This window comes from Centropristis striata, chromosome 2 (genome assembly GCF_030273125.1).
Source record: "Centropristis striata isolate RG_2023a ecotype Rhode Island chromosome 2, C.striata_1.0, whole genome shotgun sequence".
Lineage (NCBI taxonomy): Eukaryota > Metazoa > Chordata > Actinopteri > Perciformes > Serranidae > Centropristis > Centropristis striata.
In genome coordinates this window covers 3554834-3843191 of record NC_081518.1, presented here as the reverse complement: position 1 = coordinate 3843191, position 288358 = coordinate 3554834, and the positions used below count along the sequence as shown (strand labels likewise).

General features: G+C 36.1%; 1 protein-coding gene across 2 annotated transcripts; it reads left to right on the top strand.

Moving 5' to 3' along the window:
• The first annotated feature begins 104704 nt into the window (after positions 1 to 104704).
• galnt18b (UDP-N-acetyl-alpha-D-galactosamine:polypeptide N-acetylgalactosaminyltransferase 18b) lies at positions 104705 to 265842 on the top strand. 2 transcript variants are annotated; one of them, XM_059347891.1, is made up of 11 exons: positions 104705 to 105374; positions 164360 to 164555; positions 169914 to 170058; positions 186720 to 186817; positions 189748 to 189945; positions 190173 to 190287; positions 230051 to 230236; positions 237432 to 237569; positions 244541 to 244636; positions 252051 to 252215; positions 265025 to 265842. In XM_059347891.1, exons 1-11 carry the CDS (start codon positions 105137 to 105139, stop codon positions 265169 to 265171), a joined length of 1722 nt encoding a protein of 573 aa, XP_059203874.1. In that variant the 5' UTR covers positions 104705 to 105136; the 3' UTR covers positions 265172 to 265842. The 2 variants fall into 2 exon arrangements, with proteins under 2 accessions (XP_059203874.1, XP_059203872.1); XM_059347889.1 differs by having other exon boundaries at positions 169914 to 170080; positions 186634 to 186817.
• Positions 265843 to 288358: the final 22516 nt, after the last annotated feature.

Here is a 288358-nt window from a genome sequence, read left to right as displayed (position 1 = left end):
TCTGAACTAACCTGCAACATCATATAATACAGTTAGCTAATGAGCTAACAGCACTAAAGGTTAGTATTGTAGGTAGTAAGCGGGACATGTGCAGCTTACATCAGAGCAGATAAACACACTGTTTAATCCATTTCTTGCACTGAAAAAAACAGGCTCCATCCTCCACACTTTTTAAAGATGCAGCTCTTGTTAAAGCCCCGTGCACACAGTTTCAGTCATTTAGAACGAGATGGGTGGAGAGCAGGGAGGTACTGCTTGAGAGCTTAAGACAAGAAAATCTTGAATACATGGAGCAACATAAAGGAGACACTTTTAATCGCTGTCAGTCACAGAGGCGAGCGTGCAGGTAAACACTGCATGAATCCATATAATGCCAGCTAAAGATGACAGCTGTACAGTGCAGAGTAAAAATACATACTAGCTTAAATCACTGCAGACAAAGGGTTCTGTGTTGGGCTCTTCTTCATGGATTTTTCCCTGTAATTGTTGTAGTGTATAGCTGGTGGTCACATCTACAGTGGGCGGACACAATAAAAGGCACATGTGTGCCATACAGTATAATAATAGCTCTGGGGTACAGTAAATAATTCCTTTGTGAAGACTTTTGCTCGAGGCTGAAAGGGCTGTTGATTAAAGTCCAGCAGGTTTTAAATTGCATTTTCTTTTGTCTGCTACAGCACACACACACACACACACACACACACACACAGCCCAACGCCCCTCCAGCCAGCCTAGACAAAAAGGAGCACCTTTTTCTTCCTCTTAATCACATAAAAACTATAAACAAAGCAACTGTTGCCAGTGTTTTTGACTTAAAAGAGACGACAGAATGTGATTTCTATGGGACTTTAATTATTGCAAGTAACAAACTCCAGGTGTGAAAAGTGAAAGTACCTTATATTTGTATTATTTTTTTAAATGGCCAGCAGGGGGCGATTCCACCTGTTGCAAAAAGAAAGTAGGCTTGTATAGAAGTCTATGAGAAAAGTATCCTACTTTTCACTTGATTTACTACCTCAGAAGAATGATTTCCTGATGAGTTTGTGGTCTCAAAAACAAGATTCAAGTATTCTTTAATACAGCATGATGTTCATTCTGTAAGTTTTAGTCCGGTTTAGGGTAAATCTGATCTGATCTCTGACTACACGCCTCTGTACACCTCAACCTGACTGAGAGAAGCCAATTGTTAATTCATGTTAGCATCAACTGGAGCATTAACTGAAATGTTTGTCTTTTTGGCAAAAAACAAAAACAAAATGTATGTTACTTACGTAAGAAAACGAAACAGCGACTCCTTGGAGTGTCTGTTAGTCCAACCAAACGCTGAACAAGACATTTTTAATGAACAAAATGTTCAAATTAACATTTTTAATTAATATCATTAATTGAAGATACAGTGAAAAGGGTCAAAGTTATGAGACCAAATCGGTAAACCTCCTTTTAGTGTTTTATATATAACTTTATTGACACGTTGCCGTGGATACGCATTGTTCTGCTTCTCTCCTGATGACGGCTCGCCTTGTTAGTGACCTGTCAATCAAAGGTAGCCACGCCCCAAATGATACGATTCTTTATCTTCTATTTTCTTCTAAACGGGCCATTATTAGAACTATTAACATCAAATTGTCTTGAAGAAGATTTTTTACTAGCGATTGAGACCATAGTAAATAAAGTAAAGTACATTTCTGAGGTAATAAATCAAGTGAGAAGATTTCTCATTTTGCATTGAAATGAATGGACAGAAATGTTTTTGCAGCCAAACTTAGCGCCCCCTGCTGGAATTTCGGTAGAATGCAGCTTAAGGCACTTCCTGGTTTGCCTCCCTGCTCACACCAGGAGGTTGCCGCCTGAGTAAAACAGACAATAGACCCCTTATCAGAACACGTCTCTCTAGCGTCACACACAATTATGCACACATGACGGTTGCAGAAAGAATCAGAAGTAGGCGTAATTCATGAGAAAACTTCAATCACAGGAAGGGTTGTAATCTGTTTTGAACATGTCGTGTTGTGTGGCGGGCTGCCGAAACCAAAAAGGTAGAAATAAGTCTTGCCCAGAGAGACAAATTGTTATGATTTCGAGACAGCATTCCAACAGAAAAGTAAGGAAATGACCCTGTGAGAAAGTATTTTTTCCGCTCGCTCGTCGTCCTAGTGATCACAGTGTTCTTATTGGTGGTTGGGTTTTTTTTTTCCAACCAGCATGGGCGCGAATTGTCAATGTTTGTATATAAATAATTGGTCTATAAAGCAATTTATGCCACCTATTGAATGACAGATTGCAGCCATAGCCTGGTGTGTTTTCATGCTAGCTTTCTATCTCTGTGGTGGTGTGTTTATATTGGATTGCATCATATTGTACAGGCGTTCATGTTATTCTGTCCGCCCCCTGATGTGATGTACCTGAGTGAGAACATAAACATGCTGTCACAGTCCACTATAACGTATAAAAAACCACTGCTAATTGCGCTTTTTTCCCCCAACAAATCACAATTTGGATTACAGCCTCTATGTTTCCTGCAAACAGCCTCAGGCACAAACACAAACACACAGAAGAGAAACCACACATGAGTTTTTGTCTTTTCTGTTTTTCCTCGCAGACACGACAACTGTGGTCCAAACATTGAGGGGTTACAGTATGTCATGTGTCCCCGGGCCTTCAGCTCCAGCTCAAACACAAGAGCCTGGTGTTCAAACAGACTCTGTGTGCCTGCAGGTCAGACTGCTCAGCCACAAGAATTCTGTTGGAAAGTAAAAACTTAAATATAGAAATATACCACCCCTTCATTCAATTATTTCCATTAATCTGGACGCTGTGGCAGGATTAAGCTAAACCAGCATTTTAATGGAAACCCACGGGGGAGTTAATAGTGTATCATATCCATAATAAGCCCTGCAGCCTCCTGCACGGTAACTGTGACAAAGTGGCCAATAAGTGGACTCGGCAACGGACTGGATCAGTCATATTTACATTCTGAGATAAATGTTTTACATCCTTTGGTTTTAGCTACATATCATTTGCAAATTACCATTTTTTGTGTATGTGTTTTAGTATTTTTGACTTTCCTGAGAAAAAAAGGGTCGCAAGCCATTTGTAAAAGCATGCTTTAGTACAATTATAATTCTTCAGCTTTAACCACAGACTGTATATAAATAATGGACGTAGTGGTCAAAGTTATGAGAGCAAACCGCTAAACCTCCTTTTTCATATCTTTATAACCTGATATATAACTTTATTGACAAGTTGCCGTGGATACGCATTGTTCTTCTTCTCTCCTGATGACGGCTCGCCTTGTTAGTGACCTGTCAATCAAAGGTAGCCCCGCCCCAAATCATACAATTCTTTATCTTCTATTTTCTTCTAAATGGGGCCATTATTTGAACTATTAAAGTCAAATTGTGTTGAAGAAGATATTTTACTAGCGATTGAGACCATAGTAAATAAAGTAAAGTACATTTCTGAGGTAATAAATCAAGTGAGAAGTTTTCTCATTTTGCATTGGAATGAATGGACAGAAATGTTTTTGCAGCCAAACTTAGCGCCCCCTGCTGGAATTTTTGGTAGAATGCAGCTTAAGGCACTTCCTGGTTTGCCTCCCTGCTCAGACCTGGAGGTTGCCGCCTGGCTTTAACATGGTTAAAAATGCATGGAGTGAAGAGTAGAATTTCTAATAAATCTTACTCGTTCAACTCTTTCATTTACTTGCATTAAAAACTAAAATGAACAGAACACAAATTTCCATCAATAATCTTAAGTGATATTTATTTCAACGCCTAATGTTTTTTTTCCGCATCATCTGACAAAGAGGCGGTTTATTACACAGACAGCTCTCTATATAATGAGGTATATTGGTGTATATTGCTGCATTTCTTATCCTACACATAGTAACACAGTACAGTAGCATGTACTGAGATTAATAATTCTCTTCGCAGATGCTCGTCTTCAACCGGGTTGCTTGTTTGGTTTGATGCAGATTCAGCCCCTTAGTGTTAAACAGTGTGCCTGAGGACGTGGATATAAGAATAAGGATGCAGCACAGACCACCAGAACACTGGGGTGAATAAAGAAAAGAGATAATAAGCGTAACCCCAGATGAACACTGTTATTGTGCTCCACAAGCGGGATACAGATGAGTGAAGCCTCGGGGTGGAGCTGCTGCCTGCAAACAAGTGGTACTCACTGGGGAGATGAACACTACAGAATATATTGGAGCCTGACTATCTCGATGAATGAAAAAGGAAGTTAAGACAACGGTTGATGTTCTTATTTACCAGAGGTAAAGCCCAGGGGAACCCACCAAACCCGTCATCAAAGCAGTGGCAGCAGAAAAGTAATTAGAGCGTCCCCCAAGAGCATTTCCATTAATTGGAGCTATTCAAGGGTGACTGTAGTCAGAGGTCAGAGAGGGGTGGACGGGAGCCAATCAACAGGAGGAAAAGGAAGTTTTTTTGCTGAACAAACCAGACAAATAGACAAACGACTTGCATATTAATCAACATGGCATTTAAAGCACTTTTTATGCTTTTTATTTTTTAATTTATCTGCAATTAAGCTGAAAGTCTGCAAGTGAGAGTGAAATTATTCTATCTGAATAATGAAAGAAGAGTGGGGTTAATAATAATAATAATAATAATAATAATAATAATAATAATAATAATAATGATAATAACAAAGAGAAAGGTGGGTCATTTAAGTGAAAGCAGATTAAATTAAAAGGCGTAAGCCTGTCTAAGATGGTTTTCAGGTGCTATTTGAAGGTTAGTGGGGCGGGTAGACCTGAGAATAATGGGGGATCCTGGTTATCTTGTAATTGTTCATTTAATTTCTAATCATTATTATTATTATTTGTCACACTTAATTTCTTTATTACCTTATTTAAATATTACCTTTGTGCCAATTACAATGGTTGAGCTCCTAATGACTCCAGGGCACAATTATAACGGTCATGAAAATGAGCCTTTATTGCATATGTTGAATTTAATTACTCAATTAAAAAAAGATATATAATAGAAATATAAAACAAGGCTGTGTGTGTTGTGCATATGTGCAGTGCAGAGATACTCAACTTACTTTGGTCAGGGCCCACTTTAGAGGTCCTTAATAACATTTAGTCTGGATCTCTGTCGGAAGGGGGTCCTGAAATAATAATTTAAAATTTTTAAGACCCTCTATTTCAGAGCTTTTTTAAATACACGAGGCTGCTTATTTACCCGGAAGCCTCTCGCTGTGAGGCAGAAGTGCCAACCGCTGCAAGCTGAGATGTTTATTTAATTTAATTTAAATCTTTCAGTTTCTGTCTGGGCTGCCTTTTCTTTTATGTACAAGTTGTTCAAAGTGTCTGTACAGTTAGCCCACAGAGGTTTGCATTCAGTTAAGTTCAACCAAGTACAGAGACAGTTAAGTTTGTCAGGTGCAGGCAACGTTTGACAGGTCCTGACAGTGTGCTAGGAGTCAGTTTCTGCTTGGAAATCCCATTTTGCTGCAATAAAAATCATTGAAGTGAGATGAAGAGACTGCAAACTGTATCTTATTAGGTAAAAAAAAAAAAGATGTTGACAAAGTTTTCTTTTGGGGACATAATATGCAGTTTAAAAAAAGATAATAAATCACAAAATATTGTAATATACAGGTACTCCTAAAAAATTAGAATATCGTGAAAGTTCAATATTTTTGTCAATTAATCCAGAAAGTGAAACTCGTTTCTATAGATTCATTACACATAGAGTGAAATATTTCAAGCCTGTTTTCTTGTAATTTTAATGATTCTGGCTTCGAGATAATGAAAACACAGAACTCAGTGTGTCAGTATAAAAGTAGAATATTGCTGGTGAGTGTACTGTGCTGGTCCTGGGTCAGTGGTGGTTTGGGGCCATGTCCTCTGCTGCTGTTGCTCCACTGTGTTTTCTGAAGTCCACAGTCAACATAGCAGCCATCTAGCAGGACATTTAGAGTCTTCATGCTTCCACAAGCTCCCAGGAGATGCTGCTTTCATTTCCAGCAGGACTTGGCACCTGGCCACACTGGCAAAGGTACCAAAAGCTGCTTCAGTGACCATGGTGTTACTGGGCTGGACTGGCCAGCAAACTCCCCATAGGAGTCTATGGGCTGTTGTCAAGAGGAAGGTGAGAGACACCAGATGAGCTGAAGGCTGCTATAAAAGCAACATGGTGCTGTAGGCTGATCTCCTCCATGACACCAATGCACTAATTCATGCAAAAGGAGCCCAAACAAGTATTGATGTAGAGAAATGAACAGACTTTTCAGAAGCATGACATTTGCGTTTAAAATATTATTTTTCTTTATTGATCTTATGTAATATTCTAACACTGAGTTTTGTGTTTTCATTATCTCTAAGCCAGAATAATCAAAATTACAAGAAATTCAAGTTTGAAATATTTCACTCTATGTGTAATGAATCTATATAATATACAAGTTTCACTTTCTGAAATAATTGACAAAAAATATTGAACTTTTTTTAGATGAACCTGTATGTTAATGTAACAGGGTTGGGGTGCCAAACTTGGGGTGCAAAACTATTTTCAAGGATACCAACCGTATTACGTCAGTACTATCGAGTACCGATTCACGTTGATCAAACGGTGCCTGAGAGCATCTAGGTGAGACAGTAATTGTTTTTTCACAGCACATTAGCCGAATGATTGGGGGGGAAAAACTACACGGAAAGTCCTCAACCACGTTTGTTATCATTTATAGTCACACTAACGTCTCTGTCGTGTCCTCGTCTCTCCTGCAGCAAAGTCACAGTGAATCAGGGCGATAGCAAGCCTACAGTGTGGTTACACTTCTCATAGCTGCACACAGAAAATACTCGCTGCAGCATGATGTATTACAAAATTATTGCGAGCAGAAAGCAGACGCATGTTTATGTCCCCTGAGACACATGGCAGCCTTCTAATGCAGCACACTATGCCCTGGTGACAGACTTACAGGCAGGTTGATATTACAATTTTGTTATTAGAGAGTAAAGAAAGTTAAAAAAAACAGTTCAGATGTAAACGGTACCGAACACTACTCACCATGTCACAAAATGTTTAACCCTCTATGGTATGCATTATGATGCCAGTTAGGAAAAAAATGTTTGGAGTGTTTTTTGTCTTAAAATAGACTAAATAAACATAATCTGAAGAAATTTTATACTTCTTTTTTTTTTGTTTTTGGAAGTTTTTGGGGTTTGTTGCCCGTAGGCAAGATTGTACCATAACGGTGCAGAAGTGAAAAAGAAAGTTTTTAAAATGAATTTTAACATAATATATGTAATAAACATGTGTAAAAGATCCAGTAGCTTCAACAGGGTACAATACTTAACATTTTACATTTAAAAACATTATAAAAGGAACTTTTTTAACCGGTTCCTTGTCTGAATGTTCCCTGTAGGAAACACTGAACCATTGAACCAACGACCCATTGAAATGAATGTCTTCAACAGTCTAAGTGGATGAAACTATCAAAAATGAAGGTTTACTCACCTATCAGTAGGAATATATATCTATGTCCAGATGGAAAAGGGCCAGGAAATTACATTTCGAGTGATTTTTTGTGGCGCAAAATGGCAAAGCGGTTTCCTTTGGAAAAGTCTGCAAAATAGGGTTTCAATATGGCCTCCTGGAGGTCATGTGACAAATTAAAGCATTGCTATTGGTTCCCTATACTCTTCATTCTTTTTTAAAGTATTGCATCACTCAAAAACATTCATTGTAGAAATCTGACAGGTCAAAAATGTATATGTTGCCCGTACCATAGAGGGTTAAAATCACAATAATATTATATTGTAATATCGTATCATGGGGCCTCATGTGCCATCCCTATTGTAGAATCCTTGTTTTATTTTTGGCCAAAACAAGTGAAAACACATGCCTGAAGGACAAAAACATCTTCAACTTCCCTCTGAACTAAATCTGGCAGCGTCATGTTTTATGCTCTGCTATCTGATGAGTAATCCCTTTATTGAAATTTTAAATGAAGCCGGTGAGTGGCCGGCGTGCACGGGGAGCTGAGCCTCAGCCAGGCTCCTGTGTAAATGCCACTGAATCACCCACTAATAATTTCAAATAACTTATGTGTGCCCTGTGCAGGTTCAAATGGCCTCATCACTCATGCTCAGTCTCAGGCAGGACCATCCTCTCTTACATCACTTCCACAGTATAAAACCTAATCAGAGACAGTCATTTATCCTGCTGAAGGAATATGACTGCCATTACTGGACTGAAAATGCTGTGTGTGCAGGTACACCACACACTCATATATAATGCCTATCAAACTGCTCATTAATATTGTGAAGCTATTTCCAGCTTCCCTCATAAGGTTCTTATGCTAACGTGCACAGTGGAGCCCCATGTGCTTTGTTTGGCAGATGGAGTTGGGGACGGTGACCAAAGGACCAAAGACCAAAGAAAATATATCATGAAAGTCCATAAATGGGAAACCAGCCTGTGGAAGTAGTGGAGCATTTTAAGTACTTGGGCATGATTTTAGATCAAACTCTAAGCTTTCATGGAAATTCGGCAGGGCATGAAATTGGCACCCGCCCACACGCCAAATGCAGGTACATTTTGTGATTGGCGGGTGAAACTGTCAATCAACCTGCCACGTTGGCGTGTAGCCAATAAGACAACACACTGAGCAAGTGTTGTGTGTTGTTGACCAATCAGGTAGACTATTGTTGTTGCTAAACAAGCCCTGCGTTGATGAAAACAGCACAGCTGGAGAGGATGAAGCTCCTGTTTAGGAACGTCCATCCATCCATCCATCCATCCAACCATCCATCCATCCATCCATCCATCCATCCATCCATCCATCCATCCATCCATCCAACCATCCATCCATCCATCCATCCATCCATCCATCCATATATCCATCCATCCATCCATCCATCCATCCATCCATCCATCTATATATCCATCCATCCATCCATCCATCTATATATCCATCCATCCATCCATCCATCCATATATCCATATATCCATATATCCATATATCCATCCATCCATCCATCCATCCATATATCCTTCCATCCATCCATCTATATATCCATCCATCCATCCATCCATCCATATATCCTTCCATCCATCCATCTATATATCCATCTATATATCCAATCCATCCATCTTTATATCCATCCATCCATCTATATATCCATCCATCCATCCATCCATCCATGCATCCATCCATATATCCATCCATCCATCCATCCATCCATCCATCCATCCATCCATCTATATATCCATCCATCCATCCATCCATCCATCTATATATCCATCCATCCATCTATATATCCATCTATATATCCATCCATCCATCCATCCATCTATCTAAAGGTAGCTGTACATACGTTGATTTATTCAGCTCACATAGCAGAGTCAAGTCAAGAAACTTTGCACAAACTTTGCTGTCAAGACTAATATCAAAACTGTTAATAAACATGTTGGATATCCTGAATAATGAAAATAATTTCCATTTACAGCACACTGATCCATCACATTTAACTTTCGGTCACAGCTGCAGATGAAGCAGATGGCAGGCAATTGCACAGAAAAAAAGATGTAGTTTGACATTTTACATTCATTGGCTGAGTGCCCTAAACCCTGACTCCAGTGCAGCAGTTGATGTCTTATTTTAAGACAAGCAGATGGGAACAGGAGACTGCAGGAAGAAGAAGTGGAGTTGTCTTCTGAAATGTTTAATGTAATGATTAATTGAGGTGTAACCTCTGCTCCACTGGCTGGGTTTGTTTTTTTCTCCAGATTCTACCCAGTTGTGTCCAAGTGACGTATGTGTAAAACATGAAGTCATCTCAAGAAAGTGAGGAAGATGAGGCTGGGGGGTTTGTGTAGTCGAGGGAAGCAATGCCACGAGGACACATCATTCCTTTCTGAATCACTTTTTCTGCAAAGGAGGACTAGTTAAGTACTGCTATTACCAGTAGCTTTTACCAGGCTTGGTGAAGCTCTCAGGATGATGCAGAGTTCTGCTGAGATCTGATCACAATGTGAGTCTGACCATGGAAAAAAGAGACACATCCTCAAACCTAACAACACAATAGATTGTTCGCCAATTATTCCCAAAATGACATATACAGTCATGGAAGAAATTGTTAGACCAGCCTTGTTTTCTTCAATTTCTTGTTCATTTTAATGCCTGGTACAACTAAAGGTACATTTGTTTGGACAAATATAATGATAACAACAAAAATAGCTGATAAGAGTTTAATTTAAGAGCTCATATCTAGACATTTAACATGTTTTTCTTGATAATAACCAAAATCATTATCAAGAAAACCATGGAAAATGTCTAGATATCAGCTCTTAAATTAAACTCTTTTTTTGAGCTATTTTTGTAGTCATTATATTTGTCCCAAGGTAGGGCAGGGTACAACCTGGACAGGTCTCCAGACTATCGCAGGGCTGACAAATAGAGACAGACAATCATTCACGCTCTCATTCACACCTATGGGCAATTTAGAGTCACCAATTAAACCTAAAAAAGTGCATGTTTTTGGACTGTGGGAGGAAGCTGGAGTACCTGCCTATCTATCTATCTATCTATCTATCTATCTATCTATCTATCTATCTATCTATCTATCTATCTATCACCACTGTTACTTTACTTCTAACGCTATCACTGTGTTTTACTTCTAATTCTTATTCTAGTTATATAAACCTATTATTATTATTTAGTTAACTTCTCTGTTTTTCTGTACTTATTTCTGTCTTTGTGCTGTTGCTGCTGCAACATCTGAATTTCAAGCAAGTAAAGTATTATCTTATCTTTCTCTTATTTAAAGTTGTGAAACTGAAGCAGCTTTAAAAATGTGATTGCCTCCTTCGCTCACATCTCAGGTGGGAGGAACAAAGACGTGAGGAAAGGAACACAGAAGGATGAACAAACTGAGAAAGCTGAAGAAGGGATTGGTTTCACACGGAATAAGAACAGCAGCCTCTTGGGTGAACAAATGTAAATGTGGGTCTTAATAAGCTGCTTGTACATATGACCTAAACATTTTGAACCCAATGCTTTCTGCACTTCAGAATGTATATATTCAGGTCTTTAAGTCAATCTCCCCTTTGTATAATTAGTTTAGTGTTGAGGGACTAGGGTTGAGGCTTGGATGGAATGAGTGACCGGTCAAACATCATACAAGCAAAATGTGTCAACATCCATTATATCGACCAGCCGTCAGAATTACATCACTCACTGCCCAGAGGAGTTCTTTCATGCTTCATACTGTACATGTTCACAATCTTCCAATAATCCAATCACAACCCCCTAAAGAAACTGTATGAAACTAATCTCCAGGAGGTCCATTACCACGCAGGCGGCAACCTCCGGGTCTGAGCAGGGAGGCAAACCAGGAAGTGCCTTACACTATGGTCTCAATTGCTAGTAAAAAATCTTTTTCAAGACAATTTGATGTTAATAGCGTAAATAATGGTTTAATTTAGAAGAAAATAGAAGATAAAGAATTGTGTTATTTGGGGCGTGGCTACCTTTGATTGACAGGTCACAAACAAGAACATGTTAAATGTGTAGATATCAGCTCTTAAATTAAACTCTTCTGAGCTACTTTTGTTGTTATCATTATATTTGTCCAAACAAACAACCTGGTCTCACAGAAATCCGTAACATAGCCACGGATTTGCTTAACTTAAAATCCGTGGAATAGCCACAGAATCACTCAAATTTCCTTGAAACTGACACGGATTTTGCTACAATGCAAGTTAATGACAGTGATATCCTGTGGCTATTCCAACATACATGTTCACTGAGTGAATATTTAGAAAATAAAATGTATATTTCTGGCTAGAAATGTAATCAAAATCAATTTTTATGCAGAAACTAAGTCAAAATATTGATTTATTTAACTGTCCGCCATGTTTTTTGTTCTGAACGCTGGGACCTTGAAAGTCACGTGACTTAGACACAAACCAATAGGAAAAAATATCCATGGAATAGCCACGGGATATGACTGTCATTAACTTGCATTGTAGCGAAATCCGTGTCAGTTTCACGGAAATTTGAGTGATTCCGTGGCTATTCCACAGATTTTGAGTTAAGCGAATCCGATTCCTGTACCTTTAGTTGTACCAGGCATTAAAATGAACAAGAAATTAAAGAAAACAATGGTCTAATAATTTCTTCCATGACTGTATATGTCATTTTGGGAATAATTGGCGAACAATCTATTGTGTTGTTAGGTTTGTCTCTTTTCTTCATGGTCAGACTCACATTGTGATCAGATCTCAGCAGAACTCTGCATCTTCCTGAGAGCTTCACCAAACCTGGTAAAACCTAGTCTTCATCCTTAAAGCCGTCTTTCCTCAATCATATTGTTTTAAAATACTGGCAGTCATAAACCATTTTATGATGCTATAGCTGGAGTGCTGCTTGTGGTGGCAGCAGCAGAATAAACAAGGCAGCCCAGACGTCTTCATCCCCAGACATGTGCACTTTACTAGGGGATCCTGAAACCCCCAGATAGGAAATAAAATACTATGTGAGTTCTGGATCTGCCCCGGGGTCCACACTACCTCTACAAGGTGGTGACAGACCTGTGTCAAAGATGTTTTTTCTATCATTTAAATGTGACTTTGATCCTAACCAAGTGGTTTAGATCAAAGGTCTGCAGTTTTTTTGGGGTGGGTGGTCTGGGGCTGCTTTGACTGCAGCAGAATCGATAAGTCGGTCATAACAGAGACAAACATTAAAACATGAGGCTCAGCAGCGTAACTTCATTGATTATTTAAATCTCCAGATGCGCCGACAGTATCGTTTAGGATCTAATGTTAATTAATGATCTGTGTTTCTCTACGCACCCAAAAGGTCACACACACACACACACACACACACACACACACACACACACACACACACCACACACACACACACACACACACACCTAATCCAGGTTCATACAGTGAGAGCATGACATGTTTTTGTGTGAGAGAGCTTAACGTGATTAGTGTTGAACTCAGGTGGGGAGTTGTAGACTTTACCGGGCTCAGGCGAAAACTGTGAATGTGAGTAAAACTGTCAATGTGAGAGGCATTGTTTGTTAATGTGAGAGGAAAAATTGTGAATTTTAGGGGTAAAATTGTGAATGTGAGGGGTAAAATTGTGAATGTGAGGGGTAAAATTGTGTATGTGAGTAAAATTGTGAATGTGAGAGGTAAAATTGTGAATGTCAGAGGTAAAATTGTGAATGTGAGAGGTATTCTTTGTGAATGTGAGAGGTAAAATTGTGAATGGGAGAGGTAGAATTGTGAATATGAGAGGTAAAACTGTGTATGTGAGAGGTATTCTTTGTGAATGTGAGAGGTAAAATTGTGAATGTTAGAGGTATTCTTTGTGAATGTGAGAGGTAACATTGTGAATGTTAGAGGTATTCTTTGTGAATGTGAGAGGTAACATTGTGAATGTTAGAGGTATTCTTTTTGAATGTTTGAGGTAAAATTGTGAATGTGAGAGGTATTCTTCGTGAATGTGAGAGGTAACATTGTGAATGTGAGAGGTATTCTTTGTGAATGTGAGAGGTAAAATTGTGAATGTGAGAGGTAAAATTGTGGATGTGAGAGGTGAAATTGTGAATGTGAGAGGTAAGATAAACCCCGTTCTCCTGGCCGTTTGTTCCACCCATCCACCCATCTCTCCCACACCGAGTGTGATATCCTCCATTCAAACTCTGATCATTACTACTACATCCACAAGATAGCGGGGGAGGACAGTCGAAAATGTAATTGTGAGTCGTATGTTGCTGCCTGTACAAACTCCTCATATAACTCATATATATATTATTCAGGGGAGACCAGTCTCTTTTTGGCCTGTACAGGTCTCGAGTTTAGATGCACTAGTCACCTTAACACACTTGACCCAGCTCAGCGTGCAACCGGTAGGCCAACTACAGCAAAACAATAGAGTGGTTGCTGACAATGAAGCAGGAAACTGAATAAGGCAACGAGAAATATAATCAGGTCGAAGGTTGCCACTGCTACATTAAATCAGTGGAATGCAGCAGGTGTCTAAGAGAGACGAAAGACAAACAGGCAGGCAGGCAATTTGTGAATGTGAGAGGTAAAATTGTGAATGTGAGAGGTAAAATTGTTAATGTGAAAGGTAAATTTGTGTCTGTGAGAGGTATTCTTTGTTAATGTGAGAGGTAAAATTGTTAATGTGAGAAGTAAATTTGTTAATGTGAGCGGTAAAATTGAATGTGAGAGGTAATATTGTGTATGTTAGAGGTAAAATTGTTAATGTGAGAGGTAAATTTGTTAATGAGAGAGGTAAAATTGTTAATGTGAGAGGTAAATTTGTTAATGAGAGAGGTAAAATTGTTAATGTGAGAGGTAAATTTGTTAATGAGAGAGGTAAAATTGTTAATGTGAGAGGTAAAATTGTGAAGGCGAGAGGTAAATTTGTTAATGTGAGAGGTAAGACTGTGAATGTGACTAAAATTATGAATGTGAGAGGTAAAATTGATAATATGAGAGGTAAAATTGTGCATGTGAGAGGTATTCTTTGTAAATGTGAGAGGTAAAATTGTCAATTTTAGAGGTAAAATTGTGAATGTGAGAGGTAAAATTGTTTATGTGAGAGGTAAAATTGTGAATGTGAGAGGTAAAATTGTTTATGTGAGAGGTAAAATTGTTTATGTGAGAGGTAAAATTGTTAATGTGAGAGGTAAGATATGAACAGTATAGGTGTCTGCTATACAGGTCTCTAGTTTAGATGCACTAGTCACCTTAACACACTTGACCCAGCTCAGCGTGCAACCAGTAGGCCAACTACAGCAAAACAATAGAGTGGATGCTGACAATGAAGCAAGAAACTGAATAAGGCAACGAGGAATATAATCAGGTCGAAGGTGACAGGTTGCCACTGCTACATTAAATCAGTGGGATGCAGCAGGTGTCTAAGAGAGACCAAAGACAAACAGGCAGCTGAGCACACAGTGGCACACTAAGCAGGACCGGCTCACTCACAGGAGCCTTATGTAAGCATGCAGACAGCAGACAGGCAGTGACTGTAATGATGCAGTCTGGGCTCCCAACAGTCAGTGGCTGCACTAATGCCATGTGAAGAAGAAGAAGGGAAGAAAGAGACTGTCAGGCACAAACTAGACAGGGACAGGGTTGGTTATATGACAGGGAAAATAGATTGCTTTTGAGTTTGGGGTTTGAAGTTTTTCCGTTTTGAAGAATTAGCTCGAGGAAGTTGGCTCCAAAGTTATGGAGCTTGGCAGGAAAATGCTCTGCTGCCTCCTTATTTTTCTCCTTGATTCTTGAGACAGCAAGAAAAATGAGATCCTCTCAGCACACGAGGGGACAGAGAGGTCAGATAAATAGGGTGGCGAGCGCTCGCAATGATTTACACTTTACTGAAGAGGTTTTAAAAGTGAAATCTGGCTCGATCTGCCGCGTGAAGGTGATCAGCACACATAAGGATAACGATTATTTAACACGAGCAAAAGCTAAAGCTGAACTGACAACACTGAATCATTAATCACTGATTCAATCAGGAGCTTTTTGCTTTGAAGTTTCCCTCACAGGCGACTCAGAGTGATCTAAGCTCAGCGGTGATTCACACAGGCAGCAAAGACTAGAAAGATTAGAATATTTTACTCAAGTAAAAGTATTGTTATTTTAAAGACTTTTTATTCAAGTAAAGTGACTTGTTATGTACTCTTTGGACTTAAAAGTACATTAAGCTTTAAATAGGGACGTTATGAAATGATGATAATGTTGTGATGAACTATTAATTAACACCTTTAGGCCAAGAATAAAGCATATTAACAGTCTACAGAGTGATGGGACAACATCACACCTTTCCTGTGTGTGTGTGTGTGTGTGTGTGTCTGTGTGTGTGTGTGTGTGTGTGTGTGTGTGTGTGTGCGTATGTGTGAACCACACCAAGAAGATGAGCAGCAGAAGTAAATCAGCTTCGTTGTAAACCAATGAACATGACCGAGAGGAGGGTTAGCAAATAGGAAAAGAAACCGGATTTACACGATGGACAGATTTATTCTCCAGTTGACACAATTTATAAATCAATAAAAGTTGCATCTTGATCAACATTACTATTATTAATTATTGTATATTTTGCAGGTCAGTTCTAATTAACTAGCAAAAGGCAACTTCTTATACTAGTAATACTAGCACTAACTTAGCGTCACCAGCATGTCAATAGCTTGCAAGCTAAAGCAGTAAGTCTGTAAGTCCATGAACTGTATATTATTTAAAATAGTACAATTTTATAGTATAAATATTGGATATACACTGACTTTACCTTTACCCACCCGCTCCACTGCTGTCAGTCATCTTTGGCTTTGGTGCATGCACGTTTGGAGAAATTGTGGTTCGATTATTTCCCCCTGTGACCTACGTGACGTCATTTCAACAATTTTCTACTTGTACCCACAAACTTGAATTCGTGTTCACAGTGAAGACTTCATAGTCGTAGAAATTAGAGTTTTATTCACAAGACTTTGCACTCACAGCTTTTAGATTCTCACATAAAAACAATCCTAACCCAAACAATTTCTCAGACTCACGTATATGAAAGCAGAATTTTGTGTACAATTATTTTATTGACATTCAAATGTTTAACATTACGAATATGAATGGTTGGAATCATGCACACATCTGTATGACAGCTGTCTTACTCCATGGGTGACAGCCCGCATGTCAGCACACTGTGATTGATGTGCTGTGTAGATGCAGACACCTTGTTCATTTCTACCTATTAACTTTTGTGTATTTCTGGTTGTAAACATTGCATGTTTACTATCACAACATGATGACATTTTATTGTGTGCTGTGGAGACACACACACACACACACACCATATTTATTACTATGATCTCTTATTTTGTTGATTTGATCATTTTTTGGTTCAGAAACTTTAGTACAGTTCAATCTCGTTAAATCTCAACCTGAAAAGTAACTAAAGCTGTCAGCTAAAAGAGTAAAAAGTTGAATATTTGCCTCTAAATGTAGTGGAGTAGAAGTATAAAGTTACATACTGGTAAACGGAAATACTCAAGTAAAGCTCAAAACTAGTAAATGTACTTAGTTATATATCTCACCACTGCATCAACTGATAATTAATTTTGATTATGAACCACCTTCTTAAATGTAGCCTCACTAGAATTAAACAGAAAAGATGAATAAAGAACTGAAATGAAGAGACTGACATTAAAAACGAGCTATGGACAGCGCGGCGGCTGCAACAAGCATTATTAGGCAATTTAAATAAATAACCTGCCACTGTAACAGCAGGCAAAAGTGTCCCCACGGCAACCAAGACATAAATATATAAACAATATACAAGTGACAGCATCTACAGCCCACAAACACACACAGTGAAGTAAAAAGGTTTTCTGCACAGTGCACAATGTTGATGTTCTCATCAGGAGAGAGTTGATCCACACTGCAAAAAGACACCTCTCAAAAACATGAAAAAAAAGTACCAAAATTAGGTTTTTTTTTGCTTAAAAATAGCAAAATTATCTGCCAATGGAACAAGAAAGTTGGCTTGTCAGAACTTTCCAAAACAAGTAAAAATATCTTAATTAGAAGTGCACTGCAAAATAGCCAACTTGTATTTTTTGGCCTAAAACAGTGATTTAAGTTGGTAAAACTTGGAAATATAAATTATTGATATTAAGGGCAATAATGTAAGTTAGCACAACAAAGGAAACCAGTTGTCTGCTCAAAAACAAGTTTGTGAGTTGTTGTTATTATATCTTTAAGTTGGGGTTCACAACAAGGGACAATAGTTCTGCTAACTCTTATTTCTTTGTTGTGAAATTCGGTCATTAGAGAAAGCTAGCGGCTAACTGATGCTAGCGGCGCTGCTTGTTACAGCTACAAGAGTAGCCATTAGCATATCAATGCTAACTCAAAATTGTGGTTGCAACATTAGCTGACATTTCATAGCGGCGTTACAATCGTGCCAATTCAGCACATTACAGAAGTTAGCAGAAGTAAGGATTAAAAGTTATTACAATGTAAAATTATAAGTTAGTACAACTTACAGTTGAGTTGACAAAAATCTGAATTCAGAGTTGAGCAAACTCAAAAACAAAACTTAAAATATTTAGTTTAATTGTCCAACTTAAAATTTTATCGAAGTTTGTTGCCTTGAAATTTTGAGTTCACCCAACTTTTCTTTTTTTGCAGTGTGTATTCTTACTAATAACAAGTGCATTTTTCTTGATTCTAATGAAATACACGTGACCTATTTTCTCAATGTTGAAAAATATTCTTGAATTAATAATAAGTAAATGCTAGAGCCATCATCTTGACATAATGACATATAGGCATTATATTTCTTGAAACCAGCAAAGTCAGACTAAAAACTAGTGAACTTTTCATGATACAGCTACAAAGATTTTTCTCTGTATGTAGAATATTTTTCTTCAAATTCTTGAAAAAAAAAGCAGTGGAAGCTGTGGTTTCTTTATATCAAACAAGTGAAACAGTCTAAAATAAAAATGCTTAGTAAGAAGAAATATCTATCAGAGAAAAAAAAGCATATATCCCCTTGAAAGATAAGATATTTCATCTTACTTAGATTTCAGTTTTTGCAGTGCAGGAATGTCTGTAATGTTTTAATTGTGCATTACAAAGTTCTCCTCAATCTGCTCTCGGCTCAACTCAAATTCAAATCATTTTGAGTTGAATGAAGCTCTGCAGTCACAACTGTGGCACAAATGATTGTCAAACGGCTGAAAGGCCTCACAGACGTCACTGAAGATAAGAAATAATAATAAAAACAACTGAGCATTTAGCATGTAAGCCAGAGAGAGCCAGCATGCGTCTGTTGGTGGTGCTTGTGTTTTATCTGGGTTAGTTAGCGGCTCACCGGGTGGTGCATTAAATCAGTGAATAATTCAAGCTGAAGTAGGCAGGAAACTGGAAAATACAAAACCCAAAATGCTGGAGTTTGAAGTACAGTGAGACCTTGTTTTGCAGCTACTCTTCACTCAACATTTGCTTGAGAGTTTTCAAAATAAGATGTAGGGAAGTACAATACTCGAGAAGATAAAGCTAAAAAAGTTAATATTCTGTGTATTTATATGTGTGTGTAAGATATTAACAAGTTATGTATGTTAATAATGCTAATAATAAGTTTATATACTACATTACTATATATATATATACTTGTTTGATATAAAGAAACCACAACTTCCACAGCTTTTTTTCAAGAATTTGAAGAAAAATATACAAACAGAGAAAAATCTTTGTAGCTGTATCATGAAAAGTTCACTATTTTTTAGTCTGACTTTGCTGGTTTTGAGCAATATAATGCCTATATATCATTATGTCAAGATGATGGCTCTAGCATTTACTTATTATTAATTCAAGAATATTTTTCAACATTGAGAAAAATAGGTCACGTGTATTTCATTAGAATTAAGAAAAATGCACTTGTTATTAGTAAGAATACACTTCTTTTATATATATATATATATATATATATGTGTGTGTGTGTGTGTGTGTGTGTGTGTGTGTGTAAATATTATTGTTGTTATATAACTGAATATAGTCAATTAAATAGGGAGAATGGATGGGATTTAATAAGCTGACTTCTTTTGAACACAAATAAGCGTCTTGTTGTTTCATTTTGTGTTGTTGTCTTGTCTTTTTAATTGTTCATCTTTTATTTCGTGTTCAAATAAATTCTCAATCAATCAATCAATTCTTGTTGCAGAATATTTTGAAAAGCTTTAAATAATGGAGGATTTGATCATGAAGTTTGGGAAAGAAAGGAAAGAGTCATGTCATGGTTGTCATGCACAACAAGAGCTTGCTATATCTGGAATAAACGGGGTAAAAAAAAAAGCAAAAAGGGAAAGATGTGAGAGATGAGAGTGACAATGCAGACTGAGAGATCACAATCAGATGTCAGGCTCTGACACAGAAATGACACAAAGAGAGGATAAATCTTCATGAAGACAAACAAAAACACTGTTTCAGGAGGGAGCTGGAAATAAAACAAGAGGGTACAAAGCAGCAGCTGCAGCAAAAACGCTGGAATGGAAACTTGAAAAATGTGTGGCGTGATGAGAGGAAAGTATTGGCTTTACTGAATGCAGCCCAGAGATCCAGGCAGAGAAGGATGAATGGAGACCACAAATGAGAGGATCTACAGGAAAATTGATTCAGCAAATGTTCCCCTCTCTTTCTCACCGGACTAGAAGTCTGAACTGAGGAAAGAACGAGCACATGTTGTAATGTTAAAATATAAAATTGTCAAAATGAGACACAGATGCTTCATGGAGGGAGCAGGCAAACATACAGGACCATTTCATGGAGCAAACTCATCAGAGAAGAAGGGTTTCTGTGGTAGTAGCAGGGGAGCAGATGGGATTTTTGAACTGGGGGACGAAGCTGTCAGCAAATAATTTCAACTCAATTAGTTATTTTCCACTCCATGCCTTAACCCAAATATGTTTTATTTAAAAATGTTTAAATAAACTGTAGTACCCAGGGGGCAAAGTAAAAAAACTGACACGGAATGTTGTAAAAGGTTTCACACCAGAAATGATATCTAGGACCTTCAAGGATCACAACCTGGGTGGACAACCCGGTCAACTAGCTACTGGAAAGCTACAGGGGGCCAAAATCCCCCTTTTGGGGACATTTTCCTGGCGAAATTTTGTAAATGCAAATATTTAGGTACTACAAAGGCATAAATAGTCCTACAACTTTAAAATTTGGCAGAGAGTATCCTGACACATAGGGGAAAGCAGGAAAAAAAGATGCTGGGGTTTACTGCAACTCTAGTTTAAGACATCACCCTCAACATGCCAAAAAAGACAAAAAAAAAGTACTGTTCGCCTGACAAATGCTCATGAAAATTCATATTTTTCAACACTTTATGTTGAGTATCTATACCTAACATATATATAGAAAACTTCCCTAATTCATAAGCTTCCATTTGAGTCCAAGATGGCCTTTCTACTAGCTACTGGAAAGCCATAGGGTGGGTCCAAACAATGCAACCCCTATTGTGAAAAAAGTATGCGGATCAGACTCCATTCTATTTCTGAGTGGTTATTTGGAGATAGATTTGGAGAGATCATTCTATAAAAAACTGAGCACAAAATACACTTTCAGATGATGCCTTGGTTAAGCAGCTTGGTTCCCACTAAAGCTACATGAGGGAACTGTGCATTTTGTGGTCTCCCCAAAATGAACAAGCAGTGCACTTGTGGTCTTCTGGATTGCTTGCTGTTCAAAATAGGTAAATATGCTTAAAAAAATTATTTCTTTATAAAATACTGAAGGATTTACATTAATATTATATACAGAAGGACAGTATGTATGTTTGCCACCTATGCTAATTTTAGATTTTTTGATGTTTCAGAAACTGAGAACTGTTTCAGCTTGCTAGCAAGCTATTAAGCTAGCAGCTAACATTCAGCTAACATTCTGAAAGAAACTGTTAGTCCCTTGTACTGTATTTTTTTTTAAATATATTTTATATATATATATATATATATATATATATATATATATATATGTTTATCACTGATTGAGAGTATTCCATGTGATGTACCAACCATTTGTTGCAGTGCTGTATGGGATTGATGCCACACCATGATGTACACGATGAAACATCTATACTGTATTTAGCACAAGTAAAGAATAGAGTGAGTATATTGAGACAGGCTGCACTACAGATGCTTCAATATATTTTTATAGAACATTATATTCAGTGGTGGCTAGTGGTGAAATTGATTGGGTGGGTTAACAAATAAATTATAAAGTAAAAGTAACTCTCTCTCTCTCTCCCTCTCTCTCTCTCACACACACACACGCGCGCCGTGATCTACCTCATTCATGTTAGCACCTGCCATTTGCTTCTTCTTCTTCTTTTTCTCTCCCATCTTGTCATTGGTCTGAAAACAGCAGTATTGGGCTAAATGAAATCAGCCCAAATGACAAGTAAATCACGGGGGAGTGAAACGACACCTGTCAATAAGTTACCGGCCACCAGCCTGCTTCTAATTGGTCAGAACCGATCGGCCTGTGGGCTGAATGAAAGTAGCCCAAATGGACAGCAAATGGAGAGGGCGGGACATGGACGGGCCTGTCAATCATTTACACCCGGAAAATAAATTAGAGCACCCATTTAGAGATATCCATGTTTTCCTTTTAACTATTTGGTGCTTTTGCCACTTTAGATTTGACTAAAACTACATTACATTACATTACATTACATGTCATTTAGCAGACGCTTTTGTCCAAAGAGACTAACAATAAGTGCATTCAACCTGATGGTACTAGACATAGACCACAGGAATCAAGTAAGTACATAACTTTAAGAGCTAACTGTCATTGCTACAGGAGTGCTATATGTTAAAGAAGAAAAGAATAGAAAAGAAGAAGAAGAAGAAGAAGAGCAATTTTTTTTTTTTTTTTTTTTTTTTTTAAATATATATATGTGTTAGGTGACCATGACTTAACCGAGGTATTGTTGGAAGAGATAGGTCTTCAGCCTGCGGCGGAAGATGTACAGGCTGTCTGAGGTGAAACATGGTCTGGTGGCAAGGGTTGTGAAGACAAAAGCACTGACTACACAAAGTGTATCATATGTCAAGGACAGTCTGATACATACCTACACTTTATTACTCCCATAACGAAATCCAAGTTTAAAAAAGCCATTAATGCGCGTCAAGATGAAGTCTTCCAAAGACTGTACCATGATTCTGTGTCAGAAAAATGGTTGGAAGACAGTGCACCAAAGTGGCACCCAAAATGTCGGAATTGGTACATAAATGAGAGGAGCTACCAATATGCTGAGAAGAGACGTTCAGCTGATGTGAGTGCACAAGCATCAGATTTAGCTGATCCAGGATTCAGCTCCTCACACCATGATGTCAGGTTCACCAGGCGAAACACTGAAAAATTTAAATCCAAGAAGAGGTGTAAAATTTGCAATAAGCAGTGGCTGCGAGGAAAGGAGCCAACCTCTTTGGTATCCTGTAGCAATGACAGTTAGCTCTTAAAGTTATGTACTTACTTGATTCCTGTGGTCTATGTCTAGTACCATCAGGTTGAATGCACTTATTGTTAGTCTCTTTGGACAAAAGCGTCTGCTAAATGACATGTAATGTAATGTAATGTAATGTAGTTTTAGTCAAATCTAAAGTGGCAAAAGCACCAAATAGTTAAAAGGAAAACATGGATATCTCTAAATGGGTGCTCTAATTTATTTTCCGGGTGTAAATGATTGACAGGCCCGTCCATGTCCCGCCCTCTCCATTTGCTGTCCATTTGGGCTACTTTCATTCAGCCCACAGGCCGATCGGTTCTGACCAATTAGAAGCAGGCTGGTGGCCGGTAACTTATTGACAGGTGTCGTTTCACTCCCCCGTGATTTACTTGTCATTTGGGCTGATTTCATTTAGCCCAATACTGCTGTTTTCAGACCAATGACAAGATGGGAGAGAAAAAGAAGAAGAAGAAGAAAAATGGCAGGTGCTAACATGAATGAGGTAGATCACGGCGCGCGTGTGTGTGTGTGAGAGAGAGAGAGGGAGAGAGAGAGAGAGTTACTTTTACTTTATAATTTATTTGTTAACCCACCCAATCAATTTCACCACTAGCCACCACTGAATATAATGTTCTATAAAAATATATTGAAGCATCTGTAGTGCAGCCTGTCTCAATATACTCACTCTATTCTTTACTTGTGCTAAATACAGTATAGATGTTTCATCGTGTACATCATGGTGTGGCATCAATCCCATACAGCACTGCAACAAATGGTTGGTACATCACATGGAATACTCTCAATCAGTGATAAACATATATATATATATATATATATATATATATATATATATATATATAAAATATATTAAAAAAAAAATACAGTACAAGGGACTAACAGTTTCTTTCAGAATGTTAGCTGAATGTTAGCTGCTAGCTTAATAGCTTGCTAGCAAGCTGAAACAGTTCTCAGTTTCTGAAACATCAAAAAATCTAAAATTAGCATAGGTGGCAAACATACATACTGTCCTTCTGTATATAATATTAATGTAAATCCTTCAGTATTTTATAAAGAAATAATTTTTTTAAGCATATTTACCTATTTTGAACAGCAAGCAATCCAGAAGACCACAAGTGCACTGCTTGTTCATTTTGGGGAGACCACAAAATGCACAGTTCCCTCATGTAGCTTTAGTGGGAACCAAGCTGCTTAACCAAGGCATCATCTGAAAGTGTATTTTGTGCTCTTTCGATAGGTTGGCTCAGTTTTTTATAGAATGATCTCTCCAAATCTATCTCCAAATAACCACTCAGAAATAGAATGGAGTCTGATCCGCATAATTGACTCTTTTTTCACAATAGGGGTTGCATTGTTTGGACCCACCCTATGGCTTTCCAGTAGCTAGTAGAAAGGCCATCTTGGACTCAAATGGAAGCTTATGAATTAGGGAAGTTTTCTATATATATGTTAGGTATAGATACTCAACATAAAGTGTTGAAAAATATGAATTTTCATGAGCATTTGTCAGGCGAACAGTACTTTTTTTTGTCTTTTTTGGCATGTTGAGGGTGATGTCTTAAACTAGAGTTGCAGTAAACCCCAGCATCTTTTTTTCCTGCTTTCCCCTATGTGTCAGGATACTCTCTGCCAAATTTTAAAGTTGTAGGACTATTTATGCCTTTGTAGTACCTAAATATTTGCATTTACAAAATTTCGCCAGGAAAATGTCCCCAAAAGGGGGATTTTGGCCCCCTGTAGCTTTCCAGTAGCTAGTTGACCGGGTTGTCCACCCAGGTTGTGATCCTTGAAGGTCCTAGATATCATTTCTGGTGTGAAACCTTTTACAACATTCCGTGTCAGTTTTCCAAAAAATATGGGTTTTGCCCCCTGGGTATAGTGTAAACAACCAACAACCAACATATTAACCCTCTGGAGTCCATCTATTTATTGAAAATACACATGTTTTATTTACAGTAATAACTTTATTTATATATGATATGTAGACAAGCTGAGAAAGCCAGTTGAAAGTGAAATCATAGGAGTTTTCACAGTGTGCCATTTATGTTTCTAGACCAATTTTCTTTCTACAATGAAAACTATTACTATTTTTAATTTATATGCAAATAGACTGTTTTGCAGTTTTATTATTTATTTTTTCTGCTGTTTTTGTGTGTACATATGGTTTAAAAAATGGTACATTTCCATAGACATCTGTGTCTTTTGTTTGTATTTTGGGTTCCTGGCAGCTTTATACTTTGTTAATTAAAATAAAATGAAAAATCTGACTGATAGCCAAGTTTGTGTGGAGAAAAAGGAGCCATGCATGTGATGTAAGGACAGACTGAAAGATGCTAAACAGAGACAGAATGCATAGGAATTGACAAATTTGAACCAAAATCTCCTGGACTTCAGAGGTTTAACATAAATAAATTGAAGTTTGTGCATGAAATTCCCAGTGCAGCCAAATAGATTTACTGACTTTAAGCTGACTCAATGAAGGGCCCAAAAACATCTCTCCTCCTGTCATCACCCTGAACATACTGCTGGGCAATTTCTTATCTGTCCAGTCCGTCAAGCCTTTAGAACCAGTGTTTCCCATAAGATTTTCTGAGACAATGATGGGGGACCCACAGAAAGTAGGGTGGTCCGGGGTATGCCCCCGGAGAACATTTTTGCCCTAAAAGCCTAAATTTGGTGCCTCTCGCACATTCTAATGCCACGATTCCATCTTAATCATTGCATGTTTTAGAGAATTATTGTAAAGGAGAATAAGGGTTCTTCTATGTTTTATTTAAGGCATCTTATTTTGACAGTCTTTTTGTTAATTTTGGATCATATCAAAAGTGTTCGATATTATCTCAAGTCTCAGTGACAGTCCCCGGTTCAGACCGGTTTCAGACTGGTTCCAGACCAACCAGTAAAACCACTTCCACAGGAAAAAGGAACATCACAATAATGCCTCAATAAAAATCTAGAGATGTCATATATTTAGATGTTTCTTAGTAAAGAGAACAGTAAGGAGAGCCAGTTAAAATGTATCAATAAATGTTTACATAAATAAGTAATAAATAATGTATGATTAACTAAATGAAAGTTGATAGAGCTGATAAATATAATTTATTATTAACACATTATAATTAAATAGGACATAAATGTAAATCATGAATTCATTTCTAAATGTTCCTTTCCTTTATTCTTCCTTATATCTATTTTTACTGTAAAATAGTCAACTTTTCATGTGATAAAAACAGAAACCCTTTTTCAGCTTTGTGAGGAGCATTTTGTGACGTCTTCTCCTCTTTTTGTTGTTGTTTTTTTCAACACAAACCACAGAGTCACACGCTGGAGCAGCTGGAGCCAAAAGCTGATTCTCCTCCAGTTTGAAAGTTTTTACTAAGAGCTTGATGGGGAAAAAATGCATGGTAGGAAAAATTTGCTAAAAGAATCTAGTTGTAGTCTTGTAAATATTCTGCAAGATTTACAGTCTGTCTAAAATGCCAGTGTGAGACTAGGCTGGGAATAAAAACTCTATGTATATCTATTTTTTCAAAGTCTTCTGATGTATAGGGAGCATTACGGAACATTAATCCCTAGTCCCATCTTCACGCATGGATAGTAGGCCACTGGAAACTATTAAACAGGCAGTTAAAGTGGGACACGTGGGAGAGAAGGTGGATCAGCAACACTATGTTTGTCTGTATGAACATATAATGATCATAATGAATAAATATGAGTCGCACCAAACTGAAACAGCAAAATGCGGCTGCTGCCAAGCTCCCAAAAAGATAGCTGGAGGAAAACTGCATGTGTAAGTAAATAGGCTTATCACTGCCAGGTCATTAAAGCACTGTGGGGATTTTTTTCATTAATACAGTATGATGTCTTCACAGTGAGGCGGTGGAAGGATTTTCAAGTCACAAAGCTTTGCTTTGCTGCGTGTCCCCTAAAGGCTGCACTGATGTGAATATGAGTGTAATAATCTATTGCTTTAGTCACTCTTGAGACTCCAATGAAAGAGTTTCTGCACACTTAATATGCAACTATATATTTCATTCAGTAAATATACTCCACTAGTACCACTCGCAAAAACATTTACATGGATGGATGGATGGATGGATGGATGGATAGGTAGATAGATAGATAGATAGATAGATAGATAGATAGATAGATAGATAGATAGATAGATAGATAGATAGATAGATAGATACTAAAGAAAGACACAAAATGACCAAAAAAGATACAAAATGACCCAAAAAATACACAAAATGACCAAAAAAAAAACACAAAATAACTAAAAAAGACACAAAATGAAAGGACAAAATGACCCAAAAAAAACACAGAAGACACAAAATGACCAAAAGTGTTTACACACAAGACACAAATAAAATAGAGTCACACTAGAATAAAAACCAGAGTTGGTTGGTTGGTTGGATGGATGGATGGATGGATGGATGGATAGATAGATAGATAGATTCGGTTGTCACAGTAGTCCGGTATTCAAGTACAATAAAATACAATAGAATAAAATACTGAGGTAGAATAAATAAAAACAACAATAGAAAAAAACACAGAATAGAACAAGGACACTTAAGAAGTTAAAAAAAGAAGATCGGTTGGTAGGTTGGCAAGATGATGGTATACTGATGATATGATGGCAACAATGCTAAAGTGACTAGACAGTAAATAATAATAATAAAACAGTATATAATATATAATAATATAATATGTAATAAATAGTTACAATATAAAATAAAAATAAAAATGTATCTGTGTGAAAATAACTGGTCTGGTTCCGTCCTTCATTCACAGCCGTCTGGTGATAGAGATGCCCCATTTTTTCCCACAGATTTCATGCCATGTTATATATTTCAACGCCCACAGCATGAGCAGGTTAGCTTAGCTTCAGACTGAGTCATTGTGGTGAGACAGAAAAAGCCGGGGCTAAGCCCAACTTTAGCTTGGTAACCCACTAATCCTGCTCCATGAGAAAGGCCCTTGAAAACAAAATCTTAATGTCACATCTAATCCCAGAAGTCTCCGAGCCCAAAAGTTCTTTTCACTTAAGCTTCTTCATGTAGCCACTTGCAGTGCAAAGTTGAATGGAAAACAAGCTTTTTTTTCCCCACCGTGTGCTTTACGTAAATGTTTACCAAGCGTGGGTGCAAATGTACATTCACCAGCTTGCAGTTTAACCCTCTGGAGTCTCCAAAAGCACCATATCATAGAAAACAAAGCAGCGTGGAGCCCTACTGTAAATTTACCTCTAAAGTTCTGGCTGTAAACTCCATGAGGCCAGTTTCAGTTTGATGATGATATACCAATTAAAACTGGAGACAAGCTCAAATAGATTTAGTATAAAATGATAGAACTGGATGGAACCCTCTTATATGGTAGATTTGACACCTTTGTTCACATTTGCTACATTTCAAATCATTATTGAGCATGATAGTGTTTTGTAGGTTAAAAAAAAAGATGTTGGATGTTGGACTAAAGGATTAAAAAAGACACAGAATGACCAAAAAAGACACAAAATGACCAAAAAAAGACACAAAAGGACTAAAAAAGACACAAAATGACAAAAAAGACACAAAATGACTAAAAAAGACACAAAACGACAAAAAAAGACACAAAATGACCCAAAAAAGACACAAAATGACTAAAAGAAGACACAACAAAAGACACAAAAAGACTCACAAGTACACAAAATGACCGAAATTGTTACGCTAAACACACATGACACAAATAAAATACAGTCAGACAGGTGTTTCTTTGTTTCTTTTTGGTTCAAAACGTTGATCCAGTAAGTCAGAATAAAAAAAACAATTATTATTAGGTCATATAGATGAGGTTGTGCTGGGAAAAAAAATACCAACATGTCATTTAAACATTTTTAAAGTGGTGTATACAGGCAGGATGAAAATGATTCAAAAATGGACTAAATAGCCCAAAACTCCATAGAGTTAACCCTTTATCAGGCAAAGAACTATATTTGGTAACTTCAGGTAATATTTTGAGAAAAAAAGTTGCAAATTTACTAGATTAAAGTGGCAAATCTACAAGAAAAAAAGTTGCCGATTTACAAGAAAAAAGTGGGAAAAAAGCAACTTTTTTCTCGCAGATTCACCACTTTAAATCTCATGAATCTACACATTTTTTGTCACTGTAATCTCGTAAACTTTTTTCTCAAAATATTATTTTCTTATGTTTTTTTTTTACACATTCTGGCAGTATGTAATATCCTCAAATATTCTCTAGGGTTTGATATTTGGACCTTGCATGTATTTCAATGAGTGCTGTATTAAGGGTTAAACATAAATGTGCCAGCAGAAAAAAGAAAAATAAGAGCAAATGAAGGAGCTGTGAAACAAAATCCTGCAGAGTTGCAGAGAGTCCGAGGTCAACAGAAGACACCTCTGTACCCAATAACTGAAAGCTGAAGCTATTAGATTGATTTTCTTTCTCCACCATGTCATATTAAACTTAGAAATATTGTCACACCAGGTATTTTAGGTTAGGCTTCTGTGTGTCGGATTCAATAAAAACTCCCCTCCAGTGATGGGGAAACCACCTCCCCAGCTGTCACAATAAACAATGGCTCCCAGTGGAACCACCCCACTGACCTGCAACTCAACTTTTTCTGCACACAAAGTCTTCTCTGTTTCTTAAAACAGGGCACACACACACTCTTGCCCTCATTAACATACCAAAATGTCTGAGACACGTGAGATACACCTGCTCTCCTCTAATCTCCCTCGGTGCAGGTGAAGTAACATGATGCACATCAGATTAGACATGTGTCTGTATCAAATGTGTTCTTATCTAACACAGGTGGACCATTCATATGTAGAGTGTGTAGCTGTGGACGTGAAACATCTAAAGACATCTAATAACCCATTAAGGACTAAAACGCCTTTAAAAAAAAAAGCCTGTAAAACCTCTGGGCGGTTTTAAAATCAGCCCCTAAAACCTGAAGTTTTTCTGGAAATTCAACAGAAGTGTCAACTCTTCCTACTAAATAATAGATTTTTCAGCCTCTGTAGCAGATAGAAATGAAATTCAAAAAGTATTTGAGAGCTTATAGCTGTTATATCTGAGCTCCCTCCACTATAGTCGTCTTCCACCATGATTTCAGTTCTGGAAAAGTCCCATGTTGCATTGCGACACTCCCACATGCATTCTCATTTTGTGTCTTTTTTTGGTCATTTTGTGTCTTTTATTGGTCATTTTGAGTCTTTTTTAGGTAATTTTGTGTCTTTTTTTGGTCATTTTGTGTCTTTTTTAAGTTATTTTGTGTCTTTTATTGGTCATTTTGAGTCTTTTTTAGGTCATTTTGTGTCTTTTTTGGTCATTTTGTGTCTTTTTTAAGTTATTTTGTGTCTTTTATTGGTCATTTTGTGTCTTTTTTTGGTCATTTTGTGTCTTTTATTGGTCATTTTGTGTCTTCTTTGGTCATTTTTGTCATTTCGTGTCTTTTTTTAGTCATTTTGTGTCTTTGTGTCTTTTTTTGGACATTTTGTTCTTTTTTTGGTGATGATTTCAGTTCTGGAAAAGTCCCATGTTGCATTGCGACACTCCCACATGTATTCTGATGCATTTCATTGGCCAAGAGACCGAAAATAGGTGGGAAAAACTACAAATACTACAAAGCGATAAATTTCAGGTCGACTAGTTGATCAGCTGTGAGCATATTTACTCGCTCAAACATGTTAAAAATGTGCATGACAACAGCCAATCAGAGTCGACCTTTTCCTGCTCCTCTACTTTTTGTAAGCGGCCGTAGATGTGAACAGACCAATCGTGGAGCGAAATGGGGAGCTGAGGGCAGCGAAATAGATGTCAGCCATGACTTGGAGCAATAAACCAGGAGGTACAGGTGAATGCTGGGAAAGAGCAAAAGAAATTACATCTATCCAACGATGTATCGAGAAAAAACGAACATTCACAGCATGGCGATTCACACACAGGTTTGGTGCATTCAATAGTGTGTCATTATAACAATTTTTTCCTTTTCAATACAACAAAGATTTGTGCAAAAAGTAATTTTAACCTAAAATATTGAGTCAAATAGCAAGATTCATTTCAGTTTACTCCATTGTCTTTGTTGTCTTGACATAAAATTATTTCGCAGCATGGACACTTAAATATTTAAGTTGAAACAGCAAGTTGGATTTTACAGTGTTTGGTGCGTTCAATAGCGTTGGAACGGCTATATGAACACTTACAGAGAAACAAGTTATTACAGAATAGAACATAGACACAAACAATTATAACAAAACAAAACAATTATTACTTTTTCCACCATTACTTTGAATGTTTAATGTACATATTATTGAATTAAATATTATAATTGCTTGTGTGGTATTAGGTTAAGCACATTGTGTTTGTCTATACTTGGGACTCAGATGCAAATCAGATCACATTTTATGACAAATTAATGCAGAAAACCAGGTAATCTCAAATGGTTCACATACTTTTTCTTGCCGCTGTATATTACATCTGTGTTGACAACTTTAGCCTGTAGGCACAAAGTTCAAAGCAACCTTTAATGTGCCAGAATAACTGGCACCGCACCATGACGAGTATATAAGAAGTTTCAGTCTCTGTAACCTTTTCATTCATTTTGAAGCTGCCAGAAGTGAATGAGACGTCGTGTGGATTAAATGTGCATTAATGGACCACCTCTCTGCTTGTTCTCCTCATTCATCAAACCATTATCGGTGATAATGTGCAAAATGACAGAAAAAATTGGCTTGTTAAACATCCACCTACTCAACCGCCATGTCGATCTCAACTATACATACTGTTCTTGTCTCCAGGATCACACTGGGAGAAGTGGTTGAATGTAAGTACTTTTACCCAAGTACTCTACTTAAGTGCAATTTTGAGCTATTGTACTTTACTTAAATAGCTCCAGATATAGAGTCATGGAAAAATTATTAGACCACCCTTGTTTTCTTCAGTTTTTTGTTCATTTTAATGTCTGGTACAACTAAAGGTTCATTTGTTTGGACAAATATAATGATAACAACAAAAATTGCTGATAAGAGTTTAATTTAAGAGCTGATATCTAGACATTTTCCATGGTTTTTTTGAAAATGATTTTGGTTATTATCAAGAAAACCATGGGAATAGCTAGATATCAGCTCTTAAATTAAACTTGTATCAGCTATTTTTGTTGTTATCATTTTATTTGTCCAATCAAATGTACATTTAAGAAGAAAAAGGGTGGTCTAATATTTTTTTCCATGACTGTATCAACCTATATACAATTCTCCAAACGCTTTTATCCAAAGCGACATACAAGTGAGAGGTAATAGAACAAGCAAATATTAGGTCAAGAAACATAGCAAGAGTAAGTGCTTTTAGGTTGCACAAGTGGTAGTGTAGTAAGTTCATAAAATTCTGCTTTTGGAAATGCATCTAGTAAGTCTGTGGTCACATATCCGTCCTTTAGTTTGCTGGTTTCTAGTTGTTTTGACTTGTTGAGGTCAACGTATGAATGTAAAATGTCAAAAGAGTGTAGAAAGATTCTGATGTTGTTGTTATTGATGATGATGAAGAAGAAGAAGAAGAAGAAGAAGAAGTGAAAAGTGAAAAGAAGTGGGCTAGGGACAAAACCCTGTGGAGTCCCTGTTTAAATTTTTAAGAATATTTCTAGTATATTAACCCATCCATCCATCCATTTTCTTCCGCTTATCCGGGGCCAGGTCGCAGGGATATATGTTAAATATGTTATATTAATATATTTCTAAGTAAGTAAGTAAGCATATTTCTAAGTTTCTTTTTACTTCAGTAAGTTCTGTATGCAGGATTTTCACTTGTAGTGGAGTCATTACTACTTTAACTTAAGTAAGGGATCTGAATACTTCTTCCATCACTGATTGTGACTTTGTCACCATGATGATGCATTTAGGTCAAAGCCTCACAGAGCTGCTTCTTGGCTCCAGACTCTTATTTCTTCCTAACGTCATGGTGCCAGTGTGACACTGATTGTGTCCATGTTTTATGAGACCCGTCTTGCACTGTGTGTCCCTGTAATTCCAGGGTCCTATAGGAGGGAAATGCAGGACATATGTACATGCAGTATACATGTGTTTGATTTCTAGATTTCACCATGAGAAACAGTCAGAGAGGGAGTGAAAATGTACAAATGTAATATTGATATTTTAATTTATACTTCAAAGGACGATGTGGCTTCCCCCTCCCTGTCTGACTGCTGGGATTTGCTGTTTTTTTTTCCATTGAAGTGGTGCATCTGTGAGGGCTTGTGCTCAAAGCCCTTCTGTTCTTATCTCCACCCTGAGCTCAGGATAAGACAGGGCAGGCCTTGCTGTGTTAAGTTAGTCCTCTTTAGGCAGTTTGGCTCCTTGCCTGTATCCTATTCTGACCTGGAAATGAAAAGCATGGAGCGAGGGCTCTGGAGAGATGACAGAGCTGCGTCCCCGTCTTCCTGACAGAGCTGATCTTTAATACAGCTTTGCCTCTCCTTGGCTGTCAATCTGCTCTCCCTCCAACCGATAACTGGCTGTTCTTGCCGTCTCCTAATTGTGTCTCTTAAGCTTAAGTTTGTCATAACATATTGGTGCATGGCATCGTGGCGGTTATGAGCGTGGACAGCCTTGACTGCTCTGACAGCTTGCTGCTTTCCAAAGCTTATGCCTCCGATGCCCTGTAGTGAAATTGAAGATTTTTTTTCTTGATCCTTGTCCATATTTCAGCAACACACTTCTCAGTGCAGAGGACAGGAGAGTAAGACCACCTCCTCCATTATCCTGCGGTGCCACAATCCAATGCAGCTGAGGTGTAGACGTGTCTGCACAGCAGGGCTGCACTCCTCTGTGGCCACTGGCATTTAGGGATTATACACTGTAAGAAATTATTCTGTAGTCATTTAATTTTACTTAATATATTTGATAAAATGTATTAAATATAATGTGTCCTTGATTTTGAGGCAGTTGTTTAACCCTTAATCCATTAAAGCCGGGAAAGCAGATACGTCGTTTTGTAGTATTTGTAGTTTTTTCCACCTATTTTTGGTCTCTTGGCCAATGAAATGCATCAGAATACATGTGGGAGTGTCGCAATGCAACATGGGACTTTTCCAGAACTTTGAAATCATCACCAAAAAAGACACAAAATGACTAAAAAAGACACAAATAGACACAACATGTCTAAAAAAAAAGATACAAAATGACTAAAAAAGGACACAAAATGACCAAAAACAGACACAAAAACACACAACATGGCTAAAAAAGACACAAAATGACTAAAAAAAGACACAAAATGACCAGTAATACATGGGTGAGTGTCGCAATGCATCACGGGACTTTTCCAGAACTGAAATCATGGCGGAAGACAACTATAGCGGAGGAGCTCAGATATAACAGCTATAAGCTCTCAAATACTTTTTGAATTTCATTTCTATCTGCTACAGAGGCTGAAAAATCTATTATTTAGTAGGAAGAGTTGACACTTCTGTTGAATTTACAGAAAAACTTCAGGTTTTAGGGGCTTATTTTAAAATCGCCCAGAGGTTTTCCAGGCATTTTTCCAGGCATTTTAGGCCTTAATGGGTTAATAGGGCACTCTTTGAAATACTTTAAAATTCCAAATGTCAACCCTAGAGAATATTGGAGGATATCACATACAGCCAGAATGTGTAAAAAACAACAACATACGGACTCGGGGGAGGGCGGTAATATTTCAGAAAAAGTTTATGAGATTAAAGTGGCAAATCTACAAGAAAAAAATGCGCAAATTAATGACATTAAGTGGTGAATCTGCGAGAAAAAAGTAGCTTTTCCCCCCACTTTTTTCTCGTAAATCTGCAACTTTTTCCACACAGATTTGCCATTTTAAATCTCTTAAATCTGCCACTTTTTTTTCTTTCTAGATTTGTCACTTTAATCTAGTAAATTTGCAACTTTTTTCTCGAAATATTAAGTTACCAAATACGGTTCTTCGCCCAATAAAGGGTTAAGTAACTTTAATATAAAAATGTTTGAGATAAAATCTACTTATTTTGATCACATTAAATATAATCTTTGTGTATGTAATTCTAAATCAAGATAATTTTGAATGAATCCAACACAATAGAATTAGTCTGTTTTTAATTGACAGGCACTTCCTGTTAAGTTGTTATTAACTCAACTTTTAACGTAGTTAGATTTAATTGATAATATTGCATGCAATATGTTGCCTCAATTTTATTGAGTAGTATTATTTATCTTTTTTTTTTTTTACAGTGGAGTGTTGGGTTCCTGGGGACATTTTCACGCTAGCAGAGGCCTAATAACAGGAGAAAGGAAATCATCAGCGTGTAAAGGATGGAGCCGACAATAACCTGCTTGTTATATGTAGGTATGTAAATAAATTGATACTTAAAATAGATAATTTGAGAGCAAGGTGTGCCATATGGAAACTTCAACAGCATTAGTGGCTAATTTCTGCAGCTCATAAGCCGTTCAATTACTGTGGAAGTATGTTAATATGGATGCAGCTTCTCTCAACCTGTCAGAAATTACAAACCGAGAGTAAACTAATTAAGTAGGGGAGACAGAAGCTGTCCTTCTCAATTGACATTACATCTACCAGATTGCATGCAGATTACATTGCATGTGTCGGAAAATGACTTGCTGAAATAACAGAAGGATGATTATTATGAAAAACAGACAAGTGGATGGGCGAACTGATTCTTTTTCACTGAATCAGTTTGTTCGAGTTGATACATTTAAATGTGTCGAACCTTTTGAACTGTTCGAGTTTTAATAGTTTTTGCAAAATATGACTCTGTGAACATGCAAAAAATATTCATTTTAATGCTTTGATATATCCTTGTACTTCTATATCAGCTAGGCTGTGTAAGATCAATACGATTTTGATTTTTGAGATGTACAGTCAGAATAAGTCAGACAGAATTATTAGACCACCTTTCTTCTTCAACTTCTTGTTCCTTTAAATGTCTGGTACAACTAAAGGTACATTTTTTTGGACAATGTAATGATAACAACAAAAATAGCTCACAAGAGTGCAATTTAAGAGCTGATATCTAGACATTTTCCATGGTTTTCTTGATAATAACCAAAATCATTATCAAGAAAATCACGGAAAACATCTAGATATCAGCTCTTAAATGAAACTCTTACGAGCTATTTTGTTGTTGTTATTATATTTGTCCAAACAAATGCACCTTTAGGTTTACCAGGCATTAAAATGAAAAATTAATTGAAGAAAAAGAGTGGTCTAATGTCTTTTTTTCCATGACTGTAAGTAGAAATTGTCTTATTTGACCCTAAGGTCTGCTATTTCTGTGGACTCTTTTAAAAATCACCTTAAGACCAGATATCTTTTTTAGACAGGCATTTGGATGACCAACTTGCATTGTACATATTATTTTATAATTTTTATGTTTCATTGTGTTTTTATTGTCTTATATTCCCCTATCCCCTTTCCTTTTTATCTTCTGTGAAGCACTTTGTGATTTTATCCATGAAATGTGCTATATAAATAAACTTTACTTACTTACTTACTATTTTGAGAGAATGGTTCTGTTGTTGTCTGTGTCCAGACCAGAGACGTCAGCATCACATTCTCATAAAAACAACTTTCCCCAGAGACAGAAGCAAGTTGTCCACTAATTTAGCAGCGTCAATCAGCAACTAAGCAACCAAACTTTATGTGCGGCAGTCAATTTACAGCGTAGATTACAGTTCATGAGTAAAAGCTGCAGCTCTTTAAGCAGACCAAAGACATTTCCCTGTCTAACCGGAGCAGAGTGCTCAGAGTGTCTCTGCACAGAGCCAGACAGCAGCACACAAGGCCAAGGTTGCAAAATGTAGATAAATGTTTTTATTGAGTATGTTTTTATGCCTTTTTTTATTACCCATCAACCTTGCTTTTTACACACCAATTGCCCAAGAAATAGACTTGAAGAGTAAATAACAATTGAGGTCGTGTTACTTTGCGGAGCTGCATGGATTAAAATGACAACAGACGTGGGATGTGCGAGTTAAAAACAACTTTAAAAAGCTTGCGGTCTAGACAGTGTAGCTGTCTGGACATGAGTCACTCATTGATGTCCTCATTTAAGACAATAATTCCTGCTCATTCATTGGTTGTCCTCCTTCCTATGTTTAGAGATGCTGCATCACTGTAGCAGGCAGCATGAGTCAGGGATTTACAGCTCCTTCATGAAAACAGATACATATCACAAATGAGGTCTGGATACCACCTTTTCATTTCTCCATAGAGGAGGTGTGGTTTACGATCCTCCAGAGCCGTTTATTGGGCGCTATGAATGTCTATCATAAGCGTCTGTAGGTAGCTCTTAGCCAATCGTATCAGTTCTACCAGATGACGTATGTAGAGCGACAGAAATTGAGGTTTACATAGCCAGACTAGCCCATCTCTACTTTGAGACTAAAATGCTCAATTCTGCTTCTGCAACGTTTTTCTGCAGCATGTTCTGACTCTGGCTGCTCCGTAGTTTCAGCTCACAGTCTACCGGCAGTGTTGGTGTGTGTGTGTGTCTGTGAGAGAGTGTTGCTTGCTACTTCTCCAGTTCTCGCTTTCTGCAAGATTATTTATTTTTCCGCCTTATCCCCCCTCATGTCATTCAGCCACACATCCACTGATTTTATGGTCAATAGACGAGCTGCTGGGGGTCTCTGGGGGCTCCGCTGTCCCCCGGCTCGTAGCCAGATCACCGTGGTTACAGCAGTGAGCGGTAGCGGGGCTAGTTGGTAGATTAGGCTTTGGCCAAATCCTGTCGGAAGCATCAAGGCTAAAACATCCTTTTTGGTGGTGAAACAGGAGTGTAAAGTCAAACGTTGTTCTTCTTTTAAAATAAACTTTGGCTCTAGACTATCTAGAACACTGTCTACAGCTAGATCCAAAGAGAGCTTCACGTCTGCTGCAGCCATGTTGGATCCGTAAGAAAACTACAAAACTACAAGCGTCCATCTGTCCAATAGTACGCGTCATCGTCTCGCCGTCCCTCCCCGTACTGTGATTGGATCCCTAAAACAGGGATAAGAAACGGCCTTAGACACCAGACTGTCTGCAGGTTCGAAATGAAATGGAGCGTGCAAGGCAGTATGGGTATACCCAGGGTAGAAAACAGACAGATTTGCCTTACATATGTATGTTCCAGTGTCAAAAAGAGATAAAGAGAGGCAAGGGACCAGGGAAGTTCATGCCACTTGAGCTTTGTGAATAATTCCCTCCTATTTCTGATGTCAAACATTGATTTCCCCGTATGCAGGAACTTAAAATAAATCCAATATGTAACATACGTTGCACTTGGAGGTTAACATGTCCCTGTGCAGGGCTGCAGGTGTAGTGACTGGTTTAAGAGATTGGACGGGATAAGTTTCTGCATCAGCAGCTCCGCTTGCTGTGCTTACAGTGCAGAACAAGGACTCGACTGCTAATATTACTGGATTTCCGACCTGTGACTCATGCGGTCTCTCGGGATTCAGCCTCTGACTGAACATCAGATAAAACTGTTGGGTTCCGATTGCCTGTTTCTTTGTCCTGATTATTATCGTCTCCTGTGTGTAGCTGTCTCATTCTTTGGCTGATGAGGTGGTTTCAGTGTCCTTGTCTCTGTTTCTTCTGCACAAAAGGTTCCTCTACGCTCAGTTTCTTCCCACAATTCAAATAACCACAAAATTACCATTAAGGCTGGGCGATATGGACCAAAAGTATCCCGATGTATTTATTTATTTTTTAAACTTCTCTTTATTGGGTTTTTTTCTTTCGTTCACGTACAAAAATAAAGACGGTACATGTTCATTTATGCTTGAAATCAACACGAAAGAGCAGAATGATAGTAGAAAAATAAAAGCAATAAAAACAACAACAACAAAAAAAAAACCTAGGTGGAGTCAAATCAAATATCAAAACAAAAATAAGGTTTACAAATAAAATAAAAATATTTACATTTTACTAATACAACTTGGAGGATGTCAAGTTTTGTAAAATGTACATTTGTTAATTTTTTATAGGATTATATTTGGTATATAGTCCATAAATGTGTAATGGCTGCCATATTGTGTAGTATCCCGATATATTTAGACTGAATATTGATATACGATATATATCCTGATATTTTTATCGCAAAGTGAGAGCAAATGTTCAGTCAAAGTCAAATATGACATGTCACAAGTAGTTTTATTAAAAAAACGTTTATTTAAGTGAACATAAATACTGTATAACAACAGGAGTACCCCCTTTTTTTTTTTAAATCAAAGCTCCATAAAGTGCACATTTAAATAAAAATATATCTTCTCAAACAGCCAATGAAATAAAAGAGACCAATCTTTTTCTGAAATAAATATATTAATATGAGAAAAGAATAACGAACATAACAAAATAACTAAATATGACAAACCCTAGTAAAGGCATCATTTATATATATAGAAAGAAAAAAAAGAACTATATCTATATATGCAATATATATGTATGCCATATCACATTTAAAAATATATCGATATCATTTTTTATTGATTTATCGCCCCGCCCTAATTACCATTAGGACTAATTATCTGGGTTGGTACTATTATAGATTTGTTCAGGGTGTTAACCTGCTTTCTGTTATGTCTATACTTCAGCCACACATAATGACAAAATTAATGATAATTGCAGCAACATATCAAGATATAATGACAGATGCATGAGCTGTTTCACACATTTTCCTGTTTTCCTGCAGGACAGGACCATCCATTGTGCTCAGTAATGCATGAATGTCATGTGATGAACCTCAAGGGTCCATCCTCATATTATTCTCTGTACACGTGCTGCCCTCCAGGCATATCATATCATACAGGAGACATGATATTGGTTTCCGTTGCTGCAAGGATGACACTCCCTGTTGACTGTAATAGTATAAATCAATGTGACACCCTCCACAGCTTCCCTTACAGGCCCAGACGCTGACAAATTCAATAATTCTGTGAAGATTTTACACTGAGGGAGGTTTGGATTCTCATGATATCAAAGATAATTTAGAAACGTAAATGTGTTTGAGTCTGGACTCGATGAATCAGCGTCTTTTGAGGAGCGACTGGCTGTGACAACAGAAGGTGTCTTGAATGAGCAGTCACCTCTTTTCTGTGGGAAAAAAATGTTTTAAAATAAAGGTTTCATGTTTTGTGAGCCTTTGGTCATATTGGTTCATAGTACTGAATATCCTCAAATAAAAATTAAGATTAAAAAAATCAGTCAGTACAACACATTTTTTAAGTAAATCAAAAGCCAATATGCAGATATATCCTATAAATGTTTTCTCTTATATTTACTCAGTTTGTTTAGTGATTTCTACTCAGGTTTTCCATATGGTTCACATAATATTTCAGTTACATTTAGTCAATTTATGTGGTAATTGAGCCAATAAGTCAATTCATTCAGACATACTTAAAATATTACTTAAATTTACTCATTATTTATGTTTTGTTTAACTGATTTGAGAGCTTTTAAATCAACTCAATATTTTTAAGGCTCCGTTTACATGATGACGGTCTGAACAGAAGACGCAAAAGTGGTGTCACGTCTTCACTTTTTATTCCGCATTTAGACGAGCGTTTTTAGGAGGAAATCTGCAGCATACGGTGATCTAAAGTGTGTGGATTGGATTGGGTATCATGCCAGGCGGCATTACTTAAAGAGATAAGAGCATCTTTGTGCATGCAGAAGTTTTCACGCCACGTATTTTCATCAGCTTCTCCTTCCATAAGTTATCCCACGGCCCGATATATTGGGCCGATATTTGCGTTTTTTACTTGTATCGGCATCAGTCGATACGTGCGTGCGTTCATCGATCAATGATCCCATTTCACTGAGCCAACAGCAGGCAAGGCTCAGTGCAACATCTCCATTCTCTGGTGAGCTGCTGCTGATACCGGAAAAAAGAAAAACACATGAAACATTTGAGGCGCCACCACCTCCAGGCCTAGAACAACATACAAATTGTTTGCTATCCAACTGTTAATATGTTTTGTTTGTTTTGTTAATAAATGTTTCTTTTGTTGTTTAAATTGAGACTTGTGTAACATTTGTTCGCATTGTGTCATTTTTATCATGTAAATGGAGGGAGAAAACGCAATATATCAAAATAATCGGCATTGGCCTTAAGAAACCCGTATCGGTCGACCACTAGTCGGATCGCTAAATATGGATACTTGGCGGCCATCAATCAACATAATATTGCCTTACAAAATATCGCCATATACTATGCTGTATCGATATTTTTCCCCACCTCTAATAAAAACAAGATTATTCCAACTTTATGAGCAAACCATGTATTGATGAACAAATAAAAGTTAATATGAATGTACAATTTTTTAACAGTATTGCATGTATGTATTAATTGTGTTTGTTATTGTTTTTCTTGTATGTACTGTTTTTGTTGTTTGTATGTCATGTTTTATGTCTTTTTAGGGACCCCAGGAAGACTAGCAGTCGCCAAGGCGTCAGCTAATGGGGATCCATTCAATAAACAATAAACAATCTACACAACTGATGCCGATTCTGACTCGAGCGTTCTCATTGTCATGACATTTGGTATTCATGTTCCCAAAAACATCCTCTGTAATTCTGGTTGACCTCTTTGACTTTCCACGCAGCACCACTGTCAGGTCAGAGTTGCCTCTTGCCCAACACTTGACATGTTCTTTCCCAAACTACACGCTGCATTTTCATGACATTTGCTGTGGATATTCCCGCTTTCCTGACCTTTCCTCCACAGCTACAGCTCAAAAAAACATCCTCAGAAAATATTAAAACTGAAAGGCCGGACTGTCCTAAAATGTACTCATAGAGAGGTCATCGACTCTCTCAAAAGATGAACTCTTTCCAATTTGGAGGCTCCAGGAGCTTTCCTCTGGCACCATCCTCAGGTCAAACTAAACTTGTTGAGCACATTCAAGCTCCCGGTGGAAATAAACCCATTTGATTTTTATGTTGCTATAGCCTTTCCTCTATCACTACCCTCTGAGCAAAATTTACATTTTTAGCTTGCTCTGGGTCATAACAATGGACAATAAAGGCAGCAACCTTGCAGGACTTTAGACTTTGTGGCCTGTTGTTTTTTTATTGCAACAGTATTTTAACCACAGAGCTCTATTGTCTGAAGAAGAAGACATCCACAGTGGAGTGTGGTCATGTTTATTAAACCCGCATTTGAAAAACTACGTGCTGCAGCCTCATTGTTTTCTCTTTGTGCAGCTCCACACGAAGTACACGAAGCCAGCAAAAAGTGTTGAACATTTCAGGCAATAAATCACACAAAATAATGTTGCAGTATCCTGTGAAGACAAGGTAAGCTGTGAGTGCACCTGCCTGTCATGTTTCTATTTCTGTAGTCAATCTGTGTATTTATTGGCACGATTAAATATCGCTGCCTGTTTCTTAGCATCCGTTTTCACAGAGGAATCACAATTCTCAAGCCAAGGCTTAACCCTCTGGAGTCCATCTATTTATTGAAAATACACGTTTTATTTACAGTAATAACTCTATTTATATATGATATGTAGACAAGCTGAGAAAGCCAGTTGAAAGTTCAATCACAGGAGCTTTCACAGTGTGCCATTTATGTTTCTAGACCATTTTTAAAATGTGAGTTTTCTGTAACGCTTTATATTAAGGTCCTTGTAATAACCATTAATTAACAAGTAATAAGGCCCTTGTAAGTCCTTACAAGATGCTTATTAACACTATTGTGTGTTTATAAGCTTATATAAGTGTTAATAATGGCATTACAAACACCCATGACCCTCCCATTATGTCTTTGCCATGCCTTTATTAATCTTATTTTGTTTGCTTATTGATATTAAAATATACTTTATTGCTCATCTATTATAAGTTAACTATGCTTTTTGTAACTAGCGAGAACAATCCCTTATTACTTGTTAATTAATGGTTATTAAGGACCTTATTATAAAGCGTTACCAAATTTTCTTTCTACAATGCAAACTATTACTATTTTTAATTTACATGCAAATAGACTGTTTTGCAGTTTTATCATTTATATTTTTTCTGCTGTTTTTGTGTGTATAAATGGTTAAAAAATGGTACTTTTCCATAGACACCTGTGTCTTTTGTTTGTATTTTTGGGTTCCTGGCAGCTAATTAAAATAAAATGAAAAATCTGACTGATAGCCAAGTTTGTGTGGAGAAAAAGGAGCCATGCATGTACAAATTTGAACCAAAATCTCCTGGACTTCAGAGGTTTAATTCAAAGAGACTCTGCTGTGACTTGTAATGCTGGTGTACCAGTGCAAACACAGAGAGACTGTGGAGCATTAAGTAGGTGTCCATGGTTTCTGGTCAAGTGAGAACGAACTCTTGATCCACTCGCAGATTCTGAGAAAAACAGCTCAGTGTCAGTCACCCGAGAAAGAGTCAAGGATAGTGAATATCTCCCTCCATCTCAGACGGAGGAGTAAACAGCAGCAGCTCAGGAAAAGGTGGAATTGGTTTGAGTGTGTTGTTTGGTTCAACGTTTTAAGGCCATGCACAGAAAATCCAAACATCTCTCCACTTCTTTTTTCATTTTTATTCTATCACAAGTAAGGCAGACAAACACAGCTTCATGTTTTCCTGGCAGAAGCAGGTGGAGAATATATTATTAATGCTTCAGCAGCGTCCACCAACGTCCACGGCCGAGCTAGAAAACTCTTTGTTCTGGTCTCCATATTCTGTTATTCACAAAAGGCAAAAAGAATCTCTGATTAAACCGACAGTCATTTATTTTTTATTTATTTTTAGAACTTGTTCAATGTAAGAACGATATACGCTCTGTTTTTTTTTTTTTTTTGAGCTTTTTTGTTGAAAACAGCTTCCTGCTGCGACAAAAATTACTCTGACAAGAGAGTTGAGACCAAACAACAGCTGGAAATTGTTGTAATGAGCAAGTATTCATTTCATCCATTGTTATTAATATATCAACACACTAATGTTGTGTTCAAAGAGTATTTTCACCTCAGGTAACTTGTGTGACTTTGACCATCAGTTGTTGTGTGATAACAGACAAAATCCTGTAATTTATTATCCTGGATGACCAACCCCTGTCTGTTGTCAAAAATGTGGGATTTCGCCGCTTAATGACCACAATAACCACAATGATAATCATATCACAGTCATGCAGGTGTAGTAGTATGGCTGGCTCGACGCCAGGCAGAGAACGGAGCAAAACTGCGGTGCAGAAGTTCCGTCCCCAGTGGAAAAGTAAGAAGAGTAAGAACGAGTCTCCAAAAGTCTCCAATAACACCAGAAAAAGTCGCTAGATTTGTCTCCAGTCGCTTTTTTGAAAAATAGACGCTAAGGGGGTCTGAAAAGTCGCTAAATATAGCAACAAAGTTGCTAAGTTGGCAACACTGCTTCGCCGGCTTTTACAAATGGCGCGTGTTGTTGTGGCGTCGAGTACTACGTCACATCCTGCTTAGCGTTCTATCCAATCAGCAACCAGGCTTTTTACAAGGGAGAAAAGCGGCCCCGCCCCCTGGTGGTTGGTGGACTACTGGTGTAGAAAGTGCTTGATTAGATATGCAGGAGAGACACATTTTAAAATGGAAATATCGCGACGATCAGGTTAATTTAATCGTGGCGGCCAAAATCGTGATCACGATTAAAATTCGATTAATTTTGCAGCCCTACTTTAAATAATAAAAAGTAAACCCACATTGATCAGTAGTATTTGTTGATGAGAAAGTAACCATGTGTTGCAGTATAAAAAAATCGAGGATGTAATGCATCGTGATGCATCGGGGAATCGAATCGAAGTGAAGATGCACAGTCCTACTGTTATGTTCAGTTAAATGCATTGTATTGGCATTATTAACTAATGAGCCAATTAACATGTTTAACCAGCAAAGTATTGACATCATCTCCAACAAGTGTTTTTATATTCCACAAGCATACGAACAATTTATTGATTAAAAGTATTAAAGATGCAGCTTAAAGTTAAAACTGCCAATAATAGCTTGTGATTACTTTTGTTTTTCATTATTTTAATAGCTGCACCACTCAAACCTTTATACAGGCTCATGTTGAAGTCAAATAGGTTTTTCCAGATGACTGCAGCTCCTGCTAATTTCACACTATTTTTTACCCAGCCATTTGTTTCCACAAATTAATTAGCTTCATTGAGGTAAATTGCCCAGCCTCCGACACTGTGTGGTGTCTGTTAGGAAGCCATGGGTGAATGGGGAAATGGTTTGGAAGGAAAAAAGCCGGCAGATAAAAAAAAAACGAACAATAGAATCCCTGAATGCAATTAAGCAAAAGAATTAGAAGTCTCTGCAGTGAAAAAGAAATGTCCTGCCTCAGTAGATCCTCTCGTTCAAGCAGGGAAATGTACTGATAAAGTAAAGCCTTTCATTCCTCTGTGCTGGGAGCTTCTGGTGTCCAAAAAATTGAGGAGAATTTCAGACTTCATTTTCATGCTGCAGCTGTGAACTCAGTGTGCATGATATTAAGAACACTTTCTTCGCTCCATGGTGCTATATTTTCCTCTCAAAATGAAAAAAAATTGGATTTTACAAGATGTTCCACATGAATGCCGGCAAATACTGACCCTTGTGCCTTTCATGTTTTTTTGCTAAATTTGCTCATAGTGGGTCTCCACCTCCATAGACAGATACTCAATGTGATTGCAAGCAAAGCCCCAGCAGTGGCGGTTCTACACAGGGGCCTACAGGGGCCCTTGGCCCTTGCTGTGGCCTCTGTGTCAAATTAATAATAAAATGATCAATTTATAACGATGAACAATGGAGTCTTTTTGGGCTATTTTGTCCATTTTTTAAATCCTTTTCATGACTTTATGTGTCTTTGTAAGTCATTTTGTGTCTTTTTTGGTCATTTGTGTCTTTTTTTGGTAATTTTTTTGTCTGTTGTTGTGTCTTTTTTAGTTATTTTGTGTCTTTTTTGTGTCTTTTTGTGTCTTTTTTTGGTAATTTTTTTGTCTGTTGTTATGTCTTTTTTAGTTATTTTGTGTCTTTTTTTTGTCATTTTGTGTCTTTTTTGTCATTGGTGTCATTTATGTGTCTTTTTTGGTCATTTTGTGCCTTTTTTTAGTCATTTTGTATCTTTTTTGTCATTTTTGTGTCTTCTGTGGGGTTTTTTGTTATTCTGTCTTCTCATTTTGTGTCTTTTTTGTCATTGGTGTCATTTATGTGTATTTTTTTGATCATTTTGTGCCTTTTTTTAGTCATTTTGTATCTTTTTTGTCATTTTTGTGTCTTCTGTGGGTTTTTTTTGTTATTCTGTCTTCTCATTTTGTGTCTTTTTTGTCATTGGTGTCATTTATGTGTCTTTTTTGGTCATTTTGTGTCTTTTTTTAGTCATTTTGTATCTTTTTGGTCATTTTTTGTCTTTTTTGGCCATTTTGTGTCTTTTTCAAGACATTCAAAGATTTTGAATGCTTAAATATCATCTTTGCTATTTTTTCATGTGCTAATGTGCCCCTCTGATTAAACACTGGCCCCTCCTTGGCCCCCACAGTAAAATTGGTCTAGAACCGCCACTGAGCCCCAGATATGAGTTTAAATCACTTGCAAGTTTGTTTGAACCATTCCTGGAAACTAATCCTTGAGGAATGAGGAATTATCAGATTTAAGCATGAAACAGCTGTCATAATGGAATGTGGCTAATTAGCGCTGATGTTCAGATATGATTTTACATTTAGATGTTTCTCCGTTATAATCAGGCAGCCCCGTGCAGCGCGCGCAACCAAAACACATTATCACCAGCAGCCTGTCAGCGGAGTGCATCATGATAAATTTACTTTCACACAAATTGCACAGAGAGAAAATAAGATTCATCACAGTTGCATCTATTTTTTTTTTAGACAGGCTTAAAGAAAAATAACATTTTCTGCCTCGACAACAGAGGAAATGGGATCCGGTCATGGTCATCAAAATGTAAAAGAAACATTTCATGAAACATCTCTCTCACTCCCACATAACTGGATTGATTTAAGGCAAAGATTCCTTTATCTAACCAGAGACAAACTGCAGGAAAGCAGGAGAAAACAAACTGTCTCCTCTTTATTGAATCACATCGTATTTACTCCATTATACGTTATTAAAGTGCACTGCAACACAGTCCACACTCACACCAAAGGATTCACAATCTTGTGGAGAAGCTGAGACTACACTGCAAAAAATATGTGTCTAAAAACAAGATAAAAACACTAAATCTGAGGGAAATGATCTTGCTGCATGGACAGATAATTTACCTTGACAAGATTTCTTAAATTAAGATTATTAAATCTAGAAATAAGCATGTTGAACGCTTAAAATAAGAAATTAACTCTTAAAACAAGATAAATTATCTAACACTTCTAAATCTAAAGTTTTTTTTTATCTTGGTAAGAAACAAATAATCATCAGGTCACTCTGCTCGGGCCAGTTCATCGCTGCTGGCAGCTTTAATTTATCTTGTTTTAAGAGTTAATTTCATCATTGTGTCTTTTTAGTGGCCATTTTAACATCTATTCTTGGTCAGTTTGTGTCTTTTTTGGTCATTTCACATCGTTTATTGTTCATTTTGCGTCTTTTTAATGGTCATTATATGTCTTTTTTGGTCATTTTATGTCTTTTTTTGTCAATTTGTGTCTTATTATTGGTCATTTTTACATATATTTTTGGTAATTTTGTGTCTTTTTTTATCTTTTTTGTGTCTTTCTTGGTCAATTTGTGTATTGTGTGTAAAATAAGAAATGAACCCTTAAAAACAAGATAAATTATGTAACACTTCTAAATCTAAAGGTTTTTTTTTATCTTGGTAAGAAACAAATAATCATCAGGTCACTCTGCTCGGGCCAGTTCATCACTGCTTGCAGCTTTAATTTATCTTGTTTTAAGAGTTAATTTCTTATTTTAAGCGTTCAACATGCTTATTTCTAGATTTAACAATCTCAATTTAAGAAATCTTGTCAAGGTAAATTATCTGTCCATGCAGCAAGATAATTCCCCTCAGATTTAGTGTTTTTATCTGGTTTTTAGACTAAACACCTTTTTTGCAGTGTGTGTCTTATGTAAATATGTAACTGTATTTTGTGTTTGCTGCCTCTTGGCCAGGGCTCCCTTGAAAAAGAGGTTCTTAATCTCAATGGGATATTTCCTGGTTAAAAAAAAAAGGTTAAATAAAAAATAAAAACCTCCCAGGTGAACTGGACAAACAGGAAACACTGAGGTTTACTGAAAGAAAAACAGGACGGAGCTGTTTACGGAGCCGTTTTTCGCTCCAGCACACTGTTTGTGCAGGATTGCTGTGTACTGTAAGTCCTCTGTGGCTCGACACTTCAGCTTGTATTTATACTGAAGGTCTGAGTGAAGCGAATATTATGCATTATATTACAAGTGCACCCTTTTTAAGGGATTTTGGATGATTCAGAGTTCCTGAGATTGAATGAAAACCTGTGTATTTTTATATTTATATACTTGTTAAAGCTGATGTAAATAGGAAACACAACAACACGACCTGCACTGGAGCAACATTGACTACATAATGCTGTGTGGGCTTCAGGATACAAATGAGGTGTTTGGGGGGAAATAGCTTGGGATTATTTGCTTTCCAAGCAAAAAAAAAAAAAAAAAAAGAAGCAGGGCCTGAGGGGAAAAAATAACTATAAATAAGACAAGGAGTCACACAGCAATCAAGTTGGAAATTAAAGAGCAGTAAATCTGCTGACGCTGCTGATTAGCAATAAAATATATAAATAATTAAAAGTCAGGGTTAAGCAGTTTACTTGATATTAACTGTGTGGGTTATTAAGTTTTGATCTATGACGTGTTTACCGAAATATCTGTTTTTAATTTAGCAAAAACATTTTTTTTAAAAAGTTGAAGTAGATGCAAATTCCATTTAGTCCAAGATTATTTGTTTTGAGTGATCATTCAGTTTTGACAGGACAGGATAAACATATTATAATAGTTGTTATAGTTGGCTGTTGAGATGTCACGAGTTGCAGCATTTGAAAAAAATGTCATGTAAACAACTGGGTAGACTGAATCTATATGATCAAAATGGGGAAAATATTTACACTTTCTAAAAGGCTCCTGAAGGGGTTATATAGTGGAGAGATGCTAGTTTTTTATTTTTTTTATTCAGTTAATTGTGGATAAACATATGCTGGTGCTTCTTCTTCGTCATGTATGTATTTATGTTTGCTATTATTATTCTTAACCTTTTTATTTGTTAACAAATTATGTATTTAATGCGATGCTTATTTTATTTATTTGTTGTATTGACCTTCCTTGATTCAGTTTTTGAGTCTGAGTCTTAGTTTATTTCAGGGGTCTCAAACTCAATGAAGTTTCTCAAGGGGTCTCAAACCTGGGGGCCGCTGGAAAAATTTAATTACTTAAAAATACACAAAATGACCAAAAAATACACAAAATGACCCAAAAAATACACAAAATTACTAAAAAACGACACAAAATTATTAAAAAAGACACAAAATTACCAAAAAAATACACAAAATTACCCAAAAAAGACACAAAATAACCAAAAAAAGACACAAAATGACATTCCATAACATTTCCACTTCTTGCGGTAACAACAACACGGCAGATAATAAACAGTCCGATAGCAGCTGCCTTTCTTTTTGTTAACGTCGTCATAGAAACAAGTGAAACAAAGCTCCAGCTGGAGCAATATAGGGACCTTCCACACACAACACGGTAAAGTGACATTCATATAAAACTCACATTAAACTTTCATATCAAGTTGGGGGCCACAAAATATTGTCACGAGGGCCACAATTGGCCCGCGGGCCACGAGTTTGAGACCCCTGGTTTATTTTATGTTCTGTATGTGTGTAATAGACGTTTGTATATGAATTAGCACAGTAAGTGATGCTTGTAACCAGAAAGGGATTAGCACTGATAGTGATGGTGTTTGTTGTTGTTGTTTTTTTTAATCTATTTTTTTTATTGTTGTACAATGAAAATGGAAAATAAAAAATGTTAATCACCCAAAAAAAAAAAAAAAAAAAGTTGAAGCACAACTTTGAAACTTCACAGTGAATTCACAGGGAGGAGTGACGCTGTCAGGCTTTCATCTCCGGTTGTCACTGTTGTGCATCATCATTAATTCATCTTACTTTCTCTCTCACTTAGCAGATGACACATTTCAAGCAGGGAAGCAGATGTACAAGCTGATTGATGTGATTTGTAGAACAGAAGCATGCCATGCGTGGAACATTACAGCGTACAGTTTTGCATAGTTAGTCAGTTGGTGTGAGACAGATGTTGTCAGGAAACAGAGGATGACATGACTTCTAAATCATCTCGTCTTGCTTCCCTTCCTCCCGGTAATTTAGAAACAATGTTGCATCATTTGCAAACTTTGATTCCCTGTGAGCATGAAAACACCTTTGAACCAATCTTCGTCTGTTGGATTTAGCAGTAAATAACACTGATTTAGCTGCTTAACACAACAGTTGGTGCCGTCTAACCAAAATCTCATTCTTCTCTAATAACAAGCCCACACACACACACACACACACACACACACAATACACGTCAGTTTGATTGACATGTTTCTGCTCAACAAGACGTGTGTATCATGAGCTCACAACTGTGCATTGTTAGCGTTGAAGCATAATCAGGCACGCATACAATATCATTCACTGTTGACTTTATTGCTTTGTTTACTTTTATATGCTTTTTGCAGCAACGTCAGGCTGCAGCACAGCGTGCAGTATTTATAAAAAGTTATTAGTAGTCTCGACAGCTTTCAGTCTGTGACTTAGTTTTCTGTTTATTCAGTGTGGAGACAAAATACGCTGCATTGACCCTGCTGGAGGCTACACAAGCACTCACATACATACTTAAATCTGTTTCATAAATCCTTTCCATACACTGCCACTATCAAGGTGAATATATGAGAAGGTATTGATTTAATCCGTTCAGATCCCCCCATACATTCCAATGAACACAGCTTTTCTACAATGTCTAGATCAGGGATAGGCAACCTGAGGCTCCAGAGCAACATGTTGCTCTTCAGGCCATCTGGATTGGCTCCATGTGCAACATGGTCTCACAGAAATCCGTGAAATAGCCACGGATTTCGCTTAACTCAAAATCCGTGGAATAGCCACAGAATCCCTCAAATTTCCGTGAAACTGACACGGATTTCGCTACAATGCAAGTTAATGACAGTCATATCCCGTGGCTATTCCAACATACAAAGTGATTATGTACATTCACTGAGTGAAGATTTAGAAAATAAAACATATATTTCTCGCTAGAAATGTGATCAAAATCCATTTTTATGCAGAAACTAAGTCAAAATATTGATTTTTTTCACTAAAAATGAGAGAACTGTCCGCCATGTTTTTTATTCTGACCGCCGGGACCTTGAAAGTCACGTGACTTGGAACAAACCAAGAGCCACGGGATATGACTGTCATTAACTTGCATTGTAGCGAAATCCGTGTCAGTTTCGCGGAAATTTGAGCGATTCCGTGGCTATTCCACGGATTTTGAGTTAAGCGAAATCCGTGGCTATTTCACGGATTTCTGTGAGACCAGGTTCCCATGTGGCTGTGACAAAAAAAAAAAAAGAAACGGTGATTTCTTTACATGTGAATTTTTCATTAATCATTGGTATCGGCCCAAAGTTATTTGTATTCTTCAATTGTTAAAGTGTAGTTTATATATGTTAGAGTTCGTTTTTTTTGCAGAACAGATGAGAGGAGAGTAAAATCCTTTTGACTATTTATTTAAGACAATAATGAAAGAGTGAGCATGTACATGGACCTTCTCTGTTCAGAAATCACAGGCTGCTAAGCACATTTTAATCTATTGTTCATATCATGAAGTAAATAATTTGTGTTTAAAGTAAATATAAGGCAATATATTACCTATACATGATAAAATATCATATGAAAGATTTATAATTTATTCAAACTCATTATAACTACTTATTTTTTAAATCATCACATAAAAATGGCTAAATGAATAGGAAAATACTGTTTTGATGTATTATGCCTTGATTTTCTAATTATACAAACAGATAATGCATCCATCACACAGAATATAAAACTCTTTGTGTTTCTGGAGATAATCTGAATATTTATTTTGTTGTTATAATATAAAATATTTATATATAATGTGTTTTAAAGCACCGCTTTATTCTGTCACATGAGCAAACCATTTATGAATAATTAATAAATACATGTTTTGTGTTAGAAAAAAGGGTCTCTTAAGACTATTTATTGTCACAATTTATTTCTACTATTTTACTATACATGCAGATTCTCAATCCATTGGAATGGAGAGGAAAAATAACCCATAAAAAAGTATTTTAATGACTTTTAATACAGACAATTTATGAGGGCACTTAGAGTAGAAATTCACCATTATTATATGAGTGTGTTTGGAATATAAGTGGGGTTTAATGGGATGTATGAGTAGCGAATGGAAAGCTATTGTGGCTTTTTGAGAGTGGCAGACCTCCAGAGGACCCCCATGATAGATGAAAGAGGAAAGGGGGAAGCAGGCGGCAACCTCCGGGTCTGAGCAGGGAGGCAAACCAGGAAGTGCCTTATTAAGCTGCATTCTACCGAAAATTCCAGCAGGGGGCGCTAAGTTTGGCTGCAAAAACATTTCTGTCCATTAATTTCAATGCAAAACGAGAACTTCTCACTTGATTTATTACCTCAGATTTTTTTTAGGACACTATGGTCTCAATCGCTAGTAAAAAATATTCTTCAAGACAGTTTCATGTTAATAGAGTAAATAATGCTTCAATTTAGAAGAAAATAGCAGATAAAGAATTGTATGATTTGGGGCGGGGCTACCTTTGATTGACAGGTCACTAACAAGGCGAGCCGTCATCAGGAGAGAAGCAGAACAATGCGTATCCACGGCAACGTGTCAATAAAGTTAAATATAACGTTATATAGATATAAAAAAGGACGTTTACTGGTTTGGTCTCATAACTTTGACCCTTTCACTGTATTTTCACTTAATGACTGAGTTTATTTGAACGTTTTGTTCGTTAAATATCTTGTTCAGCGTTTGGTTGGACTAACAGACACTCCAAGGAGTCGCTGCTCAGTTTTCTGAGGTAAGAAAGATACATTTTGTTTTTGTTTTTTGCCAAAACTAACATCCCAGTTAATGCTCCAGTTAATGCTAACATGAATTAGCAGCAGCTTCTCTCAGTCAGGTTGAGGTGTAGAGAGGCTGTAGTCAGTGATCAGATCCCTCTCCTCCTCCACAGTCCAATTATGGTCTGCTCCGCGTATCGGAAACAAGATGGAGACGAGCGTAACGCTGAACTTGATGCTTCCAACGGGTGACTACGTCCATTATTTATATACAGTCCATGGGGGGAAGAGAGTGTGTCCAGGGACAAACAGGAATAAAGCAGCCTGCAGGTCAGGAAGGCCTTGGTACAGGAAGAGGAGTGGTCGAGGTGTGGTCCTGCTCTTGAACTGCAGCTAAATTATTTACAGTGACAACAGGGAGGAAATGCTCGACTCACTGGCCAGAAGCTTCAGTAACCTGCAGCAGGTAATAAATCCCACATCAAGGTCACATCTTTGATTTGCTGCTACACTGAGACAGCGACAGTGTCGGTGCAAACTCACCGAATATATTTCAAGCTATTGCACTTCTGCAAGTAGAAGTAATAACAGCTTTTCTCTCTCTATTGCTCTGCTGTTGTGACAACAAGGACTGCAAGAAAGTTTCAGGAATTTGTGTTTCTTGCATCAATGCTTGACTAAGCCCATTATATTGAGGGTAGCCAGCCGCTACTGGACTCATTACCACACGACAACTGTGCTTACTCTAGCATCAGATCCACTGTTCCCTACTGTGAGCTTGTTTCTTTATCTAAAACAATTTGAAACTTTAATTTGGTTCCACTGACAAATTTGTTTAGCCAAAAAAAAAAAGAACTGTTTATTAGAGGACATGCAGTAAAGGGAAATTGAAGAAACCAGCATGTGTGAAATTATGAATTTTAATATTTGAAAATGGCACAAAAAGTCGCCTTTCAATACCATTAGATGTAAAAGAGCCGTGCATAGTAATGGTCTGTGCATACAGGTGCCAGTTATTAGTTTGTTCAGTTGTTTAAGGGCTGATAACAATGTATGCCTTTTACAATAACCTTTACATTTTGAAAATCCCTATAACTATAACTATATAGTGTATGTGCGTGTATATATATATATATATATATATATATACATACAGTATATATAACCCTGTACATGTACACACATACAGTATATATAACCCTATACATGTACACACATACAGTATATATAACCCTATACATATACACACACATACAGTATATATAACCCTATATATGTACACACATACAGTATATATAACCCTATACATATACACACATACAGTATATATAACCCTATACATTTACACACATACAGTTTATATAACCCTTTACATATTACATATTACATTTAGACATTACATATTACCCTATACACGCATACAGTATATATAACCCTACACATATAAACACATACAGTATATATAACCCTATACAGTATATATAACCCTACACATATAAACACATACAGTATATATAACCCTATACAGTATATATAACCCTATACATATACACATAAACAGTATATATAACCCTATACAGTATATATAACCCTATACATATACACACACACACAGTATATATAACCTTATACATATACACACATACAGTATTTATAGCCCCAAAAAAACTGTTTATTAGAGGACATGCAGTAAAGGGAAATTGAAGAAACCAGCATGTGTGAAATTACAAATTTTAATATTTGAAAATGGCACAAAAAGTCGCCTTTCAATACCATTAGATGTAAAAGAGCCATGCATAGTAATGGTCTGTGCATACAGGTGCCAGTTATTAGTTTGTTCAGTTGTTTAAGGGCTGATAACAATGTATGCCTTTTCCAATAACCTTTACATTTTGAAAATCACATCCTGAGCTCAGCCATTCAGCACAAAGCTTGAAGGACATCCTTTGTTAAGGTGCGGAGCTTTAATACCCGACACTTAGAGGATTAAAGAGGGTGCGTGGTGGGGGGGAGGGGGTGCCGACAGGTAAGTGAGACTGCAGGGTTCAGAGAGGTCCACACCTGAACAAAACAGTGGTCGGTCAGAGACAGGGTACGGGGCGGGAACATGGTGCATGAACAGCCCTGCAGAGTATCACAGCTCACAGCAACACTGGAACAGTAGAGGAGCCAGATGCTGCTGATAGTGGAGGCACACACATGCAGCGAGGGGAAAAAGACGCTTTTTTAAAAAAAAATTCTTTCAATATCAAGCTTTTTTATTCAGATTTTTTTGTATTATTTTGAGTATTATTGCTCTTGAAAAACATTATTTTGGTTTTCTGTCATTATGATAAGGCAGACAGGTCATGAAACAGTGTATGTTCTGACTACTTTTTTTTTCTTTATCTTTTATTTATTTAATCCTTGATTAGTGTCTTTGAGTGTTTAGACAAGCACTATATAAATGCAGTGTATTATTATTATTATTAACTGTGAGAATAAACTGCCATACAGGGCCAGATAATTAACTATTACATATATATTAATTTTCTTTTAATATCAAGCTTTTTTATTTAGTTTTTTTGTATTATTTTGTGTATTATTGCTCTTGAAAAATATTATTTTGGTTTTCTGTCATTATTATAAGGCAGACAGGTCATGAAACAGTGTATGGGCTGGTAACCACTGGCAACCACTGACTTCTTTTTTTTCTTAATCTTTTAGTTATTTAATCCTTGATAAGTGTCTTTGAGTGTTTAGAAAAGTGCTATATAAATGCAATGTATTATTATTATTATTATTATTATTATTAACTGTGATAATAAACTGCCACACAGGGCCAGATAAATAATTATTACATATATATTAATTTTCTTTCAATATCACACTTTTTTATTCAGATTTTTTGTATATTTGCTCTTGAAAAATATTATTTTGGTTTTCTGTCATTATTATAAGGCAGACAGGTCATGAAACAGTGTATGTTCTGGTAACCACTGACTTTTTATTTATTTTTGTTATTATCATTTAAAAAATATATTGTTATTATTATGGTTATATTTATCATAATAATAATAAATGTGAGAATAAACTCCCATACAGGGCCAGATAATTAACTATTACATATATACTACTTTTACTTTACTATAACCCCAGTACTACTGTGTTATTACAACATATCTCACAATTATTGCCTTGTTATTATCATATACCATATAAATATACAGATGAAGAGCTATTGTGAGCTATTGTCTTCGTGTGCTGATCTCCATCTTGGCAGAGCCTGACTCCTCATGACTCCCAGCTAATACAGAAATGGGCAGAAAAGGTGGAGAGTGTGGCTGAGCCGAGGCAGGCCGGATAAAACCTGCTGCTGGAACACCACCTGAGACGGCAACCACAGCTGCATACATTTAAAGTCTTAATATCATTTAAACACAGAGGAGGAACGGCTCACTAGCAGATAAACACGTCAACACTAGTTGGAGTTGAAAACAAACAACATGGCAGGTTCTGCTGCTGAAGGAGAGCCTTCCAGACCACTTTTGGTCAAAAATGAAAGAAGTAGAAGTGCCCTATAATATGAAAATATACCTGGCCGGTGGCACACTGCTGCCTTTTTTTGTGTTTTAATGGTCATTTTGTGATTTTACACTACCTCAGACAAGCGAAAATGTTGTTTTGTCATTGTTGCTGGTTGGTATTAGTTATATAGGAATTCTATTTTAACACAATCTATTGTTTATATCATAAAGTAAATCATTTGTGTTTAAACTGTGTATTATAAGGCAATATATTACCTATACATGACAAAATATCATATGAAAGATTTATAGTTGAAACTTTTTAAATCATCACTGCAGGCAAAAACATAGCTAAATGAATAGGAAAATACCGTTTCAGCGTATTCTGATTTGATTTTCTAATTATACAATCAGATAATAATGCATCCATCACACAGAATATACAACACAGGAGACTTTAATCTTTGTGACAACCAAACAAAACTTTTTTTTGCACTGCCTTTTTATACAGGTGCATCTCAATAAATTAGAATATCATAGAAAAGTTTATCAATGTCAGTAGTTCAATTCAAAAAGTAGAAATAATACATTTTATAGATCCATTACACATAGAATGAAACATTTCATGTCTTACTTTATTTATTTTTTTCTAATTATGGCTTACATTTAATGAAGACCTAAAATTAAGTGTCTCAAAAAAATGTGAATATTACAAAAGACCAATTATGAAAAGTATGTTTAATATGGAAATGTTGGCCTCTAAAAAGTATGTAATCTATATGACTCAATACTTGGTTGGGGCTGTTTGACTTGAACTACTGAAATGCACTTTTCCATCATATTCTAATGTATTGAGATGCACCTGTACATACACAGTTGCCCATAAAGTTGGAATTATTTTCTTTTCAGACACAATCCTCTGTTTATTCCTATTGAAATGCATCAATAAACACTTTTGAAGAGATGACGAAAAGTTCAAGAATAAGTCACTTGTCAAAATCTTTTCATGGAAGAGATAAAATAAATATTTTATTCCAGCTTTATGAGCGACTGTGAATTTTTGTCATAGATAACAGCTGTGTTACTGTCTTTTTCTACACTACGTTGTCATTGATTTTACTTGAAAGAATTATGTATATAATATTTGTTTTTATTGTTTTTTTCCCTTGTATTTTATGCTACTGAGTATTTTCTTGTGTATCTGTGTCGATTTTGAAATTCTACTATCGTGACCACTTTGCCCCTCACAGTTGTTATGAAGAAGGAATTTAGCTAAAGAGACCAAAAAAGTTTTTGCAACAGACTGTAAACATGTTTATTGTCCATTTTAAAAGGGACAGTTCAGCCCCTACACTCAAAAAAAGCAAACTGAGTGTCTGTTACCTTCTCTTTAGTCTAACATGTAGCTTCTACTAAATAATGATGTTTTGTGGTTGAACAGTTTTAAAACATGTAGTTTTAGCTTAAAATGCAACACTTTATTTTATTCAATTTACTAGAATACTTCATGTTAATACAACCTAATTAAATTGCTGAATATAATACTCTGTTTAAAAATTATTTATTTCTGAATAATTACTATTATGTTCATTTTCATATGATAAAGATAATCTTTTTTGGCTAAACCACTTCAACCTAACTTTGTTTTGTTGGCTCAGCACAATTAATTCATGTACTTCACTATTTTAAAAAGTAGTTGTAACTACCCTATTAACCCTTTGATGCACAACATGGTCTAAAGTGACCCGACTGAGTTTTTAATTTTCTATGTCTTTGCAATAAATTAATTTCATCATTCAGTATTCCAGGTTTTCCTAAATCAACTTGTTTTTGATCATCATACATCCTAATATTTTGTTTTAATTTCTTACTTTTTGAATAAAAACCCTTTTTGTATCACTACTCTTCCAATGCACAGCATGGGTCAAATTAATTTAATCAATTTTGGAATAAGGCTGAAACATAAAAAAAAAAATGTGGAAAAAGTGAAGCGCTGTGAAAACCTTCCAGATACACTGTATGTGTGACAAAATGATACACAAACATGTTAAATATATGAAATATATGAGTGTGGAAAGTAACTATTTGAAACAAATTACTATTATTATAGCATTAGGTCATTTAATTTTAAATCAAATTTGGATGAATGAGTCATTTTTTACCCATGTTGTGCATTAGAAGGGTTGTCCATATGTTGTGCATCAAAGGGTTAAATAAAGTAACTCTTAATAATGTCATACACGTTTAAATGGCCCAAGAAAATTGCTAGTATGTTACAATTTCCCTTACAAATCTAGTTGGACTGACCTGGTCATTAATTAACAGTAATGCAAATACATCATGTTGACCCAACATATTTACATTTTGTTCACTCAACAAAACGGTTTCTCGCTAAATTAAAGCATTTTGTTTAGGTGGAAATTATTTCCATGATTTTATTTTGTTCTGGGAACAAATTCTTTTTTTGTAGTGTACATCAAAAAAACATATTTTTCTCTTACCTCTATTTATCAACTGAGACTGTTTTGGTGTGAGTTGTCAAGTATTGAAGATATCAATCATAGAGAGTCTCTCAATTATAATGGAGCCATATGGCACACAGGGCTCTCTGGGGATTGTCTCCAGCCTCAAGTGACTATTTGAGAAGCTGAAGTTTTTTGCCACTTTCATAAAAACTTCCAGTTTTTGGCTTTCTTTTGCCCCCGAGGTTGCTGCTTGCTATTGGTTTTGAACAGCTGAACAGACTGAGAATATTGTGTTCATATATATGTCAGAAACGAAGGCCATGTAATAAGTGAGAATACATTGAATATTCAGTTTGTTGTGTACATATAAATAAATGGTTGAATGGGCAGGTTCATCATTGCAGGTTCTCTTGAATAGATTGAAAGCGTAAATATTTCTATACAACATGATTACTGCGGTGCACTATACTGACATTATTTATGTGTGTGGTAGGTGGTGGAAGAATGGATGTTTTTTATAATGAAGTGAAAAATAGTTTCAGCAAATAATTTAAAGGTTGGTTTTTTATCACTTCTATCTATTTTGTATATTAAGCGACAGTGTAAATCAATGTACAATCACCTCTCAGCAAATTATTGTTGCAGAAAGTAGCTGAAAATCCTTCTGCTTATCAGGCCGCCGTGTCCTCCCAACCAAAACAACATAATGGAGTTTTGTATCAGCACTTATACATGAACATAATAGATTGTCTACTGTCCTCCACATCTGTTGCCAGTTGGAGAGTGACAAGTTGATTTATGGGACTTGGAGAACCAGTAATGAATTAATTAGGTTGATAAGATGCACTCTTCAAGGTCAGTGTCCGGTGAATCCCATACATCTGCTCACAGACTGTAAATCAGATTAATACCAAGAGAATCAACAATAAACAAATCCACAAAAAACCAACGTAACTACCTGTCATCCTCTTGTGTACGTTTTTCGATTTATTTATAGCCTTTAAAATCAGCCGTCAGCATGCTGGGGGCTTAAAAAGTTTCCTTAATAGACAGTCAGCAGAGGAGTTCCCAAAGATGATTAGAAATATAATTAAACAAACTGTAATAAGGCAAAAACCAGAGAAGACGACTGTGAATTTAAAGGCCTTAACTGAAAGATTGCAGTGGTAGATTAACCCTTCAACTGCCTGCTCAACCACATGGAGCACATTTTGGGTAACCATATCTCAATGAAAGGAGTTCTTCAAGTGGTAGAGTTCTTCCTCTACCACTTGGCTGAGGTTTGTTTTTCTAATAAAAATCTGCTAATGTCACTGTGTCTTTAAATAGTAAAATGCCTCTTAAGCTGCGTTCGATTGCACTCGGAAAATCATAAAAGTGCAATAGAACGGCCCTTGAACTCGGGATTCCGACTCGGGAATTTGGGTAGGATCCAAGCAGCCCGAGTAGGTCGGAAATACGTGGAAAACGTCAAAGCAAAATGGCGCCCCACACCATTAGGGATAAACAGTCACTTTATCTTCAACATTTAGTCTGTTATGTGTCGTTTCATTTAGCATTTGTGTTACTAAAAGTGTAGGATTACTTTGTAGTGGTGTTTGCACTCCCACCTTGTTAATTAAATAGTTTGTGTGAGCGTAGTAGGGACGAAAAAGCACAGTAAAAGTGTAAAATATATTATAGTTTTTCCCATATTTAAACTACATTAGTCTAAAAGGTGCAATACTGCACTTCTTTTTATTATATCCAGGAAATTGATAAGATTTAATGATATTTTTGTCTCTTAAGTATTTGCAGACCACAATTCCACCCAGAGAGGACTCAACCATTCAACTGTATGTTGTACCAGGTAGCTGATGGACTTCACCAGAATAATTTTTAAATGCTCTAAAGACATCCAAACAAACATCAACTTCCTGTGGCCGGCCATGTTTTCCGAGGTTGAGCAATTAAATGCATTTACCTCAGAAGTCGGAATTTCCAACTTGGATCTTTCCGAGTTCCGAGTGCAATCGAACACAGCATTAGTCCCGCCTCCAACCAGGAAATTGGAAACAAGAAAATCACTCCAGAAATTTGGCTTGTTTTTGGTGAAGGTATAGGTAAGAAAAAATTGACATATCATACTGTCAGACGCCTTAATGAACAGAATAATGTTAAATGATTCCACAAAAAAAACTAATGAATGTATAATATATTTTTTAAAACTATCTCAACCAAATGGTTGGTTTGGCGCTTTATGGTTAGCTTAGCGGTATTAAGCTAATGTCATTATAATGAACTATGTGCTATGAAATCATAACTTCTGATCATTCATTGCTGTAAATATGAAACATTTAATGTTATTCCATCATAAATATGCTGAAATAATTAATTAAGTATGTAGTTTTTGTCACTTTCTGAGATGATTTCCAAGTAAATATGGTAATTATATAGAATAAATATGTGGAAATCATGACTTTCACAACTAATTCCAATTTTTAACAAAATGACAAATGCTGGTATACTAATATTTTTACCACTGTAAGAGAATGTGGTTTCTAATTTAAAAAAAAAGTTTTACTATTACTAGATGGATACAAAAAGGGGTTAAAGGGTTTAGTTATAGTTTTACAATTCTTACATACATTTAAATGTTTTTTTCTATCCGGTAATCACTGCTGAATGTTCGGGGCCTTGAAGTAGCTGCACAGCAGACACACATTTTATGTTTGGTTAATTAAAGCAAATAAACATGTTTGCATGTTGGTCGTGTGCTAATATGAGAGCCACGGATGTCTGCCTGCAATTTAGATGTCATACAAGATTCTTTTTTTTTTCCAATCTCCAGGCACACTCTGTGAATGAACACTGAAGGGAAAAAAACAATCTTTATTAAGAATCTGATTAACATCTCATGCATGACCCATTTTTTTGACTTTGACTTGGCTGCTGGTGGAAAATGAGAAACAGATTTTCTGAAGTGAATAAAGTGGCATGTCATAAGTCTGTTCATGTTTGTGAAGTGTGATATACTGAGGTTGTTTTTTTCATTGTTTTTTCCTCCTTTCCTCTCCTCACGTTGTGCTGTATTTCTTTCTATTCATCTCCGTCTTTCTGTCCCGTTCACCTCTGTCATATTGTTTGTGTTTTTTTTATACATTTTGGACGGGTTGATAGCAAATTTCGTTGTACTACCCTGTGTAATGACAATAAAGGCTTTCTGATTCATCAATTACACAGACTGTGCCTGATGTTTACCATTTTGGCCGTTGCCATCTTGTTTTTTGGGGCCAGAAGTGACAATATTTTGACGAGGGTAGATCTGATTAAGAACCCGAACACTACTGTAGAAGCCTCTATTTTGCTCTAAATGGGACCATTATTTAAAAAATGAACACAATGGCATATTGAAGAAGACTTTATACCAGTGATTGAGACTATAAGCTTATTATGAGAATGTTTACTGAGGTAATAAATCAAGTTAGAAGTAGAGTGATCTCTATAAAATTCTTTTTACAGCCAGTGGAGTCGCCCCCTGCTGACCATTAAAAAGAATGCAGGTTTAACCCTCTGGAGTCTCTAAAAGCTCCAAATCCAGACTTCTTCATGACATCCAGACTAGAAAACAAAGCAGCGTGGAGCCCTACTGTAAATTTGCCTCTAAAGTTCTGGCTGTAAACTCCATGAGGCTAGTTTCAGTTTGATGATGATATACCAAGTAAAACTGGAGACAAGCTCAAATAGATTTAGTATAAAATGATGCAACATTTAAAATTCTTTATTGAGCATGATAGTGTTTAGAAAGTCAAAAAAAGATTCAAAACCACATTTTATGTTGGACTAAAGGACTAAAAAAAGACACATAATGACCAAAAAAAGACACAAAATGACCCAAAAAAAAAGACACAAAATGACTAAAAAAGACTAGCCTGGCTAACACCAGACCAAATCTCATTTGAGATTTGGTCTGGACACCTGCCGTTCATTTTTCCGTAGAGGAGGTGTGGTTTACGATCCTCCGGAGCCGTTTATTGGGCGCTTAGAATGTCTATCAAAGCGTCTGTAGGTAGCTCTTAGCCAATCAGATCAGTTATACCAGATGACGTAGTAGAGCGACAGAAATGGATGTTTGTTGTGTGTGTGTCTGTGAGAGAGTGTTGTTTGCTGCTTTGTTTCTCCAGTTCTCGCTTTCTGCAAGATTATTTATTTTCACGCTTTATTCCCCCTCATGTCATTCAGCCACACACATCCACTGATTTTATGGGCAATAAACAAGCTGCTGCGGGTCTCTGGGGGCTCCGCTGTCCCCCGGCTCGTAGCCAGATCACCGCCGGTGACCGGCAGTCTCGCCGGCTCGGCGCTAATCACCGGCGCTACCGTGATCTGGCTACGAGCCGGGGGACAGCGGAGCCGCCGAGAGACCTTTCGCCTTTCAACTTTCGCTCTAAACTATTTAAAACGCAGTCTACAGCTAAAGAGAGTTTCGCGTCTGCAGCAGCCATGTTGGATCCGTAAGAAAACTACAAGCTTCCAAGTGCCGAGTAGTACGCGTCATCGTCTTGCCGTCCCTCCCTGGTCTGTGATTGGATCCCTAAAACAGGGCTAAGAATGCTTCCTGGTTTCCAGACCGTCTGGAGGTTCGAAATTAAATTCAAGCGCGCAAGGCAGTATGGGTATACCCAGGCTAAAAAAAGACACAAAATGAGAAAAAAGAATGATCCCCAAAAAACCCTTCAGAAGACACAAAATGACAAAAAAGACACAACAACGGACACAAAATGACCAAAAAAAGACAAAAAATTGACAAAAATAGCCCAAGACTCCATAGAGTTAATGCACTTTCACATTTGCTTCACTTTCAGACATGGATATTGCTGCTAGATTGGTTCATTAAAACATTAAAAAAAACAAAGCACACAACAATGAGTTTGAAAACGCAAAGTAATAAAAGTACACAACATGTAAACCTACAGTAACTGATATTATGACCATTGGGGCAGATGTAAACAACACTGAAACTGTGGCAAATAAGAGTCCAATATTCACTTTCCTTTTAGCTCCGTTTCCATCTCTACTAAGGGTAATTCATGTCTCTTTATCTGCTAAGAGCTCCTCCATGTTACAACACCTAGCTGATCACTTTGTCTGCTGTTTGGTGCGTGTGCTGCTTTGAGATATATTTCAAACTCAAGCTCCAGGACTCATCACTGCCTATTGTACACTCTGACTGGATGGTCTTCACCTTCTTTGTGCAGGTTTCAGCTCTAGTAAAGTATATTCATTTACAAGGCCGTTCCAGGCAGATTCCCCAAGTACATGCTCGAAGTTTCTACACGTACAAAATACCTACAAGATCCAATAATTGGCTAAAGTTAAAAAGGGAAACCTGTGTGGACTGAGACTGGCAAAAAAGGAGTCTGTTTTTTATTACAGCTCTTGGTCTTGGTCCACAAACTGTTCTTGCTACAATGCATAACAATTTGCCTTTGTGGCCAGGTCACCACTGATTAAGAGATGTTATCTTAATTGCTTTTCATCTGGTTGGATAAAGGTTAAAAACATCATGTTTTTATGCTGGAGACGGCAGACTGCAGCAGCCGGAAACTGTGATATTAGAAAGAAGGTCTAGAAAAGAAGGCGTTACATAAATACTGTGAAAGTAGGGGGGTATCCCAGTTGGTACAGTGCATACTATTAAGGCTTAGTCCTTGCAATGCAGAGGACCTGGGTTCAAATCCGGCCCAGAGCCCTTTTTCTGCAAGTCATCCCTTCTGTCTCCCCCTTTCAGTCTGTATCCATACCACTATCCAATAAAGTAGAAAAGGGCTAAAAAATAATTAAAGACTGTGAACACAGCTCTTATTCAGAAGTTGTGCCTTATAACGAGCTGCCAGTACTTCTGTAAGGTTGTTAAGTCACAATTATACTGATATGTATATATATATATATAGGTGGAAAGTGTTGCCACAGTGCTGATGCGGCCCCCTGCTGCAACGGTGGAGGACTCTGAAAGTCTGACCAATCAGAATGCAGCTCTGATTGTATGGTGTTGCATTAGTGCCTATGGTGCGACCAGCTCACACATCAACCATCAATGCTGACAGGTACACTGAGGTTATAAAGCAACATCTGCTGCCATGCAGACAGCGTCTCTTTCAGGACAGGTCTTGCATATTTCAGACAATGCTGGACCACATACTGCATCCATCACAACAGCACGGCTCCGCAGTAGAAGAGTCCTTTCACCAACAGAAAACATTTTGTACGTCATATAACGAAAAATCCGGCAATGAAGGCCCCGGGAGGGGAGCTTTTAGAGACGCACACTAAAATGGAACATTTGAGACAGAAGGAGAAAACATATATATTCAGACCAGTGGTGTAGTCTACGTGATGCGCAGGTATACGGCGTATACACACTGGAAAAGCTCAGTGATTTGCGCATATTCAGTGTTTTAGTCTGCGTGATACGCCCTATACTCGATAGATTTTTTTTCTTCCCATATATCTACTTGATGCGTGAGCATACGTCCAAGTTAGAGTATAGACAGTATACCCACTGCAAAAAACTACACTCTCATAGGGGTACAGTAGAGTCCTTTATTGGACCTTAAGGTACTTATATGTAACTTTTTGAGGGCCATAAAGGTACATATATGTACCCAAGTGGTACCTTTTCTTCTACATGCTGGGGTACAATAGACAGTCTGTGTTAAGCTCTAGAAATGGCAGTAGCCTAAATATGAATTATTGTTTAAATAATTATTTAGTCTTTCTTGAGCAGTAGTTATACTTTTTTTAATGTGAAGGTTTCACTGTTTTCTTAAGTATTCAATGAAGTTTTTAACTTCCAAGCTGTTTTTTTAAAAGCCTTGAAATAAAATATTTTTTTGTGAGCAGATTTTCAGATATGAAAAATTACTAATCATCCAGTCAATTTTTTATGTTATGATATTCACACACGGCCAACCACCACTGATTCAGACAGATGGAAAATAGGTCCCCTTTGAGAATAAATACAGATTAAAATTAATTAGAATCAGCAGCTAATCATAAATGTGTCTTTGGTTGGAGCCACCTTACAGCGTCTAGTGAACACAAAGCTGTCCTCCTCACCTTCTGTTCCCACAAGTTGGTGAATCCTTTCAGCAGACTCTCACAGAATCTCCTACTTTGTGCACCAGGAGACCAGATTTAATTTAGTCTCCAGAATGAATCCGTCACCTGTACTCACCGCCAATTTCTTCCAGTTTAACGGCGGCCCCGGCGACGGCACAGATCCCATTGATTGGTCACAGGAAACGAAGAAGTTCCACTTTGCTCAGCGAAATGGCTCCGACTCCTTCCTGCAGAGGCCATTAGCTGGCTGATCAGAAGAAGTAAAGACAGACAGGCTCTTAAACAGAGGCGGCCTGTGGGTTGCAGATTTCATTGATGATGCTACTGAACATGCTCGTGCTGTGTGAGGCGCCCGTGGTGACCCAGCAGGGAGCTCACAGGGAAAAACTATTTAGCCAGCTCAGCGTGTACAGCGAGCAGGCACCATTACATCCCATTTGCAAACATAGGCGTTGGGATTTAATGCTGTTGTTTGAGGGAGCCAATTTAATTTTACTGCTCAGTATGCCTCAAGGACGAATCAGGTAGTTTGTCTGACATGAATGCCTTTTTGATGCTACTGCGTCTCCGTTTCTGTAATGTCGTGTCATTTTTTGTCGTCTTTTGATTTTTTTTTTTTTTTTTTTTTGTGCCATAACAAGTCAGCGATATCAGCAGCAATTGCTCCGAGCTCCTTAGAAGAAAAAAAAGGTCTGTAATTTTAAAAAGTGGCAATCTCACATGGCAACATAATAGCATGTGAATCATTTTAACGCTTGTGTCTTTTCATGCAGCTCTTCATACAGAAAAGACCAATCTTGTATTCACTCACTGCAATAATCCCCTCTGATGAAATTGTCAGTCAGGAATTGGATCTAGATTAGAGAGACTGACATAACATTCACAGAACAACTCCAAGTTGACATATTGTATCTGAGGCAGGCGTACGTGCTGTAACAACATAATATAATAAATACATTAGTTGCTGGAAGAAAAAAAAAGCAACGTGTGAAAACATGTCAGAGGCGACTCTCTGTGTGTTATTGTTCTGTATCACAGCTCCTAGTTGGCAAACATCCAGTTATATTATATTCCAACTCTGTCTCCTACAGAAATTACATTTATATACTAATTTAAAACACATTCTGAGAGAAAGTAATGGCACCTGATTTATGTTTTTTTATCTGTTCTGAGCGTATCTGCAAAGTCGCTCTCGCTGATCGTATCTGCATAATGCTCACGACATGTTTTATTTATCTGGTTGGCGCTCATGCAACATGATAAAAGCCTTTTTATGTGCAACATATTCTCATGAACGGGTGTATTTAATGTCTTAGGAAATATGACCGCACTATTTAACGTTATGACACAGTTGCACAGCTGCTGTTTAACCCTCTGGAGTCCAGGAAAGCACCGGAGCAAGACTTCTTCATGACGTTGCAACGTAGAAACGAAGCAGCATTGAGCCAATTTAGTGCATCAACCCCTTTTTCAGCAAAGGTTAAAAAAACACCTCAACCAAGTGTAAGTTTTTGCAGAGGTTTTTCCAAGTTTTGCAGTTTGCATTGTGCATTTTTTGTGCAATATTTTGTGTTTAATGTTTTTTTTTTGTGGTTTTTGTCAATTTTTGTGTGTTTTGTGTGTTTTTCTGTGTTGAAAATGTTGATCTATCAAGTCAAAATGAAAAAAAAAAAATCAGGTCTTTTTCAGGTGTTTTATGTGGGTCTTTTTTGATAAAAAAATGTTTTTTTTATGTGTGTTTTTGTAATTTTGTGGGTGTTTTGTGTGTTTTTCTGTGTTGAAAATGTTGATCCATTAAGTCAAAATGAAAAAAATAATAATCAGGTCATATAGGTGAGGTTGTGCTGAAAACAATACCAACATGGCATGGTGAACAGTTTTTAAGTTGTTTATACAGGCAGAATGAAAAGGAGTCAAAAACCGACAAAATAGCCGCAAACTCCAAAGGGTTAAAACTATGCAAATGTATATCTATTGCAAAATTCCACACATTTTTGCAAGGCACAATATGTCAAAATTGACCAGTGCATGAAAATGTTTTGGCCGGTCAGAGTCTCGCCTTTAAAGAATTAAAATGGCAAAATGGAAAACTGTTCTGTGGTCAGATGAATCAAAATTTAAAATTATTTTTGGAAACCATGGACGCCGTGTCCTGTGGACTAAAGAGGAGAGGGTTCTTCCAGTTTGTTATCAGTGACAGTTCAAAAGCCTGCATCTCTGATGGTATGGTGTTGTATTAGTGCCTATTTTATACAGTCTATGATTAATACCTATGGTGCAGGCAGCTCACACATCTGGAAAAGCATCATCAATGCTGACAGGTACGTTGAGGTTTTAAAGCAGACCTGGGCATTGGGCGGCCTGCGTGAGGTTACCCAGAAATTAGAAATAAATACCACCGCAGTGCTTTTATTTTGAAGGCGGTTTAAGTATATCTGCCTACATGCATACCCACCTGCAAAGAAACGCGTTCCACAAAATACACTGAGTTACCTCGGTACCTTGTTAAAAACACGTATTGCTTTTTGCATAAAGTTAATTAACCGCTGGTTTACTGCATAACATACATGCTCTATGTTGTTTTTGTGGTTTGATTGTATGTTTAGTAGCATTCCTGGCTGAATCACGGTCGACTTTTTGACTGATAGTTCACAAGATTTAAAACCGTAGCTCCATGCTACAAGCTACGAGGTGGGAAAACAATAACAAACAATAGCATTAGCACTTGAGCAAACAAGCACATTTACTATAGTTATAATATATATGACAGAAGAAAATAAACTTTAACAAACCTTGTGTCCTGTCAGTCAGCCACTATAGAAACCTTTTTCATACTTTAAATCAACTTTATATGAATTACGACACACTCGTTATTATTTACCATTCGTATTTCATTTAACCGTTCCACCTGTTATTTCCTGTCACTACCTTTCAAAATGAAAGCACCCGTTTCACTCTGGACGGCATCTTTTCAAAATAAAAGCATCACAACATTGTAAAACACCTAGAAAATTTACAAACATGAAAAACAAGCTATATATAATACAAAAACACCAATAGGAACCTTGCTAAAGGTCATTTACAGTTGTGTTTAAAATAAATGGAAAAGTGATAGTGATTGGAGTATTTACTACTTTTAACTGCTTTATTTGATTTACTCCACATTAACAGTCTTATCATGACATGTATTCTTATCAGTAGCAGCTCAAAACCAGGTAATTTACTGTATTTTATAAATCGATTAAATTAAATTAAATTATTGAAGGCCTTGCACACAGGTACATCTAAAAAAATTAGAATATCATGAAAAAGTTCAGTATGTGAGTCCTGCTTCAAAAGCTACAGATTTTTATTTCATTTGTGGTTTATTACGACATGAACACTGGTCTATAGTACGTCGCCTCATTGCTCATTTGCTGCTTTACTCCCAACTATTCTTCATGGTATAGCACACAGATAATTTGAGATATGGCTCGGTACTCAAAAATAATTAGTGAGAATAATGAGTGACAGATGTGCAGGTGAACAGAGTTTGCAGTTTACAGATCTATGCACATATTATTAGCAGATAACATCCCGGTTATAGAGCAGCAGGGTGTTAAAAGCAGTTTGTTTTTTAACTTTAGTGCTTTGTGGCTGAAATAGAAAAGAAGACTGTTTTGACACGACTGATGTTGTACCGCAGCACATAAAGCTGTGAGTCACTGCAGCTCACAGGATCAGACAGTGACTTTAGATGTCCCTGGAAACACGTTACTGAAGCTTTCAGGAGCATTTTGTTTGTCTTCACACTATGTAGAGAAATTATAAGGACTTTGCATATTTTCCAGCAAAAACCTCCTAATTAAGCATGTTGAATATTTGTCTTGGTGTTTTCTTACACATTAATTCGGTTACATCTATTTCCTGCCGTGGTTGATGTAACACAATTTAATAATATGTCCATCTATAAAAGCAAGAAGTGTGTGTGTGTGTGTGTGTGTGTGTGTGTGTGTGTGTGTCTAGGGCATGGGTCTCAAACTAGCAGCCCAATTGTGGCCTTCGTGACGATATTTTGTGGCCCCCATCATGAAAGTTTAATGTGAGTTTTATATGAATGGCACTTTACCGTGTTGTGTGTGGTAGGTCCCTTTAATTACTTTTTTTGGTAATAAAAAAATAGTTTTGTGTCTTTTTTTAATAATTGTGTGTCTTTTTTAATCATTTTGTGTCTTTTTAAAATTATTTTGTGTCTTTTTTGGTAATACTGTGTGGGGTTTTTTTTGGTCATATTGTGTCTTTTTTAAAATATTTTGTGTCTTTTTAGTAATTCTGTGTCTTTTTTGGGTCATTTTGTGTCTTTTTTAAAATAATTGTGTGTCCTCTTTGTTAATTCTGTGTCTTTTTTGGTCATTTTGTGTCTTTTTAAGTAATTTAGGGTTTTCTTCTGTCATTTTGTGTCTTTTTTAAGTAATTTAGTTGTTTTTCTGTCATTTTGTGTCTTTTTTTAAAGTATTTTTTTTCTTTTTTCTGGTCATTTTTGATACTTTGATACACCTGGTCAGTAACACAATTCACTATGGATTTACACGCCTGTAAGTCTATTTAGCCTACCTATCTTTAGGAGTTTTAAAGTGTGCTACAAGGTTCGATTTTCCAATAATATTCGAATAGTTTCCAGTGAATATCAATGTTCAATGTGTATGTGCTGGATGGTGTGGTACCTTATGAAAAGTAAGTGTTTTATGGAGTTGCAGTTGCAGTATTGTGGTATGTAATGTGCGAATACATACTTCCTACAGGCACTGCACTAGTTTCTGTAAAGGAAAATAGTGACTCTGAATGAGGACGCACATCTAAACTCATTATAAATGTTTCACATTGCTTGTTAAACTGTGTGCAGAAGCTTCCAGACAAAGCTCGTCTTTAAATAACACCATAAACACACCTCATTACACATCATTACATTTGTTTGTTTGTCACAATGCACAGTATGAGGTGAACTGACAGTTAATGCAAGGGCTGTTACTGGAATCAGCTACAAACAAAGTAGTTACAGGGCTATGCAACTATTTATCAAACTGAAGTTAGAGCCAGTTTTTCCCACTGATGGTCAAAATATTGCACCCACAGATAGTCTCCACTGTAAAAAATATTTGTAGAAATTATAGTAAAACACTGTGAAATTTAATGTAAAATTAATGGAGAAATACCATATTGTCACAAGGACACAATTACCGTAAAAATAAAGGGACTATTCAGTCTAAATTACAGTTTTTGCGGATATTTACATTTAAATTTACAGTAGAAAACTTAAGGTAATTTTTACAGTGAAGTACTACCAACCACAGCTGCCGGTATTTTACAGTAAATTTAACAGAATTTTTATACAGATGTAAAATTAAAAATGTAATATCACTGTAGTAGATGCTTTTAATTACTTTAAATCAAGGAATACTACATACAGTTTCTTTCCTGTAAAATTAAAGGAGAAATACCATATTTTCACTAGCAAACAATTACCCTAAAAATAAAGGGTCAAAATTACAGTTTTTGCTGATATTTACATTTAAATTTACAGTCTGATAGCCTCCGGTTAGTGTAACTTTATGGTTTGTCCAAACTCCTCTTGAAAAAAGGCTTGAAATATTTCACTCTACGCGTAATGAATCTATAAAATGTATGTGTTTCACTTGCTGGAATGATTGACAAAAAAATATTGAACTTTTTCATGATATTTTAATTTTTTGAGATGTACCTGTACACATAATTAAGTGCCTGGATGGACGTCTGGAATGCCCTGCTTATCCTGCTGCCCCCGCAACCCGGCCCCGGATAAGTGGAGGAAAATGGATGGATGGATGGATTATTTTCATTAAATGGGTGAAAGAGAAGTAGGTGTGACGGATATGCATGTGCATGATCCATTTAAACTGCAACAACTTCAACAAGAACCCTGTTTGGTAGAAGTCATTTCTTGTAAGCAGAACTAATTTAAGAGTTATTCTTCTGGCATGCCAAACTGTGAAAACTAACAGTTGGGATGACAGCGAGAGGCTGCGTTTAACACCAACACTGAATCAAACTATTCATGCTGGAACAGGTCAGACACACTTTTACTTGAAGATTCATCGTCTTTCTCTTATTAGACCTCATTATTAAGACAAATGAAGAGCGAGGCTCGTTATTTATTGCTCCTGTTGGGTTACGGTTTCAACCTCTGTGATCATAAATTCAAAACAGAACACTAATTGCAATTAATGGGGTTCTGCAAACATGTAAGGAAGATAACCTATTTGTTTTCCTATAAATAGCCTCCAATAGCTCTTTGTTGTCTCCTCTGATGGTCTAAAGGACGACTTCAGTGTGTAAGGTTTATTTTTCTAAACGAGCACTTTTGTCTTATCCGTCTCATTTCTGCAGAACATCTGTCAGGCAACATATGGTCCCACATTGTTTGTCAGGCATGAATGGTTTACTGTATATTAGAGGCTGATGCTGATTTAGCAGAGAAAAGAACAAAGTCAGTGTTTGTCTGTAAAGCTTCTTCCAAGGCCTTCCTAAGAGTCTGTCTCAGATTTATAGTGGAGAGCTGTTTTCTGCAGGTTCTAGTCTTTATGAGGTACTTTGTGGCCAACTATATGTTTTAGAAAAGTCCAAAAAAACATGAATCTTTTGCCTTATAATTATTCAGGCTGTTCTTGTGAATGGTTTGTATGATTTCCTATGGAAATTAATGCATGGGAGGTATATGCCAGGTAGGTACACTGCAAAAAAAGGGTGTGTCTAAAATCAAGATAAAAACACTAAATCTGAGGGAAATGATCTTGCTGCATGACAATATTTCTTGAATTAAGATTGTTAAATCTAGAAATAAGCACAAAAAGAAATGCACAAGATCAAATATCTAACACTTCTAAATTTAAGGTTGTTTTTTTTTATCTTGGTAAGAACCAAATAATTTGCAGTGTATGGAGGTATGCCAGGAAATTTTGTTCAGTGATGAAACATCGTAAGGTAAAAAGCCAAGTGAGCCTCTTATCAGGTGGCTGGGTGTCTTCCAACCCAAAGTGGCCCTCATTTATCAAAAGAGCATAAGACAGAAAGTGAGCGTTAAGTGGCCGTATGATCATTTCTACAAGGTTTGTAATTTAATGAATCATTTTTTAGATAAATTTCAACTGTTTTTTTCTGCAATGTCGCATTTTGTAGGATGTCATATGAATCCAGCTGCAAATACTTTCAAAGGAAATGATACGAACACCTTTATGAGAACACGTTTGTTCAATCAGTTTGCTCAACAGTGTTAAAAAAAAACAAAACAATGCATAATTACATTGTTCATGTGGATTTTACCCTGCAACCTTGCAGAAATCACAGTCTCCAGAGACACAGGTGCATGTTGTGTGTGTGCTCATGATCCACTTTAATATAAAGTAAATGATGCATGCTATTTTAAGCTATCAGTGTGAGGTCGATGCTATTTTCAGCACGCTAAGCAGCACCTTACCGTCTCCTGGCTCGCTCTGACTTGTGTTTTATATCGACAAAACAGGCTGGTTCACAGTCCTGACTTCATAGCAGCGTCTAATAAAAGGAAGCAGTGCGGGGTTTTTTTTTTGGTTTACAGCTCTCGCAGAGGCAGAGGTTAGATACTCGGGGCGCCCCTGAGCAACAAAAGGAAACAAGGGAAAGAAACAGAAGGAGTCGTGTGATTGGAAGCTTGAGATGGAGTCACTAATCAAAGCTGCGCCTGGATCTGTGACTCCAGCAGCTGGGTGTGGAGAGCTCTTCGCCCTCATGGCAAAGACTCACTAACCTGCAGTGACCACAGGGAACAAAGATTCACGCTTTAATTGATTTTGCTTTTATGTTCTCTTGCTTAATGAAAATCAAATCAAAATGAAGCCATCGGCCACTCACTCTCTCTTTCTTTCTTTCTCTCTCCCTCTTCCTCCCTCCCCGTCTTTTCCTCCTCCCCTCCGTCCCTCGCTGTGATGCTTTGAAGTGTAAATCAGATTCTACTGATGTATGAAAGTAAAGTGCAGACTGTACACCAGAGACCATTTCACAGCACTGAGGGCATGCAGGGTGTTACCAGATGTAAGCTTATCTTTCTCACCGAGTGTACAGGTCAAAAATGCTTCACCGTACATATTCATGTGTGTATTGTATGTAAAGCCAGTCACAGAGGGAACTGCCTAGTAGGGCTGCACGATTATGGCCAAAATGAGATTATTAATCATGATTATTCATTGTGTTAGGGAAAACATCTGTATTTTTATTGCACTACTTTTAGAGAAACAATAGCAGCAGTTTTTAGTGTCCGGTGCTTGTTGTAAACAAACAGAGATCGCTAAGTGAACACCTCCTGCAGCAGCAGCACATACACACTGTACTGCTACAGAGCTAACTGTTAGCCTGTTAGCACATACACACTGTACTGCTACAGAGCTAACTGTTAGCCTGTTAGCACATACACACTATACTGCTACAGAGCTAACTGTTAGCCTGTTAGCAATTTTGCAGACTGGACACTAAGGGGTTAACATCCCCTCCAGCTCTGCATGTGGGAAAGACTGCTGCAGGAGGACTCTGCTGCTTTGACTCGCTCTTAAGTGTAAGAACAAGTCTCCAAAAGTCTCCAATAACACCAGAAAAAGTTGCTGGATTTGTCGCCAGTCGCTTTAAAAAAAAAAAAAGAAGTTGTTAAGGGGGTCTGAAAAGTTGCTAAATATAGCAACAAAGTTGCTAAGTTGGCAACATTGCTTCGCCAGCTTATAAAAATGGGGCGTGTTGTTGTGGCATCGAGTACTACGTCACATCCTGCTTAGCGTTCTATCCAATCAGCAACCAGGCTTTTTTCAGGGGAGAAAAACGACCTCTTTGACAGGGCCAAAAAAAGTCCCGTTAAAGGACCGCTCAGGACGGCTCATATTCAAATTAGGGGCGTTTCAGGGAGTGAGACCCCCCTCATTCCGGGTATTGGGCTGTAGTGGAAACAACTTTTATGCTACAGTCCACGGAGTGACTTGAAGGTACCGCTGCAAGGTGAGATAGCTTTATTTAGATTATTTATTTAGGCAGCTACATGAAACCTTAACTATGCGTTCGCCCCCTGGTGGTTGGTGGACTACTGGTGTAGAAACTGATTGATTAGATATGCAGGAGAGCCGCATTTTATTTATTTTTATTTTTTTTAAAGATTATTTTTTTGGCATTTTTGTTGCTTTATTGATAGTGAGAGATTGAAAGGGGGTGATAGAGGGGAAGACATGCGGCAAAGGGAGCTCAGGCCGGATTCGAACCCGGCTCCACCGCAGCACACCGCATACATGGTCAGCGCTCTACCGGTGTGAGCCACCGGGACGCCCCGAGAGCCGCATTTTAAAATGGAAATATCGCCGACGATCAGGGTCATTTAATCGTAGCGGCCAAAATCATGATCACGATTAAAATCCGATTAATCGTGCAGCCCTACTGCCTAGTCAAATTTACAAGGATGCAAAAACAAGACAGTAACATTTTTTTATACAGATGCAGCTGCTGTCTGTCCTTTATGTCTGTGTCAACTTTAGTTGGCAAAAACACAGCAACTATCAAGTGTCAAGTACCTTTGTCAGGTGCTCTTACTTCCTCAGTTTGATCCTTTCAAGTAACTTTTAGCTCCACTTTTGTGCTTATTCCTTTGTGCTGTCAGTCAGTGTTGCTTTTCCTTCGGGGATTGAAATAAATAGATCTTACAGTTGAGTGAAAAGAAGCCAAATTTATTATAAAAGGCCTCTTATCTACAAAATATTAGAAAAGTTCATCAGTTATCTTACACCCTCCTCCCCTGTGATTCAGAGATTTCATAAAGAAATCAGTTTAATCAAGTTTAACGATAATGACTTTCACCTTAATTTACCTCTCCAACAAAAGGAGTTTAATAGAGTGTCACAGTCATTAGGGTAAAATGTCTCATTTGTAGTCACATGATACATTTCATCAATTCACTAGTGCAGTGCCCGTAGGAATTATGTATTTGCATAGTATTTTTACTGTTTTCAATGGATCAGACTGATGCGGAAGAAAGGGCTTAAATCTCTGCTTAGCATGCTAATCATGAGCTAGCACATTACGCAGTATGCTGCACTAAAAGTTCATTAACATGAATCCAATTAGCTGATATACTATATTGCATGTAAGTATCTCATATCAAATGATTATGGGCATTACGCTAAGCAACATGAATGTCATCCCTGAATTACATAGTAATGCAACATAAGAAGTGAATAAAGCTAAATCTCCGCTTAGTATGCTAATCGCTAATAACAGAATTTGCACATTACATGCAGACCACTACAACGCCTGCAACTCCATAAAACAATTACTTTTCATAAGGTACCACACCATCCAGCACATACACATTGAACATTGACATTCACTGGAAACTATTTGAATATTATTGGAAATGGAACCTTGTAGCGCACTTTAAAAATGCTAATAGGCTAACAGTTAGCTCTGTAGCAGTACAGTGTGTATGTGCTAACAGGCTAACAGCTCTGTAGCAGTACAGTGTGTATGTGCTAACAGGCTAACAGTTAGCTCTGTAGCAGTACAGTGTGTATGTGCTGCTGCTGCAGGAGGTTTTCACTTAGCGATCTCTGTTTGTTTACAACTAAAAACTGTTCCTATTGTTTCTTTTAAAGTAGTGCAATGAAAATACAGATGTTTTCCCTAACACGATAAATAGCCGTGAATAATAATCGTGATTACAATATTTATCAAAATAATTGTGATAATCATTTCGGCCATAATCGTACAGCCCTAAGTAAACAATATCATCAAAATATGGATAGAGAGGTATTTGTTGTAAAAACTGTAGTATTAGATTTCCTTCATATTGCCCAGCCCTACTTTAAATAACAACTCTAACTCCTAACTACAGTCTATACACTGCATCTAGTGTGTAATTCACTTGTCCTGTTCTCCTTTGTGCAACTTGCCAACACAACACAAGAGCCATACACTTTGCACAACGACCCACAACAACCACATTGGCTTTCCTGCTAAAGTTTCCCTCTTATCTAACTCAGAAACATGAGCGCCGGTCTTGTCCTGCAGCAGCTTGTTGAACAAGCAAGCAAACAAACACTCACCAGAGAAAAGTGCACTGCTTGAAGGCTAGATAGCTAATTAGCTGCTCAGCTGCAGCAGCTTAAACAGCATGTAAACGTACCTGCAAATGTCACTTGGGAGCGGATAGATTCTGGTGAGGTCCTTATTCTTCAGTACCACTAACAACATATACTATCAAATACTGTCTGCAGATGACACGCAGCTCACTTTGTCTCTTGTTCTTACAGTTTAACACCAGCACTCTAGCAGACTGCTGTCAATCAAACACCCTGCTATTAAGCCTGGTAGTGCATTTAGTTACTATTCAAATATATGTTCATGTTCATCAAATGCTACATGTTACAGGCTCTGATGAAGGATGGGGACTTCTGGGAGATATTGTGTCAAGCTGCTCAGATTTGTTGCAGATTATCACATGAGCAGGAGCCACACCTTCAAACTAAAATGAGATTTTGTTCAAATAAATGGTTAACCCTTGTGTCGTTTTATGCTACATATACATCAGAAGACTTTAAAAAGATTTGGAAAAGACTCCCGGAAAACTATCAGCTCACATCTAAAGACAAGTGTTTTGAGTTTTTAGTCCCAGTCTAGTCTCACACTGAGATTTTAGACGGACTGTGAATATTGCAGGGAAACTATTTACAAGACTTCAACTAGAATTTTTTTAGCATTTTTTCTCATCATGCTCTTAGTAAAAACTGACTAAAGGGAGGAGAAGCAGATTTTGGCTCCAGCTGCTCTACTGTCTGACTCAGTGGTTTGTGTTGTAAAAAACAACAACAAAAAGAAGAGAAGACGCCACAAAATGCTACATGCTTCAAACACATACACACGCACACACACACACCAAGTAACTTTATGTGATTTTAATTACACACACACACACACACACACACAAATGCGCGCGTAAGCGTGCACACTCCTCCAGATACACATGTTTCACACACACACACACACACACACACACACACACATTTTGAGGTTAAAGGTCATAGGTTGCTGTATAAATAAATACCTGAAAAGGAATGCTTGTTGTAGGTGTGCTCCTTGTATATTATATATTGTATTATAACATTACTAGTATTAATTGCTTGAAATCTCTGAAGCATCTCATCATAGTGTACACACACCGGCAGTAGCCCCCGTGGCCCTTTCAGAATTTCCCCAGTGTTCCCTAGTTTATTTTTTAACCCATTTATTTTTCATCCTGTGCCAATTGCCTATTGGATGATCCTGGGCGCTACCTTGTTAGCAGACAGCTTCTTGTCACCTGACAGGGGAGTTAGGACGTAGCTTGTGGGAGGATCATGTTTCCTATCGGTTCTTTTCCAGAGGGAGGCACTATAGCAACCAGGATCACGACATGTTTTTGTGAGAGGTCCCTGAAAAGGGAACCTCGGGGGACAAGGCGAGAACATGCAAACTCCACACAGAAAGGCCCTTTTGCTGACCCCAACCAGCCGTTGGAGACATTCGCTACCGAGTGCGAAAGGTTGTTTTTTACGGGTGAAATAGATTTGGGTTTAAAAAAACAATAATTCTGCTTTATTTTAGTGAAGTTAGTAATGGTGGGTCATTTAAGCGGGAGTGCATCGAATATTAAGACTACAAAAAAAAAAAACCTTTGACAACCTGCATACCCAAACTGACATTATTATCTTTAAGAGGTTGTAGCAAGCTTAATAGTATCATATGAAACTAGAAAACCAAAGGCATCCACATGGTCCCGCTAGGGCTGGGCGATATGGACCGGTATCCCGATATATTTAGGCTGAATATCGATATACGATATAAATCCCAATATTTTTATCGCAAAGTGAGAGCAAATGTTCAGTCAAAGTCAAATATGACATGTCACAAGTAGTTTTATTGAATTGAATTTATTTAAATGAACATAAATACTGTATAACAGGAGTACCTATTTTCAAAATCAAAGCTCAAGAAAGTGCACATTAAAATAAAAACATACCTTGAATAAATATATATATATGAGAAAAGAATAACAAACATTACAAAAGAACTAAATATGACAAACCCTAGAAAGGGCAGCATTTACATAGAAAGAAAGAAAACAAAATATCGATATATCTTTTATGTCGATATATCGCCCAGCCCTAGGTACCACTTCTTGTCAGGAAGGCGGCTAAATACGATCAAACTAGGCTAAATTTTAGTGAGCGAAAAAACAGACATACCCGTTTTCAAAGTGGTCCTTTGACCTCTGACCTCAAGATATCTGAATAAAAATGGTTCTATAGGTACCCATAAGTCTCCTCTTTACAGACATGCACACTTTATGAGCATGAAGTTTGTAGCATATAGTATAAATTATTAGTTTTTTTCAGCTATTCTAAAGAATTGGTGTATTTTCTGCACACTGCGGTGCAGAAAGACCCTAAACAGTCTTGGAACTGCATGAATTGTATATGTGAGCCATGAATTATAGTTGACCTCCTGTATAAAACCATCTGTTGTGACCTCCAGGATAATCACAGCCTCATGAAACTTTACAACCACACACAAGAAGCCTCGGGCATTCAGAGGACATATATGGAAAAAAATATATATTAGACCAGCCTTGTTTTCTTCAGTTTATCATTCATTTTAATGCCTGGTACAACTAAAGGTACATTTATTTGGACAAATATAATGAAAACAACAAAATAACTCATAAGAGTTTAATTTAAGAGCTGATATCTAGACATCTTCCATTGTTTTATTCATAATGATTTTGTTGTGTTGTTATTATCAAGAATGTTTCCATGACTGTAGATGTAAAAATGACCAAAAAAGGACACAAAATTATAGAAATAGACACAAATTGACCAAAAATAGATATAAAAATGACCAAAAAAAGACAGAAACGACAAAAAAGACATGTAAAAATGACCAAAAGACACAAAATGACCAATAATAGATGAAAAAAATTACTGAAAAAGACGCGAAATGACAAAAAATGAATATAAAATGTTTAAAAAAGACACAAAATTACCAAAAATAGATGAAAAAGTTTACAAAAACTAAACTAACTAAAGGTACATTTGTTTGAACAAATATAATGATGACAACAAAATAGCTCATAAGAGTTTAATTTAAGAGCTGATATCTAGACATTTTCCATGGTTTTAATTCATAAAGATTCTGGTTATTATCAAGAAAAACATGTTAAATGTCTAGATATCAGCTCTTAAATTAAACTCTTATCAGCTATTTTTGTTGTTATCATTATATTTGTCCAAACCAATGTACCTTTAGTTGTACCAGACATTAAAATGAACAAGAAATTGAAGAAAAAGGGTGCTCTAATATTTTTTTTCTTGACTGTAGCTTATTTCGAGAACCAGAAATCTCCAAATGTTAAATGTCTTTCGGTACCAAATCACAGCATCAGTTTCCACAAGCTCCTTAAAAAAACCCTCACATTTGCACCTGAATCTCATAAAGATGGAGGAGCAGTGGCCACAGTTTCTATCTAAACTAATACTTAATGTATTTATTCAGGCTGTAGTTTTTGTTTCAGCGCCGACTGTTTAACATGCACCAGTAGTAGTCGACCACATGCTTTTACAATATGAAAGACTTTGATTTATTTTTTGCAAGCTGTGCAGTCAGCAGTATGAGCTGTATATATGGCCATGCCAGCATCTGATCATTTTTCAAAGACTCATCACTCTCATTCTATATTAGCCTGTGTTTTAACTTTGCTTTTGCTGTGATCCAGATCCGGTGCAAAGCAAAGTCCCTCTCAACACATTAAACCCTCTGGAGTCTCCAAAAGCTCCAAATCCAGACTTCTTCATCACATCCAGACTAGAAAACAAAGCAGCGTGGAGCCCTACTGTAAATTTACCTCTAAAGTTCTGGCTGTAAACTCCATGAGGCCAGTTTCAGTTTGATGATGATATACCAAGTAAAACTGGAGATAAACTCAAATATATTTAGTATAAAATGATAGAACTGGATGGAACCCTCTTATATGTTAGATTTGCAACCGTTGTTCACATTAGCAACATTTAAAAAATTTTATTGAGCGTGATTGAGTGTTTTGAAAGTCAAAAAAAGATTCACATTTTATATTGGACTAAAGGACTAAAAAAGACACAAAATGACAAAAAAAAAGACACAAAATGACTAAAAAAAGACACAAAATGACAAAAAAAAAGACGCAAAATGACCCAAAAAAAGACACAAAATGACTAAAAAAAGACAAAATGACTAAAAAAGACACAAAATGAGAAGATAGAATTACCAAAAAAAACCCCACAGAAGACACAAAATGACAAAAAAGACACAAAATGACCAAAAAAAGACACAAAATGACTAAAAAAAAGACACAAAATGAGAAGACAGAATTACCAAAAAAACCTACAGAAGACACAAAATGACAAAAAAAAAAAGACACAAAATGACTAAAATAGACACAAAATGACAAAAAAAAAGACACAAAATGACTTAAAAAGACACAAAATTACTAAACATGACACAAAATTACTAAAAAAAGACACAAAATGAGACAACAGAATTACCAAAAAAAATCCCACAGAAGACACAAATGACTAAAAAAGACACAACAACAGGCACAAAATGACCAAAAAAGACATTTTGGATTAAAAAATGGACAAAATAGCCCAAAACTCCATAGTTAAAGTATGTAAAAAATGCTCTGCTATGATTTATATTTTATGTAACATGATTGTCTCACATAAAAACTACAAAAACAGGAACCCTGTCCACCCCCGCTGCTCGCCCCAGGCCGTCCGGTGAAAGACCAGTATGAGCCGGCCGCAGCTCACAACCTGCAGACTGCAGCTGTAGTTTTGGCAGCCGGTGTGTTTTTTTTCCGTTTGAGAAGACATCGGAGAGATTCACCCGTACGTGTTAGAGCCTCGAGACTCAGATGAGCAGTCTGTCGTGCACAGAATCAGTGACTGGCAGACATTTCACAAAGTAGGTGAGTTTGTTCGCATATTTATGCTGTTTATAAGCTTGTGAGTGGCAGCGGCTGACACAAGATTAGTAACATATCAGTAAAATAGATTAAATTACATTAAATTCAACTTTATTGTCATTGCACGTGTCACAAGTACAAAGCAACGAAATGCAGATAGCATCTAACCAGAAGTGCTTAAGCAGTCATTAAGTGAATCATATTGCAATATATACAGGAATTAATTATATAAAAAATGCAGTATATACAGGTATAGATTATATAAAAAATAACACTTTATATTAGGGTACACATATTCAACATTAATTAGTTGCTTATTAGCATGCAAATTAGAATGATGAAGATGCCACTTTCGTATGGGGAACATATTCTAAGTAACAAAGACTTTTTTTAGAGTTATTTAGACTCCATTAACACTTGTAGTTTTGTGTTTTGTTATGTAAGAACAGACCATATTCATTAAGTGTTATTAAAGGAGAATAACTATTCTTCTGGTACTATAAAGTCCATACAAAGCAAAGGATATTGAGATCATAACTCATATACAACAACTTCCTTACTTACTCTAAATGGGGTCATCCCTATGTTCCCCGTTTTTCCCAAAAAGGGTCCTATGTTCCCCAGTAGCAATACATACCGGGGAACATAGGACCCTTTTCCAGAAAAAGGGTCCTATGCTCCCCGCAATCTATCAGTCTTTATGGTAGCCTCTCAGCATGGCCAGCAGGCCTACCGTCACATGGCCCACCTTAGCTCAAGCAGCACAAAACTTAAATTTGCACAGCAGCTACTTTCTGGTTACTTTGCAGTTCATTTTTTTTGGCTTTTTAAATCTAGGATTACTCATGTTTGTATATTCCCAACCCTAATTATATTATCTTGCATCAAGGCTTAGCTTTTTCCTTTTAGGGTTAGGTTAGGGTTAGGGTTACATTAGGGTTAGGGTTACGTTAGGTTTAGGTTAAGGTTACATTAGAGTTAGGTTAGGGTTTGAGTTACGTTAGGGTTATGTTAGGGTTAGGGTTACGTTAGGTTTAGGTTAGGGTTATGTTAGGTTTAGGTTAGGGTTATGTTAGGTTTAGGTTATTTGGGTTAGGGTTACACTAGGGTTAGGTTATATGCATATGCGCGTCAAACAGCCCGTAGGCTTACATAGGCCTATTTGCCATGGAATTTGGCAGTAATGGTGGAAAAAGTAACAAACCGGGGAACATTGGACCCTTTTTGGGAAAAGCCGGGAAAAAGGGTCCTATGTTCCCCGGATGTCATACAAAGAGAAAGGGAACATAGAACCCGGGGAACATAGACATGCTCCCCAATAAATAAGCAATAATTCTGAGGTTATTGGGAGAAAACTCTTAGTTAATGGCTCACTGGTCATGCAGAATAAGGCATTTATAAGTACTTAATAACAGATAATTAAGAGCCAATATGTTACTAATTTGCATACTTATAAGCAACTAATTAATGTTGAAAATGTGTACCTTAATATAAAGTTTTATAAAGTGTATCTTATAATATCTGCTGTGATTTTCAGTCTCTGTGCTGAGTCTGCAGTGTGCTGGAGGTTTCAGGCTTCTTTTCTGGCTTCTGATTGGCCTTCAAATCTAGCTTGCATGCAGTTTTTGGAAAATGTTTTTCCATCACTATTTATCTTTATTTTCTTACAGGTACCACTGAATTGTATGATTTATTTTCCTTATGCAGAACATTTGTATTGATTTGCTCTAAATGCAAGAAAGATGCTTAAAAAGACTGAGTGGGTATGCACCGTGTGGGGAGTGAGTTTGAATGTTTTTAAAATATAAAATTGTTATATATTGCATATTTATGCTGACTTTTGTATTGTGAAAACTCAATAAAGACACTAAAAAGAAGCTTGCACAGCACACATTTGAATCTCAGAGACATCTTTTCCTTCAGCAGACTGTGAAAACTCCTCTACACTGTAAAAAAAAGTCTGTAGATTTTACAGTGAAAAACTGCTAAACCATGACAGTAAAAGACCGTAAAATGATAAATGGTTTAATTCAGTTTCAGTAACAATGAAACACCATAAATGTATGTATATATCAGCCAAAACATTGTTGTTTTTTTTACAGTTTTTTTGTTTTTTGAAAAATACATTACTCCACTGTAAAATATACTGTAATATATATACAAGCATCACTGTCATTTTTGCATTTATCTTTTGTAAAAATTAAAAAAAAATCTCACTGTTAAAGGTACTAAACACCATATCTCTAACAAAAATATACTGTAATATTTAAAGGTAAAATCTTTAATTTATGCAGCATTTATAAAGTATTTTCTTGTCAATTATATGGCAGAACAGTGTCTCTTTTGATGGAAAAACTTTATTTATACAGTAAAAAATTGAATAAAATGTCAATCTTAAACGTGAAATCAGCAGTGCCAATATCTTTTTACCGTAATATAAAAAAAAGTTGCACTGTATTTATTGCGGTAAAGTTCTGGCAACCACAGCTGCCAGTTTTTACAGTAAAAACAACTTTTTTTTTACAGTGTAGTGTCAAACTTTGCACAGATAGAGTCAGTATAGTAAAGTTTTGACATTTTAGGGGACATAAACTTGAGCGCAGTGGGACTTTTAACATTTCAGCTCAATGCAATAGATGATCAGTAACAGTTAAAAACATTAGAGACATGATTAAAGCTCTGCAGACAAATGAATATCACCTTTCAACACCTACCAGTTCTTTCCTGGACGACTTTGATTGTGACCTCATTTGTTTCAGAAATCAAAGGTGTTGTTTTCACATCACGTTATTTTAATCAATCTTTCCAGACAGAATTTCACCCTTTTTTCTCTCTCTCTATCATTACAATGTCACACATTCACGAACATGTCAGGCCGCAACTGCTTTGTGACTCAAAACTGTTGAACTCATAATTAAGTCAGTCACCCACAGCAAAGACACGTCATCTTTAATATCTGTCAGAATTGTTTAAGTGGATTTGCTTCATGATTTTCTGCTTGTTACACCTTATATTTTTGCAGTTTTTTTTCTTCTTTTTAGACAAATTGAGGTTCAGCATGAAATGTTTAGGCTTGTTAAGAATAGCAAATCATGCCTAGCTTAAAGGCTTATAAACAAAGGGATTTAAGACAGATTAATTTTTTCTACAAAGCTCGTATTATCAGGATTAAATTTAAAGCGCCCAAGGGTAGGTACAATGAAGAGAGGACACACACAATTTTAAGAGAAATAAGTGTTCAGGGATGAAGAGACTTACTTTGTTCATTTTCTGTGGTAATGACAAAAGGAAATGATTCTGTATATTATACTACTAAAAGAAAGTATACAAAGAATGTTCATTTTAGGGCTGAGAAAATGTCTTAATTGACTTTAAAAATCATCTGAGCATTCATGATGCCACACAATGAATTTCTCCATAACCATGAAGGGATTTACTCATCTCCAGCCACAGAACAAACACAGAGGCTTTCTCATTCTGTGTGATATGTCTATCTATATGCATCACGTCACATACTGGAAACGGCTTCACTCTGCTGAGTCTTGCCAATTCACATCATTCCTGCATGAGAGATGAAAAGAGAAGCTAAAACGGAGAAAAGTAGGGCAAAGAAAAGAGATTTTATGCCGGGCATTAGTCTCATCTATTATAATGGTCAGTGGTGATGAGTTCATTTCTGCTCCTTAGTCACTCAGTTAGAGACCACGAGACTGAAAATCTTATTTGAATTCTGCAGGGTGATAAATAATAAAAATGCATCTAGCCGCAATAATACTTGAGATTGATATGCATGAAATAGCAATATAAATGCAGAATTTTACAAGTGATATGCAAAAAGAAATGTGCTTGCAATCATGTTATGATTCTCAAATAATATGTTCAAGCTGAGTTCGCTGAAGCCCCTCCCCCCTAGTGCTACTATCCAATCACATCTTAGCAAGCAGAGCAAGCCTGTCAAGCTTTGGATTTCCTCACATTTTTATTGCTTTTTTCTTAAAGCAAAAACTTTATTTAATTCGCCTTTGTTTCACCAGGTTAGTTATTTTACCAGGCGGCAACCTCCGGGTCTGAGCAGGGAGGCAAACCAGGAAGTGCCTTAAGCTGCATTCTACCATAAATTCCAGCAGGGGGCGCTAAGTGTGGCTGGAAAATAATTCTGTCCATTTATTTAAATGAAAAATGAGAAAACTTCTCACTTAATTTATTACCTCAGAAATGTTTTTCAGGACAACACTATGGTCTCAATCACTAGTAAAAAATCTTCTTCAAGACAATTTGATGTTAATAGTGTAAATAATGGCCCCATTTAGAAGAAAATAGAAGATAAAGAATCGTATGATTTGGGGCGGGGCTACCTTTGATTGACAGGTCACTAACAAGGCAAGCCGTCATCAGGAGAGAAGCAGAATGATGCGTATCCACGGCAACGTGTCAATAAAGTAAATTAGAGGTCTCTGCCCAGTACATATAAAGGTAACACTTTATCTCCCTGCACCTACATCCTGGACATGAATACCTGATCTCAGATGTAATAGACTACTTTCTCTCAAATTAAATAGATAACATGAAAATAAATTATGACAACAGTGTGGAAAACACCAAAACACATGGAAAACAATGTTTTATCATAAGATTTACATTACAGACACATGACTTACTTCTTAGTATAAGAACATATACGACACTACAAAGCTCAGAGGTTCAGATCAGAAATGAATACTGAAAAGGTTGAACACAAAAAGCAGATTAAAAGTTTCACTCCCATTAAAAAGTTCCAGTGCATGTATCAACACATGGTCTGATCACAGCTGATGACTCATCATACAGCACAACTTGACTTCAAAGTCGTCAGAGGTCCCAGCAGACCTGCACACACTCCTTCAGCTCACACACCAACAGGTGAGTGAACAACATGAAATGATTGAGAGTTGTGCAGACTGTGTCTCTGCTCACTACAGAGACAACACAGAGAAGAGCATGAAGCAGGTCACAGCGAGGAGCTCATCCTCACACACAGTCAGCTGACGTCACTGTGACATGCTGCTGCAGAGAGACGCTGTGTGACGCTCACACTGAAAATAAAACGTGAGAATCAATCACACAAGAAAACTCACCATGTGAACGATCTGCTGTGTGTCTGCAGCGTCCTGCGTCACAGCTGCACGTCATTTTATTAGCATCCATTTAGAGCAGGGATGGGCAACTTAAATGCTGCAGGGGGCCACAGTTTTTCATGGCCACTAACCACAGGGCCACATATAGGAGCGTACACTTAACCTGATATGATGAAACTGCAATTTTAAATATGTTTACAGTGCAGTAACTTGACATATTTCATGCTCAAATGCATGTATAACAGTATAAATAGGAATACAAAAGGTTTGAAGCAAATAAAAAATAACCACTTACTGTGATTTATTTCTTTCAGTGCAAGAACAGCAGACCAACATTAATGGAAGAAGTAATTTTGTGCATTTTTACACTGCACTTTTAAGATTTCTTGCTCAAATGCATGTAGTTGTATTGAGGGCCACTTCAAGTGAGGGTGAGGGCCGTATGCGGTTAGGTTGAATATCGATATACGATATATATCCTGATATTTTTATCGCAAATTGAGAGCAAATGTTCAGTCAAAGTCAAAGCCAAATATGACATGTCACAAGTAATTTTATTGAAACTTTTTATTTCAGTGAACATTTACAAACTTTTTTCAAATCAAAGCTCTATAGAATGCACATTTAAATAAAAAAAAATATCTTAAATAAAAACAGCCTATGAAATAAAATAGGCAAATCTTTTTCTGAAATAAATACATTTATATGAGAAACGAATAAGGAACATTACAAAAGAACTAAATATGACAAACCCTAGTAAGGGCAGCATTTATATATGTAGAGAGGGAAAAAATAGAACTATATCGATACATGCGATATGGTCTAATTCCATATCACATTTAAAAATATATTGATATATCTTTTATATCGATATACCGCCCAGCCCTACAGCAAAGTGTTAATCTGGCCCTGATATCTCCTGTATTCTGTCCAACCTGTCACAAGGTGTACTGTGATGTTTTTAGGATGAGATTGAGTCATCACAGCATAACAACGAATGTTTGAATCAAAACCATTTTTCAGAAAAGGATATTTACAGATGAGTGTTTGGGGCTAATCCTCGTCAACACTGGCCTGTCAGCGCTCCTCTTCCTGCTTTCATCTCATCCTCTTTCTCTATTTCTCTATTTCTCTATTTCTCTCTCTTTGTTTTCCCACTGATGATATTTGTGGGTGCATGCAATGACAGCTATTTTATGCTCATGCCTACATTTCTTAATCATCTCCTACCTTTGGCACAGATGGCAGAAGTCTTACCTTGACTCCTTCCTGCTTACACAGAGAAAGTCACACTGTAAAAAAAAAAATCTGTTGTTTTTACGGTTAAAAAAAAACAGCAGCTGTGGTTGCCAGAACTTTGATTATATTATATTACGGTAAAAAGATATTTGCACTGTTGATTTCACGTTTAAGATTGCCATTTTATTCCATATTTTACTGTATAAATAAAAAGTTTTTCCATCAAAAGAAACACTGTTCTTCCATATAATTGACAAGAAAATACTTTATAAATGCTGCATGAATTAAAGATTTTACCATTAAAAATGACAGTATATTTTTGGTAGAGGGGTTTAGTACATTTAACAGTTAGAAAAAGTATTTTTCACAAGAGCTAAATGCAAAAATTATTAAAAATATTACAGTATATTTTTGTTACAAACACGGTGCCAGTGTATTATACAGTGGAGTAATGTATTTAACCCTTAATAGGGCACTCATTGAAATTCTTGCAAATTCCAAATTTCAACCCTAGAGAAATATTGGAGGATATTACATACAGCCAGAATGTGTAAAAAAAAAAAACATACGGACAGGGGGTTCATATTTTGAGGAAAAAGTTTATGAGATTAAAGTGGTGAATCTGTGAGAAAAAAGTTGCTTTTTTCCCACTTTTTTCTTGTAAATCTGCGACTTTTTTTCTTGTAGATTTGCCACTTTAATCTAGTAAATTTGCAAGTTTTTTCTCAAAATAGTTCTTCGCCTGATAAAGGGATAAAAAAAAAACCCCCACAACTGTAAAAAAATACTGATATATACATTTACAGTGTTTCATTGTTACTGAAACTGAATTAACCCATTTATCATTTTATGGTCTTTTCTGTCATGGTTTAGCAGTTTTTCACCGTAAAATCTACAGACATTTCTTACAGTGTAGCTCACTTCTCTTTTCAGGGCGCCACACTGAGCGTGTAACTCCATTTCCTCTAAAGCCCAGGTGAGTTCACCTACATTTCTCCTTAAATTCTTATATTCTGCCAAACCTGTCTGCTGCTTCTCCTCAAACCCCCTGCCATCGCTTCCTGATACATCGGTTCATTTTTCTACAATAAAAAAACAACACCGCAGTGCAAATTGTTTCACCCCAGCTGTGAAAGTTAAAACCATTCCCCTCATTTGTAAGCCTCTGGGTCCGGCTTTCCATTTTCTATTATTTTCCGAGCCCATTCACTCTGCTAAGACTTGCCAAAATTAAAGACAGACAGACATTCTCGCTCCATTAAGGCGGTGTACCTACTTAAGACCTGTGGCTTTTCATTTTGGGTGATTTTATTTGAAAAGATGAGCTGCTGCTCTCCACAGGCAGCTTGCTGAGCTCAACATGTTATTAACACTCAGAGCACTGACGTGGAAATTCACAGAGAGATGAGATTATTAAAATGATCCTGAGTGGAAGGATGTTGTACTTCAATTTGGATTCTAGCAGGTGGACACAGAGTAGAAGGAGATGTCTCACAGTATGGACACAAATAACCTGCACTGCAAAAAAGGTGTGTCTAAAAACAAGATAAAAACACTAAATCTGAGGGAAATGATCGTGCTGCATGGACAGATAATTTACCTTGACAAGATTTCTTAAATTTAGATTGTTAAATCTAGAAATAAGCATGTTGAACGCTTAACCCTCAAATGGCTTTTTCATCACATCCAGACGTAAAAACAAAGCAGACCAAAAATAGACACAAAAAGACACAAAATGACAAAAAAAAAAGACACAAAATGACCAAAAAGACACAAAATTACCAAAAAAAGACAGGAAATGACCAAAAAGACACAAAATGAGAAGGCAGAATAACCCCCAAAAAAACACAGAAGACACAAAATGACAAAAAAAAACCACAAAATAACTAAAAAAGACACAACAACAGACACAAAATGTCCAAAAAAGACAAAAAGGACAAAAAAAGACACAAATGACCAAAAAAGACACAAAATGACTTACAACGACACGAAAAGACATGAAAAGGTATTTTAAAAAATGGACGAAATAGCCTTAGACTCCAAAGAGTTAAAATAAGAAATTAACTCGATCTAAAACAAGATAAATTATCTAACACTTCTAAATCTAAAGTTGTTTTTTTTTATCTTGGTAAGAAACAAATAATCATCAGGTCACTCTGCTCGGGCCAGTTCATCACTGCTGGCAGCTTTAATTTATCTTGTTTTAAGAGTTAATTTCTTATTTTAAGCGTTCAACATGCTTATTTCTAGATTTAATAATCTTAATTTAAGAAATCTTGTCAAGGTAAATTATCTGTCCATGCAGCAAGATCATTTCCCTCAGATTTAGTGTTTTATCTTGTTTTTAAACACACCTTTTTTTTTGCAGTGTGTGCAGTCCAATGCAACGTTTCACAGTCCTGATAACTTTTCAAGATTCTCATGTGAAGCAGAAATAAGCCTAAAGTGATAAATTTCTGTGTGCATAGTTCTGTTCAGATACATCACCATGAAGATGAAGTACATTTCATGTTTAATTGCTCATTATGTGATGATCTAGAGGCTATTCTTCTTTGTAAAACGTCCTGCATTTCTGATAAGTTGGATGGATGAATGATATAATAAAGTTCAGCTGTGTTTCAGGAAGGGAAGCTTTTTTGTTCTGAGACAGAAGACAGTTATGATATTATTTTTATTATTAGATTAGGTTTATGTTTGACAAATGCTTCACAACCAGGGCTGGGGAGTAACGGGATATATGTAACATATATAAAGTGTAAATAATTGTATTTTATTACAGTTTAAATTGGTGGAATTCAGAATACTGTCACTGTCTTGAAGAATAGATTACTTGAAGAGATTACTTTATTATTGTGCAAAAGTCTTAGGCAGGTGTGAAAAAATGCCTCTAAGAATTGATGCTGGTTTGAAAGCAAAGGGTGGTCTCACCAAATATTGATTTGATTTAGATTTTTCTTCTGTTCACTCACTTTGCATTTTGTTCATTGATAAAAATCAACTATTAACATTTCTAGTTTTAAGAGCATTCTTATTTTACAGCACTTTCTCGTACTTGCCTTAAACTTTTGCACAGTACTGTACACTACAGGGCAAAAGTTTGGAAGCAACTTAAATTTTCTGTTTACAATGGCTTTCTTAAAAACCAGAATGGATTCTTTTGATTTTTGGATGTGTTGGATCAGACTTTACCTTATTGAATTGAACCATTTTCCTCAATTTACCTTAGTTTTAGTGTTGAGAAGATTTGGAAGAGTCACAATTTCAGTGCAAAAGTAAAAAACAAATCACAGTTTGCATTATTCACTTTAGCTCTTTGGCTTTTGAGAGTTTGGATACAAAAATCCTAATAAATCTCAACTGTGTTCATATCTCTGACAAACTACCACAGAAATGGCTCAAACTGAAGCAGCTGAGTAAAGAAACAAGAGTTCAGATTTATACATTAAGGAAAGAAGGATACACAAAGTCTAAGCAATAAAAACCCAAAGACCTGATAATTATAGTCAAAATGTGCTCTAATTAGTGACTATTTATATAATAATCACATTTATTTTGTTGCAAAGTATAGCAATGAAACTATGATCTTTGTTTTGTACAAAGTTGATCTTGCTTTCAAACTTTTGGCCTGTAGTGTATATGTCTGTTATCTGCAGGATTACAGAAAAATTACTGGCCCTATTTTCATGAAACTTGGTGGACGGGTGTATCATTGGCTGAATAAGAAGCTGGTCAGTTTTGGAGCACATATAAATCACAGGGTGGATACAAAAATCATTTTCCATTTTCATTTACATTCCAAGTTGGGGCACAGCCTGATAACAGAGGTCTGTGCTCTCTTGGTGCCTTTCTACGTTATTTTTGATTCGCTGTGAAATTAATATGAGACATGCAGTTCTCATAAACAGAATATTTTAAAAAATCTGCACAGAAAGATGATTGCAGGTTCGAATTTGGCTCGCGTGTCAGGGTGGGTTCTTTAACTTAGACATGTAAAAATGGAGACTCTGAACTGCCTATAAGAGTGAATGAGAGCATGGATGGTTGTCTCAAGGGGGGTAAAACAACCACAAAGAGACACAAAATGACTATAAAGAGACATAAAATGACCACAAAGACACAAAAAACACAAGAAACACTAACAACTACAAAGTGACATATATTGACTACGAAGAAACAAAAAATTACTACAACAGGGGCAAAACAACTGCAAAAAAAACAAAATTATTTGAAAGAGACATAAAATGACACAAAGAGACACAAAATTAATCCAAATAGACATAAAATGACCACACAGAAACACTAAAAGACCACAAAGAAACAAAAATAACTGTTCTCATGAACAGAATATTTAAAAAAATGTGCACAGCAAGATGGTCGCAGGTTCGAATCTGGCTTGCGTGTCAGGGTGGGTTCTATAACTTAGACATGTAACTTAGGTTTAACTGGAGACTTTAAATTGCCCATAGGAGTGAATGAGAGTGTGAATGGTTGTCTTGGCTCTATGTGTCTGCCCTGTCAAGTGAAATTATCTGTCCATGCAAGATCATTTCCCTCAGATTTAGTATTTTTATCTTGTTTTTAGACACACCTTTTTTGCAGTGTACACAGCTGGTTCTGTAAGTTTGGCCAAGCAAACACTAACAGTGTAAAAGTTATCTGAAGTATTTAAATTACTTGATTTGAGAAACCTAATGGAATAAATCACAAATTAAATGATTGGTAATGTATTCAGTGAGCTGTAGTGGAATATGAATTAAAACTAACTCTCCTAGCACTATTTTTTGCTATACATGCAGCCTGGCTACGTGCATCCAAATAAATAAATAACAAAAACTCCCAGCAAATGAAATGAAAATTGCAATTTGCTGCTTTTTGTCCCCACCACCTACGCTGCACACTGTATCAGGTAATTCATCCAATATAAACATCACAGAGTGTAATTTACCAGCGTCAGCTCCTCTCTCACCCAGCCTCAATAAATACGGAGAATATAGAGAAAGAACATTGTGCTGTAAGATTCGAGGCCTTTTATTGCAGACTTGTTGAATTAGATTGCATTAGTACAGGTAGCTGCCATATTGTGTCCACCTCTTGTACATTAATTAGACGTGTGAGGCTATTCTCAGCCTTGTTTGCTGCCTTGCATTTCACTTGTTTCATCATGTATTACAGCACTTCACTTTGTCATGTGAATGAGTATGATTAGACAGATCTCGATAGGTTTCTTCTCGCCTTCCTCCTGTGAAGTCCTCCGAGACACACTTGTGATGAAAGGCTCTATAAATAAATGAGCTTGAACTTAATGTGATTCTCATCTCACAATCCCTGTGTCCACACGGCAGCGGCTTACCTTAATATGTCGGCTTATTTAAAAGTACAAATATTCAAAACACTTCGGTGTAGAGTCAAAAGAACACTTTTTTAATCAGATTTTTTTGCCCTTCAGCTGTTTGCAGTGAGGACTAGTAAAATTACTTGAAGCTCCTCAAGTTTTTTAACAAGATGCAGGTGTTAAAAAGTCAGATGAAGACTGATAGCACAGGCGTAATCTCCATAAAGAAACCCGCATCAGACTCATTCTTGTGTAAATGTGTTATGTGGGATAATAAAGTCGACCAGGGTTGCTCAAAGTTTCGATGACAAAGCGCTAATGAAGGAGCCAGCATTCAATTTAGAGTTGCACGGAGAAAAAAGTTGTCCAACAATATTGTAATTTCTTACTTGACAGATTGTTAGGGGGGCTCAGTTTGATGCAGGATCTGAGTCGTGTATTAAAAGTGTTCAAGGTGTTATTTGTAATTACTAGCTACATGCTCCAAAAAAAATAGAGGGGAGTATTTCACTTTGTGCAAGTAATGCAAGATTTACTGAAGACAGTGATGACACTCATCAAGATTGTGTGCAGTGAACCATGCAATAAACCTGCAGGTCTTCTATGGGCTGAAATATGTGCCACCAGAAACTGAATTTCAATTATTTATTTTTGAATTTGAATTGCTTAATTTCAATCATTGCATTAAAAAAACTGAATCTGAATTGTAATTTGAAATTTAATTTATTAGTTTGGAACTGAACATTCAGTTCTCACAATTCAAATTCAGTTTGCAAAATTCAATTTGAATTCTCTGTGACGAACATCCGGGTCATTGAGGCAGAGCAATCGAGCTCAGATACACAGAGCGCCTCTTTGGCTAATCAGCACCTTCGTTTTCTGCTGTCGATTGCTCTGCCTCAACAATCTGGAAGTTCGTCACTCAAAATCACTCTAAATTGAATTTTGAAAAAAAAAAACTAAATTACTTAAAAAAGACACAGAATGACCAAAAAAGACACAAAATTACAGAAAAAGACACAAAATGACAGAAAATAAACTAAAATACTTTCTAAAAAAGACACTATAACCGATGTTTGAACTGCAGAGAAGTTTTTAAAATGCAGCAGAACAAAAAAAATTACTTTTAGCACCTTACTGTAAATAATAAAAAAAACAACTGGAGCCTCACACGTGGCACCAAAGTGACTTTATATTTATTTCAAGGGTATAAAGATTTTTTGAAAATTAATTGACTCTTCTCAGGCTCCTGTGCAATCGGCAGTGCACGCCGGTTAAACTTGAATTAATTGAAAGTGATCCTGCGTCTCGGGGGAAATTTTCTTTTTCTTGTCCGTCCCCACCGCCCACAGAGAGTTCAGAGTAAAGGGTCAGCCTCCCACACTGTATGAAGGCTGGATTTGTGTCGAGCGTTTCTAACATTTAATGGGAGGATTGTGAGACAATCAGGGGGTCAGAACAGAACAGCACCTCTCCAAGCTGCTGGGGACTCGCTGTCTTTTCTCTGCCGACCACACTCTCTCTACTTTATAGCAGTTAATTAAAGGCATCACTTCAGGAGAGGTTGATGTAAAATTTATCACAATTATTTACTTATCTTTAATGTGTTGTCAAGGACTAAGCCTTACATGTGGAGAGTGTGGTTTGTTGATTAATGGTCTCTGTCTCCACAGCTGAGGAACTTACAGTGGTGCTGTCTTTGTCTCTGAGACCTCACAGTGATGATTACAGGATAACCTCTCACACTCTGTAATTAATCAGCCCACAAGAAGAGCTCTGGTTCACACTAAATGTGACAGCTGCTTGGCTGGGTGGATCACTCGGTGGGAGGATCGCAGGTCCCTAATACCAACCTCAAAGTGTCCCCGTGGCTGGCTCGGATTCAAAAGAAATCGATGGAAGTAGCAGGTCTTACACCTGCAGGTGTTTATGGCTTGTCAATTAAATGTGTACACAGCTCTGAGGTCGTCTTAGTGACAACATCCAGCCACTGTACACACAAGGACGGGCGTCGCTTTACAGTAAACAGAGACGAGGCACATAAATAACATGTGAACTCAGAGCTGATTCATCATCACACTTAGTTAGAAAACAATTAACCCTTTTTGAGTCGCGACCCCCAATTTAACATGCATGTTGTCTCACTGAACAGAATCTCACAGTTCAGATCAGACAAACTCAGTTGATACGACGAATTTTGGACAAATAATGAAGCAGACAACAACTAAAACATCTCTCTGTCTGTGCATTTATATGTTTTTTTTTATATTTTATTGTTACTTTTAATCTAAGTCCTTTGCTTTAAGTTTAAAGGTCCATTCTGACCTCCTGAGTGTGTAACAGTCAGCTTCAAGCCAGAGACTCCTTGGAAAGTAACAACTTGATACTTTGGGATTTGTCAGAAAAGACACAAAATTACCCAAAAAAGAATCAAATTGAGCAAAAAATTACATAAATTTAAGCAAAAAAGGACTCAAATTGATCACAAAATGACAAAAAATTACCACAAAAAGACACAAATTGACCAAAAAAAGACACAAAATGACAAAAAAAAGACACAAAATTACCCAAAAAAGGAAACAAAATAACCAAAACGGACTCACATTGACCGAAAAATGACCACAAAAAGACATAAATTGACCAAAAAAGACACAAAATTCCAAAAAAGGACACAAAATGGCCCAAAAAAGAATAAAATTACATAAAGTGAAGCAAAAAAGGACTCAAAATGACCAAAAAAAAGACACAAAATGATCAAAAAAAGACACAAAATGACCAAAAAAGGCACAACATGACCAAAACAAAGATACAAAATGACCAAAAAAGACATTAAATTACCAAACAGACTAAAACACATGAACACTTTAACACAGTGGAGACAGAGCTGACTTCCAAAATGTTTTGGCGACCCCCAGGAATCATCTCACGACCCCAATTGGGGCCGGGACCCCAAGGTTGAGAATAGCTGACATAGACAGTCACACCACAGATATAATTTCCTCGTTATAATTTCAATGTACTTTTCATCTCCACACAGTGCACAGTTTGCAGTCTGCTAAGCATCACGCAGCCATTTGAAGTCAGTGGAAGCATTATCCCAGGATTTGATCGCAGTAATTAAATGTTTCTCAGATTTTGATTAAATATTTCTCCAGCTCACATATCAAAAGTATATTTTAGGTGATCTGAAAGTCGAAATGTGGTCCGGAAAGACTCACGAGGAGGCTGATGCAAAGTTAAATATTTGGTTGGTTGGATATCTGATGTGTCAGGACTGTCTTCACGCTCCTGTTGCTTCTGTTAGAGGTGAAAAACAACCTATGTGGTCATTTGGTTTGGAGGAATGGTGGGATCCTGGTGGCAATATACTAGAATATTGGCATATTCTATACCAGGGATGGGCAACTAGAGGCCCGGGGGCCGCATACGGCCCGCACCCTCACTTGAAGTGGCCCTCAGTACAACTACATGCATTTGAGCATGAAATCTTAAAAGTGCAGTGTAAAAATGCACAAAATTACTTCTTGCAATTAATGTTGGTCTGCTGTTCTTGCACTGAAAAAAAGAAAGAAATCACAGTAAGTGGTTCTTTTTTATTTGTTTCAAACCTTTTGTATTCCTATTTCTACTGTTATACACTGCTAATTATTTGGTTGTTAAGACAAAACAAACTTAGATTTAGAAGTGTTTGATAATTTATCTTATTTTAAGAGTTAATTTCTTATTTTAAGTGTTCAACATGCTTATTTCTAGATTTAATAATGTTAATTTAACAAAATATTGTCAAGGTAAATTATCTGTCCATGCAGCAAGATCATTTCCCTCAGATTTAGTGTTTTTATCTTGTTTTTAGACACACCTTTTTTGCGGTGTACATGCATTTGAGCATGAAATATGTCAAGTTACTGCACTGTAAACATATTTAAAATTGCAGTTTCATCATATCTGGTTAAGTGCACGCTCCTATATGTGGCCCTGTGGTAGTGAACATGAAACATTGTGGCCCCCTGCAGCATTTAAGTTGCTCATCCCTGATCTAAATTAATTATTAGGCCAATAATATGGAGGGAAATTAGGAAAAATCAACGTTACTAGAGCGAAACAATTAGTTGATTAAACTTTAGTGATTATGATTTATCATTTAAGTTAATTTTTCAAAAACAGATGTGAACGACTCTCTGCTTTGGTATGTTTTATATTGTTGCAAACTGAATAAGTGATGAACATTTCTGACTGATTTGACGTTTTATAGCCCAACTGTCTCATCAGATTAATAAGAAAATAACTTGCAGAATAACTGATGAAACAAATTATTGTCAAACCAAGCTGATGAAATGATCCAATAAATCCAAAGATATTCAATTTACACAGATTTAAAACTGACAAAGGCAGAAAATCATCTCAATTGACGAGCTCAAAAGATGAAATGTTTTACTGAGGAAAATCATTTTAATTCTATTTAAACATTAAATCGATAATCAACAAAGTTACAGATTCATTTTATGACAATTGACTGATTAATTAACCGACTAATCATTTGAGCTCTGGCAGACTTTCATAACTCTAAATAGTTTATTGTTTTATTTGATCCCCATTAGCTGCAGCACAACTGCAGCTTTTCTTCCTGGGGTCTGACATATAATAAACAGTACATACAACTTAAATTAAAACCTCTAGAGTCCATGAAACCACCTGCACATGACTTCTTCATGACATGAAGACATAAAAATGAAGCAACATTGAGTCTCTCCATCAGCTTCCCTCTAAAGTTCTGGCTTGAAACTCCATGCCAGAACTTTTTTGATGATATTCGGCAAGTAAAACCGGAGATAATGTCAAATATATTTAGTATAAAAATATAGTACTAGATATTATCCTCATTGTACCTGTTATATGTTATATTTGCAACCCGTGTTCATATTTGCAACATGTACATTTCTGTGTTTAAATCATAACTTTCAAGGTCAGATTTTATGTTTTTATTTGTTTCTTTTGGGTTCAAAATTTAGATCAAGTAAGTCAAAGTTTAAAAAGTAATTATCAGGACATATAGGTGAGGTAACGCTGAAAAAACTGATACCAACGTGGCATGGTGAAGATTTTTAACAGATTTTTAAATGGACATAATAGCCCAAGATTTTTTTAATTTTTTAATTTTTTTAACATTTTTAATTAATTCTTCTTTTCGAACTGAAAAATGAAAAAATAAACAACAAGATAAACTACAACAGCGTAGGCTAGATGCATAAACATATACTGTACATACACATACTTACATAGGCACCATTAAACATATAAACATTTACACACATACAGTATATATATATATATATATATATATATATATATATCCCTATACATCTACATGCATCTGCCCCATCTAAGTAATAAGATAAGAGAAATAAGAACCAGTTAACTTAATATTCAATACGCATTTCCTTATATAATTTTGGTCCGAAAAAAAGAGGGAGTAGGCTGACGTAAAAAATATTTATCTCGGCCTAAACCCTGGTTCTAAACACTTCAAATTAGAAAGTTTCTTTATATAGTGAATTCGGTTAATGTGGGACACTTTTTGCAATTTTGACTTTGTTATATTTTTCTAAATTTTAAAATATTTTATGTAATTTCAGTCACATGACACCCATGGTAGACCAATAGTAAAGGTTTTGATGACTATATTTACTTTAAGCAGGAAATAAACCAGCCAAACCTGAAGTGTCCCACATTACCTGAATCCACCCTATGTATAGCCACTTAATGTCAAATAAATATGTGTTATTATTTTTATTTATTTATTTATTTTCTTATCAGTCAACCATAGTATATCAAACAAATTAGATCTGATAATTTCTATTACTCCCGCAAAGAAAACAAACAAACAAACAAACAAACAAACAACAACAACAACAACAACAACAACAACAAAACACTGAAGGCAGTTACAAGAACGTCCTCATCCAGTTTGCGACCTATACATCTTGTCCATCACCAGCGTTATTTATGAGGGACCTTCAGAGGAGACAGTTTGTTCCATCAGCTGCTCCTGAAGGCCACAAAACCCTACAAACAGTTTATTGAGTTTCAGTAGAATCTGGTGGGTTCAAATGAGATTAAATGAGCAAAAGCGTGAAAATGCTTTTTCATCACATCAATGTAAAGAGCAAATAGAAAAATCCTTCATATTGCAAACTATTGAAAGAAAGAAGAAGGAAAAAAAATCCTTTTTGCAGTGTGGCAGGTCTGTTAGCTGAGATGAATGGGCAGCATGCTCCTGCATTGATCATCTCACAGCCATAAATGGTGCAGAGCAGACAGGACGGAGGAGGTGGCCTGTCATTAGAGCAGGAGTTACAGGATGGAGGAGAGGCTAAATGAGCTAACTGATGCTCTTTGACTGACAAAGTTAATTAGCCACAATTATTGGATGCCGAAGCGTGTTTTAATGTGAAGATCTGCACTGGAGCAGAAAGTGTTTTCTCTTTTAAATGCCATTAAGGCATGGGTCTCAAATTTAAAGTACCTGGGTGAGCTGGAGGCAGTTTCAAAATGACCAAAAAAAGACACAAAATTACTAAAAAAAGATACAAAATGATAGAAAAAAACCTAAATTACTTTAAAAAAGACACAGAATGACCAAAAAAAGACACAAAATGACCAAAAAGACACAAAATGACCAAAATGACAGAAAAAAACCAAATTACTTAAAAAAAGACAGAATGACCAAAAAAGACACAAAATTACAAAAAACACAAAATGATTGAAAAAACACTCAATGACTTTAAAAATACACGAAATTACCAAAAAAAGACACAAAATGACCAAAAAAAGACACAAAATGACAGAAAATGACAGAAAAATACACAAAATAACAAAAAAGACACAAAATTACAAAAAAAGACACAAAATGACCCCAAAAGACACAAAATGACCCCAAAAGACACAAAATGACAAAAAAGACACAAAATGACAGAAAAAAACCAAATTACTTAAAAAAGACACAGAATGACCAAAAAAGACACAAAATGACAAAAAAAGACACAAAATGACACAAAATGACCAAAAAAGACACAAAATGACAGAAAAAGACACCAAATCACAGAAAAAAACCTAAATTACTTAAAAAAGACACAAAATGACCAAAAAAGACACAAAATGACCAAAAAGACAAAAAGTTACAAAAAAAGACACAAAATGACCCCAAAAAAGACACAAATTGACCAAAAAAAGACATAAAATGACCAAAAAAGACACAAAATGACAGAACACAGAATTACCAAGAAAAGTCACAAAATTACCCAAAAAAAGTAATTAAAGGGCTGCAATTGGTCCGTGGGCCGCGAGTTTGAGACTCATGCATTAAGGTGTATGATGGCCGGCCACAGAGACATCAATTCAGTTGCATTGTTATCCTAAAAAGCTGCATTTTGTTTTCATATTACTGCTGTCATAAATCACAAACATTCTGTAGTCATCTGGAGAAAAAAATCCAGGAAATCAAGTGTCATAAAAATGCTGTTTACTCCATTAAAATGTATTATATTGATGTGTAACATTTATTTTTCTCCATCATCGGGTATAATTCTGCTCTGGCAGCCTGCTGTGTTGTAGCTGTCTGGCAGATTGGATGACAAAGACTGTTATTAGCAAATAATCATCTGGCGAAGATGATACTGGAAATTACTGTCAAGACACGATCAAGAATCCGGGTAGAAATCTAGTCAAAGAGCTGACACTCAGTCAGAGCTGAATCCTGCAGTTTCCATGTGCGTTTTAAGGTTCCTTGGTGACAAATGCAAGACGTCCCTAAATAAATACAATTATTTGATGTAGTTAAAGAGTAGGAGGAATGACAAGTTTACCAGCCTCAGAAAAGACAAACAAAGAAACAGCTGTTAGACACACAAACTCCAGAGTCTCTGCTGCAGCAAACATCCTGCAGATATGAGAATCAGTGCAAACAGAATGAACTCGGGTTAAACCTTTTCGACTACATTTTCTAGTTTTTGTTGTGCTATTTAACCCTTAATAGGGCACTCATTGAAATACTTGCAAATTCCAAATTTCAACCCGAGAGAATATTGGAGGATATTACATACTGCCAGAATGTATGAAAAGTCAGTCGCAGATTTAAGAGATTTAAAGTGGCAAATCTGCGTAAAAAAAAAAATCAGATTTATGAGAAAGAAGAGGAGGGAAAAGCAACTTTTCTCTCACAGATTCACCACTTTATATCTCATAAATCTGCGCATTTTTCTCAAAGATTTGCCACTTTAATCTCGTAAACTTTTTTCTCAAAATATTACCCCCCCTCCCCCGGGTCCGTATGTTTTTTTGTGCAGATTTATGAGATTTAAAGTGGTGCATCTAGGAGAAAAAAGTTGCTTTACCCCCACTTTTTTCTTTTAAATCGGACGCTTTTCGCGCAAATTTTCCACTTTAAATCTCTTAAATTTGCGACTTTTTTTCTTGTAGATTTGCCACTTTAATCTAGTAAATTTGCAACTTTTTTCTCTAAATATTATTATTACAAGTCACTGAAGAATAACTCTGTTTGTACGACTGTTTCTTGCAGATTTTTTTTCAATTTAAAAAAATATATATATATAGACTACAAAGAAACAAAAAAAATACTACAACAGGGGCAAAACAACCACAAAAAGAAACAAAATTACTCCAGAGACATAAAATGACCAGAAAAAAACCACATGAGACACAAAATGACTAAAAAAAGACAGATAATGGCCACAGAGAATCACAAAATAACTAAAAACTGGACAAATAAGCCACAAAGAGACACAAAATTAATCCAAAGAGACATCAAATAAACACAAGATACAAAAAATACCACAAAGAAACACAAATTGATTACAAAAAGGACAAAACAACCACGAAGAGACACGAAATTACTCAAAAAAGACATAAAATTACAACAAAGATACAGAAAATGAGCACAAAAAAAAAATCTATAATAGCCACAGAGAAACACAAAATAACTAAAAATGGGGGAAAAAAACATACGGACCCCGGGGAGGGGGGTAATATTTTGAGAAAAAAGTTTATGAGAATAAACTGGCAAATCTACAAGAAAAAAATTTTGCAGATTTATGAGATTAAAGTGGTAAATCTAGGAGAAAAAAGTTACCACTTTAAATCTCTTAAATCTGCAACTTTTTTCTTGTAGATTTCAGACTTTAATCTAGTAAATTTGCAACTTTTTTCCCTAAATATTATTTATTATTACAAGTCACTGAAGAATAACTCTGTTTGTACGACTGTTTCTGGCAGATTTTTTTTTCTAAATTTTTCATTTTTACATTGCAGGTCCAGGTCAATAAAGTTAATATTATTATATTATCATCATACTGATTGGTCAGATGTCATGGTGTCACTGTCTGTGACGTAGCCTGATCTTTGCTGATTATCTGGAAGAAATCCATGTGGTTCTACGACCAAACAGAGAGACATGGAGACCCAGTTTGATATCCACTGAAGTTACCAAATATAGTTCTTCACCCGATAAAGGGTTAATTTGTCTGCAGAAATGTGAAAATGGGTTTTGACACGTACAAACAGAAGACCCATCTGTTTAACATCCAATAATCACTTCATGCTAGAAAAGGCCGAGCTACAAACAGGAAATTACAATGCAAACTTGCTTCAGAAGTAAAGACTTTTAAAGGTTAAATTCATGATCAACATTGAAATGTCAGTATAAAAGGACTACTTTGTCTCACCAGGTTAAAGTGCTGCAGGCATGAATGGATTACTGAAAGGACCTACTTGGCATGGGCTCATGGTCCCCCTCCCCGCCTTCACCTGCTAAATGTCACTTGATGAGACATAGAATGACTACAAAGAGATGCAAAATAATCACAAAGAGACCCACAATTACCACAAATATACACAAAAAGCCACACAGAGAGACAAATAACTACAACAGGGGGCAAAACAACCACAAAGAGACACAAAATTACTCCAAAGAGACGTAAAAAACCCACAAAAAACACAAAATGATTACAAAAAGACATATAACAACCCCAAAGAAACAAAAAATAAACTACAACAGGGAGCAAAACAACCAAAAAGAGACAAAAAATGACTCCAAATAAACATAAAATAACCACAAGAGACACAAAATAATTACAAAAAGACATATAACAACCTCAAAGAAACACAAACTAACTACAAACTGGAAAAAACAGACACAAAGAGACACAAAATCACTCCAAAGAGACACAATGCAACTGCAAAGAAACACAATATAACTATAAAAGGGTGAAACAACCTCAAAGAGACACAAAATGTCACACAGAAATTTCAACAGAGAGATAAAACCACAAAAAATTTGGCAAAACCTCTTATCTTCTCCTATGTAAAGGGTGTGTGTGTGTGTGTGTGTGTATGTGTGTGTGTGTGGCTGCAGGTTTCCTGCTCCGTGTGTGTGCAGTGTGTGTGCCCTTTGAGCAGGTCTGCAGTAATGACTTGTATGTTTCTCTGCTCTGCTCTAATTACAGCAGCTGTAAGATGAGTCTGCATCCTCCTGGATCTCCTCACGGTGACCTGGACCAGAGCCAGACCTCCAACACAACATGACCCCACCACACCTTCATTCCTCACCGAGACCCCGGTGTCTCTATCTCGTGGCTTCATCCGGTATTGCAGCAAAAAAAAAACCCTCATATTATAACTCTAAAAGTGTTTTTTCTAGTGGTGCGTGAAAGCAGAAGAGACAGGGAGTCAGGTGATGAGAGCATCACACAGCAGAGGAGCAGTTTAAGGTCGGCGTGGAGGGAAATATGTCGCTGTTTGGACAGAAATAGGTTGTAAGACTTTGTGTCCTGCTCCATGGAAATAGTCCGGTCAGATCCACTTTCACAGCGAATCAGTGCGCAGCGGGGACGCGTGCAGCGCGGAGGCTGTCAGTCCTCACCGTCCCTCCCATTGGCTGCAGCAGGATGCTCCGCGTCTCTCCTGTTTCCTTGATCCTCACATGCAACCGGAGCCGTCGGAGGTTCGCAGTGGAGCGGGAGAAGGAGCCTTCACCTGTAGATATTTTTGCATTAACGTGCGTTTCACCCGCGCCCAAAAACAAACGCCACTTTGCGAAGTAAAAAGGCTGCGCGCTCCGGATACCGCATCGCTGCACAGCCGCTGGAAATAACTTCATTATTCCAGTTTTTTTGCGGGCGGCTGTCGCCCTGTCCTCCGGTTTGACGGGATCCTGCAAGCTGCATGGAGGGATGTGGGCATGGCTTGCACCAGGAGAACCAAAACTTTGGTGTCCACATGCGTGATACTGAGCGGCATGACTAACATTGTTTGCCTGCTCTATGTCGGATGGGTTACTAATTACATCGCCAATATTTACATCAAAGTTCCCATGCCTTTACCGGAGAGAAAGTTGGAGGGGGACAAAAGAGGAGACACTCTCCGGATCATGGAGAGGCTGGACCGGCTGGAGAATGTGGTCAACCAGCACATACAAGGTAAAACCTCCTGCACCGCTCCACCTGCACCTACACCACCAGGGCTCCGGTAGAAATAAAGTTTCAATAGGCGAATAGCTTCACTTTTAGTGTGAATCCACAGCCAGGTGTGTTTGCATTGTCTGTTTTTGGAAATTAATACTGTGGAAACTTCTTGTGTCCCTTAGTATTTAGGTTATTATGAGGGTGTGACTGTAAGAAAAGCTGCATGTCATTGAGGCTTTAAAAATGACACTATACAAGAGATGCATACTCATTTACAACAAGTATGCTGCAATATAAGTACATCAGTGCCATAAATAGATGCAAATTTCATTAAAAAATATGCATCTTTTCTCTCCTGCTTTGCAGACAGAAATAATCTCATATCTCATTCATTTATACTGTTAAATACATGATTTTTTCCCCTTAAATCAAACAATTTTCTCTTATATCTTTCTCATATATATGTATATTGTCTTCTATGTAGAGCTATTTATGAATTTAGATTGTTTTGGTGTGCTTTGCCGAGATGTCCACTGTAGAGATTTCTCAAACCTGATGACATTTTCTGGAAAAAGACATTGCTGTTGAGTGTTTCAACTGCTTTTGCACTTTCAGCACCACAAGCTGAGTGCTATATAGTTATTTTATATTCAAGAGAATGCAGACATCTCTACGGGTGGTTTCTCCAACACTCAGCAACTCAGAACCAAAACAATGTAGATTAATAAACGGAAGCACAGGTAAGAGAAAAAATAGACCCAACATGAAGCCGCTCATATCTTGAGCTGCACTCCACCTGGAGATATAGTGTCATACAGCATTATGCATCCTTATTGAGAGCCAGAATGCAATAAAGTGGCACCAGTGGGAAAAAAAATCTCCATTAAAATACCTGTACAACACAGTGTGTTGCTCAGATTCCTCCCTGGAGTCTGGTTATGACTCGGGATAAGTTGCTAAGATAATTGTCCATTCATCCTTCAGTTGACTGTTTCAAAGTTAACTCGGTTAACTCGGCTCCTTGTTCCGTACTTTTAGGAATGTCTGGAATCCCTTTTTCTCAAATTCCTTCCAGCCTCGTCTCCACTCGGGGTGTACAGCTACTTTACACTTGATCACACACAGTTAATTTCTTTCCCCTCTGTGTCTTTAAAAGAGCTATTCTCGTCATCACAGGGGGGCTCGTTTTGGGCAGGTCCCAATCTGAAATGGCACAGAGCTGCTGCAGAAGTGAAATGCAGACAGAAATCTACTCATGCTGCTTTGAGCAATAAGAGCTCTGTGCTAAGCTCGGGTAAACATTCCTCCTGGAGGCAGGTCTCCATTTCAGCTTGGCACCCATAGGCGTCTGCAGGGTGGAGCCTTGTTCAGGTGACTTAGCACCAAAGTATAACTGTTACTCTGACAGAAAAATGATCATTTCATGCTAGATTTGTGCTTAAAACATCAGCGTGTCTGGGAACATTTCTCCACTTAAAGCCAGCATCTAATTATTTTAAAAAAAAAGGTTACTCGTAAAAAAAAAACTGTGCCTGCAGCGCCTCTAAAGATCACTAATTAACATGTGATATCTCTGAAGTTACAGCACTCAGCCGTGAAATATTCCCACACATAACCCCTCGTAAACCACGACTCGTCTTTTATGGTTTTTGTGCGGATTAAACACACAAGATATAGCTTGGTAATTAGTGTGCGTTGGAGGTGCTGGTAGGTGGATGCATCACCTTTAGAGAGAGCCAGAGTAGATGTTTCCTCCTGTTTCGTGTCCTTATGCTAAGCTAAGTGAACAGGTTTCTGGCTGTAGCTTCATATTCACCATAAAGACATGAGAGGAGCTTTAATCCACTCATATATCTTCTATTTCTTAAAATATTACACCCAGAATGTGGCTCATTGTTTTTTAAGGCAGTTTTAAACTAGGTCAGTCATTCTGTAGTTAGTTGAATAGAAAAGTCATGCATATCAAACATTACGGCTGCACAATTTCTGTTATTATTTCGACAGATATTGCAGTTGCAATGTGATGGAGGTAAAAATCATTTTTGCATCATTCTTTTTTTCTTGAAAAATATATTAAAATGATCATGCATGACTTTTTTTTGCAAGGATCACTGCAAAACAAAGATTTTTTCTTAAGTTTGAATATGATTTCAAACCTCTGCAGCACCACAATATTTAATTAAAACTCCTGTTTTTTTACACATATTTACCCATAACAAACGGTGCACGAGTCCATGTTGCGATTTCAATAAAATTTAGATTCATTTTGCAGCTCTAGCAAACATTCTTTTCTTTTTTGTTTTGCCTTTCTGTTTTGAGTGCAAACACAGTCAGCCAGAATCAGCATTTGGTGTGTTGGGCATTGGTACGCACATTAATACCAGTCAATAAAAAGTCTCTCTGCTGGTTATTTAAAGAGTTTAGGAGCACGGCGTCGCTGTTGACAACAGAAGGTGTTTGGGTGAATGCTGCAGCAGCCTGTTGGTGTCATATCGGTGCACATTTGAGACAACAAAACCGCTCCAACAAAATGACCTGTCACTTTAAGTACAAGCCATATTGTCTGGATTTCCCTGATAATTGCTCTGAATGCATCTGCAGCAAGTAGAGACCCATAATGCGAGGCTGTAAGTGGCCAACGGCGTCAACAGTCAGAGAGCTTCGGGCAGAGCCAGAGAGTCATTAGTGCACTTACGACATCTCTAAAAATACATCTTCCTCCTATATCACGTCGGGAGACAAGTGCAGAAATTGTATATTCTGTCTCTTGCATGCACTGGAACACTTAGCGCAGAGACGCCATTCACTCAACCACATGCACTTGGTTTTTTTAGTGCACGATCAGGCTAACATGAGCTCCTCCACCACAGATTACTGCACATGAGAGTGAATGAATGATTTACTGCAGCTGAGTCACTGCGGACAGTCACAGGACATGTCTCTGGTGTCACCGTCACACTCGGGGGGGGCCAGGCAGAAATATTCCACTTCTCCAACTGTGAGATGAAGTTAAGCGGCCTGTTACCAGGACAAAGCGACGTGGCATCTGCACATAAACCGGCTGAGCTCTTTGTTGTATTAAGTACGGTGAGCCGAGGAGAATTTATTGGAAAGTTGGACTGAGCAGGTTCACACACGCCCACCATGAGGGCTGTTCGCTGCGCTCTTTGCCTCTTATTGCACTCACGGCCGCCTGCAGAAGGCCTCGTCAGCTGTTAACTTCAGAACAGAAAGCAATTATTAATACTTAGAGGTTTAAGCATTCACATTACTTAACCCTTTGGAGTTTGGGGCTATTTTGTTGGTTTTTGACTCCTTTTCATTCTGCCTGTATAAACCACTTAAAAATCTTTACCATGATGTGTTGGTATCATTGTTTTCAAGACAACCTCAACTATATGACCTGGTTATTTTTTTCATTTTGACTTACTGGATCAACATTTTGAACACAGAAAAACACAAAATTACAAAAACACACATAAAACATGAAAAACACACCAAAAACATAATAAAAATACAAAAAACACATACAAACACACTCAAAACACACCAAAAACATAATAAAAATACAAAAATACACATAGAAACACACTTAAAACACATCAAAAACATAATAAAAATACAAAAAACACATAGAAACACACTCAAAACACACCAAAAACATAATAAAAATACAAAAAACACATACAAACACATTCAAAACAGACCAAAACATAATAAAAATACAAAAAACACATACAAACACATTCAAAAAAGACCAAAACATAATAAAAATACAAAAAACACACATATAAACCAAAAAGAAATTACAAAAAACACATACAAACACACTCAAAACACACCAAAAACATAATAGAAATTAAAAAAAACACACAAAAATTACAAAAAACACAGATAAAAACACAAAGAAATTATTTTAAAAAAAAAACAGTAAACAGAAAAGATTACATTACAAATGCTAAATGCACAAAGCTTAATTAGAAAAATCTCTGCAAAAAAAGTAAAATCCAAAAGTAAAAAAAAGTAAAAGTCTTAATACACTTGTGTTTTTTGTTTTTTTACCTTTGCTAAAAAAGGGTTGAAGCATTAAATTGGACATGGAAACTTCTGGAAAAGCCAAAACTTTAGAGTTCAGCTGACAGCAGGGAAACATGCTTTGCATACTTGTTGCATAGACAGGGAATCAAGTAATCTAATATATAACATATGCACAGTAACATTGCTGTGCAAACGCTTACAAACTGTAAATATGAACAGAGTTCCTCATATAGTCTTCTTTGATCTTCTTCTTCTTCTATCTACTGGCTGTGTATTTGATGCCCTTGGCGATTAGCTGTGCTTTATAATTGCCCTTGCAGGCGTACAAACTGCAGGATTGGATTGAAGCGTACACGGCTGCAACTAACCATTGTTGTCATTATTTTTTCCACTATTGTCTTGACTAACTGTTTAGTCTGTGAAATGTTAACAATAAGATTTCTCACTCAATCAGAGCACTCTGTGTTTTCCTCTAACTCGTTGTTTTTTGTCTTACTAACAGTCGAAAACCTGAAGATTCAATTTACTGTCATTTGTGAAAAGAAAATCAGCAAATCTTTGCACTTTAACCCAATGGAGTCTTGGGCTATTTTGTTTCCTAAAAATAATAATTTATTTTTTATTTTGACTTACTGGATCAACAGTTTGAACCAAAAAGAAACCAAAACCAACATAAATGTGATCTTGTAATTGTGTGTGATCCTGTCATCAACTCTGGTTTTTATTCTAGTGGGACTCGATTCTATTTGTGTCTTGTGTGTTTAGAGTAACAATTTTGGTCATTTTATAACTTTTCTTTGTCTTTTTTAGTCATTTTGTGTCTTTTTTTGGTCATGTTGTGTCTTTTTGTGTTTTTTTTAGTCGTTTTGTGTCTTTTTTTATTCATTCTGTGTCTTTTTTTTAGTCATTTTGTGTTTTTTTTTGTCATTTTGCATCTTTTTTATGTCATTTTGTGTCTTTTTTTGGTCATTTTGCATCTTTTTTGTGTCATTTCATGTCTTTTTTTGGTCATTTTGTGTCTTTTTAGTCATTTTGTGTCTTTTTTGGTCATTTTGTGTCTTTCTTCAGTCATTTCATGTCTTTTTTTTGGTCATTTTCTGTCTTTTTTTAGTCCTTCAGTCCAACATAAAATGTGATTTTGAAACTTTTTTTTAAACTTTCAAAACACTATCATGCTCAATAAAGAATTTTAAATGTTGCAAATGTGAACAAAGGTGTCAAATCTAACATATAAGAGGGTTCCATCCAGTTCTATCATTTTATACTAAATCTATTTGAGCTTGTCTCCAGTTTTACTTGGTATATCATCATCAAACTGAAACTGGCCTCATGGAGTTTACAGCCAGAACTTTAGAGGTAAATTTACAGTAGGGCTCCACGCTGCTTTGTTTTCTATGATTTGGTGCTTTTGGAGACTCCAGAGGGTTAAAACTCAAACTAGAAATGTTTAGCAACTTAGTTTTATAAATGTCTCAAGCAGTTAATCATCAAATTAGTTCCTGATTCATTTTCTTTCTGTCAACTTATTAATTCATCGATTTAACACAGCAGTGGTTTAATTATTTACAGTTGAAAAGTTTTGTTCTTTTCACAGAGTGTTTGTGTTGAAGTAGGAAGAAAACTGGAAAAGGCAGAAGTCCAAAGTCTCCAGTCACAGTCAGATTTTCTAACACTTGAAAACAGAGCCAAGAGGAGGTGAATAATCCACACAGAAAAAAAAACTGTACAAAGTCTGGCAGAAAAAGTGAAAGCAGCAACACTTAATGTCAAATAACAGTAAACAAGTTATTTTAATAACATAATATACAGTAAATGTCTGTATTTAATATATATCTGTTGAATAACTTTAGGTTTTTGGCAACTTTTTCTGCCAGAATTTTTACCTTATTTTAAAAGAAAAGTTTTATTGTAAGAAAACAGAAAGCTGCCTTAATTTTACATTCAACAATATGATGTGTATTTTTTTAATTTTTTTTTTATACATAGAATTCACTGTAATTTTACATTAACAACCATTAAGCAATTTAATTATATATATATTTTTAAAACTATAAAGGCCTTTTATATTAATTTAGAGATTTCAACATCCATTTCATGGTTAAAATTAGTAATAATAATAATAATAATAATAATAATAATAATAATAATATTTTTAATATTTTTATTTTTTATTAATAATATGGAATTTACACTAAATGTAGAAGAAACAAGACAAATCCCGTAAAAAAAATACAGGTAATTTCTGGAAAAAAATATAAAACTAACTGAATTTCCCCTCTGGGGTAAATGAAGTAATTTTGATTTGATTAGATTTTTTAGTGTAGTTCTCCTCAGACCAACTGAATTATAATCTGCTGAAAGGTTGTGATGGAAATATTATGGACATTTTTGCATGATAACCCTAGAAAAAACTGCCTACCCCAGCTTTAACAAAGCTACATGTGTAATTCTGATAAAAATTATATTAAAGCCTAATCAATATGGCAAGGCAAGTTTATTTGTATAGCACAATTCAACACAAGGTAATTCAAAGTGCTTTACATAAACATTAAAAACAGCAAGACACAATTGAAAACAGTCAATTAAAACAGGGAAATGGAAATAAAAGTAAGGGCATGTATCAGTTTACAGATATTATCAGACAATATCGGTCTACCAGGCTCTCAATCATATTTCCAGTGCAGGGTGTATATTATAAGCATCTTGGCAAACATGGTAAAATATGTGCAGTCAGTAGACATGCTGTTTTATTTGGATGTTGTTGATGAAAAAGCAGCGTGCCTCATGTCTCGCTCTGACCTCTGAGGATGTGTATTAGCAGCGTGCAGTCAGATCGGAGCGGCCACGAGGCCTGCGAGAGGCTCTCATTAACACACTGCTGATTTAGCTGCAAATGATAGCGACAGTTCCCAAGATGGCTCGGAGCTAATCCACCCGTCAAGTCATTGGAGAAACTCAGTAAATCAGCGTTTCCGTCGACGCGCAGAGGACGCTTAGTTTTGGATATTTATCTGATGTGACTCTTCCACAGCGGCAATGAGTGCAGCTGTAGCATAAAATCAGTGAAATTTAATAGCACGTGTGGGTTCATGGCTGTGTGCAGTGCAGGTGTTTGTGTGCATGCTGGTGCATGCAGGCTGTGGTATGCAGCGAGGGAAAGCACAAGTTACTCACACGACCATTTCCTCTGGAAGGGATCGGTCCTCAGGGAAGGAACACTTAAAGGACTCTTTACATAGTTTTAGAAGACGGCATCCCTGTTTCTTATAGAATGAATGTCCATTTGTCTAATAATATTTTTTATTATATATATATATATATATATATATATACATACACAGTAAGGTTTAGGGCTGGGCGATATGGACCAAAAGTCATATCCCGATATATTTAAGCTGAATATCCATATACAATATATATCCCGATATTTCGCAAAGTGAGAGCAAATGCAAGGGAGAAGGAACAGTTAAAAGACTCTTTTTATATAGTTTTAGAAGAAGGCATCCGTGTTTCTTATAGAGTGTGTGTGTATATATATATATATATATATATATATATATATATAGTAAGGTGTAGGGCTTGGCGATATGGACCGAAAGTCATATCCCGATATATTTAGGCTTTTAGAAGAAGGCATCCTTGTTTCTTATAGAATGAATCTCCAATTTTCTAATATTATTTTTTCTTTTCCCTGTGGTATTTTATATATATATATATATATATATATATATATATATATATATATATATATATACGGTAAGGTGTAGGGCTGGGCGATATGGACCAAAAGTCATATCCCAATATATTTAGGCTGAATATCGATATACGATATATATCCTGATATTTTTTTCGCAAAGTGAGAACAAATGTTCAGTTAAAGTCAAATATGACATGTCACATGTTTTTTTTTTAAAATAAAAGCTCCATAAAGTGCACATTTACATATAAAAATATATGAATTAAAATAGCCTTTGAAGTAAAATAGGTCAATCTTTTTCTGAAATAAATATATTTATATGAGAAAAGAATTACGAAAATTACAAAAGAACCAAATGTGACAAATACTAGTAAAGGCAGCATTTAAATATAAAAGAACATTTTTTTTTAACTATATCGATATATGCGATATGGTCTAATTCCATATCACATTTAAAAATATATCGATATATTTTTTATATCGATATATCGCCCAGCCCTACAGTAAGGTGTACTGAAGACATTAAAAATGACAGAAATAGGGAAAAATCCCTGTTTTTTAAATAGGCTTCATGTGCAGTGAGACAGTATTTTCTCTCTGCGTTGATCAGGATGTAACTTCCTCTGCAACACATTTTAATTTGGCAACTTCAGAGCTCATGTTCTTTTTTTTTTTCAGATTATTTTTTCTCACAGATGCAACATGATGGTAGATTTATTTATAGGTGATGATGATAACTTGTAATTTTTCTCTCAAATGTAAAAATATAAAGCATTATGTTTGCATCTTATGTGATGTTTTGCGAAAGGAAAAAACGAAGCCCGCCCTTCTCTGAGTGGTTAATTGATTGGGTCTGAGTCCTTCAGTGGCGTGATCCAATCAGTCAGGAGTCGAGTGTTAGTGAGCGTGAACTGAGTGGCTCATTAAGGTGAACGAGGGCCAGGTGTGCTGCAGGTGATCGGGGAGCAGCAGGAGCAGCAGGAGCAGCAGGAGCAGCTGAGGAGGAGGAGGAGGAGGAGGAGGAGGAGGAGAAGGAGGCTGTGGGCACAGTGAAGAACCTCAAGCTGCCACGTAATCATTTCCAAGAAATGTAGATTTTTCAGAAATATATATGCGCTCCAGGCAGCAGCTCTTTAGGAGGAAAAAAAACTATATGGCAACTTTCTTTCTTTCCTGAATTTATTCACAAACTTTGAGACAATATTATAGACGGACTAATACAGGATATTTGAGAACAAGACAAATACTAATTAGGCATTAATAATGAACTGTTAACCAGCAGTGATAATTTGACTGATTAATACTGTCAGTTAAACAGTTTTAAATATATATATATATATGTATATATATATATTGTTACCGGGATGTCGGCCATATTGGAAGTACTGGGATGTAAACAAACAATGAACAGCACGCTGAATGTTCATTTGAAGCAGGATTTAAAATGTCTAAACTACTAAAAAGCCCAGAAGAACGTGCGTAAACGGCTCGACTTTACAGAGAATGACTAGGACAGCGGGAGAAACAACCATATTTACCTACAGTACTAACTCGTGTGGACAAACTTCAAATACAGGTGTTGTGTGGAAATCTGTTACCCGTCAAATGATGTTTCCTGAATGGTGTTCTCCGTAGCATCACCTCCACAGTTGGAGTTAGGACTTTAGTTTAAGGTTAGGTCTTGTAGAGAGAACTGTTTGGGGTTAAGGTGAACTTGGGGTCATGTTAACAACTTAAAGGAGGACTGGTTGGGGTCAGGGGTCAGGTTGGGTGCAAAAAAAAAGACACAAAATTACAAAAAAGACACAAAATGACTAAAAAAAGACACGAAATGACCAAAAAAGCCAGAGAAAGGAGGACTGGTTGGGGGCAGGGGTCAGGTTGGGTGCCAAAAAAAAGACACAAAAAAAGCTAAATTCCTTAAAAAAAGGACACAAAATTACAAAAAAAGGACAAAAAATGACCAAAAAAGGACACTAAATTACTAAAAAGACACAAAATTACTAAAAAAAGACACAAAATGACCAAAAAAGACAGGAGGACTGGTTGGGGTCAGGGGTCAGGTTGGTGCAGGTTAAGGTAAGGGGGACACATATCGACGGGGGAACAGACTTTGACATAACAACAGTAAGACACCCGGCTTATAAAAGAGGCCGGCTTTTATTTAATAAAAATTGTTTTTACACCCGGTTACTAAATGAGGCCGGTCATTAATAGGGGCCAGGCTTTAAATTGAGGAAATACGGTATATATCGATATATCTTTTATTCTGATATATTGCCCAGCCCTAAAGGCTTTATGGTCTACTTCTTACGACTCGGTGGGGCAGCAGGCTGCTGGGCAGAGACATCTTCCTCTACAGGACAGAGATGAAGAGACGGCGGTGTCTTCTGTCCAAACTGAAGCTGTAAACACGGCCGGGCCGCTGCCCTTAACAAGCTGCTGACCCGGAGCAGGAGGTCGACTCCTCGACGTGTTTCCTCAGGCCGGTCACTCTAGCGAGGCTGTATCTCTGCAGCATCAGCACCATGTGAGCAGGAGGAGTCTCTCCATCAACACGCTGCCAACCGGAGATTTATTCTCATCTCATTCATCTGAAATACATGTTTGATGCTTCCATATCTCAACAACAACAACAACACTTCAGTGAAGGTTAGATTGGGGAGCTTATTTAGCCACAGGCTACGGAGAATGACAGCTTCACTAGTTCTGACTGGAGAGACGGAGCTGTTTGTGATGCTAGATTTGATTTCAGTTATTTTTTCAGATTTTATGTCTCTATCATTTGTCTATCTGCTGTTATTGCGACGTCATGGTGATTCAATCTATTGACTTGCAAATGTTTTTGTAAAATTGTAATGTATTTTTTCAGTCACAACAACATTGAAAATATATTTACAAACTGGCATTGATAGTATACATGGAAATAAGGTAAATTAAACCATTTAGGCCTAAAACGCCTGTAAAAAATGCCTGTAAAACCTCTGGGCGATTTTAAAATCAGCCCCTAAAACCTGAAGTTTTTCTGTAAATTCAACAGAAGTGTCAACGCTTCCTACTAAATAATAGATTTTTCAGCCTCTGTAGCAGATGGAATATAAGTATTTGAGAGCTTATAGCTGTGGTTTTCATGAGAAGTTGAGTTTATTTGTCCAAACCTTCAATAAAGTTTTTTTTTTAAATCAACGTGTTGCATTGTGACACTCCCACATATATTCTGATGCATTTCATTGGCCAAGAGATAGGTGGAAAAAACTACAAATACTACAAAACGACGTATCCGCTTTGCTGACTTTAATGGTAGAATAACGCAACAGCGCCCCCGGTTTTAATGGTAGAAATTTGGTAATGCTTTCCCGCCTTAATTGGGTTAAGTGAAATTAATATAAAGATGAATTACATACATATATGCATAGATCAACATGGTTTCACAGGAATCCGTGAAATAGCCACGGATTTGCTTAACTCACGGGATTAAGGCACGACATATGACTGTCATTAACTTGCATTGTAGCGAAATCCGTGTCAGTTTCACGGAAATTTGAGTGATTCCGTGGCTATTCCACGGATTTTGAGTTAAGCAAATCAATACCATAGGGGGGAAAAAAGAATATTAGAAAAAAGGACATTCATTCTATAAGAAACAAGGATACCTTCTTCTAAAACTGTATAAAAATCTGTAACAACCTAATATCATCTATTATTGGCTGATTCGCTGATTTATGAGTTTGGCTCCATTGTCAAGAGATGATTTGCTTAAATAACAAACATTTGTTGAGAGAATATTTGTGTCTTGCTAGCTTGGCAGGATTTCATGAGTTATTCAGAAGGCAGCCAGGTGGGACTCCGTACACGTTCACAGAGACAGAATGCAAATCTGAGTGCTTTTAATAGAGCAGCACCCTTCAAGGTTCTAGTGAATTCATCAGTGAACAGAGATTGTGCTTATCAGGCCCGGGCATCTGTTGAAATAGAGTAAAGAGGAGAGGCTCTACTGTTCCTCATAACTGATAAATAAGAAATAAATGTTACCATGGCCTCTATAAACATTCTGCTGTAGATTTATGGCGAGTCTGATTCATCTGTCAGCACTCGCAGTTTGCAGCCTGTAGGCAGCGATGCAGACGGAGAGAGAGTCTGGGCTGAGGAGTGGGAATAGAAAACGGGGAGATATTCTGGGTGGTAATTCCAATAAATCGAGAAGTTATTGAAATACTGGGATATGAATGCACTGGAGAACGTTTGGTAATGAAAACAATTAATTATTCCGACTCCAGAGGGCGAAGTCATCGCGAAGAGAATAAATTAGACGTGTAAAAGCCTCTTACAAGAGTGTCGATTCAAAGGTCGTCCCCTGACACTTTCTTACTAAATAGATCAGTTCACTATTGCAAATGTTCTCACTCTGGGTTTTTTTTTCCTCCCCCCTTTGATTTTCTGCAGCCACGGCGTAAAAAATAAAAACCGAAGTGGTTTAAAGCTGTGATTTTATGAGATTTACATCACAGCTCTAGCTGACAACAGGCCGTTTATCTGTTTTCACTGATTCACGCTGATGTACTGAGGTGAACTTTGCTGCTCCGAGTCGCTTAAAGAAACACTATAAATGTTCTCGGAATAAATTTACTGCTGCATTCAATAACTTCTGACCAGGCGGCAACCTCCGGGTCTGAGCAGGGAGGCAAACCATGAAGTGCCTTTTTTATTTATTTTTTTATATTATCTTTTTTTTATTTACTTAGTTATTTTATTCATTCTTATTTATTTATTTTCTCTCTTTCTTTCCTCTTCCCTCCTCGCGTTAGTGCTTCTTGCTTTGTTTGCCTATTCATTTCCATTGTGCATTATACATATAAGTGAGCCATGTTATATATATTTATATATATGTTGTAGCATCTGCCTCTCATCCACATACATACACACACACACACACACCTGTGATGCCTCTGTGCAAATCGTTGTTCATTTATGTTTTTCTTTGTTGTTGTTTGCGCTGTATGTCTGCTGTCTCTACTTGTGGTCCACATGGTGAAGTGTATTTGTCCCTCATGTCACCTTGTTTCTTACGTCATTTCACCATTTAAAAAAAAAAAAAAAAAAAGTGCCTTAAAGGAACACTCCACCGTTTTTTCATATTAAAACATGTTATTCGGGTAAGTAAGACGAGTTGATACAGACCTCTTGCGTCTCAATGCGTGCACTCAATCGCCCTGGCGCGCGGAGCTACTTGGCTAGCACTTAGCTTAGCCCAGTTCATTCATTAGGATCCACACAGATGGACAGTTAGAAGCGACCAAACTCCTCCACGTTTTCCCTATTTAAATACAGCTACACGAGTAGTTAAACGACCAAGTATGGTGACACAAAATAAAACGTGGCACTTTTCGAAGCGGATAAAAAGGATAACTATAATGTATGGCGGAATAGCACTTGGGAGCACTTCGACTCGGCGCAGTAATATCATCACTCCTGAGGGGAGTGAGAGGGAGCGGAAGTGATGATATTACTGCGCCGAGTCGAAGTGTTAAGTATTAAGACACAACACAACACAATGTTCAAATACAACACTAAAGAGATAAAATAGTGAAGCTAAATTGAGTTTGAAGTTGGTAGGTGCATGATTGAGTGGATCGATCTATCTATCTATCTATCTATCTATCTATCTATCTATCTATCTATCTATCTATCTATCTATCTATCTATCTATCTATCTATCTATCTGAAAAATTCTCTCCATTTCACTTATAATTTCAGGCCAAGATCCAGTTTTCTGAGGTTAGTAACGTACATTTAGTTTTTGTTTTTTGCCAAAACTAACATCCAGTTAAAGCTAACATGAATTAGCAGTGACTTCTCTCCGTCAGGTTGTAGTCAGTGATCAGATCCCTCTCGCTCACGGGCCACAAACCAACTGGTGACGTCACGGTGACTAGGTCTATTATTGATATATATTTAAATACAGTCTTCAGTCGGAGAAAACTCCAGTCCAGGCAGCAGCAGAAAGGACAAATGGAAGTGCTTCGTTGCTTTGTTGCTTCATGCTTTCTAGATCTGCAGTCGTTGTTTTGGTCTTGTTTTTCTCTCTCCTCCTCTCCACTTTCTTTCTCATATTTAATGGCACTAAGTGAGGAAGCGTGCTCTGGTTCAAACACACCCATGCCATTATGTACAAAGTGCTTTCATCTGCTGTATGAACAAGTGTAGGCTGTCTCTTTTTTTTCTCCTGACTGAGTTAAAACCACTTCTGACGCACCGATCTAATCTTCTAGCACACATTTTTACATCCGTCGTGGCGCTTTTGATCGCAGAAGTTGTTTGCTTCTTTTGTGAGCTGCAGATAGACGATTATTCAAATATGCAAATGAGCCAGGAAGCAAAGTCACAAACAATAAGTAGTATTAGTGTTGATCCTGAGTAGTTTGATCCCAATGCCAGTCTCAAATTACCCCCAAGATTAAAAGCCAATTTTGATTTAAGAGGTAGAATTTAGTGAATAGTTGTGTTTTTGGAGTCTTGGGCTGGTTTGTCCATTTGTTTAAATACTTTTCATTCTGTGTAACATGCATATTTAACATATTTGGGTCAATGACGTGATCTAATGCAGTGTCAGTTGGTGTAACCATTAAAAAAAAATTCCCATAAAATCTGATTATAAACAGGGAAATAAATGTGAACTAAAATGAGAAAAAATACAATCCACATTTACATTGTAACACTATGGTATGTAACTTGTAAACTTTGTTTCTTTTGGGTTCAAAATTTTGATTAAGTAAGTCAAAGTTAAAGATTAATTATCAGGACATCTGGGTGAGGTTGCCCTGAAATAACAGATTTTTTAACAGATTTTTTTTTAAAGGACATAATAGCCGAAGATTTCAGAGGGTTAAATATCAGTCTATAATCAATGATTCTGTTAAAATCAGCAGTAGGAGGTACGAGGCTTGCAGCTCTCTCTCTCTCTCTGTCCTTTTCCCCCTACAATAGTGGGAAAAGCAGGCAGTCACCAAGTATAAAAAAAACAACAAGCCTGAAATTAATTTTCCATTGACTGACTAATCATCTTCTTGTTTCATCTTTTTAACTCACAGTCCAAGTAAAGTGAGGAAAACTGAGCCCCCTATCTTAGCAGTCACGATGCTGAATACACTTTAAAAATAGCTTCACGTTTAACTGTCTGTAACCTGTGCTGTATATTAAAAATTCATACTTCTCAAGTCTTTTAAAGGACACAAAGAAAAGTTTTATATTTGGAGTTCAGTATGGAAATAAAGCTTCACATGCAGCCAATCTTTTAACCCTCTTGAGTCAGTGAAGTCATGAGCGCATTACTTCTTTATGACCTCACGACGTAAAAAACGTGGCGACGCCGTCACCTTCCCTCTAAAGTTCTGGCTTGAAACTTCAGTTTTGTTTAATGATGATAAACCCAAGTAAAACAGAGATAAGGTCAGATATATTTAGTATAAAAATATAAACATTATATGTTATATTTGCAAACTGTAAACACATTTGCAACATTTAAAACTCATTGAGCGTTATTTTTTTGAAAGGGGAAAAAAAACATAATTTTCAAAATCAGATTTTAACGTTTTTTGGTTACTTTTGGGTTCAAAATGTTAATCCAGTAAGTAAAAAAAGTGAAAAAATAATTATCAGGTTACGTAAATGAGATTGTGCAAAAAAAATAAAGTATGAAAGCAATGTTAAATATGCATGTAACACATTTTTTCCCCAAGTGGCAGAATGAAAAGTATTTAAAAAATGGACAAAATAGCCCAAGACTCCAATTTTAAAAAACCACAACAATAAATTGACTAAATTCTACCTCTTAAATGTGCCTCCATGAAGAGAAACATGTTGTTCCTTCCCTCTATAAGACATGGAGTTCATCCGTCAGCTGGTGCTGATGTGGGTTATGATGGGGGAGGGTGGAGATGGATTACAGGGTGAGACTGGATGAGACAGAAGTGAATTATCGTGGCCTCGGAGCCAGATTCATCAACACTAACTATAATTGAGATCTTCTATCAAAATACATTTTCCCAACCTTCACTCATCATTAATCAATCGCTGATAGAGAAGAAACTCTGCCACCGAGGATTGCATTTAAAATCCAAAAGGCTGCTGACGCGGGACTTTCCAAAGCTCAGATGTCCGAGCATCCTTGAACGCACCACCGACGTGGATTTTAATCTCTCTGGTTTATCCCACTGAAGCTCAGTATTACTCAGGGTCCTTCTGTGATTTGTAGTAATTGCAGAGGTTGTTCTGTGTGTTCCATCCTGAGTAAATCTGCCCAGTTTGTAATCAGTAAAATAAAAATTTAACAGGACAGGATTTATGTCTCCAGAGGAGGTTGGCTGGTTTTAATATTACATGGACTGAACAGTGATTTTAAGCCTGTTTATGCATGTCTTTGATATTTTTCTTGCTCTAACCCACTAAATTATTACAGTTTTCAATATTTTTTATTACTTTTTTCCTACAGTGAATTTGTTGGTTTTGTCACAGACCAACAGCCAGCGGAGGCGCTATGATTCTGAATCTGTAATCATTAGCCAAGTTTCCATTCAAGTATAGTGCAAATTTGAAAATCTGCAGAAGAAAATGCATAATAATGAGTGTTATGGGAAGCAGTTTGCTCATCAAAATAATATATTTTGCACTTTGTTGCCTTTTGCTTTTGTCAGTCCATCAACTCTTTAACTTCTGCCAAGCGTAAAAAACTTTATTTCAATATTTTGATACATTTCCTGCTCTTCTGATGATGTTTTTTGCACAGATTAAACATGCTCAGGCAGGTAAAAACTTCCACCCACTTACAGAGATCCAAGTTTCTCTTCCTCACCACAGGCTTCACTTTATACAACTGCAACATTTGTACTTATTCATCACAGACCGAGACATTTTTCATGCAAATTTGGTGCCCACAAATGACTTTAAACTGCAGGAATTTAAGTAACTGCAGAAAAAAAGTTGGCTGGTTTTACTTTTACATGGACTGAACAGTGATTTTAAGCCTGTTTATGCATGTCTTTGATGTGTTTTTTTTTTTTGCTCTACCCCACTAAATTATTACAGTTTTCAATATATTACATTTTTCTACAGTGAGTTTGTTGGTTTTCTCACAGACCAACAACCAGCGGAGGCGCTATGTTTCTGTATCTGTAAACATTAGCCAAGTTTCCATTAAAATATAGTGCAAATTTGAAAATCTGCAGGAGAAAATGCATAATCATGAGTGTTATGGGAAGCAGTTTAATCATCAAAATAAACAGTGTTTGGCACTGAATCTCTAGTAAGGTGCCATTAAACCACTGCAGAACAAGAGCGGCCAACAAGATGATCGCTAGTTAAAAGACGCAATCAAAACTCAAAGAAATAAATATGATTAAAATATGGCATTTCTGTCTTTTCCTCGCTCCTGACAGATGTGATGATTTCCTCTGCTGCTATTTTCCACTTTCCAGAGGAGTTATTCACTTTCACTCAGTCTGTTGAACACTATGTTGCACTTTGTTGCCTTTTGCTTTTATCAGTCCATCAACTCTTCAACCTCTACCAAGTGTAAAAACTTTATTGCAATATTTTGATACATTTTCTGCGCTTCTGATTATGTTTTTTTGCTCAGATTAAAAATGCTCAGACAGATAAAAACTTCCATCCAGGTCTCTCTTCCTCACCACAGGCTTCACTTTACAACTGCAACATTTGTACTTATTTATCACAGACAGACATTTTTCATGCAAATTTGGCCACAGGAGGCGCTGTGGTTCTGAATCTGTAGACATTAAAGTTTCCATTCAAAATAAGTGCAAATTTCCAGAAAAATCCAGAAAATTTGCAGGAGAAAATGCATATTAATCTGTGTTTGTTCACAGAGATCCAGGTCTATCTTCCTCACCACACAACACTTATTCATTATAGACTAAAGAGATTTTTCATGCAAATTTGGTGCCCAAAAATGACTTGAAACTGCAGGAATGTAAGTAACTCCAGAAAAAAGGTTGGATGATTCTAATATTAAATGGACTGAACAACCTTTTTAATACATATCCTTGATTTTCTTTTGCTCTACCGCACTAAATTATTACAGTTTTCAATATATTACTTTTTTCTGCAGTGAATTTGTTGGTTTTCTCACAGACCAACAGCCACAGGAGGCACTATGATTCTGAATCTGTAGACATTAAAGTTTCCATTCAAGTATAGTGCAAATTTGAGAATCTGTAGGAGAAAATGCATATTAATCTGTGTTTGTTCACAGAGATCGAGGTCTCTCTTCTTCGCTACAGGCTTCACTTTTATACAACTGCAACACTTATTCATCACAGACTAAGACATTTTTCACGCCAACTTGGCGCCCACAAATGACCTCAGGAATTTAAGTAACTCCAAAAAAAAGGTTGGCTGACTTTAATATGTATTCATGTATGTCTTTGGTATTATTATTTTTTGCTCTATCCCACTAAATTATTAAAGTTTTCAATATATTACTTTTTTCTGTAGTGAATTTGTTGGTTTTCTCACAGACCAACAGCCACAGGAGGTGCTATGCTTCTGTATCTGTTAAGATTAGCCAAGTTTCCATTCAATTATAGTGCAAAATTTGAAAATCTGCAGGAGAAAATGCATATTAATCTGTGTTTGTTCAGAGAGATCGAGGTCTCTCTTCTTCACTGCAGGCTTCACTTTTATACAACTGCAAAACTTGTACTTGTTCATCACAGACTAAGACATTTTTCACGCAAACTTGGCGCCCACAAATGACTTGAAACTTCAGTAATTTAAGTAACTCCATAAAAAAAAATAATGGCATCAAAAATTACAATATTTCAGAGCTTGTGAAAGGAGGCGTCTCTCTGGGGAGCCGGCGTCTGATCCAGGGGGAGCCCCGCTCCCCGGAGCTCCCCGGATCTCAAACCCAAACGCTGGCAGGCAGAGTGAGCTGCAAGTCACAAAAGCGGCGCAGAAGACTAAGTAAATCTTGTTGTTAATCACATAAAGTCCCCAGCTAATTTTATTCAAGTTTGAGTTGGGCTTTGGGCGGATATTGTTGTTAATTAATAACTTTGTGTTTTAGCTTTTCTACTTTCCTTCTAAAAGAAAAAACAATCCATCATGTGTTTAAATGTCAAATCTCTTATTTGCTCACAAGACGATGCCTGAAATATATTATATTATAGTTATATTTAGACATCATGTGTCATATCTTATATGTAATAAAGATGTTCACTTTATGTGGAATCTCATACTAGGAGACAAAAGGTTCATTAATCTACTCTGTGCAAAAGGGTGATTCTCATAGCAAAAATCCAAGAGCATTGAATACATATTTTCTTTGACCCTTTTTATCATATACAATCTAAAGTCACTGTTTAATATGAATTTATAATCTTTTTGAAATTTTTTAATGTATTTTCTGACATTTTTAGAGACACTGTGAGCAAAATTCATTACCGTAACACATTTTTAAATAGAAATAAAAAATGTAAAAAAGTTTTTTTTCTTCTTTGGCGAGCACTTAAATATGCTATATGGGTAGCTGGTATCACCAAAATGTATTTTATTAAAATAAACACATATTTTAATTCAAACAATTCTATCATTACCGTAACATTTAACCATTTTTTCTCGTCAAATTTCATTCAGATTTTGTTCTTTATACATTGTTAAAAAACATTATGTTTGATTATATTCTGTTGAATTATACATTTAAAAAAATGTTTATTTATTTTTATAGAGTTTTATTAAACATTTATTGTGTATAAGTGTCGGGGAAACCACGACATTTTTATCTGGATGCATTACGGTAATGAATTTGTGAATCAAAAATATGTTTAAAAATATTGAAAATATTATTTTAGCACAAAACAATGAATTGTGCCTCATTATGGCTATATTGTTCATTCATATAAAAGTGAAATATATTTAGTTTGATAAAGTATGTATTATAATCTTCACAGACAGAACTTAGACTGGCTTCATGAGAATCACCCAGTAATAGTTGAGTCTTTGATTTAAAGTGAAATTTTACCATTTTTTTCTTCTTCATGTGGCTCTATTCACTAAATGTTCATTCTTTTTCTGTCTGAAAATGAAATAATAGAAGGAGACGAATGCATTTAGACTATTTTTTTCAACCGTTACAGAGAACAAAAGTCAAGACGAAAGATCGAAAAGGATTTGATTAAATATTTGAGTGAAAATGTAAAAAAAGAAAAAGAAAAAAAGGATTATAATACATTTTGAAGAACCTTGCTTCATGAATAAACTGTGGATATAATGTTTTTACAGACAGAAAATCACCTTGATACATCTTACCTAATAAACCACATATAATATAAATGTTTTAAACTATTGTGTAGGTCTTCTGCTATGGTTAGTTTATATGTTTGAACAAAAGCTAGTATCCTATTGATGAAAATATTAGGATTCTTCTTCTGAAGGTCCTCACATAAGCATCTAAAGTGAGATCCACCTCCTGCACTCCTGAAGTTTTTATGACTCTGCTGGGCTTTAAATCACTGAGAAAAACTTTAGATCATGTTCGTGGAATAAAGAGGTTGTAAAAATGTTTTATTCCCCGACTTCTCAAACCACTCAACCTTTTCCTCACAGGATAAAATTTAAGACTGTGCAGTCGCTGTCAAAGAGCATCTTTAGTATCTGTTAAATGTGAGAACAAGTTTTTACATGACTCGGGTGTCCTCTGATGCTCCTGACACTCGGAGCGACACATTCCTCATGGTCACGGCAAACTGAGGAAGCACTTTTATAAAGTCTGTGGTGAAGCATCAGGAGCCGAGTCGCTCTGAAGAACTCGCTTTCTGTGGTGTATAGATGTTTGATTTATAGATGAGACAATTTATCTAATAATTGATTATTTTGTAAACTGGAAATCTACCTGAAACAATTTATAAAAAATGATTTAAACCCGTGTGTGTGTGTGTATATATATATATATATAATTATTATTAGGGCTGCACGATTATGGCCAAAATGATAATCACGATTATTCATCATGTTAGGGAAAACATCTGTATTTTTATTGCACTATTTTTAAACAAACAATAGGAACAGTTTTTAGTGTCCGGTGCTTGTTGTAAACAAACAGAGATCGCTAAGTGAACACCTCCTGCAGCAGCAGCACATACACACTGTACTGCTACAGAGCTAACTGTTAGCCTGTTAGCAACTATTAGCAATTTGTAATTTTATATATATATATATATAATTTATTCTGATATTTTATAGAGAAACAAATAGTATAGAGAACAGTTTTTGTATTCATCAGATAAATCGAAGATTAAAATAATTATTATGTTCCTTCTACAAGTGGGAAGAGGATATGACGTCACAGATGACTAAATGAAACAGATGGTGATTAAAATGACATATTTACTTGTCGTAGATATAAAAAATTGTTGGAAACATTTGGGATAATGTAAATACGCAAAAAAGTTTAATGCAAAAAAGTTGCATATTATACCTTTAATTCACCACATTCACATTCATATTCATTAACTATACAGTACATTTATTTGTGCCAACCAAAATCTGATGGATTCTATTTTAAATTTGTTTCGACATAAAATAAATGAATGTGTACTAAAAGAAGTTCTGATACTGTTGATACATATTCATGAATTTAAAGAAATAACACCTTGTGCAGGAGAGGTAGAAAACCAAAATCTTATACAAAATCTCACATCACATTAAATATGAAGAAGGATTGAAAGCACAAAATAAAATAGGGAAAAAGTAAAACTGCATGCTACTATTTAATTTGTTTCTGAATCCCCCCTTTTGCTTTAAATGAGCACGCCACTGATTTGGTTGGTATTGTGGAGCAGTCGATGCCTGGAGTTCTGCACCAGCATCCCCACTTCCTGTCTTTGTCTCTTCCTGGTGCAAGTGCAAGCCATCAAATATTCACAAATGCCTCCAGAATGCAAATGCTTTGGATAAAAGTAGAACCAATTTATTGTGGGGAGCTTGCTTTGTGTTTGCACTGGGTTGTCTCAGCTGAATTGCACACTGATGAGAACAACAGTCGGTGCATCACGGCTCCACAATCTTTTCTTTACAACACTTTCACTTACCATCTGCAGTCCTCTGAAGACGCTGCGTTTGTTGCTGTCGGGAAAGTATAATGTTTGCACTGTTGCGTTTGTGGTCGGAGGTTAATTTGCGAGTGAATTAGTCATGTTTTCTTGCAGTAAAGAAAGGAGATGATCCATGTTTTTATTTCCTACACTGCAAAAAAGGTGTGTCTAAAAACCAGATAAAAACACTAAATCTGAGGGAAATGATCTTGCTGCATGGACAGATAATTTACCTTGACAAGATTTCTTAAATAAAGATTATTAAATCTAGAAATAAGCATGTTGAACGCTTAAAATAAGAAATTAACTCTTAAAACAAAAGATAAATTAAAGCTGCAAGCAGCGATGAACTGACCCGAGCAGAGTGACCTGATGATTATTTGTTTCTTACCAAGATAAAAAAAACTTAAGATTTAGAAAAAGTTATATCATTTATCTTGTTTTTAAGGGTTCATTTCTTATTTTACATACAATACACAAATTGACCAAAAAAGACACAAAAAGATTAAAAAAAAGACACAAAATTACCAAAAATATATGTAAAAATGACCACTAAAAAGACACAAATTGACAAAAAAAGACACAAAATTACCAAAAAGATAAGATTATTGAATCTAGAAATAAGCATGTTGAATGCTTAAATTAAGAAAACTCTTAAAACAAGATAAATTATCTAACACTTCTAAATCTAAAGTTTTTTTATCTTGGTAAGAAACAAATCATTGTCAGGTCACTCTGCTCGGGTCAGTTCATCGCTGCTTGCAGCTTTTAATTTATCTTGTTTTAAGAGTTCATTTCTTATTTTAAATCTTCAACATGCATATTTCTAGATTTAATATTCAATCTTGTCAAGTGAAATTATCTGTCCATGCAGCAAGATAATTTCCCTCAGATTTAGTGTTTTTATCTGGTTTTTAGACACACCTTTTTTGCAGTGCATGTTGTGCATTAGAAGGTGTTTATATGTTGTCATCAATTGTCATCAAACCCTTTTTTGCAGTGTAATTAACAAATGCAGAAACATAACAACAATAGGTCTTGAGCTTCCAGATCACAGAGTGTTTCATGACACTTTAATGCTGATATTAAAACTAAAACTATGCCTCCATATCCTCTTTTTTACCAAAAGACTGCCCTCTAAAAGGTTTCGGAAAGCTTCTGGATCTTCTGACAGAACATGATAGGGGGATAGCGCCGTCAGGCTGTGCTTTGTCAGTCTGGAACAGAGGGCAGTGGCTGCCATCAGCATCCAGCCAGCAGCCATCCAGGCTGCCTGTTCTGAGGTGCAAACCAACACTGAGCAAAAAAACTGTCTTGTGCTTTTGTGGGGCATCTGCTGTGCGATGATAAGGACCGGGCTGGTGCACTTTTTTGCAACACAGCACAGAGTTTTTGAGCTAATTATGGATCTCATTGTATTGTTGTAGGAATTAATGTTAGATAAAATTCTCCCTCAACCTACACGTCATGACTCACGATAGTGTGAGTACAGAGCAGGATGGTAAAAAAAGAGGCTTCTTTCAAAGTGATGAAAAGCAAAAAAACGCAAGAGCACATCTGCTCCGCTCTGATTACAGAGCTGAAACACAGAGCAACTAAACTTTCATATTCTTCTGTAGTGTGTGCTGTGTGCTGTGCCAGCGCCTGTGAATCAGCAGCCTCGGGTTCAGCACATGGACTCTCTGGACATCGCAGCGATCGCTGTGACTCCACAGGCTGAAATACTGCTTATTGGTGCCTCCTGGGAAGAACATTTACTGTTGGTTGGTGAGTTCATTTTGGGTGGTGTGCTGAAACGGCACGCTGTGTGTTGCCTGGAGCTTCACACAGCCAAAATATCACCAACATACCTTCTCTGTTGTGAGGAGAGAGGCATCAACACAAACTCTTGGTGTTTGATCTGACTTTTTCCCGCATTTTTCTCATTTTTCTGCAGCGATAATGCCCCCTATACCTTGATTTCTGACAATGTGGTAATGGCAATTTAACTGCTATAATGTCTGAATGAGTGATAAAAATAGTTCTCTAAATATAATTTTAATTTCTACAGTAAAACAGCTGTTTAACCAGCTGGTAGACTATGTTAGCTGTTGCTTGGTTGCATCTGTGACCTGAGCGTCCCCGCTGAGACTGTTAAGGTATGAAAGTTGTCTCTGTGATGCTATCATCTTGGCAGTTCTGAACTCCCAGCTAATCCAAAAATAGACAAAAAATAAATAACGGGGTGAGCCGAGGTGGGCCAAAAGGAAGCCTGGATGCTGAAAAACTGCACCTGTGATGGGACCACACCCTGAACCCATTCAGGCCTAAAACGGCTGGAAAAAATGCCTGTAAAACCTCTGGGAGATTTTAAAATAAGCCCCTAAAACCTGAAGTTTTTCTGTAAATTCAACAGAAGTGTCAACTCTTCCTACTAAAGAATAGATTTTTCAGCCTCTGTAGCAGATAGAAATGAAATGAAAAATGTATTTAAGAGCTTATAGCTGTTATATCTGAGCTCCCTCCGCTATAGTCGTCTTCCACCATGATCTCAGTTCTGGAAAAGTCCCATGATGCATTGCAACACTCCCACATGTATTGTCACTTTGTGTCTTTTTTGGTCATTTTGTGTCTTTTTTTAAGTCTTTTTGTGTCTTTTTTTTGTCATTTTGTGTCTTTTTTTTGTCATTTTGTGTCCTTTTTTTAGTCATTTTGTGTCTTTTTTTTTTGTCATTTTCTGTCTTTTTTTGTCTGTTGGGTCTTTTTGTGTCTTTTTTTGGTCATTTTGTGAATTTTTTTGTTGTCATTTTGTGTCTTTTTTTGGTCATTTTGTGTCTTTTTTCGGTGATGATTTCAAAGTTCTGGAAAAGTCCCATGATGCATTGCGACACTCCCACATGTATTCTGATGCATTTCATTGGCCAAGAGACCGAAAATAGGTGGAAAAAACTACAAATACTACAAAACGACGTATCCGCTTTCCTGGCTTTAATGGTAGAATAATACAATAGCGCCCCCGGTTTTAATGGTAGAAATGTGGTAATGCTTTCCCACCTTAAATGGGTTAATTATGTGAAATATAAATCTTTAATATGAATTTGAATGATTCAGTTGCATAAAAAAAACTAAAACTGTTGGATTTTTTTGTAAACCTGAATAATTCTGCTGTAAAGTTGGGCATTTTAACATATACTCACTTTTTGACTCGTGGCCACAAGAGGAACTGCAGTTTTTGGCACTTGCTTTGACTACATTTTCCAGCTAACACTTGCTTGAACTCTGTTTTGTACCCTTTAATGTGGGACAAACACAACCTTGAGTGTGTGCGAGCTGCAGAGGACTGAGTAGGCGTCGAAATAACACGAAGAGAAAATAACCTCAAGTATAAACTTTGGTAAGCTAGGTTAACTAGCTTCACATTTAACACTTGAATGCTGTAAATATGCAGCACTATGTGGGTTTGTTGGAAAGGGAAGTCAATGTTTGCAGGCTATACATGACATGCACAGCGAAAGTTACGCTGCATCTCCTGGAAAACGTCGGCTCTCAGATTCGATACAGGTTCAGAAACTGTTCTGATCTCTTTTGGGGAAAAATGCACGATAGCTGCACGATCATTATAGTATCTATTTTCTTACAAAAAATAGTGAATTTTGCATCACCTTCATATGCTTAGTGCATCCCTCTCCTGAAAAAAAGATGACCTCTTTTGTAACAGACTCACAACCATTGTGATGTTTCTGGCTCTTTTGTTTTTTTATCATTTGGCAGCGTTTTTTCACTGGAGGCTCGATGAGCCTCATTACTGGCCTTTAGCCTGTTTCTTCACCTTTAACGGGTGATGTGAGAGGTGCAACACATTTAGCCAGCTGCTTTTGCAAATGGAGACAGCCTGAGGCTATTTTTCTCCATTTCCTCATGAATGAGCACGCCAGTTTAACTTGCATCCAGGTTGTGAGGTTTCATACGACTCGGGCCAATGATGAATAAAATGCATTTCATCTTGTGTCGAATTTGACTTTATTTTCCCAGCCTCTGTATTTTTCATTTTAGCCCAGTTTTTTTATTTTATTATTATACTGTTGTATCCCTGCTTTGTATTCCTCAGGAGGATTCTGAACTATAAACAGCTCCTGTGTTGTATTGTACAGTCAATAATGTGACAACAAAAACCTTGAACCACAGTAGGAATCACTTTGTCCTTTATTGTAAGTGCAGAAGCTTCTCTGCTTTTTACAATCTCTGGTTTCCTCCATTTTTCTTGCTTTACTTCACCAACAAATCAGCAGTTCTTGCTTCTGCAGGCATTGACATATCCCTTCGACAGGGGACTTGTTCTCAATCATGTGTCAAGATTTCTTTCCCAGCAAATCACTGCGCCATCTCATTTATTGATGTGTGCACCCTCAGTCACAAATAAGTAAAAGAAGTGTGTGAAGTGTGTGTAGTAACTGTCTGTCTGTCTGTTGAGAAACGGTCACCTTTAAAACATTCAACATAAACTCTCCCTATAGTGATATTTAGTTCAAGGCTGACTCCATCTGTTTACTTTTCTGGGTTTTTGCCTTCCTTAAGTAAGCTGATCAAATCAGGTTGTGAATAATGTGAATGCTAGCACTAGCGGTGTTAGCGTTAGATGCACTACGTTTGGACATTACAGCACAGAAGCTAAGCAGCACACAGGTCCAAAAGTTTGTATTGAAATAGATAGGACCAAAATGCTTCCGCCGTCAGCTTCCCCTGCTGGAATTTTTGGTAGAATGCAGCTTAAGGCACTTCTGGGTTTGCCTGCGTATAAACCAGGTGGCAACCTCCGGGTCTGAGCAGGGAGGCAAACCAGGAAGTGCCTTAAACCTGCATTCTACCAAAAATTCCAGCAGGGGGCGCTAAGTTTGCCCGCGGAAAGATTTCTGTCCATTAATTTCAATGCAAAATGAGAAAACTTCTCACTTGATTTATTACCTCAGAATTTTTTTTTAGGACAACACTATGGTCTCAATCACTAGTAAAAAATCTTCTTCAAGACAATTTGATGTTAATAGTGTAAATAATGGCCCCATTTAGAAGAAAATAGAAGATAAAGAATCGTATGATTTGGGGCGGGGCTACCTTTGATTGACATGTCACTAACAAGGCGAGCCGTCATCAGGAGGGAAGCGGAACAATGCGTATCCATGGCAACGTGTCAATAAAGTTATATATAACGTTATATAGATAGAAAAAAGGACGTTTAGTTGTTTGGTCTCATAACTTTGACCCTTTCACTGTATTTTTACTTAATGACAGTTTATTTCAATGTTTTATTGATTAAACATGTCTTATTCAGCGTTCGGTTGAACTAACAGGCACTAAATAATAATAATAAAGCCACATGGTGCTGGTTATGTCCCATTCACAGCAGTACACATCACTCTCTTCAAAGACACCAGACTCCTTTTGACAGAAACGGTAATTTTACTGCTTTTGAGTTTGGACATTTAGCTCAGCCTAAACATAGTCCTGACTCTCTCATGGCTAATATTGAGGTTATTATTATGGCAGAATCTTCACTCCATCATTCTGTCTTGGATTTATTTTCAGGATGCCATGTTTATTTCCACATGAAGGTCCTAAAACAGAGGGAAGGAGAGAAAATAAAAAAACACAACAACCCTCAGATGAGATAAAAAAGAAAGCCTCAAAGGTCTCATTAAAAATCTCTCCATTAAAGACAAGGGCAAACAGCAACTAAGGACACTGACTGAGCTGAAAACAAGGAGATGTCAAGAAGGAGAAATAACCTGTAAAACAGACACAATGTTGTAAGCAGAAAGAGATGAAGACAGAGCTGATATCAGCGCGCCATGTAAAGCAGTCCTTATCTTGTTTCAGATCAGTGTAGTGGGAAATGGCCGACACAGAAGAGAAAGACCTTTGATAAGATAAACATCAATGGATTCATGTTGCGCCTCTTCAAAAAATATCGAGCATCATGTAGCATGCCGGGCTGCGATTATGCAAGACTGCACTGGTTGATTTAGTGTTTGGTTTGGAGTGGAAGCCTGAAAACAGGTGATTTTAATAAACTGCTTCTTCATAAAAAGATGATAATTTCAGTAATTCACAGACAGTGTGACATAGAGGCACAATCATGGTGAATTTATAACCAATTAAATGCACTGTAAACAAAATAAACAATAGCTACTCAATAAAATTGAGGCAACAGATTGCACGCAATATTATTTATTAAATCTAACTACATTACAAGTTGAGTTAATAACTTAACAGGAAGTGCCTGTCAATTAAAAACAGACTAATTCTATTATGTTGGATTCATTCAAAATTCTCTTGATTTAGAATTACATACACATAAAGATTATATTTAATGTGATCAAAATAAGTAGATTCTATCTCAAACATTTTTATATTAAAGTTACTTAAACAACTGCCTCAACATAAAGGACGCATTTATATTTAATACATTTTATCAAATATATTAAGTAAAATGAAATGACTACAGAATAATTTATTACAGTGAATATTTAATATTTTTACATTTATGAGAATAAAATCTCTAACGGTAAAAAAGTTACAAATTTGTGAAAAAAAAAATCTCAAATTTGTGACCAAAAAATCTAAAAAAAATGGTTGACGAGATTAAAGTGGCAAATCTACGACAAAAAAAAAAAAGCGCAGATTTATGAGATTTAAAGTGGTGAATAAAGTGAAATAAGTAGATTCTATCTCAAACATTTTTTTATATTAAAGTTACTTAAACAACTGCCTCAAAATCAAGGACGCATTTATATTTAATACATTTTATCAAATATATTAAGTAAAATGAAATGGCTACAGAATAATTTATTACAGTGAATATTTCATATTTTTAAATGTATGAGAATAAAATCTCATTAACGGTAAAAAAGTTACAAATTTGTGAAAAAAAAAATCTCAAATTTGTGACCAAAAAATCTAAAAAAAATGGTTGACGAGATTAAAGTGGCAAATCTACGACAAAAAAAAGTGCAGATTTTTGAGATTTAAAGTGGTAAATAAAGTGAAATAAGTAGATTCTATCTCAAACATTTTTATGTTAAAGTTACTTAAACAACCGCCTCAAAATCAAGGACGCATTTATATTTAATACATTTGATCAAATATATTAAGTAAAATGAAATGACTGCAGAATCATTTATTACAGTGTGTCTGAGTGTTTATTTTTCGGTCCGATTTTGAGGCTTCTGGGTTTCGACAACAACTTTATCACATTTCAGGCTGGTTTTATCGCTCCTTCACAGGCAGCTCTGCAGTTTGACCCACAGGTCATTTCTCCCCCTTTGAAGAGAAATGGAGAAATCTTGATTGATATCGTTGTCCAGGCCTTGGGCTAACTTACAGATGTTGAGAATGGATAGTTGGTTATCAAACCTTAAGAGCTTGGACCATTATTCGTCTGAGTCTATCTACCCCATGAGCCCGTTTTCCACTCCCAAACATTTGTCTCACTTTCTCTCCCATCGCTTTCTTGTCAGCATCTCCAGCCACCAATAATGTTCCTATTAGCTCTGCTGCTCTTAACCCACAACATTGACTCGCACAACTGCTTTCCTTTTTTCTTACAGAGATGTCTTTTTTTCCCCAGCTTTGAATTCCCAGAAATGCACAAGTAACACTGTGCTTTCTTAGCCTTCATCAAAATAAATTGCCGAGGAAATGTTTCACGGGTCTTAAGGGTTTTGTGTCATCTGAAGTCTTAATTTTGCAGCAGCTGGTGAGACAGGAAGCTCCAGTTTCATCCTTTGATAGAGATGCTTTCTTAAGATACTGATCCTTTGTCAAAGGCATCCATTAAGCTAGAAAGTGTAATTGATTCATGGGAAGCAATACATATTTCCTAATGTTCTCACCAAGATCAATAAAATGTCATCTTGTTTTAGCTTAGAGACTGATGTTAGCAGATTACAGATAACCATTTAGATCCTGCAATCCTTTAAGATTGTAAAATGACTAATTGAAACAAAGGATCCAAATGTTCCAGCAGAACAAACTATCTATAATATCTATCTATTTAAGGATTTAGTAATTTACATTAGGGCTGCAACTAACGATTATTTTCATTATCGATTAATCTGTTGATTATTTAAACGATTAATCGATTAGTTGTTTGGTCAATAAAATGTATAAAAATATGAATCAGTGTTTCCCCAACCACAAGATGACGTCCTCAAATCTCTTGTTTTGTCCACAAACCAAAGAGATATTCAGTTTTTTGTCATAAAGGAACAAAGAAACCAGAAATAAAAAAAATAAAAAAAAACTGCTCAAACCAATTATTAGATTATCAAAATAGTTGACAATTAATTTAATAATCGATTATTGTTCGATTTAGCGAATAATTGTTGCAGCTCGAGTTTACACCCATCCCTCTATCCATTTTCATCCATTTTTCTGGGGCCGGGTCGGTGGGGGCAGCAGGCTAAGCAGAGTATCCCAGTCTTCCAGGTTCTCCTAGGGCACCCAGAGGCGTTCCCCGGGCAGATGAGATACATAATTCCTCCAGCGTGTTCTGGCTCGACCCCGGGGCCGTTCTAAACAGATGGACGTGGCAGGAACAGCTCTAATGGGAGGCGCCCAGGAGGCATCTTTAACCAGCTCAGCTGGCTCCCTTAAATGTTGGGGAGAAGCGGCTCTACTCTGAGCTCCCTCTGGGTGGAGAAACCTCATTTCAGCCGCTTGGAGCTGCAATCTTTTTCTTTCGGTCACTGGCCAAAGGTCGGGACCACAGGTGAGGGTTGGAAACCCCTTCGCCTGGGGCAGAAACTCACTCCCAACCCTGAGGAGGCAGTCTGCTGTTTTCAGCAGAGCTCTATAGCTCTAGTTCTTCCTCTCATCCTTATCGCTTCATACTCTGCTGCAAAATGCATTCACATGCACAGTAGTGAGCTGTAAATCATAGTTTACATACAGGGTTCATACGGGTGCTTGAAATCCTTGAAAATGCTTGAATTTCTGTTTGTCCCAGTGTGGTTCAGACCTGATGTGGGTGGATGGGTGGGATTGGGCTTAGAGTTCTTGTCGTTATACTGTTATACAATACATTGTCATACTGAATGTCTTTTCCCCACGCTGTTAGATACCACTATATGTCATTTTATTGGAAAACCTCAATAAAAAGATGTGGAGAAAAAAAAGAAAATGCTTGAATTTAAATGTTGAATTTCAAGGTTTGAAAGTGTTTGGATTTTGGATTAAGTGCCGTATTTTCAATGGAAAAAACTATATAAACTGAACAGCCTATAGCCTATAATCTGAAATGAAGAGCGCTCCGCCTGCGTCTTCTTGTTTCTGAGATGTTTCTTGTTGCTCTACCCTGTATCTTCTTACTGAAGGGAGTTTTTCTAGTTCCTAGTGGATGTGAGGGCTCCTGAAGTATCCTGAAGTATCTTTCCTCCTAGTTTGGGTCGTGTTTAGTTCCACCAGCTGCCGCTTGATGATTTTTGTGAGCTTCCTTTTGCTCCTAGCCTCTAGATTCCCAAACCAGGATGTTTTATGAGATTAGCAAATACTTTTAGTTGTTAAAAGTGTAAAACCATTACTGGTGGTGTGGTTAAGTGAAATTACCCCTTTTAGTATCGAAGTACTCATCTAAAACATGCCATTTACAACCATTGAAAGGTACTGGAAAAGCTTGAAAATGGACCTGGAAAGTCCTTGAAAAGAGCTTGAATTTGACCACTGAAAAAGTGTAGGAACCCTGTATATACAGCAGGTAATTTTCTTCCTAACCTTTCTAGGAGCATGACTTGCTTATTTCCCCAGTAACCATAATAATCACACAAAATGCTGCCTCCTGATTTGTGCCTCTTACACTAATTTGTTTTCCCAATTAGGTTTTGATGGGAACATAATTGCTGCCTGGGTTTTATGTTCAGTGACAGAAGGTCTTATAATTCTGTCCCGCACATAAGTTGTAGAGTCGGGTCAAGGTGGATGGTCTGCATACAGAACTGGAGAGAACTGGGATTCATATGCAATCTTCTGCTTCATTTTTAGGAAAGATTGTGGGGTTTTTTTTGTTAACCAGTTATTATTCAGAGATCCCGCCAGCGAACCTGCCGTTTTATTTTTCCTCCTGAGGGCGTAGCGGGCTCAATTTTAGGAGTATACTAAATATACTAGTATTATATGAAACTACATGTGTACTAAATGTGTGTAACAAATAGTATCAACCCAAAAATTGCTGCTACAACTTATGGGACGTAGTTGAACATGGAAATGGACTTCAGAAAGCCCACACTAATGCTATGATCCTTTATACACACTAATAGGCTTCAATATTTAACTCATTCATTAATTAAATCATTTTTATTAGATATTTTTGACCAGAACGACTCAACACACAGTGCTGAGCTGCATCTCAAATTAATCTTCAGATTTACAGCTTTCAGACGATGTCACCACTTCTATGCAACATTTATTGTTGACCTGCTATCTCCCCCTAAACATCCATTGCCCACAACCACCAATTCTACAAAAAAAAGGACCCTGAATAATAACTGGTTAAATATTGACAAAGTAAACATGCACTGTTGATTTGCTCTGAGTTCCTAAACACAACTTCAAAAAATGTAATAATGCACGAGTTGCATTGAGCAAATATTGTAGTGCAAGAGTGAATATTGTCAAAATAATCAAGTTATTGTAGGGTAGGCCAGTATGGACACGATTGTGATAATTTTTGCTGACCTTGCTATTGCCTGTTGCAATATAGTGTTGCAATAGTTTTGGACTCCTTTTCATTCTGCCTGTATAAACCACTTAAAAAGTGTTTTCAGTACAACCTCACCTATATGACCTGATTATTATATTTTCATTTTGACTTACTGGATCAACATTTTGAACACAGAAACACACAAAAAATTACAAAAAACCCATAAAAAAACCCAAACACGCTTTTTTTTTTTTTTTTTTTTACAAAAAAAACATAAAAAAGACATAAAAATTACACAAAAAATTACAAATAACACATAAAAACATACAAAAAACACACAAAAACACACAAAAAATGGCAAAAAACACAAGAAAATTACAAAAAACAAAAGATTGCATTAAAATGCATTGGAATGCTGAATGCACACTGCAAAATTAAAAAAAAATCTCTTCAAAAACTTCAGTAAAATCATGTTAAACTTGGTCGAGGTAGTTTTAACCTTTGCTGAAAAACAGTTGATGCGATAATGGGACATGGAAACTTCTAGAAAAGCCAAAACTTTAGAGGGAAGCTGACAGCAGCAGGACTCTCTGTCGGTTAACCAACATTATACCAGAATAAACCGGGTTTTCCCTTCCAGTATAAGAGTTGCACACAATTTGAAGCAGCAACACAGAATGACACCGAACCGAGTTTCTCAAGTGAACAAATACAATTTATTAACACAAAAGACTATCAGACCTCCCCCTTTAAAGAAGATAAGAACTAACTGAAGACAAACAAGATGAGCTGTCGCCTCAGTCAGAGAGGAGGGAGAGTCTGTGTTCCCCAGGCTGGTTGTAGGGCGGCCATCAGCACGGCAATCATCTGCACCTGGGACAAGGAGAGAGGAGAGGAAGAGAAGAGGAAGAAGAGAGGAAGAGAAGAGGAGAGGAGAGGAAGAGAGAGAGAGAGCGTAACATTGCCTGAGCTGAATGAACAGAAAAAACTATGCTGAGACACATTTTTGCTGTGATTTTCTAGTCGCACTGCTTCTGTCCTTTCGTCTGCTCTGTGTTGGCGTTTCATCGTGGGCAGGACACACACACACACACACACACACACACAAACACACACACACACACATGCATACATGTCTTTATGTAGTTGTGGGGACCACCACTTCCCCTAGCCCAACACACACATTTCAGGGTTTACCATCTCTGTTAGGACCTTCCCTGAAATTCATACAGATGATTAATTAAGGCCTTTAGAGGCTATCCTAGCATTTTCTTTGTGAAGACTGGGATAAAATGTCCTCACAACTACAAATGTCCTCACAATGTTGGTATTCTGCCAAGGGTTGGTCCTCACAACTATATAAAGACAGACAGACAGACAGACACACACACAGCAACAGTCAACAGTTTTTTTTCTTCTCACCAGCCAGAAAGTTTGAAAGAAAACCTTGGTTTTTGAAGCGGTGCTCCACAGCTGTGGGAACATTTTGGGTTTAAGCTGAATGAGCGAGAGGAGAACATTAACATGAACGAGCTGCCATATCAACTCTGTTGCAACAAAAGGTGGCAATACAACACATGTTGCCTGTTTATTAATGAATGACTCTATTTAACCCAGTGCCAAACATTTAATTAACCCTCTATGGTACGGTGCCTCAGGCAACATACCGAGTTTTGGCCTGTCAAATTTCTACAATGCACCATTTTGAGTGATGCAATACTTAAAAAAAAAAGGGAAGAGTATAGGGAATGTTGAGAAATGCATTGAGGAAACATTTCAAATTAAATCATCTGACTCCAACAGTAACCTCTCACCTATTTCTCTGCTCAGATCGTTTGATGGGGAATGATAAGACGTCCCAGTTCTCAGTTTAACATAATTTTATTACAATATGTCAAGAAATTTGCAGTTACAGAGTCTCTGGGTTCAAACTAGACTTCCCTGATTTACACAAAAAAGTCTGGAACCCTCTTCTGTCCCCTGAACCCTTTTTTATAACCTGACAAAGTTTTACTAATAATGTAGGTTGATCTCTTCCAGAAGGTGCGTCCATCTCGAACCGTTGATTCGTCAGTTTTAATCAATATCTGGACACGTTATGTCACCAAGCAGAGAAGACAGTTTTCTTTCTGCTCAGCACATCATGTCCGTGACCCGACCTGGAACAACTTTTGAGACATAACCTCCTGCCTTGTTATGACTTGCAGAGATATTAGTGGGGACACAGATTTTGCAATGTGCACATAAAATACATAACATAAAATATATATTTTTGTGATTATAGAATCTTACTCTAAATAGGACACAGACAGCTTAAGCAGATAAAATAAATGTATCTAGAGTAATCATAGTTTTAAAACAATATTAGTACATGATCATTGTATCAAAAGCATCTTGCAAGATTAATCTAGAAATTGCATTGAGAGAGGACACACACACAGTTAGTGAATTATGCATGCATAGATAGTGACCTAGTCAATCAGATAGTGATCTCCATGCACAGAGACAGACAACAGATAACAGATTATTCTAACAGGAACCAATAGCAATGCTTTAATTTGTCACATGACATGAGATAGATGGATAGATAGATAGAAACATATTTGCTGTTGCACATTAGAAGTATATGAATGTAAATGTTCTGAGACAGATTTAGAGTGTGTGTGTGTGTGTGTGTGTGTGTGTGTGTGTGGTCAGAGATCAGGCTCTGCAGAGGAAGCGCACATTTTTTTCTTTGGGTCTAAATATGTCTGAATTAAATAGTCAGCTGTAGCAGTGGAAACTGACTCCTACAGAAGCCTGGAGGATATTCTCAGTTGTTGTTGTGAGACTTTTGATGAAATGATTTTAATCACAAGGCCACATCCTGTTGCTGTGCTGCATGAAGTCATGCACATGTTTACACGTTTACATCGCTAGAGGAAATCTATCCGGAGAAATCAAGTTTCTATGAACCATTAACCTGATTACAGAAGGCTGGATTCTCATAAATACATTCAGAAATCAGATTACTGCAGGAAGGCGACTGTTATCTGCAGTCGTAGTTATTTAAGTGTATATACACTGTAAAAAAAAGTCAGTTTAATTTACGGTAAAATACTGGCAGCTTTACTTGCCAGAATTTCACTGTAAAAATACAGTGAGTGGGTTTTTTTTCTGTACATTTTAATGTAAATATCAGCAAAAATTGTAATTTAGACTGAATAATCCTGTTATTTTTAGGGTAATTGTGTCTCAGTGACATTATGGTATTTCTACATTAAACCTCTGAAGTCCAGGAGATTTTGGTTCAAATTTGTCAACTTCCTCTGCATTAATTTCTGTCTCTGTTTAGCATCTTTCAGTGTGTCCTTACATCACATGCATGCCTCCTTTTTCTCCACACGAACTTGGCTATCAGTCAGATTTTTTATTTTATTTTAATTAACAAAGTATAAAGCTGCCAGGAACCCAAAATACACAGGTGTCTATGGAAATGTACCATTTTTTTTAAACTTATACACACAAAAACAGCAGAAAAATAATAAATAATAAAACTACTAAACAGTCCATTTGCATGTAAATTAAAAATAGTAATATTTTTCATTGTAGAAAGAAAATTCACATTTTAAAAACGGTCTAGAAACATAAATGTCACACTGTGAAAGCTCCTATGATGAACTTTCAACTGGCTTTCTCAGCTTGTCTACATATCATATATAAATAAAGTTATTACTCTAAAAATTTTCAATAAATAGATGTACTCCAGAGGGTTAATTTTAAATATATGTTTTTTAAAAATATTTTTACAGTTTAAGTTTTGTACTAATCCTTGATTTACGGTTATTATTTATCTACTACGGTGATATACATTTTTTTATTTTACGCCCTATTTCTGATGCTATTTGACAGTGTTTTACTGTCATTTCTACATTTTTTACAGTGTAAACACATGAAGTTAGAGCATCTCAGTGATTGTACCAACATCAGATGTTTTTTACTTTCTATTCATGTCGATGCAAAGACCATGAACGGTACATTTCCGTATGGCGTTTACCGTTTGTCAGCTCTTCTATCGGCTCAAACCTCGAGAGACGAGCAGCTTTCTGAACACAGACGCTCACAATAGCCCTGGTTGTTAAGTGACCTGCGCCTTATTTCCCTCAAAACTCCCCGAGTGAAAAATCAAGGAGCGCTCCACCTGAATAATTGATACATGCCCCGTTCCAGCTGTCCACAGAGGCCACGATCAAAAACAAAACATAAAATAAAATACTGGATGTCTATGTCTGCCATCCAAATCCATGTAGACTTCATTAATATAGAGCAGAGACTTCTGTTTCTACATGCGGCGGGCGAGAATGAGACAAACTCGGCAGCGTTTTAAAGATTCTGTTACTACTCGTCAGTGAAATATTAAACACAGTGTGTCAGAAACTTTCACATTTCTTCAGATCCTTTTCTATTCATTAAAAAAATTCCCTTCATGAAGTGGTGCCATTGTAGGTGAACATTCTTGTTCAGCTCAGCTGTAATTATTTACGTTGCTGGAGAGAAATAGTTATTGGTGGAAGAAAAGAAATTCTCCAAGAACTCGTGTCCTCTGATGAATGGTTCTTTCACCAAACAGTTACTAATAGACCTTGACTTGCTGATCGTATAATGGTTTAATGTGCTGTACATACAACATTCAGAACATTAAGTCCTGACCGGAGAAGGAAGTCCCTCTGTGAGAGTTGTAACCCAACCAAATGTGCAATTTATTCAGATAAATTGGCTGCCAAACCGGCTGTGATTCTGATTCATAGACTGTTCCTCAATCAAGTGTTTATTTGGAAAACCTGTAGTTTAATCTGACAGATCAAGAGAGGAAAATGTTCCCTTTCTGAATTTTAATCTCATCGCCATTATGAGCAATAACAAAAAAATCGTCTGGGTTTTTTTTAGCCACATTTGCATGTAATGCAGGCTCCGAGGTCGGTACACCAATTTAGTCCTGACTGAAATATCTCAATGATTGTTGGGCAGATAAGTGAGTGCAAATACTGAAGTTTCCTAGAGGATTAATTCTCTTTACTTCCTCTGCGTTTTCCTTTTGCGCCACCAGGCAAAAGTTGTCACTTATCTTTCCAATTGCAGTGCATGTAGTACACTACAAAAAAGGTGTGTCTAAAATCAAGATAAACAGTAAATCTGAGGGAAATGATCTTGCTGCATGGACAGATAATTTCACTTGACAATATTTCTTAAATTAAGATTATTAAATCTAGACATAAGTATGTTGTACGCTTAAAATAAGAAATTAACTCTTAAAACAAGATAAATTAAAGCTGAAAGCAGCGATGAACTGGCCCGAGCAGAGTGACCTGATGATTATTTGTTTCTTACCAAGATAAAAAAACAAAACTTTAGGTTTAGAAAAGTTAGACAATTTATCTTGTTTTTAAGGGTTAATTTCTTATTTTACACACAATACACAAATTGACCAAAAAAGACACAAAAAGATAAAAAAGACACAAAATTATCAAAAATATATGTAAAAATGACCACTAAAAAGACACAAATTGACAAAAAAGACACAAAATTACCAAAAAGATAAGATTTTTTTAAATCTAGAAATAAGCATGTTGAACGCTTAAAATAAGTAATAATAAAATAAGAGTTAATTTCTTATTTTAGGCATTCAACATGCTTATTTCTAGATTTAATAATCTTAATTTAAAAACTTTTGTCAAGTGAAATGATCTGTCCATGCAGCAAGATCATTTCCCTCAGATTTAGTGTTTTTATCTTGTTTTTAGACACACCTTTTTTGTAGTGTAGATGTGGAGCGATTTATTATGCAGACGTTCGTGGCTCCTGGACCTCATTAGTTTGACATTTGTGGTTGTGAGTGGAATGACTCGGCTTTAAAGGGTGTTCTCTCTCTCTCTCTCTCTCTGTATTTTGGCTGGTTTTGTATTTTTAAACATTAGTATTTTGAAAGTATTTCTCATGTCACAGAAGCCACTGAGAGCAAGTTTTGTGTTTTGGATGTTAATATCAAACTGTTGGTGCGTCTGTGTTTTTATTCCCTGACGTGTCCGTGTGGCTGATCTGAAGCTTTCTGCCCCGTTGCTGCTGCAGTCAGACTCTCTGGGCGAAGGGTGGCATGGTAGACAATGACCCGATATATTTAGGTTCATAAAACTAGTGCAGTGCCCGTAGGAAGTATGTATTTGTATAGTGGGAGATTGTATTTTGTATTAATGCTAATGCCTCTTGCTAGTGTAACCTTAAATAACACAGAGACGCTATCTTCCTGTCCGTATTACGCTTAGCTGTCAGTTGATAAAGTTTTGTTTTCAATGGATCAAACTGATGCAGAAGAAAGGGCTTAAATCTCCACTTAGCATGCTAATGGTGAGATAGCACATTACACAGTATGCTGCACTAAAAGTACATTAACATGGACCCAATTAGCTGATATACTATATTGCATGTAAGTCTCATATCAAATGATTATGGGCATTACGCTAAGCAACATGAATTGCATCCCTGAATTACATAGTAATGCAACATAAGAAGGGAATAAAGCTAAATCTCTGCTTAGCATGCTAATCACGCTACAATAACGTCTGCAACTCCAAACTTACTTTTCATAAGGTACCACACCATCCAGCACATACACATTGAACATTGATATTCGCTGGAAACTATTTGAATATTATTGGAAAATTTAACCTTGTAGCTACTTTAAAACTCCTAAAGATAGGTAGGCTAAATAGACTAACAGATGAGATGAGTCAGGCGACAAAAAAAGTTTTTTGTTTTTTGTTCTATTTAGCAAATACTAGTACATTTAACCGAGATGTTAAATATTATCTGCTAAATGTTGCAAGCATGCTGATGTTTATTAAGCTCCAGACCGCCTCACAGAGCAGCTAGTGGGAGTTTTGACTCGTGCATGGCAATATGGCCAAAATCCTAAATGCTAATACAGGTAATTTCATCTTGATTTATCTTTTTATTTAACCAGATAAGACAAATCTATATAAACAATTTATTTTTATGCACTTGAACATCAATACTTTTATCTTCTATAAAGAACTCTTGTGCAAAATGAACATAACAGCATCTATTGAAATTGTAGGAAAAACATATATTTCCAGCTCTACACTGACTGTTTACTTGCATGCACACAAATTAACCAGATGAAGACAATAGTTTGATTTAACTACACTGGGGTATTCCTGTTAGCAGGAGTCGAACAATAAAGCAGAATGATTTACTGAATAAAGAAAATCCTGCAAAACACTGCTCACAATTTTTTAAAACCAATAATTGGGCTCAAAGTGAGTCTTTACACGTTATTCTCCAGCATTGTTCTGCAGCGAGAACCCTGTTTTGAGCTGAATGCACTGATGTATTCTGGGTAATTGAGCTAAAAGGCGGGAGCAGCTGGTGTTTACAGTCGTAGTCCAGTTTGTTAATCGCGTTGAAGTGTGTGGTAATGTGAACATGTGTTAACAAAAACCGTGTTTCATTGTTTGGGATTAGCTTCACACTGGCTTTTGAACAAAGACACGACTTGACATTTCTCTTCGGTTCATGCGGGATGCGCTGAAATATTTTAACTCTGTTCTCATTCTCCCTCTCATGAATGTTGCAGGATGTTCTTCTTGGTTTGTAACTCTGAACATCTCACAGTGATCACGATTCAAAGTCAATCTACATTTTGCATGCCCATTCAGAACAAAAATTTCATCAATATCACTTTTACTCTCACTTGTCAGAGTGTGTGGCTCATTATTGTGTTATTGAGCGCTCTGAAACGCAGCAAATCACTTTGATGGAAGAATATAGGAAAAATAGGTCTTGGTTGAGAAATCCAGGGGTTATACTTTAAAACATCATTGCCCGCAAATAATTGGTATTGCCTCAGAAAGATAGATGCCCTAAGTGATGGATTAATGGCCTTCTTCACCCTGTGCTCCTCCAAGCCCTGAGCCACATCACTTTAATTCTCTGCTCTCAGGTGAACGCTCTGAAATATGTTTTGATTTATATCCTACGCTGATGTGTGCTTTTTCTGAGAAGAGGCTACACCTCAGACTCCACTTTATAAAGAAAACAGCCCCCCATAAAGGACAAATGATGTTAAGCGTGGGGTATAGATAAAGCATGCGAGATAAAAAGTGAAGAGATACAGTGAAGAAGCACTTTTTTTCGCAGGCTCAGTGCTGAGGAAGTCAGATCTGATAGGAGGTTACAGAAAAGGCATCTCAGATGACTGGATTTAATGGAATAACAAATCTAGCTTTTCAACTTCTTTTCAAGTTTCAAGAACAGTGGGAATGAGAAATGTGGTGCAGGAGCCAAATGTCCGGCGCTTGATATCAAATAACGGCGGCGCTGTCTCATAATATCTGCCGTTGTTCAAAAAAGAGGGCGAATATTGCAGCTAGTTGCTCGGAATTTGTCGGCGATAATGACGTTGAGTTTCCAGAGGAGAATTCTTCTGCTAAAAGGAGGGAAAAAAGCACAAAGAGAGGCTTTGTTTCCTTTCTGAAGGGCACGAGTGATTTCAACGCTTTAATGAGGAGAAACGAAACAAAAGGGGGAAGAGATGACAAAGGCCGCCGCAAGTAAACATGACCCTCCTCCGAAATTCTGCCACTGCATATCCCCTCATGGGAATAAACAAAGAGAAAGACAAAGCCACACAGCCCTCTCCTCTTTCAGGAGGAAACGCCAGTGTGACGTGCCAGCTACTGATGCGTCCTAATGAGCAGATTTCCCCCTCCTCCAGATAAAGACCCAGAGGCCCATACGGCACCTATGCAGTGGTGGACTCAGCCCCCTACCCAGTAAACAGACTAATTGCTTATTAGCCGTATTTACTGTCACAGAGTTAAGAGTGCTGTGAAAGGAGGATTAATAACAAAGTATAAAGTGTAACTGTGCTGTATAACTCCGTGCAGCTGATCACAGTCGGTGTGTAAGAGCCGCTGTGTTCTGCAAACACAAGTGTCTTCTTCATGATACACTTTTACCTGAGTGCGTAGGTAAACTGGTGGCACTCAGGGTGTCAAGAGAGCCGTGCACCGTGAAAACAGTTACTCTACTCTCAGCTGTTGAACAAAATAGTTTTGAGTGTTGAGTCATTTTATAAGTAGCCCATACATACGTCTACGGTACAGCTCACTCTCAGGTTATTATCCTTTTTTTATCCTCTCCTCTTGACAGCTTTTTTATATTTTATGAGCAGGAAGTTTGTTAAACCTGCAGAAATCTTTTTTTTTTTTAGCCACTTTGGGGCAACACAGCAACAACGAAAGACACAGAGCAACATGAATATTTATTTAAATCATGTTTTGCGCAACATGGTGAGTAAAGATACAATATTAACTCTAATTTTTCGCCTGTTTTGTTTTCCACCAACCCCTGAGATTAATATCTCTGTCTTTAGCTGCTAAATGCTTCAAAAGGGTTGGATGATGGTTTCTATTTTCATATCATCTAATCGTGGTTCTACTAGATCAACAGATCAACAATCTGAAAGGCAGGCTGCATTAAATGTGCAACATTTAACACAGGGCGGCTGTTGTGCAGTTGGTAGAGTGGTCGCCCACTGAGCGCAGGGTAAATGGTAAATGGGGTGCACTTATATATCGCTTTTATCCAAAGCGCTTTACACTACACACTACGCTCATTCACCCATTCACACACACATTCATACTGGTGGCCGAGGCGGTTCCATCCCCGACCATGGCAGCCTACATGTTGAAGTATCCTTGAGCAAGATACTGAACCCCAAATTTCTCCCGATGCAGCGTTCATCGGTGTGTGAATGAATTCCTGATGGTGGCAGGTGGCACCGTTTAGGGTCACCTCTGCCACCAGTATGAATGTGAGTGCAGTCTGTAGTGAAAAGTGCTTTGAGTGGTTGCAAAGCGACTAGAAAAGCGCTATATAAGTGCAGGTCCATTTACCAACATGTGCAGACTGTTTGTGGAGAAGCTGCAGCAAAACTTCGTTCAGCTCCTGACGGACTGAAGCTCTGATATGTACATTACCTTATTTACACGCTGTGTTGGTTACTGATGGCATTTTCTTGCTGCAGTTAATTTCATCATGTTTTTTGTTACAGCTGCTAGTTTCCCACTTCACAACCAGGACTGTAATTCTGTTTTCATTCCAGAGGGACTGACTGACAGGTAGTCTTTTTAAAAAAAAAAAAAAAAACACTCATTTTGTCTGGTATGAGGAATTGTGCATCAAAATATGCTTAAACCTCTTCAAAAAATGAATTTAGTTTCCCATCTCTGAGGATGCAATAACGATAAGAACAGCTGCAGCATGCATAGATGAAAGGCAGTTATATAAATGTCTGTGTTTGAGAAAAAGAGCACTGAAGAACCAGCTCCCTTCAGTTTTTGGTCTAGACCGCGGACAAGCCGGGAGGTTTTTTCGTCGGAGGTCTGAGACCTTCACGGTTCAGGCTCGTGGGGGATATAAGATATGATTTGGATCCAGGCGATGCCCTGATCAATTAACCTCAGAGGCCTTTAGTGCACAGATGATAAAACGGGAGTAATATGATGTTTCGTTTAGTTTAGTTAGGAGCCTAGCAGAAGTATTTCCTGCTACCTGCAGCTAAAACGGTGAAGGCAGCAACAGAAGGAGATAAAAGCATGACTCACCTTCTCTATGTCGCTGTGAGATAAGAGCAGCTTTATCACAACAGTATTTCTGAACTGAAACACGGCTGAACCTTTCTCTTCACCTGCAAATATGTCAAGTTAGGGAAAAAAAACAACACAACAAGCTACACATTTAGAGTGCATTTGAGAGAAGTGGGAGTGGAGCCATCAGTGTTAAGCTGTTACAAAATGTAAAATGGTGCATTTTTCTGTGAACTTTGACTACTTAAGTGAGCTTTCTGAAGAGAATGCAACATGGTGAAGTGGTGCCGTGTCACTGCTGCAAATAAAACAAGTTTGTTTGCCTTTAATGTGAAGTTGTTTTCAAAGGATGCTTTTGCAATGTAGTGCAATATTCAGGCATTATATATAAACAATTCTTCATGTTCAGATAAAAAATAAGCTTAATGATATTATTTACCACCACTAGGGATAAGATAATAACAAACCATTAACTAACACTACAAATTATGATTTTCATAGTTTTTTGCGGCAGTTCGTACTGCCTATCAAACATTTGCAGCATTATTTTAAACACAAAAAAGCAGGAAAAGTCTGCGTTACAACTACAAAACGTCCACTTTTAGAGTGGCGTGGCTCCTTTAAGAGACAAGGTGTGTGTATGTGTGCACACGACAATATATCAAGGCCAGAAAAAAACTATTGTGTCCATTTTATATATCGAACGATAAGTCGACATAGTAATTGATTACAGGCCTATTTGAAAGGTTACGTTTCTAATAATTCTCTGAAGTGCCATAAAGAGCCAACAGCATGTTGTTAGATCAAACATGAAGACTAACTTTAGTTTTTGTTGTTGTTGTAATGAAATAATAACCACTGTAGTGGAAATTTTCTCTGCTGCTGGTGAAGAATGAAATGGAGACTTTCTGCTGGCCGACAAGGTTTTTATTTTCTTTGCAAAGAAAAGGCAAAGAAAGACCCTGACAAAATTAGGTCAACACCAAGGTTATTATAGTTAACAAAAACTAATAAAATAACAAAAACTAGAATTGTAAAAACATTTTTGTTAACTGAAATAAAAAACGAACTAAAATTAGAGTGAAAATGTCCTTCGTTTTCGTCTTTGTCAACTTTTTTCATACATAATCCAGAGTTTCTATTAGAAAGAGGATTGTGTTAGTGAACATGCAGGAACACATTGGTAAATATGTTTACTGAGACTGGCATGTCTACACTCCAACCAAAATTCAAAACACTCGGAACTGTAAGAGTTAATAACCTTATTGGGGCTAAAATGGATAAACCAAAGGAAATAAAGGCAAAATGTATTATGACCTCTTTGAATCTCACATACCCCATTACAAAAAACTAAAACTAATAAAAACTAAACTGAAACTAAGCATTTTCAATAACTAAAAACTTAACTAAAACTTGTAAACTCACTTTAAAAACGAACTAAAACTAATTTGAAAACAAAAATTCACAACGAAATCACTACTAAGACTAATAAAAAAATCCCAAACTATTATAACCTACATATCCTGATTTAAAACACAAAGAGGACTGTTCCAGGTATGAAAACCTCGTCTGGACATCACATTTGAAACACAAAGGGGACCTTGATGTACTGATTAAATTTACTTTTACACCACTAATAAATGAAACAAATTGTATAAGTGAAAACTGACTTGGGACGTTGAACGCTGACATTTATTTACTGTAAACTTATTGTCATATTAAACCGCAGTTAAATGACTCCTGTCATGTTACTTTGAGCAGAAACTCTTGTGTGTTTAGCTGCTAGCTCTGTCTGCCACACTTGGCTGTAATCACTGCAGTCAGCACTCAGTTCAGATAATCATTTGCTGAGCAATATTCATACATACAAAATTACTTTTCATCCTGGAGGCGTCCCTGGGAAGATCTCAGTTGGTCCTAAACACATTGTCTAGTGTCCCTGAGCCAGGATGACGGGATCAGTCTCATCCCTGCTGTGATTATAATGTCAATAGTCGGATTTTAAACATCAGATTAACTTTTCTAGGTTGAGACACAATCTCTGAAGAGTATTTAGCTATATCAATAAACATGCAGCAGATCTGGGTCCCACTGTCAGGCATTGCATCTCACAAAGGTCTTCAATTATTCTTTTTTTGCTGGTTTATAATTTAAATTTGCCCAGAATCATTGCAAAAACAGTCATGTCATCTCATTATAGTTCCACTGAAGGTAGATAAACAATATTATTGATTTAACACTCATTGCAATCTTTGCTGTCTGCAGCTTTCAAGGACTAAACCTGACAAACCTACTAAGTCTGCGTTTAAAAAAAACATCTTTTGTTTGAGGAGATAATTGCAATCGGAACACTTCAAATACTACAATCTTCTAACGAACACTTCTAAATTACAGTTGTATTTAAATAAGAACAAGTGATTTGATATAACTTTCTCTAAAATAAAATGAGGAGCCATGAAAAGCAGCTGAGAGATTGACAGCTGAAGCTGTTATTCAGATGTGCAGCGTTGAGCTGCTCTGCAGGAAATGCGTTTGTAAAAATGGTAAATGTGACTGTGGCAGGATGCCGAGGATTTTCTGCACTATTGTCAAAACCGCCTTGAACGTGAAAAGTTTTTAAAATACTTGATCTCTTTTAGCTGACAGCTTCTTTGATATCAAGTTGTAGAAACACCGGTGTGTCTTGAAATTTTCATGTGGATGATGAGACACGTTTTTTTTTTTTTTTCTTGTGTTTTTTTTTAGACCGGAGTCTACGTCAAGGTCTTCTCCTCCCTCTCAGTCGGTGTCAGGCTGAATATACAATGAATATTTTGACTGCGCCACAGCGTTTGATGTTGTTGCTTCATGCTCCGCTCTCATTATTTTGGATGTAAAATGACACAATGACTGAGGATAAATTGCACAGTGTCTGCTGTAATTGGAGGGTATTTACAGACAGGGAAATCTGTGGAACAAAGAACTACAGACTTGTTTTTAAATGGTTGTGTGGTGCCGAGGTCAAACACGGATCTTCATCTGATTAGAACAATATCCGCTTGTCAGTTTTAGCTTATAGTTAAATGCCTTTGACTTCTACTGTAGCTGCTTTAAATATCCCTCTCTGTGTTTTAGTGGGGAGTTTGTTGTTCTGTATCTCCGAGAGTTCAGACGGGATGAAAGTAGTCTGTAAATTATTGAGGCAAAACTCAGCAGTGAATTTCACTTGGCTTATTTAGAAGTATGCAAACCCAATTTAAGCTGGTGCAGATAAAGAGCTCTGTTTAGACCATCTACAGCATGGGGCTCAAACTCGCGGGCCATCTGGGGCCCTCGTGACGATATTTTGTGGCCCTCACCTTGATATGAAAGTTTAATGTGAGTTTTGTATGAATGGGACTTTACAGTGTTGTGTGTGGAAGGTCCCTTTAATTACTTTTTTTGTAATGTTGTGGTTTTTGTGTCTTTTTTGGTAATTCTGTGTCTTTTTTTGATCATTTAGTGTTTTTTTTTTTGTCATTTTGTGTCTTTTTTGGTCACATTGACACAAGATCACAGTTCACAAGGTTTTTGGGCATTTTGATAGTAACAGTAAGTACGTTTACATGACACTTTAAAAAAAATAATTATTGCCTTAATCTGTGCATTTAAAACGCGTTAGTCCGAATGATGTCTGAGTTCTCCAACTCCAATTAGAACACCCAGATAATGTGATTGGAATTGGATTTTTGCCGGCATGTATGAAATTTGCCGACTTTGTTGCTATATTAGGAGGCCGAGGGGAACCAACTAGTGGGCGGAGCCAAAACACTCAGCTGCTTTCAAAAAGTACTCAGTGGAAACACGCCTAAGGACTCAGCCTTAGTGGTTTGCGCTCTACCGAAGGACTCAACGACTCAAGGAACTCCACATGCTGCACAGATTCAAGTTTGCTTTGCCACTGTTAATGAACGGTGTGAATCACGTTTATTCCTCCATCTGCTCCTGCAGAATGGAAGTGAACGGTAGGGAGAAAATTCAGCAATTTTATTTTTGTGCACGTGTGACCATACACAATGTGGACACAGGGTGAGAAAAGGACATCGGTATTGGTCTGAAACTAGCAATGATGTACCTGCTGCACTGTGCATTACTTTGTACCAGGTGTAAGATAGAGCTCACAGTATAACTCTTTGAATTAACTATTAAATAATTGTTGTTTTTACCAAATATTCCTATATACTTCAGGTCTTAACGTTAAGTAAGTATAATGAAAACTACATGAAATATTGCTTTTAAATGGTACTAACTAACTATGATAATCAGCCGAAAACATGTTATTGGCCATTCACTGTTGCAAATACTTTTCTTATGTGTAGTGTAGTCTATATTAATAATAACAATACATTTTATTTGGAAGGCACCTTTCTTGGCACTCAAGGACACCGTACAAAAGGATAGAAAAAAGAAACAACAATAAAATACACAAATAAAGAACAATACAATAGGTTGGACAGGGCAATTGTCATCACAGGGAATAGGCAGTTTTAAACAGATGTGTTTAGAGGTGTGATTTGAATATTGTATTGTGAACATATTTTGTTGGTGCAACATTACCTCTTATCACCTGCTACTTACATTTTGTGGAAAAAGAACACTCTCAGGTCTCTAAAAACATATAAATGGTGTATATACAACACAAACCAAAGATTTTGACAGCAGAAAATTGTTAAAAACCTAAAATATCAGAGATTTAAGCCTTAAGTGAACAAAATAAAAATAAAACCCACGTACCTGAAGACTCTGAGGACCGGAGCTATGTGTTTAAGTATTAACTACCCCGGTTGTCTGCTGCATCTGTTATACAGTAAAGATCTCTCAACCGAGATTTTACCCTTTTTATTGATTTTCACTAAATTGTTACAACTGCCAAATGTTTCCCTCTTTCCTCCCTCAGTTGGAAAATGGTGAGGCAGGTAAAAAAACACACACAAAAAAACACTCAGGCCTACAGCAGTCTTATCAAAAGTCTTCATCTGTGCCTCCATGAGTTCCTCTCAGCTGGTGAGAATGATAATGATTTACGCTTGAAATTCAAAGCATTTTCCTCTCAACAGACAGGAGGGAGTAAATAAATATAATTTGATCAAATCTTTGTTGTGAGGCAGCCTCATCAAAGTGAACTATCTTTAATGGGTTTAATAATTTAACATGTGCTGCTGCTCCTCTCAAAAGTAAAAGTTCATGTATAACCTGGAGGATTATTGTTCTCTTTCACCGACTGCTTTGTTAAGTGTCTTTGTTTGGTCTCCAGCGGTTTAGTTTTTTTTTTTTTTTTTTTCCTTGTGTGCATGTTGCATGTGCGTATCTCTCCTTCTCCTCCGAGCAGACAGCTATAACTCAGCTGCCTCGCTGTGGAAGCACACTTAATGCGGCACTCCACACACGCCTGGAGTGCCGCTGGGAAGCTTTGGGAATACTTCACCTGTCGGCACACACACACACACACACACACACACACACACACTCAAACACACTAGTTTTGCCTCAGGTATTTGGCTGTGCTTTACTTGAGTTAGCACAAAGGTTAGTTGACTGAATGCGAGAGGAAACCACACGCCAAACATCAAGGTTACAGTAAGTCACGTGGCCTGCTCAATGAAAAAACAAGAAGTGCAATATTTTGTGATTAACCCTCTGGAGTCTAAGCATTCACATTACTTAACCCTTTGGAGTTTGGGGCTATTTTGTCGGTTTTGGACTCCTTTTCCTGGTTTCTGTATAAACCACTTAAATATCTTTACCATGATGTGTTGCTATTAGGGCTGGGCGATATGGACCAAAAGTCATATCCAGATATGTTTAGGCTGAATATCGACATAAGATATATTTCCCGATATTTTTATCGCAAAGTGAGAGCAAATGTTCAGTCAAAGTCAAATGTGACATGTCACAAGTAGTTTTATTGAAACCGTTTATTTAAGTGAACATAAATACTGTATAACAACAGGAGTAAAAAAAATCAAAAACTCCATAAAGTGCACATTTAAATAAAACAATATCTTAAATTAAAGCTGCAGCTTGCCTGGAGCAAGGATCACAGTGCAAATTTGAACTATATGGATATATGCGATATGATCTAATTGCATATCACAGTAAAAAATATATCAATATATCTTTTATACTTTGACTGAACATTTGCTCTCACTTTGTGATAAAAATATAGAGAAATATATATCTTATGTCGATATTCAGCCTAAACATATCTATAGATATGACTTTTGGTACATATTGCCCAGCCCTAGTTGGTATCATTGTTTTCAAGACAACCTCATCTATATGACCTGATTATTTTTCTCATTTTGACTTACTGGATCAACATTTTGAACACAAAAAAAACACAGAAAAACACAAAAAACATTACAAAAAACACACATAAAACACAAAAAACATGGAAAACAAACCAAAAACACACACAAAAACGCACACAAAAGTACAAAAAAAACCCTGCAAACATACTCAAAACACACCAAAAACATAATAAAAATACAAAAAACACACAAAAATTACAAAAAATTACAAAAAAAACCACACATAAAAAACACAAAGAAATTACAAAAAATACACATAAAAAACACAAAGAAATTACAAAAAACACACAAAAAACACAAAGAAATGACAAAAAACAGTAAATACAAAAGATTACATTAGAAATGCTAAATGCACAAAGCTAAATTAGAAAAATCTCTGCAAAGAAAAGTAAAATCTTGTTAATACACTTCAAGGTATTTTTTTTTACCTTTAAAAAGGCTTGATGCATTAAATTGGACATGGAAACTTCTGGAAAAGCCAAAACTTATTTTTTACGTTGTGAGTTCATGAAGAAGTCGTGCTGCTGTGATTTGGTGGACTCCAGGGTTAATTCCAACTCATTTCGGTGAGGTTGTAGCAGCATGTTTGTCAGTCATCTAGTGCCTTTGCTCCACTCAAACAACACACTAAACAAACTGCGTTGGCAAGGTTACCCTCTCCAAACAGCAGCAACCTGCCCTAACCGCGGCTTTAGGGATTCACCGCGGAGGAGACTGTCTCTGTAGATTTAATTAATCACCACCACAGGCAGCAGAATGAATGGGCCTCCAGGCGTACGCGCCAGGATTGAAAGACTTTCCGAACTTTTATCCCGTCCTTAGTCTAATCACAGTGTTGTCTTATCAAGAGCGGAGACACTTCCCCTCTGCTTCACTGCAGTGAAACTTTAACAAGTGAGTGTTGAATGTGAGGAGCTGAAGTTATTCTGCCTCGGGCTCCCACCGTTCGCTGCACACTCTTCTCTCAACTCGGATGTTGGTTGACTTTTTGATTTGTTAATGTTTCACTGAGTACTTTAAAAAAAAAAAGTATATATAGACATGTCAGTGTGCTGTGTTAGAGATGGATAACTGTGTTTGTGTGTGTGTGTGTGTGTGTGTGTTCTTGTACTTCCTACATCGTGAGGACCGGAACACGTTTTTTAACCAACAGAGTGAGGACATTTTTGCAAAGTGAGGACATTTCGGCCGGTCCTCACTTCTTCACTTCTTTAAATGCTTTTTTTTTTTTAGATTTCAGACTTTGTTTTAACCCTTTATCAGGCAAAGAACTATATTTGGTAACTTCAGGTAATATTTTGAGAAAAAAGCTGCAAATTTACTAGGTTAAAGCGGCAAATCTGCGTGAAAGAAGCCGCAGATTTACAAGAAAAAAGTGGGAAAAAAAGCAACTTTTTTCTCCCAGATTCACCACTTTGATAGGGCACTCATTGAAATACTTGTAAATTCCAAATTTCAACCCTAGAGAATATTGGAGGATATTACATACAGCCAGAATGTTAAAAAAAAACAACATACGAAATAATATTTTGAGAAAAAAGTTTACGAGATTAAAGTGGCAAAAAATGCGTAGATTTATGAGATTTAAAGTGGTGAATCTGGGAGAAAAAAGTTGCTTTTTCCCACTTTTTTCTCGTAAATCTGCGACTTTTTTCGCACAGATTTGCCACTTTAAATCTCTTAAATCTGCAACTTTTTTTCTTGAAGATTTGCCACTTTAATCTAGCAAATTTGCAACTTTTTTCTCGAAATATTACCTGAATTTACCAAATATAGTTCTCTGCCTGATAAAGGGTTAAGGGTTACATGATAATGATAATTAACTCAAACTGTATTGTGTGGTTACAAGACTCACTAAAATTATCATGAAAATGTCCTTCGTTTTCATCTTTGTCAACTTTTTTCATACATAATGAAGATGGATCAGACAAAGGAAATAAAGGCAAAATTTACTGTGACCTCTTTTAATCTCCCACCCAACAAATACCCCATTACAAAAAACTAAAACTAATAAAAACTAAAGCATTTCAAGAAAATAATTACTAAACTAAAACTCGCAAACTCACTCTAAAAACTAATTAAAACTAACTGAATATGAAAACAAAAATTCACAACCCAATTAAAACTAAAACTAATGAAAAAAACAAAACTATTATAACCATGCAAGGGAAATCAGTATTCCAATGAGGGTCCTCACAAAGATAGAACTACAATAATGTGTGTGTGCGTGTATGTGTGTCCAGTACGGCTCGTTGGTATTGTAGATGTACGAGGCTTTGGTCACTCAAGTAGTTCCTGATTATATCATTACTTAGCCACAGCTAAAGTGCATACATTATCATAGGAAATAAGGCAATTAGCTGTGGCCAAATCTCCCATTTAATACATTAGTGGTAACATTTTATACAGTATCTCACCATTTAGAGCACACACATTACCCACCATGAGCCGGTGCTGCCTACTTAGAGCCAAAGTTAAAGTGGGTCTGCATTAGATCCTGTTGGCTAGATTGATACCAACTTTTTTGCAAAAAGTTAGATTTGCTGTTCGGCAAATTTTGTTGCCTTTGCAGTAAACCAGGCTCGCTGTTCTGACCTGTTTCCAGACTTTTATGCCAAGCTAACCAGCCGAGTGCAGGAGTGAAGTGTCGATCTCCTCCAACATCCAACTCTTTCAGAGAGAGTGAAAGCCCAGCGAGCAGACAGGATTTAAAGCCGGCTGATTTAGGGCTTACCTTCAGCCCCGAGGAGGCAGAATGGGTCCAGGTCGGACCTGAGTCAGCACGCCACTAGAAATGCAACCCCCGTCCTTTAGCTCTATTGGGATTCACACCACTGGTGCTTTATAAGAGCTGGATACCGGACACAAAAATGGCGCCTACTCTGACCAATAATGTGCTTTTAACCAGTTTCAACGTCCTTCTTTTGGAGAATTGGTGGTTGTATTTAGGGGGAGATAGCAGGTCAACAATAAATGCCACATAGAAGTGGTGACATCATCAACGTACTCCTGTATAACAACAGGAGTACCTTTTTTTTTTTTTTTTTTATCAAAACTCCATAAAGTGCATATTTAGATATCTTGAATATCTTAAATTAAAATAGCCTATGAAATAAAATAGGCCAATCTTTTTCTGAAGTAAATATATTTATATGAGAAAAGAATAACGAACGCTACAAAAGAACTAAATATGACAAACCCTAGTAAAGGCAACATTTATATATGAAGAAAGAAAAAAATTGAACTATATCGATATATATGATATAGTCTAATACCATATCACATTTAAAAATATATCGATATATCTTTTATATCGATATACCTACTACTCAGACAAATAATGTGCTTATAACCAGTTTCAAGGTCCTTCTTTTGGAGAATTGGTGGTTGTGTTTAGGGGGAGATAGCAGGTCAACAATAAATGCCACATAGAAGTGATGATATCATCTGAAAGCTGTGAATTAATTAAAAAGATTAATTTGATGCATGTCAAGTTGTTCTGGCCAAAAATATCGAATAAATCGACTTATATTAATGTTATGGTTCATAACATTAATATAAGTCAATTTATTCGATATTTCATAGGTTTAAAAACCTGAATAGGTTTAAAAAAAATTAAAAATATGTCCTTTATGAAGTCCATTTCCATGTTCAACAATGTTCCATAAGTTAAGGCAAACAATTTTTGGGTTGAAACCATTTGTTACACAGAGTTGTTGCTGAATCATGCAATTTTATTCATATCGAAAATGACAGTGAGGGGGCCTGCCTGATGTCCAAGGGTAAATTGTTCCAAAGAGAAAGAAAGCAAGAAAGCAAAAAAGGAAATTTTTCCGAAAATGTTGAACTTCTCTTTCCAACCTACAATTTTTATTTCGAGGGTTGCAGAAACAATTTCTGAACACAACTTCTTTGTATCTTCACCCACTTTGAATTGGTGAACAGCTGCTTATTTACACATCCAGCAGTTACAGAGCAACATTGTGATTCATATCCAGTCATGTTTCTGGCCGACTGAGGAATATAAGTGTAATAATAGCTGTGGTTCAGCTCTGTTTAGGCTCTCCTCTAGCTCCTGAGGGAAATGTCTGCTCCTTTCTGTTCACCAGCTAGCCGCTAGCTGCTCTGCTGTTTGGATCAATATCAGCATGTCCTCCCATAATTCCCCATGCAGAAGAAGTACAGCATGTTTTAATTTTCCTGATACAAACTCTGCAGCTACAGGTTCAGCTGTTTTTACTTTGCACCTTGCAGAGATATTTTCTGGAGGCTTGTAGAGCTTGAGCCTTTTCAGAAGCAGCTCTTTTTGTTTCACTTCATAATGTAATCCCTTCACACCTGCCTCCATATTGTTGTCTTAGTTCTTCCATGGCTTTCTGTTTGTCAGTTGTATGTACAAGCAATCTGCTCATGAATATTAACCTTCGGCAATCTGCTTAAAACACATGCATACTGCACACACACACACACACACACACACACACACTTAACCTTGTCTTTTGCTTGCAGTGTCACTGCTCAAAGCCTTTTTCTTTCCTCTTTTACGTCTTTGAGGCTTCTCGGTTTATATTCTTTCCTCACAAATTAATATAATTTCTGAGATTTTTTTAACCCTCTTGAGTCCATGAAAGCGCCGGAGCATGACTTCTCGTAAAACTAAGCAGCATAGAGCTCTGCTGTCAGCTTTTCCAGAAGTTTCCATGTCCAATTTAGTGCGTCAACTCTTTTTCAGCAAAGGTAAAAATCACCACGACCAAGTGTAACATGATTTTACTTTTACTTACATTTTTCAAAATTTGCAGTGTGCATTTCAACATTTTTAATGCAATATTTTGTGTTTAATGTTTTTTGTGGGTTTTTTTTTTGTCTTTTTTTTGTCTTTTTATGTCTTTTTTATGTCTTTTTTGTGATTTTACTTTTGTTTTTTTGTGTGTTTTTGTGTATTCTTTGTGTTTTTGTGTCATTTTTTGTGTGTTTAATGTTTTTTATGTGTTGTTTGGCTTTTTTTATGTGTTTTTTGTGATTTTACTTGTGTTTTTTTGTGTGTTAAATGTATTTTTTTGTGTTTTTTGTATTTTCTGTGTGTGTTTTTGTGTGTTTAATGTTTTTTTATGTATTTTTGGTGATTTTACTTGTGTTTTTTTGTGTTGAAAATGTGGATCCAGTAAGTCAAAATGACAAAATAATAATCAGGTCATATAGATGAGGTTGTGCTGAAAAAAATGATGCCAGCATGGAATAATAAACATTTTTTAAGCCGTTTATACAGGCAGAATGAAAAGTCGTCAAAGTCAAAAACCAACAAAATAGCCCCAAACTCCAAAGAGTTAAATGGATTCCAGTTTTTATTCATTAGTCTTTATTGTGTTCTGAAACTTGAGATAGTTTAATTTAGCATAGTTTCAACAACAAACAGCAGAAAACACAGATAATGCAAATGGTAATAATTAAAATCAGAAACTGTTGTTATCACTTGTCCCCTAGCTAACTTTTTTTCTATGAAAACGAAAAGAAAACTGTTTATTAAGTTTGTCTGCAGTAACATGAAATACTGAAGCTTTATAATGAAATATGCCTTTCTTTATTGTTAGCCTCAATAAACTGCAGCAGACTGATGCCTTCTCTTTTAATGAAATTATTAACACATGATACCACCAGCACCAATTCTCATTAGATTTAATTTCCTGCTGATCAGGACATTTTAATTAACAATATGATCCATAACATGGCATTCAGTTGTACTGGGTCCTTTACAATTAAGTAAAATATTATGAGATGAAACATTATATTGGCTGAACATCAGTATTCGCCGATATTTGTCTTGTTGACTGCAAGTGAAGTCGGTCTGTGGCCAAAAAAGATGACATTCAGCAATGGCAGCAGTGGATGTTTATCTGATGTGTTGCATCAATTGTTTCCCCGTTAAATGTCATTTGTCATCAGACTCGGGACAAAACAGTCCTTTAAAACTGTTATATTCATTTTTTTAATGGAGATTAATTTGTTTCTCTGGCACAATGAGTAACAAAAACAAGAGCAATTCCTGGATATTGGCCAACTTATTATTTTAAATGCTACAAGGCCACAATTTCACTAGATTATGTTCTGGGTTGTTTCTTCTAGGGAAGACCTGCCAACTCGAACATCTATAACGATCAATTAATCGATTAATCGCTATGTTTTCATACATAATCCAGTGTGTATGAAAACATGCATACATGGGCAAAATAAAAGATATATATATATATGAAGTACTATGCAAAAGCCTGTTTTGATAACGAACACTTATTTTGAAAGGACGAAAAGAGACTTCCTGTCGTAAACTAACTCAAGTGAGATTAAACTGTAAAGATAAAGTCAGAGATGAAGTTAAAATTAAATAAAACACAGATCGATTAAAAATTCCACGTGATTGACAAAATACTTAACCACCATTAATCGATTTTATATATATATATATGTCATACGACAATTCAGAATTCCGCTTAAAAATTCGATTCAACTTTAATACAAACTTGGTTTAAAATTGGTATTTCTGTGCACCAATCAGGAGTTTGACACAAAAGAATGCAGATTGCAATTAAGCCCCTTCAAAACTGAATGGGGAAACAATTTATCGCTCTCCATTGACTTTGTTTTGAAAGAAGCAGCCTCTTTGTCGATTTCGTCTGCTGGCAAACAACAGAAAAATGACTAAAAGCTGCTGTGTGGTGAGACCACCATCCTAGATTAACCCTTAATAGGACACTCATTGAAATACTTGCAAATTCCAAATTTCAAATTTCAACCCTAGAGAATATTGGAGGATATTACATACAGCCAGAATGTGTAAAAAAAAAACCATACAGACCCGGGGAGGGGGGTAATATTTTGAGAAAAAAGTTTATGAGATTAAAGTGGCAAATCTACGAGAAAAAATGTGCAGATTTATGAGATTTAAAGTGGTGAATAGCCTGATCTTTGCTGATTAGCTGGAAGAAAAATCCATGTGGTTCTACGACCAAACAGAGAGACATGATGACCTCATGTTGATATCCACTGAAGTTACCAAATATAGTTCTTCGCCTGATAAAGGATTAATTATTCCCATCCCTAGTTTCTTCTATATTTGCAGTATAGGTAGTATAGGTTGTATTAATGTTAGCCTATGTCTATTTACTGTCCAGATTCGACCCGTCATCCAGCTTAAAGTCTTGTTGTCGATGCAGAGGAAATAACACTCCAGCTTTTTCTCCACTGTGTTGCCTCAGCCAGCCTCTCACCCACTCCCCCATATTTTGACGAATCATTGTGCCGTTCAATAACACTAAAGCTCTGCAATATTCAGACGCGCCTGCGGCACACTATTGAACCCCTGCATAATGTTCCAACCAACAGGTACTAGAACTCAATGAAATGGCTGGATTTAATAAAAAAAAAAAAAAATCAAGATTCTGCTCTGTTAACGTGTTTTTATTTACTGTGTGAGAGATTTCATTTGCTTCAGACTGCAATCATGTAAGAGCAGATGGGAAACTTATCTTGTATATTCCTCAAGTCGATGTTGCTTGATTTTTTATCTCGTTTATGTACTTTTTTTTTTTGGCATTTCAAGCACTCGCCTGTGGGTAAAGCTCTGACTGCTAAGCACTCTCAGAAGTTTGCCTATGAAGTGCATTAAAACCTCTTGGAAGCAGGACAGAATTTTAACAGACGCCACCAGTGTTTTATGGAGTCTGGACATGAACCGAGTCTATCAACACGGACCACCAGCAGTAATATACTGTTTGTCACACTAAATATGTGTTTGTTAGGTGTCCCTGTGCTCTCAGTGCTCTCAGTGCTGCTCAGCTATAAAATGAGTCAGACCTGCTCTCGTTCTGAACCCTTCAGGTTCAGCCCAGCCAACACAAAGTCCTTTTACAATCTCCTGGAGTGCAAAAACACCAAGAGAGAGAAAAGTTCACCGAATCTGTGGATGATCACACATTAGCACTTGATTAACCCTTTATCAGGCGAAGAATTATATTTGGTAACTTCAGTGGATATCTAACTGGGTCCCCGTGTCTCTCTGTTTGGTCGTAGAACCACATGGATTTCTTCCAGCTAATCAGCAAAGATCAGGCTACGTCACAGACGGTGACACCATGACATCTGACCAATCACTATGATAATGATATAATAATATTAACTTTATTGACCTTGACCTCCAATGTAAAAATGAAAAATTTAGAAAAAAAAATCAGCAAGAAACAGTCATACAAACAGGGTTGTTCGAGAAAAGAATTTGACTGTGAAGGCATATCAGGGCCATGTAGGAATAAAAATAATGGTAATATTTGGAGAAAAATTTTGCAAATTTACTAGATTAAAGTGGAAAATCTACAAGAAAAAAAGTCGCAGAATTAATAGATTTAAAGTAGCAAATCTGCACAAAAAAATTGCAGATTCACTAGATTAAAGTGGCAAATCTACAAGAAAAAAAGTCGCAGAATTAAGAGATTTAAAGTAGCAAATCTACACAAAAAAAGTTGCAGATTTACGAGAAAAAAAGTGGGGAAAAAAACTCTTTTCTCGCAGATCCACCACTTTAAATCTCATAAATCTGCACATTTTTTCTCGTAAATTTGCCACTTTAATCTCGTTAACTTTTCTCTCAAAATATTACCCCCCTCCCCCGGGTCCGTATGTTTTTTCACACATTCTGACAGTATGTAATATCCTCCAATATTCTTTAGGGTTGAAAATTGGAATTTTGCAAGTATTTCAATAACAGTAAAATTTCGAGAAAAAAGTTGCAAATTTAAAAGATTTAAAGTAGCAAATCTGCACAAAAAAAATTGCAGATTTATTAGATTAAAGTAGCAAATCTACAAGAAAAAAAGTTGCAGATTTACGAGAAAAAAAGTGGGGAAAAAAACTCTTTTCTCGCAGATCCACCACTTTAAATCTCATAAATCTGCACATTTTTTCTCGTAAATTTGCCACTTTAATCTCGTTAACTTTTTTCTCAAAATCTAACCCCCCTCCCCTGGGTCCGTATGTGATTCTTCTTTCATTCTGACAGTATGTAATATCCTCCAATATTCTCTAGGGTTGAAAATTCGAATTTGCAAGTATTTCAATGAAAAGGATTCTTGTGTCTGTTGCTCTTGTGATGCCTTCAGGGGTATTAGCTCCACTCGGTGTAGTTCAAAGACCAAGGTCAGCCACAGAACATGCGGCCAGCTGCTGGGAGGGATTGAATCATTTGTTCCAAGGACGGCAGAGCTTCTCGTGGTGTTTACTGTGGTAACTCCCGGTGTTTCTGTTGAAGGACGGCCAATCACTCTGTGGAAATAACAGGCCACCCTTCACCTGCTAACATACATTACAGCACAAGGGGAAAGCAGCATTTATCAAACTGATTATATTAGCGCTGTCATTTTTTTTCACACATCCTTTAAATGTCACCTTACGCACAACCTCGCTGGTAGCTGGAGAAGCTGTGGCCTAGACAAATGTTCATGCTATTTGTCTTCCTGTGCCTCCCAGAGACTCCAGGGAAGGGAGAGGACGGTCAGACGGACACATCATTCTCTGACTCGTCGCTGTTCGCTCACTGGGGTCAGGAGCTCAGCCCCGACAACCGGCGGCTGGCGTTGAAGATGTTCCAGTACTACGGATATAACGGCTACCTCAGCGATCGTCTCTCTCTGGACAGACCGATACCAGACCTCAGGCCTGATGGGTAAGACTGCAGCTACAACAGTGCAGAAACACTGTCATTTTTGTGTGCAATCACCCTGTTTAGCTGTTTATTCTGCCCTACAAAGCCAAGTTGCATTAGCTACGCAAAGGTTAAAACTGAGAAAAACTGCTTTAAAGTTTTTTTAACGTTTTTTACTGACCGGCCAAATAGATTATAGGTAGGTAAGTGATGCAACACTTATTTCTACATGTATTGATGATGTGATTTTTATGCTCAAAAGTCATGATAATAATTGACCTTTGACCCCAAAAATTTAGTTACTGCACTCTGGTTTTGCTGTAAAAGATTCTAATAGTAATGTTGTTGTCTTCCTTCAGCTTTTATATTTTGTTTTCAGTGAATAAACATTTTCAATTTGAGTGTTGTTCAGTTTGTATAAATATAGATAGTATAAAGAATGCTATTGTTCAGTCAAAACTGAGTTATGAGTCAAAATTTTGTGCAGCAAAACTAGCATTTGGTTTGTTGGGATGTTGTCTAAAACACAACACCTGGACCAGGAAGAGGTACTGCATCACACTGGTGAAAAACAAGACTAACTATACTACTCTACAAAGTCTAACTGCAGTAACTACATTTTTGGTCGAAATTGAGTTATAACTAAAATTGAACTCCTTGATGTCTGTTTTATCTTGTGACAAAGTTTTAGATTTCAATTTTGCTTTATTTCAGAGAAATAATTATATAAAAACCACAAAATCCAATCAAAACCAAGCAGTTATTGCACTTACCACAGTCTGCTTTGGAAATATATACTAATTTAAACATAAAAACAATAGAAATTATAAGTTTGTTCGAAAGGGGAATTATTATCTAGATAGTGATGAAGTAAAAAAGTGAAATAAGATTATATTAAGACTAAAATATAGCATTACTTTAGAATATGAAGTCTATAATACAAAAATCTTTGACTAGAGTTGTTAAACACTTTTAAATACACTGATAACAAAATCAATTTGAAAAAGGTTTATTAACTGAAAACAAAATATAAAAGCTGAAAGAAGACAGCAAAATTGTTGTTACTCCATTCTGTTTGTGCATTATTGTTAGATCCTTTTACAGCAATGCAGTAACTACGTTTTTGGGGTCAAAGGTCAAATAAATGATTTTTGAGCATAAAAATTACATCATCAATACATGTAGAAATAAGTGTCATATCACTTATCTACACATAACCCTTTTGGCTGGCCAGTTAAAAAAAAACTTTAAAGCAGTTTTTCTCAGTTTTACCTTTTGCGAGTTACTGCAGTTAGTCTTTGTAGGGCTGTAATGCTACAAGAACTTTTAAATTAAATGCTAAGATCATAATGCTAACAGGCCTGTTACTGTAGGTCTTGATACTGTATGTTCACCACCTTAGTTTTGCATGTTAACATGCTAACATAGCCTATAATCACAGATTAGAGTGAGGGGAATGTCATTAGTTTTTCAGGTTTTTGATCATGAACCAAAGTATCACACCAGCTCTAATCCTGACCTGATGAGCCTGTTGAACAGTCAGGAGATCACCGAAGTGATAACAGTTTAGAGCGAATGTTCACATTTCATTTGAATCCATCCAACAGTTCTCAAGATATTTCTCTCATAACCACCAATGTGCACCTCATGGTGAGCTAGATGAAAAGTCTTCATTAGAATTCATCCTTAGAGGACCATGAATGTCTCTACAAGACTTCATGGTGATCCATCCAACTGATGAAAAGAAGAAAGCATACATTCATTAGTCTCTGGAGGGGAAATTACTTCTGTTTTTTACTATGTTGTTATTTTTACACTTAACACACACACATATGCCTGCAATACACACACATGCATCAATGGAGAGATGTTCAGATCAGTTTGGGGGTTTGGCTCTTTGCTCAAAGGCTCTCTGGAAGTTCAGGAGGCAAACTGCTAAATTTTAAGCTAATGCCGCCCCTTGAGGAGATATTTGAGCCTGGACTGGTTTCTTATAAAAATGTAAATCCTTTAATCATCTTCAGTTCTGATTCTCAATTGCAACATTGCACCCAGAGGTTTTAAAGCCACCACACTATAAACAATGTGTCCAAATCTCTGACTGTTAGCACATTTATCCATTAGTGCTGCAACTTAACTATTTTAATTATCGATAATCTGCTAGTTACTTCCTCTGTTAATCAAAAACAGAACGGAATTATGAAAAGCTCCCGTTATAATTCCCCAGAGACCAAGGTGTTTTAATTGCTTATTTAAATCAGATCAATCTATTTTCTGTCAAATATTAACGCTGAAGTCTGGATGGATCCTCACATTGGTCGACCTGATCCACCCTGCTGCTCTGAGCTCTTATTTTAATCTCTGAGGACCGTTCACTTTTAAATATACACAGGAACACACCAGGCACTTGCCACGCCGAAATAAAATTGTTGTTCCCCCTCGAACACTAAGTGCCTCTAATTGAAAACCAGTCTGCCTGCAGCATTCAGTGCAGTGCTGCTGCTGAGAAAACTCAGAGGTGACTCTTACTGTACCAACAGCTGAAGGTAGAAGGGCAAAGAACATGTTTCCATCTGCAGCCTCGAAATTAAGGGACACATGCATTTTCAAAGTTCAGTTATTTGTGCACTGTGCACTGTAAAAAGAAAAAAACCCTGTTGTTTTAACGGTAAAAAACCGGCAGCTGTGCTTGCCAGAACTTTACCGTAATAAATATGGTGCAACTTTTTCTAATATTACGGTAAAATTATATTAGCACTGTTGATTTCCCGTTAAAGATTGCCATTTCATTGCCATAGCATATTTTACCATAAAAAATAAAGAAACACTGTTTTGCCATATAATTGACAAGAAAATACTTTATAAATGCCGCATGAATTAAAGATTTTACCATTAAATATTACAGTATATTTATGTTCTGAGATATGATGTTTAGTAAATTTAACAGTGTAATATGTATTTCATATATTATATATACACTATACAGGACTGTAATAATAAATACGTTGCAACTTTTTCTAATATTACGGTAAAATTATATTAGCACTGTTGATTTCCTGGTTAAGATTGTCATTTTATACCATATTTTACCCTAAAAAATAAAATGTTTTTCCATCAAAAGAAACGCTGTTTTGCCATAGAATTGACAATAAAATACTTTATAAATGCTGCATAAATTAAAGATTTTACCATTAAATATTTCAGTATATTTCTGTTAGAGATATGGTGTTTAGTACATTTAACAGTGAGAAATTTTACAAAAAATAAAGGCAAAAATGATGGCTTGTATTTATATTATAGTATATTTTTGCTACAAACATGGTGCCAGTGTATTTTACAGTGAATTAATGTTTTTTGTTTTTTTTAACTGTAAAAAAAATTACTGTTTTGGCTGATTTATACATTTACAGTGTTTCATTGTTACTGAAACTGAATTAACATCATTTTACGGTCTTTTACTGTCATGGTTTAGCAGTTTTTCACCGTAAAATTTACAGGCATTTTTTACAGTGTGGGCCCTTTTTGATTAAGTCCTGTGCAGAAAGCAATCCTGCAGAGTCAATACACCTCCATGTTTAGAGAGAAGTGGCTCTGTTGGCTGTGACTCAGTTTCCCGCACAGCTTTCATGTTCACATGTTGCAGAAACACGTACAAGGTGACGTCCTGCTGTGAAAGTTTACACAGATCAGACCTTCAGGGCATTTTCTGCAGTGCAGGTCACTAAACTCCCTGCAGACCATTCCCACTCATACTGGCTCTGTCACCTCATCTAAAACTGGTCTGGGGGGTACATTAATCACACACATTTTGCACACATTTCCCAAAAGTAGTGTCTGAGCCACAGCCAGTCTGTAAATACAGGCTACAGGCTTTTGGCAGCATGATGTGGTGACAGCGGTGGGATTGTGTTAAATTGACACGCGGGACTGGAAACAGGTTACCATTATCTACACAATTCACCTTTTTACAATTAGATATAATGCTCTTGTCAAGAGGATTGTGATGCAGAGCTTCATATCATCTACACTGTAAAAAATGTCTGTAGATTTTGCGGTGAAAAACTGCTAAACCATGACAGTAAAAGACCGTAAAATGATAAATGGGTTCATTCAGTTTCAGTAACAATGAAACACCGTAAATGTTTATATCAGCCATAACAGTATTTTTTACTTTTTTTTTTAATACATTACTCCACTGTAAAATACATTGTAATATGTCTTTAATATAATATATATAAAAATATATATACAAGCCACCACTGTAATTTTTGCATTTATTTTTTATTAAAAAAATACTTTTTCTCATTGTTAAATGTACTTAACACCATGTCTATATAAAACAGTATTTTTTTTATTTTAATTTTATTTTATATACATTACTCCACTGTAAAATACACTGGCACCGTGTTTGTAGCAAAAATATACTGTAATATATATACAAGCCATCATTTTTGCATTTATTTTTGTAAAAATACTTTTTCTCACTGTTTAATGTACTAAACACCATATCTCTAACATAAATATACTGTAATATTTAATGGTAAAATCTTTAATTCATGTAGCATTTATAAAGTATTTCCTTGTCAATTATATGGCAGAACAGAGTTTCTTTTGATGGAAAAACTTTATTTTTTACAGTAAAATATGGAATAAAATGGCAATCTTAAATGTGAAATCAAGAGTGCCAATATAATTTTACCGTAATATTAGAAAAAGTTGCACCATATCTATTATGGTAAAGTTCTGGCAACCACAGCAGCCGTTTTTTTACCATTAAAACAACTTTTTTTTTTTACAGTGTACATATTGTTATTGAGGTAACAATTGTCTTCTAATGCATCTGTCATGACACACGGAGAACATTATGATCAGGATTTTGACTTCAAAGCTTTAATTTAAACTAAAAGGGACATTATAGTACCTTTTTATATTACATCATATATTTGTTACAGTTTCCTCTCTTTGCATTTCTTAGAAGAAAAGGCTGGATTCCTTATTCGTGATAAAAATGTCAGCATGAGGTGGCAAAAAACGATGTTTTTAATAAGGAAAACGATTGGATTGATTGATATCAGGCCTTACCAAATGACCAAGTTCTCTCTGGACAGATCAAACTGCATTGCAGGTGCACCACTGTTGCAGAAGCACTTTAATTGGTGAATTTCCACACAAAAAATGTGCTGGACATGAGCTGGTGCCAGTTCCTACATTTATATCTTGATTCATGAAAATAGGGTTCTGATAGTCTGCCAAGTAGCTGTGCTGGCATGCAAACGGCCATTACTCTGCTCTTTGGGAATCAATGTCAAATTTATCTGTTAATCCTCTAGACAAGGTCTAACTGTTGCCTCACCCAGGGTTTTTATTTGTCCTCCACAGGTGCAGGAACCTCTCCTACCCTTTAAACCTCCCGCAAGTGAGCATAGTGTTCATTTTTGTGAATGAAGCCTTCTCGGTCATCCTGCGGTCGGTTCACTCCGCCATCAACAGGACGCCCTCCCACCTTCTCAAAGAGATCATCCTGGTGGACGACAACAGCAATAACAGTAAGCAGGATCATTTTAAAATGCAGCAATTGACCTCTCATTAATGCCTCAGTGAGTGATGGTAGCTAAGCAACCATAACTAGGCACGGCGGGGCTGTCAGCCTTTGGATTTCTCTAAATGATGAAGTGGTGTGCATTGGGCTGTAATAAGAGAGATACTCTGCATATTCTGCATTTGTGGAGTTTGACCGGGTGGTGATTTTTTTAGCCTTTCCAAGAACCAAAAACACAAAAGGGAAAAGATATGAGGGCATTAAACCCAATGAAAGTGTTTCAGTTAACTTTCAGGAAAACACAAAGTGCCCTGAAGAGCGTACATACTCTGCTATCTCATCTATTTCACTATAAATGGGACCATAATTTATAAAATTAAAGTCATGCTGTATCAGAGAAGACTTGACACAAGCTACCGAGACCATAAATTAATTATGAGAATATTTACTGAGGTAATAAAGCAAGTGAGAAGTAGTAATTTTCTCTTAGACTTCTATAGAATTGGACTTCTTTTTTCAACCAGTGCAGTCAACCCCTGCTTATTTCTAGATTTAACAATCTAAATTTAAGAAATCTTGTCAAGTGAAATTATCTGTCCATGCAGCAAGATCATTTCCCTCAGATTTAGTGTTTTTATCTGGTTTTAAGACACACCTTTTTTGCAATGCAGGTTTAGGCACCTCTGCACTGGATTCACTTTGATTTGGGGAAGTTAAGCAGCTCCAGCTGGCATTACTAATCCAACACTTCCTTTAGTCCTCATCCTAAAGGTGAAGTTCCTCTTGTAACTTTAAAAGTGAGCAGCCAAACAGAATTATGTTAGAACAAAAACAACAATCTCACATACATCTCAATACACATATATTACTAAGATTAACACAAGAACACCACTGTTCATTTCCGGATCATTTGTCTGGCATGCTATAAGCAAGTTGAATTCATATGGTTAATCTTTTTTTTTTTTTTTACATTGGAATAAAATGGAATTTATACAAACAAGACTTTTCCAAGTGCCAACAAGTGTCTGAAGGTATGAAATTTGGGTGAAAATTGGGTCTCCATGTTATACATATTAAACTATTTGCATTTTTACAACCTCGCCTGTCCTCTCCCCTCAGCTCTGTGTAAACAGCCTGCAGTTCTGTCTGATTTTCAGTGAATATTTGTCATGTGACCGTTCGTTTCAGCAAAAATCAATCATGGCTTCACATTGTCACTGAGCAGCAGAATTGTCATTGCACAGGGTAGTACAACGAAATTTGACATCAACCCGTCCAAAACGTATAAAAACACACAAACAATATGACACGGGATTTATTGTTTGTAACAGGATCTAGTTATTCCAAGCAGGGGTTTTTTGGTGACATTTTAAATGAGACATGAAGTATAAAGTGATTTTGACAGAAATATCACAATTTTAACCTTCGTTTTGGTTCCTTTTTATAACAGAAACCTTCATAACCAATGATCCGTTCAACAACTGTCAGAAAGTTCAAATTTCGATGATTTCACTAAATGATGTATTTTAAGTGTATCTCTTTGGCGATCTTTTAAAGAAAACATTTGGGGCTTTCAGAGGGTTAAAGGAGCTTTATAGATTCGTCCTACATATCGCTGCCCTATGAGTGGAAAAATCTGTAATATTTACTGCTCCTCTGGCCCCCAGACTCCTTTAATGTTTTTAATTAGGGGCTGTGTTCACTGGATTTAACCGATAGATGAATAACACTAATTAGCTGCAAAGCCAGGAAATATGCCCCGAGGCAGATAACAAACCAGCAAGGTGATGAAGTGTTTGTACACAACTGTGCATTAGCAACCCTAATTCTAACATCTGCATGCGTCTGATGCAGTCACAAACAGTATCAGGTCGAATAGATATCCAGTTTTATGCTGACAGCGTGTAACTGCTGAGCTCCGTTCACTTGTTATTACGGAGATGAGTGATGTGTGAGATCACTGACGGCGACTTCAGTCTGCCATGCAAAGCACAAGCAATAGACTCCGAGTCACCTGTGAAAAGTGGACGTGGTAATTTACAGTGTAAGACTTAACTACATTAGGAAGGCAGAAAGCAGGCTATAAAAGGGTAATGATACTGTGCCAAGGTCATTTATTGGCAATGCACTTTAAAATGGGGCTTCGCTGCTGGTAACAAGGGCTGAGACGGCCATTAGGGGCAATCAACATGGGAAACACTGGCGATGGGAAGAATATGTTTGCTGGAGTCAATAATGCAAAACATGTAGCATTGCCTGTAGCCTGCTGGTTCAGACTAGAGATCACTGTAGTGTGTCTTGGTTTATCTGGGATAAGAATGATGACTCCTTCTGGTTATTATTGACCAGGATGTTGAATATATCCAGTTGTTTGTTAAGAAATGTAAAGCTGAAACCGCTAAAGTTTGATCCTCCGTGTATCATTCGTTCTTTTCATTTTCAATTGGCAATCAAAAGTCAAATAATGGAAAATTTACTGGGTATTTTGTCATTTGATTTTATTATAAAACAAACTAATAAAATGCTTGTTTTTTCATTTTTCAATATGAGGCTCAGATTAACATGATCTTATATGATGTAGGTTGTTTTACATGATTCTGACGTTGTTTGAAGATGTATCAATATAAAAACAAACCCACTGGAATAATACACAAAAATATGAAATTGAAAAACAGGCACCAGGACTGCATTTGATTTTAATATTTAAGTGGTCGGGTTTATGTGGCCCGGAAGTTTGACTGCGGTCCAGTGAGCCGTCATTCGCTTCTCCGTAGTCAAACCAGCTGCCACTATATAATAATAATAATAATAATAATAATATATAATGTAGTGACCTGTATTGTGATATTTATGGTAAATTCATGTAAACTGCTCCAAGCGAGCTGACATGAAGAATAAACACTTTACTGTCATTCTTTCTCACTTTTTTTTCAGTATAAAACTCTAACCAGCAGAGAGGAGATGAAGTATTAACTTTACATCAACACACCACGTGAAATAATTAAATTGCGTTGCGCCGAAAATGTATTTGTTGTGTCGACGTGTGGTTTTCAGTTTTCAGAATAAAGTGTTACACAACCAGGCCAAATACCAGATAAATATGGAAAGTAGATTAATTGCAGAATATTCACAGAACTGTTCACTGTGGATTTTTATTAATAAAACACATTTGGATATAGACTGTACAGTAAAATATTACATTACAAACTTCTGGGCCACGTAAACCTGACCAATCAAATATTAAAATCAAATTCAGTCCTGGTGCCCATTTTTCCATTTCGTATTTTTGATCTGAGCCTAATAAAGAAATATGTCAAAAAACAAGCATTTTTTTTTCGTTTTTTGTGTTATAATAAAAAACAAATAACAAAATAACCAGTCAACTTTTCATTATTTGATTTTTGATTGCCAATTGAAAACGTAAAGAACGAATGATACACAGATCCTCCTGGCTCATTATTGGATTATTACATCAGATCCCACAAACATTCATATTTCATCCCATAATTGAGAGCGAGGCCAGTTTGCTTTTACCTCCTTCAGGGACCCAAGTCACGCGTTGACATTTTGCTGATGGCATTTCACCCTGTTTGCCTGAGCACTCTGTCACAGTGCGTGTGATAGGCCCGGTGTTATCATTATCACCACCACTGTGAATCTTATCTGTGCTAGAAGTCGTTAGCCTGTCGACCTGTGATGCTGCTGGGATTGTTGAAGGGGTCGCCGTCCACCGCTAACCTCCCGGGCGTCCCCAGCTTTACATTAGTCATCCGCCACTGTCACGGCGCACCTCCCAGACGCATTAGCATGCAGGAGGACGTGTAGCCATCAAGGGAGAGAAGGGCAAATTGACCTCGCTGATTCCTCCCTAATTGGATAATGTCCCATGCTGTGGCCCGAGAAAGGCTCGTCTTTGGTAAGAGTGGGAATTTGAGCAGGGCTCCCTTATTAGACACGGTGTCAGAGGACTTGTGATTCCATACTTTAACTGAAATTATAATACCAAGGGGGTTTTGTATGTACATGACAGAAATATACTGTACTATTTAATGGTAAAATCTTTAATTCATGAAGCATTTATAAAGTATTTTCTTAATTATATGGCAGAACAGAGTTTCTTTTGAATGGAAAACTTTATTTTTTACGGTAAAATATGGAATAAAATGGCAATCTTGAATGTGAAATCAAGAGTGCTTATGTCATTTTACCGTAATATTAGAAAAAGTTGCACCATATTTATTACGGTAAAGTTCTGGCAACCACAGCTGCTGTTTTTTTTTCGTTAAAACAACATGTTTTTTTTTTTACAGTGTACATAATGTTATTGAGGTAACAATTGTCTTCTAATGCATCTGACATGACACAGAGAGAACATTATGATCAGGATTTTGACTTCAAAGCCTTACTTTAAACTAAAAGGGATATTATAGTGCCTTATTTATATTATATCATATATTTGTTACAGTTTCCTCCTTTTGAATGTCTTAGGAGAAGAGGCTGGATTCCTTATTCATGATAAAAATGTCAGCATGAGGCTCGTCTTTGGTAAGAGTGGGAATTTGAGCAGGGCTCCCTTATTAGACACGGTGTCAGAGGACTTGTGATTCCATACTTTAACCCTCTGGAGTCCATCTATTTATTGAAAATACACATGTTTTATTTACAGTAATCACTTTATTTATATATGATATGTAGACAAGCTGAGAAAGCCAGTTGAAAGTTCAATCATAGGAGCTTTCACAGTGTGACATTTATGTTTCTAGACCATTTTTAAATTGTGAATTTTCTTTCTACCATCAAAACTATTACTATTTTTAATTTACATGCAAATAGACTGTTTTGTAGTTTTATTATTTATTATTTTTTTCTTCTGTTCCATAGACACTTATTTCATTTGTTTGTATTTTCGGTTCCTTGCAGCTTTATACTTTGTTAATTAAAATAAAATGAAAACTCCAATAGCCAAGTTTGTGTGGAGAAAAAGGAGCCATGCATGTGATGTAAGGACAGACTGAAAGATGCTAAACAGAGACAGAAATTAATACATAGGAAGTTGACAAATTTGAACCAAAATCTCCTGGACTTCAGAGGTTTAACTGAAATTATAATACCAAGGGGGTTTTGTATGTACATATGTGAGGGACCAAGATTGTGTACAAGACTGGTGAAATCTTGCAGGGAGAGCGAGGATCAGTTGGATATTTTAAACACAGATTTTAACAACCGCGGAGCTGTGTGTGTGTGTGTGTGTGTGTGTAGTGAGAAATTGCCAAGTTGGGTGGTGCAATCTACACTCTGCGAGACTTGTTTCCATGCCGATCTGCCATCTGCTGTGCAAGCAGTAACGCCTGTATGAAGACAGACAAGCTCAGTTCAGACCAGCGATGGAAAGGATATAAGTACATTTACTCAAGTACTGCACTTATGTAAAGTACCTCAAAGTTGTACTTGAGTATTTTCATGTTTTGCTGCTTTATAGTTCTACACCACTGCACACATATTCAACATTAATTAGTTGCTTATTAGCATGCAAATAAGTAACATATTGGCTCTTAATGAGTCATTATTAAGTAGTTATTAATGCCTTATTCTGCATGGCCTTATTATACAACCAGTAAGACATTAACTAAGAGTTTTCCCTCAATAACATCAGAATAATTGCTTATTAGTAGTAAGTAAGGAAGTTGTTGTATATGATTTACAATCTTAATAATCTTTGTAGAGTAATTTTTGATGTTTCAATCTACCAATCCTCATCCAATCATCCAAAAGGAGCCACCAGTCACATCAAAGGTCTGGAGAAGGTGGTTGCTATATGCCGTTTCCATGGTTTCGTTCACCGCTATGTAGAGATTATAAAGTCCATACAAAGTATAGCATATTAAGATCATAACTCATATACAACAACTACTAATCATCAATAATTCTGAGGTTATTGAGGGAAAACTCTTAGTTAATGTCTTACTGGTTGTATAATAAGGCCATGCAGAATTAGGCATTAATAACTACTTAATAATGACTAATTAAGAGCCAATATGTTACTTATTTGCAGTTGCTAATAAGTAACTAATTAATGTTGAATATGTGTTCCCTAATCCAAAGTTTTCCCGGAACTTTTAAAAAAATGTTCTTTTCTTCTGTTTGGCTGAGGTTTTGGCTTGTTATTTTAGAACCTGCGGGCACAATTAGCATAAAAATTTGAATTTTTTTTTCTTCTCAATTATAGTTTTTCGTTAATTATAATAACCTTGTTGTGAACAACAACTGCTTAGTTTTCCTATTTCTGTTACTATATACCTAATGTTTGTGCGTAAGGTCTCATGACTTCCTGTTGTTGTTGTTCTCAAATGGTGCAGTGGGATTTCCTAAATCAGAGCTGCTCATATCTTAATCAAGCAAGAGTTTCCTTCACAGAAAGACTGAAAATGTCAAATTCAAAATCAAATACCCATCAAATCATATGTGATGCATTTTTAAACTGCTATATGTCTGATATTTTAATACATCTTCAAATTAATTCACAACAGTTGCTAGTTGTAACTTATGGTTGCTAAAATAAACAGAGAAGTATTTATTTTAAATTGATTAAAGTAAACCCAAAGGCTAAAATCAATGCTCTTTTTTCTGCTACCAAGGCACCAGTTAATACGGTTATTCTTCAATTTGCTGTAGCTGCAAAGTCTGTTCAGAGATTGTTTCCCTCTACCTAAATCTGAACCAACTCTAGCAACAGACTGAGGCACTTGAGGAATCATCATCATTTCAACAGGATGGAATCAGTATTCGACAGCAGAACAGACTCTGACTCAGCTCCAGCCTGCTGGTGGATGTCCTCAAGTGCTGTAAAACACAGAGCATTCCTTCATTATGCTTAACCGGTTATCTGAGCTCAGGTCACACGGAGCCGGAGCCACTTCCAGCCGCCGCTGGCCGAGAGGCGGAGTACGCCCTGGACAGCTCGCCAGACACATAACCGTTCTCATTCACACCTACGGGCAATTTTGAGTCTTTGGACTGTGTGAGGAAGCTGAGGGAGAAAAGCTACTCTGAGATGAGGAAAACATGCAAACAGCAGTTTGGAACCTCTTGCTGTGAGGTGAATGTGCCAACCACTACACCGCATCGAGCATCAAACGGAGCCTCGTTAACCCCTGCACGTTCATTAGTTCATTCATTAGTCGCAAATTAATTCATTCAGTTCACAGTCACGAAACCTTTTACTTCAGTATTTGTTCCACCAGTGGTTCAGACAATCGTTAACCCCCTGGAGGCCACGAAAGCTCCAGAGCACGACTTCTTCATGACGTCACGACGTAAAAACGAAGCAGGATGGAGCCAAGTTTTGGCTTTTCCAGAAGTTTCCATGTCCAATTTAATGCATTAATCCTTTTTCAGCAAAGGTTAAAACAATTTTTAAAAAAACACCTCAACCAATTGTAGTAACATGATTTTACTTTTTTGCAGAGATTTTTCTAATTTTGCAGTGTGCATTCAGCATTTAATGCAATATTTTGTGTTAACTGTTTTTTGTGTTTTTTTGTCATTTCTTTGTTTTGTTTTTGTTTTATGTGTTTTTGTGTGTTGTATGTAATTTTTTTTGTCTTTTGTAATTATTTTTTGTTTTTCGTGTTTGTGTGTTTTTGTAATTTTTTGTGTTTTTGTAATTTTTTGTGTTTTTTGTATTTTTTGTGTTTTTATGTGTTTTTTTGTATTTTTTTGTGTCTTGTAATTTTATGTTTTTCGTGTTTTTATGTGTTTTTTGTAATTTTGTGTGTTTTTATGTGTGTTTTTTGTATTTTTTGTGTGTTCACAATGTTGATCCAGTATTATATTAATATTACCAGGTCATATAGGTGAGATTGTGCTGAAAACAATGATACCAACACGTCATGGTAAAGATTTTTAAGTGGTTTATACAGGCAGAATGGAAAGGAGTCCAAAACCGACAAAATAGCCTGAAACTCCTAAGGGTTAATACAGGATCATCTCAATAAATTAGAATATGATGGAAAAGTCCATTTCCAGTAGTTCAAGTCAAATAACCCCAACCAAGTATTGACTCATATAGATGGACATACTTTTCAGAGGACAACATTTATATATTAAACATACTTTTTAAAATTGGTTTTGAGACACTGAATTTTAAGTCTTCATTAAATGTGAGCCATAATCATTATAATTAGAATAAATTAAATAAATTAAGACATGAAATGTTTAATTTTGTGTGTAATGGATCTATATAATGTGCTATTTACACTTTTTGAATTGAATTACTGACATAAATGAACTTTTTTATGATATTCTAATTTATTGAGATCCACCTATAGGCTTTAATGTAGCAGCAACAGGTTTTACATCAAAGGAAACAACTACAATTTAAAAATAAAAATAAAATATTTCAGCAATAATTCATCAATCAGATATCATTTGCCTTGTTGTGCACAGAAATACATAACACAACATTAAATTCTCTGCACACAAAGCAGAACAGGAGGATTTTTTGAAACATTGCTCCACTTAGAAGTCCTGTTTTATATCCAGAGAGTTTCATAATGTGCTGTCATGGATTCAGACGCACAGTATCCATATTCAGCTAGTCATACACAGTTTAATGAAATATGAGGAGAGGCTGCATGTGTATACACCAGTTTGCAGCTCACTATTAGCTTTGCTTTTTATCTTGTGAAAGAAAACCCTTTGAACATTTCGAATGTGTTCCTGGATTTACTGCCTGACTGCACAGTGATGTTGGAGACCTGTTTGCTTGTTTTCCAGTCCAACTCCATGCCAGAGCCCATCGCTTTCCAGCAGAGCTCCAGCATCCTGAAAGATTGATGACTGTTGGCCATCAGCCGTTCCTGGTGTAATGAACTGTGCTTTATTATGATTTGTTATGAGGCCGTATACATCATCGTTCTTATTTTCAATCCACGCATACATCAGAACGACTTAATTATTGATGGATTAGAAATTATTACGGATACGGTAATCTGAAACGTCAGCGGCAGCTGCTCGCATGAGTGACTACGGTAGCTTTCCTTCAGCCAGAATTAAGAGTCAAGATGAAGGAATGTTTCTATTACGTATTCTAAAGCTTGAATTAGTACAAGTGAGTGTTTCTCAGGCCTGGTTGTGATGACCCAGAGTCTCTCTGCTCTGAGGTCTGATATCTAATCCAGGGCAGACGGACACCTGGGAAGTCTGCTGATTGCAATTAAGCCACAGGAACAGAAAACTACTTCTGGATCTTCTGAATGAGATGCTATCAAACTGACTATAGAGCTCCATGCTGCATGTGGTGTACAGGTGCATCTCAATACAATAGAATATGATGGAAAAGTCCATTTCCAGTCCTCCAACTCAAACAGCCCCAACCAAGTTTTGAGTGCATATAAGCTGTGTTTCCTTTAGGTCAGGGATGGGCAACTGGAGGCCCGGGGGCCGCATACGGCCCGCACCCTCACTCGAAGTGGCCCTCAGTACAACTACATGCATTTGAGCATGAAATCTTAAAAGTGCAGTGTAAAAATGCACAAAATTACTTCTTGCAATTAATGTTGGTCTGCTGTTCTTACACTGATAAAAAATAAATCACAGTAAGTGGTTATTTTGTATTTGCATCAAACCTTTTGTATTCCTATTTATACTGTTAAACATGCATTTGAGCATGAAATATGTTAAGTTTCTGCACTGTAAACATATTTAAAATTTCTGTTTCATCATATCTGGTGAAGTGCACGCTCCTATATGTGGCCCTGTGGTAGTGTTCATGAAATATGGTGGCCCCCTGCAGCATTTAAGTTGCCCAACTCTGCTTTAGGGGGAAGAGTGTCCACTAGGAAAGTCTCAGGCCACGCCCTCTCTAAAGTCTGATCACTCTGTGTGTCTTCACTACAAAAATGCCCCCAGAGGGATTCAGAGACTCTGGAGGTGATGTATGGTTTTAGATTGTTTCGACGGATTAAACACAGGAGACGCAACTGTTGCCGCCATTGCTAACTGTGCACAAAGTCAGCAGCTGATCATAAACAAAGCAGCATGGCTAATTATGCACAGTGTCTCTGCTGATCATAAACATCGTGATCGTGAATTAACTGGCATCGCTAACTGTGCAGCACATACACACTGTACTGCTACAGAGCTAACTGTTAGCCTGTTAGCAATTTGAAAACTGGACGTTAAGGGGTTAACATCCCCTCCGGCTCTGTGACTGCACCTGGGAGACACTGCTGCAGGAGGAATGTGCCACTTCAACTCTTTCTTACTCTTCTTAACAGCCACATAGATGGACATTCTTTTCAGATGCTAACATTTCCATATTAAACAGACTTTTTAAAATTGGTCTTTTGTAAAATTACATTTTTTTTTAGACACTGAATATTAGGACTTTATTATAAATGTAAGCCATTATCATTATAATTAGAAGATTTATTAATTACTGAATTTCCCCTCGGGGATGAATAAAGTAATTTAGATTTTTTGATTTGATTTTTGATTGATTGAAATTAAATAAATTAAGACATGAAATGTTTCTGTGTGTAATGGATCTATATAACGTGTTATTTCCACTTTTTGAATTGCATTACTGACATAAATAAACTTTTCTATGATATTCTAATTAATTGAGATGCCCCTGTATATAGTCTATTCTGCTCCTCATAAGAAATAGCAGCATTTTTCTAAGTTTCATGGTCCAGCAGCATCAACTATAATGATAAGTGAAAGACTTTTTATCTTTTTATGAAATATTTGTATTAATTTTCTCAGCTGACTCATGAGCTCAGTTCTCGCCCGAGGAACAGCTTAGACAAATTGAAGTAATTGAACAAATTCAGGAGTTTTTGTGTCTGTGTTTTGTGTCTCGGGCTAAGGTAAATTTATACAGGAACTTAAAAGTACCCTGTGGGAATTTTCTTTTTTAACATTAGCAGCTCTATGGAGCCACGCTTTTATAATCAGGCCTCCGTTTTGTTTGTATTGCAGCAAGCGAGTGAGTTTCACACATTTGTTAGGCCCAAAGGATACACACAATGTAACTCTGATGAAAACGAATGAATAATCAGAATGGTGCTCATTCAATATTGCATTGACTCGTGACTCATTCATAAGGGACACATGCTATTTTGATTTTTAAATTTGCACTGTTATTGAAGAAAATCATCCTTAAAACGTTGATACTGAACTGTTTATGAACTTAAGCTTCAATAAAAACAAACTATTTATTGAATCAAGACACCACAGTCAGTTTATCCTGCTCTTCAATACATACTTTTATATGAATATGTAACATAAAATACAGTACAATACTGTTACTGTGCATACCTGTAAATTAGAGGAGAAAATTAGAGACAAAAGATTTGCAAAAGCTGTTGCCCCTCCTGACATCCCACATACGGGTGAAGAAGATAATTACTGCTTTCCCATCTGCTGATGAAAAGATGTGAGGTGAAATAATTCCCATTATGTATTTTTGCATTTTATATTGAAATGGGCTGCTGTAGATGCACTGATTGATGTGTGCTCTGAGACTTGTTTCAGCGAACAGGTGCCAGGTGTTTGCAGAGTAAAGAACGTAAGGCTGCTGGAAAATATTGTGAAATGACAGTCTACATTCAGAGAAATCAGTGCTGAAGCTAAATGTTACTCCACTGTACAGAATCTCTCTGCTTTTGGGGGGTAAAAAAAGTGCTGCTTTAATCATATTTTGTGCAACTGATCAAAAGAAACTGCTGAGAAACTCGATTATTGTCAGTGCACCTCAGAAAGCCATGCACCCTGGGGTTGGAAACTAACAAAAGAGCCATTTTTGGCCAAAATAAGAGAAAAATTGTCGGAATTGAGCCACAAACCTTATTTTGAATGAAAATAAAATAGCCTACAAAGTCTAAATTAGTCTACCAACATGACTAATTGGTCAAAATGAGCATTTATAAATATGATTTTGGATTTTGGAATAGAAAGCTAGGCAAGAAACTCAAAACTAGACTTGAAGTTGGCAAAATGTATAGGTTAAGGCTTTTAAATATTTTCTTAAGCTATGATCCATATTTTAGTTGATTTTTTATGTTTAAAAAATGCTTTATTGCCCTTATAAGCTTCACATTTTACAATTGAAGAATACAAGTTGCTTTGTGCCTACACCAATAATTTTTTTTTTTTTTTTTTCGTCACAGCCACAAGTTTTGTTTGTGAGGCTGTGATTATTCTCGAGGTCACAGCAGCTCATTTTATACAGTAACCTCAAGTTAAAAATGTACAAAAGCCTCAGCTTTCCCATCCAACCAATAGATGCAATTAGAAGAATGGTTGGAATGGAAAGTTGACCAATTATTCCTAAACATTTAATCCAAATGGCTATAATTTAATGGTTTGATTCTGCAAACTGTCTTTTTAATTTAGAATTTCTTGGAACTTCAATTTCCTTGAGGGAGTCATCCCAAAGGGATCAATAAAGTGCAGTCAAGTCTAAGTCAGTCTAAGATACTGGAGGGTTTTTCTGACCATTTTAATCCATTCCCGATATGAATAAAATTGCATTATTCAGCACCAAATGTGTGTAACGAATGGTATCAACCCAAAAATTGCTGCAACAGTTTATGGGACACAGTTGAACATGGAAATGGACTTCAGAAAGCCACCACTAATGTTATGACCCTTTTTATACACCATAATAGGTTTCAATTAATAATTCATTCATTCATTAAGTCATTATGATTAGATATTTTGGACCAGAACAACTTAACACACAGTGCAGAGCTTCATGTCAAATTAATTTTCATGTTCACAGCTTTATGATGATGTCATTACTTCTATGTGGCATCAATCTAGCCTAACGGTACACAGCAAAAAAGGTGTGTCTAAAAACAAGATTAAAACACAAAATCTGAGGGAAATTATCTTGCTGCATGGACAGATAATTTCTCTTGACAAGATTTCTTAAATTAAGATTATTAAATCTAGAAATAAGCATGTTGAACACTTAAAACAAGATAAATTAAATCTGCCAGCAGTGATGAACTGGCCCGAGCAGAGTGACCTGATGATTATTTGTTTCTTACCAAGATAAAAAAATTTTAGATTTAGATTTAGAAGTGTTAGATAATTTATCTTGTTTTAAGAGTTAATTTCTTATCTTAAGTGTTCAACATGCTTATTTCTAGATTTAATAATCTAAATATCTGTGAAATTATCTGTGCAGCAAGATAATTTCTCTTAGATTTAGTATTTTTATTTTGTTTTAGACACCCTTTTTTAGCTTAGTCATTCTTCACTAACACTGAGTATTTTTTCTCTAAATATATATATATATATATTTTTCATAATCTTCAACTTAATTTGCTAAAATTAACTAAACAAAATATGCAATTGCTTATATTTAGTATATTTCACTTATTTTGGGGCTGTAAAAAGTTACTTTTTAAGTAAGCTGATCCAAAAAAAACCAGCATTCTCTGCTTATTTTAAGCCTTCTAAATGCATCTGTAGACATGCTTATTTCTAGATTTAACAATCTTAATTCAAGAAATCTTGTCAAGTGAAAATGTCTTGCTGCATGGACAGATAATTTCACTTGTTTTGAGTACCTTTTCCTTCAGATTTAGTGTTTTTATCTTGTTTTTAGACACTCCTTTTTTGCAGTGTGGTGTCATTACCTCTTCCAGACAAGCTACCATGACATGGTTGATACCAATAGATGCCAATATCTTCTCTTAGCATTAAAACATCCAGCTGTGTTCACCGTCTGGCCGATGGATCGTTAAGAGTTCAAACATTTCTTTGTAAACTTCATGATCAGATGAACTACTTCCTGAGCAAAACTTTTTCAAGTTTTGTTGGTTTTGAAAATCAAACCTTTTTTTTCTATTTCAACTTCATAAATGGACTGGCCCCCTGCCTCTAAGGAAGCCAGACACAGCAGGATTTCATCGTGTCCACTTTCTATCTGCTTGCTACGTCTCCACATTCCCTTTAAACTTGAAAGGGACTGGCGCTTAAAAGTGAAATAGTGAGAACACTGCCAAAGGTGATCTGGGTGCTGATGAAAGTTTTATTTTTTTCCTCATCTTTATTTGGTTGATATACAGTATAAAGTTGTGATAAAATAGTGCTTTTACTCCCTCACTTCTTGACATTTCACAGCCGCCTCCAAACTGTTGAAGCCTGTATTAAAGCAACAGTGATCAGTCTTAGCTTGGCATTTTCTTTTTTAGCCACAAGGTTAAATTACTGCTTTTTTATAGAAAATAACTCATGGGGCCAACTATGATTATTTGTCACATAAGTAGCACTGACTCTTTCATCCTGCAGGGCATGACTCATCATAAAAAATATAGCTGCGGTAATAACGGAGGTAAACTTTGAAGCAAACATTAACCCATAAGAACCCAGATCTATTTATCCTTAAAGGAACATTATTATGGTGGATATACCACAGACCAAGTGGACCACATAGAACACATTTATGATGTTTTTAAAAAAATAAAATACTACCCCTAAATGTCAAAGATCTAAAGATCATATATGTCACAATGGGCGTCACAATGGGCGTTTATGTTATTTATTTTTATAATATTTATTTAATGTAAATAAACTCAACACCTTTTCTGCTTACAGAAACACAAATTTGCCTTTTTCTCTGCATCTCCACAACATATATTAAAATTGTGACATTAATAGTGCTGTTTAACAACAAATGTTTTTTCAGATTTGTTTTTAAGTAAGAAAATAATAATAAATCAATAATAATAAAAAAAAAAAAAACCCTAATAGGGTTAAATCCAATAAAGGACAGCCTATTAACGGATTAGAATTGTTAAATAGGTTTAAACAAAAAATAAGCTTTTTGAAATTAGCTACTTTTTCACATTTCTGTTTCCAGTCACAGACACAATTTTGAGTTAGCATTGATACGCTAATGGCTACTCTAGTAGCTGTAACAAGCAGCGCCGCTAGCATCAGTTAGCCGCTAGCTTTCGCTAATGACCGAATTTCACCGTTTTCCCGCATTTCACAACAAAGAAATAAGAGTTATCAGAACTATTGTCCCTTGTTGTGAACCCCAACTTAAAGATATAAGTAACAACAACTCACAAACTTGTTTTTGAGCAGACAACTGGCTTCCTTTGTTGTGCTAACTTACATTATTGCCCTAAATGTCAATAATTTATATTTCCAAGTTTTACTAACTTAAATCACTGTTTTAGGCCAAAAAATACAAGTTGGCTTTCTTGCAGTGTACATGGGTGTCACCATGGGTTCTTATGGGTTAAATTACTGGGGTTTTTTTTAGAAAATAACTCGACTATGATTATTTGTCACATAAGTAGCACTGACTCTTTCATCCTGCAGGGCATGACTCATCATAAAAAATAGAGCTGCGGTAATAACAGAGGTAAACTTTGAAGCAAACATTAACCCATAAGAACCCAGATCTATTTATCCTTAAAGGAACATTATTATGGGGGATATACCACAGACCAAGTGGACCACATAGAACACATTTATGATGTTTTTAAAAAAATAAAATACTACTCCTAAATGTCAAAGATCTGTGATGTGGCATATATGTATATATTGGGCGTTTATCTTATGTATTTTTATATTATTTCTTATTTTAATATAAATAAACTCGACACCGTTTCTGGTTACAGAAACGCAAAAAGGAAAACCTTTGTCTCTGCATCTCTGAAATGTCAGCTAATGTTGCGACCACAATTTTGAGTTAGCATTGATACGCTAATGGCTACTCTAGTAGCTGTAACAAGCAGCGCCGCTAGCATCAGTTAGCCGCTAGCATCAGTTAGCCGCTAGCTTTCGCTAACAAAGAACAACAAAGAAATAAGAGTTATCAGAACTATTGTCCCTTGTTGTGAACCCCAACTTAAAGATATAAGTAACAACAACTCACAAACTTGTTTTTGAGCAGACAACTGGCTTCCTTTGTTGTGCTAACTTACATTATTGCCCTAAATGTCAATAATTTATATTTCCAAGTTTTACCAACTTAAATCACTGTTTTAGGCCAAAAAATACAAGTTGGCTTTCTTGCAGTGTACACGGGTGTCACCATGGGTTCTTATGAACAACTTACTTACAACTATGATTATTTGTCATATAAATAGCACTGACTCTTTCATCCTGCAGGGCATGACTCATCATAAAAAATATAGCTGCAGTAATAACGGAGGTAAACTTTGAAGCAAACATTAAAGCTGACGGACGTCCTCTGTCTCCTCCCCCCTTGTTTTGAAAAGCATTGCCAGCTAAGTCCTCAATATTGCAATATCCCGTTATGACTGGTAAGCCCCATGGAGGTCTGCAGAGCTGGCTCAAGCTGCTGCCTCTTTGGTCCACTGATCAAAGCAATGAAGCAGTGAGTACTCTTGGCCTCCTACCAATGATATACTGCCCACTGGAGGAGGACATGACGACGTCTTGTGGGTGGAAGTTTGTTCACACTTTACTCACCTATCTCCAGTGAGAACTTCAAAAAGCACATATTGATGTAAAATTCATCTGTGTGTGTGTGTGTGTGTGTGTGTGTGTTTGTGTGTTTTGCAGATGAGCTGAAGGAGAAGCTGCAGGATTTTGTGTCCGAGACAAACAGCCAGCATCCAGGATTCATCAAGATGGTGCGTCACGCCAAGCAGGAGGGTCTGATCCGCTCCAGAGTGAGCGGGTGGAGGGCTGCCACTGCCCCAGTTGTTGCCCTGTTTGATGCCCACGTCGAGTTCAACGTTGGATGGTGAGTCACTCACAACGAGCAGCAGCACGAGGTTATCGCTGCTCAGCACTAGAGCGCTGCTTCTTGAGTCACACCGCTCTGTGTGGGCTTACTGAGAAATTATTTCATTTAGAAACAAAGACTGGAAGTTTGGCTTTTCTGTGTCTATGGAACAGTCATACAGTGTAGTGTGCGTGTGTGTGTGTGTGTGTTCTTGTACTTCCTACATAGTGAGGACCGGAAAACATTTTTGTGAGGACATTTAGGCCAGTCCTCACTTCTTTAAAGGCTTTTTTGAGACTTTGTTTTAAGGGTAAAGGTTACATCAGGTTTATGTTTGAAAAAAGATAATTAATTAACTAACTGAAACTGTATTTTGTGGTTACAAAACCAACTAAAATGAAAAGTGAAAATGTCCTTCGTTTTCGTCTTTGTCAACTTTTTTCATACATAATGAAGATGGATAAGGCAAATGAAATAAAAGCAAAATTTACAGTGACCTCTTTAATCTCCCACCCAACAAATACCCCATTACAAAAAACTAAAACTAATACAAACTAAACTAAAACTAATGAAAAATTCAAAACTATAATAAGGGAATTCACTATTCCAATGAGGGCCCTCACAAAGATAGAAGTACAAGAGTGTGTGTGTGTTCTTGTACTTCCTACATAGTGAGGACCGGAACACATTTTTGTGAGGACATTTCGGCCAGTCCTCACTTCTTTAAAGGCTTTTTTGAGACTTTGTTTTAAGGGTAAAGGTTACATCAGGTTTATGTTTAAAAAAAGATAATTAATTAACTAACTGAAACTGTATTTTGTGGTTACAAAACTTACTTAAATTATAATGAAAATGTCCTTCATTTTCGTCTTTGTCAACTTTTTTCATACATAATGAAGATGGATAAGGCAAAAGAAATAAAGGCAAAATTTACAGTGACCTCTTTTAATCTCCCAGCCAACAAATACCCCATTACAAAAAACTAAAACTAATAAAAACTAAAACTAAAACTAATGAAAAATCCAAAACTATTATCACCTTGCGAAGGAATTCACTATTACAATGAGGGTCCTCACAAAGATAAACGTACAAGAATGTGTGTGTTTGTGTGTTCTTGTACTTCCTACATAGTGAGGACCGGAACACGTTTTTAACCAACAAAGTGAGGACATTTTTGCAAAGTGAGGACATTTCGGCCAGTCCTCACTTCTTTAAAGGCTTTTTTGAGATTTCAGACTTTGTTTTAAGGGTTAAAGGTTACATCAGGTTCTTGTTTAAAAAAAGATAATTAATTAACTAACTGAAACTGTATTTTGTGGTTACAAAACTAACTAAAACGAACTAAAGTTAAAGTGAAAATGTCCTTTGTTTTCGTCTTTGTCAACTTTTTTCATACATAATGAAGATGGATAAGGCAAAGGAAATAAAGGCAAAATTTACTGTGACCTCTTTTAATCTCCCAGCCAACAAATACCCCATTACAAAAAACTAAAACTAATAAAAACTAAAACTAATGAAGAATTCAAAACTATTATAACCTTGCAAGGGAATTAACTGAAATTTCAGACTTTGTTTTAAGGGTAAAGGTTACATCAGGTTTATGTTTAAAAAAAGATAATTAACTAACATTTCACTAGCATTTCAAAAACGGATTACAACTAACTGAATTTGAAAACAAAAATTCACAACAAAATTAAAATTAAAACAAACGAAAAATCCCAAATTATTATAACCCTGCAAGGGAATCCACTGTTCCAATGAGGGTCCTCACAAAGATAGAAGTACAAGAATTTGTGTGTGTGTGTGTGTGTGTACTTCCTGCATAGTGAGGAAAGTTTTCTAACCAGTTGTTTAGAGGGAGGAGCATGAATGGCTGACTCTTGGCTCCTTTTTTTCACAAATGACCTTGTAAATCTATTGTGTAGTGTTTGCATATTTTATCGCCAAAAAAAAAACCTCATCAACTTATCAGATGGGAAATAATAGTTTGTCAGAGTAACAAATTGGATTGAATTAATCTTGAAATCCTGAAATTGGTTTTTAACAAGAGTCCTTACTTGACAGCCGTCGTCATGACAAAGGTAATGGAGGAAGCCTGTCAAAACAAGCACTCCAGTTAAATGACTTTCATTTTCCACATTTGAAGGGCTGAACCCATCCTGCAGAGAATTAAAGAAGACAGAACACGCATAATCTCCCCATCATTTGATAACATCAAGTACGACACGTTTGAGATCGACCCAGGGCTTCGACTGGGAGCTGTGGTGCCGCTACCTCAACCCTCCCTTTTTGAAAATGCTTAGTTTTAGTTTAGTTTTTATTAGTTTTAGTGTTTTCTTGTAATGGGATATATGTTGGGTGCCAGATTCAAAGAGGTCATAATAAAGTTTGCCTTTATTTCCTTTGGTTTATTCATCTCAGCCCCAGTAAGGTTATTAACTCTTACAGTTCTGGGTGTTTTGAATTTTGTTTCGAGTGTATACATCCCAGTCTCAGTAAACATATTTACCATGTGTTGCATGTTCAAATAGAAACACTGAATTATGAATGAAAAAAGTTGACAAAAACGAAAACTAAGGACATTTTCACTATAATTTTAGTTAGTTTTAGGTAGTTTTGTAACCTCACAATACAGTTTCAGTTAGTTAGTTTTTAAAAAAAACTCTAGTTTTTATTTTTATTTTTATTTTATTTATTTTATTTTTTTTGTGTTGTGATTAGAATTTATTATGATATATATATATATATATATAGTTTTTATTTTTATATTATTCTTTTAAAATGTTTTTTTATTTGTAGTTTTTGTTATTTCAAGCTGTCAGCAAATTATTTTAACTAAACAAGTAATTTTTGTAAGTGTCCTTACTTGACAGCCGTTGTCATGACAAAGGTAATGGAAAACAAAACAAGCACTCCAGTTAAATGACTTTCATTTTCCATATTTGAAGGGCTGAACCCATCCTGCAGAGAATTAAAGAAGACAGAACGCGCATAATCTCCCCATCATTTGATAACATCAAGTACGACACGTTTGAGATCGAGGAGTACCCGCTGTCGGCCCAGGGCTTCGACTGGGAGCTGTGGTGCCGCTACCTCAACCCTCCCAAGTCCTGGTGGCACAAGGGCAACAAGAGTGCCCCGATCCAGTAAGTAGTCCCCACCGCCTGAATCAATGCTACCATTCATTACATGACATTACTTACCTGAAATTTAATTACAAATGCAGCATTCGTGGACTAATTACATGTTGTGCAAGGTCACATTTCTCTTCTTTTTTCCCCCCCTGCTGTTACTATAGCAACAGTGCAAAGCTAACATTACCTGCAAAAGACAAACAAAACTGATCTTCATCATCATCTCTAATCCCCCTCAGGAGCCCGGCCCTGATTGGCTGCTTCGTGGTGGACAGGCTGTACTTCGAGGAGATCGGTTTGCTGGATGAGGGGATGGAGGTGTACGGGGGAGAGAACGTGGAGCTGGGCATCAGGGTGAGTAATGATGTCACCCCCTCGAGGCCATGGGCCATTGTTCATGCAGGTAATATGTGGGAAATTAACTATGATAATGACACTTAATGGCTCCTGGCAGCAAGGTCACTGAGAGCCTCATCGTCTTCTTTTTATGCTAAATGCTAAACTCGTTGGAAACGTGTCATTTGGCTGCAAATTCTTTGCTTTGTGGAGGTTTAAACCTCTCAAGTCCAGGAGATTTTGGTTCAAATTTGGCAACTTCCTCTGCATTAATTTCTGTCTCTGTTCAGCATCTTTCAGTCTGTCCTTACATCACATGCATGGCTCCTTTTTCTCCACACAAACTTGGCTATCAGTCAGATTTTTCATTTTATTTTAATTAACCCATTGAGGCCTAAAACGCCTGTAAAACCTCTGGGCGATTTTAAAATAAGCCCCTAAAACCTTTTTTTCTGGAAATTCAACAGAAGTTTCAACGCTTCTACTAAATAATAGATTTTTCAGCCTCTGTAGCAGAGAGAAATTAAATTTAAAAAATATTTGAGAGCTTATACAAATACCTCAAAAAGACGTATCCGCTTTCCAGGTTTCAATGGGTTAAAGTATAAAGCCGCCAAGAACCCAAAATACAAACAAAAGACACAGGTGTCTATGGAAATGTACCATTTAAATTTACCATTTATACACACGAAAACAGCAGAAAAAAAATAATAAATAATAAAAAAACTGCAAAACAGTCTCTTTGCATGTAAATTAAACATAGTAGTAATTTTCATTGTAGAAAGAAAAATTCACATTTTAAAAATGGTCTAGAAACATAAATGGCACACTGTGAAAGCTCCTATGATTGAACTTTCAACTGGCTTCCTCAGCTCGTCTACATATCATATATAAATAAAGTTATTACTGTAAATAAAACGTGTATTTTCAATAAATAGATGGACTCCAGAGGGTTAAAATACAGTGGACAGGTTGATATAAGATCAGGTATAAGATATCTGGGCAACTTGTGTTTTTATATTTCTTGTGTTTGGCAAACTTTTAAAATTGGTCTTTTCATGATGTTCTAATTGAGTTTAATATCCTCAGAGCTCCATTATAAATATAATACTTGTGTCATTCTATAATCCATGAAAAGACCACAATCAAATGTGTATTTTGTCTGCCTCTTTATACTTTTTGACCTTTCTAATTTGCAAGTGACACTTAGCCTGACTGGCTCTTACCAAAGACTCTATAAAATACTGATTAAATTAAACGAAGCTCAGAGTGGGTGGCTCCTGTGACTCTGGCCTTGGACATCTTCAGGGATTTAGAAATACAGATTTACTGAAATACTGAGTCTCAGTTCTAACCATCACCTCCCAACCCGATCGGACCGTATTTTATTATTCGATGCAGTTGTTAGTACTGTACAGAAGAGGATTGGGGCCAGGTAGGAGAACAAAATAATGAGAGGAGGATTTTTTTTGTCATTATGCAGTTCAAGAAAAAAGTCGAAATAACGAGAATAAAGTCAACTTTTGGTTTTTGGTAAAGTTGGAAAGATACTCACAGATTCGTGTCAATAAGTCATCAGAGTAACATTGTTTTCAGAAAAATGGCTATATGTCTATCCGAACAGTTGGGAAGACTGCAAGATGTCATAAAATGAGCAATATTTAAGGTTGTAGTGGTACTAAAATCCCCTTAGACATAAATGAGCTATTATTGGTAGTAGGCTGTGTATTTACAGTATTTTATAATAATTGTAAAATACTGTTAAATATTCATCCCCCACATGTAAATTAACAGTTGAATCGGTCAATTAACAATAGATAACTGTAATTTAACAGCATTAAACGGTATTATACTGTTTGAAAAATTACAATAAATGCCCTGTAAAATAACCACAACACCCACAGTTAGCCTACAATCATATACTGTAATCCAAAATACCATGTTAAAATAAATTATAGTACATGGACTGAAAAATACCAGTTAAATACTTTTAGGCGTCCCTGCTGCCAGTAGTTCACTTTTATTTTACAGTGAAATTCATTACAGTGTACCATAACTGTTCGGGGGGACATATCCCCCCCATCCATAGTGCTATCTACGCGCATGCATATAGGTGAGGTTGTTCTGAAAAAAATGATACCAACATGTGTGAAAAGCGCTATATAAATAAAGTTTGATTGATTGATTGAACATGGCATGGTAAACAATTTTAAAGTTGCAGAATGAAAAGTATTCAAAACCTGGCTAAATTAATATTCGAATTAGATGATACATTTTATTTTGTAGGGTCATTATCCCAGGCCAGGAGTGCTGCCTGTGTGCTGTGTGTCTCTGAAAGCGTTTACGTGCTCCGACAGGAACAAGTGAACACGGCGGAGGAATGTAACCCAGAACACACTGTGACGTGCTCTCTCTTGTGTCGTGTCAGCTAGAATAAATAATCTCCCCTAATTAATTCTGAAGTCTGAATGATCACCTTCATCCCCTGGTGATCCCACTGAAGCACATTTGAGAGTTGTAGGACTCAGAGTCATTGTTACCGTTGGCAGCAGTGTGTGAAGAGAACGCCGGCGTCGTTCACAGCAGAAAGACCGACTGTGTTACTACCTGTGTCGCGTTTCTCTCACTGTAGTTAATGTGTACGCCGTCACCAGCTCTGAGTTGGATGAAAATCACTTCCTCTTATGCTACATATACATCAGGAGACTTTGAAAAAGATTTGGAAAAGACTCTAGAAAACTCTGGTGTCCCACCTGCTCACATATAAAGACAAGTTTTGAGAGTTTCTAGTCTCACACTGAGGTTTTAGACTGTTAAATTTGCAGGGAAACTATTTACAAGACTACAACTAGATTCTTTTAGCAGTTTTTAAAGCTGAAAAAGGGTTTCTGTTTTTCTGACATGAAAAGTTGACTATTTTAGAGTAAAAATAGATATAAGGAAGAATAAAGGAAAGGAACATTTAGAAATGAATTCATGATATAATTTCATATCAAACACGTTTGATATGATCCAAACCAAGACTAGGAAAAGACTGATTTGAAACAGAGAAGATTGGTTTAATACTTTTTTCCATGACTGTATTTTTAGTCATTTTGTGTCTTTTTTGATCATCTTTACATCTATTTTGGTCATTTTGTGTCTTTTTTACTCATTTTAACATCTATTTTTGGTCATTTTGTTTCTTTTTTATTCAATTTTAAATCTATTTTTGGTTATTTTATCTTTTTTAGTCATTTTACATCAATTTTTGGTCACTTTGTGTCCTTTTTTGGTCATTTTTACATCTATTTTGGTCATTTTGTGTCTTTTTTAGTCATTTTAACATCTATTTTTGGTTATTTTGTGTCTTTTTTTAGTAATTTTAGCATCTATTTTTGGTCATTTTGTTTATTTTTTAGTCAATTTTACATCTATTTTGGTCATTTTGTTTCTTATTTAATCAATTTTACATCTATTTTTGGTTATTTTATGTCTTTTTTAGTCATTTTACATCTATTTTTGGTTATTTTGTGTCTTTTTTGATCATTTTAACATCTATTTTTGGTCACTTTGTGTCCTTATTTGGTCATTTTTACATCTACAGTCATGGAAACATTCTTGATAATAACCAAAACCATTCTGAATAAAACCATGTTGTGTTATGTCACTGCGACAAACCCAAGACTAGGAAAAGACTGATATGAAACCTAACTACCTTACCTTAAACTTAACGATGGAGATGACGGGAGCGCCGTGACTCCAGTAAAACTCCTAGATTTACTAAAGACTTCCAGCTTTTAGTCTGGTCCTGGGGAAATCCCAGCATTATCGCTACAACAGGCAGTTGGGACGCAGAAAGCACGGCCCTCCAGAGGGACACCAAATAATAACATACATCTACTGTAAGAAGATCATTAATGCAGCTATCAGCCCGTTCAGTCACAGCGAGAACCGAGGGACGACTCCTCCACAGCTCCACTCCGACTGTGAGAAGGAAATAGAGACAAGCTTATACGACATGAGCTCCAAATGTGGAAATATCCATCCTCGCTAATGACAGAGATGCAATCATCAGTAAAGAAGGAAGATTAGTCCCGTAAGTCATTTTCCTCCAGAAATTACATGCTTTTAGAATTCCTGGGCCTGATAATAGCTCCACTGATTGCTTTATAGCTGGACACACTGATGATTTTATCGCATATATTATGAACCAGAGTCCTAGCCCTATGAATAAACAGGGAGATGAATCATTTTGCTTCATCGCTCTCTATCTCGCTTCTGAGTTCAGTCTTATGCTGCGTGTTGTTTACTTGCTGGGGTTGTGTTGGGCTGAAGGAACTCGTCCTTGCCTGGAGGTTAATGTAGTTTAGAGCTCAGTAATGCTTTTGCAACAGTGACACAATGAGCTGAGAGCAACAAGACTGGAGGACCCTGGCTTGGCCCCAGATTAGCAGTCCCATAGAGCCCCAGCAGAGCCTGTCTGTCCGTCTGTCTGCAGAGCATTGGTCATGCCTCCAGACCACCTGCCAGCTCTCAGACTGGCTGCTGACGGATCCTCAGAGACGCACTCCAATCAGGCCAACAGCTCCAGGCTTTGGATGAGGCTTGAAAGGGAAGTCCTGGGTTGTGTGAGGGTGAGCTGAACTGCTGCTCTCTGTTCTCCTGGTCACACAAGTGGAAGCTGAATATTTACATCTCAATGTAGATCAATTATCGGTTTGATTTACAGTTAAATGTTTCATTTATATGTCCTTAAATCTTTATGTTAATCCATCCATATGCAACTGCGCAGCACTGATTTATGTGTCGGTCATTAGACATTTTTGTAAATTAACCAGAGACTTTTATTTTGAAAGGATGCACATCAACAGTGTTCCAGTGTTTTTTTCCCTATGCTTCGTAAAGTGCTGTCACTATATATATATATATATATATATATTTGACTGTATTTATGTTCTGAATGTTGTGTACAGCCCCTTTAAAGTCGTCTTACTATCAGCCTAGTAAAAACCATGATCTTCTATCACACCTTTAATTGTCCATTATAAAAGATGGCTCGAATCAAGCAATCTGATTGGTTGTTGGCTGTGGTATACAGGATTTATACCACAGCTAACAACCAATCAGATTGCTATGACGTCCAATTCCTTGTTACAATTCTATTGCACTCCGCTTTCATCTATTTATACGAGGGTAATTATGTAACACTTCTAAATCTAAAGTTTTTTTTATCTTGGTAAGAAACATATAATCATCAGGTCACTCTGCTCGGGCCAGTTCATCACTGCTTGCAGCTTTAATTTATCTTGTTTTAAGAGTTAATTTCTTATTTTAAGCGTACAAAATGCTTATTTCTAGATTTAATAATCTTAATTTAAGAAATCTTGTCAAGGTAAATTATCTGTCCATGCAGCAAGATCATTTCCCTCAGATTTAGTGTTTTTATCCTGTTTTTAGACACACCTTTTTTTTTTGCAGTATCCTGATTTATTCCTGAGCATTTATCCAAAAGAGACCTTGTGATTGTAGGGAATTTATGAAGATGCCATCTGTGGCAATAAATAGCTGAAAGATAATCCCGGGAAGCTCGTCCACTATAAAACACAGCAGAGGTACGATACCGGCGCTCTGTTTGGGCTTCAAGTCACAATTATAGTTTTCCTAGATGGATGTACAGCAAAAACACAAGATATAGTTTCTGTGAAGCGATCATTCAAGTCAGACTATACGCTGGAACAGGCAGTAAATTGGACAGGACCCTGACACAGAATTATAATACAAATGATTTCCCAAAACACCTGTGAATACTGGGTGAAGTGCCAGTGAAGCCAGCGTGGAACAATGCATCACCAAACACCAAAGCAGACATCATCACTCTCAACCAGTGCCAGGAAGGTTGTGTTGAGAAATGAGGATCATTGAGAGCTTTGAAAAACAGCCATGAGACGGGCTTTGTGCACGGTATTTATGGAGGTGGCAATAAAACTCCATTACTGTCATAATAATGATTTACACATTAGTTTTCATGCAAATATTCTGCATGCAATTTGTATTCAATATAAACAATGTGCATTATTGTCTGTATTAGCATTTTAGACAAGCAGGTGAAGAGCACAGATGCTGTAGCACATACAATAATGAAAGGCCAGGTTATGATATTTAGAAATATTGTCATTAATCAGAACTCGGCAGCTTGTGCAACGTGATCAACAACCAATTAAGAAACAATTCATCCATCATGTTAAAAGTTGATGATTTGTTGCTCTGTATCAAAAGTTTCCAAGTGCAGCAGATATAATTTACTTGTTCAAAGTTTTATTAATGACCAAAAATAGATGTTAAAATGATCAAAAAAGACCCAAAATAACCAAAAGTAGATGTAAAAATGACTATAAAAAGACACAAAATAACCAAAAATAGATGTAAATTTGACTAAAAAAGAAACAAAATGACCAAAAATACAGTCATGGAAAAAGTATTAAATCAATCTGCTCTGGTTCATATCAGACTGGTTCCAGACTGGTTCAGACTGGTTCCAGACTGGTTCCAGACCGGCCAGTAAAACCACTTCCACAGGAAAAAGGAACATCACAATAATGCCTCAATAAAAATATAGTGATGTCATATATTTAGATGTTTCTTAGTAAAGAGAACAGTAAGGAGACCCAGTTAAAATGTGTTAATAAATGTATACATAAATAAGTCATGAATAATCAATGATATGAAATATAACCAATGTGTATTATTGTCTGTATTAGCATTTTAGATAAGCAGGCGAAGAGCACAGATGCTGCAGCACATACAATAATGAAAGGCCAGGTTATGATATTTAGAAATATTGTCATTAATCAGAACTCGGCAGCTTGTGCAACGTGATCAACAACCAATTAAGAAACAATTCATCCATCATGTTAAAAGTTGATGATTTGTTGCTCTGAACACATAAATTATATCTGCTGCACTTTGAAACTTTTGATACAAAGTTTTAAATACTTGTAGGCATAAAGTAATAGGAGGGAAACTACAAGACAGATTCAGTTTATCACAGTAGCGATAAAATGTGATGTAGAACATTTAAATCTATAAATATGCTAAATCTGACCATGTTCGTTTTTTTAAACTTCAGCCTTTTAACTCTTTTTTGTCTTATGCTGGGCAAAAGATGTCCCCAGTCCCAGAATAAAAGCTGAAAGTCTTTAGTAAATCTAGGAGTTTTACTGGAGTCACGGCGCTCCGTCATCTCCATCATTAAGTTTTAGGTAGTAATCTGTTGTGTTTCATATCAGTCTTTAACTAGTCTTGGGTTTGTCGCAGTGACGTAACACAACATGGTTTTATTCATGATGGTTTTGGTTATTATCAAGAATGTTTCCATGACTGTAGATGTAAAAATGACCAAAAAAAGACACAAAATGACCAAAAATAGATGTTAAAATGATCAAAAAAGACACAAATGACCAGAAGTAGATGAAAAATGACAAAAAAGACATAAAATAACCAAAAATAGATGTAAAAATTACAAAAAAAGACACAAAACTACCAAAAATAGAAAGGGTGAGTGAAAAGTCATTGCACAGTCAGTATCAGCATCATAAAAAAATCCATTATCAGTCTGGCTCTGGAGAAAAACTAAACCAGAAGACTTTCATTGAGTATCAAAAGTAACGATGAATAAAAAGTAGATGAAGCTGTCTGTCATTGGTCTGATATGTACATGAACCATCTCAGAATATTTATAAATCTGCATTAAAATATGCTGTTTGGGCTTTTTCCATCATTTGTACAAAAGATTTAGAAAGTATGCTAGCTATTAATATTTTTTTATTATTTTTTATTTAAATAGTGAGCAATTGACTGAAACTGAACAGTAATGATTTTTATTTAGATATTTATTTAACTCCTATTTATTCTTTATTTTCTAGGTTATGATTACAGAAATGGCTAACACATAATGCATAATAATGTTACATATTATTTAATAAAGTTTAATATTTGAGAAAGCCGCTCTCTATACATTTGTAGAGTGAAAAATCGTTGCACAATCCTCATAAAAAAAAAAGGTTTATTTTCATTCTAGCTCAAATAATTACTATATTGGCCACTATATCGATTATTGATAAATTTCCCCTCTAAAATCAGTATCAGCATCGTTCTAGAAAAATCCATTATCAGTCGGGCTCTGGAGAAAAACTAAAACAGACGACTTTCATTTAGTATCAACAGTAATAAATTGTTGGTCTGATATGTACATGAACCATCTCAAAATATTTATAAATCTGCATTAAAATATGCTGTTTGGGCTTTTTCCATCATTTGTACAAAAGATTTAGAGATCTGTGTGATTATAGAGGACAAACACCGGGACACCAGGATAAAGTTTTAGCATAATGACTCGTGGGTCTGTAATTGTAGAGGAGCACTGATTGAGTTTCGTGACCCCTGGGCTGCTGAAAATCTATTGGACCCCGCTGTGTAATCTCAGACCAACAGGACAATCAATGAGAAAGACTTTTCTCCAACAGAGATGGTATGAATGGAAATCTAGCCCTCTAGTATAATCATAAGAAATAAATCAGCTTCATGCAGTTTAAAATCAGAAAATATAGTTGTTTGAACCTTGATTAAATTGTTCACAGTTACCAGAAGGACATTTGTAATATTAAAGCAGAATTTTTTTCTAATGAACCGAAAAGAAACTTAATTTAACAAGAGTCATATTCACAGTAAACAGCTGTCAGCTGCCAGATTTCTCAGTTCATTTGTTTTTGAATTGATTTTAAAATAATTTTAATTATGGCAGAGCTCCAGTTTGCATTGCTGAACTTGCCACTACTGAACTATACTACCTTTAATTTGGCCTTCATTTTTCCCTATAATCTCTTTGTTTTTACTGCTCAAAGCACATTTTGTTATCTAATAAGGTGCTTCATAAATAAAGTGTGTTGTTATCACTGTATTGCAGCTACATAATGATGATAGTTAACTTCAGTATCCTTCCATATTAATACAGATAAGACTACAGTTGAATACTTTATTTGCCTTGTCAGTCAAAATGTAAATCAACTTGTCAAACATATTTTTCATAATTCACTCAGTTTATCTGATGAATTTCTCATGTTTCACAAGGCAGAATTCTAAATTTTAATGAAACGTTATAAAAGTTTCATGGACTGGCAGCGTTTCTGGATGTTCAACAGTAACATTACGAAGTCTTACTTAAGATTATTTAACTCCGTTCACTAAAGAGACAAAAGCTGAGAGTCGTTCTTAACTCTATGGAGTCTGGGGCTATTTTGTCCATTTCTGAATCCTTTTCATCCTGCCTGTATTTTATTTGTGTCTTGTGTGTTTAGCGTCATTTTGTGTCTTTTTTAGTCATTTTGTGTCCTTTTTTAGTAATTTTGTGTCTTTTTTTAGTCATTTTGTGTCTTCTTCTGTGTTTTTTCTCCCGTCATTTTGTCCCCTTCATTTGTTTCTTTTTTTCATTTTGTGTCTTTTTGTGTCTTTTTTTGGTCATTTTGTGTCTTTTTTTAGTCATTTTGTCTCTTTTAGTCTTTTTTTGGTAATTTTGTGTCTTTTTAGTCTTTTGTGTCTTCTTCTGACGTTTTTTTGGTAATTTTGTCCCCTTCATTTGTTTCTTTTTTAGTCATTTTGTGTCTTTTTGTGTCTTTTTTGGGTCATTTTGTCATGCAAAACATAATGATGATAGTTAACTACAGCATCCCTTCACATTACTACGGACAGGACTACAGTTACAGCAACAATGAATGTTGTTACATAAAGAAGTGTGACTAAAAAGACTAAAATATATCTAAAACCTCTTTCTCACTGGACATAAAAACCCACTTACACCCACACTAACATCTGGCCTTTGTCTTCAGTGGGCCGGGGCACAATCAACATTCATTCCCAGTACAAATGACTCTGCAGCAGTCACGGATATTTATCAGCTCCAGCTCCAATCAGCAGTGATAGAAACCTGACACCTGGCTGGACACGCACATTTCTGGCCCTTTTCCGGCACGATGCTGTGACTGAAAAATGAAAAACAAGAATACCTAGTAGGAGGCTGGAGTCTGTATGATCAATGTGGTTAACTGTGGCCAAATTGTTCCAGAGCAACAGGTTTCTGGTGCCCAGGGTTTTAAATGTTCATCTGTAGGGGTCCCAGGAATATTTGTGACTAAAGTGTGCTGGGATTACATCAAGTGACATGGTTGAGCTACATATAAGACAAATAGATGCTTTAATTTAATGATGGCAACAAACATCATGATCTTTTTTTAATGGTTTGTGTTATTGTATTACAAAATAGTGTTATTAAGTATGTGTTAAAGTCATAAACATGCCCACAGCAGCAACAAACTGAAACCTACCACCTGAAAACTGCTCTGATCACTTTATCTCTTTAGGCACGCAACAATTTTTGGCTGACTGCCGGAAGTCAGTCCTACACACGGGTGTGTAAAGGGCTGTTTCCACAACCGGGCAATACCCAGAATGAGGCGGGTCTCACTCGCCGAAACGCCCCTAATTTGAATACGAGCGGTTCGGAGCCGGCTTTTGTCGGGACTTTTTTAGTCCCTGTAGAAGAGCAGGGCCGTTTTTCTCCCCTGTAAAAAGCCTGGTTACTGATTGGATAGAACGCTAAGCAGGATGTGACGTAGTGCTCAACAACACGCGCCATTTGTAAAAGCCGGCAAAGTAGTGTCGCCAATTCAGCAACTTTGTTGCTATAATTAGCAACTTTTCGGCTCTTCTTAACGAGCTACAGGTGCTGGTGGCCCGTTAAGAAGAGTAAGAACGAGTCGAGGCGACACATTCCTCCTGCAGCAGTCTCTCCCAGCTGCAGTCACAGAGCCAGAGGGGATGTTAACCTCTTAGCGTCCAGTCTGCAAATTGCTAATAGCCGTTATAACAGTTAGCTCTGTAGCAGTACAGTGTGTATGTGCTAACAGGCTAACAGTTAGCTCTGTAGCAGTACAGTGTGTATGTGCTGCTGCTGCAGGAGGTGTTCACTTAGTGATCTCTGTTTGTTTACAACAAGCACCAGACACTCTGTGCACAGTTAGCGATGCCAGTTAATTCACAATCACTATGTTTATGATCAGCGGAGACGCTGTGCACAATTAGCCATGCTGCTTTGTTTATGATCAGCTGCTGACTTTGTGCACAGTTAGCGACGGCGGCCACAGTGGCGTCTCCCGTGTTTAATCCGTCACAACGATCTAAAACCATACGTCACCTCCACGTCTCTAAAATAATAACCCAAATCATTATCAAGAAAACCATGGAAAATGTCTAGATATCAGCTCTAAAATTAAACTCTTATGAGCTATTTTTGTTGTTATCATTATATTTGTCCAAACAAATGTACCTTTAGTTGTACCAGGCATTAAAATGAACAAGACTTTAGAGAAAACAAGAGTGGTCTTATATTTTTTCGCCCTAATTTTGGTGGGAATTGGTATAATATATATTTTATGACATATGCAGCATCAAAAAGGTACTATGAAGTATTTTAAGTATACCATCATTCTCTAGTACTGTATCATATTTCAGTGTAAGAGCTAATTTTCTTAACTAAATTTAAATATAATCAAAATGACACCCTGGAGTCATAAAAGTTTTTGGGGTTGATAAATGGATTGAAAAGATGGAGCTGATGTTGAGAGCTCAGCTTTTTTTTTTTTTTTTTTTCTCACTGGCCTGGGGAAGTAATTTCAGCATTGTGGAGAAAAGTTAGGACTGGCTTGAGAAATGAAGGGCTTGTGGTTTCCTTTCCGGTCTTGTTGCCATGGGCAGGACTGAGTGGATGAGGATGAGGATGAGCGCAGTGTGGCTGCTGCAGCAGAGTTTTTCCAGACACCCTCTGGATGGGAGACGCAGCAGCACAGAGTGAATACTAAAGCTGGAACATGGTTCCCCATGGAGAGGATGGATCAGATTTGACAGATCTGGTTGACGGCAGACCTGCTGGATCAGGTTCTGGCCGCAGTACTTTGGGCTTTGTGCAATATTAACCCCCGTCTCGTTTTCTCACATCTTTCCTAGCTATTTGTCCAGTATCTGTGAATTCATATTTATAAGTGGACAATCTTCTTAACCTCCTGAGACCCAAGCTTTCGTTTGGTATGTATTGTTAGTTTCTCCTAGATATTTTGGATCTGTAGGACCTGATAAGTACAAAAACTAAGCATTGTCTTTGAACAGTTTTTTTGGGGGGGCGGAAGGGTTAATTTTACTATATAACACAATTAATTCACCAGTGTATAAAACTTTTTATTTCCTTATATTTACACCCTCTCTTTGGAAGAACAATAGTAAAAGTCTATTCATTCTCAATATCAAACTACAAACATTATTAAGCACAAATTAGCAAGTTTTAACCATCAGCTTTTGTACCTGGTCATTAACAGGTTATAGTTAAGCGGAATTAAGTATAAGGCCCAGAAAACCTAAAATGAAATGTCCACATATGAGGACGCAGGGTCCCAGGAGGTTAAGCCAGTAACACTTTACAATAACCATCATTTATAGATGGTAAGTAGACCATTCATAAAGGGTAAACAGATAGTTTATTAAAGTTTAATCATCATTTATAAACAAAGTACATAATTTAGTAATGTTTAACTATCATTTATAAATGGCAAATAGATGGTATATTAATGTAATTGATAGTTACTGTACCATTAACAAACAATTAAATTATATTTAATAGGCTAGTTTATTATCAGTTTTGCTCTAACTATAAAAATGTTAACACCATGTTAAGTATGTTAATGATTTTGAAATGATTCATATACCTTTTAAGAAATTGGTTTAAAACATTTAAAGATTAAATTTGTATAGCACTTTGTAAATGGTTAATAATTGGTCTATAAACCATCTATAAACATCACTTAGATGGTTATTGTAAAGTGTTAACTCTCCTTCTGATAACTTATTATTCATGGGCTCGTTCTACCCTGAATCCAGTCATATTTATTGTATTGTGAAAGTGGATATGCCTTGATTTACATATTTATCACCTCAAATAAACATCTCGCCGAAGGCCACATACTCTGAAAAACCCACACAGCTCCAGGGGTAACTATAATATTATAGTTCAAGTATTTAATTTTTAGCTACAAATTGGATTCCTTTGTTATGATGAACAAAAAAACTAGTGTTTTCATAAATGCTTTATTGCAAAAAACCCATCTCATGCTCTTATGTACACGGTGCTAATAAAGGTTAATGTGAAGACAGAGATGCTTGATGATTGTGTGAAAGCTCTCACCCCAGAAGGTGTTATCCTGTGTGTAGAATATGCCGACCTGTTTGAATGTTTGTCTCGGATTCACACTCCTTGGTGCTGATGATAACACTTGTGAGGAGGAAGGAAGCTGCTTAGATTGGAAAATAAATCAAGTCCCTTGTCAAAAAGATATTCTCAGTGGGTTCCGTATCACGTCAGGAAAGCAAAATTGTGCTTGTCGGTGTTCAGACTGCAGGATTTTTCTTTCGGGTTTTTTTGGGTAATAATAATAAGCGCCTCTCAAGTGGTTGCAACTGGTGGGATTTTCCCCCGTACAGACATGCCAAGAGATACTTGTCATTAAGACTGCAGAATTAAATTCTTTATAATGTTGCTTCTGGAAATAGAGTCAGTGTTCAGCGATCACAGCAGCGTTTTGGAAGAAAACAACACTCTGCTCTGAGGAGTTTGAGGCGAGATTCCGACTGAATCGGATTAAAATGTAAAACAACTGATCTGAAATTAAAATCTCAGCAAGTGTATTGTCCTTTTAATGCAATTGTGGACAGAATTATGCCAACCTGAGCTTGTGCCACTCTGGTTATGAGGATATAAATGAGTGCAGCGAGATTCAGATGCCGTGAGAAATAAGAAAAACAAGAATCAGGCTAGTTAAATACCTAGAGCTGTACAATCACAATTAATCCAATTTTAATCGTGATCACGATTTTGGCCACCACGATTAAATTAACCTGATCGTCGGCAATATTTCTATTTTAAAATGCGGCTCTCCTGCATATCTAATCAAGCACTTTCTACACCAGTAGTCCACCAACCACCAGGGGGCGAATGCATAGTTGAGGTTTCATGTAGCTGCCTAAATAAATACCGAGCTAGCGCCTTGCAGCGGTACCTTCAGTGACTCCGTGGACTGTAGCATAAAGGATGTTTCTACTAACTACAGCCCAATACCTGGAATGAGGCTGGTCTCACTCGCCGAAACGCCCCTAATTTGAATATGAGCCTGTTGTGAATTAATTTGAAGATGAATTAATATATCAGACATATAGCAGTTTAAATATGCATCAAACATGTTTCGACAAACACACAGAAACCTGACCAACAGTCACAGTCTCTTTACAGGAAACTTCTGCTTGATTTAGATAAGAGCAGCTCTGATTTAGGAAATCCCACTGCACCATTTGGAACAATAACCTGAAACAGGAACATTAGGTATAATAGCACTAGATTTTAGGATTACTGGGACTCGCTGTTCGAACCAAGGACCTGTTTTTGTGTATCTTGAGTATTGTTTCTGTTTTGTGAAGATTTTCCACCACAAGCCGTCATGAGCAGACTTTTAACGGGACTTTTTTTCTCCCCTGAAAACAGCCTGGTTGCTGATTGGATAGATCGCTAAGCAGGATGTGACGTAGTACTCGAAGCCACAACAACACGCGCCATTTTGTAAAAGCCGGTGAAGCAGCGTTTCACGTTAGCAACTTAGCAATTTTGTTGCTATATTTAGCGACTTTTCAGACCCCCTTAGCAACTATTTTTCAAAAAGCGACTGGCGACAAATCCAGCGACTATTTCTGGTGTTATTGGAGACTTTTGGAGACTCGTTCTTACACTTAAGAACGAGTCGAAGCGGCACAGTCCTCCTGCAGCAGTTTCTCTCAGCTGCAGAGCCGGAGGGGATGTTAACCCCTTAGCGTCCAGTCTTCAAATTGCTAACAGGCTAACAGTTAGCTCTGTAGCAGTACAGTGTGTATGTGCTGCTGCTGCAGGAGGTGTTCACTTAGTGATCTCTGTTTGTTTACAACAAGTACCGGACACTAAAACTAAAAACAAAATAATCGTGATTATCATTCTGGCCATGATCGTGCAGCCCTACAAAATAACAGTCCCTGGATAATTAAATGACACAAACAGACGGTCTAGAATCTCTTCGGCATCTCCTCTCTTCTAGAAAAACTCCATGTTTCTAGTTAGATGGTATGTGATGGTGAGTAGTACATTAATAATTCAAGGCTATGACTCTTCACATGGCTGTCTGCATGGATTACTGCAGCCCTGTCTCCTACAAATTACATTTATATGCATTTATTCTTCATTAGTGATTTATGTTCAAGGGCAGCGTTTGGAGCCAAGTAAGGGTCAGTAAAGTAAAGAGCATGGTAGACGTGCATGTAGAACATTTACGCTCAACTCTGGCAGCCTGGCTTCATTTCCCATGTCAATTCAACCATCAGCGTTAGGATTCTTCAAGGATTTAGAGGGTTAGTTATCCCAATCAGAAAAAAAAAGACATCTTACTGACTCCGGAGGGCATCGAACCCTGCTAATGGTTTTGGTTTAATTGGTCTTGGTTTTTAGATATCTGTCTCAGAGACTTCTGCCTCTGTCCAAATATAATAAAGATTAATACAATTTGTTTTCAGTGCTCACAGCATTGAAGCACTTATTTTTTAAAAAGCCTCTGCAATCAGACACAATGTCATGCTTATCTACTTTAAATTTTAGAGAAAACTGACTGATTGTTAAGCTCTTTTTCTGTTGAACTAAAGGGTGAACAGAAGAATAGCGTTTCTAAATATATGTATTGAAGGACTGTGACTGATGATTATTTTCATTATGCTTTAATATGGTGATTATTTTTTGTGTTCAGCTTATGAAATGGTGTAAAATGCCAGGATGCCAAAGACCAAAGTGACATCTTCAGTTTCTTTGTGTTTCAGCTGTTAGTTGAACTAAACAATGTGACAAAAGTATTCACATTCATTACTCAAGTAGAAGTATAGATACTAGGGTTTTAAAAAGACTTCTGTGGAAGTCGAAGTATCAACTGAAGCTTTTTACTTAAGTAAAACTACAAAAGTACTGGTTTCAAAAGTACTTAAAGTATAAAAGTAAAAGTAATGTAAGGGGGAAAAATGCCATAAAGGACAAAAGATTAGGCCCCGGGGCCACATGGGTATGTTTATACTTCTCATCCAACCACAATCACTCTATCTGGATGGAGCAATTTATCTGGATAGGGGTTTTGTGTGTGTTTTCGGAACACTGAAAATCTGTAATGATCCTATTTTTAAAATGTAAGAAGTAGAAAGTACAGATAATTGCTTGAAAATGTAAGGAGTAGAAGTAAAAAGTAATATAATAAAATAAAAATAATTACTCCAGTACAGTATAGATACCCAAAATATTTACTTAAGGTAACGAAATATTTGTACTTTGTTACTTGACACCTCTGCAATGTGAAGTATTGGTTTTGTGGACTAATGTTTTCAATAGTTTGGCATTTTGGCCATCATTATGCATTCCATAGTTTGAAGAGAAGTTGGAGCTGGATTGGAGAAGTTACCAGCTATTTTAGCTAGTTAGCTTGGTTAGCAAGATGCATCTGTAATAAACAAAATAATCTCCTAACAGTCTCATTAAGTACAAGTGAATGCTATTTTAGGTGACCAAAATGTTACATTAACTTTCATGAACTGAAAAGACACAGTGAAAGGGTCAAATATGGTAACGACTAAAGAATACCCTAATTTATTTTTTATTTTACTCTAAATGTGACCATAATTTACTAAAATAAACATCATGCTGTATTGAAGAAGACTTGAAACTAGCGATTGAGACCATGAACTCATTAGGAAAATGTTTACTGAGCCAGTAAATCAAGTGAGAAGTAGTGTGATTTTCTCATAGACTTATGCCATTATAGATTTCATTTCCCAACCAGTTGAGTCGCCCCCTGCTGGCCGTTTAAAAGAATGCAGGTTTAAGGAACTTCCACATTGGCTTCACCCAACATATTCAACTTATCAGGCAAAGTCTAGCAACAAATATTTAAATTTGAGAATGTAGAACATGTTCATTTTTGACTTTTCTGCTTAAAAAATTTGAAAACAATCAAAAATAACTTTCGCTGATGTCAGTCACTGAACTAATCCATGAATAGACTTTTTGTTTTGGCCTTAGTTTAATGTTCTAGGGGGAGTAAATCACTGAATAAAAACTTTAAGATTACTTCCCCCAGCTGTTATAAAGTGACAGCTTGTAAGCATAGATCTCTGGTATCTGTAATTTAAAAATGATATTAAAGATGACAAGACTTTACTGAAGTTATATCGCAATATTTGGCAGCTGGTGCGGCATAGGGAGTGTTAATACCACTGGAGAGCAGCGGTGCGATGTAAAAAATAATGATTGTCAAGCAAGATGAGAGTTCTCAGAAGACGCACATGAGTGAGTGTGATTTAAAGCTTTTTTCGTAGGTTATCTCCGCGGTTTAATTAATAATCACAGTGAGCTGAAGGGACACTGTCCCCAAGCTTCTCATGGTCCAATCAAGCCTGTAGAATGATTTTCACATCAATGTCATCATTTATTAGAGATAATATACAGTTCTGCTGTCGGTTTTATTGCCTACAGCCCAACAGTATATATATATATATATATATATAGTACAGTTGACAGAAAGATGGACCCGGAAATGTTGAGTACACCAAAGTTTTATGATAGAAATATATAGTATGGGTCCCCAGCATGCAGAAACTGCTGGATGCAAATTTACATATGTTGGGCAATTTGTGTAATTAAGCTAATTAGCATAATACAGTATAAAACATAATCACCTATATTGGTCATATTATAGGAGCTGCTTGGCCAAAATGGACAATGTTAGTGTGTTTTTAGGGGTTACTGGAGATGCTGAGTCCATATCTGACATTTTCAATATTCAAAATCACTATTTAAACCTGGTTTGGTCACGTTTTTTACTCTCATTATGCTCAGTTTTTTGGGGCGATTTAGACAGATTTTTGGAGGATAAAAATGTTCAGTGTTCAGGAATAAATTGGATCCTCAAGTTATTTCTGAATTCCACAATAATTGTAACACTTGGAGTGGTATTGGGCATCAGCTGCTGGTAGGTCCAATACACCATTCACTCGTAGCTTCACAACTTCATCCTGTCGCTCCTCACATTTAGATAAAATCACATATTTGAGTGATGGAACACCAGGCTTTTCTAAAGTCTTTCAAAAACATGCTAACATTGTATCATTTGGCCAAGCAGCTCCATAATATGACCAATATAGGGGATTATGCTAATTTATGCTAATTAGCTCAATTACATAAACTGCCCAACACATGCAAATTAGCATCCGGCAGTTTCTGCATGCTGGGAACCCATACTATATATTTCCATCATAAAACTTAACTGGTGTACTCAACATTTCCGGGTCCACAAAGGGGCTCTATGGGCTGTCAACCGGACTAATATAAGAGGTTGTGTGGGGTATTTTGCCATGTGTGTTGAGGCACTTCAGGAATTTTGTACAATTTTGTACAGACACGTAGAAGAATATATTCAAATATAAATATACAACAAATTGATAGCAACATACAGTCACCAGGGTTGTGTAAACTGTGTACAAAGGGTCACAAAAAGGCCAAGAGTGCACAGCAGTGTAAAGACAACATTTTCTGGATTAAATATTTAATGGGTAACATGTTAAGGTACTTTATGCACATACAGGTGACAAACTAAAGGAAAAACCAACACAAAGTGTCTCAGGAATGGAGCATGTGAGTGGATCAGAGCACGAGCGAGCTGGGAGCTTGATATTGAATGAAGCGCAGATTTCTTTTTAAAATGTTGGCGAGTCACCTTATCTCGTTGTCTCATCCTTCTCCAGTACCTGCGAGTTCAAAGCGTGCCAGAGCCTGTATTTCACACCCACACTATTTTCTGTCCAGAATTGACAGTTGTGAGCTCCACAATGGAGTCGACAAAGGGTTATTCCATTTTTGGAGAGAGCACAGAGCCGTATTGAGTGGAGGAGTGGAAGGAATGAACGGCTCTGTGAGCGAGGAGCGCTCCACTGCTCTGCTTAGTAAGGTGGTGGGCCTCCATTCCAGCTAAAACAGCTCCAGTGTACCTTGGCATTGATCCTACAAATCTCTGGAATTTTCTTCCAAAAGATATTCCCTCATTTGGTGTTTTGATGGTAAATGGAGTGCACTTATATAGCGCTTTCATCCAAAGCGCTTTACACTACACACTACGCTCATTCACACATTCACACACACATTCATACTGGTGGCAGAGGCGACCAGGGCACTCTGAATGCCATTGCTGGGGTTGTGGGTGGTGTATTTTTAGGGGGAGATAGCAGGTCAACAATAAATACTACATATCATCTGAAATTCAGGGATTCTAAGATTAATTTGAGATGCAGCTCAGCATTGTGTGTCAAGTTGTTCCTGTCATGAAACTTGTTTTTTTCTATGTGATAGTGATAGTTACTGTGAATTTTAATATAGGTAGAGGCCCTGTATAAGCCCCTTTGGGCTTCTTGCCGCTACCTTGCACCTTCCTTTTGTTGTTATCTCTTTATCCTTGTCTTTTGTCTTATTTGTGCAAAATAAAAAAAACTTCAAACTTCAATCTCTTATAAAAAAGGACTTAATTTATCATAAATCAATCAATTAAACCTATTTAGGTGTATACGGGTGTAGAACATAGTGCATGGCTTTCTGAAGTCAATTTCCATGCTCAGCTTGGGTTGATATCATTTGTTACACACATTTGGTGCTGAATTAGGCTTTTTTTAAATTTGAGAATGGATAAAAATGGTCAAAAACCCTCTAGAATATTACATCAATACACCAAACCCTTTGGAACAACATAGAAACATCTTCTGAATGCTGAGTGTCTGTAGTTTATGGCTGTAAAGTTTCACGGAGCTGTAAGTATCCTGGATGTTTCTTCTACTTTGGTGCACTACAGCCTCTGAAAACAAAAAACGGCAAAAATCTGTGATGTTTGGCCGGCAGGTCAGTGTAATGATATCGGGGTTAAGAGTTTTTGGATGAAGGCCGTCTCATCCTGAGACCACTCCCATCAGGATAGAAATGTTTCATCACTCAGAACAACTTCCAATCGATTTGCGGTGACCCTTTCCTCTGAGGGGACAAGTGAACTCAGACCCTGCATCAAAATGCCCCCCACAGCATAACAGAACCACCAGATCCACTAACTGAAGGGGTCACAGATTCAGGCCTCCACTTGGTCTACACCACACATTTCCTTTGCTCAATTGTCAGGAACATGGTTAGGGACGATTTATCTGAGGATATCACTTTTCTTTTTCTGTAGGTCAATGCCTATATGGTTGTTGCATCACTGAACTCTCAAATGTGCATTCATCTTTGTAATGAGGGGTTAATGCGCTGCACCCAGACTATATTACCCTCTGTGTGTCTCCGGTCTGTTCCTGCTGACATTCTCAGTCACTTCAGGAGGAGTTGCTCCTTTTCTATGCATTTTGCACTAATCCACCAGCATCACAGTACAAGGTGATGAAATAGAAAGGCTCATGGCTTACAAATATTTAGGGATCACTATTGATCAGAAGCTGTGTTTTAAGCCCCATATTGAAAGCCTTTGTGACAAAACTAAAACTAAAATTGGGATTCTTTTTTTAGAAACAAGTCCTGTTTTACCTATCTGACAAGGAAATATTTGATTTCTGCCACTTTTTTGCCTCTGCTGGACTACGATGATCTGCTTTTCATGAAGTTGGACTGTGTTTATCATTTTGCTCTGAGTTTCATTACTGGATTGGGAAATCGTACACATCATTGTTCTCTGTATGCCATGGCTGAAATGCCATCTTTGTATGTTCGCAGGCAGTCTCATTGGTTAGTTTTTATCTATAAATGTATTCTTGGGCTGCTCCCCTCATATCTGTGTGCACACATGTGTCGAAACCAAACTAAACATGGTAACACAAAATATTTTACAGATGCTGGTGCCAAGAGTGAGAACTCAGTAAGTTAAGAAAGCTTTTAGTTACGCCCCTTTATCATGGAACAATCTGCAAAAAGATTTGAAATTGTCTGAGTTGATCCCAATTGTTGAATTTAAATCGATTCTAAAGGATAAAGAAATATTTTCCCTTGGTCGGTGTGACTGCTCCGTATGAGTCTCTACTTGTGTATATATATATATATATATATATATATATATATATATATATATATATATATATAATCTATATAATGTGCTCCACCACAATGACACACCATATTAACTAATTCCCATAGATCAAACTATAGATGTAACTTTAGTCCTTGTTCCTATTGGAACAGCAGTCAGTGGAGCAGCCTTTGTGACTGAAGCTGCTGTCATCTGTGCCCCAACAATGAACCCTCTTTCAAAGTCACTTAGATCTTTTCCTCTTGCCATCTCGGTACAAAATCAGAATAAACTGGGCCTGCTCAGCATTTTTTACGCACCACAGAGCATGATCGCGGGTTAAATGCTTAAATATACCATGTGGTGCACCTGTGCCGAAGCATTTGCATTTTTTATGGTCCTCCGCTCAGGTGTAGTGGAAAATTTTTTCTGCTGCTGGACGACAAGGTTTTTTTTTTCTTTGCAAAGAAAAAGCCATTCAATACGCGAGCGGTCAAAGTAAAGAAAGACCCCGAATGAAGGGTACAAAATTAGGTCTACACATCACCATTTCCAGGTGTAAAATCTCGTCTGGATATCACATTTGAAACGCAAAGGGGACCTTGATGTAGTGGCAGGTAGGGTTGTCACGATACTAAAATTTTCAACTCCATACCGATACTCAGGAAAATATCCGATACTCGATACCATTTTCGATACCACAAAGATAAAAACAAAGACCCCAAAATTTAACAGAAATATTTTTATTAACAAGAAAAATGCAACATGTAAGAATTAACAGAACCACAGGTTAAATATTTATAATAGTTGTGCAAAAAGAAACTGGAACTATGATAACAAGCTTCAGATACTCGATACTTTTGAAAATGAGTATTGTATCTGGATACAACGTTTTAGTATCGATACTCAAAAAAGTATCAGATATTGGTGTATGAGGCCCATTGTAGATTGTAGATTGTAGATTGCATGGTAACAGCTGCTCTGCATGCAGCTATTAGCTCCATAACTGGTTTAACTCTCCATTTATTTGCACAAAAAAAAAGAACACAGGCTACTTTGAGTCATAGCCAATGCCAAAACAAAAAATAAATAAATTGCAATCTGCCTTCCTGCTCTCTGCTTCAGCATCTGTTCTCTCACTCACTTCAAGGCTAAATCCAGCTCCTCCAACTAGCCGGAAAACAACAGCACCCCCCTCAACTCTCTAAAGGTCAGGCACGCTAGCTCACTATCGTAGGTAGGTGGAGAAACTGACGTGTTCACTCACATCCTGGAAATCTCTTAACTGCAGCAACAGTCCTTTTTATTTGTGTGTTTAACAAAATGCCACCCATTACATAACAGCTTAAACTAGTCTGGTCCATTATGATGAATTGAGATGATTTTCAAGGGTCACAAAAGTGTGTTTAGTTGAGTTGGGAGGGATAAGACTGCAACTGATTATTTTCGTTGTCAATGAATCTGTTGTTCTATCCAGGCTGGCAGCACCACGCTAAGACTGTCCACCACTTTGGTTCACTCTTAACCCTTTAATGCTCAATATTTAAACACCTTCTAATGCACAACATGGGTCAAAAATGACCTGCATTCATTCCCTATGTTATTTCATGCTGCTGTGTGTTTGAATATCTTTTTTTTATTATTATAACAGATCATTATATCCATTTTTCCTTTCATACTTTATGAAGAAAATAGTTTTTTTATTCTTACATCAAGTTTACACACATGGGTCAAAAATGACCTTGTGCATTAGAAGCGTAGTGATACAAAAAGTGCTAGCTCACTATCGTAGGTAGGTGGAGAAACTGACGTGTTCACTCACATCCTGGAAATCTCTTAACTGCAGCAACAGTCCTTTTTATTTGTGCGTTTAACAAAATGCCACCCATTACATAACAGCTTAAACTAGTCTGGTCCATTATGATGAATTGTGATGATTTTCAAGGGTCACAAAAGCTCAGTTGAACTGGCACTGCCCCCAAATGGCCCCCATGCTGCCAGCACATCCTTCAAAAATCCATCAGTTGTGCAACTCTGTATCATCCTTAACTGTGTTTCTGGAGGCTAAAGGACAGTGGTGGAGATGTATTGTGTCCCTCTTCCTCTACAAGTTGATTTAGGATTGTCTGTAAATGAGTCAGCGGTTTTGTGGAGAGGATGGGAAATGTACTCCTCCTTTTCAGACTGCAGACAGAGCGAGTTGATACACATACAGTGGAAACTCTATGCCAATTGTCTGCACTGCTTCAACTCTGTGCTCTGGGCAGCAAAAGAGGAAGCTCAGCTTTACCTTAAAAGTAAGTCTGTGCTTTGATGTGAAGGGTTTTATCATCACAAAATACTGAGGAAATGTGAAATGAATGCAGTGGAAAATATTAGGGTGTCTTCTTTTTTTAAAGCCAGTTAGGGCTTCTGGGGGGGACAAGAGAGGTGGTGCAGGGAGATGAAAGCAGATAGCTTCAGATGCACAGACAGGTATGAAATGGAAAACTAAAATTCATAAAGCAGCATAAATCACAGGAATATATATGGGGCAAAAGTTCCAGGGGTTCTGCTCATCCTGTGGAGGCTGTAGAAGCATGTTTCTGTTTTATCTCTTTGATAATTATCAACAATGTGTGGCCACATTTCCACATCAGGATGCTGGAAACTTCTCTGCTATACTTGTTTCATACTGAACTACAAAAGGAGGCTTTGGTCACATATGCATTAACTTTGTAGACTGCAGTTTGTTTGCAAATATTCATTAAATTTCTGTATTTATTTGATTAGACCCTGACCTAGTTTTTCAACGTTTTCTTTTATCCTTTTCCTGCTAAAATGTATATTCAAAGAGAGATGCTTTGTCGATTCTTGAAGCCGATATTGCCTTTTCTCCTCCATTTACATGATAAAAATGACACAATGTTAACAAATGTTACACAAGTCTCAATTTAAACAAAAAAAGAAACATTTATTAACAAAAAAAACAAAACATATTAACAGTTTGATGGCAAACAATGTGTATGGAGGTGGTGGCGCCTCAGATAAGTCCACATATTTGTGTGTTTCTTTTTTCCAATGCCGATACAAGTAAAAAACGCAAATATCGACCTCTAATGCTAATTATCGTCCTTGGAAGTAAGGTGATGTTACGACTGTAGGTAGTTAGCCAGGCAAGTTGTTGCATACGCACTCTATTACTTACAATTGAGCTTTATATTCTGGGTTTTATATTCATAAAGTAGCATAAATCACAGGAATATATATATATGGGGCAAAAGTTCCTGGGGTTCTGCTCATCCTGTGGAGGTTGTAGAAGCATTCCACATCAGGATGCTGGAAACTTCTCTGCTATACTTGTTTCATACTGAACTACAAAAGGAGGCTTTGGTCATATATGCATTAACTTTGTAGACTGCAGTTTGTAGCAAATATTCATTAGATTTCTGTATTTATTTGATTAGACCCTGACCTAGTTTTTCAACCTTTTCTTTTATCCTTCTTCCTGCTAAAATTTATATTAAAAGAGAGATGCTGTGCCGATTCTTCAAGCCGATATTGCCTTTTCTCCCTCCATTTACATGATAAAAATGACACAATGTTTAAAAATGTTACACAAGTCTCAATTTAAACAAAAAAATAACATTTTGTAAAACAGTTTGATTGCAAACAATGTGTATGGAGGTGGTGGCGCCTCAGATGAGTCCACATATTTGATGTGTTTCTTTTTTCCGATGCCGATACAAGTAAAAAACACAAATATCGGCCCTCAAATGCTAATTATCGTCCTTGGAAGTAAGGCAAGGTTACGACTGTATGTAGTTAGTCGGACAAGTTGTTGCATACGCACTCTATTCCTTACAATTGAGCTTCGTATTCTGGGTTTTATGTCCATAAAGCAGCATAAATCACAGGAATATATATGGGGCAAAAGTTCCTGGGGTTCTGCTCATCCTGTGCAGGTTGTAGAAGCATGTTTCTGTTTCATCTCTTTGATAATTATCAACTATATGTGGCCACATTTCCACATCAGGATGCTGGAAACTTCTCTGCTATACTTGTTTCATACTGAACTACAAAAGGAGGCTTTTCTCATACATGCATTAACTTTGTAGACTGCAGTTTGTAGCAAATATTCATTAGATTTCTGTATTTATTTGATTAGACCCTGACCTAGTTTTTCAACCTTTTCTTTTATCTTTTCCTTTGTAACTTTATATTCAAAGAGAGATGCTGTGCTTCTATCATATCCTTGCATCTGCTGGTATTCAGATATCTGTCAGCTTTTATTAAGAGGCATGATATTTATCATGAAAATGCACCTTTCCTCATCGTATCCCTGCCGCCAGCTTGCAGTGATGACTCATGGCATGACTGATGCATGAACTCACGGTTCTGCAGATCTCAGTCTGCCCAGTTTGAAACCAGACCATATCATGATTTTTGAATCCTTTTAGTGTCTGGAGCTGGTTCACCAGCCTGTCTGAGATGCAGCATCACGTAGTGCTCTATCAGAAAAGGACTAAAACTAATGTGTAATTCTCTTACTATTCATCGTGTACAGTTACCGTGAATACTTTTCAGGAATGCATTTGTGACAGAAGCACTTTAGAGCTCCGTAATACGTTAATTATGAGGAAATATCATGTAGTGAGCAATAATAATTAGACAAAATTGTGGTAAATTGGAGGGAATCACTGTACTTTGGTAATATTAGGGTTTAAATACCTGTGGGGGGACAAATTATAAGCTCCACTCCACTTAGTTCTTGTTGCTACACTGTCAAACTTTCAGCTTTCTCACATGCAGCAATATGCAGTTTAGCATGATAAAAGCTGGAGATATTCCACTCAGAATGTATAGTAGATTTAAAACAATATGTGCTTCATTTTACACAAAAGTTAGCTGAAGTTGCTTGTCATTTCTTACCGACAACCATCGGTTTTGTCCACTTAAATCAGGATTTTTCCTAGCAGATTTTATCAGTTTTCAGCTAACTCATTATAAATCAGGAACCATTTAAGATTCTTTTAAATGTACTTTATGCTTATTCATGCTAAAAGACTTAAGCTTGGGAGATCTAGTGGATGGTGGAGAACTTTGTGGAAGGAGTAGCTGATGAAAATGTGTGGTGTGAAAACTTCTGCATGCCAAAAGATGCTCTTATCACTTAAAGTGATGCCGCCTGGCACGCATACCCAATCACATTCACACACTTTTGCGTCACCGTATGCATCAGATTTCCTGCCGAAAACGCTCGTCTAAATACGGAATAAAAAGTGAAGACGCAACGCTACTTTTGCATCTTCTATTCAGACCGTCCTCATGTAAACGGAGCCTAAAACTCTTGTATAACAGCCTCCAGAACCGGTCCTGTGTTGGTCCTGAAACCCTTTTGCCATCACATGTAACCACACAAAGTGTAGCTCTACTCTCCAGTTTAGCATGATTAAAGCTGTGGATTTTCCACTCAGAATGTATAGTAGATTTTTAAAACAATATGTGCTTCATTTTACACAAAAGTTAGCTGAAGTTGCTTGTCATTTCTTACAGACAACCATCAGCTTTGTCTGCTGAAATCAGGACTTTTGCTAGGAGAGTTTATCAGTTTTCAGCTTACTCATTATAAAGCAAGAACCATTTAAGATTATTTTAAATGGACTTCATGCTTATTCATGCTAAAAGACTTAAGCTTGGGCTGAATCCTCTCTGATTATGGCGGTAGGGAGTGTGGCTATGCTACAGCACCTCAGCGGTGTCTGCATTTAATTTAACTTTTAGATATAACCACATTAGCAAACTTAAAACTTAATCAACACACAGCACAAAAAAAACAACAACTGTACTTGCGTCCCAAAAACACTTGCGTCCTAAAAGCACTTACGTCCTAACAGGACTTAACGTAATATATGCCACTTATTCTTGCTTATTCTTGTGTTGTTTCTTGACTTCATCCTTGCTTGTGTTGTATGATCTCTAAAAATGTACGTCGCTTTGGGTAAAACCGTCTGCTAAATGACATTGAGCCTCATTCACGAACTGTTCTTAAGAACAAATTTGTTCTTAAGTCCTACCAGCCTGGTTTTTGAAGTAGAAGACAGCTTGAGTTTTGATAGTGATTTAAGCTGATTGTAGGTCTTTAGTAAGTTATTTCTAGGTGTCAGTTTCACGCTATTGACGGCCATCGCGGCGATTTGATTGGTCACCGGCACTTGTATAATCTCTTGTATCTCAGCCTCCAGGACCCGTCCTGTGTTGGTCCTGAAACCCTTTTGCCATCACATGTAACCTGTTGCCACACACAGTGTAGCAAGCTCATGGTATGCTGATTATCTTCCTTGGAAGTAACGCGAGGTCACGACTGTAGCTAGTTAGCCGGGCATGTTGTTGCACACACTCTATTCTCACAATAGAGCTTTGTATTCTTGGTTTTATGTGAGGCAACAATAGCTCTTATCACGGTACCATGCTCAGTGTTTCAACATGCAGAGAAATCCAAATCTTCACACACCTGCTCTGCATAGTTACAGTTGCTAAGCTGTGATTTCACAATCTTTGTTTTTCCATAAAAAAAAAACAAGCATAGCAATAAATGGGTCATATTAGTGTAAAATGTGTCAATACGCTGCGTCTGTTGGAAATAGCCAGAGAAGCTTTGTGTCGGGAAAAACTCTGAGGATATGAATGAGCCGCAGAGAAATGTCTTCATGCTGCAGGAGTGGTCTGAGAAATGTTCTGTAAGCCTTGATCCTGTTTCTGGCAGTGAAAATGTTTGAATCTGTTGTAACTGACACGACTTAAAGCTGCTGCTGTTCTCAGTGAAGAAGACACAATAACCATGTTCCAGCCGCCTTTCAAACCTGCAGGGGGGCAGCGTTTGACACTCTAAAGATAGATTTTTCGTGGAGTACTTTAAGGCAGCCAACTGCACACACAAATAAGAGGTTGCAAAAAGTTCATGAAATTATCACCGAGATTGACAATTTAATCATTAAGCTCTAGATTGGGTTTTCTGTAATTTCATTTGACACATTGCTGCGCCATAAAACTGCATCATTATTATGCTTCATGTCCTCAAAGATTTTGTGAACTCTCATCAAAATCCACTTTAAACCACGAGACGCTCTGCTTGGTAACTGGCACCGCTGAAGACAGAAAAATGAATAAAGCACTTCCACTCGCATTACATTTACATTAAAGGTATTTAGCTCTTGCTCTTATCCACAGCAAATTATGATGAGGGCAGCAGTAAAAATTAGCTCAGGCTCAGACTGATGGGGCCCTGATAATAGATCTAAGCAAACAGTGGTGTAATGTGAAACCTCTTCTCTGCCAGAAAACTTCGACAAAAAGAAATTAGAGGGAGAACAGCTAGATCAGATTTAGACAGGAGCATATTTGCAGGAGGATGTGGCACAAAAAGGGGGTGTGATACAAGTGGGAGCCGGGGACGTGAGGCATTTCTTGAGGAGATGAGTTTTTAAGTTTACAAGGGAAGGGAGTGGTGGTGCTGTCCTCACTCAGATTGTTCTGTGGAGTCGGAGGTGGAGTGAGGACCTGACTCTTAATAACACAAAGTAGACCCCAGTGGTGGAGCCGTGATAGGATTTGTTTACGCCAGTAGTTCTCAACCTTTTTGAGTCACCAAAAAAAAGGAAACAATATGACCAAAAAAGACACAAAATGACCAAAGACACAAAATGACCAAAAAAAGGAAACAAAATAACCAAAAAGACACAAATTGACCACAAAATGATCAAAAAGACACAAAACGACCCAAAAAAGACACAAAATGACAAAAAAAAGGAAACAAAATGACCAAAAAAGACCCAAATTGACCACAAAATGATCAAAAAAGGCACAAAATGACCAAAAAAGACACAAAATGACCAAAAGAGTCACAAATTGACAAAAAAGACACAAAATGACCAAAAAAAGACACAAAATAACCAAAAAAGACACAAAATGACCAAAAAAGACACAAAATGACAACAACAAAAAATTACCAAAAAAAGACATTCAATGACCAAAAAGACTAAGACACATTAACACATGAACACTTTAACACAGTGGAGACAGAGCTGACTTCCAAAATGATTTGGCGACCCCCAGAAATCATCTCGCGACCCCAATTGGGGTCGGGACCCCCAGGTTGAGAATAGTGTGGATGAAGTATGATACTATCCCTAAATGACGTGTCAGAAGTTTTTTAAACCTAATTTGCTGTTTAACCCATAAAATTGGTGTTTCTGTAAGCAGAAAATGTGTCTAGTTTTTTATTTTAAAATAAGAAATATTATAAACATAAATACCATAAACACCCATTGTACCGTATAGGTCACATCACAGATCTTTCACATTTAGGGGTAGAATTTGTTTTAAAAACATCAGAAGTGTGTTCTATGTGGTCCACTTATAGAACTCATCCTTTAAGGATAACTAGGTTCTTAAGGGTTAAACAACTTTTTCTGAAAGTGGAGTCTGTCATCCAAGATCATGCCTCCATCTTGGACTAATGTTGTGTAGTGTGTTTTTTTTGTTGCTGTTGCTGTTGAGCCGGGCTTTCCGCTTCAGCAACGCGCTGGAAAACAGATTGTATGAGTCATGCATGCAAATAAGACGGTGGGCTGCAAGTGGAGTGCAGTATTAGGAATATCCAACTGTATAAAACTTCTATATTCTGTATGGAATAATAATACAGACCTCTGTAGTAATGGAAGGCTCAGGCTTCCCTGTTGACAGTAATAACCCATTTCTTGTGATTATTTTGGAAAAAAAGGCAGCAGTAAATTAGTGGTTAACTCCAGGGGGCGTCGTGCAGGCAACATATTCGGAGGCATTTGTTTCATTATTGGAAAGAAAAGTTGACACTGAAGAATGGAGGGACAATTATTTTGGCGGCGGAGGTTCCATACAAGCTGTAATTGACTGTGGCTTTTTAGAAAGTGATGGCACAATTGTTCTAGTGTTTCACTGTGCCGCTTTCAGCTTCAACAAGACTTCAAAGTCTTGTGTTTAGTTGAGTTGGGAGGGATGAGACTGCAACTGATTATTTTCGTTGTCAATTAATCTGTTGTTCTATCCAGGCGGGGAGCACCACGCTAAGACTGTCCACCACTTTGGTTCACTCGTAAATATCTCAACAACTGTTTTCAACAGATTTCTATGTGCTTTTTGAAGATTTGCATGAGAAAAGCTTGATGGAAACGCCCAAAATTTGATAAAACTGTGCAAAACGGCAAAATTTTTAGGCTCATTGGAGGTGTTTTTTTTTTTTTTTTTTTTTAAACGTGTTTATTATTTTTTTTAATTTTCATAACACAAACATGAGGTCATATACAAACTTTCTGTCACATTGAATAATACAAATAAGCGTTCACCACAGGGTTATAAACTTTTGTTCACAATCAACAAAAATTTCAGCTGTCACACTCTGCATCAGCGAGGTATTTAACCCACACTGTAAAAAATGTTTGTTTAAATTACAGTAAAAAACTGTCAAATTGCTACAGAAATAGGTCGTAAAATTAAACATTGTACATCACCGTAGTAGATACTTTTAATTACTGTAAATCAAACAATAGTATAAAACTTTAAATTCTACCGCCATAAACTGTAGAAAACACACAGTTTTGCTGTAAAAAATATAAAATTTTCATGTAAAGTTAATGGAGAAATACCATGATGAAACAATTATCCTAAAAGTAATGGGATTATTCTGTATAAATTACAGTTTTTGCTGATATTTACATTCACATACGCTCACTGTATTTTTTACGGTGATGTTCTGGCAACCACAGCTGCCGGTATTTTACCGTAAATTAAACGGATTTTTTTTTACAGTGCATTTAGCCCAGTAATCTTTCCCCTTTTTCTTCTGTAATCTCAAAGTGAAAGTTATACGTTCCATACTGTATGTGTGATTTATGATATTTTTCCATAGGTTCAGGGTTGGAGGTTCTCTAAGAAGCCAGCATCTGGTTATTGCTTTTTTACTTGCTGCCATAAAGATCTTTAATAAATACCTGTCTCTGTTATGCAGATCCTTTGATATATTCCCCAAATAAAATGAGACACAAGTGAAGTCAATATCAACTCCCAGAATCCTCTTTGTTGTAGCTTGTACTTGGGTCCAGAAAGGTTGCAAGGCAGGGAAGGTCCAAAAAATCTGGGTATGGTCTGCCATTGGTTGACCACATTGTCTCCAACATTGGGTCTGATGGCCTGTTTGTTTTGATTTAATTTTGGGGGTTATGAAAGAACTCACCTCAAGTTCTTCCAACAAACGCTCCTCCAAGACTGTGAGTTTGTGGTCGACATCTGGGTGTGTATTATGGAACCTGGTCTCACAGAAATCCGTGAAATAGCCACGGATTTCGCTCAAATTTTCGTGAAACTGACAGATTTCGCTACAATGCAAGTTAAAGACGGTTAATAAGTTTTCCTATTGGTTTGTTCCAAGTCACGTGACTTTCAAGGTTCTGGCGGTCAGAACAAAAAACATGGCGGACAGTTTCAGACAGAAAAAAATAATATTTTGACTTAGTTTCTGCATAAAAATTGATTTTGATCACATTTCTAGCAAGAAATATATGTTTTATTTTCTAAATATTCACTCAGTGAATGTACATAATCACTTTGTGGTGAAGATCTCGCCAGAAAAATATGACTGTCATTAACTTGCATTGTAACGAAATCTGTGTCAGTTTCACGGAAATTTGAGCGATTCCGTGGCTATTTTATTTTTATTTGGCTATTTGAGTTAAGCGAAATCCGTGGCTTTTTCACGTATTTCTGTGAGACCATGTTGGTATTATGGCAGTCCATTCCTGTGGAGAGTGCAATTTCCAACTCTCTTTCCCATTTCTGTGTGTTTATTACATTTTGATATAATTCAAGTATTACAAAAAGAACATAGACAAAGAACAAGCAAGGTAAAATACAGAACATTCACAGCAAGACATTATAGTAAAGATATCTAAATGTCTAAAACAGGACTACACATTGAGTCACACAAGGCCAGAAATAATTACTCAGAAACATTTTCCATGGTTTCCTTGATAATTAATCATTATCAAGAAAACCATGGAAAATGGCAAAATATTAGCTCTTAAAATAATCTGTTATGAGATATTTTTGTCGTTTTCATTATATTTGTCCAAATAAATGTACCTTGAGTTGTACCAGGCATTAAAATGAACAAGAAACTGTAGAAAAAGGGTCGTCTAATGATGTTTTCCATGTCTGTATACAAGAGCGTCCCTGGTATATTCTTCTATATCTATATATCTTATAAAGGGTCCTTGAATACAAGATTGAGAACCTCTGACTAACAGAGAACAGAATATCTGCTCAGACTGAGAGGACAAGATCAATTCTTTGTTCATCTAAAAATTGGGGGAAATAAGTTTTACAAGATGTTCCAAATATAGCTCCAGAGTCTGACTTGTTCTATTGATTGATTTTGATCAATGGCCTCACAGAGAAATCTCACTGTAGAAATACTGCAGATGTTCAGCCTTGTCCTGCTGCATGTTAACAACACAGACCTGGAATAAAACTCTACACATAGTATATGTGATCATTATGTACACTAATGCAGTGCCAGGAGTAGAATAGAATAGAATAGAATGCCTTTATTGTCATTATACACATGTGCAATGAGATTTGAGAGCTGACTCCAAAAAGCAGTGCGACAATAAATAAAATACATAAAAATATACAATATAAATATAAACATACACATACTTAGGCAAGTAAAAGTAAAATATATATATATATATATATATATATATATATATATATATATATATATATATATATATATATATATATATATATATATATATATGATGTAAAACATAGGCAAGAAAGTAGGAAAAATTCACAACGAAACTTACTACATACTGTATTCTTATAGTGGATACGTTTTGTTGTGAATTTTTGTTTTCAAATTCAGTTAGTTTTAATGAGTTTTTAGAGTGAGTTTTCTAGTTTTAGTTTAGTTTTTCTTTTAATGCTTTAGTTTTAGTTTAGTTTTTATTATTTTTAGTTTTTTGTAATGGGGTATTTGTTGGGTGGGAGATTAAAAGAGGTCACAGTAAATTTTGCCTTTATTTCCTTTGTCTGATCCATCTTCATTATGTATCAAAAAAGTTTACAAAAATGAAAACGAAGGACATTTTCACTATAATTTTAGTTTGTTTTGTAACCACACAATACAGTTTCAGTTAGTTATCATTATCATGTAACCTTTAACCCTTAAAACAAAGTCTGAAATCTAAAAAAAAAGTTTAAAGAAGTGAGGACCGGCTGAAATGTCCTCACTCTGTTGGTTAAAAACGTGTTCCGGTCCTCACTATGTAGGAAGAACATACACACACACACTTCTTGCTTTTGTAGATAAATATTGTTTAGCTTATTATCAGCTGTGTATTCTAATTTTGGGACCTCCAAAGAGTTTTTACTGTTGCAAAATATATTAAAAGACCTTTTGAACCTTCGTTTTTTTTTTTCAATCAATACAAGTTTTAATAAAAAGACTGAAAAGGAAACTTTTCCTGCAAAAACTGCCACTGACAAGACAGGGAAAGGTCACGGCCACATCTGGCTGACAGCCACACCAAAAGATGTCAGCTGCACTATTAGATCCTCACATAACAGCACAGCGTGATGATTTCAACCTCATTCATATCAAACGCCGGGCGTCCTGGACTAATGTTAAGCTCGGCACATTTAAGTGGTTTCCGAGGATCCTCCACACGCTCCGCTAGCAACTTCTCCTCTGATGACCCCATACAAACGTGGGCCTGTAAACAGAGGAGCACATCTCCATTCCTTCTGCTGAGTCTCTCAATGTCTTTGTGATACCATTCAAACTCTGTCGATACTAATCAGCAGAATTGTACGGCTTAATTCATTTCCTAATTCATTTCCCTCCGAGCTTTGATTCTCGCACAGAGTCTCTTCAAAGTTTTGGGAACTCAGAAATCCACATCCTTTCTGATGTGTGAGTGTTAATCAAAAGATGACAAATTAAATTGAAATGTTAATAACTGATACGAGCGATTAGGGGCTGTTAAAGAACACATGAAAGAGTTATATAAATAACCATAACCAGCACATTTAATGCTCCATTGCATGTTAAAGGGAAATGTATGGGGAAAGCTAATTATGTGATTAAAGGGGAACATTGGTATTTTTCAACCTGGACCTTATATTCTAGTGTTTTGTGTGTAATTGACAAGGCTTGACAACAATTACTTGGTGTATTGAGTGAGAGTGATGTAACCTGCAGCCGTGAAATGGACTTCAAGGACAATCGCGTAGCTTCAATGTAATGTTTCATCCACTAAAGTGCTTCTTTTCTCCACTGAAAGGCTCATAATGTTATCATAAGTGTCCAACAGCATTATAGAAAGGACCCTACAGAGAAGTAGTGTTTTCTTTACCGTGTTGTGTGTGGAAGGTCCCTTTATTTACTTTTTTTGGTAATTTTGTGTCTTTTTTTAATAGTTTTGTGTCTTTTTGGGGTCATTTTGTGTATTTTCTAAATAATTTTGTGTCTTTTTTTGATCATTGTGTCTTTTTAAGTAATTTATTTTTTTCTGTCATTTTGTGTCTTTGTTTTGTCATTTAGTGTCTTTTTTTAATAATTTTGTGTCTTTTTTGGTAATTTGGGTTTTTTGGGGGTCATTTTGTGTCTTTTTTTAATAATTTTGTGTCTTTTTGGGTCATTTTGTGTCTTTTAATATTTTTTTGTCTTTTTTGGTAATTCTGTGTCTTTTTTTGATCATTTTGTGTGTTTTTCAGAAATTTAGTTTTTTTCTGTCATTTTGTGTCTTTTTTTGGTAATTCTGTCTTTTTTGGTAATTTTGTGTCTTTTTTAAATAATTTTGTGTCTTTTTCTAATAGTTTTGTGTCTTTTTTCAGTCCTTTTGTGTCTTTTTTGGTCATTTTGTGTCTTTTTTCAGTCCTTTTGTGTCTTTTTTAAGTAATTGTTTGTCTTTTTTTGGTCATTTTGATACTGCCTCCAACGGCCCCCAGGTAATTAGAGTTTGAGACCCCTGCTCAAGCACATTGTTCAAGTCTCATTCAGAAATCTGAACATCGTGCAGCAACAGGTCCGACTCTGTGCACGCAGGCTTTCTTCTTCTGTGGTCAGAGGGTCACAGCTCCCCCAGGAGCCCCCCCTCTCCTGGGCTTCACCCCCCTTCTCTCCTTTTCTTTGTCTCTCAATTCATAGCAGCTCTTCATCTGTATTCCCTGGCTTAAATAAATACGGGCCATTGAATTCAAAGACCTCACCAAGACACTGTGGAAATCATTTCTATATTCAGCCATGACATTGAAAATCTTTTAGATAACAGCCACGCTTTCTCTACTCCAACTCTTCCCGCTCTCGTCTCTCCAAGTCTGTCTCATATTCCCACAGCGAGTCATCTCGAGAGGTTTCCCAACGCGGCTTAGCATCTTTCATTAATGTTGTCGAAAACTAATAATACCAACCTGAGCCTGTCGGTGGCAAAAAATAAGCATTTTAGTGGATGTGCACTGACGGTGTGCGGTTGCATCGTGCAACTACATTACAGCTTATTATGCTGCTTCATGACCAATAATGACCAGTTTCACAAAGTCCCACATTAGTCAATTTGGTATTTAACCACCTGGGGCAGGATTCACAAAATTGTCATTTTGTGTATTTTTTTGGTCATTTTGTGTCTTTTTTCAGTCCTTTTGGGTCTTTTTTAAAGTAATTTTTTGTCTTTTTTTGTTCATTTTGTGTATTTTTTTCAGTCATTTTGTGTCTTTTTTTGTAATTTTGTGTATTTTTTGGTCATTTTGTGTCCTTTTTTTTGGCAATTTTGTGTCTTTTTTTTGGCAATTTTGTGTCTTTTTTAAATAATTTTGTGTCTTTTTTGTAATTTTGTCTCTTTTTTAAATAATTTTGTGTCTTTTTTGGTCATTTTGTGTCTTTTTTGGTCATTTTGTGTCTTTTTCTGGTCATTTTGTGTCTTTTAAGTAATTTAGTTATTTAAGAAATATGAGAAGAAATTTGGTATTTAACCACCTGGAGCCGGATTCACAAAATTGTTCTTAAGATTTAACTTAAATTCTAAAGAAAAAAGAAAGATGTTCCTTAGAATGTTCTTAAATGCAATTCACCATTTTTTTGTTTGTCTTAGGAACTTTTTTATTTTTCTCACTTAGGAAGTTCTTAGATTCTTAACTTAGGATCCCTGGCATGAGAATAACATGAGAACTTCCATCTAAAAGTAATAATAGTAAGGACGTGGTTTCAGTAACTTGGCCTACTTAAATAATATGTTCATAATGATGAGGGCTTCTCTTAAAGTTGTGAAGAAATATGAGAAGAAATCTAAGAACTTTGTTTTCAAGAATCTCATTTGTTCTCAAGTTCTATCTTAGGAAAAAACTTAAGGAGAAAGTTAAGAAAACAACTATAGATAAGAAGAACAAGAGAAATTATTTAACACTTCTAAATCTAAAGTTTTTTTTATCTTGGTAAGTAATAAATAATTGTTAGGTCACTCTGCTCGGCCCAGTTCATCGCTGCTTGCAGCTTTAATTTATCTTGTTTTAAGAGTTAATTTCATCATTGTGTCTTTTTAGTGGTCAATTTTACATCTATTTTTGGTCGGTTTGTGTCTTTTTTGGTAATTCTGTGTCTTTTTCTGGTAATTTTGTGTCTTTTTTAAATAATTTTGTGTCTTTTTTGTAATTTAGTGTCTTTTTTGGTCATTTTGTGTCTTTTTTAAGTAATTTAGTTATTTAAGAAATATGAGAAGAAATCTAAGAACTTCGTTTCCAAGAATCTCATTTGTTCTCAAGTTCTATCTTAGGAAAAAACTTCAGAAGAAAGTTAAGAAAACAACTATAGATAAGAAGAACAAGATAAATTATCTAACACTTCTAAATCTAAAGTTTTTTTTATCTTGGTAAGTAATAAATAATCATCAGGTCACTCTGCTCGGGCAAGTTCATCGCTGCTGGCAGCTTTAATTTATCTTGTTTTAAGAGTTAATTTCATCATTGTCTTTTTAGTGGTCAATTTTACATCTATTTTTGGTCGGTTTGTGTCTTTTTTGGTAATTCTGTGTCTTTTTTGTTAATTTTGTGTCTTTTTTGGTCATTTTGTGTCTTTTTTTGGTCATTTTGTGTCTTTTTTTTGTGGTAATTCTGTGTCTTTTTTAAATAATTTGGTGTCTTTTTTGGTCATTTTGTGTCTTTTTTGGTCATTTTGTCTTTTTTTAAATAATTTTGTGTCTTTTTTTGGTCATTTTGTGTCTTTTTTAAGTAATTTAGTTATTTAAGAAATATGAGAAGAAATCTAAGAATCTAATTTGTTCTCAAGTTCTATCTTAGGAAAAAACTTAAGAAGAAAGTTAAGAAAACAACTATAGATAAGAAGAACAAGATAAATTATCTAACACTTCTAAATCTAAAGTTTTAATTTATCTTGTTTTAAGAGTTAATTTCTTATTTTAAGTGTTCAACATGCTTATTTCTAGGTTTAATAATCTTAATTTAAGAAATCTTGTCGAGTGAAATGATCTGTCCATGCAGCAAGATCATTTCCCTCAAATTTAGCGTTTTTATCTTGTTTTTAGACACACCTTTTTTTGCAGTGTATATATATCAGATTTTGGGGGCGTTTGCATGCTTTATTGGACAGTGACAGAGAGGATAGAAAGATTGGAAGACGTGCAACAAAGGGACTTCGAGCCGGATTCAAACTCAATTCCACTGCGACACGGACTCAGTACCAGTGAGCCACCGGGACGCCCCCATAAAATATATTTAACAAAATTGCTGTTCTGTCGTCATGGAGAAGTCTTTTATTACCACCGTTTGCTGGGTCGAGGTACCACAGTCATGGAAAGTTTGCCGAGCAGCCTGCTCCCAGGTCTGGAGCCTCCCAGAGGTCTTCATTATGTGAGGAGTAAGAGCCACTGGCGTTTAGTCATCAAGGACTCGGGCTGCTCCTCTCAGGCGCCGGGACATTACGTTTCCCACCGCAGGGATTCCCTCCTCACAGTCAAGGATACAGTAGGCTGCAGAGGTGATGATGAAGGGCCTCTGCTTGTTGGCCAAACGTGCTTGAAGCAGCCTGGAAGTGATCCCATCACGGCTCGCTGCAGACGCGGTGAGGGATCCTCCCCACGGCTCTCAGCCCCAGTTACAGTCTGCTGCTAGGAGTCGAACAGAGTTACTGGCACTTAAAAAAATGTGCACAAAGACAAGAAAACGACGCTGAGTGATGAGAAAAGTAGAACAGTTCACTGCAAAAAAGTTGTGTCTAAAACAAGATAAAACACTAAATCTGAGGGAAATGATCTTGCTGCATGGACAGATAATTTCACTTGACAAGATTTATTAAATTAAGATTGTTAAATCTAGAAATAAGCATGTTGAACACTTAGAATAAGAAATTAACTCTTAAAACAAGATAAATTAAAGCTGCAAGCAGCGATTTTTGCAGAGATTGCAGAGATTTTTTTTTTATTTTGCAGTGTGCATTCAGCATTTCAAATCATTTTTAATGCAACATTTTGTGTTTAATGTTTTTGTGTGGTTTTATATGTTTTTTGTAATTTTTTCAGTTTTTTTGCAAATAATTGCAAATTTTTTGTGCGTTATGTGTGTTTTTGTGTTTCTTTGTCATTTTTTTGTGTTTTTATGTGTTTTTTTGTTTTTTTGTGTGTTTGATTTCTGTGTTTTTATGTTTTTAGTAATTTATTGTGTTTTTTTTAAATGTTTTCTTTGTGTGTTTTTGTATTTTTTTGTGTAATTTATGTGTGTTTTGTGTATTTTTATGTGTTTTTTGTAATATTATTGTGTTTTTTATGTTTTTTGTGTGTTTTTTTGTCATTTTTTGTGTGTGTTTTGGTGTGTTTTTGTGTTCAACATGTTGGTCCAATAAGTCAAAATTAAAAAATAATAATCAGGTCATATAGTTGAGGTTGTGCTGAAAACAATGATACCAACACAGCATGGTGAACATTTTTAAGTCGTTTATACAGACAGAATGAAAAGGAGTCAAAAACCAGCAGAAAAGCCCCAAACTCCAAAAGGTTAAGCGTTCAACATGCTTATTTCTAGATTTAATAATCTTAATTTAAGAAATCTTGTCAAGGTAAATTATCTGTCCATGCAGCAAGATCATTTCCCTCAGATTTAGTGTTTTATCAGGTTTTTAGACACACCTTTTCTCTCCAAAGTCTCCAAACAAAATAACATTTTCCAGCAAGTTTATAAAATCGGCAGTAAAATTGTGTTTTTCATAAGATTCAATTTGATTACAGGAAAAGAAATTAAACTTTCCAGAAACTTTTTGCTTCAGAAAGTAAACTCCAAACATAATTTCAGGCTGACTTCTCAGTAGCAGGAGGTGCAGCAGTGTGTCACAGCAACATCTGTGCAGCCTTCGCTGCAGCTGTGTCTGTCTGTCTGTGTTTTGCGACTTTCTGATTTCCTAAAACAGATCTGAAGCCGATTGCAATGCTGTTACTGCAGATGCATGATAATCATCTCTTCTCCTTGTTGTTGTTGTGTGTATAAACCAGGTGTGGCAGTGTGGCGGCAGCGTGGAGGTCCTGCCTTGTGCTCGCATCGCCCACATAGAGCGCGCTCACAAACCGTACACCGAGGACCTGACGTCCCACGTACGGAGGAACGCCCTCAGAGTGGCAGAAGTCTGGATGGACGAGTTTAAAAGCCACGTGTACATGGCCTGGAATATTCCTGTGGAGGTGAGTTCATGTGCAAGTCATGGATACGTAATATTCAGTGTTAAGTTTGATGAGTTGGTGAATATTGACTTCAGGAAAAAGGTACAAGACACAAAATATGATGAACAAGCTTTATTTACCCTCTAATTCACCAGAAATACACCGTATGTTATGGGCCTCAAACTGGCGGCCCGCGGGCCAATTGCGGCCCTCGTGACGATATTTTGTGGCCCCCACCTTGATATAAAAGTTTAATGTGAGTTTTATATGAATGGCACTTTACCATGTTGTGTGTGGAAGGTCCCTTTAATTACTTTTTTGTTTTTCTGTGGGGTTTTTTTGGTCATTTTGTTTCTTTTGTAAGTAATTTAGTTTTTTTTCTGTCATTTTGATACTGCCTCCAGCGGCCCCCAGGTAATTTGAGTTTGAGACCCCTGCCGTATATCATAGAAAGTAAACAGGCATTATAATTGAAATTTTAACTTTCCGACAGTCCTTGAATGGATCAAAGGTTACAAAGAAGTGAGGAAAAAGTAAACAAAATGAAGCTTAAAATTGTGATATTTCTGTCAAAATCACTTTATTCTACATGGGTTATTAATAATATTATCATAAATAAACCATTTGGAGTAACTAGATGCTGTTAAAAACATGAAATCAAACAGAACTTTTACACAGAGCAGAGGGGAGAGGACAGGAGAGGTTGTAAGCCACGTGAACATGGCCTGGAATATTCCTGTGGAGGTGAGTTCACATGCAAGTCATGGATACGTAATATTCAGTTTTAAGTTTGATGAGTCGGTGATTATTGACTCCAGGAAAACTGTCGTGACTTCCAAAATATGTTGAATAAACTTCATTAACCATCTAATTCTCCAAAAATACACCGTTCGTCATAGAGTAAAAAGGCATTATAATGGAAATTTGAACTTTCCGATAGTCCTTGAATGGTTCATAGGTTACAAAGAAGTGAGAAAAAGTAAACAAAATTAAGCATAAAATTGTGATCCATCTGTCAAATTAAAATTTTAAATTCTTTAAACAAGTAAAAAATATCTAGGCACTGGAAAAAACAACGATGTCTTGAAATAAATCCAAATATACTTATTTTAAGCAATTGTGGTTTGAATAACCCGACTGTCGTGACATTAAAATAAGCCAGAAATACTTGAAACGAGCACGTTTTGGTGGTTTTTGAAATATCATTCAAACTACATGCAACTAAAACTCTCAACTGGAACCAATATTTTAGGTAAAAACTCACCATATTCAACAGTTAAATAGATTGAAAAGCATGAGAAAGCTCACAATGTCAATCCTAAAAACAAGTCTTTACACAAGACTGAAATCCCTGTGAAGAGGTTATTCACTCATTTTTGTTTGAAAAATTTTTGTGCTTAAAATAAGCACATAAAGCTGTGGTCAGTAGGTAAATTATGCTCAAAACAAGATAATTAAGATACTATAGAGTAGAATAGAATAGTGCATGGGAGTGCAACTCCCATAGTGCATAAAACAAATTAAGAACAACAACACACAAACACTTAAGAACAATAAGGTATAGAGGTATAAAATGTATAAAATATCACAGCAAGAATAAATAATTGAATGGCAAAAAAATACTGAATGTACCTTAAAAACAGGACACAGCAGATATAGAAGACAGGTGAAGGTTGTGTGTGGATCAAATTTTTCAGAGTATTTATAGTGGTGATAGCTCGAGGAAAGAAACTATCCCTTTATTGCTAGACATAAGAAGAAAATACTTGGTAAGCTTCATGTTTTTGCAGTGCAGATGAGAAAATAAAGCTATGGTCATTATATAAATCTTTCGTTTCCGTTTATTTCGGTCAATACATGTCATTAAAAGAGAAGTAACAAACCTTATTACTCAATTATACTCAAAACAGTATAATACTTAAGATACTGTTGCTCAATATAAAAAGAAAATACTTGGTAAGCTTCATGTTTTTTGCAGTGTAGATAAGAACATAAAGCTGGTCAGTAGGTAAATTATACTTAAAACAAGATAATTAAGATAATATTGCTAGATATAAGAAGAAAATACTTGGTAAGCCTTATGTTTTTTGCAGTGTAGATGAGAAAATAAAGCTATGGTCAGTATATAAATCTTTCGTTTCCGTTTATTTCGGTCAATACATGTCCTTAAAAGAGAAGTAACAAACCTTATTACTCAATTATACTCAAAACAGTATAATTAAGATACTGTTGCTCGATATAAGAATAAAATACTTGGTAAGCTTCATGTTTTTTGCAGTGTACCAACATTTATTGGCGGCTGGGCTGCGTCATTAGAAAGTTATTCCAGCTGAGGTATTACACAGCGTGCTGAACTTCCTGAACTCTCGACCTCACTAACACAACCCTCAGTATATATACTTGTGTCCCACTTTTCAAATGTCAGATGTCAGCCGTGAACTGGCTACAGGCTTTAATTGACACAAGGCGAGAGCTCAGGAGTCGGTTATTTTTATGTTACCTATACGAAGGATTTGCTGTTGCAGCCTTTTGCGTCATAATCCAAAGGAAGCTTTCACACAGAAGTCCTAGTCAGATGTGGAAAAAAAATGATGCACAAGCCCACAAATATGAATAAATATGATATAATCATAAAGCTACAGCAGCTCCATCCTGCAGCCACCTAATCTAAATGTCACAGGGTTGAGTGTCATCTGTTATCAGCTGCACTCCTCCCATCGCAGATGTTGAGTTGAATCAGGTCCCGACACCTCCACAAGGCTTCTGTTACCTACAGAACACTCTGAATTAAATACGTGCCATGGAATAGATAAATGCTTAATATGTTACAATGAAATAGTCTAAAAGGAGACATTAGCAGGGACAAAATTCCAGGGTGACAATAAAAATTCTTGAGATTCATTAACCCTTTGATGCACAACATATAAACACCTTCTAATGCACAACATGGGTCAAAAATGACCTGCATTCCTTTTTTATGTTATTTCATGCTGCTGTGTGTGTGAATATCTTTTTTTTTATTACAACAGATCATGCTATCCATTTTTTCTTTCATACTTTATGAAGAAAAATGTTTTTTTGTATTATTACATCAAGTTTACACACATAGGTCAAAAATGACCTTGTGCATTAGAAGCGTAATGATACAAAAAGGTGATACAAAAAATTTACAATTTGAGTATATGTGTAGCTATGTTTGTCTTATTTTGAAGGTTTAACTTTAAAAGAGTTGTTAGAACCACCAGATTACATTGGAAAATCACATATTTTAACATTTGAGACTTATTAGAGCCACCAAATAATAATTTCCATTGGAAAAAAAACACCAATTTAACAAAATAGGATAGTTAATATTTGTGTCTTCTTTGTCAGGTTTTAAATTGGTGACAACATATAAACACCTTCTAATGCACAACATGGGTCAAAAATGACCTCGTGCATTAGAAGAGAAGGGGTGAAAAAAAGGGTTTTTATTCAAAAAGTAAGAAATGAAAACATAGAAGACACAAAATGACCAAAAAAGACAGAAAATGACAAAAAAGACACAAAAATTACCAAAAAAGACACAAATGACCAAAAAAGACAAAATTACCAAAAAAGACACAAAATTACCAAAAAAGACACAAAAATACACAAAATTACAAAATAGACACAAAATAACCAAAAAAGAAATAGAAAAAGACACAAAAAAGACACAAAATGACCAAAAAAGACACAAAAATTAGGATGTATGATGATTAAAAAACAAGTTATTTGAGGAAAACCTGCAATACTGAATGATGAAATAAATTTATTGCAAAGATATAGAATATAAAAACTCAGTCGGGTCACTTTAGACCATGTTGTGCATCAAAGGGTTAAAGAAAGTATTTGTTTTGTGACCTAGGAGCAGAATAATGAATTCAGAAAGGAAAAAATGGAAGAAAGATGTACATAATTAATTCTATTAAATTATGGATTTGCAGTTTATTCTTCTGCATCTCTTATTTGAGGCTTTATTGTGTTATTTGAGATGTTGAGTAAAGGAATTTGCAATGTCAACAGCTCATAAAATGGTACAAAGTGTTTCACAGTTTGCAGAATCACACAAATCTAACTGATAGAACATGTAAATGTTGCATGCTGCCTCGTGTGTTTACGGCTGTTTTAGTGTGATATTTCTGTGTTGTTTTTTTTTAGAAGATGCCGATTTTCATTTGATCTTGAACTGGATTCAGTAAATTAAAGTAAATATCCGCACCATGTCGTCTTACGTTAAATGCAGCATCCCTCAAAGGCTAAGTTAAATGTTTGCTCACTGAAGCTTTTTTCCTTCTCCTGCATAATCTGTTTGAATATGTAAATCCACGTTATGAATAGATGAACATCTGCAGGCAATTCATTCAGTCAATAATGAGGCGTTTAACAGAGTCTGTACTCAAGAAGCATGAAATTTAGCCCCAGCTTTAGCCCCCTGAATTAACTACACAGCTAAATTGTCAGTGTTAATTTACCTCTGAGAGCGTGAAAATCAACACGGTGCCAGCGTTCATATGAAGTCCACCCGAGTTCACGTTTTGATGTCTTTGAGTACCAGAAAGTCACATTAGCAACAGCAAATGTAGCTCTTAAGTATTAAAGGGAGATAAACCAGTGATGTGGAAGAAACACTGAGATCCTTGAAGGTTTATTATGTAACATTTTCACATAAAAACGTCTAAAAATGACCAGATTATGTTTATTTGTTGAGTGCTATATTGCATTGCAGCCAAAATGTTTCCAACAATCCACATTTTTACTTTTTGGCTCTATTGATCTCTATATTTTAACCCTCTGTAGTCTCCAAAAGCTCCAAATAATCCAGACTTGTTGACTCCATCCAGACTAGAAAACAAAGCAGCGTGGAGCCCTACTGTAAATTTACCTCTAAAGTTCTGGCTGTAAACTCCATGAGGCCAGTTTCAGTTTGATGATGATATACCAAGTAAAACTGGAGACAAGCTCAAATATATTTAGTATAAAATGATAGAACTGGATGGAACCCTCTTATATGTTAGATTTGACACCTTTGTTCACATTTGCAACATTTAAAATTCTTAATGAGCATGATAGTGTTTTGGAAGTAAAAAAAAGATTCAAAACCACATTTTATATTGGACTAAAGGACTAAAAAAGACACAAAATGACCCAAAAAAGACATAAAATAACTAAAAAAGACACAGAAAGACACAAAATGACTAAAAAATACACAAAATGACCAAAAAATACACAAAATGACCAAAATTGACCAAAAACAGACACAAAATGACAAAAAAAAGACACAAAATGACCAAAGAAAGACACAAAATTACTAAAAAAGAGACACAAAATGGTCAAAAAAGGCACAAAAAAGACACAGAAAGACACAAAATGACTAAAAAATACACAAAATGACCAAAATTGACCAAAAAAAGACACAAAATGACTAAAAAAAGACACAAAATGACTAAAAAAAGACACAAAATGACCAAAAAAAAGACACAAAATGACAAAAAAAGACACAAAACGACTTACAAAGACAAAAAATGACTAAAAAATACACAAAATGACCAAAATTGTTACGCTAAACACACAAGACAAAAATAAAATCGAGTCCCACTAGAAAAAAATCAATTATTATTAGGTCATATAGGTGAAAAAAAATATACCAACATGACATTTAAACATGTTTTAAGTGGTGTATACAGGCAGGATGGAAAGGATTCAAAAATGGACAAAATAGCCCAAAACTCCATGTAGTTAACAGGATAAAGGATCTTAGTCATGGGACGTCTGGATCTGAGGAACACGCTGAGTTAGCAGCAGCTGTCCACCAAGCAGCATAGCACGGATTTTCTATTGTTGTTGTGGAAAATCCTTTATTCAGTGTTTTTACTGGTTTTAATCAGCGGCTCCGTTTGTTTTGGAGAGGAGGAGACCTCTGCAGATAATCCAGCTCCAGTAAAAACCTCCTGAACATCTGGATCCTTAATTCATCAGAGAAACACACTGAGCAAACATCAGCAGCAGCTCAGTCTGCAGCTCTCTGGGACGTCCTGTCTGCAGATGCAGATATTTAATGCAAAACAGCTTTATTCTGTGTCTTCACTGGTTTATTAACTATATTTCCAAATGGACCATATTAACTTTTTTTTAGACTTTTCTGTCTTTTGCTTTTTTTAAAAATATGAAATATTCAATGTTTTAAGAATGTTGTTTAATCCTCCTGTTATATTTATTTCTCGTTTGTGGGTTAATTTGATGTTTAATTAATGTTTAATTGTCCAAAAGTGTCAAAAACAAAAAAAATCCAAATAAAATTTGTTTATAATTCATCATTAACTCCATTACTAACCATTTCAATCAATATTTAGTGCAATGGTGTTCTTTACCTCTCACAGATCAGGTTCAATGAGGATAATTCACTCGTTTTTCATTTAAAAATTCATTTTCTTTTTGTTTCCATGACTGTAAAAAGTAAAAATGAGACACAAAATGACCAAAAATAGATGTAAAAATTACCAAAAAAGACAGAAAAATTATCGAAATCGAAACAAATTGACCAAAAATAGATGTAAAAATTACCAAAAAAAAGACACAAAATGACCCACAAAATACCCCAAAATAGGGCAAAATTACCAATAACATTAACAGAATTACACTTTTAAAAACACAAACCAAGGACAAACAAAAAAAGCAAAAATGATTACATTTACAAACAGATTATGAAAAACACGTACATGTTATAGAGTCGTCCTCAAGTAATCTCAGTTTAGATTTAAAAGCGCTAAATGAACTAAATAATAGATGAATATACTCTTATGTGGTTTATGTTAAAAAAATGTTTGATCATTGTAAATTGATGATGTTTTTATGTTCAATCTCGACCTGAAAAGTAAGTTGGAAGTTGGAAGCCACTACTTTAATCCTAGCTCTGTTGAATAAACTTCTGTTGTAACTGTGTGATGTGACAGCTGGAATCGTCCAGTGGTTGGTTTTTAAGTCGGAACAGGAAAAAAATCAAAAACCCTCCAGAAGCTATTCAAATTCACAACAAATGGCTGCACAATGGCCCATTATCTGATTTGCTTCTCCACTAGCTACAGTTAATCAATTTTTATGCTTTGTGTGCATCTGTGTGTTCTTCTCTGTGTGTGTGTGTGTGTGTGTGTGTGTGTGTGTGTGTGTGTGTGTGTGTGTGTGTGTGGCTTGTTCCCAGGACCCGGGGATTGATATTGGCGATATCTCTGAGAGGAAGGCTCTGAGGAAGAGGCTGCAGTGTAAAACTTTCCGCTGGTACCTGGTCAACATCTACCCCGAGATGAGGATGTACAGCGACACCATCGCATACGGAGTAGTAAGCCCTCAGCCGCCGCCCGCCGCCGCCGCCACTAGCTTCATCCCAAATGCAACTCAGCATCTGCAAAAGCCAAAACAAGTCTAAAGCGTGCCTGAGCAAATCATTTTAATCCGTTGTGTTGGGATGCGGATGGCTGCTGTCAGGAGCACAAACAGTTGACAAAGAGCAGGTTGGCTGCAGACTCTTCCCTTCGCACCTCACAAGTCACAGGAAAACAATTTTCTGTCGGATTAATGTGATGAAAATAGATACATATATAGATGAATTAAGGCGTACTTTAAATATAGATGTAGTATTTCCCACTTGAGGGCTCTGCAGCAGGATTTTATTAGTGCACCAAGCCAGAGAAAGTGACAGCCAACAGGCCTGGCAGTGTTTCTATTTGCCCGTTCCTAGTTGTTCTCAAACAGCTTTTTCTCCACGGTCCTCCCACCTCACATCACTGTGCTGCACCCTAATACACAGTGACACGCAGACCGCAGTATTATGGCACGGCTTTCTGTTGTATGGATGCTTTTTTTTCTTTTTATTACAGTCTGACAAATTGTGGACGGATATAGGGAGGAAATAGGCCGGCCTCATTACATTCATTTCTCCCAGTCAGATGACCTCATTATTCTATATTTGCGACATGCATTTGATGGGTTTGTCGTGTTCGGCTCTGCGGATGTCTGCCAAATTGGCATATGACAATGTCCACTGTGAAGCATTGCATTGTTGTTTTTTTTATGACTTTGTATATACATGCATAATGGAGATTAATTACTGGTTTTATTTTTTGCCACTTGAGTCCCCACCTACTCACTCAGTCTTTCCTCGGGCTGTTTTTCCTCCCTATTAGCCATGCACAGGTCAGGATTTTTTAATATGCACCCTCTCGACCCAATATGAGAGCCGGTCCACAGAATATATATTAATAAGCAACTATACCCGAATTGCAAACCGCCTATTTGATGCATTATATGAGCACAATAGTCAGAAGTAGGACAGGAGCTTATAAATCCTAATGTGAGGCTCCGTGGTCGATGACTGTCACTCATCAGTGATGGACAATGTCCATCTTGCCGAGCCTGTTGTGGTGCTATGAGGAGATGTAATATCCTGCTTTTTTATTGAGGAGTGACAGAGAGAAGGGAAGGAGACATGCAGCAGAGAGACCTCGGGGAGGATTCAAACCCTTGTCTGCTGTGACAAGGACTCAGCCGTAGTGAGTCACAGGGACACCCACCGTGTCTTTTTTCAGTTTTACAGTGGTGGAAGAAGTATTCAGATCTCTTACTTACGTAAAAGTACTAATACAACACTGTGAAATTACTGCAGTGCAAATAAAAGTCCTGCATTCAAAACCTCACTGTCTTTTTTGGGTAATTTTGTATGGGGTTTTTTTTTTGTAATTTTGTGTCTTTTTTTAAGTAATTTAGGTTTTTTTCTGACATTTTGCGTATTTTTTAGTAATTTTGTGTCTTTTTTAAGTAATTTAGTTTTTTTCCGTCATTTTGTGTCTTTTTTGTAATTTTGTGTCTTTTTTGGCCATTTTGTGGGTTTTTTTAAGTAATTTTGTGTCTTTTTTTAAGTAATTTAGGTTATTTTCTGTCATTTTGTGTCTTTTTTTGGTCATTTTGTGCCTTTTTTTAAAGTAATTTAGTGTTTTTTCAGTCATTTTGTGTCTTTTTTTAGTAATTTCGTGTCTTTTATTTGGTCATTTTGATACTGCCTCCAGCGGCCTCCAGGTAATTAGAGTTTGAGACCCCTGCTCTAAATGCTGATTCACTTTAAGCTAATGTCTTCCCCACAGGTGTCACTGTTGCATATTTCCTTTTTTTTTGCATATTTCCTTTTTGTTTTTCCTAGCTGTTGCACGGGACCATGTGCTGCCTGTGGATTTACTGATAATCAGATTGAAGTAGACATCCTCTGAGCCAATGGGGAGCTGAATCATCCCCTCGTTGTGTTCTTCTGATCTCACATCTTTATCTAATTCACTCCCCCACTCAAACCACCATCCCTGCAGCTCCCCGCGGCGCCGTTTGTATCTCACAATCAGCCAGACCTTTGTCATGATGCACATGAATAACCCTCTGGGCCTCCAAACTCTGAGTCATGTTCATTAGGCGTAACGCTGCTGATTTACATTTCTACAAAGCGAAAAATGGATTCAAGAGGATTCAAAGTATGATTCAGATGTTTTCAGGCTTACTTCTGTAAATATCCTTTAATATTTATATTCTCTTTATGTGAATCTCTGACAATATGCCAGGCTGACGTGACATTTCTATTGTGGGATTTAAACATCCTTTTCTCTTTTTCGGTTTAAAAACACCTGTCCAAACCGTGAGAATACATTTTCATCCCCACATTGAGCACCGCAGCGGGCTGTGCTTAATTTTTGGATAATAGTTTTTCCCCCGTAGAGGAAATAATGAAGCGTAGAGTCGAGGAGAGCAGGTGGTAGATGCAGCTTCCTGCTCTCACTGAGAGAGATTTTATCTGAGGACTGGACGCCGCACAGGAAATATCAGTTACCATTATTCATCGTCCAGTACACAACATTTATTTCACCTCACCAAACACTTTCAGATGTTTTTTTCCTTTATCTGGATAGTGTCTTAAATAGTTTCCTTATAAAATATACAGTCCATTATCACAATCTATAATCCCATCATTACAATCCATCATTGTTTTTTCATCACTAATCCCTATTTTAACTCTACTTTACTACTTTTTAAGACAAATTTAAATCAGCATAAGTACAAATTATATAATATAACTGACATATTTTTTTAGTTTAATCTTTGGCAAATACAAACTTTCATCTTTTTTCTGACTTTTTAAAACCCCACTATATATTAAAATCTCTTTCATCTCTTAGAATTTATGGATAGACGCTAATTTCAAAGCCTGTCTTAAAGCCCCTAAAGACTTTAAGCTTTAAATCTTTTCTTCTTACATCTTTACACATTATATATTTATGGGTTTAAAAAAAGCTGCAAGAAAAATAAAAAAAAAACAACATTTAGGTATTAGTTAGTAAGAGTTTTAGATTCAGCTAATCTGCTTTGTTAGGACTTTGTGGATGTTGTCTTTCATATAAAATCAGCCAAACTGAAGCAGAAAACAGTTTATTCATGTTGGAGCTCATCATTTATAGTAAGAAGCTGATTGAAGGGCCTCAAAATGTCTCATTTCTCTGTAAAATATCCTGTTTTGAGAGCTGATATAATAAGAGCCTGACCAATATTAGCTCATCACACATAAATCGATGAAATATCAGCATCGGCATACATAAAATAAAATACTAAAATACTTTTTTTCAGAATATAATGCATAAAAATATACTTAACTTATAAAAGGTTTTGGTAACACTTTATATTAAGGTACACTTATTCAACATGAATTAGTTGCTTATTAGCATGCAAATTTTGGTTTTTGGATTTTGGTTATTTTCAACAAAACCATGGAAAATGTCTAGATAAACGCCCATGAAGTTGGAGTAAAATATTAGTTTTTTTAATCTCTTTTCATGAAATGATTGTGACAATGTGATTTATTCTTGACAGATAACGTGTAAATCTTCTCAAAACTTTATCAATCAGTCTCTTCCAAACATATCACAATGAAAGTGAAACTACAATGAACAGAGGATTGTGTCTGAAAACTTTATTATTCCAAATTTATGGGCGATTTATGTGTAGATATATACTCTGACACTACACTGCAAAAAAGTGTACAACATGCTTATTTCTAGATTTAATAATCTTAAATTGTCAAGGTAAATTATCTGTCCATGCAGCAAGATCATTTCCCTCAGATTTAGTGTTTTATCTTGTTTTAGACACATCTTTTTTTGCAGTGTGGGTTGTTTAACACTCCTGTTATGTTGCGAGTCAAATTGACCCATTTCAAAGTTTAAAAATCTAAAAAATAAATAGTTAGAAGTTTTTTTTTCGGGATGAAACTTCTTCTGCTTGGCTTAATAAGTGTAATCAACACATAAAGTGAAAATGGTTCATTTCACATATTTGCATGTTTATATTACATAGAAAAGTGAAATTATCAGTCCATGCAGCAAGATCATTTCCCTCAGATTTACTGTTTTTATCTTGTTTTTAGACACATTTTTTGCGCAGTGTGAACGCACAAAACGTCCAACCTTGAAGCAGCAGAAGACCACAACGGCCACTTTATTAGGTACACCTTGCTAGCTAATAAAGTGGCCGGTGAGTGTTGGTCAATATATTAATATGGGTTTTTTTTTACTCCCTTATATTGGCATCAGCTCCAAAATCCATTAGTGTTTGTGCTCTGAGTATAATATGGCAGAATATAGTTTACATGAGAAGAGTTGTGCAATGTGTTTTAAATGTGATTGACTTAAATAAACTGTTGCTCATAAAGTTGGAATAAAATATCTCTTTCCATGAAAGGATTGTGACAATGTGATTAGTATTCTTGACAGATAAAGTGTATATGTTCTCAAAACTTTATTAATCAATCTCTTGATTGTGATTACTGATGCATTTTAATGGGAATAAACAGAAGATTGTGTCTGAAAACAAAATTATTCCAACTTTATGGGCTCACAGTGGTCTGCACCCTGCTGTTTTAGATAGAAACCATTATTCATTGCAGCATAAACACTCAGAGTCAAAGGGTGTTAAAAGCTGATTATGATTATGAAGTATCTGTCTTAGTTTTGAGCATGCAAGCATGGTCATACACTGTAAAAAATGTCTGTAGATTTTACGGTGAAAAACTGCTAAACCATGACAGTAAAAGACCATAAAATGATAAACGGGTTAATTCAGTTTCAGTAACAATGAAACACTGTACATGTATATATCAGCCAAAACAGTATTTTTTACAGTTTAAAAAAAAAAATACTTCACTTTAAAATACACTGGCACCATGTTTGTAGAAAAAATATACTTTAATATATATACAAGCCATCATTTCTTTTATTTTTTGTAAAAAAAAAAAAAAAATTCTACCTGTTAAATGTACTAAACACTATAACATCTCTAAGAGAAATATACTGTAATATATAAACAAGCCATAATTTTTGCATTTATTTTTTGTAAAAAAATACTTTTTCTAACTGTTTAATAAATAACACCAATAAATCTCTAAAAACCATATCTCTAACAGAAATATACTGTAATATTTAATGGTCAAATCTTTAATTTATGCGGCATTTATAAAGTATTTTATTGTCAATTATATGGCAGAACAGTGTTTCTTTTGATGGAAAAACTTTTTATTTATATGGTAAAAATTTAATAAAATGCCTTAATCTTAAACATAAAATCAACAGTGTCGATATCTTTTTACCGTAATAATAAAAAAAAGTTCTACCGTATTTATTACGGTAAATATCTGGCAACCACAACTGCTGTTTTTTTACCGTAAAAACAACAGTATTTTCTTGTCAATTATATGGCAGAACAGCGTTTCTTTTGATGGAAAAACTTTATTTATACAGTAAAAATGTAATAAAGTGGCAATCTTAAACGTGAAATCAACAGTGCTAATATCTTTTTACCATAATAGTAAAAAAAAAAGTTCTACCGTATTTATTACGGTAAAGTTCTGGCAACCACAACTGCCGTTTTTTTCACCGTAAACAACATTATTTTCTTGTCAATTATATGGCAGAACAGCGTTTCTTTTGATGGAAAAACGTTATTTATACGGTAAAAATTTAATAAAGTGGCAATCTTAAACGTGAAATCAACAGTGCTAATATCTTTTTACAATAATAGTAAAAAAAAAAAAGTTCTACCGTATTTATTACGGTAAAGTTCTGGCAACCACAATTGCCGTTTTTTTACTGTAAAAACAACAGTATTTTCTTGTCAATTATATGGGGTAAAAATGTAATAAAGTGGCAATCTTAAACGTGAAATCAACAGTGCTAATATCTTTTTACCGTAATAGTAAAAAAAGTTCTACCGTATTTATTACGGTAAATATCTGGCAACCACAACTGCCGTTTTTTACCGTAAAAACAACAGTATTTTCTTGTCAATTATATGGCAGAACAGCGTTTCTTTTGATGGAAAAACTGTATTTATACGGTAAAAATGTAATAAAGTGGCAATCTTAAACGTGAAATCAACAGTGCTAATATCTTTTTACCATAATAGTAAAAAAAAAAGTTCTACCGTATTTATTACGGTAAAGTTCTGGCAACCACAACTGCCGTTTTTTTTACCGTAAACAACATTATTTTCTTGTCAATTATATGGCAGAACAGCGTTTCTTTTGATGGAAAAACGTTATTTATACGGTAAAAATTTAATAAAGTGGCAATCTTAAACATAAAATCAACAGAGTCAATATCTTTTGATGGAAAAACTTTATTTATACGGTAAAAATGTAATAAAGTGGCAATCTTAAACGTGAAATCAACAGTGCTAATATCTTTTTACAATAATAGTAAAAAAAAAAAAGTTCTACCGTATTTATTACGGTAAAGTTCTGGCAACCACAATTGCCGTTTTTTTACTGTAAAAACAACAGTATTTTCTTGTCAATTATATGGGGTAAAAATGTAATAAAGTGGCAATCTTAAACGTGAAATCAACAGTGCTAATATCTTTTTACCGTAATAGTAAAAAAAGTTCTACCGTATTTATTACGGTAAATATCTGGCAACCACAACTGCCGTTTTTTACCGTAAAAACAACAGTATTTTCTTGTCAATTATATGGCAGAACAGCGTTTCTTTTGATGGAAAAACTGTATTTATACGGTAAAAATGTAATAAAGTGGCAAACAGTGCTAATATCTTTTTACCATAATAGTAAAAAAAAGTTGCACCGTATTTATTACGGTAAAGTTCTGGCAACCACAGCTGCTGGTTTTTTACCGTAAAAACAACTTCTTCTTTTTTACAGTGTATTACTGGTTTTACCCTCATAAAATTCATATATTTTGTTTCTTTGTGTGTGTTTTTCTTTGTCTTCCAGCTGAAAAACTCCCTGAAGAACGATCTGTGTCTGGACCAGGGCCCCGACAACGACAACGTGCCCATCCTGTATCTCTGCCACGGGATGACACCTCAGGTTAGAGCACTCTTTCTCTGCACCACTGTTTCATGAAGCCAGATTTAATATATCATCTCTATATTTTACCTCCATCCTGGGTTTTCCTCACTCGATAAAACCTGCTCCATCTCGAAAAGAAAAATAACTTTCCTGTGCTCACAGATTGGATCAAACTCAGAAGCTTTACCTCATAAAACAGGATCCAGGTTTCTGTTTTGCCCTTTTACAGAAACACTACCTGATATTTTTAAATACATATTAAACTCCATTTTTCACACACCTCCGTTTCACGCTGACATGTCCTAACTGAGTCCAGCTCAGAATAAAATGTCACGTTATTGACGAAACACAATGTAAAATCCTGTTTTTTTGATTAAGTTAGATTGTAGCAGAACATTTGTCTCTGTCTACCAGCTTTCTTTACTTTAATGTCAAAGGGTTTCTTTTTGGTCATTTGTGTCTTTTTGTGTCTTTTTGGTCATTTTGTGTCTGTTGTGTCCTTTTTTAGTTATTTTGTGTCTTCTGTAGGTTTTTTGGTTATTCTGTCTTCTCATTTTGTGTCTTTTTTGGTCATTTTGTCTTTTTTTGGTCATTTTGTGTCTTTTTTTGGTAATTTGGGTCTTTTTTGTGTCTTTTTTTGGTCATTTTGTATCTGTTATTGTGTCTTTTTTAGTTATTTTGTGTCTTCTGTGGATTTTTTTTTGTTTATTCTGTCTTCTCATGTTGTGTCTTTTTTGGTCATTTTGTCTTTTTTTGCTCATTTGTGTCTTTTTGTGTCTTTTTTGTTCATTTTGTGTCGTGTCTTTTTTAGTTATTTTGTGTCATCCGTGGTTTTCTTTTGGTTATTCTGTCTTCTCATTTTGTGTCTTTTTTGGTCATTTTGTGTCTTTTTTTGCTCATTTGTGTCTTTTTGGTCATTTTGTGTCTGTTGTTGTGTCTTTTTTAGTTATTTTGTGTCTTCTGTGGTTTTCTTTCTTCTTCTCATTTTGTTAAACAGGATCCAGGTTTCTGTTTTGCCCTTTTACAGAAACACTACCTGATATTTTTAAATACATATTAAACTCCATTTTTCACACACCTCCGTTTCACGCTGACATGTCCTAACTGAGTCCAGCTCAGAATAAAATGTCACGTTATTGACGAAACACAATGTAAAATCCTGTTTTTTTGATTAAGTTAGATTGTAGCAGAACATTTGTCTCTGTCTCCAGCTTTCTTTACTTTAATGTCAAAGGGTTTCTTACACACACAGCCTGATAGACCTCGGGATTATTTCAACCGCTCGCTGCTGTTTTCCATCAGTCAATGTCTTAAAAACCGTATCTCTGCACTAGTTGTTCAGGACATATCTCGGCCCGAATAATAGGGGGTTTAAGTGTCTTCAAATGTTAGCACAGCTTCATTATCATTTACTTTCTGCAGCCTCTTCCAGCTCCTATCGATCCCTCCATCCCATTATGTTTGAGAAGATTGTTTTCAGAGATTGTTTAACCTTGCCGTGACAGTTGTAAACTTGTCTTATAGAGTGAGGCTTGATCTCACATTATCCCTCTCAATTCAAATGAATCTATTGGACGTTTCACACTCATTACGCCCCGTATTGATATTTGCACTGCAGTGCAAATTAAAACGGATTCGGGAGAAATCATTTGTGTCTTTTTTGGTAATTTTGTGTCTGTTATTGTGTCTTTTTTAGTTATTTTGTGTCTTCTGTGGGGTTTTTTTTTTGTTTTTCTGTCTTCTCATTTTGTGTCTTTTCTGGTCATTTTGTGGGTTTTTTTGGTCATTTGTGTCTTTTTGTGTCTTTTTGGTAATTTTGTGTCTGTTGTTGTGTCTTTTTTAGTTATTAAATGTTTGTGTCTTCTGTTGGGTTTTTTTGGTTATTCAGTCTTCTCATTTTGTCTTCTTTGGTCATTTTGTGTCTTTTTTTGGTCATTTTGTGTCTTTTTTAGGTCATTTGTGTCTTTTTGTGTCTTTTTGGTCATTTTGTGTCTGTTGTTGTGTCCTTTTTAGTTATTTTGTGTCTTCTGTGGTTTTCTTTTGGTTATTCTGTCTTCTCATTTTGTGTCTTTTTTGGTCATTTTGTGTCTTTTTTTGGTCATTTGTGTCTTTTTTGGTCATTTTGTATCTGTTATTGTGTCTTTTTTAGTTATTTTGTGTCTTCTGTGGGTTTTTTTTTGTTTATTCTGTCTTCTCATGTTGTGTCTTTTTTGGTAATTTTGTCTTTTTTTGCTCATTTGTGTCTTTTTGTGTCTTTTTGGTCTTTTTGTGTCGTGTCTTTTTTAGTTATTTTGTGTCTTCTGTGGTTTTCTTTTGGTTATTCTGTCTTCTCATTTTGTGTCTTTTTTGGTAATTTGTGTCTTTTTTTGGTCATTTGTGTCTTTTTGTGTCTTTTTGGTCATTTTGTGTCTGTTGTTGTGTCTTTTTTAGTTATTTTGTGTCTTCTGTGGTTTTCTTTCTTCTTCTCATTTTGTGTCTTTTCAGGAGAAATCTGTATAATCCCGTTGAATCGTTGCAACACCTTTTTCTCAAAAAAACTCAGCCTTTTTTTTGAGACCTAGATAACTTTAAAACTTGCTAATTATAATTCGGTTCTATGCTATAAATCTCACATAAATCCAGGCATTTCAAACAAAGGATTGGAGTAGAACCAGCGTTCCTAATGAGATTAGGGATCTCCTCTGCAAGACAAATCTAGTCTGCTCTATTTTTGTGTTTCACTGTTACATCATAGCGAGGAATTAAACCCTGGATTGCCTCTATAATGACACATATACATAGCAAATGTTTGCTGTAGTCAGTCAAAATGTCACTGAGTTGCTCTGGGAGTTGCTTTGTAACCGAGGCGCTGCAGTACATCATGCATGCATGACACATGGTCATTGTGTGTCTTCTGTGGGTTCTTTGGTTATTCTGTCTTCTCATTTTGTGTCTTTTATGGTCATTTTGTGTCTTCTGTGAGTTTTTTTTTTTAGTTATTCTGTCTTCTCATTTTGTCTTTTTTGGTCATTTTGTGTCTCTTTTTTTGTCATTTGTGTCTTTTTGTGTCTTTTTTAGTTATTTTGTGTCTTTTTTTGTCATTTTGTGTGTTTTTTGTAATTTTGTGTCTTCTGTGGGTTTCTTTTGGTTATTCTGTCTTCTCATTTTGTGTCTTTTTTTGGTCTTTTTTTGTAATTTTGTGTCTTTTTGGCCATTTTGTGTCTTTTTTTTTGTCATTTTGTGTCTTCTGTGGTTTTTTTGGTTATTCTGTCTTCCCATTTTGTGTCTTTTTTTGGTCATTATGTGTCTTTTTTCGTTATTTTGTGTCTTTTTTGTCTTTTTATTGTCTTTTTTAGTTATTTTTTGTCTTTTTTGGTCATTTTGTGTCTTTTTTGTGTCTTTTTTGTGTCTTTTTTTAGTTATTTTGTGTCTTTTTTGGTCATCTTGTCTCTGTATCCGAGGTGCTGCGGTACATCAGCACGCTGAAAGAAAATTGCACAGCCACACATGAAAGGAAAGGTTATTACAAAGCTAACAATCCGACACGTGACTGACTTTACAAGAGCCTGTTGTCAGCAAACATACAGTACAGCGCTTCAGCTCCAGCAGTAATAAAACATACCGACTTAAGCGTGGCAACAATAGAAAGAACAGCCACATATGGCCTGGCAGTCTGCACGCTCCAGAAAAGAGCAGCTTAAATTCAAAATTCACACTCGTCAGACGGTTTCACGTCTGGTGTGAGGGAGGCAGGAGGCTGTTTGGGCACAATGAGATAAATAAGAAGAAGGATAAGATTAAAAGACAAGCAGCAGAATAAGCAAACATGGCCCTTATTCTTCTTTTTGTTTGTTGAAATGAAAGAAAAATATCTGGAGGCGCTTTGACGGCCGAGGAAGGTGCTGAGTCAGAGATAATCTTTAGCCCGGTCCCACTGTAACGTATAGACTTCCACACACTGAGGCCCACTTTAATTGTCTGCCCTGATGTGAATCTAACTCCCTGTGCTATTGTTAGGCCGCTTTATCGCTTGAATTCTGCAAACCAGTGTGTCTCCCTTCCATTTGTTTGTTTTAAGCTGCAAGTAGCAGGAGAAGCAATCAGATCCGTAACTTAACTCTATGGAGTCTTATAGGGCTAGCTTGTCCATTTTTGAATCATTTTCACATATTTTCGTGTCTCTGTAAGTCATTTTGTGTCTTTTTTGGTAATTTGTGTCTTTTTGTGTCTTTTTTGTCTCTTTTTTTGGTCATTTTGTGTCTGTTGTTGTCTCTTTTTTTGGTCATTTTGTGTCTGTTGTTGTGTCTTTTTTGGTCATTTGTGTCTGTTGTTGTGTCTTTTTTGGTCATTTTGTGTCTTTTTTTGGTCATTTGTGTCTTTTTGTGTCTTTTTTTAGTTATTTTGTGTCTTTTTTGGTCATATTATGTATTTTTTGTCATTTTGTGTCTTCTGTGGGTTTTTTTTGGTTATTCTGTTTTCTCATTTTGTGTCTTTGTTGGTCATTTTGTGTCTTTTTTGTTTCTTTTTTGGTCATTTTGTGTCTGTTGTTGTGTCTTTTTTAGTTATTTTGTGTCTACTGTGGGTTTCTTTTGGTTATTCTGTCTTCTCATTTTGTGTCTTTTTTGGTCATTTGTGTCTTTTTTGGTCATTTTGTGTCTTTTTTGGTCATTTTTGTCTTTTTATGTCTTTTTTATTTATTTTGTGTCTTTTTTGTAATTTTGTGTCTTCTGTGGGTTTCTTTTGGTTTTTCTGTCTTCTCATTTTGTGTCTCTTTGGTCATTTTGTGCCTATTTTGGTCATTTTGTGTCTTTTTTGGTCATCTTGTGTCTTTTTGTGTCTTTTTTTGGTCTTTACGTTTTTACGTCTGGATGTGATGAAGAAGTCATGCTTTGGTGCTTTTGGAGACTCCCGAGGGTTAAGTACAGCAGCATTTTACTGTTGAAGCTGCTCACGGTGGAGCTAATTTAAACTATTTTATACAGTCCAGCCAAGCGAGGAGCCTGGCCTAATTAAATCTGAAGGATTGTGGGTTTCTTGATGTGGAAAACAAAATTTTGCTTCACAAATTTGTATTTATTGTTCAGGACTTTGGTCTACTCTTTGCTTTTTTTGTCTAATATTGAAAATCATGTGAGAAGTTTAAAGGGGAAATGTCTCATAGACATCTGAAGGGGCAATATGATGATATATGTCATGGAAAAATGATTAGACCAACCTTGTTTTCTTCAGTTTCCTGTTTATTTTAATGCCTGGTACAACTAAAGTTTAATTTGTTTGGACAAATATAATGATAACAACAAAAATAGGTTTTAAAAGTTTAATTTAAGAGCTGATATCTAGACATTTAACATGGTTTTCTTTATAATGATTTTGTTTTTTTATCAAGAAAACCACGGAAAATGTCTAGATATCAGCTTTTAAATTAAACTCTTATGAGCTATTTTTGTTGTTATCATTATATTTGTCCAAACAAATGTCCCTTTCGTTGTACCAGGCATTAAAATGAAAAAGCAATTAAAGATAACAATAGTCTAATAATTTGTTTATGTTTATGTTGTCAAAATGATAGACAATGGTTTAACCCTCTGAACCTCATGTATAAAAGGTTTTTTTAAAAGATCGCCGAAAAAATACACTGTTTATTGTAGAAAGAAAATGTAAAAACAGGTTTTATCAGCAACATTTGAACTTTGCGACAGTTCTTGAACAGATCATAGGTAACGAAAGTTTCCATTAGAAAAAGTAACCAAAACGAAGCTTAAAATTTTGATATTTCTGTCAAAATCACTTTATTCTACACGTCTCATTTAAAACATCACAATAAATAAACCGTTTGGAATAATTAGATTCTGTTAAAAAGATGAAATTCTGTTTCTCAGCGACACTGTGAAGCCATGATTGATTCTGCTGAGACGAATGGTCACGTGGCAAATATTCACCAAAATCAGACAGAACTGCAGGCTGTTTACACAGAGCAGAGAGGAGAGGACAGGAGATGCTGTTTACACAGAGCTGAGAGGAGAGGACAGGAGAGGCTGTTTACACAGAGCAGAGAGGAGAGGACAGGAGAAACTGTTTACACAGACCAGAGAGGAGAGGACAGGAGATGCTGTTTACACAGACCAGAGAGGAGAGGACAGGAGATGCTGTTTACACAGAGCTGAGAGGAGAGGACAGGAGAGGCTGTTTACACAGAGCAGAGAGGAGAGGACGGGAGAGGCTGTTTACACAGAGCTGAGAGGAGAGGACAGGAGAGGCTGTTTACACAGAGCAGAGAGGAGAGGACAGAAGAGGCTGTTTACACAGAGCAGAGAGGAGAGGACAGAAGAGGCTGTTTACACAGAGCAGAGAGGAGAGGACAGGAGAGGCTGTTTACACAGAGCTGAGAGGAGAGGACAGGAGAGGCTGTTTACACAGAGCAGAGAGGAGAGGACAGGAGAGGCTGTTTACACAGATCAGAGAGGAGAGGACAGGAGAGGTTGTAAGAATGCAAATAGCTCAATATGTATAACATGTGGAGATCCAATATTCATGACAATTTAAATTCAAATTGAAAAACTATACATATCAGAGAAATGTTTTATGAATTATGTTATTCTGCACAAAATATTTTTTTCCCACATCAATGATTATTCTGATTCTATAGAGGTGCAGGACTTTTATATCGCATTGAAATTCATACAAGGCCACAGTGAGTAAAATGTAAAAAGAGAAAAAAAAGCCTTTAAACAGCTTGGGGTTCAGAGGGTTAACTTCTAACAATGCATTGTTTTTTGTAGGCTTATAATATATTTGTAATTATAGCTGTTTAAAATGTAGTGCAGTTGAAGTTTACTTTGCACAAGTACCTCAAAATTGCACTCATCACCTCTAAGATGCACAAATTAGCATTTTTTACGGTCCATCCTTGTGTTTTTATGCCCTCTTGTTTATCGCTCGTTTATGTGCCCGACACCAAACTAACTAACAGACTCTGAGCACTGCTGTGTGTGACTGTAAATACAATCCTCAAATTCCCTCTCTCATGCTTATACCACTAAGCATTTTGCTGTTTGAATGCTGAACATGCCTCTCCGGCTTTTTTCCTGCAAATGACTTTCAGTTTTTGTCAACTAAATATGAGCAAAAATGAGAAGGAGCCCATCAGAGAGCGCGCAATTATTCAACTTTTTTCCCCCAATTCCTGAATAAATAATGAGCTTCTTTTCTACGCTTGTCTTTCCTTGTCCTCCATGCAGTCAGGATAGCTGTATAAATATTCATATTTAGTGTATGTAAATGTCTCTTTCATACCCTGCGACAACCCGAGAGCAAGCCTCATTTGCAGCATAGTTTATTACCTGTATGCTCATATGCTGCTCTGGAGGGACCATTATCTAAATGTCAACGCCAGCAGTCTGAAGCTACAGGCTCTGTGCAGCTTATTCATGGGGGGGTGTGGTGTTTCCTGCAGAATGTGTACTACACCAGTACTCAGCAGCTCCACATCGGGCTCCTCAGTCCCACCGTGGACGACGACGACAACAAGTGCCTGGTGGATGTGAACAGCAGGCCGCGGCTCATCGAGTGCAGCTATGCCACATCCAAACGCATGAAGCTCCACTGGCTCTTCACTCAGGTAAAGACACAAGAACACACACATGGTCAGAAAACACAAGGGTGTAGAACCTGATAATGTAATAATTTCCCGATAATGTAATAACCCCGATAATGTTTAATAAAAATCTGCACTTGAGTCCATTGAAAATGTAATAAAACCTGATAATGTAATAATTTCCCGATAATGTAATAAAGTGCATTTCCCAATAATGTAATACACTTTTTTACCAATAATGTAATAAAGTATAACATTAATGGGAGGTTATTACATTATCTGGTTAGCCTTCATTTCGCAAGTCCTGATAATGTAATAATTCCCCAATATTGTGATAATTTAACAGCAGACCACCCTGTAGAACCTGATAATGTAATAAATTCCTGATAATGTAATAACCCCGATAATGTAATAAGGTGCATTTCCCAATCATGTAATACACTTTTTTTTTTTTTACCAATAATGTAATAAAGTATAACATTAATGGGAGGTTATTACATTATCAGGTTAGCCTTCATTTCGCAAGTCCTGATAATGTAATAATTCCCTAATATTGTAATAACTTAACAGCAGACCACCATTACTTGGGTTCAAGTGGTGATACTGTGTATCAACTCTAGCTCAAGAGCTCTAGCGCCACCAACAGGTCAAAGTTGAATGTTTATTCACTTTTGACCCGTTCATCCGTTTTTCACAAACGAGGTATCCATGACGACACACGAATGCATTCAACAGCTTCTTGAAATCTAAAGGTGCTTGGTGTTATCCTTTATTACATTATTGGTAAAAAAGTGTATTACATTATTGGGAAATGAACTTTATTACATTATCGGGAAGTTATTACATTATCAGGTTTTATTACATTTTCAATGGACTCAAGTGCAGATTTTTATTACATTATCGGGGTTATTACATTATCGGGAAAACTAGAATTGAAAAAACATTTTCGTTAACTGAAATAAAAATAAAAACAAGATTTTTTTTAAATACGATAACCAACTGAAACTGTATTTTGTGGTTACAAACTAACTAAAATTATAGTGAAAATGTCCTTCGTTTTTGTCTTTTTTTTGTCTTTTTTTTGTCAACTTTTTTCATCCGTAAACCTTTTTGGTTGATATGAAATCTATTTCATCTATCTGGTTTTATGACTTAATAAACTTATTGGGGCTGAGATGGATCAGACAAAGGAAATAAAGGAAACATTTATTGTGACCTTATTGAATCTGGCACCCAACAAATAGCCCATGTCTATGTGCTGGATGGTGTGGTACCTTATGAAAAGTAAGTGTTTTATCTACTTATACTTCCTACGGGTACTGCACTAGTAATGATAACAACAAAGATAGCTGACATCTAGACATTTTCCATGGTTTTCTTGATAATGATTTTGGATATTATCAAAAAAACATGTTAAATGTCTAGATATCAGCTCTTAAATTAAACTCTTATGAGATATTTTTGTTGTTATCATTATATTTGTCCAAACAAATGAACCTTTAGTTGTACCAGACATTAAAATGAACAAGAAATTGAAGAAAAAAAGTGGTATAATAATTTTTTCCATGTTTAATTTTTTCTATGTGCTGTATGTGAACAGTAAGAGACGGGAGCAGAGATTCAAATTCTGCATTGTATTCAAAACAATAATGGCAGCTATGAACTGCCTGTCGTGCTGTTTCTCGCTGTCGAGATTCTACAAACTCAAGCAAAGCTGTTCTGCATTTTGCTGAACATGATTCGATTACTGTCAGACTCGAGTCAGAGGCGTGTTTCTAATGATACGCTCCACTTCCTTTCTTATTACCTGGGTGGTGGTTGCACAAATGTATGTATGTAAAGCTTTTTCCGTCTGCCGGTTCACATTGATCCCACCTCAAACGGTCTCAAACGCCTCTTTTACTACCTCAGAAGGTGGCCGGGGTCACCTGGTCCTCCTGTTACTCCTCTGGCGCGTTCAGATTGCAGGTGAAACGTCACAGAGGTGTAAATATCGCAGCTTGAAATGGCAGTCTGCAGGGGTGGCTTCACTTTTAGTCCAATAACAAGTAGAAGTAAAAAGTAAGCCAAAAAAGAATTACTACAGTAAAGTATACACTGTAAAAAAAGATAAATAATAGCTACTCAATAAAATTGAGGCAACAGATTGCACGCAATATTATTAATTAAATCTAACTACGTTACAAGTTGAGTTAATAACTTAACAGGAAGTGCCTGTCAATTAAAAATGGACTTTAATTCTATTGTGTTGGATTCATTCAAAATTGTCTTTGATTTAGAATTACATACACATAAAGATTATATTTATTATGATCAAATTAATTAGATTCCATCTCAAACATTTTTATATTAAAATTACTTAAACAATTGCCTCAAAATCAAGGACGCATTATATTTAATACATTTTATGAATATATTAAGTAAAATGAAATGACTACAGAATCATTTATTACAGTGTTGATACCCAAAATTTCTACTTTAGTAAGGTAACAAAGTATTTGTACTTAATCCTCTGGGGTTTATGATAACGTGGCTTCTTTTAAAGCGCCGTAACAAAAAAAACTAGGTCACCTGGATCGATGCTGTCGACTTCACTCCAAAAACAGACTTGAAACTTTCTCCAGTTTTTTGTTTGACGTTCCCCGGTCATGTAAAACCAAAGATATGATCATTTTAATTTGATGGTACAAAAATATTTATTTAAGTGTAAAAGTAGGATGAGAGGAGGCAGGGGTGGCATTCTGTAAAAATGGGAAAAAAGGGATCTAATCATCAACACTTTTCTCATAAATAAACATGTTTTTATGGTAATTTTTATGTATAGTTTTATCATATTTTAATTTTACCTTTATATGTTCATATTTGTAACCTTTGATTACATTTTTCAGGTCTTAAACAGTTCATTGAGCATATTTGTGGTTTTTTTTATTGTCAAAAATAGAACATTTTTATTTCACATTCATGATTTTTGTGTATTTTTGGGCTCAATATGTTAATAAAGTGGGTTAAAGTGAAAAAAAAATTGTCAGATCATGTTGAAGTTGTGCTGAGAAAATATACTAAATACCAAACATGAGTATAGTAAATATTATGTGGTATATAAAGGGCAAATAGGCTCAGAGCCCCGAGGGTTAATTACTTGGCATCTCTGCTTTCCATTTGATTTGGAATTATTGCAAAAAATAATATCTCAGACAAACAAAAGCATGATATCCTGACACTTTTGTTCAGCAAGAATCTTTTAGAAATGGACACCGTTTTTCTGATTGTTTTAAATGTTAAATGCAATTGTCAGAAGCTAACTTTATAAAAGGAAGGACACCACTGTTGCATGTTTTCAGACATTGACATTTAATGTCCCATCAGCCTCTCTATCCTCATTTAAACTCCTATTATAAGACACGTAAAAGCTTGTGTATTTACTGACATGAGGAACAAATAATTAGAATCTATTTAACTTGTGTTAACCACAGATCTTATTTCAGGCAGCTAATCAAAAACTCATTCAAACACACAGAAAAACAAATTTCTTCATTTAAAGTCTATTTCCTGCAGCTCCTATTAAATTGAGCCTCAGTTAAGATAATGTGACAGCGAAAACCAACTGTGGAGGTAGCTTTTAATCATGCAAGTGGTTTAATTTACAGTTCGCTCACTTCTGTAACTCATTTAGACGTGAGGAGTCACTGAAACTTAATGATTGTCTTTCTTCATTAGCTGTGCTTGCAAACTGTGTTTTAACAGAACAAGCAGCCACCTCATGAAATGCCCCGTGACAGCGGGTGAATTGGATTTACTGCATGCTTTGATTTGGGCTCAAAAGACCTCATATTGTTGTCTGCCATGCTGTCAGCACAGTGTTAATTATAGATTTTGTTCCTCATTCAGCCAAATCTGGAAAAAGTCCCAATTGTGCTTCATATGAGACGCTTGTTATAACGAGTACAATATTCGTTTGACTGTGTGACGGCTGGCGAGCCGCTACAGGTGAAACCTGTTTAGTTTTACAGTGATGGATGCAAAGTGTGTAGAGCAAACTGAAATTACCTGGGGGCCGCTGGAGGTAGTATCAAAATGATCGAAAAAAGACACTAAATTACTAAAAAAGACACAAAATGAAAGAAAAAAAACTAAATTACTTAAAAAAGACACAAAATGACCATAAAAGACACTAAATTACTAAAAAAGATACAAAATGACTGAAAAAACACTAAATTGCTTAAAAAAATACACAAAATACACAAAAAGACACAGAACTACCAAAAAAAACACACAATTATTTTAAAAAAGACACAAACTGACCATAAAAGACACAAAATTACTAAAACAAAGACACAAAATGACCAAAAAAAGACACAAAATGACCAAAAAAGACACAAAATTACAAAAAAAGATACAAAATGACTGAAAAAACACTAAATTGCTTAAAAAAATACACAAAATAACCAACAAAGACACAGAACTACAAAAAAAGACACACAATTATTTAAAAAAGACACAAAATGACCACAAAAGACACAAAATTACCAAAAAAAGACACAAAATTACCCAAAAAAGACACAAAATTACTTAAAAAATGCACAAAATTGCCAAAAAAAGACACAGAATTACCAAAAAAGACAGCATTATTTAAAGAAAGACACAAAATGACCCACAAAATTACCAAAAATGACACAAAATTACTAAAAAGACACAAAATTATTTTAAAAAGACACAAAATTGCCAAAAAATACACAAAATTATTTAAAAAAAGACACAAAATTACAAAAAAAAGTAATTAAAGGGACCTTCCACACACAACACGGTGAAGTGCCATTCATATAAAACTCACATTAAACTTTCATATCAAGGTGGGGGCCACAAAATATCGTCACGAGGGCCGCAATTGGCCCGCGGGCCGCGAGTTTGAGACCCATGGTTTAAAGGTTTTATATGCCTGAGCTCATAGAGCACACATCCTCACACCAAACTATAAGTGGTTATTTTAGTCAACTTTGTATAATTTAGTAAGCAGGATGGGGGACACTTCAGCACGGCTGAGAAGTATCAAGTCTCTGAAATGTGGCATTAATTATTGACACAGTTTTGACTGCACATGTGCAACGTGTCAAGCTCAAACAGAACATAACAGAAATAGACTGCCTTGATGCAGCCGTAGCAACTTTTGGGATCAGGGGCACTTTTTCTTATTCAAATATTGCACAAAACCTGCTGTGCTGAAAATATTCTCTTTCCAGTGAAATGTGCACTTCACTTCCTTCCTCCACTGTAAAAAAAAAACCTCTCATTATCCGCCCAGAAGAGATCTTGATAAGACTCGATTTGGGAAAGAAAATGAAATATGTGCTTGCATGTACAGATTTGCCATAAAGGTGCTGATTGGAGAAGCGAGCACATGTTCAGTGGGTGGGATTGTATGGTTTGTTCTTTTGTGGGTATGTGTGGGTGTTGCCTTGTTTTATTCTGCTTTAACAAATACAACTTGTTCCGTATATAGCCTAGTGGAATTTAATGAAATCCCTAGAAAACCCTAGCACCCTAAATCAAATAACAACCTTCCTACATGCTACAGTATAGGCTCACATATGCATTCATTAGCCAACTCCTGCAGGCTGATTGAAGAAGCAGCATGAAGACGTTATATAGGGAACTTGGCTGAGAGAAAGAACCCAGCAGCTCCTTTTATCAGTTACTGTTCCAGATTTGAAGGGATTCTGGGATTTAGTTCTGGCCTTGTTCCAGGCTTCTGAATCACCACCCACATCTTTGATTTGTGGAGAGATTCAAGCAGGTTTGGTGTTGTGCTAATGGACTGATGTTTCCTTCCTTCCTCCGAGAAACAATCACCAATCGGAGCTTTGTACGCTGTAAAAAACGATAAACAATAGCTACTCAATGAAATTGAGGCAACAGATTGCACGCATTATTATTAATTAAATCTAACTACGTTACAAGTTGAGTTAATAATAACTTAACAGCAATTAACAACATTCTTGATATTAACCAAAATCATTATAAATAAAACCATGTTAAATGTCTAGATATCAACTCTTAAATTAAACTCTTATCAGCTATTTTTGTTGTTATCATTATATTTGTCCAAACAAATGTACCTTTAGTTGTATCAGGCATTAAAATGAACAAGACATTTAAGAAAACAATGGTCTAATAATTTTTTCCAGGACTGTATTTTTTGTCATTTTGTGTCTTTTTTTAGTCATTTTACATCTATTTTTAGTAATTTTGTTTCATTTTTGGTAATTTTGCGACCTTTTTAGTCATTTTTACATGTATTTTTGGTAATTTTGTGACTTTTTTAGTCATTTTCACATGTATTTTTGGTAATTTTGTGACTTTTTTAGTCATTTTTTAGTCATTCTTGATAATAACCAAAATCATTATGAATTAAACCATGGAAATAATGTCATGATATCAGCTCTTAAATTAAACTCTTATTAGCTATTTTTGTTGTTATCATTATATTTGTCCAAACAAATGTACCTTTAGTTGTACCAGACATTAAAATTAACAAGACATTGAAGAAAACAATGGTCTTATAATTTTTTCCATGACTGTATTTTTGGTCATTTTGTCTATCTCAAACATTTTATGTTAAAGTTACTTAAACAACTGCCTCAAAATCAAGGACGCATTTATATTTCATACCAATCAATCCAACACAATAGAATTAGTCCGTTTTTAATTGACAGGCACTTCCTGTTAAGTTGTTATTAACTCACCTTGTAACGTAGTTAGATTTAATAAATAATATTGCATGCAATCTGTTGCCTAGCTATTGTTTATCTTTTTTTTTGCAGTGTAGGCAGGATTAGGAATGTGGAAGTCGTATCTGCAAGAGCCAGAAAACTAGATTTGTACTGTATCTGTGGAGTGAAATGCAGCTGTATGGAGAGAGTAAATACCAGCAGATTGACTGATGAGTGCAGCTTCAATAATGCATGTATAAAAACATATTTTATATTCAAGGACATACCATGAGACCAACAAAAGGAGAGGTTAGACTTGTACTTACCTTTTTCCTTTTTATCAGTGAGTCATTATTAAAAATGCAAAGGTGTACAGCTTTGCAAAAAATTAAAAAGCCATTAATAAAAGGGCTTAACGCCTACATGTTTCAACTCACAGTCTTCTTTAGGGAATGTAAGAAAGAAGGAGAAAACTATGAGTTTAAAGCTTTGTCTCTAAGCCCATTTATTGAAGACTTCTGCAGTGCACCTTGGATTGTTTTTGGTTATAACTTATTGATCATAAAGCTAAGTTCAAGTCTAACCTCTCTCTGGTTTGGTCTCACAGCTGCAGGTTGTCAAGTCAACTTCCAAAAGTATCAAATGTTAACTGCTGCTGAAGCCTCTTTACTTAAAAAATGAAGTGGAGAGAACCGATGTGCTTCTTGACCTGACTGAGTGAAGAATAATAACAAGTCATTTGAATTATGAGGCTAGTTTTAATTACCCAGATAACTTGGTAAACCTCATTCTTGCTCTGCTCTAAATAAATAACCTTATATTGCAGCCACAGTCTGTATATAAAGATGAAAAAAAATATTAGACCACTATTTTTCTTCAATTTCTTATTCATTTTAATGCCTGGTAAAACTAAAGCTGATATCTAGACATTTTCCATGGTTTTCTTGATAATAACCAAAATCATTATCAATAAAACCATGTTAAATGTCTAGATATCAGCTCTTAAATTAAATTCTTATGAGCTATTTTTGTTGTTATCATTATATTTGTCCAAAAAATGTACCTTTAGTTGTACCAGACATTAAAATTAACAAGAAATTGAAGAAAACAATGGTCTAATAATTATTTCCATGACTGTATTTTTGGTCATTTTTTGTCTTTTTTAGTGATTTTTACATCTGTTTTTGCTCATTTTGTGTCTTTTTTTTGGTAATTTTGTGACCTTTTTAGTCATTTTTACATGTATTTTTGGTAATTTAGTGACTTTTTTTGGTAATTTTGTGTCTTTTTTAAAAATCTTTTTTACATCTACAGTCATGGAAACATTATGAATAAAACCATGGAAAATGTCTAGATATCAGCTCTTAAATTAAACTCTTATGAACTATTTTTGTTGTTATCATTATATTTGTACAAACAAATGAACCTTTAGTTGTACCAGGCATTAAAATTAACAATAAAGTGAAGAAAACAAAGGTGGTGAGCCATTTGAAGCATATTTTTAACCATTAAAAGCTAATATTTTTCATTCAGATGAACAGTTATTACTGATCAGGCGAGCTGGGGTCCAAGCCCAGCAGCACCCAGAACCGAGGCACATCAACTCGGAGTATGAGTCCATTTCTGAATCAGGCTTCAGCAGTTGGTTTTAAAGTGCACTTCTTCCTTGGCAGACTCAGGCTCTCTCACACTGCCGGGATCGCATCCAGCCTTGGAAAACTTGGCTGTGGAGCTTCTTTTTATGTCAAAAAGTATTTATTTTTAAGTGCGCTACAGTGTCTCTTAGTACGGGTGTTAACCTCTGCTCCACACTGGAAACATAATGGATAGAAATAAAAAAATGTTTAGTTTGAAGGTTCCTTGTTGACCCTGGAAGCAGCAGCTTAATGAAAAATAAAGTTTTTGTTGTTGCAAAAGGTTTTCAACTGAATTAGTGGCCTTCCTCAGCAGATAGAGCTGCTGAGTGGTTGTGGGTCATTAAAAGATCATCACATCATATCACATTCACTTTGTTGAATACTCTATTGTAGTCGGGCAATTACAGCTTTCCAGAGCTGAAGACCAAGTCTGGAGGAGCATGTCCAGAGCTGGAGGACAAAACTGGAGAAGATTAGCTGAAAAAAGAAAAGAAAATGACAATAGAGTCTGTTGGTTACTGTTGCCGGGCAGAAAACCAGGTGCAGCGGCCTTTTATATCTCTGTTCAGAATTACAAGGAACATTTTTATGGACACAGTTCCAGCTGTCGATTCAAAACGAATGATGCTTTTTAGTGGGAGCAGTAAAGTCATTTTTAACAAGTTTTATATCATTATTGGTTATATCAAATTGTTTGGCATCCAGGTCACAAGGTATAGGATCATAATAATCTCATCACTCAGCTGGAAACTTCCTCTGGAGTCTCCAAAAGCTCCAAATAATCCAGACTTGTTGACTCCATCCAGACTAGAAAACAAAGCAGCGTGGAGCCCTACTGTAAATTGACCTCTAAAGTTCTGGCTGTAAACTCCATGAGGCCAGTTTCAGTTTGATGATGATATACCAAGTAAAACTGGAGACAAGCTCAAATATATTAAGTATAAAATGATAGAACTGGATGGAACCCTCTTATATGTTAGATTTGACACCTTTGTTCACATTTGCAACATTTAAAAAAATGTATTGAGCATGATAGTGTTTTGAAAGTTAAAAAAAAAGATTCAAAATCACATTTTATGTTGGACTAAAGGAGTAAAAAAGACACAAAATGACTAAAAAAGACATAAAATGACTAAAAATAGACACAAAATAACTAAAAAAGACACAACAAAAGACACAAAATGACCAAAAAAGACACAAAAAGACACAAAATGACCAAAAAGACACAAAATGACTTACAAAGACACAAAGTAACTAAAAACCACACAAAAAGACCAAAAGAAGACACAAAATAACTAAAGAAAGACACAACAAAAGACACAAAATGACTAAAAGAAGACACAAAATGACTAAAAAACGACACAAAATGACCAAAAGAAGACACAAAATAACTAAAAAAGACACAACAAAAGACACAAAATGACCAAAAAAGACACAAAATGACCAAAAAAAGACACAAAATGAATTACAAAGACACAAAATGACTAAAAAAGACACAAAATGACTTACAAAGACACAGAATAACTAAAAAACACACAAAATGACCAAAAGAAGACACAAAATAACTAAAAAAAGACACAACAAAAGACACAAAATGACTTACAAAGACACAGAATAACTAAAAAACACACAAAATGACCAAAAGAAGACACAAAATAACTAAAAAAAGACACAACAAAAGACACAAAATGACTAAAAAAGACACAAAATAACTAAAAAACACACAAAATTACCAAAATTGTTCCGCTAAACACACAAGACACAAATAAAACCGAGTCCCACTAGAATAAAAACCAGAGTTGATGACAGGATCACACACAATCACAAGATCACATTTATGTTGGTTTTTCTTTGTTTCTTTTTGGTTCCAAATGTTGATCCAGTAAGTCAGAATAAAAAAATCAATTATTATCAGCTCATATAGGTGAAAAAAATACACCAACATGGCATTTAAACAGTTTTAAAGTGGTTTATACAGGCAGGATGGAAAGGATTCAAACATGGACTAAATAGCCCATAAAGCCTCCATAGAGTTAAGGGTGCAAAAAATGAGTTTCATTGTAGTTTTACCTGCAAGACGAAGAAAAATAAACGTACTTCATCCTGAATTGCACGCTGCACCTTTAAGTCTAAAAGTGGGCTTTGATTGCCCATTCACTGCTTTTATGTGCTGGCTCGGGACACTTCTACATAGTGGTCCACAACTGCCCACTTTCAGCAGTTATTACCAATCTGTTATCTATAAAAAGCAAATGTCTTTTGGACCTCACAGTCTGCCCAGACCCTTGTGAAAATATAGAAAGAATGATTTGGTTCAGTCTGTACAAACTGTCCAATCTTTAGGTCTTTCTCCCCACCATATCCTTCTACGCTCCTCTCATATAATGGAAAGAGCTCTCTGCTGAAGGCCTCCTCCTCTTCAGGCGCTGCCCTTGGTCTGCCCTGACGCTGTAATAAGAAAAATTCTGCTTCGTTTCATCAGGACACGCTGGAATATTTTTTGCCGAGCTGATGTGCTCACTCAGTTCAACAGCTGTCATATTTAAGTTTGTAAATTTGTTGGAGCATACTTTCTATATGCACTAAAGGTTCCTCCCGTCCTCCAGGCATATTTCTAACCTGCCAATAAATAAGAGTGCAGTGCAGTAAGTACATTTTTAGTTGTAAGAATTCTTTAAATAAGTATGTCTTGAAATAATAAGCCCAAATCTACTTATCTTGAGCAATTGTGGCTTGAAAAGCCCGACTATAATAACAGTTATTAAAATAAGCCAGCAATACTTGAAACGAGCATGTTTTGGTGGTTGAAAATGATTTTGAAATAGTATATTATTAGTAAAATAACTACATGCAACTAAAACTCTCAATTGGAACCAATATTTTAAGTAAAAACTCACCATATTCAACAGTTGAATAGATGAAAAGCATAAAAAAAGCTCACAATGTCAATCCTAAAAAGAAGTCTTTCAACAATAAGATAATTACATAAGCACATAATAATAATTCTAATAATTAAATAAGCACATGAAGCTATGGTCAGTAGGTAAATTATACTCAAAACAATATAATTAAGATACTATTGATAGATATGAGAAGAAAATACTTGGAAAGTGAATGTTTTTTGCAGTGTAAGAGTTTAATTTCAGAGCTGATGTTCAGCCATTTTTCATGGTTTTCTTGATGATAACCAAAATCATTATCAAGAAAACCATAGAAAATGTCTAGATACCAGCTCTGAAATTAAACTCCTATGAGCTATGTTTGTTGTTATCATTTTATTTGTCCAGACAAATGAACCTTTAATTGTACCAGGCATTAAAATGAACAATAAAATGAAGAAAACAAGGGTGGTCTAATCATTTTGAGTATGAGTGATTTAAACAATAATGCTTCAAAACGCAGGTTTTCGTGTCGTTCAATCCTCTTGTTAAACCTTTGGAGTATGTATATGTATATATATATATATATATATATATATATATATATATATATATATATATATATATATATATATATGATGATGATGATAAGCCAAGTAAAGTGCATGATAAGGTCAAATATATAAAATATTGAACTAGATCCTCTATATATATATATATATATATATATATATATATTCACATTTGCAACATTTAATATTCTTACTGAGCATGATTATGTTTTGTAAGTTAAGTAAAAACTTTTTTTTACCTCCAGTTTTATGTTGTTGTTTTTTTCTGTATCCTGGGTTCAAAATGTTGTTCCAGTAAGTCAAAATGAAAAAATATTCATCAGATCAAATAGGTGAGATGCTGAAAAAAGTGATACCAACATGCACTATAGCACAGTAAACACTTTTAAAGTGGCACAATGAAAAGAATTCAAAAACTGAAAATAGCCCAAAACTCTGACAGTTTTTGTTTAATGATGATAGGCCAAGTAAAGCACATGATAAGGTCAAATATATAAAATATAGCATTAACTCCAGTTTTATGTTGTTTTTTCTGTATCCTGTAAGTAAACCCTTTTTTTTTTCCTTAACTGAAAAAATATTCATCAGATCAAATAGGTGAGATGCTGAAAAAAGTGATACCAACATGCACTATAGCACAGTTAACACTTTTTAAGTGGCAGAATGAAAAGTATTCAAAAACTGACAAAATAGCCTCTCCAAAAAGACTCCAAAAGGTTAAATTCCTCTTCCACTTCAATACCACATGTTTTTGTCTGTTTTATTTTTACCTTTTTCCCCTCAAAATCTTGGCCCTTGCTGGGAAGATCATTAATGACTACACTGGCAATTGCAATGTTGTTTTTGCCTTGAAACCATGTTGATGCTATCTGGTGTTCCCAACGAGGACGCTAGTGTGATTCAGCCAAAGCGCCCAGAGCTCAGGGCCGCATCCATTCACAGCAGTGTGGGTTTAAAGGAAGCAAGTTATATTGTGCACACATTGTTTCTTCTGGAGCTCGGCACAATTTTTCACCATCCTGCTTTTATCTTTTTCAGGGAGGATCCATTCAGAACAGGAAATCAAAGAGATGCCTAGAGCTTGTAGCGAGCAGCGACAATGAGTTCGGCTACCAACTGGCTCTGCAGAAATGCACCGGACAGAAATGGTTTATCACAAACGTGCTGTTTAGCAGCTCCTTATGATCGACTGCTAACGGGAACACTGTTGTGAATAGATGGAGTTGCTTCTTTTGTGTGCACGTGTGCAGAAGGACGAGGCGGCAGGAGTCCCACAGAAGAGCGGTGCACGGTTGAACACGATCAATCTGAGCGCCACGATGTCCTCAGAAGAGCCGACATCACATCGTAAATGTTAAACATTTTATTTTGCCTACAGGATCAGCCATAGCTGGCGGATATTTTGCAGATTTGACAAGGTAGTATATTTAGTATATTTTGTGGTAAATACAGTACAGTCAGATTTTCGTTGACTTAAAAAGATGTAATGGGTCCAATCTGTTTTTGTACTTTGTTCTTAATTGCTACTGTGTAGCAAAGCTTTCTGAACCTGTCCCTGCTGTAATTATTTTATTTTAGTGTCTCAGGTTTGTAGGTTTATTAAGCGATTCAAGCTGTACAGTTGTGGGGAAAATGTTGGAATAAATCTGAAAATGATAGATTATTTTCTACATGTAAATATTTTGATTATTTGTAATATATAACAGTAAAATAACTGATGTAAACTACTGAGTGCAAGTGCTTTTGTTGTGGCACAATCTGTGATTCAAACCTTAACAAAGAGGCTCGTCCCTTCATGAAATTAAAAAACTGGAACCTGCTAACAATCCCAAATATATTTTTGATTGTCAAACATTTTTGGTGTGTGTGGTGGTCCTGAGTTCAACTGCACTGCAACTGAAGGAAACACATAAATGAATGAATTATGCATTATATAAAGCATCTGTAATACACATGCTGCAAAGCAAGTGTCCAGGAGACGGTCAGGAGTGATGAAATGTTAAATGCCGCCAGCAAACTCCACACTGCAAAAAAGGTGTGTCTAAAAACCAGATAAAAACACTAAATCTGAGGGAAATGATCTTGCTGCATGGACAGATAATTTAACTTGACAAGATTTCTTAAATTAAGATTATTAAATCTAGAAATAAGCATGTTGAACACTTAAAATAATAAATTACCTCTTAAAACAAGATAAAGTTTTTTTATCCTGGTAAGAAACAAATGATTTTCAGGTCACTCTGCTCGGGCCAGTTCATCGCTGCTTGCAGCTTTAATTCATCTTGTTTTAAGAGTTAATTTCTTATTTTAAGCGTTCAACATGCTTATTTCTAGATTTAACAATCTTAATTTAATAAATCTTGTCAAGTGAAATTATCTGTCCATGCAGCAAGATAATTTCCCTCAGATTTAGTGTTTTTATCTTGTTTTTAGACACACATTTTTTGCAGTGCATAGGTTTTGTGCATAACATTACACATAATAATACACACAAGAACACTTATACAGTGTTAATGTACATCTTACTGAGTGACTCAGGCAAGTTGGACCTGTGCTTGAGTGCATTTGCAAGCAGGAAAAGCATGGGAACAAACTTTCTGAAATTCAAACTACACTAAGAAGTGCTTCGAGAAAACGTGAGGCTAAAAATATGCAACATAGTTACAGAATCTTGATTCTCGTGTTCTGGACAGACCTGCAGACTTAAATAGACCTATACTACAAAAAAAAAGGTGTGTCTAAAAACAAGATTAAAACAGTAAATCTGAGGGAAATGATCTTGCTGCATGGACAGATAATTTCACTTGACAAGATTTCTTAAATTATTAAATCTTATTAAATCTAGAAATAAGCATGTTGAACGCTTAAAAAAAAGAAATTAACTCTTAAAACAAGATAAATTAAAGCTGCAAGCAGCGATGAAACACAATGTGCTTAACCTAATACCACACAAACAAGTTTTTATTGAACACATCCATTAAACATTCAAAGTGATGGTGGAAAAAATAAGTGAACCCTTGATTTAATAACTGGTTGAACCTCCTTTGGCAGCAAGAACCGATGATAGCTGCTGATCAGACCTGAACAACGTTCAGGAAGAATTCTGGACCATTCTGGCTTTCAGAACTGCTTCAGCTCAGCCATGTGGATAGGATGTATGAAATATTATAATTGTTTGTGTGGTATTAGGTTAAGCACGTTGTGTTTGTTGGAACCTGGTCTCACAGGAATCCGTGAAATAGCCACAGATTCGCTTAACTCAAAATCCGTGGAATAGCCACGGAATCACTCAAATTTCCGTGAAACTGACACGGATTTTGCTACAATGCAAGTTAATGACAGTCATATCCCGTGGCTGTTTGTATTCCAAGTCACGTGACTTTCAAGGTCCCGGCGGTCAGAACAAAAAACATGGCGGACAGTTCTCTCATTTTTAGTGAAAAAATCAATATTTTGACTTTCTTTCTGCATAAAAATGGATTTTGTTTTATTTTCTAAATATTCACTCAGTGAATGTACATAATCACTTTGTATGTTGGAATAGCCACGGGATATGACTGTCATTAACTTGCATTGTAGCAAAATCCGTGTCAGTTTCACGGAAATTTGAGTGATTCCGTGGCTATTCCACGGATTTTGAGTTAAGCAAATCTGTGGCTAATTCACAGATTCCTGTGAGAACAGGTTGGTTTGGGACATAAGATCATGTTTTATGACAAATTAATGCAGAAAACTTGGCAATTTCAAAGGGTTCACATACTTTTTCTTGCCTCTGTAGTATGAACAGGCTTTGTTCGTTGGTACACTATAAACATTACAGATATTTGATGCACAGTATGTGAAATACAATCAGAGTATTAACAAATAAAACTTAATTTGTTTGCTCATTTTCCAGCACCACTGACAGATGGTCATCTTAAGTGTGTTTCTGTATTCGGCTGTTGTCTGGATGTGTTTTCCATATGTGCAGCTCATCTTGTTTCCCTGCACATATGTTGTCGAGTTGTTGAATCTTAATATGTTTCCTTAATTTGCATTTGTTTTGTCTATTTGCATGTGTCTATGTCTTTTATTTCCCCAGTGTGTGTGTGTGTTTGTGTGTGTGTGACCTTTAAAAGGGACCTTTTACTGAACAATACAGACTGGTGTGCATGCACACACAGCATTTAGGAAAAAAAAACCGAGTCATGGAAGTGATGTCGTCAGTTTGTAGTGACAAATGCAGGGGCAGAAGCTGAGAAACGAGGCTGCTTTGGGCTCTGACTGTTGTGTGCGTCTGGGGAGGAGACGAGTGGCACAGCCTGTTTTCAACATGCCAGTCCTCATTACCATCCACATTCAAGCGGAGCTCTGCAAACCATGGCATTAAATATACATGGAAACCCACTTTCATCAAAAGGACCTCCCTCACTGACACGTCTTAATATATGCAATAAGAGCGCCTCTGCATGCTCAAACTTTTAAATGAAAGCAATTCAACAAAACAGAATTCCCATGCACATTACTTACATCCTCTTTTAGTTGACCCCGTCGTCCCGGTTGCCTGCTGCTAGTCGATCCAAACGTTACTTTCGGCTTTAATGCGAATGCAGATGGGGAATCTGTGTGTGTACATTTGCTTAATATTATATCATCATACATACATTTATCACCCTTGTTGATTTAGCGCGTCATCTTATGCCTCAAAATGCCTTGAAATTCCTTCTTTTGGCTTGGCACAAAGTACACTGCTGAGATTAAATTCCCTGTAAATATGGAGTACAAGATCCATCCGACTGTGTCCCACAGTGACGGAGCTGTGAAGCTGTCTGGGCATTAGTCACGTACCACATCTCAGATAAGTGCTGGCCTGATTTCTATGAAGCAGGGGTGATAAAATGTCTGTCTTCCCTTTCGAGATCTTGCATTTGCAAAATTACAGTAATTTGCCTTCATGGGAGAATTAAAAGACTTTTAACAGGTACATCTTCTGCCTTTCTGGAGCAATTGTCATGAACATTTTTATTCATAGGAGCAATTTGTCACAAGAGACAAGTTGCATAATGGAGAGGGCTTCTTCATTTTAAACTTTACAGAAATGAACTGATCTGATGTTGCCATTTATATAACAAGGTTTTGTATTAACTACATGGACTAAAAGGGCAGTGTGTGTTCAGTGTGTGTTATTTTTTGTGGGAATTTGTCTGTTGGAAACGTGTCCAGTACTGTCCAGTTTTGTGGTTGTCCTTGTTCAATTGTTAAATGATTTTTTGGTACACTAAAGAAAGTGCAGAGAGCTCCATTAGTGGGACTTAAAATGTGGCTATGAGCATTAGGGAATAAAAAAGAAAAAGTATTTTTAAAATAGCTATGCACCTAGTTAATAATTAATATTGTTACTGGGTAAAAAGACAGGAAAATGGGTAAAAATAGAGCAACAGTGTTCAACAATGTTGCATTAAAATTAATTATGGTCTGCTTTATGTTAAAACGTTAAAGGCATATTATGCAGGATTTTCTGCTTACTGTTTGTCAATATTCAAGCTTTCCTCCCCAAACAAACATGAAAGCAAACACTGATTCACTTTCATTTTGCAACAAGCTTTGTCCCGTTTTTTTCTTTCTTTTTTTACCTCACTGTGTTTGTTCTTTTGCCGTTGTGACTGCTATTTTCGTAGCATTGTCCCCTAAAGGTGATGCCCGAAAACATCCTGAACACAGCAAAAGTAAAGAGAAAATACAGGCAGAAGAGAGAGAGAGAATATCTGCAGACACATGGACACAGCTGACTGTCTGGAACTATACCATAACCTGCTTTATTATCTATTTTACTCTAAATGGGATCATTATTCCATCATGCCGTATTGAAGAAGACCTCCATCCATCCATCCATTATCCGTAATGGGGGGCTGGAGCCAATTCCAGCTGACATTGGGCATGAGGTGGGGTTCACCCACAGCCATTCATGCTCTCATTCACTCCTACGGGCATTTTAGAGTCACCACTTGTCAGGCCGGGCTCAAGTCAGGACTCAGATGCAGAGCAGGTGAACTTAAAAGTTTATTTATTCAAAGAATGCAGCAGGGTAAATCCTCACAGAGTGAAAGAAAAGGGCTATTAAACACCTGACTCTGAGTAAAAACTAAATAAAGAAAAATCGCTTTAAAGGAGGAAAAAGACTGAACCTATCTACACTAAAAACTAAAATATAAAACACAATCTAAGATACGGGGGGAAAACTAACTTAACTCTCGAGGGGAAAACTATTAAATAATAACACCTACAAACAAAAAGCGCTCTAAAAGGGAGAAACAGAACCTGATAGGAAAAATAAAAGATTCTACTAAAAAAACACTATGAAAAATTGGATCAGGACTAAAGGGGGAAAAATAATAAAGAACACAAAATCACTCCAAAAGCAGGAAAAACAAAACGGCTGACTCAAAAAGCTATGAAACTAAATTACAAAGAAAAATCACTCTTGCGAGGAATCCAAAAATGCAAAAACAAGACAAGCTGTGGCAAGAAGGAGATAACTGGTTGCTATGGTTACGGGGTCAAACACACTGGACCAAGACAAGGAAACACAGACTATTAGAACACATGGAGGGAAGGGAGCGCCAGGTGAACACAATCTGTAATTAGGGGAGACAATCAGACAGATGACACACGGGGAAGGGCAAGTGACCTGAAACGAGAGGGGAGTTACTATTTCAAAATAAAACAGGAAATGACAAGACTAGAACACAAAATAAAACACCACCTAAATTTAACCAAAGCTGCATGTTTTCGGACTGCAATTAAAATCATAAATAAAACGGACATGTGCAATACAATTGATATGTGTAAAACACTCAATTTACCTCATGTATAAATTATAGCATTTTAAGTAGCCATTTATTTATTTTTATACTTATTTATTACATCACATGTCTTTGTTCTTGTTTTTGTCCTTGTTTAGCTCGGTATTTTTTAAATGTTTTTACTCATGTTGTTTTGTGTTATGATTGTCATAACTATGCACCTTATGCAGTGGCACTTTCAATTTCGTTGTATAGTGAACTATATAATGACAATAAATACTATTTGATTTGATTTGATTTGATTTGATTTGATTTGATTTGATTTGATTTGATTTGATTTAAAAATCATTAGGGAAATCTTTACTGAGGTGATAAATCATGTGAGAAGTAAAGTCGTTATTATGGACTTTAATGCAATCTGATTTCTTTTTGCAACCAGTGGAGTCGCCCCCTGCTGGACAGTACAAATAATGCAGGTTTAAGGCAGTTCTGCATAAATGGAAGCTTGTTTTATTTTCAGTAGAACTCTTTTTAAATATATGTGTTTCAGTGACGAGGCTAAAAATCTGATCTCTAGCTTTATATAGCCCAGAGATATAAGAGTTTTATGGTTTTTCTCATCTAACTCTCAACTAAAAAGAAAATGAGCGTGTTTCCCGAAATGTCAAACTACTTCTTAAAATAAAATCTGTGTCACCCCCCACCTCACCCTCTCTCCTTCTCTCTCTCTCTCTCCCTGTGTTTTCATATGTCTCTCTCTCTATAATTCATCTGTTTGTCTCATGTGGTAGAAAGCTCTGAGAGCGACCTATCATCTCTTGTCATTATTTTCTGCCCCGACACAGAGAAAAATAAAACATCCAGGAATATATTCCTGGCAGAAGTCTTGGTGTGATCAGGGGAATCAGCTGGGTTTTTGAATACCATATGGCAAAAAGGAAGCAGCTTGTCAGATGTGAAAATATCTGAGCGCCCCTCAGGATCCAGAGAGGAGGTTTTCTCTCTTCTGTCTCCTGCAGGTGAGCCACAGGTAGCTGAGAGGAAGCTGTCAGTAGCTGCAGGGCATATGGGACAACACACAGGAACAGAAACTGGGAATAGTCTGTGCAGCTTTTTCCTTAGTTGAAAATAAACATAAACCCTGCCAAAGATGAAGTGACTCTTCATTTGCTATCCACAGGAAGACAACAGTGTTAGAGAGAAGAAGAAGAAGAGGCTCCGAGCAGAAAAACACATTTGCCAGAACAATGCATGTGGGTGTGAAATTTGTGTTAGCCAAAATGCTTCACATGTGGATAAATGTCACTGTTAATTGTTTTTCTGTGAGAGTGAATCTGACTTGTAACTGCGTTGCCATGACGACACGTCCTAAACTGCACGTTCTCCGATATCCTCAGGCATCGGACCATAGGTGAGCACATTAGCTGAGCAGACCTGACAGGATGTAATTGCCCGCAGATGCAGATGCAACTTTAATCTTTGCCCTTTTTATGACACGCACGAATGCCTCGACCTATGTAAATGAACAGGCTGACAAATCTATTTGTTTTTGTGCGTATCTGTGAAGTAAAGGAGCGTGATAATGGAAAAGGGATTTAATACAGTGGAAGTGAAGCACATAGGGAGGCCCCGAGTCATAATGGAAAGGCTGAAAGGGAAAGAGCCAAATCATCTCTAATCACTTTCAGTACAGGAGATATTTATTTATTTAATGTATTTATTTTATTTTATTTTATTTTATTTTATTTATTCATTTTTTTTTTTATTTTTTTTACTGTTCGGCAAGTAAACAAGCTTCTGGTTTAGTCATACAGTATTAAAAAAATCTCAGAAATTTTCATACAATTTATTTATTTGTTTGTTTTTGAAACTGTTTGTTTTCTTGTAATTAACATACAAAGACATACAGAACACATGCAACCACCAACCCCTCAACAAAATAAATAGATTAATAGATAAAAGAAATACATACACTGTAAAAAAAAAAAAAAAAAAAAAAAAAAAAAATCTGTTTAATTTACCGGCAGCTGTGGTTGCCAGAACGTCACTGTAAAAAATACAGTGAGCATATGTAAATGTTAATATCAGCAAAAACTGTGATTTATACTGAATAATCCCATTACTTTTAGGATAACTGTGTCATCATGGTATTTCTCCATTAATTTTACATGCAAATGTTATATCTTTACAGCAAAACGGTGTGTTTTCTATAGTTTATGAAAGCAGAATTTAAAGTTTTATGCTATTCTTTGATTTACAATAATTAAAAGTATCTAATACAGTGATGTACAATGTTTAATTTTACAACTTATTTCTGATGCAACGTGACAGTGTTTTACTGTAATTTCTACAAAAACTTTTTTTACAGTGTTAAGTAAAATAAAAGTACAGCAAGACAGGACTAGATGCAGAAAATTCAGATGAAAAAGCAATATTATATAATATAATAGCAATAAATGTTATAATTATAGTTATACAATAAAATAAGAAATATAAAATAAAATGTAATAGGAAATAAATTATTAAATAAAGCAGTATACATATCCAATTCAACTGTAACATAAATAGGAAGATTTTGTTAAGAAAAAAGCGAAAAAAGTAATAATGATAATAATCATAATAATAATAATAATCACTAAACAAAAATGAATAAAAATGTAATTATCACTGAGTAAAATAGAATAAAATACAAAATAATATAAAAAATAATATAGAATAAGACAAAAAGAAATAAAAAGAAATGTATGTTATATATACATATATTTATATTAGGGAGAACATTTTCGCACAATGTGTATATTTTCCAACACACCCATAAAATGAGGTGCTTCAGATACAATTAGTGAATAATAAATGTACAACACTTCAGTGTGTTTAAAGACTCTGTAAAACTCATAAAAACAGGTAGATAATAACAATAATTAAAATGTATTCATAACTGGAGACTGCCATGGAAATAAAGCAGCCTCATTCTGTGCCCCTACTGTCTACTTAAAGTTGCTTAATTAATAAATAAGATGAATAATTAATTCATGAGGTGCTTTAAAGTTGCATTCATTACCATACAATTTGGGGACAGAACAACTTGTACCTACAACATTAACATATTAGCTCTTTATAAAGTTGATATGGTAATTATTGTCATGTTTGCATATTCAGCAGCAGCATCAGGGTTAGAAGGTTACTTTTATAATGTGATAGGTTACAGATAACTTGTCACCCCATTATAAATGGAATATTTACATAACTTAGCGAATTACATCTGAATATTTTTTTTAATTACTTTTCAATCAAATGTTTTTAAACCAGGCAATAAAGCTAAATAAAAAAGGCCTAAGCACTTTTCTCCTTTGCCCCCCTTGCCTACAAAGTGTCCTTTTATCAAGTTGATTTTTATTTTATTTATTTAATTTTTTTGAGAAGACCTTTCAGTGGCCCTTATCAAGAAGAACATTTAACAATTATTAATAATTTAGCTTTAAATCATTTCTTTTTTTTTCTCCTCCAAACTTTATTGTATCAACAATTATACAACAAGTCTTACAAACCTTGGTATATATAATAAATATACAGTTACAAACATGCCAAGGGGAACTAAAGGATGTGTGACAAGGAAAATACTAATAGCAATAATTAAGAAAAGTTAAATAAAAGCATATGTTTTAACATTTTTTGTTATGACATTCACAAAAAACATGAAATTGACTGTTTTACGTGGACAGTAAGCTCTGTAATGTATATAAACTACTGGTCAAAAGTTTTAGAACACACCAACTTTTCCAGAATTTAATTGAAAATTATGCAGTTTAATGTCTCAGTGTACTCTGAAATTTATGCAAATTTGCAACATTTAAAATTCTTTATTGAGCATGATAGTGTTTTGAAAGTTAAAAAAAGATTCAAAATCACATTTTATGTTGGACTAAAGGAATAAAAAAGACACAAAATAACCAAAAAAAGACACAAAATGACAAAAAAAGACACCAAAAGGCACAAAATGACCAAAAAAAGACACAAAATGACTTACAAAGACATGAAAAGAATTCAAAAATGGACAAAATAGCCCAAGACTCCATAGAGTTAAGTTGTTAACCCATTTCTTGTTCCCTGAAAAAGGCCTACTTGTATAATTCTGAAATGTACATTATTTTTCAGTTTTGGTTAACCTTACCTGTTTTTATTTACCTCTGGCAGTTCACCACTTACCTTTGTACCCTTTCAAGCTGTTCATTTGACTTGAACTGCTTGAATTTCAATAAAAAACTGGAAAAATTGGGGTGTTCTAAAACTTTTGACCGGTAGTGTATATATATATATATATATATATATATATATATATATATATATATATATATATATATATATATATATATATATATATATATATATATATATATATATATATATATATATATATATAATCTTTAAATCAATTGCATATTTAGAGATATTGATATACGCACCTATTTTTCCCTTTCCCAGTTTAATATTTAAGGTCATTAATAGTCAGTGTGTTTTCACAATGAGTCTGAATAATAACACAGTCAGCTTTCTGCCACTCAACTGAATCAAAAATACATATTTTATAAAGCCATACGCCTCATTGCCTGAGCAGCTGGGATCTCACTATACTTTAATGTACTACTATTGTTTCATTCAATAAATGTTAACAAGTGAGAGGATGTGCACATTGTGACATTTTATCCATTTCAATTTAACTGGCTTCTGACAGTGATGGATGAGGCTCCAGGAGGAAGTCCATAAATCAGATTAAACAGTGAAAATGGTTATTGATTGTTTTATTTGCACTCTATTTGCTTTTAGGTTTAGTAACTTCTCACTGAAGTTCAGTCTGTCTGCCTCTCTGTGGAAACACTTTCCTTTCAAATGATCTTTATTTACTTTCTTTATAAAGTCGAACCTGCTGAATACTTTATCCTGAATAAAAACCTAGAAGTTTCTTTTAATCAGATTGTTTGTATTTGTAGGGCTGGGCGATATGGACCAAAATTCATATCTCGTTATATTTAGGCTGGATATTGATATACGATTTATATCCTGATATTTTTATCACAAAGGTAGAGCAAATGTTCAGTCAAAGTCAAAGCCAGATATGACATGTCACAAGTAGTTTTATTGAAACTGTTTATTTAAGTGAACATAAATACTGTATAACAACAGGAGTACCCTTTTTTTAAAAAAATCAAAGCTCCATATAATAAAAATATAAATAAAAATAGCCTATGAAATAAAATTTGTGTCTTTTTCCGATGATTTTGTGTCTTTTTTTGGTCATTTTGTGACTTTTTCGGATGATTTTGTGTCTTTTATGGTCATTTTGTGACTTTTTCGGATGATTTTGTGGTTTTTTTTGGTCATTTTGTGTCTTTTTCTAATGATTTTTTGTCGACTTTGATCATTTTGTGTCTTTTTCTGATGACCTTGTGTATTTTTTTGGTCATTTGTATCTTTTTTGGGTAATTTTTTTGTTTTATTTTGTGCTATTCTGCACAAAGACATGTCTGAGTTGTTCTGATTGTGCTGAGAAAATAATAACAAATATTACAAAAGAACTAAATATGACAAACCCTAGTAAGGGCAGCATTTATACATTAAGAAAGAAAAAAATTGAACTATATCAATATACCGGTATGCGATATGGTCTAGTTCCATGTCACATTTCAAAATATATCGATATATTTTTTATATCGATATATCGCCCAGCCCTATGTATTTATATGTTTTGCTTTGCAGATCTATCTATCTATCTATCTATCTATCTATCTATCTATCTATCTATCTATCTCTCTACTGTATATACTCCTTTATGAAAGCTGATCGATAGCTTGTTTGCAATCTCATGACTATTATGATGCATGAAATTCAGATGAAGGGCAGGAAATAATAAATCCATATCATACACAGACTGGAAATAGAGGAAAGTGAATACATAAAAGATTTGGAAGAACCTGCACATACATACCGACCTCGTCAGGAAACTAAAGCTCCTCTCAGACATGATCCATACAACATGAAGAAAGGCAAGTTTTCCCAATAACTTGACCATCTCTCCTGGTGTGGACTCAATCATTATTATAAATTGCCTCGTCCTCCAGACCTCCTACTGCACACAGAGCTAGATGAAAGTGTTCAAAAGTCTAGAATAAACGGCTATAATTACTTTGTGTGCAGTTGGGTCCACCGTTTATAGTTATTACTATGAAAAATAATGTACTGGAATGATTTTTTTTAGCTGAAAAAGTAATTTAAAGGTACAAGCCAAGTAGGTCCCCTATGGGGAGGCTGGAAGGGGACTTGTATGAGGGGCCGTATAGGGCGTAATTCATATGTTCCCTCTCACATTAACCATTTTACCTCTCACATCCATAAAAAATACCTCTTTTTTTGTGAATGTGAGAGGTAAAATTGTGAATGTGTAAGGTGAAATTGTTAATGTGAGAGGTAAAATTGTGAATGTGAGAGGTAAAATTGTGAATGTGAGAGGTAAAATTGTGAATGTGTAAGGTGAAATTGTTAATGTGAGAGGTAAAATTGTGAATGTGAGAGGGAAAACTGTGAATGTGAGTGGGAAAATTGTGGATGTGAGAGGGAAAACTGTGAATCTTAGAGGTAAAATAGTGAATGTGAGAGGTAAAATTGTGAATGTGAGAGGTAAAATAGTGAATCTGAGAGGGTGATACATGACGTATAGGCAAGGCTACGGCTTGAACTGAAATTAATGATTAGGCTTCAATCATAATTAGTTTGTTTTTTTCTCCAGTAGATCCTTGAAAAGTTAATCAGAGAAAAGAAAGAAACCCTTAAAACCTCCCAAAGGGTGAATCATTCTCGTCAGACACAGTAAATTAGGTTAGATCAGACACATATTTATGGTCCATTTTTCTGTGGTGGCAACAACAGTCTGACTGCTCCCTGACGATCCCACCATGGCACCGCTGGCCGGAGGAATCTCAGACAGCCACTTTCATCTAATTCAGCAGGAAAGGCTGCAGTCGGCTCACATTGTAGCTCCACTCCAACAATGTCTAATCACTGCAATCTGGATTTAGGCTCTGCCCTTTAACACACTGCTGCTGCTGCTGCTGAAGAAGAGGACGTCTTGTGAAATTGAAGCAAACCTACACTCTAAAAAAAAATGACACTGGCTCTACTTAAAAAAAAATGTTGTAACAATTTGCATTTATCTTTTTAAGTAATTCCAACTAAGACATTATTGAGTATTTCCCATGAGACTTTTATAGCTGAACTAACTCAAATAGTCTCGTACAACCAACATGATTTGTTTTGTCCTCTACAAGCTTCATTATGTTGAACCAACTCATTTTTTATATCAACGTTTTAGTGTTAATAAGTGGTCAAATTACTCTATTTAAGTTGCTATAACTCCTTTATTTTACTTTCTTTCTACTCAGAAAAATCTTTGAATAGAATAGCAGAATAGAATAGCCCTTATTGTCATTGTATATATACAACGAAATTGGAGTGCAACTCCCATTGGTGCAAATAAGAAACTTAAAATATATATATACATACACGGTAAAAATAAAAATAAAAATAGAATAAATAAATAAAATAAAATAAAATTGATTTTTTTTTACATGGGCTATGCTTAAAAATGTGTTCTCAGATATTGTTCAGTAAATTGTTTTTGTGGAGTTCAGTTCAGAGATAGCCCTGGGGAAAAAGTTGTCTCTGAACCTGCTAGTCCTCACTCTCTGTGACCTGTAGCTTTGCAAATTGTTACCTCAGTTTTATTGAGTATAAGTAACTTATTTCACTTAAGTCAGACATGTTGTAATACAATACTAAGTTGCATTACCTTAATACTTTTCCTTGCTAAGTGAAGGCAGAAATGCTTATCCAAAATCAATATATTTCAGAGTTAAGACATCTTTCCTCATTTTTTAATTTTGATCAACTTCTTGAAATAAGTTATCAACTTAACAAAACAATGGACATGTAACAAATTGTATTTTTTATGCTGAAAAAGCTCATGTTTTTTAGTCATACTAACTAACCTCCTGAATTTTTTTTTAGAGTGTATATTTCTATTCTTGTCTATTTGATACACAATCCTCCCGAACACACGTATTGATCATGAAGGCTTCCTCAGCTGAAGATTATCTCGCTGCTGTTCTTCCTGTGGAATTAGATCTCCTGGGAAGATTTCACTTTGTCTAAGTAAACACTGAGAGGGCTCTGTGCAGCATATGTATCAAAGATTTGTTTTAATGCAGATTATAGACATCACAGTTGTCGTGTCATCTATTTTTCGGATTCACATGAAGTTACGTGGCTGTCATCTTCGAGTGCGAGCTGTTTCTGAAATCCTATTTCTGAACGCGGATAAGATTGAGGATGTGGTTGCTTCTCTGCACCTGTCTCATACAATCTGTCAATCAACCTGTCCGTCTCCGTCTACCTTCTTCACTGCCTCGGGGGGCAACTGTCAGAGGTGCAAAATAAATAAAAAAAACATTTTCATGGAGTATTTTACTTGAGTATTTTATGTTTTATATCACTTTGCACTCTTCTACTTTTTAGAGGGAAATAATGTATGTTTTACCTCACTTCATACAGCCCTTGACAAATTTATTAAAGCTTGTTTAAAACTAAAATGTTATTGTTATTTATTTGGCAAATAACAAACTGAATTCACCTTTTTATAGCCAGATTAGATCCGGCTCACTGGGCTTCTCTGAGAAGTCAGAAATGAATCATTCAACCACTAAGACTAATTTTTCTGTTCAGCAATGCAAGTAAATAACTATAATTTGACATCTTATTATTGCATATTCTAATTGAATATTGTAAAGGAGAATAAAGGTTCTTGCATGTTTTATTTAATGCATCTTATTTTGACAGTCTTCTTGTAAAATGGATTCTGTGCTCTTATTTTGAAAGCTGAATTGTTTAGTGACAGGAAGTAATAGTAGCTTATTGTGATTAAAACAACTTTAATTGTTAGCTAATGTTAGCTCGCGGCTAATGAACAGCATAATGCAACAGTGTGTTTGACAGCCCGGACAGGTTGATAGGATTTAGTTCGGCTCGCGCACACGCAGACGGTGAGACACGCAGAGATGATGTGGGGACAGGACTGATACAGACAGGTAGGTAGCCTCTGTAAATTCAGTGTGTGTGTGTTTAAGTGTGTGAAATGCGCCGCATGTCTCAGAGGAGGACGGAAAGGTGGGTCGTGGTTTGACTGACTGACGGGTGACAGACACTCTGCTGAGCAGAGACACAACACTAAATAACTTTATATTATGTATAGTGTAAATATACTTTCAGTAGCTTGAAATGTGACGTTAGTGCAGCACATGAGACTCTGGAGCCGCCACAGTCAAGGTCAGGGGTCGGCAACCTGTGGCTCAGGAGCCACATGTGGCTCTTCGGGCCATCTGCAGTGGCTCCCTGTTACTGTGACAAAAAAATTATACAAAATGAAACGCTTATCTCTTTGCATTTCAAATTGTATTTTTCATTGGTGTACATTCCATATCTCCTGAGATATTTCATGCAAAAATCATACAAAATCATAAAAATAAATGCTCATTATGACCTATTATTAATATTGGTAGGCTAATTTAGACCCAGTAGGCCGTATTATCTTCATTCTAAGGTTCAAAATAAGGTTTGCTGCTCCATTTTGACTGTTTTTCTCTTAGTTTGGCCAACAATGGCTTTTTTGTTAATAAAGGTTGCTGACCCCTGATCTAGGTAATTAATGGGAAACCCTTACACCACTACGTCAAGAAGTAGGAATGTTGCCAATATCATGATATGCATGTTTTTTACCCATAAAAAAATATACAGGTATAATCGTGAACGATACAATATGGCACACCCCTAATCACATCTTTAGTTTTTTTCTTCTGTCCTACCCCATCAATGTATTTATATACTGTAAATAAACAGTAAGTAAGTAAAAGTGTAACATGATGATGTCAGGACTTTATCTAGAGTTCAACATCTTCATGGCCTGTGAGACGGAGCTGTCCCTGAGCCTGCTGGTGCAGGATCGGGTGGTGCAGGATCGGGTGATCCAGGATCAGGTGGTGCAGGATCGGGTGGTGCAGGATCAGGTGGTGCAGGATCGAGTGGTGCAGGATCAAGTGGTGCAGGATCGACTGGTGCAGGATCGGGCGGTGCAGGATCGGGCGGTGCAGGATCGGCTGGTGCAGGATCGGGTGGTGCAAGATCGGGTGGTGCAGGATCAGGTGGTGTAGGATCAAGTGGTGCAGGATCGGCTGGTGCAGGATCAGGTGGTGCAGGATCAAGTGGTGCAGGATCGACTGGTGCAGGATCGGGTGGTGCAGGATCGGGTGGTGCAGGATCAAGTGGTGCAGGATCGGCTGGTGCAGGATCGGGTGGTGCAGGATCGAGTTGTGCAGGTTTGGGTGATGCAGGATCGGGTGGTGCAGGATCGAGTGGTGCAGGATCGAGTGGTGCAAGATCGGGTGGTGCAGGATCGGCTAGTGCAGGATCAGGTGATGCAGGATCAGGTTGTGCAGGATCAGGTGGTGCAGGATCGGCTGGTGCAGAATCGAGTGGTGCAGGATCGGCTGGTGCAGGATCAAGTGGTGCAGGATCGGCTGGTGCAGGATCAGGTGGTGCAGGATCGGATGGTGCAGGATCGGCTGGTGCAGGATCAAGTGGTGCAGGATCAGGTAGTGCAGGATTGGGTGGTGCAGGATCGGCTGGTGCAGGATCGGCTGGTGCAGGATCGGGTGATGCAGGATCGGCTGGTGCAGTATCGGCTGGTGCAGGATCAGGTGGTGCAGGATCAAGTGGTGCAGGATCGACTGGTGCAGGATCAGCTGGTGCAGGATCAGGTGGTGCAGGATCGGGTGGTGCAGGATCAAGTGTTGCAGGATCGGGTGGTGCAGGATCAGCTGGTGCAGGATCGGGTGGTGCGTACCATCTGCCAGACGGCAGCATGCTGCTCTTGGTCTGGTGGTCCGGGTCTCCGATAATCCTGCTGACCTTCTTGTGGCACCGCTGAGTGTAGAGCTGCTCTGTGGAGAACTCAGCGTCCCGTATTGAGTGACATTTCTGGACATTACTGGTTTAAAAAAATATAAAATAAAAAATGAAGCATCTGCATGTGAGTCTGAATAATCATTAAAAAAAACACTTGAGCTAAAGAGCACTACTGCCTGTTAAAGTAGAAGGAATCCTTCATTTGAATCCCTTTTCAAAGTAATTTTCATGTAATCGTGTGTTTGGTGTACGCAGCTCGCACTGACCTAGATGCAAATTTAATAATTTCTGGCAAACGGCATCTGTCAAGCAGATGGAGAGCAATGATCTAATGGTATGTGCTTTTGAAGGAGAGAGGCTCATTTCTATGGCCACCTGGCTCTGAACTTATCAAGGGTACACACAACACAATAAGCTATAATCCTCAGCACATACTCCAGGAGAAAATCCATCAATAGCCTATTTCTGAATGTCCTTACAGAACTCATTTAGATGAGCCTCGGAAAACAGATTGCTTGGCATATTGAAAATCAGAAATAGCCTTCTATCTAACAATTTAGTGATATTTACTTTCCGAAACTCTCACTTCACTCCGATATGTAATCACGAAACGGTAACCCCTGACCGGTCGTCTCTGCATTACACAGACTCTTAAAAACCAATTTTCTTTTTCATAAATTCACTAACAAAACAGAGGTTAAATGTGTTTTGAGAGACGGGAAAAACGATGCTCTTATATGCGTTTATATTGCAGATATAGTCAGTCGGAGCAACGTGATGCATAACTGTTAAGAGCTGATATTTTAGGAGATGTGGGCTGATCTGCAGAAAGTCACTGCTGAAAAGAAAAGTTTGACACTTTGACAAATATGCTCTTTCACTGTCTCGACAAGAGTTAGATGAGAAGATTGATACGGAGCTCACTTGTCTCTAATGCAGCATTTCTGTTGCACGTCTCTGCTCAACTCACTGCTCTTTTTTTTTTGGTTTTGCAGAAGTTTTAGATAGTACCTGGTGAAGTTCTGTCTGTGAAGATTATAAGGACATACTTTATTAAACTACATATATTTCACTTTTATATGAATGAACAATATAGCCATAATGAGGCACAATTCATTGTTTTGTGCTAAAATAATATTTTCTGTATTTTTAAACATATTTTTGATTCACAAATTAATTACTGTAATGCTTTCCCCACACTTATACACAATAAATATTTAATAAACTTTATAAAAATCAATATTCATTTGTTTAAAAATGTGTAATTTAACAGAATATAATCAAATATAATGGTTTTTAACAATGTATAAAGAACAAAATCTGAATAAAAAAATTGATGAGAAAAAATGATTAAATGTTACGGTAATGATAGAATCGTTTTAATTAAAATATGTTTATATTTTAATAAAATACATGTTGGTGATACCAGCTACCCTTGAGCATATTTAAGTACGTGCCAAAGAAAGAAAAAAAAAAACTTTTGTTGTTTTTTATTTATATTTAAAAATGTGTTACGGTAATGAATTTCACATTATTACTGTAACCCCAAGTATTATTTATACGGATCTGAGCTGATGTTTTTTTTTTTTTTTGATTACTTGTTTATTTGTTTTGCTTTTTATTTCTGTGAACCATATTATATAACCATCCTTTACTTGTGAAAGTGAAAACTTAATAAAAAAATAAAAAAATAAAAAAAATATATATATATATATTGTGTCTTTTTTGGTCATTTTGTGACTTTTTCTGATGATTTTGTGTCTTTTTCTGGTCATTTTGTGTCTTTTTCTGATGACTGTGTATTTTTTTGATCATTTTGTATCTTTTTTGGGGTCATTTTTTTGTTTTATTTTGTATTATTCTGCACAAAGACATGTCCGAGTTGTTCTGATTGTGTGGAGAAAAGAATAACGAACATTACAAAAGAACTAAATATGACAAACCCTAGTAAGGGCAGCATTTATACATAAAGAAAGAAAAAAAAATGAACTATATCAATATACCGCAATGCAATATGGTCTAGTACCATATCACATTTTAATATATATCGCTATATCTTTTATATCGATATATCGCCCAGCCCTACTGTAGCCTCATATTTAGTATCAGTTTTTTTCGTTTAATGCTTTCAGGAAAGTAAATAATCACAGTGTTTTTATTCCTATAAAGGTAAAACAAAGTTGTCTGTCTTTGCTGTTACACCTAGCTGTGAGTGTGTAAGCAGCTAATTAGTGAACCGGAGAATAAACAGGAGACTTCCAGCTGACAGCTGATGAATCAATCAAGTCATTGGTGGTAACAAGTGAGGATCTATTAGCTTAAATCTGCGGAGCAGCGAGTGTGACAGGTGTCTCCGTGGGAGGACACAGTGTGAGAGGAAGATTAGGTCAGATTTGTCAGAGTTTTTCATGCAGCAGAGCTAAGGTTGGTGCTAATTGGAAATAAGGAAGGAAGGAAGATTTGTTGAGAATGTGTTTGTCAGCACAGCACTGTGACGCGACATGTTTCTGAAACAAAAAGGGGAGAAGGTGGATCACATACAGCCCCGGGGTTCACGCAGAGATCAGCTGGTGTCAACAGGTTAACCCTCTGGAGTCCATCTATTTATTGAAAATACACGTTTTATTTACAGTAATAACTTTATTTATATATGATATGTAGACAAGCTGAGAAAGCCAGTTGAAAGTTCAATCATAGGAGCTTTCACAGTGTGACATTTATGTTTCTAGATCGTTTTTAAAATGTGAATTTTCTTCCTACAATGAAAACTATTAGTATTTTTAATTTACATACAAATAGACTGTTTTGTAGTTTTATTATTCATAATTTTTTCTGCTGTTTTGTGTGTATAAATGGTAAAAAAAATGTTTCAACTCGATACCGATGCTCAGGAAAATATTCAATACTCAATAACGTTTTCGATACCACAAGGATAAAAACAAAGACGCCAAAATTTAACAGAAATATTTTTATTTACAAGAAAAATGCAACATGTAAAAATTAACTGAACCACAGGTTAATATTTATAATAAAAAACAATTGTTGTTGGTCGAACACAGACAGTAGAGTCGGCTGTGTGTGTTGCTGTTTGGTTGCAGGTCGACTTTTCTCTGCTTCATTCTGGGACTTTAAGAGAGAAAATAACACTTTTCAGTCGCCAACATTTATGTAAACTTATTAACTCTATGCTTATGTATACTGACACTGTGTAACTTAACCCTTTGGAGTTTGGGGCTATTTTGTTGGTTTTGGACTCCTTTTCATTCTGTCTGTATAAACCACTTAAATATCTTCACCATGCCGTGTTGGTATCATTGTTTTCAGCACAACCTCACCTATATGACCTGATTACTTTTTCATTTTGAATTACTGGATAAACATTTTGAACACAAAAAAAAGCAGGAAAAAAACAAACAAAAATTACAAACAACGCACTTAAAACACGAAAAACAAACCAAAAACAAACACAAAATTACAAAAAACATACATACAAACACACACTCAAAACACACCAAAAACATAATAAAAATAAAAAAACGCACAAAAATTACAAAAAACACACATAAAAAACACAAAGAAATTACAAAAAAAGAGATAAAAACATTAGAAAATTACTAAAAAAAAACAACAACAAAAAACAGTAAACACAAAAGATTGCATTACAAATGCTAAATGCACAAAGCTAAATTAGAAAAATGTCTGCAAAAAAAGTAAAATCTTGTTCAATCAGGTGCTTTCGTGGACTCCAGAGGGTTAAATCAGATGCATTGAGAGCTCTGTCTTTCCTTTTTATGTCATTAATGTGTTTATTATTATTCCCTTTGAGCTGCAGGCAGAGATTCCCTCCGCATTAGTTTTACAAATGCAGGTTATTGTTACTACTTCATGAGGAAATGACTCTCAAATTGCTAAATCGTGGCCTTGGTAAATGTTTTTGAATGTTGTTACCACTTGTGTTTCATAATCAGCACCCCACATTTTAATTTCTTCTCTGAAGTTGTTGAACTCAAACAAATCGACCACCAAAATGCCTTTGAGCTCTCCTTCATTTGCAGGGATAGTGCCAGGCACTAATTCTGTAATTAGCTGCTGTTTTCGTGAAGCAGAAGCTGCTTAATCACAAACAGCAGCCAGAAAAGGAAAAGGAGGCTTTCATGTATCCACATTGGGCCTTTGGTCTTCATTTTTGTTGACCATAGTAAAAATGAATTTTATTTTTTTTTACCGCGGGATTCCTTCTTTCCAGTCTGAAAACCCCCAGAACATCTGTAAAATATCTGAAAATCAGGAATAAAATATCATGTTTTAAAACATTATTAAACCATCCGAAAATATCTGTAGGTAGCAAAAAAAAAATGTATTAATAAAATATTTTAAAAAATATATGAAAAGTTATTAGCCAGATGTCTGAAAATGATCAGTAAAATATGAAAAAAAAGTTTTTAAATTTTTTAAAATATCCCAAAAACTATGAGTAAAATGTCAAAAAAGTATTATTAAAATTTATGAAAAGTTATTAGCCAGATGTCCAAAATGATCAGTAAAATATGGAAAAAAAATATCATAAAAATAAAATATTTTGAACATCAAAAAATTATGAGTAAAATATCTGAAAATCATGAATAAGATGTGCATTTCTGAAATATTATTAAACAATCCAAACATCTGCCTAGAACTTTAAAACATCCAAAAATGATGAGTAAATGATCCGAATATCCAAAAAATATGAGTAAAATATCAAAAAAGTATAACTAAAACATATGAAAAAATATTAGCCATATGTCTGAAAATTATCAGTAAAACCAGAAAAAAAAATCTTTAGAACATCCAAAATTATGAGTAAAATATCTACAAATCACTGATAAAATTCCCAGTCGAAAAAGAAGAAAAATATATATTCTTTAATCAGTAAACACTTGCAAAATGATTAGTAAAATATCTGAAAATCATGAATAAAATATACATTTGTAAAATATTATTAAACTTTCCAAACATCTGCGTAGATCTTTAAAACATCCAGAAATTTTGAGTAAAATATCTGAAAATCAGTAGAATATCCCAAAAATATGAGTAAAATATCAAAAAAGTATTAGTAAAATGTATGAAAATCACCTATAAAATTCCCAGTTGAAAAAGAAGAAAAAAACAATATTTTTTTAAATCAGTTAACACTTGCAAAGTGTAAACATTATTATATTCTGTTAAAAAAAGTATCCCAGAAGTAATCTTTAAAAATAAAGGCAGTTATTAATCGGTTTGACTGCTGGAAACCAAATATAATTACAATGCAGAGTGCCGGCAGAACACACAGATTGATCATTATCCAGAAAGCAGATTTGGACACTCTGGATGACTCTGTGGCTCCATTTATAAACAGGGCCAGGGAGTCATTTGGGAAAAGTCAAAACAGCAAAAGTGAAGCAGAGCCCAGTCCGTTAACAATCATTTAATATGCTTCTCACTCTGCCGTCCTCAATGAAAACAAATGACCTGAGCGCCATTAGACACCGGGGCAGCAACTCTGATCTTGTTTTTGTGGGAGAAGAGATGTGACAGATTTTTAGATGCCGAATCTGTTTGAAATGCTAATGAACTCTGTTAGTAAAAGAAACATGAAGGGGGAACACCCACGAGCATATGTAAAGTATGCACACACAAAAAAACACTACACAGGTGCATAGAATCTCACACGTACAGTTCAGATTATACAAACTCAGTTGATACGACGAATTTTGGACAAATAATGAAGCAAACAACAACTAAGACATCTCTCTGTCTGTGCATTTATATATATTTTTTATATGTTATTGTTACTTTTAATCTAAGTGCTTTGCTATAAGTTTAAAGGTCCATTCTGACCTCCTGAGTGTGTAACAGTCAGCTTCAAGACAGAGACTCCTTGGAAAGTAATAACTTGATACTTTGGGATTTTTCAGAAAAGACACAAAATTACCCAAAAAAAGAGTCAAATGACCAATTACATAAAATTAAGCAAAAGAGGACTCAAATTGACCACAAAATGACAAAAAATGACCACAAAAAGACACAAATTGACCAAAAAAGACAGAAAATGACTAAAAAAAGACACAAAATGACCAAAAAAAGGAAACAAAATAACCAAAAAAGACACAAAGTGACCACAAAATGATTAAAAAAAGACACAAAATGACAAAAAAAACCCACAAAATGACCATAAAAAAAAAAAATTCAAAAAAAGACTAAAGTAATAACTTGCTACTTTGGGATTTGTCATAAAAGACACAAAATTACCCAAAAAACAATCAAATGACCAAAAAAATACATAAAATTAAGCAAAAAAGGACTCAAATTGACCACAAAATGACTAAAAATGACTAAAAAAAGACACAAAATGACCACAAAATGATAAAAGAAAGACACAAAATGACCAAAAAAGACATAAAATTAAGCAAAAAAAGGACTAAAATTGACCACAAAATGACAAAAAAATTACCACAAAAAGACACAAAATGACCAAAAAAATGAAACAAAATAACCAAAAAGACACAAATTTACCAAAAAGACACAAAATGACTATATAAAAAAAAAATTCAAAAAAAGACTA

Excerpts from the sequence above, each read along its gene's own strand:
- galnt18b (XM_059347889.1), top strand. The coding sequence starts at position 105,137 with ATGGCTTGCACCAGGAGAACCAAAACTTTGGTGTCCACATGCGTGATA. Across the intron at positions 170,081-186,633 it reads GGACGACAACAGCAATAACA|ATGAGCTGAAGGAGAAGCTG; the intron begins GTAAGCAGGATC and ends TGTGTTTTGCAG. Across the intron at positions 237,570-244,540 it reads ACACCATCGCATACGGAGTA|CTGAAAAACTCCCTGAAGAA; the intron begins GTAAGCCCTCAG and ends TTTGTCTTCCAG.